Raw genomic sequence first — 288358 nt, forward strand, 5'->3', positions numbered from 1 at the left:
AACCCACTGATATCACTAGAATCACAAACAGATTTTACTACCATTGGAAATGAACATAAAATTTATAAGAAAAAATAGCCAAACCAAGGAAACTTTCTTTTCCATATGTAAGCAAAGCCTCCACGTGCTAATAAAATCTGGGTTTATTTCCAAGGGTACTTTTATTTAATATGTTGACAATGGGCTACTTTGTTGAAAAACATTTCAATGAAACATTTCCTTTTGAATGCTGAAATGACACTGAATAATTTGGGAGAAAATAAAATGGACCAGTGCATAAATGATCAAGACGTCTGTTATTAAGCCTGAAATGTTAGCAATGAATCCCAGATGAACTGAGAAGACTAGACACAAGAATAATTGTGGATACTTTTACATTTGGTAGACAGTCCCGAAGAGATGTGCTAACATCAAAGAGGCGTTAAACAGTAGCATGAAGTAAAGTGGGAAAAGCAAAGGGAAATCACATTATGTGAGAAAGATTTGAAGGATCGGGACTTTAATCAGAAATTAAAATATCAAAGAGGTTGACTTACAAAAAGCTAACACTTGAAAAATAAAACATCTAGCTGATAAATTCTTTGGGACACATTGTAGGCAACCTTTTGGTTTTGCTTTGAATTTAATGAGTGAATTGAGCCTGTAAACCGAGTATCTTGGCATCGTATAAACAGAGCCATTCTCTTTCCTTTTCTTTTATTTTCCTTTAGTCATCTAGGTAAACAAAAATTAATTAATCATAATCTTTGGTTCATAGTGCATTATCATTGTTGTGTGAATAGTCCACTTTTTTTGTCCATTTATTCATTTACATTTAATTTTTTTTTTTTTAATTTTGAGCAAGAGCTCAAAGGGAGAGAGGGAGAGAGAATGCCAAGCAGGCTTCATGCTGTCAGTGCAGAGCCTGATGCAGGGCTCAAACTCACAAACTGAGATCGTGTCCTGAGCCGAGATCAAGAGTCAGGCGCTTAACTGACTGAGCCCTCCAGGCACCCCTTAAAATTATTTATTTTAAAAACCTGTGATAAAGATGCAAAGTTTACATCTTATCATTTTAACAATTTTTTAATGTCTAGTTCACTGGCATTAAGCACATGGACATTTTTGTACAACCATCACCACAGTCCATCCACTAAAGGTTTGTCATCTTACAAAACCAAAACCTTACACCGCTGAGAATTAGTCCTCCCACCAGTCCTTGCCAACCACCATTCTACCTTCTGTTTCTGTGAATTTAACTCGTCGAAGTACCTCATGTGAGTGGGATCATACAGCGTTTGTCTTTTCATGATTAGCTTATTTCACTTAACATAATGTCGTCAAGTGTCATCCATGTTGTGACATTGTGTCAGAATTTCCTTCCTTTTTAAGGTTGAATAATAGGCATTATATGTGTGTGCCACGTGTTGTTTATCCAGTCATCCATTGCTGGACCCTTGGATGGCTTCCATCTTTTGATTATTATGATCAAGTCTGCTATGAACATGTGTGCACTTTTCCTGTCCCTGCTTCTGGATATATACCTAGCAGTGAGATTCATGTCTGTGGTAATCCTATTCTTAATTTTTTGAGGAATCTACATACTGTTTTCCATAGCAGCTTGACCATTTTACGTTCCCGCCAGCAGTGCACAAGGATCTCATTTCCACCTCATCCTCACAGACACCGAATTTTTGCTTTTTTGATAGTGGCCATGGTGATGGGTGTGAAGTGTCTCATCACCACTTATTTATTGACTTTTAATACTTATAAGAAACATCCCCAAATCTGTCACTTAATCAGGACTAACATATTATAGCTGTGCACATGCTCCTCTCTCATTTCCTCCTCTGTCTCTCCCTAATGGCAATCTGAGGTAATTGCTTAGTATTTCTTATTGTTTATAAATATGTATGTAGTTTATGACTAAATTTCTCTACTTTCACTTGAACCATGACTGCCAATCCCGAAGAAAAAGAGAATTTAACAGGTATGTCTCTCTCTAACTCTCTAAGTAGGAACAAAAATAACCATGGCCACATAGCCACTAAGAAGCCAGTCACACCTATTCACTTCTTGTGGTTACAATAAGTTGATGAACATTTTTATAGTAATTAGTTAATTGAATTGAAACAATTCAATTTAATGAATAGTGGCTAACTAGACCAGGCACTGCAGGATGTTCAAAGATGAGTATAAACGGTCCCTCCATCAATACTGCACTCAGTATCTAGTCATTTGTTTATCTACTTCGTAAGTATGTGTTCAAAGTTGTGAGATACACAAAGAAGTTTAATAGACATTACCCCCTTCACAACCTTGCAGGATTGTATGATCTGTATTCTTAGTCTGATGTCTTCAGGTTTTCATTAAACCTCTTTCCCTTTTCTTTAGAGCACATACCTAAAATATATTTCCCAGATCCTTTTGTAGTTACCCCTGGCCGTGTGCATGGGTTCTGATTAATGGATTTTTGGAAGGAAATGATGCACACCCCCTCTGAGGCTAGAAACCTCATGCAAACTTCCACTCACTCTTCACCCCTGTCTGCTAGTCAAGGACACTGAAGCCCTAGGGGATAGTGGAAACAGAAGTTGGAAAGAGCCTCTGTCCCTGAATCACTTTATACATGTCTGCCTGCTGAACGGTCATGCAGAAGAGCTCTTGAGCAATCGGTAAACTTTCACAGCATTAAACCACATGGAATTATCTAGGGCTAATCTGTTACCAGGGATAGCATTTACTATATGTAATATTCCTCCTACTCCTCAAAGGCTCTAGATCCAAGCAATTATGAAAACCAGGATTTGAACCTCAGGTTCTGTCATTTTATTAATTTACTCATGCAACAGATATTATTGTGCACAATTTTCTTTTAGTGTGAGTGTAATAGCAGGAAGGCAAAGGGACAGATCATTGTTTTCATGGACACTATTTTCTAGAGTGGAAAGAAAAGATCATAAATGGGTAAGCACATTAATATATAATATAGAGATGATAAGTGTTAGGAAAGTGCTTGGTGAGAGGCTAAGTGACTTGGGGGAGATATTTAGATTAAAAAATAAGCATTATACATAATGAATTGAATATTTCAGGGAAATAATGGGGGCACCAAGATGGCTCAATTAAGCACCCGACTCTTGATTTTGGCTCAGGGCATGATCTCGTGGTTTGTGAGTTAAGGGCCTGACGTCAGGCTCCACACTGAAAGCATGGAGCCTGCTTAGGATTCTCTTTCTGCCCCTCTCCAACTTGCTCATGCATGCACGTGTGCTCTCTCTCTCTCTCTTAAAATAAATAATAAATAAACTTTATTTATTCTCTGTCAAAATAAATAAATAAACTTTAAAATAAATAAATATTTCAGAGACATATCAAAAAGCTGAATATCATCAAGACTAGAAAATGTATCTAAATTGTTTTCATTAAATATGAATCTATTTAAAATGTATTAACAGTTACGAGTCTCTTTTTCAGCATAGACAAAAAGAATAACAATATCTAACTTATGGTGGTGGAATTTTGGAAGAGTGCAGTTGATGAAATAAATGCCTGTCATTTGGTGGATATCAAAGAATGATAACTGATTAAGTAGAGAATTTTCTCAAGTATGTTATTCATAAACCTTGAATTGTTAGTACTAGGTAAGAAGAAGGAAATGTCCGAGTCAGCAGAGGAATAATTCCTACATGGCTGATCCAGAAAAAAAACTTAGAATTTAGAGGAGGAAAGCTGCAGAAAAAGATGGCATTGGGCTTGGTTTTAAAGGATGAAAAAGATTGGTTAGGAAGAACTGAGGAGAGAGGAACAAATTGTGTTAATGAAATGCAATGAGGAGAAAAGAGAGGTGTAAACAGAGAGAGTGAGAAAACCAGCTGGACAAAGTAAAAACTAGCCAAGGTGCAGTGAAAGCTCAAGTTTTAAATACAGGCTTGATCCATAAAGCATAGGGCTTTGAATGCCGAGGTAAGGCATCTTGTAAACACAATTCAGCAGTAGGAAGATCACACCAAAATTGATGAATTGATTCTAGAAAACTTCTTTCCGCCATCTGACAGTTCTGTCAGCATAATGCTAATCACTGACATTCTTCCAGCCACTGGTACAGTTTATAAAATTAAACAACACATGTTTCATAGGGATCTTTAAGAAGTACCTGTCAAAGTGCCCTGCCCACAGTCTATATTTAATGCATATTGTTCATTACAGATTTATCTAATCACTTCATACACATGCCCGTTATCAAAAGATTAAATTACTTTTTTATAGATTAGTATAGACTAATGTTTCTCTCATTGTCCCAAATGAGAAGATACGAGAAGTGGGAAATTTCACAATACTGAAGAAATTAGCTCTGGTAAAGAAATATATTTAAGTTGACTCACTTTAAATTTTTTTTTCAACGTTTTTATTTATTTTTGGGACAGAGAGAGACAGAGCATGAACGGGGGAGGGACAGAGAGAGAGGGAGACACAGAATCGGAAACAGGCTCCAGGCTCTGCGCCATCAGCCCAGAGCCCGACGCGGGGCTCGAACTCACGGACCGCGAGATCGTGACCTGGCTGAAGTCGGGCGCTTAACCGACTGCGCCACCCAGGCGCCCCAAGTTGACTCACTTTAATTAAAGTTACATTCTCATCTCTACTGTAACTGAGTAGAATTTAAAGAGCCTTTATTTTCCACTAGCATTAAAAATGAAAATATGCTTAAGAACAGAAAGAAAAGAGCAAAGGAATAAACAAAAGATGTTCAACATTATCCACATCTTCAGACAAAATAACTTACAATTTCAAAGCTTTTATATAGACTCTAGCTACATGTGCTCAATAATAAGATAAAACTCCTGGGCGTCCATGTGGCTCCGTTGGTTGAGCGTCCGACTCTTGATTTCAGCTCCGGTCATGATCTTGCAGTTGCAAAACTGAGCTCTGAGTTGGGCTCTGCGCTAAGTGTGGTGACTGCTTAAGATTCTCTCTCCCTCTCCCTCTGCCCTTCCCCTTGCATACATGCACACCCTCTTTGTCTCTCAAAATAATAATAATATAATAATAATAATAATAATAATAATAATAATAATAAAATAAAAAACAAAACAAAACAAAACAAAACAAAAACCAAAAAAGGCTCTAGTCCTTGCAACAATATAAAGGCTGGCTAGTACCTCTCTGCTTTATTCTACCATACAAGTGGGCAACCATGACAGGGAGAAAGATTTTGACCACAGCTGTAATTCCTTTAAGGGACATTGGTTAGTTGTACTTCAGCCAGGCTCCACTGAGATTTTTGAGGATGGTCCTAAATGGGGGCCAGAATGATATACTCATTATCATATCTGTAATTATTGGTTTCCTTTTCTTCCTGTCCCTTGACAATAGAATACGACAAAAGACATATGGGAAGGGAAAAAAGGCCCTTAAAAAGCTGCACAACAGAGGATTCTGAAAAAATGGCAGAGTGGGTAACACCAAGATCCATCTTCCTACTCAACAATGACACTGGTAGAATGTGTCTGAGTTACCCTTTTAGAGCTCTGGACTCCACTGAAGGTTTGCTGCTTCCAGGGGAAGCCTTCGATAGTACATTGCAATTATTTTTGGTCCACTTTAGCTCTTCCTGCTACAGCAGTTACCTGTCCACCACCCACAGCCAGATGACAGGCAGCTGTGCATGTGTTCTGGGACCAGCTTATATACAGCTTGTAGGTGCCGGAGTGGCTGTTACAGATCCTGTCCAACAAATATTGGGGGTCTGTATTCTGATCTCTGATCTCTGATGGCTGCTTCAGATCATAGAAAGGGAGACACAGAGACTGACAGCCATTGTTGTTGCACCCCCTTCCCATTGTTACAATACCCTCGTCCTCTGGCTGAAGTGACTTTCAGAGGACTTCCAGAACCTTTCTTCTTGCTTCAGTTTTCTCTTTTTTGCACTGTGGGAGTCAAATATTCAAAAGCAACTGCATGTACAAGGGAAATTAGAAAGTCATCATGCATGTCTAAGAAAGGCACAGTCTTGGAAAGATCTGAAAAGAACTTAAGTATATACCTCCGGCTGATCCTCAGCACAGAGATATAGCACCAAAACTAAAACAAACGAACAGAAAAACAGAAAACTCTGGGGAAGGAGGAAAATCCGATTTTATATATATATATATATATATATATATATATATATATATATACACACACACACACAATATATATATAATATATATTTTTATATTTTTATATATAAATTTATATCTATAAATTTATATCTATAAATTTATATCTATAAATTTATTTATATATATTTATTTATATATTATTTATATATTTATATATATGAGTATATATTGTATAATATATAAGTATATATAATATAATATATATTATATTATATATAAGTATATATAATATAATATATATAATACATAATGTATGTATATAATGTATAAAATATGCATACCAAAATTTCTTTTTCCATTCATCCATTGATGGACATTTAGGATGCTTCCTTACTTACCCTGGCTATTGTAAGTAATGCTGCAATGAACATAGGGATATATACATCTTTTTGAATTCGTGTTTTCATTTTCTTTGGGTAGATATCCAGAAGTGGAATTGCCGGATCATATGGTAGCTCTATTGTTTTTAATATTTTGAGGAACCTCCATACTTTTGGTGGTTGCACCAATTGGTTGCAAATTGGTTGCACCCATTTACATCCCCACCAATAGTGCTCAAGGGTTTCCTTTTCTCTACAACCTCATCAACATTTGTTATTTCTTGTCTTTCTGAAAATAGCCATTCTAGAGGTGCCTGGGTAGTTCAGACAGTTAAGCATCCAACTCTTGGTTTTGACTCAGGTCATGATCTCGTGCTTTCTTGAGTTTGAGATCCACATCAGGCTCTGTGCTGCCAGCACAGATTCTTGGGATTCTCTCTCTCCTCTCTCTCTGCCTGTCCCCCACTCCCACTGTCTCTGTCTCTCTCAAAATAAATAAATAAACATAAAAAAATAAAGTCTATCAAAAAGAAAATAGCCACTTAACACGTGAGAAATGATGTCTCATTATGGTTTTGACTTGCATTGCCCTGATAAGTAATGACATTGACCATCTTTTTATGTACCTGTTGGCCATCTGTATATCATTTTTCAAATCTAGGCTTCCTCAAAATTTGTTCCTGAGAACACTATTTCCTTGAGATGCCAATCAGTGCTGTAAGGAAAAGAGACCTAAGTGTTAAATACATTTGAAAAATAATGAATTAAACAAAGGATAACAGGGTTCTTTTTGTACAAGTTCTCACTGTGCTTTTATTATGCTGATATAAATGGAGAATCCATAAGAGGATGTGTAGAATGCAGAAAATGTTCTAAACATGTTTGACTTTCTTGACCATAGAGTGTCATAATTAGTACTTCATTGGATACAATTTTGGAAATATTATTTCAAGCAGTTGTTATCAGAATATATAGAGAGTTTACACATTGCTTTGATATGTGTCCATAATAAATGTTCTAACAGTGAAATTCAAGTCCATAAAATATTAAATACTGTGCTAGATTCTGAAATAATTATAAAAACTTGAGTCTTTCCTAAAAGTTACTAACAATTTATTTGGGAGTGTATATTGAAGTAAACAGGGCATTTCAATAAAATGTGAAAAGTACTATAATAAGGGACAAGAAGATTTATGACAATTACAAGAAGAGTTTCTAACACAGCATAGGAGACTTTGGAAAGGAAATGATGTCTAAACTAAGATCTGAGGGCTGAAAAGGAGTGGTTTTGGGGAAAGGGGGTAAGAACAGTGGGTTCACTACATAGAAGGGGCAGGATAAGCAAAGACATGGGGCAAAATATGCTTGACCACTGTTCAATTTAATGTGCCTAATACACTTAACCACTGAACTAAAGTCAAAGATGTTTGATCAACTTTTTACTATTGCAATTTTTGTACATTATATAGAAAGATGAAATGAACATATTTACCTGTATGAATTTTGTTACATTTTGGATTATTTTAGGGTGTATTTCTGCAGATAGGACACTGGGTGAAAATGCACAAACATTTTCGTGGCCCCTGACATATACTGCCAAATTGATTTTCAAACGAGCCATATGAATTGGAAAAGTCACTAATGGTATTTGTGAACATGAGGACTACTCCACCAGGACTACTATATTTACCAAACCCTTTTGCCTCTAACACTAATTAATACCTTGTGGGAATATTTAGTGTTCTCAGGATCACATTTTTATGAAGACTAGATTTTTTTTAATCACATTAAAAAACAATAGAATAGTATGTGCAAAATTAAAATAAATGTAGCCCTAGGCTCATGCAATTATGGATTTAGTTTTTCCCCTTTATACCAAAGTGTCTATATACTCTATAACATATATATGTATATGTATATATGTATATGTATATATATATGTATATATGTATATGTATATATATGTATATGTATATTATATACCAAATTTTTGTAGTCTGAAATCAATTTTTTTTGTTTTTTATTTTATATTAAATAGAATTTATTGTCAAATTGGCTTCCATACAACACCCAGTGCTCATCCCAACAGGTGCCCTCCTCAATGCCCATCACCCACTTTCCCCTCTCTCCCCCACCATCAACCCTCATTTTGTTCTCACTATTTAAGAGCCTCTTATGGTTTGCCTCCCTCCCTCTCTGTAACTTTTTTTTTCCTTCCCCTCCCCCATGGTCTTCTGTTAAGTTTCTCAGGATCCACATATGAGTGAAAACATATGGTATCTGTCTTTCTCTTCCTGACTTATTTCACTAGCATAACACTCTCCAGTTCCATCCATGTTGACAAATGGCCAGATTTCATTCTTTCTCATTGACAAGTAGTATTCCATTGTATATGTAAACCACATTTTCTTTATCCATTCATCAGTCGATGGACATTTAGGCTCTTTCCATAATTTGGCTATTGTTGAGAGTGCTGCTATAAACATTGGGGTACAAGTGCCCCTATGCATCAGCACTCCTGTATCCCTTGGGTAAATTCCTAGCAGTGCTATTGCTGGGTCATAGGGTAGGTCTATTTTTAATTTTTTGAGGAACCTCCACACTGTTTTCCAGAGTGGCTGCACCAATTTTCATTCCCACCACCAGTGCAAGAGGGTTCCCATTTCTCCACATCCTCGCCAGCGTCTATAGTCTCCTGATTTGTTCATTTTAGCCACTCTGACCGGCATGAGGTGGTATCTCAGTGTGGTTTTGATTTGTATTTCCTTGATGAGGAGTGACGTTGAGCATCTTTTCATGTACCTGTTGGCCATCCGGATGTCTTCTTTAGAAAAGTGTCTATTCATGTCTTCTGCCCATTTCTTCACTGGATTATTTCTTTTCCAGGTGTGGAGTTTGGTGAGTTCTTTATAGATTTTGGATACTAGCCCTTTATCCGATATGTCATTTGCAAATATCTTTTCCCATTCCGTCGGTTGCCTTTTAGTTTTGTTGACTGTTTCCTTTGCAGTGCAGAAGCTTTTTATCTTGATGAGGTCCCAATAGTTCATTTCTGCTTTTAATTCCCTTGCCTTTGGAGATGTGTCAAGTAAGGAGTCTCTGTGACTGAGGTCAGAGAGGTTTGTTCCTGCTTTCTCCTCTAGGGTTTTGATGGTTTCCTGTTTCACATTAGGGTTCTTCATCCATTTTGAGTTTATTTTTGTGAATAGTATAAGAAAGTGGTCTAGTTTCATTCTTCTGCATGTTGCTGTCCAGTTCTCCTAGCACCATTTGTTAAAGAGACTGTCTTTTTTCCATTGGATATTCTTTCCTGCTTTGTCAAAGATTAGTTAGCTTTCATCCCCCTCTCAAAACAAATCTCTTGGGACAACTGGGTGGCTCAATTGGTTAAGTGTCCAACTTCAGCTCAGGTCATGATTTCTGTTTCATGGGTTCGAGCCCCATGTGGGGCTCCATGCTGACAGCTTGGAGCCTGGAGCCTGCTTTGGATTCTGTGTCTCCCTATCTCTCTGCCCCTCCCCCACTTGTGCTCTGTCTCTCTCTATTGAAAATAAATAAATGTAAAAAAATATTCAAAAGAAATCTCTCTCTCCATGTAGATATACATATAGACTATTTGTATCTATATATAGTGTTATAGTATGTATTATACAAAACATATATTATCATATCTAATGCAGTTTTACATATAATAATGTCACAATATTAAATGATTCACAATGTTTACTCTACATATTGTATCATTCGAGACTTTGAGGAAAAAGAAAGTTTATTTATTTTTAATGTAAATGTCTGCAAATGGGCAGCCTGGGACTGGTATGTTGCTCTTCTCCTTGAGATCCTTAGAGCGCCAGGCTCTCCTCTTCTCACCACTCTACCATCCCTAGGCGGGTGGGTGGAAAAGGGACAGAAGGGTGGAGGAAAGGGTACTTAGCAGCTATTTCTTATGAAAGGAAGATTGCTGGAAGCCGTTGCACACTTCTGTCCTCTCATTGGCCCGTGGCCATACTCCACTGCAGGGTACAGAAGCATTGAGAGAGTGGGCAGGCTAAACTGGGGAGTCCATGTATCCAATGAACATTTCTTTCCTATGCTATGAAAGGCACAGCACATGAGTATTGACAGAAAACTAGTATATCTGCTGTACTACTACTAATGCTTCCCTATAGTTACCAATCAGTTGCTGTCTTAGTTAATCCTCACAATGACATTGTGAGGTATTATTTGCACTTGGAAAACAAGGAAATTAAAATGCAGATACTAAATTCTTCCAAGATCATTCAGTTGGAATAGGGGGGAGAAATGCACTATTTGTCAGGAGAAAGTTTTGATCTGTGTTGTCATTTACTAGCTATGTGATTTGGGGCGAGTCATTAACTTCTGTGAACTATAGCTCACTCATCTGGAAAAGATAGTAAAAAATCCTACCTAGACGTTCTGTGCTGAACATTACAAGACTGTCTTGTGTCTAATGGTACTGAAAAACTGGAGGTGATGACAGTCACAGTCATGGTGGTAATGGTGGTAGATGCAGAAATAAGGGACAAACTCTAGATTCAGACCTGGGTCTTTCTATTTTCTTCCCTACATTATACTGCCTTTCAGAGCCACTCACTGACCTTACAGTAATTTAAAAAAATTCTTTTCTTATATAACAGAGGCCAAAAAACAGGGAGATTAAGAACACTGCTTCAGTGATGGCAAAACAGCCTATTAATTCTATCAATAGTCTGATCAATAGACATAATTGACCACTGTTTAATAAACCGCAGTTTAATAAAAAGTCAGTCGATTTTACATTAAGATCCCTGATCCAGTGATCTACGTGAAATAACTTACTGCTTTACTGACTTCTCATTTTGCCCCACTGCCATTGCAGCTTTTAGATACAGCTTACATATTTCAACTACAGTAGTACAATACTAGAGTTAAATGAGAACCTAAATCTCTAGTCTTCTTGTTATCTTTGTTGCCACTACACCCTTTTGCTGAACATTCAGCCTAAGTTGATTGTTTTGTTTTTTTTTTTTTAACCTGGATTGTTTTTGTTTTTGTTTTTTAACATGAAGATTTCTGGGCACCACTTAAGCCCTGTTAAATTAGAATCTATCTGATGGACCCTTACCATCTGTCTATTAAATAATTTCCCCATGTTAATCTAACACAATCTAATCTAATGAAGATGTATTTCATCTTCAACCCTCCCTGCCTTTGTGTCTACTTTCCTAGCTATTCATGATAAACATACAGGATTAGAACAATAATCAATGGTCATCTTATCTGAAGAGCTTTGCAAAGCTCTCTGCCTCAACTAAATTTTGAGAAATACCAAAACAAATAGAGAAATCAAAGCTGGACAGAATTCTTTCTTAAGGCTCTCTCTCCATTCACTGACAGACAAAAGCCTGATCACCACCAGGCTGTGTGAATCATAGGATCAGACTAGAAAAGACGGGAAATCTAGAGCCTCTAAAACAGCAAGAGGGCAATTTCAGACTTCGCCAGCATTCTACTCAAGCTATGAGTGGTACTTACTGGGCAAAGCTCAGCATTCCCTTCCTGCTGAACAGAGAATTGACTTTCAAACACATTCTGCTGAGTCATTTTGTAACAGCATATTTAACTGAATTGAGTTGCCTGATTTAGCAAGTACCTTCACTTCTGAGTCAAGGCTGTAGCTTCTAATCAGGACAGCACTGATCTGATAGCACTGACCACAATGACCACCTTATACCTTCACCAGCATCTTAAGTCTGGTCCATAAACTGTCTTAGCATATCATGGTAACTAGATTAAGAGCTGTCTGAAGGCAGAGACCATGACCTTAATTAATTAATTAATTTATGTATTTTTATTGTGGTAAAATATACATAACAACATTTTAATCATTTTTAAATGTACAGTGGCATTAAATGCAGTCACATGCCATACATACGTCTATGTCTACATCTATATTTCTATATTTCTCTCTCTTTCTCTCTCTATTTCCCTCTCTCTATCATCTGTTTATCTCTCTACAGACAGTGCTATATATAACTGCAGGAACAAAAATAAAAATGTATCTTTCAGTTTCCTGAATAGACACACTAAAATTTCTTTGCTTTTTGACGAGCCAGTATATTTTTTCTTATAACTCATACATAATTGAAAACAACAAACAGCTTACTGTCATAAAGAACTTTTATGTGATAGTAAAAGATCCTCTTGCACATGTTAGTGTTAGTCATAAACAGCACACTGAAGTCAGAAGTAAATGGCATGAGCAAGAAATTTCATTAGATTTTAAATTAGGACAAATAAAATTCATTCATGTTATGGCTGCTAATAAATTCAATTCAATTAAACACATATTCATCACATGTCTATTATGTGCCTGGCATTGTGCTAGGGAAAGGACACAAAGATCAGCAAACACTATCACAAACTCTAAAGTTCACAGTCTGGTAGAGGAGAACATGAACCCAATAATTGCACTTCTGATTGTACAATTATATATTGAGATAAAAGATGTGAAGGATAGCGACATGCATCTATAAAAGTATACATTAAAATTTTTTTTTAAATAGCTGACTTAGTCTGAGAAGTCAGAGATGACCACCCTTGAAGTTGGTATGGAGAAGTTTACAAAGCAAATGGGGTCTGGGAGATCAGTACTGTGTGTTTCGTAAACACACAGAAAATCCAGTGTATATAGAGAATTGAGAAGTCATGAGATATAAAAGGCTGTCAGCACTGTTGATCTTGCTTGTGTGATCTTTGTGAAATACTTAAAAATATTTGTATGATTTACTTTTCTCACTTGGAAAACATTGTATTGTTGTTGTTGTTGTTGTTTTTATTATCTCAAAGATCCCTTTCATTGAAAAACTATAGAATTCTAACATTCCACTGCATAATTTTTGAAGCCAGGGGTGCTGTCCATGGTGCTAAAAAGTAGCTGTGAGGGTGATATGATCTTAGCTGAAGTTCCTAAACCTGACCATGCTTTGGAATCACCAAAAACACCACACTCAAGATATACTGAATTATGATCTTCACGGTTATGGTCTTCGAGTTTGTATTTTTATAGATATCAGAATATGAGTTTGAGCAGTCGATGTTAGACTCCAATTTAATATAATTTCAGTAAGTACTGAGCACTCGCTAAGAGTCAACTATTGCTATATATTGATGATATAAAAGCCCCAAGTAAGGACACTTTACAAATTGTAGATGTAGTAATAGCGGTAGTAGTGGTCCTGCTCTTGGCATGAGTAGTAGCAGGAATAGTAATTTTAGTGAGTTTAATAATATTATAAAAATAATTTGGATATCTTATTGGACTTTAAGAACAAGGCTTTAGATGGGCAGCTATTATATATCCTCATGTTTTAAATAGGCAAATTAAGATTGAATGATAAGCATATGGTAACAATATTCTAGTTCTATGAAGAATTAAAACTGGGAATTTAAAAAAAAATTAATGAAAGTATACCCAAATCCAAAATAAAGTCCAAGGCACCAGGGGGCAAAATGCCATAGCAGAAAATCTCAGCATTAGGGCAAAAATCATAAACCAAACAAAAGTGAATAGATGCTGAATCAAGTTCTCCAGACTCATGCCTTAATTATACAGCAAATTAAACCATTAGCCTCAGGCATGGGCAAGTCCAGTTTGAGGGAGCACTGGGTCAGTGGGTTGCTACTCTACTGCCCTCAGCCATGGGATCTCATTTATCATCTCAGTTGTGTCTGCTGGTCCCTGAAGTACACTGGAGAAAGAAGAGAGAAATCTAGGGGACTGTATTTTCCTCAGAGCAAGGAGATATGTAAATGGCGTGAGTGCAAACTTCATGTTTTATTCATAATGGTTCAAGTGATAAAATTTTAAGGGGAGTGTCAAGTAAGGCAAATAAATGATTTTAAAGGTCTTGGGTACTTCTACTGTTGGTATAACTCCAGCTTTCCTGAGGAACAGCATTTAACCCTCCAAATTCCCCTTCAGTACAATGGAAAAGAAGAAAATATTTTTTTTTCCTTACTAGGATGTTTAAGAGAATAATACAAATAATTGAAAACAACTTTTCAAGAATGATGTATTAATAAATACTTATGTCATGTATCCAACCAGTGGATACAGAGCTTCAGACCTCACGTGAATATGAAGCCTAGAATTCAAGACAAAAGATGAGAAAGAGCAAGGTCAGGAAGCAAACTAGATGACCAAGACAGAGGAGGGCTACCTATCCTCTGTGATTGTGGCCAGCAAGACATCACATGCCCTGAATGAGATTAGAACATTTTTGTTGAGCATGGAAGTCTTCCCAGAACTTACTCATTCTACTGCATGATTCTGAATCATTTCACAAATGAGGGGGAAAAGGTCTCTTCCTGTATATCTTCCGGAAGCAGCAGGCCTTAAATATAGTAAATGGCAAATCTGTACGAATGCAGTTAAAACACTTGAAATTATACCAAAATGAAGAGATGTTATAAAAACAATTGCAATCAGAAAAATGTTGTTATTCATGAAAATAGGAGAAAGGGAATACTTCTCAGTACTTTGAAGGGAAAGAAGGTTGAACATCAGAAGGCATTTTTCCATTCTTATTTGGCAGTAGGCATGCAGGTGAGAACTGCTCACTGGCTATCCCAACATAAAGGTAATTTCTCTTAAGAACATCTCACCATTGGAGCATAGGCTAAGAGTCCAGAGGAACTAGATTCAAACCTCCTTCCTCCCTGATTGTGCCTCCTCTTCAGCCTGATTCTGGTGGTTCACTCTGCAGTCATGCTTGAGAATCACCTCATGAGACTCCCCTTTTCCCCAGCCAGATGTCCAGTTCCTTCTGGGTCTAGTTTACATGACCCAAAAGACCCAAGGAATGAATTAGGAAGGCTAACCTCAGAGTCCCCTGCTATGTGACTCAGGATTGGTGTGACTGGCTTTCCACGTTGGTCAAAGGAAAGCCCCAAATCTGATCTCTTTCCAAAGCTTTTCACGATGAAGAGGCCCAAGATTCTTTCTGCCCTTGCTATGATCTTCACTAATCTAGTGCAAGTATATATAGCCTTTTGTTCTCCTCCTTCTATCACCATTATACTCTTCCTCTTTTTTCAGTTAAAGCCTTAGGTCAAGCCTGCCAATTTTGGCTATTGAGTTGCTAAACTGTAAGGTAAAGAAATCTAAAGATTCTTTTTTCAATACTTTCACAGCTTTTAAGACTATTATTATCTTCCTGCAGATCATATTTTTGTATGTTAGACCCTCTCTTTCTTGTAGCATTCCTTCTGGATAACAAATTATAATCTCTACTCTGAATCCACAGACACACTCAAATAAGGGTCAGGTGCTCAGAAATATCAAAGTAATATTTACATTAATAATTTTCAAAACATTGCATTTGTAAGAATAGTCTCTGGAATATGTTCAACATTCAGTAAGTCACCCTCCTGTTGTTTTGAAAATTACAATCATCTATATTAAAAATAACACTTAATAGTAATGCCAACCTAGTAATAACCAACCAGTGAGTATAAATACCTTGAAACTGTGATATGTTTAGGTAAATTTTCTTACAAATTAATAAATAAGCTATCATAATTTTTCATTTTATTTAGACTGAAGCATCTAAAGCTTGCACTGCCTCATATGTACTAACAAAATCAGCCTTTGTGAACTCTGACGCTGGAGGCAGAAAGAAGAGAGGCCACAACAGCCTCCTGTGATCATGTCAGACTCTCTTAGGCATCACTCACTCTTATGACAATTGGCCTAAGGACCAGTCAAGAGCTACCATCTTCCATGGTCTGATGTGTCCTGCTGAATGACAGACAAAGTTTTGTACAACACAGGGATATTCTGGAGGCCATAATGAATCCAAAATTACCTTAGAGATAATTCCCCAACTAAAGCAAACTCTTGTAGACAGACCATGATTACTGAAAAAGAGGCTTGTGTTCTTACAATATTTATTCCGTGGGGCCTCCTGCTTTCAGACAGCGTATGTTTTTGATGCTTAATGAAAATAGAAGTCCTGTTGATGAAAAGAAATGATCTCATGAGGAAACTTTTCCTGTGCTGGTGTAAATCTGAGCTCTAAGCTCAAGATGACAGTGCACTTCTGTGACAGGCAGTCACCGCCTGAATACCCAGTGGTGTTACAATAACAAGCTGGGCAGCAAATGCAGCTCCCCTGCCCTTCATGTGTCAGAATAGGTCAATGCAACTAAAACTGGTTTTCCCAGTAGCCTGGATCAGCATTCAAAACCTAGTCGTCCAGCATGAAAAATGTCTCATTACAATGAGTACTTCCCATGGCAATCTAGTAGTCTCTATTTAGATTAATTGTGATTGTAGGAAAGGCTTCACCCAACTAGTGACCTGTATTTAAAAGAAAAAAAAGACCCCATAAGGCTGTCTACATTATTATTGCTTGTCTCACTTGTTCACTCACTCTTCAGCTTGTTTTGAGACATACCCAGTGGGTGATTATGAAGCAGACAATTCCAGAAAGCCCACCATAGCTTTTGACGTACGTGAATGAAATGCTTTGGTCAGGACAATCTCTGTATCCCATTCTGACACTGTTTCATGATTCTTTCACTATACTTTTCTTACTTCAGGTCATCCGCCTGAGTAGAAATCAATTATGGATGGAAGAGAAATCAGAGATGATATGGAAATGCATTTTAAATCTTTGTCTTTAGGAAAACAATGATAAATTATCCTCCCCAGCAGAGGGCAAGGAGAAGAGTGCCTGGTCTGACCACACCACTTTCCCAAATTAATTTTTATCCTTCACTTAAAAAATAAATCCTGATGTAAAGTGGAATTTACCTTGCCAATTAAATAGTAAGTTATCAAGAATAAGCAAGTCACCCTTATAAGACAAACTTGAAAATCTCCCTTCAGCGGCAGTGTGAAGTCTAAAGATGGGTCCTTACCAGTGGAAGTACAGACTATAGACAGTGAATGAGCTTTCTATCAGATGCCTACTTGAGAAGGAGGTACTCCATTTCCCCAATGGATATCTTCCGAGCAGAAATTTTCAAACTTTAGCTTGCATTAAAATCACCCAGAAGGCTCCTCAAATAGCAGATTGCTGGATCCCACCTCTAGAGTTTCTGATTTAAGTCTGAGGGGACCTATGAGTTGACCATTTAATAACTATCAGCTGCTGCCGCTGCTGCTCTGGGCAGCACACTGGGAGAACTACAAAGCTAGAGCGACATTCTTGACCATGCTCACACCCTAAGTCTCTCTTCCTTAATAGAAGAGGGCTAACTAATCTTGGGGGCGAATTATGGAACAGGTTTAGATCCACTGTTTCTTCTTTTTCTTTGAGTTTATCAGGGCAGCTTCTGCTCTTCAGAGAAAGGCTTAGGATGCCCAAGGCAGAAAACAGAGAACTATGAAAGCATAGTTTTCAAAAGTTAAAGATATGAGTCTATTGCAAATACACAGCTAACATGTATCAGAGGTTTATTTAAGGCAATAATGAAGGAAATGGAAGATTAGTGAAGCTGGCTCAAAAGAGTATAGAGTGATGGAAGTATTTATAGTTAAGGAAACACAGAACCTTGAAATAAGATTGCAGTGTAGAAAACAAGTAGTTAATGTCCTATGGTGAAATAAAATTGTAACATTTGGGGTTATCTTCTCTACTGGTTAGAAAACTGTTACATCTCCTTTGAAGAAACATCATTTATAACATATAAATCCATAAAACAGTATTTCATTTTACAGAATCTAGGTTATTATCCACGGTAAACAATAAATCAAGCAAAACCACATTCATCTAGAGTAGGAGTTAGCAAACTATAGCCAATGGGCTAAATCCAACCTATTACCCGTTTTTGTAAATAAAGTTTACTAGAACACAGCCACCCTCATTCCTTTACATGGGTTTGTGGCAGTTTGTCAGCTACAACAGCGACAATTAAATCATCCCTAGATAGTCTTATTACAATGCTTCAATAGGACACTTAAAGGCCATGCATTCTTTTGTCTTACTTCCCACTCTTGCATAGTGTTCTTAACAGAACAAATAAGTACTAAATGAGACATTGGAACAGTAGGAGTTCAGAAAAGAGAACTGCTGGATTTGTATGGTATCAACTTAGCCAAGCTAAAACTACATTTCCTAGCATTCCCTTCCTGGAGACCAAGATAGCCTTAATATTCTGCCCCCCCCCAGCTTTATTACACCATAACCAGACATTTTCCTGATGCTAGGCTCCTGACCTCTCTTGTCTTAGAATATTTATTTTAGAAAACTTGTAATTGTAAATTCTTTCTCTGCCTTTTTGAGATGAAAATGTTTTGAAAAGCTTCTTGCCACTTTTGCAACCTAAAACTATCTTTCTCAAGGACCAGGGAGCTCTCCTTTTAAAGAGTAATCATCAGGGAAGGAGATCGCATGCAGCCCCAGACTTTGTGGGAGGGGAGGAGCCTAACTTCAGTGGGCGTCTTGCTCCAAGTTGTAAGAAGAAAAACCTCCTATTATGAAGATAAGAGAAAGTTTAGTTTTCCTTTTGGTACAGCCAATTAGTAAACACGGATGCCCTGAGATCCTCCCAAACCAGGTCTTAAGAATTCCTGCCATTTGCTTCACTAGAGATGAGCTCAGACTTCTGATATGTCTCTCCCATTGTAATAGCCTTCCACAAAGTCTTCCTTGCCTGTTCAACATTGTCTGGTACAGTTTTTCTCTGACACTTGCATATTTCTTTATTAGCATGGATGATAAGGAACATTTTGCATGACATTTGGAAGGCAGAGTGAGTCAGAAGCCATATTTTTTTCACATTCAGTGCAGGGCAATAAATGCTGTTGTAGCTCACATACATTGGTCCCTGATCTGCTGGCTCATTCTATTGTGCGACAGCAGCTAGTCCTACAGCTGCTTTAGCTCTGTTGAATCTCCTTCGGTGTCAGTAAATCCGTGGTTAGTGTTTACAGCAACTGGGGCAGCAGCTATGAAAGCAGACCCTCAAACTTCTGCCAGATGTCCTTACGCTCTCTGAATCCTGGGCACCAGCTTCTCTGGCTGGTTACTGGCATCATTGAAGTTAGAAACTTGGTTGGAGGTGGTGAGAAATGGATGTATGTGACAGCCTATCCTTATGGCTTTCAGTTTGTCCTTGCCACCCCACTTTATGTCTGTGGTTTATTATTTTACTGCCTTTCCTACTATCTTCAGGCCCCAAATCAGAAACAGAAGTAAAAGCTGTATGTAAACTGTTTCACCAAATCACAAAATTGCACAGTTTAAAGGCAACTGAGTCAAAATCAAGAGTCAAAATGGTCTAATTGGCCAGTTGACAAGATGTCTCTAGAGCTGAAATAGATCTGTAGCATACCACAGTCTTGCTTGATTTGTATACACCAAAAAACTAGGCCTAGTGAACAGACGCCTGACTTAAATTATTATAATTGAGGAATCATGCCCCTCAACAAGTTCTCAGACGTGAACTGGTTCACAGACCCAAAGCCCCTGAAATGTTACCCTTAGGAAAAACCTTATTCCATGATGAAAGTATATAATGTAAATCTTCTAGCCTTCTTTTAAAGAGGTGTTCAGCCTTTTACCAGGGTGATTGTGCATTGCAGAAGAGGAAATAATCAGAGGGATTACTAGACATTGGCTCTAAACTTAAACCAACTCCTGAAGACCAAAAATTTCACTGTGGTGCACCAGTTATAGTAGAGGTTAATGGAGGTCTGAAATAAATTGAGTTTCAGTCTATCTCACAGTGAACCAGCGAGTCTCCAAACTCACCCTGTGGGTAATCTCCCAGATTCCAGAATGCATGACTGTAATTGACATGCTCAGAACTAGTAAGAATTCCCACTTTGGTTTCCTAACCTACAGAGCGCAAGCTATTATGTTAGGGAAAGCCAAGTGGAAGCCACTAGAACTGCCTAGATAGTAAACCAGAAACAATATTGCATTCCTAGAGGAATTTTAGACATTAGTACAGCCATTAAAGACTTGAAAGATGCAGGGATAGTGATTCCTGTCACATCCCATTTAACTTGCCTCTTTGGCCTCTGTGGAAGACAGATGGATCTTGGAGAATGACAGTGGGTTTCTACAAACTTAACCAGATGGTGACTCCAATTGCAGTTGCTCCTTCAAATGTGGTTTTGTTACTAGAGCAGATCGACATATCCCCTGGCATATGGTATAGGGCCATTGATCTGGCAAATTCTTTTTGCTCCATACCTGTTAGTAGACACAAAAAGAAGCAGTTTATTTTTGGCTCTCTGAAGCAACAGTACATCCCCATTATCTTACGTGAGGGTTATATTAATTCTCCACCTTTATGTCATAATCTAACCTGCAGGGACCTTGATTATTTCTTCATTCAGTGGGATATCATGATAGTTCATTTTATTTATAATATTTAGGTGACTGGTAAGGATGTGAAGATAGTAGTAACTACTCTAGGCATTATTTAGAAACATCTGTTCCAGTGTGTAGGAAACAAACTCCACAAAAATTCAGAGGATGGCCACCTAATGAAATTTCTAAGAATCCAAACAATGGCCCATGGCATGTCAAAATATCCCTTCCAAAATGAAGAACAAATTGCTGCATCTGACCCCTCCTACCACTAAAGAAAAAGTACTAATTGTATATCTTTGATATTGAATGCAAAAGATGCCTCATTTGGATAGGTTACTCTCACCCATTTACCTAGTAACTCAAAAAACTTTTAGTTTTGATGGAGGTCCAGAATAAGAGACTTTGTTGCAAGGACCTTGTTGCAAGGTCCTTGCATCCCATGCAGAATGCCAAGCAAGTTGTCCTATCATTTGGCCTATGTGATCTATAAGATACAACAGGGCTTGGAGTCTCTTTATCAGACAGGAAGGCTGTGTGGAACTTCTGGCAGTTCTTAGAAGTGATTCACAGAGCAGATATTTAGGATTTTGAGGCAAAATTACACCTTGTTTTTCAAATAATTATTCTTTCGAAAAACTCTTCTGGCTTGCTACAGAGCTTTGGTGGGAAACAAACACCTAACCATACGCCACCATATTACTATACGGCTTAAACTGTGCATCTGAGTGTTGTCTGAATGAATGAATTCATTGATTCATACCCTTGAGAGAGACAGTAGCATTCATCATCAAACAGAAATAGTACATGTGAGATTGAGCTCGATTAGTTTCTGAAGACACGGTAAATTGCATAAGCAAATGGCCCAAATTTCCATGGCCCATTTTCCTATTACATTACTTCCTCCTTCTCAGCCTGCACCTCATGGACGGTTTCTTGAGGAAGAAAAAATGGTCCTGATTTACAGATGACTTTGCACTACTTGAAGGTATATGGCTACAACACTGCAGCCCCTCTCTGGGACATCCCAGATGAATAGTGGTAAAGGAAAATCCACCCAGTGGTCAGAACTTCAAGCAATGTACTTAGCTGTTCCTTATGCCTAACAGGAGAGATGACCAGAAGTATAGATCTACACTAATTCATAGGCAGTAGCTAATGACTTGGTTGGATGATCAAGGACTTGGAAGAAACACAATTGGTGAAAAAGATGTCTGGGGGAGAAATATGAGATAGATCTCTCTGAATGACACAGAGAGTGAAGATATGCTCAGAAGGTCAATGCTGACACTAGGCTCTGTTGCCACTCATGCTCATTGCCACTGATCTGGTTCATCATGTTGGTGAAGAGTAGCAGCCAGGCCCATAGCTTCTCTAGCTCCCACTGGATCTCTTTATGCTTCTCTAAACCCTGCCCAGGTGCATATTACATCTGTGATGAAGGGGGGCAGCTCTTCTTCAGGTCACTCCATCAACCAAGTTACAGGCTTGGTGATAGTAAGAGACCTATGTGGGCTCATGCTTGCCCTTTTGGGCCCTATTGTCCTTTCTTCCACCACTTCATGTCTGTTTTTCCTTCTTCACTCTCTACTCTGTTGACTTTATTCTCAAGACAAGATGACGAACCAAAAGCTATGTATAAAATGTTTAACCAGCTCCATAATAGTGTAAGATCAATAGAAAATAATGAATCCATATTCTGTATCATTCCAGATTTTTTTTTTAAATCAAATCTCATTGAACACAAAATCAATAAAAATGAGCAGGAAATGTTGAAGAAAACCTAATAATAAGAGGCTGATTTTAAGTCAGAATTTGAAAGAAATATTTGCAAAGGTCAAGATGGAAGATCCCTAGATGATAGAAAACAAATACTATGTATTTTAAGGTAAATAGCCATGTGTTTTTCCATACTAGGGAAAAGGAATATGTCAGAAAGAGAAAAAAAAATGTTTTGAGGTAGATGAGGGTATTAGAATACAAAAATCTATGAAACTCAAGCTGAGAATATTTTACCTCTTTTGGTGGGCATCAATGAGATGGGCTAGTGGCATAGCATTTTTATCATGAGGGCTGAAGTGGCCAAGAAATGAGAAGCTTGCTCCAGAAAGTCCTATTAGAAAGCCCAAGACAGAGGGAGGTTGGAATCTCTTCTTAGGAGCAAAGCTAGGGATGATTCACTAAAACATGGCATGCAGAAATGTGAGTCCAGAAGAAGGATAAGTCTCCATGATTAGAACCATTTTAATAGCCACCATTTACTTAGCCAGGTATAGTATACATTTTCTCATGAAACTTTATACAGTGGTTATTTTTGTTTCTTGTTGTGTGGATAAAAAACTGACATCTACAGGTTAAATAACTTGCCCAAGTTTGCATACTTAAAATTCGAATAGCTTACATTTAAACACAGTTCTCCCTGACTCCCAACTGTTTTGTTAAGAACTAGTAGGTATGCAGTCATGAGGCGCTTGATTCAATGCTAGGACAGTAAGCTACAAGCTGTGGACCACTATATTTCTTTTTTTTTTTTTAACTTTTTTTTAATGTTTATTTATTTTTGAGATCGAGAGAGACAGATTGCAAGGGAGGGGCAGAGAGAGGGAGACATAGAATCTGCAGCAGCCTTCAAGCTCCGAACTGGCAGCAAAGAGCCTGACACAGGGCTCGAACTCATGAACCGGTGAGATCATGACCTGACACAAAGTGACCCCTTAACCGACTGAGCCACCCAGGTGCCCCAGGACCACTACATTTCCTGTGCCTAAAGCCTGACACTGTTCTGATGTGTATGAAGTTATGGATGAAAATATAAATGGATAAGCTAAAAAAAATTACAAAGGTAGATAAGTGTTAGCCAAGTAGGAATAAAAAAAAATGCAAATTTTGAGCACACACGAGTCCTGGGTGCTTGTAGATACACACAACTTGACAGAAGTCTGTCAAAACCTGAATAAAACCTACTCTCTTATTTATATAAATAATTTTCCAAATGGCATGAATTCCAATTTTCTATCTTTAATGAAATGGAGTTGAAAATTCTTTATATACATCAAGACGAAAAGAAAAAAGAAGAGAAATGTGGTTTTGAATGTCAAGCAGCTACAGAAGGTGGCCTCGAAACCCCAGCACCCGTAAGAAGGCAGTGCAGGGTAGTACTTGGGAACATGGATCCTTGGAGCCAGACTGCAGGTGTTTGAGCTCTGGCTCTGCCTCATTTTAGCTGCAGCAAAGTGCTCAGTCTTCTGCGGATCCTTGCTCTCATCTGGAAAATGGGACTAATAATCGCTATGAGGATTATTTATGTTTACATTAGCAAAATGCTTAGAAGAGTACTTGGCACATGGTAAAATCCATAGTAAAGTGTTTCATAATTAAGTTAAGTACTTGACACTTTTGAGAATTTACTACAGGCATGGGTCAAGTCTGTGAGGCTGTTTTCAGTAATTCAGTCAAGTACTTTTCACACGAGACTGCTTCCGGTGATTCAATCAACAAGTATGTTTTGAATGCTTGACAGGTTCAAAGTAGTGTTCTCAGTCTAAGATTAAAGTGGCGAACAGAACTAACATTAAACATAACCTCACGGATATTTATTGTTCTAATCCTCTAACACCTTACTATTCTAATCTATTAGAGGATTCACCATGTTTTGATAACATTTGTTACATGTGATTCACGTAATTATTTTTCTTACTTGTCTGTAAATTTCTCAAGAGCCTTGAAATGTATGCTTCTTTGAATTTAAGTTTAAAGAAAAGATAGATATTCAAGAAATGCCAGTTGAATTAAGAAGGAAAAGGTGGCTTAGGAGGGAGGGAGGAGCCAGTGAGGTGGGATGGGCAGCAGTACTAATCCTGGGTTTCAACTGCTTCAGCCCAAACCTCAGCTACTACTTAGTAGTTCTATGACATTGGGTAGGTTACTTAAGCTCCCCAAATCCCGTGCTATCAGCTGTTAATGAGGATGATGATAACAGTACTGACTTTGACGTGATTTTCTATGAGATTGAAAGAACTGATGATTTGAAACCATGTAGTATAATATATGGCATGTAATAATAATACCATTTAATTTATTACTGTTATAAACTAATGAGCAAAACAATCTTTAGAGAAAACATTCTCTAAAGATGATGCTATGATTCAACATGTGTAGAAAGTGTTAAAATCACTTGTGCATGTGCATGCATGCATGTACACAAAACAGTATTTCTAAGATTTCAAAATCCTATAATTTTTACTTGAGCAAATAAAAAATGATACCAAAAGACTCAGTCCATCTAACTTACTACATACCATTTTAATGCCATGTGAATAAAAGGATTGCACTGCTGGGTCCCTGCCATACTGTTATACAGACCAATTGCAGCAAAGTCAATGAATCAAATGCAATTTAGTCTGGCTCAACCAGATCCAGCTGGAGGCTGTTTCTGCACATGAAGCAGAAAAAAAACATTATAGACCATAATTTCTGCTCAGATCAGTCAGTCTCAGTCATCCTACTTGGCAGGCAATTGGTCTGACTAAAATGATTCTGCGTGAACGACTCTGTAATGGTGGATAAGGCACAACCTTTAGCCTGTAATAAAGTAGACTTGGTACATTCTTCTTCACTCGACAGAGGGTGATCATCAAGCATTTAGGCTGTAACATCACCTTCTATATGCCTACCTAAGAAACTGCGTTTGGATATGCAGAAAGTTACAAAACCGGATTATGGACTTTTGAACCTAGTGCCTTGACTGGATGAGTCTTGTAAGGGTCTTAGATAGAAATGAGTATATTTTGCAAATGGGGATAATATTAACATTGAGGACCCGTGTGACCAGAGGACTGGCTGTGGAAGAATGTGAAAAGAGGAATAAACTCTATCCCTACATCTACATTCTTACATTATGACATTGCAGATTCTTCCGTCAGGAGGTAGAGCGTGTGTATCCACATCTTGAATCTGAGCCGGCTGTGTGGCTCACTCTATTGGGATTGTGACATGAAGAGAGCCTTTAAAATTTTTGTGTGCATTGGATCGTGCTATCTTGCTGTATTTGGAGCCCTAAAATCACCTAGAAGCTGGCCTGCTGGAGAATGAAAGGAAGAGAATTGAGGTATCCATTCAATGTTATGCCAGCTCACAGCCAGGAAGCAGCAAGACTGTAAATGTAAATGAGGCCAATACTGCCAGGTGAAGGCAGATAGATGGGTGACGCCAGATGAGCGCAGAAGATCACCATTCAGTTAATCCAACCCCAGTTGTTGATCTACAGAATTAGAAGCTAAAAAACAGTTGAGTTAAGCCACTACATTTAGGGATGACTTACTAATACAAATACAATGAAGCTAACTAATACAGCTAACTGCATTACTAGTACAACAGCTAATAAAATGAAGAGGGGAGATGTGGAGGCGACATTGGTACCAAGGCCTATCCTTGAATCCCACATGTTTTTGACAACAAAGAGATTTTGGAGTATGGGCAAGTTGACTTAATTCTAAGCCCATCTACGTGGCAGATCCGGAATATTCCATACATTCCTCACCTCAAGACTAATGGCCGCAGGATGGAGGTTTCTTAACACTCAGATCTGAGAAACTGAGGAAGGCCAGGGTAAAGAATGAAGTTGGTAGATAATACTCCAGAAATTTAAAGAAGCCTATTTCATCACAGCAAAGGAGAGAGTACAATCAGGGAAGACTTCATTTTACATTTCAATGTTCAGTGTGACCAGGAATTAATGAATTAGAAAATAACATGTGGCTTGGGCACTTTTCTAAAATTAAGGATGTTGTTAGTATTTTAAATGGAGCTTAGATAATTCAGTGCTTCTGTTGAGGTTTCTCCAGAGTGGCAGTGGACAATGACTTTGAACTGAGATCCAGATAAAAGATAGTAACAGGGTGTTTTCCTGGGTTACTTGATGGGACAGCGTGGTGGCCAGAATTGAGGAAACTGAGATCAGCCTTATTAAGAAACATGCCCAAGTTCACTCATGTATTTAATGGTTACATTCAAATCAATGTCTCACGTCTAAAATCCATGTTTCTAGGCTGCTTCTTTAAGATTTGAGGAATTTATTACAAATTTTAAAAGTGGATTGTGGAGATAAACACAGTTCTTCAACAGCAAGCATTTCGGGACAAGGATAACAGTAAGAAGACAGGAATAGACAGGGAAGAAATACAAGGAGCTCTGATCCTCCTGTTAACATCCCATTATAGTAACGTTTATTAGTGAATGATCATAATTAATTTTCCTTTCCATCTGCTTGAAAATGAGGATAGAAATTTAGAAAAATAGGAAAGTAAAATACGTTTTTACATAAATAGGATTGAAACTATTGGATTGCAGTATAGAGAATATAAATTTAGGTTTCTCACAACACTCAGCACGATAATTCCAGATAAGCCAGAGAACAAAATGTAACTTTAAAAAAATGGCTTACAATATTGAGCTTTTCTGGTTCTTTTTCTCTAAAGGAAGCGATGGTCTGATGGATGGTGTCCTGGCCTTGAACTCAGAGGGTCAGAATCAATGCCCTAGATTTAGCTCATTTTACTTATGCAAAATTTGGTAAATTGCTTAAAGTCTTAAAGTTGCTGTCACAGTAGCCACTTTAGAATAATATCAGGATGTTCAAAAAATGCTGTATGAAAGACTGTGAACACACATGCGTGCACATGAATGCGCGTGAGCACACACACACAACCCACACCTCAGGGCAGAGTCACTGCCAGTCTCTCTCGTACCTTTGGAGTCCCTAACTCCACGTTTGGAGCATGAGCTTCTTAGATAATTAATTGTAACTGTCTAAGACTGTCTACATGAAATCAAAACAACTTACTGTATCAGTCAAGGTAATGAACCGTTAATTAACATGCAAATCAGTTAAATAGGTTGCTCAGTATCAGGTAGTACAAACGACTTCAGTTGATTGACTGAATTATAAGCGTATTATATCATCTCACAGAGTAATATATGTAGACTCCCTCCTAAGTGCATGGCCAGCCCTGAGACTCTTAAGAAAGCAAGATTTTAATGGTAATGACAATGATGCTTGTGTTTCTCTGTATTTTATAATGCTTTTCGGCTTAGAAATTGCTCTCACATGTGTGACCTAATTTAAAGGCTTATATCTGACTACATGTAAGTTATTTGCCTTGCACACCATCTTTATTGAATAATAAAAACTAAAATTCACACTCATAACCTCTTAAGTTTTTTTGAAGTTAATTTTTATTCCTTTTGAGAGAGAGCTAGAGAGCAAGTGGGGGAGGGTCTGAGAGAGGGAGACAGAATCCCAAATAGGCTCCACGCTGTCAATGCAGAGCCTGATGGTGGCTCTAACTCACAAACCATAAGATCATGACCTTAGCTGAAGTCAAGAGTCAGATGTTTAATTGACTGAGCCACCCAGGTGCCCCTCTCTTAATTTTTTTTTTAATCATATAACTTTATGATCTAATTAATCAGTTAAAAAATCATGTAAATTAAGCGGTGTTTGTTTATACTTAAAAAACTATTTAATTAAAGGAACATTTACTTTGGGGTACCTTTAAATAGTGAGTATCTCTGTCCTAATAAAGTACATTTTCACTTAATAAAGTTAATATTTTTAATTTTTTCAGTGTTTATTTTTGAGAGAGAAAGAGACCAAGGGCAATTGGGGGAGGGGCAGGGAGAGAGGGCAGTCACAGAATCTGAAGCAGGCTCCAGGCTCCGAGCTGTCCACACGGAGCCCAATGCAAGGCTCCAACCCACAAACCGCGAGGTCATGACCTGAGCCACAGTTGGATGCTTAACCGACTGAGCCACCCAGGCACACGTTAATAAAGTTAAGTTTATACACAGATTTTGTATATCAAGACATGCCTGTTTTAGTAACCAGTTATAGTGAAAGAGTCTTAAACAATAAAATATACTTCTCACATGCACAAAGTCTGATGTCAGTCAGATGTCTTTGCTTTTCTCCATATAGTCACCATGCTCCATGCTCCGTGTTGTCTCCATAAGTGCATGCTTATTTGCTGAGTACTACCATTTCAGTAAACTGCCTCCATGGTCGCTCTCAAAGAGGAAGAGAGATTATGGACGTGACATACTTGCTCTTAAAAAGTCTCAGCCCGAAATCAGATGCGTGGATTTGACTTGCATCTCACTGGCTAGAACTAGCCACATGACTCTGCCTAGTTGCAAAGGGACCTGGGAAGCAGATTCTTCCTGTATGGTCTGTAAGGAGAGAATAATCAGAGATGAAAAGCACTCGTACGTTACCACGGTTTCCTTGCAAATATTGAGCTAAAACCTCCTTTTTTTTTAAATCATTTTTTTTCCACTGATTTCTCTACTTAGGGTAATTCAACATTGAAGTGAGGAATTTTCTTACTCTTTTGAGATATGAAATAAAAGAATATTTGACAAGCTTCATGCTTTTACTTTTATCTACAAATTATATGTTTTAAACATAATGACAATGCTTCAAAACACAGTTTGGTACACGTCGGTAATAGGTTTTCATGACTCAGAAAGAATATAATAATCTACCATGATCAAAACTAATCTGCCATAAAGAGTACAGAAATATCCAATAGCTTATTCTGTGGAAACAAATCCAAATTAATTGCCTCATTTGTTACATCATATGTAATATGCACTTTAACATTGCCATGACTTTGTACAGACATCTAGCTTCTCAGAGAAATGTAGAAAAACATTATGAAATACGGTTTCATTGGAAAAGAAGTAACATGTGTAATGAGGCAACTCCTAATTCTCTGTGGGTTTTATTTTAAAGAGGCAACAATTATTTATTGAATTATGCTCTTCTAAGTGTAACAAAAATGAAATAAAATGAAGTTTTCCACTACACTTCTTTGGGTAACCAGTGTGCATGCACGCACGCACACACGTGCACACATACATGCACACACTCTCTTTTAATAGAGGTAAAAAAAAAATCCGTGTAATGTAATTACCCTCCATAAAGCAATGAAATAGATGGCTCCTCATCAAAAGACTCTGTCCATCTTTCCAGAATTTGTGGAAATTTCATCCACCTTGTCTTTTTTTTTCTTTTCTCTTCTCTCTCTCTCCCCTCCCCCCACTCTCTCTCTGTTATGCTTTGTCTCTGTGTGTTTGCAGTGTTGGCTGGGTTTGGGTTAGGTTAAGTCTTCTTATTCTGGAGCATCTGTGTTGGTGATGCTTTTCTCGTGCCAGACTACAGGAACACAAAAGCACAACCAGCATAAAATGGAGCAGGACACTGGAAGTGGGTTGTTCCCACCCCCCCCCCACCACCACCACCAAAAAAAGTAAAAAATAGACGTTACCGGATGTGTTTGATTTGTAGATTGTGGGTAAAATCAGGGTGCATAAGCAAGCTAAAGAAGAATGAGAAGGGGTAGTGGAGGATACAAAAAGGAGAAGAAGGAGGAGAAGGAGAAGAAATAGAAACTATTAACTACAGATTACACTAGTTTTCAAGAGATGAATTTGAAGATATATGCTTGTTTATTTTGAGAGAAAGAGAGAGAGCATGGGGAAGGGGCAGACAGAGAGGGACAGAGGATCCAAAGAAGGCTCTGTGCTGACAGCAGCAAGCCTAATGTGGGACTTGAACCCACAAACCATGAGATCCTGACCTGAGCCAAAGTCAGATGCTCAACCGACTGAGCCACCCAAGTGCCCCTTATTGGATTATTTTAATTCACTGAGGGACCCATGGACCTTCTTTCCGTAGGGCCTTGCACATCCTATTCTCTGATGGGAATGTTCTTCCTTCCTGTCCTCAAAGAATCTGCTTCTGTATGACCTTTGCTTCTATATCTCCAGAGAATCCTTCCCTGGATCCCTGATTTTAGTCAAATCCTCTGATTAATTCCACATAGGACCTGGTATCATTCCTTCATAATACTTGCAATCATTTTGATTTTCACTTATCTTGTAATTTTTTTTTCCTATTTCCTCTACTAGAGTGTCAATTCCATGAATTCAGGAAATATGTCTGCATTTGTTCACTTTATGTGCCAGTTACCCTAGTACAGCATCTACCATATAGTGGGACCATGACCTGAGCCGAAATCAAAAGTCAGATGCTTAACCGACTGAGCCACCAGGAGCCTACCTAATGAATATTTGAATTGAAATTAACTGAACAAAATAACAAACATTGACACTGTCTTTAGTTTTCTGTGTAATAAAAGTACACTCAGCAAAAATACCTTTGCATTAATACCAGCAAGTTGGTATGGCATGAAGCAGTTTAAACCCAGGAGGGTAATATGGCATTTTTCAGGTCATCTCACTAAATGCTCAACATTCATTGTATTTCTATAAGAAAAAGAAATAAATAAAACCGCATGGTATGATATGAAGAGCAGTGATCTGTTAGCCAAAGAACCTGAAATTTAATTTCAGTTCTACCTCTTAACTAATAGTTTGCTACTGAGCAAGTTTCGTCTTGTTTTTTGAAATCAGTTTATAAGATAAAGAAATTCCTGATTTCTACATTCTGCCACTTCCAGCAGTGCATGAATAAATGATTATTCTCTTGATGCAGCCAGGATCTCTTGTTGAGGGGCCTGACCCTATGGCGTTCTACCAGATCAACTACTTAGAAATTGCCTAATCATACAGATGTGCTACATTATTGCAAGGGAGAGGACATTTCAGAGCATGTTTGGTTTTGTTCTTGTTTTTTTTTTTTTTTTTTTTTTTTTTAAATTTCAGTTCAATCATATGATGTCACTTCAAGGGAAATGGTCCCACTGCCCAAAGTATTCCTCCTGGATTGGAGTCTGGAAAAAATAATTTAGAACTTTATTTTGGAACTTCCAACCAAGATATTATTGTTAAGTTCACCCTCTGATGCTCCCTCCACTCCAGAGGGATAAATGATAAATGATGAAACATTAAAAAAAAATAGCCATGTTAAAAGTGCAAGATAAACATGTCTGTTGGCCAGAAACAAATTGAAATGGGGCTGAAGCCATAAACCTGTTGGACTCCAGATCTGAAAGCATGTTGAAGCAAACTGGAGTTTTAATTATTTAGGAAAATGGCAAGAGTCAGGAGCCAGAGTTGCTTAATGTAACTGAGCACTAGATACAGTTTGGGGAAGTTACATAGTGAAGGAGGTAAGAAGATACAGTCTCAAAGCAGAACATGGGCCTGGGTATCCTCTCCCTCAGTGATTATAGCTGTATCGTATCTCATATCACCTTACTTTAGGAACCTGAGCTTCCAATTCAAGAATGGGCCATTTTCTCAGAGCCCTGAGCACCTGAAAACCCTCTAAAATACCAGTAACAAAACTAAAATTCAGGAGAAACACTGATATCAAATCAAATTTGGAAATGACTTTAAATATGTAAATGTTCTTCAAAGAGACAAATTGAGAGTAGCATCCATGAATATGCAATTAAAAAGAGCATAAGTAAAAAACAAGCAGAATAAAAACATAATATGCTAGAAATTCTAAATAAGAAGATACCTCATTGAGAAAACTTAAACTGGTATTACGAATTCTGTATTAGACACAGCTGAATAGAGAATTAGCAAGTAAATCTACATTTTTTGACAGGGTTTGAATAGTTGAAAGTATGCTAATATCTCCCTTACTTTTGGTGTTAGCTGTTTGAGACCAAAAACTAGCCATTCATTCTTACAACAGATATTTCCTGAACAGATTTTTTGCTTTGTTACCTCAAAATGCAGTTTTCCAAACAGCTTCTTTTTACCTTATGGATTATCAAAAGCTGAAAGCTGGAAGCATGATTTCCTTCACTAAGTAACCACATTAAAATACAGGTGTCTGAAATATTTTTTTTTTTACTGTTCTATTACATCAAGTTCATCTTACAACTCCAAAATATGTAGTATTTCTCTTATTATGTTGACAGATGTTTTCATTTCTTGATGCAAACGTTCTCTATATTTTAGGGAACACTGAATTGGTTACTCCTAAATGAACCCATTTATTTTCCAAATATTTTACTTTTCAACTTTATCCAGAGACTGGAAAACTATATGCTTCCACCAAAATGTAAGTTCCTTAAGAGCAAATGATTTTTGTCTTTTTTGTTCAAGTACATAAAATAGTACTTGGGTCATAGTAAACTCAATGCATATTTGTTGAAAATTAAGTGGTCTTTAACACTTCTGTTTTGAAATACAGCAGGAATTGAATTGGCTGATGTTTTGATTATAGATCTCATTACATTTGTTTAAATGCCATAAAAAGATTCTTACATGTTTTTCTTTCTTAAGAATTTAATTCATATGCTAATTTGGATTATTTAGTGGAAGAAACTGTCTTAGGCTGACTTGAAAGAAGGATTTATCGTTAAGAGAACAGAGGTGCACAGTCCTGAGATTGAGAGGCAAGGGCACGCTGAGATGCCGAGTCACCTCTGTGTCTATTCCACTACAATATCTGCTTCTTTCTTTCTCCCTGAACTCCACTTTTGTCAGCTTGTCAGATGCCATGGTGGAAAATGAGCCTTCACAATATGTGGCATTACATTCAAAGTTCTAGCCGCTGAAACTGGAAGAGTGTGGTAAAATATCCAAATTTCTGTAGACAGGCTCATTGTCCCAGCTTGAGTAGATGTTCATCCTTAAACCAATCAGGGGTGTCCAGAGAGACCAGGAACATGAGACTTCATTATCATTAAAGTTTATGGGTATTTGGTCAAATGTCTTAGCCATAAAGAGCTTCTGGGGAAAGTTAAGGGGGCTTTGGTAAAGACAAATGAAGATGAAAGGCCTTCCAGGTATAAGGTCAAAGGTTTTCTAACACAGAAAGATAGAGGACCTGACAATGACATTGCTACTATTTTTAGCCCTGTGCAGTGGAAACCTGTGTATCTGGCCAAAAAGATCTTGGAGCACACATTTCTCGTGGAGGGCGGGTGACTGGGCTAGTGCCACAGACATTTTTCAGGGTTAAGGTTTTGTGGTTGTTACTGCCAACAGCTGTCTCTCTCTGTCTCTCTGTCTTTGTATGTATGTCTGTGTATGCATGTGTTTATGTATATATGTGTCTGTGTGTGTATACACATACACATGTGCATACACAAATATATGTTTATACACACATGTGCACAAATGTGGAGTAACAGGTATATAAATACATAGATCCATAAAAAATATAGAAATTACTCTAAAACAATGGGATCATCTAATATACATACTTTAAACATTAAAAATAATTAAATTTTATTTGAATTTAACAAAATAAAAACAACAGAAGAAATTATCAGTCTTTTCAGATGAATATATTTTATTACAAAATACATGTGATTCTACAATATCTAAATTTCAGAAAAAAATATTTTTCAAAATAACTGATATTAGACCAATTATGGCATTGAAAAGTACTTTTCCAGTTCTGACATCTTTGATTGTCTTTCTCTGATGAGAGAGGAACTTCTTAGCATCGTTACATTTCAGCCCATCTCAACTCCCACTCACATTTTCGTCCTTGATACTTGTATGATCTTCACTTTGGATGAATGAACGCCCTTTACATTTTGATCTGCTATCAGAATTTCTTTCAGTAGTTAGTCTTTTTTTTTATATATGTTTTAGTGGATTAAATACTTACTAAAGGATTTGAATACTTAAAGTCATTCTACCATAGCTGCTATATGTTAAATTCTGTCTTTTGATATGTTCATGTTTGGCTGGATTTCAAGTTTGTTTGTTCTCCTTCTTCTCCAGAGGGATTTATGGGTACCATATGATGATTTTTCTTTGAGAAAGCCTCTCTATGGCATTTATTCTTAAAAAATGACTGGGATGAATACAATAAACATGTATTACCTTTTTCATCCCTCAGTACTTTGTAGACATTGCTCCACTGAGGGTTGCTCTGGAAAACAAATAAAGTTGCCTTGATATTCTTCTATCATGGGTGATATGTTGACCACATGACCAAAGACTTCTTTCTTCATCCTTTCAGTTCAATAACTTAGCTAGAATATGTCTCAGTTTCTGTAATTCTGAATCGATTTGTCTTTGTATACCAAGGCCCCTTTCAGTTGATTGATCTAGTCTTTTCATTTCAGAAAAGTTTTAATCAACTGGCTCTTTGAAAACCCCTTTCCCTATTTGAGAGAATTTGTTGAATTCTCTACTTCATGGACTTGCATTATCTCTATCCTGGCTTGTCCTTTTCTCCATCAGTAGAACATTATATATTATAGCCAATCACTCATTTAATCTCATTGGCTTTTTTCTGTACTCATTGTGATTGGTATGTGTACTTTAAACCTTGATAGATATTATCAGACTATATACCAGAGCAATTTATACCACTGATTCCTAAATTGGGCTTGAAATACCATTGACTGAATGGTAGAGTCTCAGCTCTCCTCTCTTCTGCCCAAGATTATTTGGGGGAAGGGAAATCTACATTTAATTAAATAAAAGAAACAAAAATTTATACGGTACTTGGATTCTCGGTCCGACTATGAGTCACTGGCTTTTACCACTCTCTTTCTTTTTGCCCAAAGCCAGGGAACTTCTCTATGCCTCTCTAAATTAGCTGCCTAGCTGTATGTTAACACCACCCAAGAAACAGTCACCACACAGTCAGGTTAGCTAAATAATATCAAATGAAAATCAAACAATGTCACAACCAGAGCACTTTCCTCTGTGAGTATCTGAGAGGAATAGTAAGGGATACTATCAATATCAATATGTGGAAATGGTCCAGAATCATATGGCTGGAAGGCACCAGGAAAAACACCATCCTCTTCAGAATTGTGCCTGGGCCATATTTTCTGATCATCATAGTTCTCTATTAATACCTTGAAGTAATAGACATGTCAGGGTCATTATCCTTTCCTGCTTTATTAAAATATTTATCTAAAATTCTAAATAAAGTGAAAGGCTGGGGTGACAAATCATACCAGATTTTGATTCAAAAGTTAAAAGCATTGCAAGGACGACTTTTTTCAGTGCTTTGAACTATTATGTTTAAATCTCACATCTCAAAGAGATAACAAGTCAAGCGGGGAGAACATCGTGCTCTGCTTGGCCAGCATTCATTATTGCCTGAGGTCACAGAGTCCTGTGGTCAGGGTCATTTCATGTTTGTGTGTGACCTTTCAGGACATTTGTTTCCTTTTTCTTTGATTGGATGTGCTCAGCTGTGTGATTCATGCGATCAAGTTTGTAAACACAACCTGCTCACATCATTCCTTGAAAGGGTATCATTTTAATGTTTCAGAGACATCGCTGTCCTGGAAAATGGATGACCGTCCTCTGTCTCAGCTCTGATAAGATTTAGAAGATGACCAGTGCCCAGATTCCCTCACTGAGTCAATATGCTTGGGATTTTCTGAAGTTTAATTTCCCTTCAAGAGAAGGTTTCTACATGTTATATTATCTAAAGTCAACATTGCCTTAGAGATAGGTAGACACAGGGAAAAGAAATGAAATCAGAATCCCAGAAAGCCTATTACCCAAGTTCTCCTTATTCACCTGTCTGATAGTTTTCAACATTTTTGAAATTTTTGTTTTTGCTCAGCATCTTGACTCTTACCATTTGGTATCATTGGAACAAGTATCCATGCTGAGCACTACACTGGTTGCCATAGGAGATGTGCAGCGTGGGGTCATGCCTGAAATTTATATGGACTTGAACTCAAATCACAATTCTTCCACTTGCCACATCTGTGAAATGCTGTGCGTGTCATTTAACTTCACTGGCATCGGTTGTCTTATACGGGAAAAGCAGCTAACTGAAAAAGAAATGATAAAGATGAAGGTGATGATGAAGACAATGGTAGAGATGCAAACCCGTACAGTGAATTTGTGCACATTAGAAAATGGCATCCACTCTTTCTCCCTTCGCTCTACATTCATCTCAGAAATGTGTCATATTTTGGTTTTGTTCAAATAAGCCACTGCATAGTCATCTGATGAAAAATTGTCATAAATGTGATGTGATGTTTATGATGAAAATAGTGCCTTTAGGCGTGATGCCCTTGTAGAGTGGATGGCATGCACAACCAAATGCAAGCGTCCTGAAGATCATGTGGCATACTGTGTCTAAGAGCCCAATGTGGGGGTGCCTGGGTGGCTCAGTCAGTTGAGCATCCGACTTCTGCTCAGGTCATGATCTCGTGATCGTGGTGTTGAGCCCCACATTGGGCTCAGAGCCTGGAGCCTGCTTTGGATTCTCTGTCTTCCTTTCTCTCTGCCCCTCCCTTGCTCATGCTCTGTCTCTCTTTGTTTCCTCCCCAAAATAAAATAAAATGTTAAAAAACGTTTGAAAAAAGATAAAGTGCCCAATATGAAACATATATTGAGCACTCTAAAAATGTTGGGCATTATAATCAAAGTATTTGTAATTTGCTGTTCAGTACCAATAATATCATCAAGACTCTCGGAGAATATTTTTTCTTTTAATATTTTTAAGATCGTCCCTATAAGTCCACTGCTTTCTGTAAAAATAAGAATGAATTGGCAGATGTTGGAGTGACACCAAGATTGGCATTAGACACAGTAGACACAGATCATGTCATCCAAATTCGTGCTGTTTGGGGTGGTAGTACTATGTTTTGGAAGAAACTTCAAGTACCAGATGGCAAAACAGAGTATGAAGTGTCAGGAAGACCTAGGTTTAAGTTATATAATGAGAATGAAATAGATATCATCATTATCACCATCATTATTAATATTATTATCCCAAGGCTTCTGGGTGGCTCAGTCCGTTAAGCGTCTGACTCTTGGTTTCAGCTCAGGTCATGATCCTACGGTTTGTGAGTTTTAGCCCTGCATCAGGCTCTGCACTTATAGCACAAAGCCTGCTTGAGATCTCTCTCTTTATCTCTCTCTCTTTTTCTCTTCCCCTTCCCTGCCCATTCTCTCTCTCTCTCTCTCTCTCTCTCTCTCAAAATAAATAGATAAACTTTAAATTATATATATTATTATCCCTACTTTACAAATAAATAAAATGAGACTTATTAACTTGGTCACAATCACACAGCCAAAAAGTAATGGGCCCAGAATTCAAAGCTCAGATCTTTTAAACACTAAGTTTGTTGTTTGTAATTACTGATCTTTCCTACCTGGGCAAGAGATGCTGAAAGTCAGAGCTAGGGTAGAGATAATAGTTATGGATAGGAAAAGACAAATCAGAGAAATATGTTAAGTAAAAGCACTTGGACTTGAGAGAGGGGATGGAGAAAGAAGTGTCAGACATGATTTCTAGGTTTTAGACCACATAAATCATGTTTCTCTAACTAGAAAAAAAAATCTAGAAGAACAGATGTGGAAGGAAGAGTTTTACTTAGGTTTTGCATGAATTTTAGGTACCTAAGAAACTTTCCAGTAGAATTGTCCATTGACAACTTTGTATTAAGTTCTAGAATACTTAAGGACAGATTAAGATTAGAATATATATTTGGAAGTTATTGTGCATGGATGATAGGGACTGAGATCATTCAGAAAGATTTTGTAGAATTAGGTAAGAAGTGCACTAGGACTAAACCGTGAGGAACTCATTTTCCTAAGGAATGAATAAGGATGATCACGGATATAAAATTAACAGTGGGAACTCGTGGTGTTAACAATGGTAAAAAGAGAGACAGAGAGAGAGACAGAGAGAGTTTCAAGGAGGCAATAGTGGCAAAAAGAGATTAACAATGAGAAAAGAAGCTGCCTAGAGACAATAAAAAGATTAACTGGGTGTGAAGGACCCAACTTAAATAAGTCACAAACTTTAGAGAAGTGTCTATTCATGTTTTCTGCCCATTTCTTCACTGGGTTATTTGTTTTTCGGGTGTGGAGTTTGGTGAGCTCTTTATAGATTTTGGATACTAGCCCTTTGTCCGATATGTCATTTGCGAATATCTTTTCCCATTCCGTTGGTTGCCTTTTAGTTTTGTTGGTTGTTTCCTTTGCTGTGCATAAGCTTTTTAGCTTCATAAGGTCCCAGTAAGTCACTTTTGCTTTTAATTCCCTTGCCTTTGGGGATGTGTCGAGTAAGAGATTGCTACGGCTGAGGTCAGAGAGGTCTTTTCCTGCTTTCTCCTCTAAGGTTTTGATGGTTCCCTGTCTCACATTTAGGTCCTTTATCCATTTTGAGTTTATTTTTGTGAATGGTGTGAGAAAGTGGTCTAGTTTCAACCTTCTGCATGTTGCTGTCCAGTTCATAGCAGCACTCTCAACAATAGCCAAATTATGGAAAGAGCCTAAATGTCCATCAACTGATGAATGGATAAAGAAATTGTGGTTTATATACACAATGGAATATTACGTGGCAATGAGAAAAAATGAAATATGGCCTTTTGTAGCAATGTGGATGGAACTGGAAAGTGTGATGCTAAGTGAAATAAGCCATACAGAGAAAGACAGATACCATATGGTTTCACTCTTATGTGGATCCTGAGAAACTTAACAGGAACCCATGGGGGAGTGGAAGGAAAAAAAAAAAAAAGAGGTTAGAGTGGGAGAGAGCCAAAGCATAAGAGACTGTTAAAAACTGAGAACAAACTGAGGGTTGATGGGGGGTGGGAGGGAGGAGAGGGTGGGTGATGGGTATTGAGGAGGGCACCTTTTGGGATGAGCACTGGGTGTTGTATGGAAACCAATTTGTCAATAAATTTCATATAAAAAAAATAAAAATCAAAAAAAAATAAGTCACAAACTGAAATGGCATAAACTCATATGATTCTGTAATCTTCTCAAACAGTAGTAAGTAATTGAACAAAAGATTTCAGAAGATTTACAGAGTAGAAAAGGATCAAAGTGTTGAGATTCAGGATAATGTGTTTAAGTGCTGGACCATGCCTGTCTAAGTAGTGCATTAAATGAGTTTAAAAATGGAGATTATATACCGGGTGGGTGAAGTGGGGGAGGGGACATAAAGGTTGGAAAAATCTCCATGAGTTTGGAAAGCATAAGAAGTTGAGATCAGTGTGTGGAATGTAAGAATTTTAAATTGCACACATAGAGAAATGCTTAGATGATAATAAAAGTTCAGGTATAACTTTACCAGTCAGGAAATAACGTGAAGTAAAAGTTAAGTTTTATAGAGTTAAGGAAGTTCAATGTTAGGTTGTCATTATGCATAGAGAAATCTCTCAGGAGGGAAGCTGTCCTTGTGCTGGTCAGGGGTAACCATGAGTTAGAGGCCAATGTCTATAGGTAGACAACGGAGAAAGGAGGACGGTAACAAATCTGGAAGGAGTGAGCATCATAGCAGGAAGGTGTTTTGTAAGAGGTCATAGAGATAAGGGTTTGAGACAACGATGTGGGTCTTGGAAGTTGCACACACTAAGTATGGTCTTTACTTAGGCATAGGAAATGAAATCTGTTATTCAGGAAAATAAGTATGTTTTGCTTTGACTGAGAAGTGACAAAAGATACTAGAAGAGGTGAAGAATTTAGGGGAATTTTTTTTAAAGGCAAAACATAATATCCAGAGAGAGCAAGAGAGACCAATGGAGGGAAGGGCTGGAAAAGGAAGGGTAGAGGAGTAATGGGCTGGAAGGAGGATGGACACAGGACTGGGGTGGCCTGCCTCTTAGGCACTGGCCGAGCACCATGAAGGTGAGAAGCCTGGAGACGTTTTCTGGTCTCAAATTTCCCAATCATGGTAAAAGTGTTTTGGGGCCCCAAAACAACTTTTGGTGGAGAGCACCAGGTGATGTGTGCCTAGGTTTCTGTAAGCGTCTCCTTGCTGCCTGTTGAGATACTACATGTGGAATCCTGGGAATGCCTAAGGAGACAAAGTATTTGAAATCAGTGTTCCCAGTCATACTACAGAATGCCCAGTTGCTTCTGCTTGATATTGTGGGAACACCTTGAAATTAGAGTCAGATAAACCTGGATATAAATACTAGCTCTGGGGTGCCTGGGTGGCTCAGTCGGTTAAGTGCCCACTCTTCTTGGTTTCTGCTCAGGTCATGATCTCACAGTTCCCGAGATCAAGCCCTGTGTGGGGCTCTGCGCTGACAATGCAGAACCTGCTTGGGATTCTCCCTCTCTCTCTGCCCCTCCTCCACTCACACATGCTCACACACACACACACACACACACACACACTCTCTCTCTCTCTCTCTCAAAATAAATAAATAAACAAACAAAAAATACTAGCTCCACAAATTTTGGAGCAATGTCCAGTGATTTACCAAATTTTGGAAACTTCCATTTTCTCCCTCACAGGGTTGATACGGGGAGCAAACAAGAGCACATCCATGAAAAGCTGGCAGTCTGTAAATATTAAAGCCAGTTTGGGGAACTCACTTAATGCCTCTCCTAAGTATCAGACAAAATGGACAAATGGCTAGGACTGCTGTTTTCATGGTATTTCGTGGAAGAATATTTGGCCTTGGACAAAAACAACACAATATGTTTCTTAGCTTTACTGCTAGAAAACTTTGTTTTCGGGAAACTGTCAACAAATGCACGTTAAGTGACTCCGCAGCTTACTCCAGACCATCCGTTATCCTCCTTTCTCTGTGCACACTCAGTGGTTGATTCTGGTGTTCGGTGACCTTCAAGGGATCAGAAGTCACTACCACCGCCACCACCGCCGTCACCGCACTCATTGCTGGGGGCACCTTCACCATTTGAGACTCATTCAGAACAAATCAGCTCAGAGAAACCAATGAGAGTGAGAGAAAGCTGATTGTGTTTGGGGAACATCATGAACCTACTTAGTTCTGTGTTTCAGAGGCCGTTGTGGCCTTCCTGGAGCTTGTAGACGGGTAGCACACCCACAGTGTCCTCACTTTTATGAACAAATTCCTGTGTCCTAACTGCTAGACAAAGGCCTGGCTGCAATTTTTTGTACCATAGTAAGGGAAATCAAAATTTATTTATGTTGAGAAACTCCCTGTTATGGATTGAATTGTGTTCCTGCCACCGCCCCCCCCCCAACAAATGTATATGTTGAAGTCTCAACTCCCAACACCTTAGAATGTGAATGTATTTGGAAACAGAATCTCTATAAAGATGGACTCCTAATCCACTCTTGTGAGTGGTCCTTACAAAAGGGGGCAAGTTGAACTTCAACACACATATGAGGAGATGCCATGTTAAGATGAAGGTAGAGATTGGACGATGCTTCTACATGCAAAGGAATACTGAAGAGTGCTAGAAAACCACCAGAAGCTAGCATACAGAAACATGGAACAGATTCTCCACCACAGCCCTCAGAAGGGACCAACTTTTCTGACACCTTGATCTCAGATTTACAGCCTCCAGAACTGTGAGATGATAAATCTCTGCTGGTTTGTGGTACTTTTTTTATGGCAGCCATAGCAAACAAATACATTCCCCATCCCACCCCCATTCCCACCCAACCCCCATTGAAATCACTGGTAATAAAATGGGATAATACCAAACCAGGAAGCTCCATGACATCCCATGCCGTGTTGTGTTTGTTTGCCAGTATGTCCCTTAGCACCTAGGACCATGCGTGGTACGCAGAGGTAGTCAACAACTATTTTTTCAGTGATTGGTTAAATTTATTCAACCTCTGTACCAGGTACCACACACATGATTTTTAACTTTCTCAGTTGTGCAAGTTAGGCATTGTTAACCTCACTTATATAACAGTAGAAACTGACTCAGGGAAAATAATGTACGAGACTGAATGAGGATAGCCTATCGGGAAGAAACGCTCCCGCACTGAGATCTGTCTCTGTCAGTCATGGTGTGAATTTAAGCAATTGGTTTAACCTGTGTGAGCTCATTTCCTTCATCTATAGTATGGGGATGATACCAAAATATGCTTCAAAGGGTAGTCATGAGGATGAAATAAGATACCCCATGAGAAGCTGCATGGAGCAGACAATACATAAAATTTAGTCTTTTTAAATTTTTCATTTTGAGAAGAACCATTAACGTGAAACCTACCATCTTCCATTTTTAAGTGTACGACGCAGTATTGTTAACTATAGAGACAATGCCGTAGAGCAGATCTCTAGAACTTTTTTACCTTGGGTACCTAAAACGTATATGCATTGAATAGCAACTTCTCCTCTCCTCCTCCCCTACCCCCTGGCAACCACCATTTCTCTTTTTTGCTTATGAGTTTGACTATTTTAGATACTTCATATAAGTGGAATCATGCAACATTTGTCCTCCTATGACTGGCTTATTTCACTTAGCCCAATGTCCTCCAGGCCCATCCATGTTGTTGAAATACGGCAGTATTTCCTTCTTTTTAAAGGCTGTATGTGTATACCACATTTTCTTTTATTGTCCAAAGTTACACAGATTAGTAAACAGCTGAGCCAAAACTAAAACTCTGATTTATTGACTCCAAACCTTAATTATCCTCTTTAGAGCAAGCCACAAGGTTTAACATACCTAGTCTATTCTTTTCAAATGGCCAACCTCTAGGAATTAAAATCCCATAGGTACTGATATGAACTTAAACTTTCCACCTTCCTTCTGGAAAGACGTGACATGATTGAAAGTGATTTGTCTTCTTTAGCAAGGAGCTCCAACATGGGGAAAATACAAAACAGAAGATGAAATAAAAATAAGCATTGGTACAGCATGTGACTCTTGATCTTAGGGTTGTGAGTTCTAGCCTCATGTTGGGCACCATCAGCACTAACAAATTTTTAAAAAAATGAACAGCTGGATCAGGACCCAATGACTAATACCCCATGTTTTGCGAAGTTTGATGAATGGGTCCCTAAGGTCCACAGAGGCCCATCTCTTTGAAGAGGCAGCTCAGCCAAAGGCAAAGAAATTTCAACCTTTTCTTTGTTCCAGGTCTACTAAAATGGAAGGATAAAGTCTCCTGGGATCTGGGTGAACTCCCACCATAAAATAAGCATAAGTTTTTCAACTTTGCCTATTTATTTTCATGCCAAAGAGCAACCTGTTGAAATACATTCGTGAGCTTTCATTAGTCAGTATCCTTCTCTTTTGTTGCCAAGAATTCTTTTACAAAAGATGAGTGAGACCAAAATTCTAGCTGTTGGATGCAAATGGGTAGTCATGAGTCACACTCAAGCTCAGCCAGAAAAGAGAATACAGGCTGCTTTATCATTTAAGTCAAGCATAACATTTGAAATGCAAAACATATATTGAATTATTTTCTCTTAAAAAATGGATCTAATGCACATTTAGGGAAGGTTCATTGAACAGATGAAGTATTTAATCGTGACTTTTCCTTTTCTCTCTAACATATGTCTATGCCTAAAAAGGTTATATCAATTCAGTACAAGCAACATCCCTGCCAAAATTAAAAGAAAAGAAGATCATTCCATACTTTTAGGTTGTTTTGTTTCTTTTCATGTCAGTAAGACTTCTTTGAAGTTGCTGTATTTCTCCTGGTGCCCAAAATAGTGCTCCCCAAGACACTTTAGAAAATGAGCTCTCTTAGAGAGTTGAGAACCTACTTTTCTTTAAGTTTTTATTTGTTGTTTTGACAGAGAGAGAGACAGAGACAAAGACAGACAGAGAGTGCGGATGAGAGGCACAGAGAGAGGGAATCCCAAGCAGGTTCTGCACCATCAGCATAGAGCCCAACCCTGAGCTTGAACTCAGGAACCATGAGATCATGACCTGAGCCAAAACCAAGAGTCAGATGCTTAACTTACTGAGCCACCCACGCACTCTGAGAACCTACTGTTAATCAATGCTTTCTCCCTGTGTGTGGAAAACACACACATCATTCTCTTTTCCTCATACCCTTTGCCCTCCTCCCTCTTGCACTTTGATTTGGCCCAGTGTTACTACTTCCTCCGTCCTGATTTTCAGACTTCACAGGTGCAAGATATATGGCTGTACAATACCGGTACTCCTTGTTTCGTGATAGATAAGGAGTTTTAATAAATTCATAAGGAAACCGCTCATTGAATTTTAAAAAATATTTTATGCAAAGTTACTGCCACCTTGCTAATGCTAAGAAGAAATGCTCTGACAGCACCAGAGTTAATGCTCCTCCTGGCTCTGGCCTCCCCAAATGAAAATATAGATAATTGATAACAGGTCTGGGTGTGGGAAAAAATTCAGCAGTGAGGGAACATCTGCAGAGTGTGATATGTCAGGGGATGCTATTAATAGACTATTGCAGGCTCCTGCCTGGGGAATGAGCAAGGAAGTTAAATCTTGCATATCTATAGAGGTTTCATTTTAAAAATGGCTTTCTCTATACCTCTGTGTTTGTGTGTTTCCATGTCACTCCAGTATTTATTATTATAAGTAGCAAATCAGGCTTTTGAGTGAGCACAAACAGCAGTGGCCGTGAGAAACAATATATGTATTCATTCAACTCTAACTGGTATGCCCCAGCTTTCACCAGCTTTTAAGGAAAGAAAATTAGTTCATATTTAATCTCCCCAATTATTTTGTTTCTGACTCTCCAAAGGCTCATGCCAGAAAGTGCAGTTTCTGTCCCAGATTCTTTTCAACTAGCTCCCAGTTCTTCAGAGTGCTCACACGTCCCTGACAATCAGTTCTAGTCATCTTTTCAAGCCACCAGGGACGTATGAGCTCCCCTTCACATTTGCCTTAATGGCATTGCTAGCAACCACTGGCCACCACGTCAGCCATACAGAAAATTTGCTACTGCTGTGGCCACTGGAAAGGGTAGAACTTAGCACCCCCCCAAATCCAGGCCAGAATGGGAGATGGAGTGGAGGAACAGGAGGAAAGGAATCTAAGATAAAGTTTCTTCATTTCTAATGGGTTTGTGGTAGGCAGAAGAGTTCCCCAAAATGTCTAAATCCTAATCTCTGGAACCCATGAAGAGATTACCTTACAAAGAAAAGAGGACCCTAATAAATGTAATTAAGGTTAAGGACCCTTAACCTTAATGGGCACATTATTAACGTGGACCCAACCTAATCATATGAGTCCTTCAAAGCAGAGAGTCTTTCCCAGCTGAGATCAGAGTCAAATGGAGATGTGAAAAAGGAAGATGGATCCAAAAGATGCAATGTTTCTGGCTTTAACATTTTTTTTTAATGTTTATTTGAGAGAGAGAAAGAGAGAGAGAGAGAGAGAGAGAGGACAGAACATGGACAGGGGAGGAACCGAGAGAGAGGGAGACACAGAATCTGAAGCAGAGTTGGGGCTCTGAGCTGTCAGCACAGAGCCCAATGCGGGGCTTGAACTCACGAACTGTGAGATCATGACCTGAGCCGAAGGTATCGCTTAACGGCGGCTTAACCGACTGAGCCACCCAGGTGCCCCTCTGGCTTTAAATACAGAGGAAGGAGGCCATGAGCCGAAATGTGCAGGCTCTTCCAGAAGCTAGAAAAAACAAGGAAATAGATTTTTCTCCAGAAGGAAATTCAACCCGACCCACACTTTGATTTTCACCGAGTGAGAACTTTGTTTAATTTCTGACCTACAAAACTGTACGATAATAAATTTGTGCAGTCCATACCACTAACTTGATAATAATTTATTACAGAAGCAATAGAAAAGGAAAACAAGGTTGTCATGATTTAGCGATTTGGCTCTTTTCTTCTGTCGTTATCACAGACGTGCTTCCAATGAGGCTTCCAATCCTGCTGGCTCCAGGGCTCACTCATCAGAGGTCAGCCCACCATGACTAGGCACAGTGGGAGGAAGGTATTTTTTTTCCCTTCACAGTATACTCAGCAGAGGTGGCCACCAGCCAACGCGTGACAGCTCTTTCTAGTCACTTGCCCTGGAGCACAAGCTCGTCAATAGGGTGACTGACTGCCGGAAGCAGCAAATTACGGATTTCAAAATGAACACTGCCTTTTAACCTTCACCTTTGATGCCGAAATCCGTCTTCAATTCAAATTCTCTTGTGCTCAGCTTCATCAGCGCAGCTATTCTCCTCTTTGCAAACTCTTTCTAGCTTCACTTTTAACCAGTAGAGAGTACTGTGGGAATCGTACGGTGCCAGTTCCGAGCATCGCCCTTAACTATCTATCCCTCCTTGTTAAGTAGCAGTCCATAACCAGGACAGCACCATCTACCCAGGCATCTCCTTCAGTCACTTCTCATCTAGTGTGTTAGCACCATGTTTAATGTGCAGGTGTACCAGTTGTAGAGTTTCTCCGAGAGGCAAGAGGTATGACCAGGCTCCATCCAGGGCGTGGGCGTGATCCACTAGCAGCTAGGCACCCAGAGTCATCCAAACACATACGGGTACTTCCCCCACCCCTGTTTCTCTTATCTAAGAGTATTAGGATAATTTCATCATCTCTCTCTATCTGCCTATCTACACACACGCATGAGTTAGCACATCTGCTTCTGCTAATTGAGCCCACTGGATAATGACTCTGCTTTCCAACGTGCATAGCCTTAAGCATGGCATTGACGTGGATGTGTATATAAATGGTTATTTATTTGTGTTAGCATACATCTAAGTTTGATTTGATTTAACAGATACAATAACACCAAAGGCATGGTAGTGAAGTATGAGTGACAAGGACGAATTCTAATTTAAAAAATATGCTCTGAAGAAGACTACTGTACTAGTATACATGTTTCGATCCCTACCATATCCCATCTCTCTTCATGAGAACCATATGAAATAATTACCACTACCTCCAATTTTCAGGAAGGAAACATGTGCACAGAAGTATATGAACTTGTCCAAAGTCTCCTATTACTGATATTCATCCAGGTTTTCAGTCCTGGTCCTCCTCACACTTTATTTTAATATAATTGATTGTCAAATTGGCTAACATACAGTGTGTAAAGTGTGCTCTTGGTTTGGGGGATAGATGCCTGTGGTTCATGACTTACATACCACACCCAGTGCTCGGTCCTCCTCGCACTTTCTATAGCCCTTTCTGTTCCTTCACTGCTCTTGACCTAGTTCCACCAAAAGGTGGGATAGCCATCTATTTAAACAAACATCTTAAGTAAACATGGTTAGGATCATGTTTTTTTTTTCATTAAAAAAATAAATCTTGGGGCGCCTGGGTGGCGCAGTTGGTTAAGCATCCAACTTCAGCCAGGTCACGATCCCGCGGTCCGTGAGTTCGAGCCCCGCGTCAGGCTCTGGGCTGATGGCTCAGAGCCTGGAGCCTGTTTCCGATTCTGTGTCTCCCTCTCTCTCTGCCCCTCCCCCGTTCATGCTCTGTCTCTCTCTGTCCCAAAAATAAATAAACGTTAAAAAAAAATAAAAATAAATAAATCTTTATCTTATATCAAAGCAAACGAAATTTCTCTCAATTGGTTTGTAAAATGCCGGCGTTACAGATTCTTGCCAAAGACTGCAACCTTAAACTCTTGCGATCCAAACCTTATCCGAAGCCAGTCCAGGAGAAATGTTATTTCTGGAATAATTTTTATATGATGCATTCCATTGATTACCAGAGAAATCCACATTTAAACGGCCCTGGTTTGGCTCAGTGATACAGGGCAATGGAAGAAACAACTCCGTGAAATTCATAATCTAGTGTCAGGTGCTACAAAGAACGGTTTGTCTTTATTAGATCCCAGGAGAGAAATTTCTCTCGTAATTCAGAATCTGAAAACACTGTGGTCTTCTTGAATACTACTTAGTTTTTCATCTTTTGTAGACTTTAAATCTTATAAGCAACTATATTACCTTCCTTTCGCTGGCCTTAAAGGAAGTTTTCAGTCAACTTCACAGACATATCACAGGATTACGTGTATGTTTGGCTGCAGCATAATTGTATTCTTAGTTTTACTATCATCTTTTTCCTTCATCTTATCTACCTCATTTATTCTTCTTGTTCGATTAAAATAATTTCATGCATGTTTATAATCCTCAAAAGTTTAAAGGAACTTGGTAGCTAACATTAAAAGAGATAAGATGAATTTTTGGTTCTGTAAAGCCAACTTAATAGCCAAATCATGTAGCTTTCTATATTTCTCACTGCATGCTGAAATGAAGCTTGAATAATCCTAAAATTACATGACTACTATTCTTAGGTGATCCTTTATAAATACCCACTGATCCAGCTGAACTTCGGGAGGAGCTCTAGGGAAAACTCCTCAAAATAAAGATTGCTGGCAGGAACCTAAATATCGACATTATCTAGGTCATGGTAAAACAGGATTGGTATACCCTTAAATTTTCCAAGTGTAGTTAAAAGTGTTGAGGTTTTATTTCGAACTGGAATTATAGATACAGACTTTGGAATTGGTTAAATTTGAGCCAAATCCAGAACATCACCCCCTTACTGTCTTCATAACACTCCTTCCTTGCATTTCACTTTCCACTATTAAAAGTTTTAAGTTGTTTAGATGATCAAGTGAGATAATGTATGTAAGCACTCAGCACAGTGCCTAGCATGGAGTAAGTCAGCTATTACTATCATTGCTGTTATTACCATTAGTATTATTGCTATCTCAAAATAATAAATATTGGCCACTGCTGTTGCTACCAATATTATCTCAGAATAAAAAGTGGCCCCACAGGGACATCTAAAACCTAGGATAGTACTTTGCTCAGAGGTAGCAATGAATCTACTTTAATGGTCACAAAGTATTTGTTAGAAACTCCAAGGTTTTCATGTCAGTATATTAAAGAAGCAGAAGCTTTTGAGTACAAGAGTTATCAAACACCTACCTGTATTATAGTTCCTATAAGGTGTGCATATGAATGTATCCTTAGAAACCATGAGAATCACTAGCTTTGAAGTGAACCTCTGTATAACTAAGTGATTTAACTTGCTGGGTAGAGTTATTTACTTTATCTATGTGGTTGCCAAAGCAATTGTGTCAAAAGTGATGTTAGTTTTGGCACGTATCATACTTAAATATCCTTCCTGATTATTAATGATGGACTAATTGAACTGCTCCTGGAAAATATTAGAGGAACCTGGATATAGAACATTGTGTTTGTTTTTTCTCTGTTGTTTATCAATTTACCTACCTGTTCATCTACGTGTAGTTTTTTTTTTCACTCAAGTGAAATATAAGTGAGATATTTTGAGTCAGATTTTCAGTTTAGGAATTTATTTTCCCTAAGAAGTGAGAGTTCCAAAATATTGCAGGTCAGCTATGCTACACCTAAAAATATACCGATATGTTATCCCTCTCAGAGCAGATGTCATTTCCTGAAGACTTTTGGCCATTAACACAGCTGATGTTTATTTAAAAAATTGATTTTAGCCAGTGTGGCACATCTATTTTTATATTTATGATTTTGTACTTAATTGATAATTTTATTCACAGTAGGGACTGTTTCTTCCTTTTTTGTTCACTTCTAAATGGCCAGTGCCTTGAATGGGTGTGATACTTGGTGGGCATTCTACTCATTGAATTACTGAATGAATGAATAGATACATTCAATTTCAACCTGCGAAAGCAATAAATAATACTTACAATCACAGTTTTGACTAAAAATATTTTCAATGGTATGTAACGAGGGTCCCTTATGCAGACAGTTCAGTAAAGCAATAAAATTTGATGTAATGCTGTTTTGCTCATTTCTATTTCTTGCAATGCTTTGTCTGAGAAGTCTAAGTGATGATACGAGCCATCAGTGTTTCTGGAATTGCAGGCATTGTGAACTTGGTGTATCTAGAACAAATCTTGACTTAACAAATCTAAAGTATTCCCTTTTTAGGCCTCCAAAGTATAAATTAAGCTTCTAATAAATCATCTTTCTTATTTAGCCAGGTTTAAAAATCACACTCAACCAGATTCTGATTTTTGAATCCCATTTTCTTATCCTTATAATTGTTTAGTAAACTTCTAAATGATTTAAAAATCCGAGATGGATTTAAGTAATTCTAATTATTTGAATTCACTTTGCAAACATTTCCCAGCCTATGACTTTAAAAATGTTTAATATGTCTTTTTTTAAAGATAGCTATCAACTAAGCTGAAATATTCTCAACACACTTCATTATGTACAAAAGCTTCAAAAGTGTTCTGAATAAAAATGACTTGCTAAGATTCAGTAATATATTATCTCATATTTACATAATTCATTAATAGATTTACATATAACTATCAAATAATTGTTCTGGTTATGCTTAGAATTGAAAATTTTTCTCGTCTTTCAGATAATACAAAATAATTTCCAATGTAATTCTCTCAGTATTTGTCTTATCTGATTATATGCATGTATAGTTGACATTTTTTGAATATTAATCATACTTGGAAAGAGCAAAAAATAGATTCTTTTTCATTCTAGGTATTACTGGCTTCTGGGTAATTATTGAACAGAATGATTTTTTTTTCTCAAATTTACCACATAAAGGAAGATCTTCCATGTTTTCCTTCCAATCAAGATTCTAAGTATATTGCTATCAGCAACTCTAGTATAAGCACCATTGCTTTCATGTTTCACATAAATTCTGTTTTTAAAAAAATGATGGTTCTGATGTTTGTGAAGATCAGCTCATCCTGGTTCTTCAGTAAGGCAATGTGATGAGTGGTCCTGGCTTTCTGAAATGCCAACAAACACCTGTGAAATGAATTATGTTGGAATTCCAGGCATTTCAGGTGGTATCCTGAGAATATGCACCAACAGGGCATGTTGAGAATATGTGCCAACAGGGCAAGAAAAATAGAATCTGTAGAACTGTCTTCATGCTTATCTGAGGACCATAAATCCCCACTTGCTATGCCCTGTCCTCCCATAAAGATAAGCATGAGAGAGGCATGTGAGTCCCCATTTATGTCTAAATCTATGGGTTTCCAAATCACCAAATGCCATGAGATAATTGTTCTTTATTTATCACTGCAGACTTTTATGATTAGACACCTCTTCTGCCTCTGACAGATACACCGCAGCAGCTACTTGCAAGTTAATTTCTAAATGGTAAATGTCTGTGCAGAGCTAGATTTACTGGGAAACAAAATTAAAACTTTTATTAAAAACTGTCTATGTAGCAGAATTTAATTTAATGGGTAAATGTAGCATTAAGCTTTTTTTTCAAAGCATCTGAGGAAACATATTTGTCTCCCCTAAATAAGGTGTTCTCATTAACGTTCCTGTGATATTAGCTAATAACAGGTGACTATAGGACTTCTTTTGGAATAGAAAAAAAGCAAATCCCAATAGCTAACATGGCCTACAACCTTTTGAAAATAAATACTTCTCAATATATCATTAAATATTCAAAATTATTTAACAAATAATTTTCCTTTAAAAAATGACACAATTTTCAAGGTTTTCTCATGGCCTGGCCATCTGATGATCCTACTAAATTAAGACTCACCTTTGTCGTCAGAGAATTATTATTTTGGCATCATGATACATAGTAATATAATGATATATATCGCTTTCCCTGTATATTTTCTTTCTTATTTCTGAAATTAGACTTTAGAAACCAGCTTATATGATTCTGTTTATATTTTTAGGCTATTAATTAGACAAAATATTGATAAAGAAGGGAATTTCTGGTAAAGGAAAGAGATATTTCTTCCACACACATGCTTTTTATCTTAAGACCCTTAACTGTAAATTTTTCTTCTGCTCAACAAATGTGTTGTCATCTGCCTTGATGACCTTGCCCAACATGTATACTAAGGCACGCCCTAGTGAAGTGGTCTGAGTCATTAGTGGCATGCGGGTTTCCATTACTCGAATTAGTGACTCAAATGGAACTTCTTGCATAGAAAAATAAAGTCCCCCACCCCAAATTCTTCTGCTAATGGCTGTAGGAATTTAATGATTTCACTATGTTCATTATCACTGCCATTGTAAAGCACCAGTATCCCAGCAGCAAACCAAGAGAGGACTGTAACATGAGATCATAATTTCTAGCATAAATCAATCAGATCAAAAGAGGTTGGAGAGGAATGCAAAAAGTATTCCTGGAATATGTTCAAAATCCAATCATGACCAGTAATGCTCTGATTTACAGCATCTCCTGTCTGCTTGCTCTCTCATTTAAATGACCTATGCTTCCTTTTTAGAGTAAATGCTGGAAAGATTTCAAATAGGACAACATTCAACAGGAAGGAAGACATAAACAAAACCCAAATGGGTACTTGACAACCTTAATGCCTAAGCAACGTGGGTCAGAGTTCACTAGGTTATTTAATCCAGCCATGCAAACTGGTTTATGTCTAGGGTCTGAAATAAATCAAATTGATCCAAAAGAAAATGGGACATTGGCTCTAAAAACAAATCTCCCCTTATTCCCTGGAATATGGAAGTTCATTCTGACTCTAGGGCTTTGCATTCTCTATTCTTTTTGCCTGGAATGCCTTTCCTTATAATTTCTCACTCATAATTCAAGCATCAGTGCAAAGGTTGGCATCCCTAAGAAATGTTCTCTGACTGAAGCCCCTCATTCATTTGTCTCTGTTTTACTTTTTCCATAACAGTTCCTACTGCAAGAAATTATCTTAAGTATTGATTTACTTGATTTTTTGTTTATTATCAGTCTCTCTTTCCTCACCAGAATATACGTTCTGTGAAGACAGGTACCTTTATCTGTTTTGCTCACCATTGTTTCCCAATGCTTTGAAGAGTGCCTGACACGGAGGCACTAAATAAGAGTGTGTATAATAAATGAATGAGAAAGAATGAATATCTAGAGACAAAAATCCGTTACTTCCATCCTAGGGTATTTGGCACTGAGTGAATGAAAGGCTGAAGTCATCCATTTGGTTTCTATGAAAAAAAAGCATTACTTTAAAATGAAATATGATAATTATCAAAAGAATAAATTGTAGTAAAATGGGTAATATGGATAAAACTTGTTAACTATTACCTTCCTGGAAGTTATTGTGATCATTTGTGATGCTGGGCTCAGTACAACATCAGTAAAATGGGTCTCCTGAATTCCAGGACTAGGTTGGCTTGCGTGTATTAACAACATCAAGAAATTCTGTGAATTTCTGTCAATATTTCACAGAAAGGCTGGTTTTCTTTCCATGCTTGGCTCTCTGGTAGGGAGGAGGCAATATCACATGGTGATTAGGTGTTGGACACTAGATTTAGTGGTCATGGTTTATTCCAGCTCTCTAGAAAAAGGACTTTGTGAGTTACTTTACTTCCCCAAGTTTCTTTTTCATCTGTAATCATACAATACATACTTATGTCTGAGTCTGCTTGGTGCACTATAACAAAATAACCACAGACCGAGTGCCTTAAATAAGAAAGATTAATTTCAAACAGTCTCAAGGCTGGGAAATCCAAGATCAGACTGTCAGCATGGTCATATTCAAGGTGAGGGTTCTCTCTCTGGCTTACAGTCATCTTCTGGCTGTGGCTTTAAGTGGCAAAGAGAAAGAAGATTGGAAACAATCTTTCTGACCTCTTTATCTAAGAGCACTAACCCTACCATGAGGACTGCCCCCTCATCATCTCATCTAAACCTAATACCACCTAAAGTTCCATCAAATTGGGATACCATCAAATTGGGGGTTAGGGCTTCGACATATGAATTTTGGAGGAACACACTCAGCCCATAACATCTCATGAATGTGTTATGAGCTTACATAAAATAACACATGTGCAGTGTTTAGGGCATTTTGAGTATATTATAAGCACTCTAAAAGTGTTAGCATCTATTAGTAAAACACATAGAATATTAATACGTTTTATACAGGAGTCATAGAGAGTTTCTGAAGTAAAATGTAGATAGAAAGCTTATATGTTACATGTGAATTTTATTTCAGTTCAGGAAAAAATATGGTGATCCTATCACTTCACTTTCTGATTAAGATTCAGTTCATTTCAGGTGGTGAAACACATCATTTGGTTTACATTTACTAGCCAAGGATGATAAGGATGTGGTCCACTTTAGGGCCAAAGCAAGGGTTGTGGAAGGACAAATGGTAATCACCAGCTCTGGCTGGAGTTGCTTTGATTAACTCCCTGTGAGCTCAATAGACCGAAAAAAGCTTTTAAAAATGGTGCTTTTGAAACCAATTCACACATTTTGGTTAATGATCACCAGCAGAGATGATGCAGAACAAAATACCCTCAGGGAACCCTGGTAATTTTTCAGTGGATGCTCAAGAATTGACACGAAGAAAGCACTAGACAAAATTATGTGCAAGTACTAAATGGCAGTTAGAATCCACGACTTGAGAGGAAAAAATACCCACATAAATATATGTCCCAAACTGGGAGAAAATCCGTATAAGAAGCCATGTGTTTTCCCTTGATATTGACACATATAACTAGAGGGAAGTCCCCTCACTTCCCAAAGTCCACGGTTCCTAGAACTAACTTTATAAGTATTCAAATAATATAGGGACACCTGCGTGGCTCAGTAGGTTGAGCTTCAACTCTTGATTTCTGCTCAGGTCATGATCCCAGAGTCATGGGATCAAGCCCTGCACTGGGCTCTGCACTGAGGGTGAAGTCTGCTTAAGATTCCCCTTTTATCTCTCTCTGCCCCTCTACCACACTCACACTCTCTCTTTCAAAAATAAAAGTAAATAGGGGTACTTGGGTAGCTCAGTTGGCTAAGTGTCTGACTCTTGATTTCAGCTCAAGTGCTGATCTCATGGTTCGTGGGATCAAGCCCCGCGTGGGGCTCTGTGCTGACAGTGTGGAGCTTGGGATTCTCTCTCTCCCTCTCGCTCTGCTCCTTCTCAGCTCTCATTCTGTCTCCCTCTCTCTGTCTCTCTCAAAATATTTTTTAATTAAAAAAAACAAAAAAAATAAAAGTAAATAAATAAGTAAATATTCAAATAGCATAGAAAGCATACTGTTGAGATATAAGGACTCAAAATGGAAAAATTAGTAATGACCCCAATTTTGTTTATATATTTGTATTTTTAAAACCTGGAAAATACAGCAGCATGCTAAACAAGAGGTCCTGGTATGATAATAGAAGCGAGTTTATTCCTTACTTTGTTAGGAAACATATGATTTGCTAATGAACATGTACTATTTTTATGATGAAAAAATTGCAAACATTATTATAAAATTTTATAGCAACCTCATAAGTCAGGTAAAACAATGCTTATTTAAAGAATTTTTCAGTATTGGTATACTGTATCACAAGGAACTGTTTTCTCTTCATTGTCATCGGTGATGGTCACATCTAGATCATAAACTCCAAATTAGTAAAGGCAAAGGTTAGTCAAGCTGGCTCTATGATATTTGAGCTGTACGACATTTGTCCAATTTTATGACCTCTCTGTTTCCAGTTTTTTTCACTTATAAAATAGTAACAATTATACTGCCTACCTCAAAGAGTTGTGTCAAAAGACGGTAATAAGATCGCCTATTCCATTGGGTCACCAATTTGGTGAAGGATTTAGACTGAGACTAACACATAGTGAAAACTATTTAAATGTTATATGATGATACTGATGATGATGGTGGTGGTGGTGGTGGTGGTGATTGCCTAGGGACTAATGTCATGGTCCTCAAAAGTTAGGCAAAGTCCTGCTGTTTTGAATTACTTTTGTGATCTTAAATTATGTAACCACTTAAGATTGAGTACATACCCTTATCTACTAGAAGGGAATGATGATAGCAACCACTTGGCATCTTGTGAGAGTTAAGTGTGAATGTGCATGCATGGTGTGATTAATATGCAATCTGCCAAGCCCCTTCACATTCAGAGCAAAAGGATACCATCAGAGTTGGTACAATTCCTACAGGGTAGCATCATGCTTACCCAGTGTAGTTTCTCCTGTGTTACAAACTTAGATTGCGTTTAGTATAATTATGATGGGATTTATTTTTCTAAAAGGATCAAAGACAAGGTCATACTGATAGAATCTTCCCTCCCTAATACAGAGTGTACCATTTTTGAGCAAACATGATACAGTCTTGGTGAAATATACCAACATCCTGGAGATTTGGTAAGAAAGTTAGCCATGGCTAATTTGAAAGGAATTCCAGTTTGAGCTAGAACCAAACCTTCAGATCTTCTAGAAAGCCCACAGCATTGTACAGAGCTTGTGATCAAGCCTAAGAGACCTTTTTGTGTTTTTTTTTAATTTATATATTTATTTTGAAAGAGAGAAAGAGAATGTGAGTGAGTGAGCAGGGGTGGGCAGAGAGAGAAGGAGAGAGAAAACCCCCAGCAGGCTCCAAGCCATCAGTGCAGAACCCAAGGTAGGGCTCAATCCTACAAACTGCAAGATAACGACCTGAGCTGAAATCAAGAGTTCGACCTTGACTGTCTGAGACACCCAAGCGCCCACTGAGGAGACCTTCTTGAGGTGCTCCTCTTACAGTGCCCCTGTAGTGTCCACAGTACTGAAATGGACCAAGAGGATGAATCTTTAATTCATGTGGAGAGGAATGGAGTTTCCAAGGAAGCAGGAAGAGATACCAAACTGAGGGATTTTGAGAGAAGGATGTATGTTGGTAAAAGAGAAACTTGGAAGAGAAAGACAATGAGGATAAAGGAAGCAGCCATTTCTTTTTGGAATGACTTCTTGATCATGAACCAGGCAGTACCTACCCAAGAAAAGTGCACTCTTTACCCCGATAATCATATGTTGAAATACCTATCGTGGACAGATAGACATATATAGAAGAATATAGAAGACATATATAAAAACATGTAAGAGTTTTCACTGCCACATTGTTGTAATAGTAGAACAAGGAAATGGTCTTCATTTCTACGAAGAGGACGATAGTTAGGGAAGCTAAGAATATTGACAGTATGGAATTCGGCAATCAGACAACAAAAAGACACATCCAAATTGACAAGGAAGAAGTCAAACTTTCACTACTTGCAGATGACATGATACTTTATATAGAAAACCCAAAAGACTCCACCAAAAAATTGCTAGAATTGATACACAAATTCAGTAAAGTTGCAGAATACAAAATCAATACGGAAATCTGTCGCATTTCTGTACACCAATAGTGAAGCAGCATAAAAATACATCAAAGAATTGATCCCACTTACAATTGCACCAAAACCCATAAGATACCAAGGAATAAACTTAACCAAAGAGGTAAAAGATTTGTACTCTGAAAATTATAAAACACTTATGAAAGAAGCTGAAGATGACACAAAGAAATAGAATATTTAGAAATTTAAAAAATGCATTAACCTGAAAAAAATCTTAGCAAGCAAAATGCAACCATTAAAATCATTTTTGTGAAAAATGATTAATGATATGAAAAATATATACATGTATAAATGTATATGTATGCATATATATGCAGAAAAGTAATAAACAGAATTACACGATACAGTATAATCTCAGCGACATAATTTTTAAATTGCATAGAAAAGAAGAACCAAGCTTTGTGCAGTGGCAGAATCATAGCCAATGAGGTTTATCTGAGGCGCGATTATTGCTAATAGAAAAAAAGAACCAAAACATAATACCCATTAACAATGTTGCTTATGTTGCTTCCCAGTGAGGAGTTGTTGATTGATTTTTCTGCTCATTTACCCTGCTGAACCTCTGCTCTAAAAGATGCAGACCTCATAGGTGATTAAAGGCACAGAAGCGATCTTCATGGAAAGTGCCAAGAATGTTCAACATCCATATCAACTATATAAGGCGTTCTGATCCTGACCGTGGTTCTTCTTCATATTGTTGCTGAAGTCAAGACAATGCTGTATTTTAGAGTTTAGAGGAGAAGCGATATGTTACCAGTATCCAGAGGTATTTTCCTGAGCATCCCTTCATGGTGGAGCTGATTAGACTGTTGTGGCTCCATCTCCAATTACTGGCTGCATTTTGTGAAGATTAATTGATATGTCATTAGCAGGGAGAGAAATAGACTGGAGCATGCACAGTTCCACTGTAGTTGGAAATTACTTCTGGAGTGAAGATGCCACTGAATATTTTATCCTTCTTTCCTTGTTTTATCTCTCAATAAAGTCTAGAAAACTTTGGAGTTTCTTCTGAATATTCCAACTTAATTATTTTTATTTATATTCATTAACTTTTATGCCTTTGCCATTTCCAATAATTCTTGTTATTAAATCCCTCCAACCCCCTCTGCCTTCACTCAAAACTCTTGGACCTACCCCCAGCAAGGAGTGAGACAGGAAGTCAGCATACACATTTTCATTTTTTCTCATTTCATGCCAAGAGCATGCTTCACTTTAATAATCAAGAAAACAGGTGATACGTAATCAACAAAACAATCACAAAGTAAAATTCTAAAAACATAAGGTGACTGAAGGTTTTCCTCAGAATTAGAAAGAAATATATTTTTATGTATACATAAAATAAAAACAGACTTTTATACACAGATAAGTTAACTTGGAATATGCCTGGAGTCAAACAGAAATTTTAAAAAATTTATTCTAAGTTCTTTCACTTGCATGTCCAACTGAATGCATTTTGAAGTAATCTTTCATTGACAACTGACTTTCTATGTAATTCTTGAGTCTATTAACTAGGGCCAAGCAGAGATTTTTTTTAAAATGCTGTTGAATCCACTTACCTTATTCAAAGATGCCAAAAGCAGAGTCTACAGGTTTACAGGAATTACTGATCTGTATGCAATAATCATGAAAAATTCTCCCTGAACCCAATAAAATATTTATTAATAGAATCATAAAGTCATTGTTGTATTTCTAAATTCAATTGAGGACTCAGTGGAAAATTTTTAGCATTCTTGTTATTTTCTTACTATTTCAGAAAACAACTTTATCTTTGTATCTCCCTCCTGCCCTTGATCTTTCTTGTAATCATAACATGTTGCAGAAAGCTTTCTTAGCATCTCATAGCTCATAAGGCAACTTTTAGGAGGAGGAAAAAGAATGTTCCTTGTTGTAACAATTTCAGGGACATTCCTGTCATTTCCAGATAGAATTTTTGATAAACCATAAAACATTTTCTAACTGAATTTCGGTTGTTCATCTTTCTCCAGTCATGTTGCCCAACACATACTTAAATGTCTGTTATTTTGCTTCTAAAACAATCGACATTTTATATTTTGGTACTTTAGTTTGTGCCTTCAAATGAAACTGAATTCTGTAAGGACTGTCCAGGGACATAGCTGCTTCCTCTCAATTTCCTAAATGTTCTGTGTATTCTAGTCCCTGTGACAGATTTTATATTTATATCACTACACTGAATAGTTCTTCTCAAACTTTTGTATAGATTATGTGTCTACTGGGGAATAAATTCACTGCATTGAAGCAAATACCAGGTAATACTGTCTATTTAACATTCTAAAAATGCTTAGGGACATGTTAAATGAAGTTCTATAGAACAGCGATCGTATATTGCCTATTAGGGTAGAGTTTAAGAGCTAATTACATATTCATCCATGCTTAGTTACTGAACCATAGAAACACCTAAATAAGCAGTTTGGAGTTATCCAGTGTGAAATAGATGTCCTATTAAGACTAATTCAAAGCATAGCAAAAAAAAAAGGCTTTGTTAAAAGTAAGGGTAAAATAGAAGCAAATATTTTCTTTTAATGGCTAATGGAGCCAAATGCAGTTAAGCTACCAAGTGCAGCATGTTCTCTGCTAACTGTTGTGTTTTCCTGTTCACCAGAAAATTAAACATCAAATTAGAGATTATTGTTAGGAATTTACATACCACCTGTTTTTATTTCCATTAACATTTCCTTTTAAACATTTTCTTTATACCTTCAGTCCTTATTACAGAAGCATTGATGTTTTTACCTTTTAGAAACTTGAAAGTAATGTAATTAGGAATCCTATTATTCCACCCCCAGTGCTTCTTGGGGAGTGTTACCCACACTCATGAGCGTTCCTAATGCAGCATTGTCATTTATAAATCAAGGATACTCAGTGTTTTATTTGGCTGTCTTTGTTTGAGAAGTTTTGTGTAGCGTATCATGGTCTAAATGCAAAGTTTACTCCCCGGTCATTAGCTCTGATTATTAGCTCTGAGTGGACAGAACTGTATTATTTAAATTAGTGATTGTACAGTTTCTAGGGCAAAGCCCTGACTTCAGTTGTTTAACCGATATCCCTCAACCACTCACCGTTTAGAAGAGACATTCATAGCAAAGTGTCTTTGATGCAGTAGCTATGAATATAGAGAAAAGGAAAAGTGCATGCCCAATGATAGTAGGAGATGATCGTCTTAATTAATGTTCCAGCTTTGCCATTCACCAGTGCCACCACCGATACTCATGATCTTCAGGAGCACGCTGAAATTCTCCAGACCTCAGCGACTCATTTTTTTTGTATTTTATAGAAGCACCATGTCTATAACAGGTTAGAGTAAAAAGAAACTCTCCCTAGGTTATTATTTGAGAAACAATATTACCTACATTATCATCAAGTTTCTTTGAGTAACCTCATTGTCCTCACGCTGCCCAGTAACCAACAGGGCTGAAATATTAGTGCTCATAATTATGTTAAACCTGAGAAGAAAGATTTCTGCAGAGACCCACAGCCCCTCTTAATTGCAAAACCACCCATAGATTCTCAGTTCCCTTAAGAAGTGAAGAGAGCTGGTCAGTGGGAGGGCACAGAATGTTCCTGTTCAGATCCCCTCCACATTGGTCATCAGTGTGGATTTCTTAATTCATCTTATCCTGTACATCAGTCAGAAAACCAAGCAAAAGTTAATAAAATTAATCTGAATAGCAACTATACTCACACTGTAACATGGATGTGCAAAGAGAATCTGCCTTCATTCCTTGAGACTAATCTTATCTTCCTCAAAGGCCCCTGAACCTTGGGTAGTAAAGGAAGAAGATCGCCTTTAATTAGTGCAGTACAGCCTGATGCAATAATGTAATGCTTTTAAACAAAATATGCAGCCACTCAGATTTTACATCTCTTTCTCCTGGTGGAGGTTGTGGCTCACATGACCTCATAAGTAAAGGAAATCTTGCATCCTCCTGTTGTCCTCTGATTCTTTTGGTTTCCATGGTGATGTTTTGTTCCGCTGGTTGCTGCTCATCTGGGAGACAGCCGGCGGCTTCTGTCAGCTCCTGGTTCTCTTGTGGTGGTGAGGAACTGAAGGCCTGACCCCAGCAAGCATGGCCTGTCCACATTCCTGGCCCCAGGCCTTACTTTAAACCCCCAGCAGTTCTGAGGAAATCAATATTTTTTTATGTCTGTTACTCATTCTTAACACATCAGTGTGAGAAGGTACGGAGCTCTGCGCTAAGAGGAGAGAGAAGACCTTTTCCCTATATGAAAAAGCCGTCCAGTCTATTGTCAAATATTGCAAAACCTGTGTTGAATGCTTTTCAACCTCATTGTGGCAATTTATTCCCACTCTTGTGCCCACCTCATCGCCTCAGACCAAAGGGATGCCTCAGGCTAGTCAAAGAAAATGGCAAATAGCAGAAAAGCAAAAGACCTATTCATATTTTACTTACAAATATGAAAATAACTGAAAAGCTTAAAAGAAACGCAACATATTTCATCTCTCTTTTTCAGTTCATTTAGTAGCCCACTCAAGAAAGCGAAAGGATGAGGGGAGGAGACTGAAGAGTCCCCAGGAGCTGGAAAGTTATTGAATCAGTGTGACCAGGAGAGTAAGTCATCCACAGCTCTGTAATTTGGGATTGTAAAAGTAAACTTCCAATCCACCCAAACTTCCCCATATCCCTAAGATTGTTTTTTCAAACTATTTGTGAGAATCCCTGATCTGTACAGTGGTAAACAAACAAACAAATAAACACAACTTCAAATTAAATGTGATTCTGATTTTCTAGAAAATTGTAGAGATCATAACATGAGAAAATGTGTGTGTGTGTGTGTGTGTGTGTGTGTGTGTATACCATTCTCTTTCTCTACTGAACATTCTATGCAGCTATACTTTTCCCGAATGAACTGCGGCATTTGAGAGCACTTGCTCATTCTTTGTATCTTTTATTTCCTCTATATTTCCTCTGTGCTTTCTCTCCCGGAAAGTCATATAAATCTGTTTTTTTTCAATACCTTTTTAAAAAGATTTTGTCAAAATATGTTTTAAGAGGAAAACCTGTATTATATCTTTTTATTTTCTAGATGTACATTTAAGTTGATGTTTCTTTTATAGTAAGCTTCCACCCCTGGGAGTAAGGTAATAAATGTCCTAAATGTGTCCCAACTTGCCCTAAGCCTCTTGCACATAACAATTCTCAGAGAAATGTCAGTGCAATGTTTTCTGCCCCATTGATGGATATTTTTTTTTTCTGGGGCTGCAATAAAAAGCACCACAGAATGGGTGGCCTAAACAACAAGAATTTATTGTCTCACAGTTCTGGAGGCTAGAAGTACAAGCTCAAGTTTTGCTAGAGTTTGTTCCTTCTGCAAATTGTGGGGGGAAATCTGTCCCTTGCTTTTCTCTTACCTTCTTGTGGTTTGCCGGAAATCTTGGGTGGTTGGGTTTTGTTTATTTGCTTTGTTTCGTTTTGTTTTTTTGGCTTGTAGATCTCTTCCTGCATCTTCATATGGTATTGTCCCTGTGTATATTTCTCTGTGTCCACACTTCTCCCTTATAAGGAGGATACCCGTCATGTTAGATTAGGGCCCACTGTTATGACCTCATCACAACTGTTTATATCTGCAATGATTCTGTTTTCCACTAAAGTCACAGTGTGAGGTTTGGGGGTTAGAACGTCAACACATGAATTTGGAGGGGCGCAGTTCAATTCATAGCACCGGGCATTCCACGGAGACACACAGTTGGATGGTTCAGTCATTCACCTCAAAGACTGTTTTCAGAAAGAGTTCTTTGTACCATATCCTCTTGCATATAAGCATTTGTGGTGTTCCTGTACTTAACCCAGTTCATGAAAAGGAAGGGGAGTTCTCATCTCCAAAAGCATCTCAGACTCCTTCTTCAAGGTGCTCTGAGCATAAAGACTGGGTAATTACACTATCAATCTCTTTTTATCAAAACTATTTGTAAGCCAAATGCCCTGCGGAAACAGGCATTCACTTCCCTGTTTATACACTGAACTGCCTTTGGAGGGCTTCTTCTAACCAGAGAAACATGTTAATCTGACCAGAAGGAAAGATGATTCTCAGGAGAATGAGTGAGTGCCAGCTAATGTGAGATCCGGGAGCACAGTCCCTAGCCGTAGGTCTGGGACAGAGTGGACTCTCAGTGTTCATTGAGTGACCTAGTTGACTGAATGATGGGTGTAACCAGGCTAAGAACACGTGAAATGCAGATCCATGAAGGAGAAATGAGAGCTTCCCCTGTAAAGAGTACAATATATACATAGAGAGAGATCTGCTATGGCCTTTTGATATCACCCTGCCACGACAGACTACTTGGGAGCTGTTCTATTGTCATCTTAGGTTTCTTTCAATACCGCTGAGTCCTATCCTTGCATTTTACAAATAAAGAAACTAAGTGCCAGAGAGGTTTAAACAAGTGGATTTGCTTACTATTAACATAAAGGTCAGTACTAAAATCTAAGCCTCTGAAAACCCCATCAATTCTTCTATACCGGCAAGTGTCCTGATTTTTTCTCATTCTTCCACCTAGGTTAAGTTGCACAGTTATGGGCACCATTTGGAGCTGTGTCATGACAAAGACTGTCTCTTCTTGACCAAATTTCATATTCTGAGCCATCTTCTAGATCCCTACTGTTGGACTTCCCTGTTCGTCTTTGCATTGCCTGGTCTTAGAAAGAATCCTCCCAAGTTGGCTTAGCCAGAATTCTCACCCTTGATATCTGATCGCCATTGATATCTGATCAAATTCTTCATCTCCATCATCCCCCAGATGGCATCTAATCACCTTGGCAGCCTTCAGCAAGAATCCTGTTAAGTCAGTTTACCCAGAATCCCACCTTTACCCCTAATGCCTACTTTTAGTAATTTTCCATCCACTCTACTCCCTGATTAGAAATCTCCACTAGTCCATTCAGGGCCCTGGATTGAGCCCAGTTGTATACTGAGGTCTCTCTTCCTCTACTGCAATAGTTTCTGATTAAAATCTGCTTCCATCCCTTTAACTACTATCCAGCTCTGGTTTTCTCTGATAGCTTTCTGGAGTTCCTAATGTTATCAGTAAGAGTTATTATTTTTCCACAGGTGAATGTGTGTGTGTTTTTGCGTGTGTGTATATTTTTTTATTCTCAGAAATACCCGTATCACCTACAATAAACTTAATTATAAAGCATGTAACTTAACTGGTCAAGTTTATACTACTAGCATACTAGACTCTACAGTCTCTCTTCTTACAATTGTAGTTAGTGCCTTCACTCATTGATAAATTAGATTTGGGTATCTTTTAAGGGGAAAAACTACGTATTATTTACCATTGTTATCAAAGGCTGACCCATGCTGATCCCTGAATAAAAATTAGTTGAAAATATAATTAATAAAGTATGGATGAATGGATGTGGAAATGAATGTATACGTGAATGATGTTTCTGTTCTTTAATACCAACACACGAATTGAACTATAGTTATTATAACTTTTTATTCAATATCCAAACTACTTCAGAGGGAATAAATGCCACCACATTTAGTTAAAGAGGGTGGATTTTAGAAGAAAATTAATACAGACACGACAGTAAGTAGCCAGCTACATGTCCTGAAAAATCACCTTTTGCTCAGCTATGCCTTCACGTAGTACACTTTTCACTACATTCGTATGGACTTGGTGTTGAGGGTACAAGCAAGGTTTTATATTCTTACTCATTTCTGTTGTAGCAGAAGTCTTCAAGGACAGTGACATGGTCTTCTCTTTCTGTTGTCTCCATAGCGACAAGAACTCTGCCTCTTGTGTCTGAGATACGCTGTTGACTGGATCTTACATCCAAGGTTTACTCTGGTGAGTAATGCCCTAGCCAAATAGCATGGATAGAGAATGGCACATTTTGTCTAGCAGATTTCAGCAAGTATTTTGTGTGATTCCTTGATTTCTGGGCTTTTGTCAATAATTCTGTAATCATGAAGTTTAGGGGCTTTGGCTTCACTCTATAAAGGACAAATCCTATGTCATGACAAATCCTACTGGAGGCTGCAGTATGTGGTAAGCAATTGTCTGCATGTTCTAACTTAAGGAATATTATCCTGTTTCCCTAACACTTTGATTGCTGGAAAATTCCTTCATTTGAATTTAAATGTCTCAGCTAAAAACCCTCTGAGGATAACACAGGCACATAATCAAAAAAATGGGTCACTGTGTAGGTACGATTCTGACTGAATGGAAAGAACAAGGTCAGTGTTCTAATGAGAAGTATTGGGTGGATCACTGCAGTGGGATTAGGCATCCAGGGGCAGCCACAAGATATGGGGTTCTTGGAAAGGGCAGTGGCATCCAAAGACAGAAAAGGTGTGAAAAAAAGACTGATCGGAGGAAGACTATTTTACACTTTTCCTCAGACATAACCTGAGAACTACTAGCTTTCCCATATTCTGGTGAATGATAAGAAAAACACTCATTTTAATCTCTAAAACAACTTGGCAAATGGTTTTCAGGAAGTTCCTTGCATGACCAATGCAGAGAGAAATTGCTTCACAAACTAGGATAGCAGGAACCAAGTTTATGTAATTTTCGTATTCTCCTATACCCACTACCCCATCCCCTGCCAGAGAGAGAGAGAGAGAAAGAGAGAGAGAGAGAGAGAGAGAGAGAGAGAGAGAGAGGAGGGAGAGAGAGAGAGAGAGAGAGAGAGAGAGAGAGAGAGAGAGAGAGAAAATACAGGTATCCATCTCAGGTGTATAAAACCATAGTAAGAGAAAGGAGAAATGAGTATATTATTGTTCCCATTAGGCCTGCTTTCCTATTTCTATTTGGCCTACTCTGATTTTTTATTCCAGTGTTCATGGATAAGAAGGGAGGCAAAATGAGTTCTGCTCTCAAATGTAACTGTGGCCACAATCTATAATGGATCCTGACCATTTCCAACTCTCAGACTTCAGTGAAGGCAGAGGAGGTGCAGCCTGTGAATAAGAATAAGACTAAGTTAAAAAAAAAATTAAAAAGAAAAAAAAAAGAATAAGGCTAAATTAAAATCGAGTTTTTTCTACTATCTCCACTGGCTAAATAACTTTGGACTTCTCACAACCGAAGCTGGGTTACTTGAGTTTTCGTACTTCTTAGTCTTACTCTGATACCTGGCCCTGCACCAAGGATGTGCTTCCTTTGCAGTCTCCTCACGTGGTGGTGCTCTCTCTTCCAGTCCTCGAAATCAGGAAGGGTGATCTAGGTCCTTCTCAATCTCGACCACTGTTTCTTGATCATCACTCCCAACTCTCGAAAGCAATCATTTTTGAGGAATATCTCATCTGGACATACCATCATTTCCCCCTCTTTCTTGGTCTCATCTACAGACCTCAGTGAACACTCCTCATCCATAGCTGACTCCTACTTCTGCACCTGATGTAGACTTTGTGTTGACTCCATGCTCTACCGTAATCCTGGCAGAATTCAGCCCCCAGGTGACAACCATCCAACTCCCTGGCTTCTAGTTCCTCAAAGGCTTCACAACCAATGGCAGACCTCTACTCCCCTACAGATGTTCCCTTCCACGGCCTCGCCCTGGTCATTTTCCATACTTGTAACCACTCTAATTCCAAAATATCTTGCTTTATGATCACAAAATTTTCAGTACCAGCATTTAAAAAAATTACTTCTTTTATGATCCTCTAGCAATCTTTCTCCCAGTCCAGAAGTTATATACAGAATATTTCTTGAGCAAATGGATGAGTGAACAAACCCATGAAATGAATGCAAAAATGCTAGTAACCCAGTTATAATTGAATAGAAAAACTTAAATCTTGCAGTGACTCTGACCCCGAGCAGCTGGGCCAAATAGAAGCCTCACTTTTTGCCTCCCAATGTCATTACTAAATACCTGACAACCGAGAATAAGCGAGGGTAGGGACAGATGGCACAGAGAGAATCAGGAAGAGGTCCCATAACCACATTAACACCATAGTAGAATTTTTTATTTGAAACATGAAAATACACCTTCCAACATGGCACTTAATAGTTGAGGAGACAAAAAAAAAATGTATGGATGGATGGACAGAATAAGCTTCTGCTTCTTAATTTTCCCTAATTTATTTTCTCCCCATAGAAGTAAGATGCATAAATCTTTTCCCTTAACCAGGGGTGCTTCCAGCAAATGTAGGTTTAACTGAACTGAAGCTGTAGGAGGAATGGAATCTTGTAAGTGTCCAAAAGACTTCCTTTACTGAAATAAACACACATTGTAGCAAATAACTTCAGGATTTCTCTTGGTTCTAGACTGTGAGATCCATTAACTTGGTTGGCTGGGCTTCTGGTCATTTGCAGTGTTTTAGACTGAGTCTTTTTCCTTCACTTCAGAAAAAAAAATCCATGTATCTAAATCTCATGAAACTGGGGCATCTGGGTGGCTCAGTCATTTGAGTGCCCTGACTCTTGATTTGGGCTCGGGTCATGATCCCAGAGCAGTGGGATCAAGTTCTGCATTGGACTACGCCCTGAGTGTGGAATTCTTTGTCTCCCTCTGCCCCTCTCCCCTGCTCACACACACACTCTCTCTCTTTAAAATAAATCTCATGAAACTATTAAAGACTGGTATGAGCACTGGGTGTTGCATGTAAGTGATGAATCACTGACTTCCACTCCTGAAGCCAATACTAGGCTGTACATTAACTAACTTGAATTAAAATAAATATATTTTAGGGGCGCCTGGGTGGCGCAGTCGGTTAAGCATCCGACTTCAGCCAGGTCACGATCTCGCGGTCTGTGGGTTCGAGCCCCGCGTCGGGCTCTGGGCTGATGGCTCAGAGCCTGGAGCCTGTTTCCGACTCTGTGTCTCCCTCTCTCTCTGCCCCTCCCCCGTTCATGCTCTGTCTCTCTCTGTCCCAAAAATAAATAAACGTTGAAAAAAAAATAAAAAAAAATAAAAAAATAAATATATTTTAAAAATGATAATAATAAATAATTTAAAAAATCAGACGAAGTCACTTGCAGTGTGAAGCTTCTCCTGACTTCTCTTTCTCTCTCATTCTTCAAGAAGTTCTTCATAAGTCTGTTATAGGCTTTAAACAATATTACAGTGATGCTTTAATGGTGTAACTAGTTTCCTAAGAAATGGTGAGTTCGTTTCTCAAGGACAGAAGACACATATGTTATCTCTATAATGCAGTAACTAAATGCAACTCAATCATGTTTATGCTATACAATATGGTCTATAATTAATTAATTCAGTGAATATTTATGAAGCACCCACTATATGCCACTTATTATTTGAGGTGTTGGCAATATATCAATGAACAAAGAAGATAAAAAGCTCTGTCCCATCGACCTTGTAATTTTTGCATCTTAGAGGAAGAGGGTATGGCAGCCCTGTAGGAATGCCATTCAGATGTCCCTTCAAAGACAGCCTATCGCAAGTATCTGCCATAATAAGCTACTCTAGGCATGGGCTGTTTTTAGCCAATGACTGAACCCAGAGTGGGAACTACAGATGGGCCATTCCAGCCCATAAGAGATGCCATTAATGATTAATCTAGGCTCTGGGGCTCCCCATTGGGTGTCTTGGCCAAGACTTTGTCAGAGCTGTGTTGTAGTCTGAGGCTTTTCCTACCCAATTCTTCTTAACTTCTTTCCTTCCTAAGACAATAGACTTGCATGATGGTCTGAAGGCTCTCCATACCTACTCTACTCCTTTCCCTTTAGTTTGAGATGTACTCCCGCCCACCAATAAGTCTCATACACTTCTAATTCTATGTTGGAGTTGGTTACCAGAGGCACAGAACTGGTACAGAAGATAACAAAGATTTTCTAATTTTAATCCTTTAAGTATAAAATGGATTTTTACACTTGTTTTGACTGCCTATGATATGCTTGCTACTGCTTTGTCTTCACTCAAGGTTTTTGGAAGTGCACAAAGTGAGAAGAAAAGGGTTCCTAATATGATTCTCAATAGTTATGCAGACACATTTTAGAAAACAAAGTCAGTATCATTCCAAATAATGCTTTGCTGAACTGGCTAGAACCAGTTCTGTGCTTCTCTTCCAAATTTCACCTTCAGTGACATCACACTGGTAGCTGTAAATCAGCCATGGTGGAAGAATTTACACCACCTAAACTGGCGAATTCTATAACGTGGGGTTGTTTTCATTTTGTGCATCTGTTTTCTCCAGAGCTAGTTTAGCAGCCCATCACTGCTCCCAGACCTAATATCCAAGCATACCTGTCCAGCAGTCCAAAAATAAGAGTATATACTTTTTGAAAGTAAAACAAAGACAGACCCAAGCAAAACTTTGCAAAATGTTCTTGAAAATAAAGCCAAGTTGATTCTTGGTAAAAAAAAAAAAAAAAAAAAACAGAACAGTTTAATAGGTTTCTCTGTTTGTTCCTGCTTTAAATAGTCACGTGTCCTGTGTTTTTATGCCTCTTGTTCTCTGCACACTTGCCCCCTTGATAGGACCTTCAGTAGCCTTTTCTGGAAGCAGACCACCACTATTTTGTCCCATTTACCTCACATTAATATCGAGGCTCCATCGCATTATTCTGAGAATACGATGTTCCAAGAAAATGTTTTTGATTTATTCTTTGTAATTAAATGCATTCCTTTGCCTCCTAATTTGCACTTTGATATACAAAATTTTGATATCCGTGAATAGTATTGTTGCTAAATACTCAAAATATGTCATTCCTGACATCTGTGTAATTAATAAACTTTAAAACATTTGTGATTCTTCAAAATTCATTTCCTATAATTATTTATGCCTTTTCATGATCTTTCATGTTTTAAATTTTTTCATGTATTTTGATTTTTCATGTATTTTTTAAAATTGTATTATTTTTGAGACAGAGAGAGACTGCGTGGGGGTGGCAGAGGGAGAGAGAGGGAGACAGAATCTGAAGCAGGCTCCAGACTCTGAGCTGTCAGCACAAAGCCTGAAGTGGGGCTCGAACTCACCAACTGGGAGATCATGACCCGAGCCGAAGTCGGACGCTCAACCGACTGAACTACTCAGGCGCCCTTCATGTATTTTTTTTTTATATTATCCCAGAGCTGTACTTGATATCCTCCTTTTCATGACTTTAAACTATCATGAAATGTATTCTGGGGCCCACCCCCTCCCCCCCCCAGAATGTTTTGCCTGTTTTTCTTCCTTTTCAGTTTGTGCTTTTGGTTTTTATTGTTATATTTTAAAAATGAAACATGTTGTCCTTTGCCCTTACAAAATCATACCAGGAAAAAGCTGGTTTTATTATTTTCTGTAGCCCTAATAAAATAATTTTAGCAATGATAATAAGAAGAGGTAATATACCTCTCCCATGATCTTTACGAATGCATTTAATAGAATGCATTTTTGGCAAAATACTTGTCAACTTCCTTGGAAGAACAGAAGAACCCACTCTTTATTTTTTTAGTGGCACTAATAAAATAGAAATAATGTTCAGAATACATTTTCTACATGTTTTCAACAAAGCCTAATATTTTTTATTATGTTCATTCAGAAGGATCCAAACAAAGTATTAAATAAAGAGGGAGCAAATGTGTGATCCATATGACTCCAGTCCCTTGCTTCCCCACCCAAGGCAAACATCACTCATTGTCATCACTGTCCTTTCCAATGAGCAGAGAAGGCCTATAATCCTTCTCTTCATGATTGAAATGTGTTAGGAGATAAAATTATCTTTTTTTACAAAGGTCCTTATTTTTTAAACATGCATTATAACACTTCTTTAATATTCTCGCATGCTTGAAATCCTTCTTGAATTATACAATATTCTAGAGACTGAACTATTTTTCAATTTCTCCAAGTTCCTAGAGACCCTGGAGTTCCCTGTGTTTTATAGATGTCCTGTAACTTTCTCCTTTCTCTCTGGCTTTCTTCTTGTTCCACCTCCAATATTAAAATATATATGCAGACTTCAAAACAAATTTGAAATTTGAGTTAGAGGTGTTTCAGACCACCAGCTGTTCAAGAACACCTTCATAAATATGCCTGAAATATTAATATCAAGAGGTGAAAAGGAAGGGAGCCAAGTATTTAGTATCATCAAGCCACGTTCTGTAAAAACAGCTGGTTAATAAGGCATTTTTACAAATGATAGCTCTGGATTCATGGGTGAGGAAAAGCCACCCATTATTTGACTCTGAAGTTTACAGTCCTAAGAGAATAAGCTCATAAAAGAATTTCACCAAAGCTAATATTCTGACGTGTCTTGCAACAGTGTATCCAATCATCAGAGTATTTAATCAGTTTTCTTCTCTGCATCTGATGGCCAACCTAATATCATAAGAAGACAGAAATTGCTAATATTTGCTCCTATCCTACTATGATAGGCACACCAACAATGTCAATGTAATCATTGGAGATTTTACGAAGTAAAGGAAGAAAGCAACTAAAGCAAAGAGAGATTTGAAAGTGTTGTGATTCCGACTTGGAAGATAGTCGAAGGGGATACCGGCCAAGAAACGTAGTTGGCCTATAGCATCTGAAAAAGGCAAAAGAATTGATTAACCCCTAGAACCTCCAGAAGGAACACAGCTCTGCCAACACCTTGGTGTTAGCCCGTGGACGTCCATTTTAGACTTGTGACCTCCAGAACTGTGAGATAAGAAATGTGTCTTAAGTTGTCAGTGACTTCATTGTCACTTTTAAAAAAGTGTTTGCTCTAGTTTGATGTTTATAACTTGGGAGTGCTTTGCAGTTCAACAGTGAGGGTGTTCCACATGAATTTCTACACACAACAAAGCTATCATTAGCGTGCATTTTCAAATAGACTGTTGTAACCCACTCAAATCAGGAGATCAAATGTGCTTTTGTGATAATAATAAATATATGAAGCACTTTAAAACTCACTGTACGTTAAAGCCTAGAATGCTATGGAATTTTTTATATGAGCCTGATGTGCTAGTCCATACAAATGCCATGCAGCTTAGCATTAAGAGGCAGTGTGTTTTGGGACAAACATTGCTCCTAAATTCCTTCAAGTGTGATTTGAAGGGTGTCATGCAAAATTCTCCTTCCTAAATATATCCCCAGGCCAACATAGCATGATACTGAAGATGCACAACAGAGAGACTTAAAACTGTATATTGCCAAGGGATCTATTTAAAACAAAAATAATCTTTATAGTAGCATATTTACTCAACTACTCATTCACAAAAGATTTATCGTGCAGCAAATAACATAGTAAAAAAAAAGTACAGATATTAGAATCCACAACTGGCTTAAAATTCAGGTTTAGGGGCACTGGGGTGGCTCAGTCGGTTAAGTGTCTGACTCTTGGTTTCGGCTCAGGTCATGATCTCATGGCTTGGGTGGTGAGTTCAAGACCCGCAGCAGGCTCCATGCTCACAGTGCAGAGCCTTCTTGGGATTCTCTCTCTCCCTTTCTCTTTCTGCCCTCCCCCTCTCATTCCCTCTGTCTCTCAAAAATCAATAAACTTTAAAAATAAATAAATAGGGGCGCCTGGGTGGCTCAGTCAGTTAAGCGGCCAACTTCGGCTTGGGTCATGATCTTGCGGTCCGTGAGTTCGAGCCGGGTGTCAGGCTCTGTGCTGACAGCTCGGAGCCTGGACCCTGTTTCAGATTCTGTGTCTCCCTCTCTCTGACCCTCCCCCGTTCATGCTCTGTCTCTCTCTGTCTCAAAAATAAATAAACGTTAAAAAAATTTTTTTAAATAAATAAATAAAATTCAGGTTAACTTCTTATGAACTGCTTTTGAACTATTTATGAATATCCTATCACTCTCTCTCACCTCCAATTTCTTTGTTTGTAAAACGAAGACAGAGGAGAAAAACTATTCAACTGGACTAAGGCACAAATTATTCATTTATGCTCAGTTAATTATTTGACCATTCATTGAAAACTATGAGCTAGTTAGTGGGGGGAAAAAAAAGATGAACAAAATTTATTTTCTCCCACAGAGACTCACAATGGGTGAGGAGACAGATTTATTAACTAACAATTATAGCAGCAATAAGAAAACCCTCAATACATCTATGTGTAAAGTGTTATGAAAGCAGGTAAATGCAATGATTTACTAACTCTTGTTGGGAGAAGGGAGAAGTGACAATAAGGATGGGTTTTGAAGGATGACCATGTATCCTAGAGGTAGGGAATTTGAGCAGAGGGAATTACCATATGACTCAGCAATTTCACTCCTACTTATATATTCAAGAGAAATGAAAACGTATGTCCACACCACAATTTATGTACACCAATGTCATAGCAGCCTTCGTGAGAATAGCCAAAAACTAGAAAGTACTCAAACACCCATTAACTGAGGAATGGATCAATAAAATGTGGCATCTACAAGTGATGGGATATTCAGCCATAAAAAGTACTGATACATGCGACAATATGAAGAGAACTTTGAAAACATTATGTTAAGTGCAAGAAACCGTATTCAATTTAAAGAACACTTCTATGATATGATTACTATTTATATGAAGTGTCCAAAATAGGGAGAGCTAGAGACCAAAGGTAGGTTAGTGGTGGTCTCGGGCTGGGGGTAGGATATCGGCGAGAAATGAAGAGTGACATTTAATGGGAACAGGGTTTCTAGGGCGTGTGATGACAATTTTCTAAAACTATTGTGGAGATGGATGCATAGGTCTATAAATATACTAAAAGCCATTCACTCGTGTACTTCAAAGGAATGGTATATAAATTGTATCACAATAAAATGGTTACACACACAGAAAGGAACAAAAAGCAATAGGCAACCCCAAATTTCCTCTAAGCTTCCATATGAAATGGTTACCACTAGGATATTTGTCCATTATATTGCAAAATAAATATTCTCAAAATAAACAGACAAACAAAGTTCTGCATGAGAGAGAGGGAGGGGAGAAAGCAGACAGAGGAGAAAATCTATAGACTGAGATCTTGGAAAAATTGTGAGCAGACGGACTGTTGATTCAGCCGCCAGAGTGACAAAGCAAATATTCACCCGGCATTTCATTCTCTCAGTTGTGCCATTAACAGTAATACTAAAATAAATACAAGAAATGAGTATTTCAAGAAATGACAATCTTAGCATGAAGGCGTAATGTGAACAGAACTCCAGGAAACCGAATATCAGCTTTCATAGTAATCTTAACCTTGTCCTGTGAATTAAAAAAGTTAATCAAGAATGTCTCAAAACACTTTCCATGAATATGATTCCATTTGCATGATTCCATGTTCCATGCAAACTTTGCTTTTGTTTAAAAGAAAAGTGTAAGTTCCCTTTTTTAAGAAACCAAGCTAAGAAGATAATCGTTTAGAATAAAGTAAATGAGATGGAAAATAATAAATAATAAGTTCTAAAATAAGAACAAATGTATGAAAGCACAAATAATATTATTGAAATAGTAATAACTAACACTTTAAAAAATTTTTAATGTTGATTTACTTTTAAGAGGTAGAGAGAGAGAGAGAGACAGAGTGTGAACAGGGGAGGGGAAGAGAGAGAGGGAGACACAGAATGTAAAGCAGGCTGTCAGCACAGAGCCCGACGCAGGGCCTGAACTCATGAACCGTGAGATCATGACCTGAGCCAAAGTCCAATGCTCAACCTACTGAGCCACCCAGACACCCCTTAATAACTAACACTTTTAAGGGACTATATGTCACACTCTGTGCTAAACCCCTCCCCATCCAGACACACATTCATTTAATACTCAAAATCCTATGGGCTAGGTTCTGTATTCCCAATTCACATGAGTTAAAATGAGGGTAGAGCAATGATGTAGGTTAGCAAAACTCACACAGGTAGTGAATGTGAAAGGGGAAATTACCCCCAGGCAGTCATGCTCTGTATGCAACACAGGATAAATTGCAAAGATATGCCCAGGAAGTATCAGTTCTTTGTGGCTGAAATGAATACAGGTTTTGTAGTGAGCGATGTCAGAGATGAAACTAGAATGGCAGGCTGGGATGAGTTAGTTGGTGTCCTCAGCTATGGGGGCCACATTAGGGCTGCACTAACTGGGTAGTTGCTCAATGTGTTCATTTACATGGAGCTGTGAAAATTCACTGGGTGCTAGTAATTTATTAGAAATTATACTTGTGTAATCTTTGCCAATCTACATCATTGCCCTACCCTCATTTTAACTCATGTGAATTGGGAATATAGAGCCTAACTCATAGGATTTTGAGTATTAAATGAATGTATGTCTGGGTGAGGAAGAGTTTAGCCCAGAGTCTGACATATAGTCCCTTAAAAGTGTTACAGAAAAGCATATTTACTGAGATTCGTCTCAGAAAAAAAAATTCTGAATGTGTTAGCAGAGAAAACTGATTAGCTCCTTGGGACAACGGATGATACCCCAAAGGAATACCTTCAAGCAACAATAAATGGCTCATAACTGCCTTTTTTCTGAGATACAATTAACATAAAATGAAGCACCTGCACCTTATGTGTTCACTTGGATAGATTTGACAAGTGTTTATGCCTGTGAAATCTGCTCCCACCACAAGATTAAGAATATCTCCATCTTCAAGGAAGTTCCATTATGCCCCTTCTAGTTAGTTCTTGCTCACACACACTAGCTGTCCTTTCACTATAAAGTAGTTCTGACTGTATTTGGTTTGATATAAAAGAATGTATGCACCTAGTTTCTTTCATTTAATGTCCCCTTTTTGAGATTTATCCATGTTGCTTTGTTCTTTTTATTACTGAGTAGTATTCCATTGTGTGAATGCATGGCAATGTGTCTATTCATTTTCCTGCTGGGAAACATTAGGACTTTATTTTCCAGTTTGGTGCAATTATAAATAAGATGGCTATTAATATTTTTATAGAAGCCCTTTTGTGAACATATGTTTTCATTTTCCTGGGCAAGCACATAGGAGTGAAATTATTACATGTGAGTTTAGCAAAATTTATGCAGGTAGTATATGTGAAAGGGGAGATTCTCACCCAGGCAGCCATGCTGCCTTCTAATTCCCTCTTACAAAATGTCGGGCTGGTTGATAACTGGACTTTCTTTTGACAGAATAAGGTATACAAGTTTGGAACCAGAGCTGAACTGAGGGTGATAATTGCAAGGAGGCTAAGTGCTTTCTTCTCCCCCTTTTCACATGGATGCTCAGCCTCCTTATACATAAATAATCCATAAACACATATTAAGACTATTGGTTGGAAAGAATAATAAATTATTAACTTAGTAGAAGCAGCAAAATGTCCTTGCCTGGCTTAAATATACCACAGTTATGAATGTAGATTTTGGTTTGAAGATTTTAAGTAACGGGATTAAATCTCTTCTAGTGATAGTAATTTTTGCATGCCGTGAAAGGTGGGCTAGGAGCTGGGAAGTAATTGAAGAGGCTATTGCAAAAGTTCAGGTGAAAAGTAATGAGGTCAGGATCTCTGGAAATTCTTAGGAGGGAAATGAAATCAAAAGGTACCTAAACACTGCTTGTGAATGCCTATGTGTGTCTTTCTGTCTGTCTGTGTGCAATAATTTTGTAACAGTACTCACTTTGTTTCACATTCATTGCATTTACGGCCTCCATACACAACAGATTCTATATTACAGTTGCAAGTTTAACCAGAATATTCAGACCAGCCAGTAAACTGAGATATCTGTCACCTACTGGCAAGCCCCCCTGTGTCACACACATTGGATGCATATCTAATGTGACCAATAACACCCTCAATATATTGTAGCTTTCCAGTTTGTTTCTCTTAGAATGTTTCTAAAACTCTCAACCGTTGCAACATAGTAGCTTGCCTTCACTGCTCTATAATCAGTTCTGAAAACTGCAGGAAAACAAAACATCCAACTGAAATAACATGTGAGAAGGACGTGAATACCAAACTCTGACCTTTGTGGTACCTCTTTTATTGCGTTTCTCAACGATTTTCATATAAAACAGTAGTAAACAGAGATGAAATTTATAATATCAGATTCAGAGAAAGATCAAGCATCTATTATTTTTTTCAGTTCAGAAAGTCCTGGAAGAGATGATCTTTATCCTCTCTCTACTGTGACAGGCTTTGTCATTCTGCTGGCTGGCACATCCTTCTGACTGAAACAAAATTGGTTGGTCATGGTTTAGGTTACTTCCATAAAATGTACTGTCTCTCTGTTTAGTCAGCGGTATTGACTGAAAACTCAGAAAGCTACGAAAAATCTAAAAGAAAACAAGAATTGAACTGGAGAGCCATTTCCCACATGTTATCACCATCTTGTGACTAGTATATTCATAGAAACTGCCTGATCCAGCCTTCCCCCACAATTAACTTCGTAAATTTACTCTGGGTGGTTGGCCTCTTATTTATATTGTCTCCCCATTTTTTCTTGGGGAATCTCTTACTTGAGTGTTTTTCAAAATTGAAAATAGATCCTGAATCAATCTTTCATTACTAAAAATGTTAAACATTCCGTACTTGTTGAGCAAGACAACTAACCCCTGTTAATTGACGATTAAAAGTATTTATCAAAGGCTACAAAGGATGGGGGACTCTACAGTTTGTTTGTGCATCACCAGGTGGTCAGGACCATTGGGTTCTGGGATGTCTGGAGCCAAGAGATGTGTCTTCTGGGAAGGTGACTTTATTTCGAAGGTAATATACCTCAAGAACCACCAGGAGAAGTGCATGCTAACTCTGGCACTGACGTGCTTTCATTGATTTTGCAAACCATTGATGTAGCAGCTGTGAACACGAACTGCACTATATCAGAGTCAACAGGAAAGACAGGCTTTCTATATGTCAGAGGGAATTGCTTACCTTAGATGGCTAGCTCAGCACACTCTGATGTACATCCGCACAGTGAAAAGCAATACATGAGGGTTCTAGTTTAAAACACACACACACACACACACACACACACACACACACACACACACACAAAGGCTCTCTCTGCAATATAAAACTTGATGCAGGATTCTTCATCTTGGCACATCTTTCATCAAATTAAAACTCCAGGCTTGAAATAAAAATTGCTGATGGGAGTATTAGTGCGCTCCAGGCACTGCTCTCTGTAGGGAGAAGGCTGCAAACTGATCATAAAATCAGTTATTCATCTAATTAGGTGGGAAAGGAGTCAAGCTTTTACTGCTAAAAGAAATAAAAGCCTATATTGGCCCTCTTCCTTGCAAGTAGGTCAATTTACTTGAATCTGAGTATCCAGGAACTTAAGTGGCATCTCCAGAACTCTAATGCCTCCTCTGTGCTAAGTAGGATGTGTTCAATATAACCCAGCCCCCACACATTATGTCCATAAGGGCTGAAAAAGGCCAAATTCTGTGAAACAAACTACACTAAAATGTTGCAAGTCTGTTCAGAATGATGGTAATCTGTCAGCCAGTTTCTAATAGAACTCATTTTATATTTCTCATCAAATTGTCTTCACAAAAATATAATGAATAATGGCTTGTTTTGAAGACACTTTATGGTTAGGACATCTAAACATAAGAAACAATATTTGTCTCTTTAACAAAATTGGTTATAAAGGTACTTATAAACAAGATTCGTTTTTATAAAGCTATTTCTTAAAGAATAACAGAAGGATAATTTTGGGGATATATCTTAAAATATTCTTGAAGGATAATCAGAGGCCAGAAAAATTTGAGGTGGGTGTCTTCCTGTTAAAAAAAATCTTTTTGAGGGGCGCCTGGGTGGCTCAGTCGGTTAAGCATCCGACTTTGGCTTAGGTCATGATCTCACAGTGCTTGAGTTCAAGCCCCACATCAGGCTCTGTGCTGCCTGGAGCCTGCTTCAGATTCTGTGTCTCCCTGTCTCTCTGCCCCACCCCATTCATGCTCTCTCTCTCTCTCTCTCTCTCTCTCAAATACATAGTAAACATTAAAATAAATTAAAAATGAAGAAATAAAGAAATAAAAATTTAAAAAAATCTTTTTGATAGTGTTTCTCTAGCAGTCAGTGCATTATTCAACTCTTCTGCAATACTTGACCCCGTATGCCAAAAATCTTCCTATTTTAAGTTTCTTGAGACCTACCTACTGAAATGCTATCATAAACACAAGGTGGAGTGAATTTGAGAGTTAATTTCTTAAGAAAAAAACTACCCATTCTACATAAAATACAAAAAATGTTTTTAAAAATCACAATGTTTTCATTTTGTTCGCATAGTTAAGATTAAATTTTATGTCAATTTCTTATTCTATGTTTATAAAAATATTATTGTAAAGAATTAATAGGGGTACCTGGGTGGCTCAGTCAGTTAAGCATCCTACTATTGATTTGGGCTGAGGTCATGATCTCACAGGTTCATGAGCTCAAGCCCCATGTCAGGCTCTGCTTGGGATTCTCTCTCTCCCTCTCTCTCTGTGCCTCTCTGGCTCACACACCCTCTTTCTCTCAAAATAAATAAACTTTAAAAAAGAAGAATTAAGCTGGAGGAGTTAAGATGGTGAAGCAGCATGGAGAACCTGAGCTTGTCTCATCCCTAAAAGGCAGCCAGATCAGCACCAAACCATTTTGAACACCCAGGAAATTGATCTGAGGATCAGATCTTCATAACTTGAGCCATGGTTATGCCATGCAGAGAGGTGAACTGGGGGAGAGAAAAGCTATAGAGGGTAGGGAGTTGCTTTTGTGGTGAGAGGACAGAAATGGGAGAGTGCAGCACGTCGGAATCATGCAAGAAAACTACTCCCCTGGAAATAACTGGAGAGAAAGAATAAGTGAAAACACTCACAAGGCTCTGAACAAGACATCTGTTCCCCCAAACCGCTGACAGAAAGAAAGAAAAGGGTTTCAATACCACCAGGATTCTCCAAACAGTGGAGCGCAGAGTCCGAGGTTCTGGAACACAGTGCTGGCGTTGCTTGATAACGAAGCAGGGCAAACCCTGAGAAGCAGGCAGCAGGGTCTGAGGGATCCATGTACCACACTGGGAGAAACAGTTCTCCCACTTGAAGTGCATTTGGTAGAGGCCATAAGACCTCTCCACAGGCAAAGGTCCCAGCAGACCCTGGAGAGCAGCCACCTTTGCTGACATCGGGACAAAGACACCAGATTGCGATGACACCTGGTGCCAACTGTGTGTTGTGGTTTGCCATAATCTCTGAACCTCTGCCACTGCATGATCACGTGAACATTTTCTGGGGCAAGCCTGCGCACACAGCTATTGCTCAGTGAGACCCCTCTGCCAGAGAGTTAGCACGGGTCCAAGCCACAGGGGTCTCTGAAGTGTGGGGTTTTGAAACACAACTCCATCTGAGATAAAACTCTGGAGAGACGTGCTGCCTGACATGCAGACAGCTTAGACATGGGCAGGGTAGAGGCAGGGAATGGACAGAGGCCTGAGACAAAGGAGGGGTGCTTGATTGCAGGTTGGTGAAAGTGCAAAGTTCCTATGGCAGAGACTAGGGAGCTGGATGAAGCCACTTCCACCTCCACCCTCCCGTGCACGTGCATGTGCAGGGGTGCCACACTGATCCACCCCAGAATAATAAGCTAAGAAGCTCCACCTAGTGGAGAACGAAGCTGTTACACCAAGCCCTGCCCAACTGTGCCCTCTAAGCACATCTGCTAGAAGACCACCTACAGAGTGTATGGACTATAGAGGGCTTCATATTTTCAGTTCTGGGGGAAATTGGATGTAACTTTATTTGGGTCTCATTCTGTTGGCTGGTTCATTTATTTGTTCCTTTTCTTTGCTCCTGTTTTTGCTTAAATTGTTTTCTTTTTTTCCTCTTTCTTAGATACAGAAAGAGAAACATTTATTTTTTTCTTCTTTTTAAACTTCTTTTATTCTGTTTCATTTTATTTATTTCATTTTCTTTTATTTCATTTTATTCTATTTTATTATAAAATTTTTTTAATTTAAAATTTTTTCATACCTTTTTTCCCCTTTTCTTTCTCTTTTTTCTCTATTCTATCAAGCTTCTCTCAACAAGCAAACCAAAACTCACCTAAGATCTAGCTTCCTTTATTTAATTTTTTGTTTGGTTTTTAATTTCTTTTATTTTTAATAATTATTTTATTAATCTTTTCTTCCTACAAAATGACAAAATGAAGGGATTCACTTCAAAAGAAATAACAGGAAGAAATGACAGCAGGGGCTTAACACAGATATAAACAAGATGTCTCAACTCGAATTCAGAACCACAATAATGAGAATACTAGCTAGGGTTGAAAAAAGCATAGAATTCCTTTCTGAGGAGATAGAAGAAATAAAATCTAGTTAGGACTAAATTAAAAATGCTGTAACCAAGGTGCGATCTCGAATAGATGCCATGATGGCAGGGATAGAGAAAGCAGAGCACTGAATGAGCAATTTAGAAAATAAAATTATGGAGAATAATGGAGCTGGAAAAAAAGAGGGAAACAAAGACAGAAGAGCATGACACAAGACTCAGTGCACAATAAGAACTCAGTGACTTATTAAAGGACAAACATCTGAATCATAGGAGTCCCAGAAGATGAAGAGAGAGAAAAAGGGGTAAGGTTTATGTGAGCAAATTATAGTGGAAACCTTTCCTAATCTGGGGAAGGACACAAACATCAAAATCCAAGAAGCACAGAGACCTCCTATTAGATTCAACAAAAACTGACCATCACCAAGGCATATCATAGTCAAATTCACAAAATATACAGACAAGGAAAGAATTATGAAAGCAGCAAGGGAAAAAAGTCCTTAACCTATAAGGAAATACATACAGGTGAGGTCCACAGCAGACCTATCCACAGAAACTTGGCATGACAGAAAGGAGTGGCAGGATATATTCAATGTGCTGAATTGTAAAAATATGCAGCCAAAATTTCTTTATCTAGCAAGGCTGTCATTCAAAATAGAAGGAGACATAAAGAGTTTCCCAGGCAGACAGAAACTAAAGGAGTTTGTGACCACTAATCCAGTCCTGCAAGAAATTTTAAGGGGAACTCTTTGAGTGGAGAAAAGACAAAACAAAACAAAAAAGATCAAAAGCAACAAAGACTAGAAAGCAACAGAGGACATCACCAGAAACACCAGCTCTACGGGCAACGCAATGGCACTAAATTCATATCTTTCTGTACTCACTCTAAAGGTCAATGAACTAAACATTGAAATCAAAAGACATAGGCTATCAGAATGGATAAGAAAACAAGACCCTTCTATATGCTACTTACAAGAGACTCACTTTGGACCCAAAGACACCTTCAAAATGAAACTGAGGGGATGGAGAACCATCTATCATGCTAATGGTCATCAAAAGAAAGCCAGAGTAGCCATACTTATATCAGACAAACTAGATTTTAAAATAAAGGCTGAGGGGTGCCTGGGTGGCTCAGTCAGTTAAGCGTCTGACTGGCTCAGGTCATGATCTTGCGGTCTTTGAGTTTGAACCCCACGTCAGGCTCTGTGCTGACAGCTCAGGGCCTGGAGCTGTTCGGATTCTGTGTCTCCCTTTCTCTCTGTCCCTCTCCCACTCATGCTCAGTCTTGCTCTCAAAAATAAACATTAAAAAAAAAGAAATTTGTTTAGAAAAAATTCAGAATCAACCACAAGAAAAAATTTGGAAAGACCATGAATACTTACAGATTAAAGATATCCTACTAAAGAATGAATGGGTTAACCAAGAAATTAAAGAGGAAATTAAAAGGTACATGGAAGCCAATGAAAATGAAAACATGACAGCCCAAAACCTCTGGGAGGCAGCAAAGGGAGTCAGAAGAGGCAAGTATATAGCAACCCAGACCTTCTTAAAGAAGGAAGAAAGGTCTCAAATACACAACTTAACCTTAAACCTAAAAGAGCTGGAAAAAGAACGGTGAATAAAACCCAAAGCCAGCAAAAGAAGGAAAATAATAAAGATTAGAGCAAAAATCAATGACACTGAAATAAAAAAAAACAGTAGAACAGATCAACAAAACTAGGAGGTGGTTCTTTGAAAGAATTAACAAAATTGACAAACTCCCAGCCAGACTGATCAAAAAGAAAAAGGAAAGGACCCAAATAGAATTACGAATGAAAGAGGAGAGATCACAACCAACACCACAGAAATACAAACAATAATAAGAGAATATTATGAGCAAACAAATTGGGCAATCTGGAAGAAATGGACAAATTCCTCGAAACATATAAACTACCAAAACTGAAACAGGAAGAAATAGAAAACTTGAACAGACACATAACCAGTAAAGAAATTGAATCAGTAATCAAAAATCTCACAACAAACAAGAGCCCAGGGCCAGATGGCTTTCCAGGGGAATTCTACCAAATGTTTAAAGAAGAGTTAACAACTATTCTTTTGAAGCTGTTCCAAAAAGTAGAATTGGAAGGAAAACTTTCAAACTCATTCTACAAGGCCAGCATTACCTTGATTCTAAAACCAGACAAAGACCTCACTAAAAAGGAGAACTATAGACCAATTTCCCTGATGAACATGGGTACAAAAATTCTCAACACGATACTAGCAAACTGGATCTAACAATACATTAAAAGAATTATTCACCGCAATCAGGTGGGATTTATTCCTGGAATGCAGGGCTGGTTCAATATCCGCAAATCAATCAATGTGATACATCACATTAATAAGAGAAAGGATAAGAACCACATGATCCACTCAATAGATGCAGATAAAGCATTTGACAAAATACAGCATCCTTTCTTCATAAAAAAAACCTCAAGAAATTAGGGATAGAAGGATCATACCTAAAGATTATAAAGGCCGTATATGAAAGACCCACTGCTTATATCATCCTCAATAGGGAGAAACTGAGTTCCCCCCTAAGGTCAGGAACATGACAAGGATGTCCACTCTCACCACTGTTATTTAACATAGTGTTGGAAGTTCTAGCCTCAGCAATGAACACAACAAAGAAATAAAACACATCTAAATCAGCCAAGAGGAAATCAAACTTTCACTCTTTGCAGGTGACATGATATTCTATGTGGAAAATCCAAAAGACTCCATCAAAAAACTGCTAGAACTGATACATGAATTCAGCAAAGTTGCAGGATATAAAATCAACATACAGAAATCGGTTGCATTTCTAAACACCAATAATAAAACAGCAGAAAGAGATATCAAGGAATTGATCCCATTTACCATTGCACTAAAAACCATAAATACCTAGGAATAAATCTAACCAAAGAAATAAAAAAATCTTTACACTGAAAATTATAGAAAGCCTATGGAAGAAATTGGAGATGACACCAAAAAATGGAGAAACATGCCATACTCATGGGCTGAGAGAAAAAATATTGTTAAAATGTCACTATTACCCTTGGGGCGCCTGGGTGGCGCAGTCGGTTAAGCGTCCGACTTCAGCCAGGTCACAATCTCACGGTCCGCGAGTTCGAGCCCCGCGTCGGGCTCTGGGCTGATGGCTCAGAGCCTGGAGCCTGTTTCCGATTCTGTGTCTCCCTCTCTCTCTGCCCCTCCCCTGTTCACGCTCTGTCTCTCTCTGTCCCAAAAATAAATAAATGTTGAAAAAAAAATTTAAAAAAAAATGCCACTATTACCCAAAGCAATCTACATATTTAATGAAAACCCTATAAAAATAACACTAGAATTCTTCACAGATCTAAAACAAACAATCCTAAAATTTGTATGGCACCAGAAAAGACCCTAAGTAGCCAAAGCAATCCTGAAAAAGAAAACCAAAGCTGGAGGCATCATAATTCTGGACTTTAAGCTGTATTACAAAGCTGTAATCATCAAGACAGTATGGTACTGGCACAAAAACAGACACATAGATCAATGGAATAGAATACAGAACCCAAGCCAACTAATCTTCCACACAGTGGGAAAGAATATCCAATCAAGAAAAGACAATCTCTTTAACAAATGGTGTTGGGAAAACTGGACAGCAACATGCAGAAGGATGAACTTGGACCACCTTCTCACCATACACAAAAATAAACTCAAAATGGATGAAAAACCTAAGCATGAGACAAGAAGCCATCAAAATCCTGGAGGAGGAAACAGGCACCAACCTCTTTGACCTTGGCTGCAGTGACTTCTTAGTTGACATGTCTCTGGACGCAAGGGAAACAAAAGCAAAAATGAATTATTGGGACCTCATCAAGATAAAAGCCTTCTGCAGAATGAAAGAAACAATCAGCAAAACTAAAAGGCAACCAACAGAATGAGAGAAGATATTTGCAAACGACATATCAGATAAAGGGTTAGTATCCAAAATCTATAAAGAACTTACCACACTCTATACCCAAAAACCAAATAATCCAGTGAAGAAATGGGCAGAAGACAAGAATAGACACTTTTCCAAGAAAAGTGGTTATCTACATGGTTAACAGACACATGAAAATATGCTCAACATCACTCATCATCAGAGAAATACAAATCAAAACCACAATGAGATACCATCTCACACCTGTCATAATGGCTAAAATGAACAACTCAGGCAACAACAGATTTTGGCAAGGATGTGGAGAAAGAGGAAGCCTTTGTCCTGCTGGTGGGAATACAAACTGGTACAGCCACTCTGGAAAACAGTATGGAGATTTCTCAAAAACTTAAAAATAGAACTACCCTACAACCCAGCAATTGCACTACTAGGTATTTATCCAAAGAATACAGGATTACTAATTCAAAGGGTCACATGCACCCCAATGTTTATAGCAGCACTATTGATAATAGCCAAAGTATGGAAAGATTCTAAATGTCCACCAGCTGATGAATGGATAAAGAAGATGTGGTATATATATACAATGTACTATTACTCAGTGATCAAAAAGAATGAAATCTTGCCATTTGCAACAACATGGATGGAACTAGAGTATATTATACTAAGTGAAATAAGTCAATCAGAGAAAGACAAGTAACACATGATTTCACTCATAGATGGAATTTAAGGGAAGGAAGCAAAAATAATATAAAAACAGAGAGGGAGACAAATGATCAGAGACTCTTAAGTAGAACAAACTGAGGGTTGCTGGCAGCGTGTTGGGTGGGGGATGGGCTGAATGGGTGATGGGCATTAAGGAGGCACTTGTTGGGATGAACACTGAGTGTCAAATGTAAGTGATGAATCACTAAATTCTATTCCTGAAATCATTATTACACTATATGTTAACTAACTTGGATTTAAATTTAAAAACTGATTAATTTAAAAACTAATGAATATAATTTTTAATATTGTATAATATTTCAGTGAGGAACCATGATTTATGTTCATTTCATTCCTACTATGGTGATGAAAGTCTGACCATAACATACATCATGGCATGATAGAAAAAGACTGAGGTCTGGAATCGGACAAATACAATTTCAAATTTTGGCCACTTCTTTGAAAGAGTATGTGACCTCGGACAAGTTAGTTTAGCCTTTCACAATGTCAGATAGCTCACACTTCAAATGGATGTTATATCTATCTGGTCAGGCTATTGTAATAGTTAATTATGGCAATATTTTTAGAATACCCAGAAAAAAAGCCTGATCTCTATTATTGTGGTTAAATTATTTCATTTATTGCTATTAGCATTTTCATTGTCATTTATTGCTATTAGCATTTTCATTGTCATAAAGACCTAGGATAGATTCCAGACAGTCAGCATCACTGAAGGATATCATTAGTAATTTATCATTCATAAGTGCTATGTCCTTAGAATCCTTTTTATAAACTTGATCTGAAATGTTGATTTCTCCTTGTATTTCTGCCTGCTGTTGCTTTATATATTTTAATATAGTTAATATATTTTAATATGAAGTTTGACACACTGGAGTTAAATTTTGTTAAGACTTCAAAATGGATTATAAATTTATGGTGAACATTCTACTTAATATTTTGGTCTTGGAAATGTATCTGGTGCACTTTTATGGTATTTGCCAAATATATCTTTACCTATCTCTTTATCTGCAACCATCTTGCACCATGTGTCTTAATTATTCACAGCATATGGCTAAGTTTTATTCTTTAATTCATATGAGTGCTGTTGTCTTTTAGTGGGTTTTATTTTACATTTAGTTTAATAACTTTTTATAATATTTTGACTGCCAGGGAGTAAGTAGGAACACAGTTATTGGGACTGATGCTTTAGAGGGCTCTAGAAGTCAGTCCATGCAATGCTGAGGCATGATTGCCCTCATCATAGTTGATGTCTCCAGGAGCCAAGACTGGTGCAAAAAGATAACACTATGAAATAGAGATGGATGGAGAAAATGGAGAGTGGGACCAAAGGATGTGTGAGAAAAGGCAAGCTTCTATTCTATTTTAGGACAAAGTCTGAAAATATGTAATAAATAGGATTCCCCTTTTATGCTGTTCCTCATATATAATTTGAAATGCAGTAACATTTAAAAGGCTCATTTTCATTTAGACATTATTATCTTCATGTGACATATTTCTTAAAGACTACACTTTTTTCCTTTTCTGAGTCTATTTGACAGGAAGGGGTCTATACAAACTGTCTATTTTGTCTATAACGTCTGCAATAATTTAGAAGGTATGGATTCAATTTTTAATTTCTTAGTGGATATCTTGTATTTTTAAATTCTTGAAATTATATTTATTTAATTTTGAAGCCAAACAATAAGCAGATTTTTAAAGTTTATGATTATTTAAGGAGAATCTCAGGGCTTTGTTTTCTTTCTATGTCCATCTTGTCATTATTTCTCACTCCCTTGCGATTTCCCTTGTTTTCTGTAATGTAATTTGGGGGTATAAATCTGTATTTCTATAAAACTCTTTCCAAACACTGGTTTTTTTCCCACATAATTTTTATGGACTTAATTTTGAAACCAAATTCTATAAATATTTAAGTAATTCTATTGGCTTTTCTGGCTTAAATATTTGTTAGTCTCTTTTATCTACAATCCCCTATTCTTAGACTAAACTTTGATTCATTAATTGAAAGGCATCTATGTAGGAAGGATAACGATAGAAATTCTGCTTTTATTTCTTCTATAAACATCTAAAACATCTTGCTGTACATTTTACCTTTGAAAATTAATTTGCCTACCCAATGATATTGCGGGTGGAAATTTTTATTTTATTGTTTTCTGGAAGCTAACCCTGTGAAAAGAGATCTAAAGTCAGTATAAGTTGTTCTCATTTTTTAATTTACTTGGATGCTTATAAGATATTTTAAAATATATTCTGAATATCACTAGATAATCAAGCTTTTCTTAAATGTCTTGAACCATGTTATTTTCAGCTCAAGAGCTATTTCTGCTATTATTTTCTTGGTTATAGAGTCTGTTCATGAATTCTACTATCTCCTTATACATTACTTTTGCCTCATATTCTCCATATTTATTATCATCATTTTATCTGTTTATACTTTTTGTCTGTGATCCAGAGATGAATCTCCAGTTAGTCTTTTACATCATGAATTGGAATTTAGTGTTTCTGATTTACTGACCCTGAATATGCGATCCATTTACAAGCAAACTTTGCCCATAGTACCTTGTTCTGATGATCTTCTACTATTCATAGAGTTGGTATCTATTTATTTATATTGTGTTGCTCTGAATCTAAAATGCTCTTATGTTGCTTGTGGTAAATTTATTTGAGAGAGATGATTATAACTAAGACAATGGATCTTGTCTCTTGTGTTGCAATCCCTATCATTTCATTTGCCATCTACCATTCTCCTCCATTCCACACTTCATTTCTGTATAAAAGGAAGGTTCTATTGAATCAAGGTTTTGGTGTATGGGTAAGATTAAAAGCTGTAAAGGTTGTCCTGGGCTCTACAAGAGTTTTATGTGGGGCTTTATACAAATTCTCTAATCAACAACTCAGTCTGGCATGTTATAGGATCAGAGATAAAGTATTAAGGGAGTGTTCTGAGATTGGATACTCAAGTCATGTCTCATCACAATTCCCACTGGATGATCTAGATAAGGGTCAGCAAAGTACAGCCTTCAAGCCAAATCTGGCTCACTATCTGTTTTTAAAATAAAATTTAATTGAAATGTAGCCATACTTACTCATTAATACATTGTCTGTGGCAGCTTTCAAACCGAAATAACAGAGAGGACTGGTTGCAGCAGAGACTGTAAGGTCCTCAGAGCCCAAAATGTTTACTATCTGGCCCTTTATAGAAAGAATTTGCCAACATGTCATCTAAATTCCCTACCCCCAGTGTAAACAGGAGTGCTAAGGAAATCTGACTCCCTTTCATCTTCACTGTCATCCATAAGTAATATGGTCTTCTTTTCTAATAAACAGCCAGAATAGCCTTGGGCACCAAAAATATCAATTTATACCTTATCACCGAGTTATCCTTGTTAGGATTGCCAGATGAAAGATGGAGGCTAAATTCAATTTAAATTTCAGTATATATCCCATGAAATATTTGTCCACCTGAAATTCAAGTTTAACTGAGTATTCTGTATTTTTATTTGCTAAGCCTGGCAACTCTATTTCTGACGTATACCCAGTGGATATATGCAGATCAAATAAAACACTAGGTCCCATTGTGCTAAGGGAACCAAAATAGTCCTGGATAAACTATTCATGAGCTGGTATTTTTTTACTCCAAATAAGAAAAGACCCAGCTCCAGTTGGATTAAACAATAATAAAATGTATTATTTTACAACATGGAGTCCACAGTCAGGGACTCCAAATTTGCATTCCTATGGTTTCTGTTCATCTCTTTTTTGTGCTGGATTGATCCTCAAAGTGTTGTAAGATAGCTGCAGAAATGTCATGTGTGAAATACAGCCAGAGCTACAACTTCCAGAGTCAGCAACGAAACCATGTAATTTTTACATATCTCAGGAAGAAGCAGGCAACCATTTTAAAGTGCCGTAGCAATATTCCACTGAAGTTTCACTGCCTAGGACTGACAAGGAAATGAGATTATCATGATTGACTTGTGCTAATCATTTGGAGTGGGATATTGAGAAGTCAGCCTTGATGACCATTACAGTTCACCTCTTTGGCTGCCCAATGTCTAAATATATTTTTAGAAATGCTAATACCTATACAAACGTGTTTATATCCTTCCTGAAGAAAGTCTAGAACCTCTTCCTCATCTAGATCCAAGTACAAAATCCCTGGCTTATGTGCAGTCCTCTTCATCAAGTGCAGATATGGCTTCTTCCAGCATAGGGCTAAAAGATGAGGGAGCCAACCCTAAAATAAGGAATACAAAAAGGACAGAAAGAACAGGTTAACAATAATAAAATTTAACAGTAATAAAATAACAAAAGAAAAGGGAGAATAGGAAATTAAACATAATAAGTATTAGTCCACACTGTGTACCTTCTGCTGACGAGAAAAGGAAAGATTCCCTGTCATGGGAAAAGAATACTGTCTTGATCAGCCAATCTGACAGCCTTGTTCTGTTCTGTGTATATATAGCCTTGTACATTTTTCTGTATGATCATACCTGAGGTAAGTGGTATAAAAACAGACCTTACAGAATATCCCATTGCTTAAGCAGACCATTTTAAGCTGCTGAAGTTTTAGTGGCCAGGGTATTTCCAAAGGAGGATACAGTTCTCCTAACTAGTTATTAAACGTCAGGTATTTTTGCTTCCAGGCCATAATTAAAGATCTTCATTTAAATATGACCTTTGATTATAAAAGTATTTGGTTTCTAGCTACAGATTTCTGTCTCCTTCCCTTCTCTCTTGGTCTCAGATCAATCTCTGCCTTGAAGGAGTCTGAAACAATTGCCTTCAGTGGGGAGGCATCATGAAGAATCTGATCTTTTACCCAGGATTAGCCTTTTTCCAGGCAGAATGAGCAATAGCTCACACTTTAATAAAACCCAAATATTGTGACCTGCTAAATTTCTGCCCTTCTGTTGCTATTTGGACTAACGTTAGCTAAGCTATAGTAGGTGGCTATACTAACCATCATTGGACTTGGTGATAAATCAAAGGTACAAGTGACCTCTTCCTGAAAACCCATATTTCGTTCCTATAGTCATTTGGTTAGACCACTTTCATCCAAATCTCGTCTTCTCTTTTAGGAATTTACCAATAGCACTAGGAAGAATTAAATCATCTCAAATCCTGAACTTTCCTTGTGGTTTTCCTAACACTAGAACCTGTATAGGAATTAATGTAAGTCTAGTGTATGGCAAGCAACAGTTTAAATGAATGCTAGCAAATGCTTCGCTTCGACTGTCTGCTCCCTAGCTTAGAATGGTGGTGTATTCCGGGCTGGGTACTCTCACTTCCCACCTCTACTTTCTCCACCCAACAAATACCCCCCTTAGGGTGTGCCCTTTGTACCTTTCCAATTCATTTTGCCACTTTCTGTGTCACCTTGGAAGATTTCCACATCAGGAAACAGAAAATGCTATATGCTCGCGTTGCTCTTCTATCCATGGCAGCTCAATTTAAAAAGAAAATATGTGATATTAAATCCAAATAGAGAAGCACATTTTTGGTGGCAAAATAACTCAAACATTTAGAACACATTTGCAAAATCTTTCTTTTGGGATTTAGGGGGAAGAAAGCAATATTCAACTTCAGAAGTTATAGTTTCTGTTATAAAGAATGAATGAAGAGGGAGACTTAGGGAGCTTCTAATTCATAAAGGTAATTCTTTTCTCTGGTAAGCAATGTTCACTACTGTGAGGTACATGACATGTTTCCTTTGGATTTTATTCTGACATTTTTCTATTATGTTGATTGATTTCCGCAAGCCCCCACATACTGCGCATCAATTCAAGACGCTGAAAGCTTACATACTTGATATGGCAGAGACATGGCCACCAAACTGCAAGATGCTAGGACAAATATCTAAGTCATGGAGGCCTCCAGAATGTGGAGGGTTATATGTGCCCCCAGGGAGACACTTCCTAAGCTGGTAATGAGCATCCTTTGACATTCCACACATCTAAAGTCACTTTTTATAAGAAGGCAAAACCTTAATGGGCCCATCACACTATGTGTAGTGGGAGCTCACAGACTTGCTTTATGAATGGATTGTGGAAGAGGTACCTGATACAGCCCTCAGACTCTGGCTTTTTCTGTGGACAGAATCCTCCTTCCTTGCACAAATCACACCTTAAATAGGTTAATTACACCACTAACCATAACACATTCAACAAGCATCCCTTGAATGCAACTATATGACAAGTGCTATATTAGGCACCGGGAATACAAAGGAGAGAGAAATGAGGCTATATGGCCCTCAGGGAACTCATATTCTAGTAAGGGCGTGGGGGGAAGTGTTGGTAAATAATCACCATAGAAGAGGGCAGGTGCTGTAATGGTGCCATGTTGGGGCCACAGGGGACTAGGAGAGCCTGATCAGAGAGGGCTCCACCGAGGTTCTCATTCCACTTGAACTGAGTCTTGAAGGATGAGGAAGATTCTCCCCAACCTTTTTTGCTTTACAGCACGTTGTTCATACCTCGATCACAGATCTCGTACCCAGTATGAATGTATGAATGTATGAATGTACCCATTACATGTCCACCTGAATTAGAATCCAAACATCCAGAGAAAGAGGATTTACTACTTACTAACTGGATTGCTGGCCAGTTTTATGCCCAGAGCTTATGCAGTGCAAGACCCTTGAATGTGCCCATTGCCATGTCTGCTGAATCTGTGAATAGTGAATTTCAGTCTGGAACCCCAACTCTGTTTTTGGTCAATTCAAATTCAACATGTTTAATGTAAAAATAACCCTCTTTCTAAATTAAGGTCTCTCTGAATTTCCAATTTCTGTGATTTCTGCCAATGCAGTCACTGTCTGCATGACCCTGTCTCAAAAATCTCTGTGTTACCTTTGGTTCCTTCATCTCCTTTACTGCCTACATCCAGTTACCATAAGCATCTTATTGATTACCTCTTCAGAGTGTCTCTCCCGCCTCCCAGGCAGGAACCCTGCTTGAGGTCACTCGGGATGTCATGGTTATTTCAATCATTTCCTACTTTCTCTCCACCTGGCAGTTCTTTTCCTTCCATTCCATTCTGAGATCCTCCACCATGTTGAAGGACCTCCACCTCTGGCTTTAATCTATTTGCCATCTACTCAAACAAAAATACAATCCCATGAGAGATCTTTTTTTTTTTTTTTTAAATCAGACATCTTTTCCTCACATGAAAAGATATAGGCAGAGGTCTAGGAAACAACTGTCATGCTGTGGTGTATTAGTCATGTTATTTGTATTAATTATTGAGGCATATGATACCATACACTTGGCAGCTTACAACAATATACATAAAGTATCTCATGGTTTTCGTGGATCAGGAGTCTGGACGCTGAGTTTTCTGCTTCAGGGTCTCATAGGCTACAATCGAGGTGTTAGCTGAGCTGGAATCTCATCTGAGGTTTGGAGTTATCGTCCAAGTTTATATGGTTGTGGCTGTTGGCAGAATTTAGTTCCTTGGACAGGAGTCCTGAAGCTCTTGGCCCTAGAGGTTGCCCACAGTCCCCTGCATGTGGCCCTCTCCATAGACAGTTCGCAGCATAGCAGCTTGCTTCTTCAAGCTCAGCAAGACAGGAGAATGAGTCTGGGTGGAGTCAGCATATATGTATACGGGTAACGTGCTATTAATCACAGGAGTAACATCCTCACCTTTACCAGGTAACAATCACAAGAATGATATTCCATCACATTTTATATATTCTATTGGTTCAAAAAAAGTCCCGTGTCCCACCCACACCAGAAGCGGTTCGTGTAAAGGCATGTTAAGAAATAGCCTGGCTGCATTTTTGATGTTTGATTAAAAACAACTTTTAGGCCTCACTCCTTCCTCTCCCCTTCTGCCCATATCTGAGTGATAGCAAAACCTGGGTGCTCAGTCCTGTGCAGCCATGAGGGATTCACACCGCAGAATCCCTGGCTACATGTGAGAACCATGACCCCAGTCACAGCCTTTAACTACCACAACAAGCTGAAGCCAATTTTCCTTGCCTGCTTTGCTGGCCCATTTCTAAACCAGCCTGAGAAACCTGCCTTGCTTTCCCACAATGAATTATTACATGAGTCATATACCTTTCATACCCTCTTGGTGTACGTATGACATCATTATTCTTGAATTCTGAACCAAAGTTTGGGTGTGGGTCCATCCTGCTTCTGCAGGATGTTCACAACAGGTAGAAATATCAGGAGATGGGGCTGCATGGCAGTCACCCTGGGGTTTATTCATCACCCCAGATTAATGTTGCCACAATTAGAGAAAGTGCATAGTCTCTCTACATGAAGTCTTTTTCAACCCTTCTGTTGTGGGAGGCATAGAAACCATGCTACCAGGAAATTCTGCCTTGCTGCTGTGAAAATATGTTGGATTACTATAGATATGAGAAAAACATTTCTAAGACTACATATTTTCAGACCCCAGAAGGAATAATCGCAAACTTGATTGTATGTGCCATGACAAAGAATATTTTGAAAATTAAATAATGAATTAGCATGAAATATACGTATAAGTGTAACACAGGTAAAAATGGATTACAGAAGACTCAAAAGCAATAAAAATATGGTTACATATGATGTATTGCTATAAAAATTAAATGTAGGAGCACCTGGGTGGCTCAATCAGTTAAGCATCTGACTTCAGCTCAGATCATGATCTCACAGTTCGTGGGTTCAAGCCCCACATCAGGCTCCGTGCTGACAGCCCAGAGCCTAGAGCCTGCTTCGGATTCTGTGTTTCCATATCTCTCTCTGCTCCTCCCCCGCTCATGCTGTGTGTGTGTCTCTCTCAAAATTAATAAATAAACATTAAAAAAATTAAATGTAGTATTACTATGTCCCAAGCTGTACCTGGTCATAGGAAAAGTCCAAATGGATTCTATCAGTCCCACCTTGGTCAGCAAGTGATGTGCATTTAATACTCTCATCTCCGTGTAACGTTTCCAAGGCCTCCAGTTTCCATTTAGTGAAATTTACAGTATCCAGAATCGTGGAACTGTGGTTTGTCCACAGGCCATGGGTGGCCAGGGAGGAGGGGAAATACATATTGGAGAATAGCCAGTAATGAGTCTCTTTAGCTCTGTTCCCCAGTGCTAGAAAATGGAAAAATCGACCTTACCCACCATTTCCCCTTTGAAGAAGGAGACCCCTTTCCTCCTCCTTTCTGTGTAGTCTCACTTTCCCACTGCCCCTGCTACTTATCTTTGGTTATTAAAAACATACCTCCTCATGTACATATGTGTCTCTTTCTGACTTTCTGAACATGTAATTTTTAATCTTTCTTCCATTTCGGTGTTGGCTTAGGAGGTAAAATTAGCACCAAGCATACCAATAGAGAGTGGAAGAGAGGGACAAAAACTCAGAAAAAAACAGAGATTCAAATATTCCAAGCTATAACTCTGCCTCAAAATATAGATTTGTCTGTTTTAAGTTAGATGTTCTTCCTAAATCAATTATAAGAAATAAACTAGTTAAATTACATGAACACAGTGTTTTGAATATACCAGGTGTAAGGGGAGCTTTTTGTACACAGGGGCTACTTTCTTCCTTATACTCACAGTGCTCATGATGATGTCTGGCACTGATAGTGCTTATTTTGTATTGCATGCTTGATAGTAAATAATTTAATTAGAATAGAGGTTCTTGGGGCGCCTGGGTGGCTCAGTCGGTTAAGTGTCCAACTTCTTCTCAGGTGATGATCTCACGGTCTGTGAGTTTGAGCCCCTCATCGGGCTCTGTGCTGACAGCTCGGAGCCTGGAGCCTGCTTCCGAGTCTGTCTCCCTCTCTTTCTGCCCCTCCCCGACTCACACTCTGTCTCTCAAAAATTAATAAATGTTAAAGAATTTTTTTAAAAAGAACAGAGGTTCTTCTTTATGCTAACATAAAATAGGTTAATTATCCAAATCTTAAAACTGAATTCATTTTCACAGAAAAAATTTAAAAATATGTTCTCTTGGCAAGGTTTAGGAACTGTAATAGTCTAATTTTTTTAATCTTTTCATTGGTAATTGATTCACATGATATACTGACTTGTGACCCTGACACCCAATATTCACCTTTTCTTTATTGCAAGGTTGTATTAGATAGCTAATGCTGCGTAACAAACCACCTCAAGACTTAGTTATTTAAAATAAACATCATTTATTGTTAAATCTCATATGTCACAAGGCTGAGTGTTAGTTCATCTTGATGGACTTGCTCACATTTCTGCAAGTTAATTTTAGTCCATGTGTCTTTCTCCTCCTCCTAACACCTGCAGGCCAGTCTAGGCATGTCCTTTGTACAGTATGACAGAGTCTATAAAGAAGACAGTTTCTCCACTCCAACACTATTGATATTTTTTTAAGTTTGTTTACTTATTTTGAGAGAGAGAGAGAGAGCACAGGAGGAGCAGAGAGAGGGGGAAAGAGAATCCCAAGCAGGCTCCACATTATCATTGTGGAGCCCGATGTGGGGCTCATACTCATGAGCCACGAGACCATGACCTGCACTGAAACCTAGAATCAGACACTTAGGTTCCCCGACACTATTGATATTTTAGACCGAATAATTTTTTCTTGTGGGGAGCTGTCACATCCATTACAAGATTTTCGGTAGCGTCCTTGGCTTTTCCTTACTAGATCCAGTAGAATCCCCCAAGTTGTAATAACTAACAATGTTTCCAGATATTACCAAAATTACCCCCAGTTGAGAACCACTTCTCTGGAACACACACAGAAATGTATAAGGCTTCATGAGTCCTGTGCTTCAAGCTGGCACACTATCACTTCTACTTCCTTCCATTGGCCAAATGAGTCACATGGAGAATGAGTCAAGAGGAGGGGCAGGCCATCCTGCTCATGGGAAAGTTACACAGGAAGAAATTTGAATACAAGGAGGTAAGAAGACCCAGACTATTAAAACAATAAATTTACTTCAACAGTTATGAGTTCAGGAACTTCACTGATAATAGACTTTCTTCCAAGGCTATTGTAACATTTCCATTATTTGCAATCTTCTTAGAACAAGTTTCTAGGACTTAGGTCTTGTACTATGACTACTTCTCTTTTGGTCTGATTATTTGCAGCACCTTCTATCCATAATAGGTATCACATACATAAAATCACATTAACACCATCATACTTTAGATATTAGGGTTTTCCAATATAACATGCACAAAAAGTCCAATCTAAAAATTCTTTGTCCTGTATGTAATGTTAAGTTCTAGAAATGATAACAACTATCTCTCACCCTTAAAAGGTATATTCATATAAAACTGTGTACATTTTTTAAAAATTTTTTAAATGTTTATTTATTTTTGAGAGAGACAGAGTGAGAGTGAGTGAGGGAGGGACAGAGAGAGAGGGAGACAATCTGAATCAGGCTCCAGGCTCTGAGGTGTCAGCACAGAGCTTGATGCAGGACTTGAACTCACAAACCGTGAGATCATGACTTGAGCCGAAGTCGGATGCTCAACCAACTGAGCTACTTAGGCACCCCCTGACACTGTGAACATTTAAAGAGCAATGTAGAATGGCCTGCTTAATATAAAACAATACAAATATAGTGTGTATGCCCTATGAATCAGAATGTATGCACGTGCAATATACATTCAGTAACACAATTTAAGATCTCATTGTTTTCAATTTAGGGGAAAAAAGAAAACAGGTTGCAAATGTTGGTAAATACTTTTTTCTAAAGAGAAACAACTATGGTTTAAGGGAAAGAGCACATTGAAACTGATTCTGTCTGTTACATTTAGGTAACCTTGAGCAAAGTCACTTAATCTGTCTGAGGTTTGGTTTATTCAGCCACTAAGTATATTGGGCTAGATCATATGAAATTGCCAATATTCAACTCTGGTTTTTTTTCACCTTTAAGCACACCAATACCGTGTGATTGAATACGACAGAAAGCCACTTCAGCCTCACAATGTGTTATAGGGTTAAAAGAGTCAATATTAGCTGATTTTGAATCAAACGGGGACATATACAATGGTAAATAATCAGAGATACAGAAATCCACAATGCTAATACAGAACAGTCTCTAAAGCAAAGACACAAAAGCATTTTCCAGGAAGCATCTGCTCCTCTTTTTCATAGCTTTTATCAAATTCTAAATTATAAAAATGAAATCACATAAAAATTAGAGTGACTGAAAACGTTGGAGGTGGTGAGGAGAGGGAAAGGGAATAAGAGGTAGAAGGAAATTTTCTTTACAAATAGAGCAAAGAATAGCACAAAAGAGAATAAAAATGAAATCAGGATCTGTTTTTCAGAGATATTCCTGTGGGGGGTGGGGGGAGATGAAGCTATTGTTTTTTGTTTTTTGGTTTTTTTTTGATTCTCTAAAGCAATCAAACCTTACCCTGGAAATGAAACACAAAGACTTAACTTCTTTCTTCTGAAGCTGAATAAAAGATGAGTCATGCTTCAAGGCAAGTTTCCTAAAAAGAGAATTTAAAAAGAAGGAGGTGATAAAGAGACAGTATGAGCATAAGATTTTATTAAATTCTTTCTTAATTATAGGTGAAGATGTCTCAGATATGAGTCAGTTGACCACCGTGTGTTATGTTTTTATGCCCATCTTAAGAAGAATAGAAAAGGAAAAATACCTTTCTTTAAAAAGCAATAAAAAGTAAACTTTGTAATACTTAGATTAGTAGTTCCAAAACCCAACTCATCATCAAAATTATTTGGTGTGCTTGCTTAAAATAAAGCACAAAGACCCTACTCCGGTTGACAAAATTAGAATCTCTGGGCTTAAGGTTCAAGAGTTTGATTTTTTTCAGAACCTCTGCAACGTCTTTCCATCACTTAAGTCTCAAAACCTTCAGATAAAACTTATGCCCTATGTTAGTTTCATTTATTTAAACTGATCTTATTTCCACACATCAGAGGCCACATCTTCTTGTAGATTCTTATACCTATCCTTGCTTTGTCTCTTCTGTGCTCTGACGTTCCGTCTGACATTAGGTTAGTTAATAACTGTTAATCTACTCAGGTTGCTGTAGCAAAATACAACAGAGTGGGTGGCTTCACCAACAGAAATGTATTTTCTCACAGCTCTGGAAGCTGGACGTCTGAGAGCAGGGTGGCAGCAGGTTGGTTCCTGATGAAACCTCTCTTCCTGGCTTATAAACAGATAGCTCCTCTCTATGTCCTCACATGGCCTTTTCTTTGTGCCAGTGGAGAAAGAGAGAGACAGCAAGAGAGCTCTCAGGTGGCTCTTCTTATAAGAACATTAATCCTATTGGATTGGAGCCTCACCTTCATGATCTCCTTTAACCTTCACTACTTCCTTAGAAGCCCCATCTCCAAAAAAACCACATTGGGGGGTTAAGACTTCAATGTATGAATTTTTGGGGTGGAGGGGCACATAAACATTCAGGCTCTAACAACCAATGACTTCATTCAAAAGAATCAAATTTGTTGTTTTCAATATAGGCTTAAAACTACCACTTGTGATGGAGAAAAGAACCTTAAACCAAAATGAACTGTATTTATATCTTTTGTCTAAAATGCACAGGTATCCAGAAAATTGTGCAGGGCCGAAAACATTAAACAAGTGGTTGTGTATTAAATAATTTTATTCCCCTTAGCTGACCAAGGATAATATTTATGATGTCTTTCCCTGAAACACTAGCCCTGTTCTCTGGCCTCATATGCTTTAGAACCCTAAACATCCCTCATAGGCAGGAAGTGGGAGTTGTTGTGTTCCTTATGGAGGATTCTGAAGAAGGAGCATGTGGAAATGCATAGACATTTGGAGAAGTCTCCAATTTACAAAGACAAGTTTTTTTTACAAGCAATTTACAAAGACAAGCTATTGAATTTTGGGGGAGGGACAAAGAAAAGCTATAGTAAAAACGTCTGCTGGATTTAAGCCATCCATGCTATCTTCCTGATTAGTCCCAAATCAGACTGGAAAAGAAAGACTGAATCTTGGTTGAAGAAAAGAAAAAAAATCCCAACTTTAGTCACAGCAATTTCTAGGACTTTTTTTGAAGAAAATAATCAAACACGAGATCAAAGATATAGGTAAAGGACATTCATCGAAGAGCAATCTCCCCCATCATTTATTGTTCCCAGCCTCTCCCTGAGCGCTGGCAGTTCTCAGAGTTTGGTTCTTTGCCCTGTCCTCTCATCTTATAGGATTTAAAAGCAGAAAAATAAAATTAGAAATATCTAAAGTACCAACAGAGAGATAATAATGAGATAAATTATAGTATGTCCAGACAATGGTACATTGCAGTCTCTGAAAGTGGTAATTACAGGAAATTTTAATAACATAAAAATATTCCCTATATAATATTAAGTAAAAACAGCAAAAACAGTACTTTACTTAGTGTTGTGATTATTTTACGTGACTATAAATAGATAAGTAAATAAATGACATTCAAACAAGTACATTAAATATATATATGTGCATAGAAAAGAAGATCAGAATGAAATATAATTTAATAATTGACTTGTTAGTATTTCTGGATGGTGAACTTAGGAATAATTGGTATTTTTCTCTTTTTAAATTTTTTCCCCAATTCTTTGGTAATAAAATTTTATGATATCTATAATTAGGACAAAATGTTTATAAAACAGAACATAAATGAAAGAGTCTAGTATTACTCCTTCTGACACTTGGACAGATAGGGTGAATTTTAAACCTTCATGCATCTATTTACCTTTCCTATGGTAAATTAACATTTAACTTTCATAAATCTTAATTTCCTACATTCTAAATTCTTCGTCTTTCTTGGTGATTTCTTCATCCTGAGGCAACAGAGTTGGCCTAAAGTGTTAAGAATGTAAAAATAACAGCCTTCCATCTCCCATTTCTGTAAGTCAGCTTTGAACATCCTTCGTCTGAAGTACCTTGCAGAAGAGATAAATGGCTCCATTAAAGAAACAATATTCTTCAAGACAGATGTTAGGAGTGGAGACACAGGGGTGGGAACCATTGACTAGACACAATCGTTGAGAACAACAAGTAGTACAATCAACCAAAGACAACCCATGAGACAAGAGGACAGACCAAGAACTGAACCCTGATAACTGCCCGACACTCAGAGAGGCTGAAAAAGGAAAATAAAGTGAAGGAGGAGATTGCAAGATTGACAGAGTACAAGGCAAAAAACAAAAAAAAAAATAGGCAAGAAAGGTGCAATGGTAGCAAAGAGAAGCCAGGAAAAGCTTTGCTGAGGAAGGAAATATGAGCAGATGAGGCAGGTGGAGAGAAGGGCATTTAAGTGTAGAAAAATGGCGTTAATAGGAATAAAGAGATGGAAATCTGTTTGGATACAGCAACTTGGAAAATGGAAAGATAGGTTGGAAATCAAATTGTGAAAGATGTTGAATTCCAGGTTAAAATGATGAGTCTTCATTCTCCAGGCAGTAAAAGCTGGACTGTTTAATTATAGTGAGTCTTGAAAGCCTGAAATTGATGAGAGGGAGAACAAAAAGTATCCTAAATTCCACATTTTCCTTTTATGCATTAAGAATTAAGCTTAGGTGTCTAAGAATATAATTACTGTAAGTAATATGCTACATAGGAGACGTTGAGAAATGCCCTTCGGGTATGACAGGAGCTTGAGAAAGATTTTGAGAAGATGCGTTCATGTAAAGATATTGCCTGGGTCTTTGCAAAGGGGCATAGGAAGCATGTGGGAAACACTGACAGAGACTCCAAATAAGTTTAGAGAGAATCCAAGAACACCTTGACAGCTCCTTCGCTTCCTGTCTCTTCCAATGTGGCATAAGAGGATGGTGTCTAGGATGGTGTCTGCCCCGTGTGCAGCTGTGACAGGAAGCTCACACAACACCAAACGGACTGCAGAGGTTTGAAGAGACTGGTGAGGGCCATGAAGCCGGGGAGTAGAGACATCGACTGGAAGCCTGAGGCAGGGGCCACAAATTCCAGCAATGGGTGTCAGCATACTATCTAGAAGAGGATGGGACCACATGTCAGCAGAACACAGCAAAAGATGCCCGGGAACCAAGAGGAGTGGAGGCAATTCTGTGCCCATGAGTTTGGACAAGAAGCCTCCTTCCCCACCACCATAAAGATAGGTGAGCTTCCACCTAAACCCATTTGCAATCTTGGAAAGAAGGGAAAGAGAAATCCCTGAAAGAAAAAATAGACTCAAGAGGGGGTTTCAATTCACTAAATATTTATTGTGAATAGAAACTTCTAAATGAGACTGCTTTTTTTTTTTAATGGCAAAGATGAATTTCCTGCTTTGGGAAAGAAAGAAGGTTTGTGAATTAGGCGAGATCAGCTATTAAAAATATAGAAAATGGCAATTTCAATAGTCTGACGTGAAATAATCATGACATGGACCAGACAAAAGTCAAAGGGAAGTAAGTATATGTATAGAAAAAGAAAATGAACAGTTTTGAAGACCAAGGAAGTGATACTTGAATTAGAGAGTCTGTTTAGAAGAATCATATTTTTCTACCAAATATTATTCATAGTCTCAAACAGTTCAGTGTCTTTTAGCCATGTGGCCTTTTGAAAGTTCCTTATAGATTTTTTGGAAGGATGAAATTACTTTATGTAAAGCATTTGGAATAATAATAACTATAATGTAGTAAGTATTCAATACAAATAAGCTTCCATTAATATTAGAATTATATCTTGATCATGTGTAGATGTGAATGCAATTTAGTCAAAACGTTGGAGTCAGAGGAACTAGAACTGAAGCTATCTACAAAACTTCTCCGTTTCTCATTTCCACAATGCACAGAAAAGAGTACGGTAAATTCCATCACCAAGGAGCTGAAATACCCATGAATATCCCCAGGGCAGTAGCCTGAGTGATGAGGCCATTAAATAAAGCCGAGGAATCTTCATACTTAAACATTATGTATATGAAACATTCTAACTGCATCCATTTGCACATAACTAGGAACAAAATAGAAAGCTTTTGAGGAGGATACTTTGCCAACAAAATCGCAGGCCTGGCTGCAATAGCTTGTGATTTTTGAACCCTAAATCCATCTCTAGGTCCCCCAAATGGCACCCATGGAAGAGGCCTTAGAAAGCTGATCAAACCAGGAAAAGACAGCCTCCCTTAAGCCCTCCTCAGAAGTAGTAAAAGAAACGAGCAAGCAGGAACAACCCGCTCCAACCCGACCCCCCACCCCAACACACACATAGGCTACAAGAAGCTAAAGGAAACAAAAGATGAGACTTTTTTAAAGAGAAGAACTGGGAGTTGCCAGGATAGTTGGGTGATGATGCCGTTTGCTACCTGCCCAGATCTCCTTCGAGACACAGCTGCTGTGTGGTTGATTGCTAGTGGCTGACAGCTGAGCCCTCCTCCCTCAACTTGCTCTCTGCCAGAGTCGATGGATCCAGAGATGTCTGGGTGATTGCACAAAACCCTGCAACCGAGTGGTGGCCTGCCACTAAGGACTCACTGATACTTGCCCAAAGTGGGACAGCTCTGTGTGCCATTCATACTCCAAAACCCCCTGGGAAGGAACGTGAGGCAAGGGTTCCATGTAGAGGTCATACTTCATACAGTAAGAGTCCTACCATTCTTTCATAAGTACAGTTATAGTTGCAATTCAGAAAAGGGGACAATAGGAAACACACAGTGGTTACTTTTTCATAACAAATATCAAACCCTTCGAGGCAGCCATAACAAGGACTTGATGGATGTGTTGGAGAGTGATAACTCATTTTTTTAGGTTTGTAGGTCACCCCAGACCATGAGGAACCTTACAAGGAACGCTTCCTTGGAATGATGCTAAATAGACTCTATGTATGGGAAGATGCACAGCGTTGTTAAGGAGCAAAACTGGTGTAGACCGGAAGATTTTGCTGCTGCCAACGTAATTCACTCTTCCGTATTTCCTCATGAATAGAACTCCGCTCATGTTTGAAGTGGCAATAATATAGCTACAGTCTCTGCTCCAGAGTAGCTAGGGGTCACTACCTGACCTAGTTCTGAACAATGAGATAGAGGCAGAGGTTATAGGACAAAGCTTCCAGAAATACTTTTAAACTGGGGCAAGTATAGCTGGTATAAACCTTTACCCCATCTTCTTCTCGCTGCTGGAGATAGAACAGCCATCTTATATCAGAAAGTGACAATTATGAGACAAAAGCCACGTGTTAAGAATGTCATGAAATAATCTGGAGTCACAGTATCAACCCTTACACTATTTACATCTCTCTATACCAAATTTCTTATACATCAAATGCAATCTTTTAAAAAAAAATTTTTTTTAATGTTGTTGTTTATTTTTGAGACAGAGAGAGACAGAGCGTGAGAAGGGGAGGGGCAGAGAGAGAGGGAGACACAGAATCCAAAGCAGGCCCGAGGCTCTGAGCTGTCAGCACAGAACCTGACACAGGACTTGAACTCACGGACTGTGAGATCATGACCTGGCCCGAAGTCGGATGCTTAACCGATTGAGCCACCCAGGTGCCCCTCAAATGTAATCTTAATTCATAAATTATGTGAAAAGAAAAATGATCAAAGGTTATAATAAATCAATTTACCAAAAATTCCCAATATAAATGTATAATAAATTTACAATGCAAATTTCCAGCAATCGATACAATTTTTTTAAAGTTTTATTTTTGAGTAAGAGATTGGCAGAGGTTAATAAGGAAATGTGTACAGTGTCCAAAAAGCTATGACAAAGCAGCTATTAGGAAGATACACTGATATAACATTTCTGAGGGAAGATTTAGTAAAGTATCAATATGTAAAATGTGCTCACCAGATTTCTGGTACAAGAAGTAAGTCTAAGAAAATGCATTTATGTTTTCTCCCACTGAAAACCTTCATAAAATAATTGTAGAAAAATCACTATTCACAAACAAACTCTGTAGGTAGAAAATTCAAAAGAATGTACAGATAAACTACTAGAATTAATAAATGAATTACAGGGATGCCTGGGTGGCTCAGTCAGTTAGGCGTCCAACTTCTGCTCAGGTCATGATCTCCCGGTTTGTGAGTTCGAGCCCCATGTCAGACTCTGAGCTGACAGCTCAGAGCCTGGAACCTACTTCAGATTCTGTATCTCCCTCTCTCTCTGCCCCTTCCTTGCTCGCACTCTGTCTCTCTCTCAAAAATAAGTAAGCATTTAAAAAAGTTAATAAAAATTAAATGGGTTACAGAGTCACTATTGATAAAAGCCAAAAACTGAAAAAATGTACATTAACAACAAAACAGATGAATTAAATTGTGGCATCTTATGCCATGTAATAACATAACAAAGAGATTAATCACAAATGTTGTGGCATGACTGGTTCTCACAAACATAACCTCCATCAAAAAGAGCCAGAAGCAAAGTACATACGCCATGGTTACATTAAAAATAATTCAAAAGCAAACAACATTAATCTATGGTGTTTGAAGTTAGGATAGTGGAAGGGCTTCTCCGAAGATAACTGAAATTGGGGGCTTTTTCAGTGCTACTAATGTTCTGCATCTTGATCTAGGTACTGCTTGTATAGGTGTTTTCACTTGTGAAAATGCATCGATTTGAAAGATCTACATTCATTTCTGCAACGATGTTCTTTAAAATGTTTACTTAAAAATGATAGCAAAGACATATTAAAAAAATCATAATATAAAACCACACAGTGGAAGCTTAGAAAATTCAACAAATTTGTGAAGAAAGAAATCAGCTGGAGTCCAAACCACATGAAGAAGCCGTGTGTAGACGAGCCGGCTGACAGCTCCAACTGAGCTCCGAGCCAACAACAAGCATCAGTTACTACCTTCTGGTTAAGTTATTTCCAACGTCCAGTCTCGCCGATCAGATGACAACAAACCCAGCTAAAATCTGACTGCAACTGCATCAGAACCCCCTAGTGAGAACTGCCTAAGTAAGGTCTTTCCAAAAATTCTGATTTACAAAATCACGAGCCAAATTGGGTTGTTTTAAGGAGCTAAATTTTGGTGAAATCCCTTACATGACTAGAGTAACTGGAAAAAAAATAGCATCCAGGTTCTGATTCATAGGACTCCCATAAAGAGAAAGGAAAGAAAATGGTGAAATTATTTTTTTTTTATTTTGAGAGAGAGAGAGCAAGTGGGGGAGGGGCAGAGAGAGCAGGAGAGAGAAAATCCCAAGGAGGCTCCAGGCTCTGAGCTGTCAGTGCAGAGCCTGATGCGGAGCTTGATCCCACAACCATGGGATAATTACCTGAGCTAAAATCAAGCTCCAGATAAACAGTTGAGCCACCCAGGTGCCCCAACACTGAAATCATTAATTCTTTTATAGTTTACTTATTTACTTTGAGAGAAAGAGAGAGAGAGAATCCTAAGCAGGCTCTGCACTGGCAATGCAGAGCCCATTGTGGGGCTCGAACTCATGAACCATGAGATCATGATCTGAGCTAAAACCAAGAGTTGGACACTTAACCAACTGAGCCACCCAGGCTCCCCAAAATTATTTCTAAATAAGGATGATAAGGAAATCTTGCTGTTTATGACAATATGGATGGACCTTGAGAACCTTATGCTAAGTGGAATAAGTCAGACAGAGAAAGACAAATACTGTATAATCTCACTTACATGTGGAATCTGAAAACAAAAACAGAAACAAAACAAAACAGAAATAAGCTCATAGATACAAAGAACAGATTGATGGTTGCCAGAGGTGGGCGGAAAGGGGTTAAGAGGTAAAAAGTTACAAACTTCCAGTTATAAAATACATAATTCATGGGGATGTAAGGTACAGCATGGCAACTATGGTTAACAATACCATATTGTATATTTGAATGTTGCTAAGACAGTAAAATCCCAAAAGTTCTCATCACATACGCACACACACACACACACACACACACACACACACACACACCCTAAAATGTAACTATGTATGGTGATAAATGTTAACTGGAATTATTGTGATGATCATTTCACAATATATACAAATATCAAATCGCAATATCAAATGACTGAAACTAATGTCATTTGTCAATTATTATATCTCAACATTTTTAGTGAAAAAATGATAATACCATGATAAAATTCTCCAGTGCTCAAGGAAAAAGAGAGTTTGCAAAATAAAAAAAAAAAATCAACATTTTCTAGAGAAAGTGCTAAAATAAGGAGCAAATAGGCTTAGTGGTAAAAGAAAACAGTAGTGATCAGGTATTCAACAATCTTCTAGGCTAGAATTGACCAGAGAGCATAGTGATCAGACTTGGATCAAGGGGCCGGAGACCTTGTATCTACTAGGATCTAATATGTGGTTTTCCATCAGTTATCTGTGTGTGAGCAAGTTGGGAAAACCTCTCAGACACTGGAGTCCCTCGTTTGTAAGATGATAGAGCTGCAACTAATGAGTCCACAGGAAAGAAATTCTATGTTCCTGTGATTGAAAGAAGTCACAGGGTTTCCCCAACATTGGCAGTATTGAGGAGTTTCTGGGAGGAGTAGACTCCTTCCTTAATCACCCAAGAAATTTGCACCTACCAGTGTCCTGAAACACTATTATCCCACCACTGTAGCTACCAGATGAGGTAGGGTTGAAAACTGATGTCGTTACTTGGGTAAATCAAGCCGATCCCCTATGACTGCTTAGTAGAAACAAATAACAAATTGGCTTCGTTCTCTATTCAGCCATATATTTAGAGTTCTAGATATATTTTTTGTAACACACAAATGCAAATTACTTTCATAACTTTACACTGTCTTGTGTCAGAGATGAAATGATTGATAAGGCAAAAAGTTTCATATTCTCTCTTTCATGCTATTGAGGCTTTCTCTTTATAAGAAGGTCCGGGTACACACCATAATTTAAGTGAAATGAAGGAAAGTAGAAGAGAAATTAAAGGTTAAAAAAGCAATTACAGATCAGGTATTGCAATTTAAAATACTGTACACCATTTAAAGTTTGTGAACTGTATCAAAGTATGAGTATTGACCTCCAAGTCTTACTTGCTTTGTCAATTACCACAGAAGCTCTCCTAGCCAACCACAATTTAATTAATTTGTCTCGTTAACTAACACTATTTCATATGTAAAACTTAAATTCTGATGCTCACAGCACACGAAATGCTCTCCAATCCTAAAATGCCCATTTGTATGCCTGAATACTTCCTCTTATAGTTGAATTGTACGCCTATTAAGAGTTTATCATATACAGCCCCAACCCATTTTATGTCTGTTACATTTGTATTAGGATTACATTAATCGATGAAATATTACATATACACATGAAATACGAGTACAAAAATAAGGGGAGAAATCTAGAAGTATCTTGAGCTGAGATTTATTATGCTCCATTTCTAAGAAATCATAACTATATAGTGGATAATGAATTGTAGGGTTGGTTTATTTAAGAAAGATGGCAGACCTATAACCACTGAATCCATACCCAGGGAAAATGCCTATTGAAATAGGGTAAACGAATTTACCTTTCTATGCTTTAAGTCAAAGCCAAAGGTTTTATTTTTGTGTGTTTATCGTTCAGATATCTAGGTTATACTGGAGTAACACTCTTCAAATCCCAGTCATTCAAGCGATAACAGTTTATCACACGCACTATATATCCATTACAATATGCCTAGAAGGAGGAGACTTTAAGTATTTATGGATATGGCTAATGAACCTCTGGGTTGAATTTAGCCCACTGCAAAGTTAGAAGGAACACAGTGTACAAAAGATTACCCCCAGTTCTAAGACCAACTTCAAATGTGATAAGGGGGGAGCACAGTCCCAAACCACTCTCAGGTTAAATAATTCACTAGAAGGATTCACAGAACTCACTAAAAGCTGCTATATTCACAGTTATGATTTACAACAGGGAAACAGTGCAGGCCAAAATAAGCCAAGGGAAGAGAGCATAGGAAGGGGTCCAAGAAAAGCACCACTTGCAGAGTTTCTGTTCTCCTCTCCCCATGGAATCACAAACGTGTTACTTCCTCAGCATTGATGTATGGCAGTACACGCAGAGTATTGCCACCCAGGGAGGCTCACCCATACCTTTTGGTGTTCAGAGTTTTTATTGGAGCTCTATCACATACCGCCCACACAGCTGTCTGTTAGTCTCTGGCACCTACCAAAGGTTCAAGCTAATACCTTTAGTCTTCAGTCTTTTCCCCAAGGCAAACAAAGACACTCCTACTGGGAAGGACTCCCCAGACGACAAGAAATCATCTCCTGGTAGCCAAAGGCTGAGGCAAGAACTCTCTTTGAGTTAACTTAATTCTTCACTGCACAAGACTGTATTATTTCACATTTGACTGACTTTTGGGTTAATTGGTCAAACACATGGCCCAATTTCCTTGGATAAAAGGACTCCTGCTAACATCAATTTATCCTAATTAACCTTTTAGTGTCAGTTGCATGCTAATTATCTCAAACACACATTGTCCACACAAAATGAATACCAAACATGCTTCTCTACCCCAGATCGGGGGCAGGAGGTTGTTTAGTAGAGTAACTTGTGCATTGTAAAGAAAACTTTCCTAGACAGCGTCCAATCTGGTAGCTGTCTCTTAACAGTAAAAGCCACTATCATCTTTGTTACAGCTCATACTTCTTGACTTCAATTCAGAAAACACATTACAGGGAAAGTAAAGTCACTCCTAAGTAAAAGGCATTTCAAAAATAATGCATTGAAAGAAAAGAAACCTTTGAAATTGAACATTGCATGAATCTGTGAAGAAGTAAATTAGGGACCATAAAGAATTATGGTTAATGAAAACTCAGCCTTCAAAACATGAGCAATTGCAGATAGAAAAACTGAGACCTCTTTGCAATTCAAATAAAAGCCTTGATAAAAGCATAGCCCGATTGTCCACATGCCAATGAATATATAGCTGTCATTTCCAGGAGTTATGATCAGGGTATTTGGAGAAAGCTTTATAAACCATGTGTGACATGAGTATAGATTTTGAAAGAGATTTAGAATCAGACAGACAGAAAGGAAAGGAAAAGATATTCCAAACTAGAAGAGCATTATGGTCCAGACAAAGAGGTAAGTTCTGTCCGAGTGTCTGTAAGAAATCTAACAGATTTATTTGGGTAAAAGGGAGAATCTTTCTGGGGGATGGAAATGGAAATTGCAGTTAGGGTCGGAGAGAACTACACAGATGCCCAATGTGAAAGGTTAGCATAAAGTCTGGATCTTAGCTATAAACTAAGGGAAACCCTGAAGTTTGGGCAGATTCGGTGATGTGTGCAAAGAAGTATTTTCTAAATATTCTTTAGGCTGTAGTTTAAGGGATAGGTGCAGCAGAGAAAGACTGCAAGCCAGAATATCACACGCACTTCTTGTGAAAATGCTATTAGTTCCCACTGCTCCTCTGTCTCTTGCATAGATACATGTAGCATAACTGAATGTCAAAGACATAAAACTCTGGAGTTCAAAAATGCAAATTTATTTTCCTTAACCAAATTGCTTCCCTCAAAGTCTCCATTATGCTGTTGGAGCAGGATTTAATCTCAATTAGTGTGTATTTAGGCATTGTTAAAGTCTCAAAATCAGGATTCTCCTGCTCCTTTCATCTCCACACGACTGATTTCATGTTCCCAGACAGTCTGATGAATTAGCATGCCACGGCTGGGAGAAGAGGAGGTCTGTGTTTCACGACGGCACGGTGTCCGCTCTGATCCTTATAAGATGTAGTCTTCGTTGGCGTCGATCCACGTCGCCATCTACTCCTGCTAGCCCAGCCTCTTATGGTGTGGGCTCCATACACCACGGTCATAGATGGCATCACCCCACCATTACCATGGAGTGTCTTCGAGTCTGCAGAACTTTCTCAGACACGTTTAGGGTCTTCTCAGAGCAACGGGAAAATTCCGTATACTCTCCCATGCCACTTTGCGACTAAGGTGGCCCACTTTAGGAAGTGGAGTGATAGGGATGTCTCAGCAACAGCCTCCGCCAAATATCCCCTGAAGTACGTGTAGTCAGTCTCCGCCTGGATTGTCCATCCTAACATACCAAAGTGGTGTGCAAATTTCTGTGTGAAGCTACTCCCTGGCAGGTGAAGTGTCGGTTCACTCTGTTGTCAGATATCCCCAAATCCATCTAGGATTTCTATCCCCATTCTTCTCACCTGGACTTGTCTCTTTCCACCTGTGTGTTTTATTGTTTTCCCCTGGGCCATCAAAAATCATCTCCTTTATGACTGGAAAATAGGCTTTTACAGAATCATTCAGTCCTCCCAACTATTTTCTTGATGGTATAAACTTCATTTTCTGAGGACCCCAGGCCTTTTGCAAATTCTCTCCAAACAGTTTTCTCTATCTGTGAGACTCCTGCCGTTGAAGTCCTGAAAACGGGTCAGAGTGGTTGTGTAAATAAATTCTGGAATTAGATATCCAAGGGTTGAAATCTAGCTTCATCACTTGCTATCCATCTGAATTGGTGCAAGCTGTTTTACCTTGTCATTATAGAATGAATATTATAATTACCTATATTCATTGGATTGTTCTGAACATTAACTCATATAAGTATAGACAAATCTTCAACTAGCATATTGCACATATGTACTCAATAAAATTGAGCCTTCTTTTTTTATCAAAGAGTTTTGTGCCAAATCTTTTTTTTTCAAAAATCTCTAGATCAGAGTTTTTTAATCTCAGCGCTATTATAATTTGGGGTCAGATAATTCATTGTGTGGGAAGCTGCCCGGTGTTTGTGGAGCATTTAGCCTTCTACCATTAGGTTCCAATAGCATTCCCCTCCCTGATATGACAACCAAATAGATCTCTATACCTTAGGGCACCTGGGTGGCTCAGTGGGTTAAGCATTCGACTCTTGATTTTGGCTCAGGTCATGATCTCACAGTTCAGAAGATCAAGCCCCGCATCAGGCTTCATGCAGTCAGTACAGATTCTGTCTCTCCCTCTCTCTCTGCCCCTCCCTGGCTCAGGCTTTTGCGCTCCCTCTCTTTCTCTTTCTCTCTCAAAATACATAAATAAACTTAAAACAAACAAAAAATATATATCTCTACACTGAAGTGGGTATCTTCAAAATGTCTTGTGAAGTGGGTAAAATCACCCCTAGTTGGGAACTACTACATTTAAATGTAAGTCAAAAACCAAGGATTTTAATCTTTTTTTCTCCTTTTAGCCTTTCTTTTACATGACAAGCCTTGCACTTGCAATCTAATTTCAGTGGATAACTAAAAGGCATTATGGAATCACAGAGAAAAATCAGTTAATATTTCAACTTTATAAACCTTTACTTGGTAAAATTTTAAATTATAATCCTACTGGAAAGCAGTAAATAGACAAGACAGACCTAGTTCTCCCAGTTTTGCTTTCTTTGGCTGATTCACCATGAAGTTAATTGTAATATTTCCACGTGATGGTGGACATTTAAAAAATGGATAACATCAATGCTGCCCGAGATATAGTACTATAAGGCATTAATTCATTTTTAAAGTTCATCTCATTGTAATGACCACCAGAATTAATTAGAAATTTCATCTACATGCATATTAAACAGCCCATCCATATTTCATGGCCAAACAAGACCCTGCTTAATAATATTTATACTGCAATAACGTAAAATCAGTTTCTAAACGTTTCTGATGGTTTATAACTTACTTCACTAGTAATGTTTTTCTTGATGTATTATTCATTGAAAAATTCTGGACACAAATTTATTTTCAATAGTTGTGTTCGGTGTACGAATCACTGGGGTTTGAAATAGTTTATTTCTTGTTCCCAAAAAAGGATTGTCGTAATGATTTGTGTCCAAATGACTCTTTATTCTAGTTTTTTTTTATAATTTTCTATGCATTTTTCCTTTTGAAGTCTTCTATTTCTTTCATCTCAATATTGTGCTATCATCTGCAGTATGTAATATCCCTAAAATAAGAAATCAAGGGCTCAAAAGTTGGGATGACGAGTGAGGGGAGAATGACTTGATCTGTGTGACATTAGTCATGTCCTTATCTCTCACTGTTCCAGTCTTCTCATTTATAAAATAGGGGAAATAACAACGCCTACCTCAGTGTTGTTATGAAAGTTGAATACGTGAATTAGTGTATGTAAAGTGATTTAGACTAACACCTGGCCCATAATGTGCATGATATGGGTTAATTATTAAAAGTAAAAAGAGTTGAATGATAAAATTCTAACAATTAAACATATCGAGTTTTAAGCCTGTATATCTAAACTAAGACTAATCCAAAACAGTACCACATACCTCTGGCTGCCCACTCAAAAAAACTCAGGAGGGTTTAAAATATACCAATGCCCAAGCACTCCTCCCGGATAATTGAATTAGAATTTTACTGGGTTCCCCAGCACTGAACTTGCAAAACCTCTTCAGATTATTCTAATGTGAAAATAATTATTGAAAACCAGGATGGAGGCAATAATTACCAAACTCCTCTCTTATGCTATTATTTCATGTATTTCCATGGGGTGATTCCTATTTGAAGACAGGTTAAGTGCTACAAACATCAGTATGTTTACAAGAGGACATTCTCCACTCGAACTTCAGTGATACTACTTCTCCAGGATAATTATTCCTGCACTTCAGAAACAATGTAAAGAAAAGACATTTTTCATCAGCTCCATTTGCCACGATCAAAGCCAGTGGCTGGAAATCCCAAGGCAATTTCCATAAGACATTTATTCCATATGTGACCCCAAATAATACAATGAATTTTGTACATTTTGTAATTCCCTTTCACACAAAATAGTTTATTTAATCTTCAAAAATCCCCGTAAGATAGAAATAATTCTTATTGTTATCTGTCAAATATGAGGCTCAAAGGGGACTAAAGAACAATTTTTAAATTTGCATTACTTCTCACCAAAAAACCAGAACATACCCCCAAATGTTATGACACCTACTCCTATAGATTTTCCCAACCCACACACAGCCCTGTATGTTCTAATGATGATGCCAATGGAGAAATAAAATGAAAGTCACCTCATAGATAGTAAGTGTAACCAGTGCCCAAATAATTAAAATGTAAAAATGTTAATCCCACTATTTAACATAACAGACATAAACTATTGTGGTTGAATGGATCCAACACTTTTTTAATTTTTAAATTTTTATTTATTTTTGAGAAAGAAACAAAAAGAATGAGTGGAGGAGGGGGCAGAGAGAGGAGAGAGAGAATCCCAAGCAGGCTCTGCACTGCCAGTACGGAGCCAATGCAGGGCTGAAATCCATGAACCGAGATCACGACCTGAGCTGAAACCAAGAGTCGGACACTTAACCGACTAAGCCACCCAGGCACCCCGAGTCCAACATTTAAAAAACAAAATTTAGTCAAGCTTATTTTTATGGTTTGTCTAGGTAAAAACTTCTGGTGTAATGTAGATGAACTCTGTTGGAACTGCCCTGGGGTTTTCCCTAAAATGCACATGTGATCTAACACATCACATTTTCTTTTCCTTTCCACTTGTCTCACTTTCACATCTGCAAAAAATATTAATGAAGAGTACACCAAAGGGGACAAATGTCAGATTGAAGACAAGTCTAGGCTAAGATTCTATACATATTTCTGTGCCCGAAACAAACAAACAAACAAACAAAACCCTGATTTTTATCTGTAGGGATTTAAAATTTTAAAAATATTTGTTTGAGAGAGAGAGAGCAGGGGGAGAGGGGCAAAGAGAGAGAGAGAGAGAGAGAGAGAGAGAGAGAGAGAGAATCTTAAGCGACTCCATACCTAGCACGGAGCCTGAAGCAGGACTCCATCTCACAATTGTCAGATCATAACCTGAACCAAAATCAAGAGTCGGACACAACCAACTGAGCCATCCAGGTGCCCTGAAAAAGTTTTTTAATTCAACACAATTAGTGAAATATTTGTCGAGCACCTACTTGATGAGAGGCGTTATGAGATATGCCTCGGGGGGTGCAAATATGAGTGAGACATTACAGACTTAATATCCAGCAAGACAAACTGAGGAGATAAGTACACTGGTAACTATGGTACAAGGTGGCATGTGAGCCATTTTTCAAGAGTTTGTAAATAGAAAGATTGTCTCAAGCCTTTTAGAAATTAGAAAAGGATTTATGAAGGAACTAACATTTGTTTGGTCCATTTAGAGGTAGGATTTTGAGAGGAATGGAGGAAGGGTATGTCATACATAGGGAGCTTGCTGGAAAGACTGGCCATGAAAGCAACAGGGACTGAGAAGGACAATGGGCCAGGAGGAGCACTGGATTTCCTAAATGGGACTTAGATGTAGATTTGGGAAGTAGCTCTTATTGAGATTAAAGAGTAAGATTTTATAAGACACAACAGCAAAGACAGGAACTTATCACAGGGGTAGCAGTAGCAAATGTACTGTACCATTATTGAAGTAAGAGAAAGATATGGCCAAGAGGGAGGCTTGTTAAAAAGTGATGCCATTTAGCAGCGTGGTTCAGGGTTTTCCTTGGTGGTTAACCACTTGGAGGTCTAACCTGGTCTTAAAAATGTAGAATGTTCTGGTTCCTCTGAGATAGTGACTTATTGGTCCATTTTCCAAATTTCCCTTAGTTCTTTGAGGTTACAGAATTGTTTTCAAATGGCTAATAGGTTTTGGGGGAATTCAAAAATCTACCGATGTGCTGAGTCTAGTCTCTCCTCTGAAGCCCCAGCTGAGGTTCCTATAGGGTGTTTATCTAGGGCCATGGACAGGAACAGCCTGAGAGAAAGACAGCAGGAAATCTTTGGGCAAACTCAAAGAACAGCATGTGGTTTTGTGTGTCTGCAAGGTAGGGAAATGTCGGTTGAGGTTGAACTAGGGAAAAACATATAAGGCAAAGGGGTTTCAAAGTTGATTTGGGGGATAGTGGGTAGCAGTTGGAGTTTTGTGTATTTTATGTTTGTTTTGGGAGGTGAGTGGTATCAGAATCATCTATTTTCAAGAACTGAAATATTAACCAAAAATTTCAGCTTTTATTTGGATCTTTGACACATCAGATCATAACCTAGGAAACCATGAAGAATCTTATAAAGGTAATATTATTAAGTAATAGAAGTATTTATAGAAAAAGGGATAATAACCATAATAATGAACATTTCTAGGGTAGTGGTGATAATAAGAAACCTTTGAGCACTCAATATATGCCAAACACTTTATTAAGTCCTTTATATTCATTATCTCAATCACTATTTCACAAGGAGTCTGTGAGTAGGTGTTGCAAGCCCCATCTTCTGAATTGGAAAAATGAAATTCAAAGGTAAAATAATTTGTCTAGGATGAGACAAAGCAGTGGGACTGGATGAGCTCTCAGTAGCCTTCTTCCTATCAAAATTTATTAATTTTAACAAAAAAGCAAACACTTTGCCCTTACAAAGCTTTTATATTTCCGTTTGACCCATCCTCAGATAGACTTTCTAATACCTCAAACTTAAAGATGCTTTTAGAGTTGATAACATTTTGCTTTATTAATTTTGGTATGGTTTATAGGTTATTTATCTTCTAAAGATTAGAGGTGAACAAATGATCTCATGTATAATGATTCAAACAAAGTCAATGGCTAAACAGTAGCAAATACAAGGTCCAACTGATTGATTTCCTATAAAAACAGAATCCAGATTACAAGTAAGACATATATATTTTGCATCCTGTGTGTGTGTGTGTGTGTTTGTGTGTGTGTGTGTGTGTTACTTACAATTTCAAGTCATATTTTGCTAGTAAGTTCTGACTATGGCATGTTTGAAATTTAAGCCCATCCCCTCCCTCTTATTATGTGTTTCAAGAATTTTTAAAGAATTATTTCAGGAAAATAGCAAATAAGGTCTCTTCTTTCTAAGATCTTGAAAGTTTCTGAAATCCCCTATTCCAGGAATAAATTTTTATTTCTTGCCTTTGAAAATACCAAAATGGCCAGAAATAAAGTATGTCATAAAAAGATTAAGTTAAACTATTTACATATAGTATATGAATAAACTTCTTTTGATATTATAGTTCTTCTTGTTGAAAGTAGAATACAAATCAGAAAATACATTATAACCATGTAAATTATCTAACTGTATTCAAGATTAAAAGAAATGTGTGATCTACCCAATTAATATTCACAAAATATATCTTTTTATATAATTACTTTGGAAGTAATTGCAAGCTTAAACATGTCAGTCAAACCTAAATTTACTCTATGGTTTAAAATATTTTCAATATCTTACTATATTAAAAAGTCTATTTTTAACAATGAATTTGTAGGAGAAAACTCTCCAATTTGATCTTAGTTTTCATTGCTTTTTTGGTGTATTTTCAAAACTCATTAAAGCAAAAAATTTCACAAAGTGCTCCTTCAAATTCTATCCTATTATCATAAATTTTAAAGTCTTTAAAATTCTAAACTTTTTTAACTTGCTTAAGAATTATATCCTCTTTTTCAAGGGTCTTCTTAACCTGATAAAGAAATTAATGTAAAAAAAAACTTATTTACACATAAATTTTAAAATGTTTTACATTTCCAATTCTATTGTTATCTGTAGAATCCAAAATATCTGTGCTTTTATTATCCAATGAACCATGACCTTATACTGATAACATTTGCACAATGGAGATTTGCAAAGGAGATTATCAGAAACTTGATCACATATAATTTATCACTGAATCAAATTGAATTTTTAAATTGAATCTTCAAAGATAATTTATTTACAATAGCACCAAAAGAGAAATTGCTTTATCTGATTATACAAATAAATAACAAATACTAGAACTTCCTTTGGGGGCATAGATGGCTTAGTCTGTTGAGCATCTGACTCTTGATTTTGGCTCAGGTCATGATTCCAGGGTTGTGAGATTGAGCCCCACATCAGGCTATGCTCTGAGTGTGGAGCCTGCTTAAGATTCCCTCTCTCTTTCCCTCTGTCCCTCTTCCCCACTCACTCTCTCTCTCTCTCTCTCTCTCAAATTAAAAAAAAAAAACTAAGAAAAACTTTTTTGTATTCTATAAAGATTATTCACGAGTGTAAAACACTTAAAAGATAAGCATTATGTGTTTTGGAATTACTCTTATTTTTTTATTTGTGGAAAAAGGAAAATTCATTGTTTGGCTTGTTTTCTTAAATTAGAAAAAAATCAAGCTACTTTTTTTCGAATATTTATTAAAGACTAAACAGGAAATAATATTTTAGCAAGGGAAATCCATCATATAAAGTCAAAATATTTTTGTAGGTATTTACTGATTCATATCATAATAAGCATGTCACTAGGCATGGGCTAGCATAAAATATCATAAATTTTCCAAAGGATAGTCTTGATAGGTTATCTCCTAGGGACTGCTCTTCCCAAGAGATTGGCCATGCTGCTTGCATTGGTTTCCTATTGCTGCTGACAACAAATTATCACAAATTTAATGGCTTAAAACAACAGAAATTTGTCTTACAGATCTGGAGGTCAAAAGTCCTAAATGGGTTTCACTGAGCTAAAATCAAAGTGTCAACAGGACTTTATAGGAGAGAGTCTACATTCTTGTTTTCTCCAGCTTCAGGGGCCACCTGCACTCCTTGGCTCGGGGCCCTTCTTCCACTTCAAAGTCTGTGCCTTCAAATCTTTCTGATTTGGCTTCCATCAACACATCTCCTCTCTAACTCTTTTAAGGACCGTGTGATTACATTGGTCCCACTTGGATAATCTAGGATAATACCCCAGTGTCAAGGTCCTTAGCCACATCTTCAAACTCCCTTTTGTATATAAAGCAACTGATTCTCAGAGGTCTCAGAGATTAGGGTGTGAACATCTTTGGGAGGGCCATTATCTTGTCTATCACCTTGCCACGATTCTACCTTGCCATGATTCTGAAAACGTTACCTAAAGCTTTCAGGTCCAGGCATTTTTCCTGGGCACTATTTGAAGTTGCTCCCATTTTTGTTTTATTTTGTTCTATTTTATATTGTGGTCTTATAAGGTCAAAAACAAAAAAAGTAAACTCCTAATGGAATGTAGTTTGTAGAACATTTACATGAAATAAGTTTTATGGCTATGTGTATGTTTGTTTATGTGTGTGTGTTTATGTCCATAACTCATTCTATGCATCCAGCAACAACTTGCAGTTGATATGCAAACATAAATAAGGTGTAGTTTCTGGGAAACATAAAAGGAAGTGGCTAAAGAACATGTCTCTGTGTTAATTCTGGTCTCAATCTCCCTCCATCTCCCTAGTTCTCTTCCATCTGACTTCTTCAGGGCCATCTGTTAATTGATGCCATTTCTTTTTTTTTTTTAATATTTATTTATCTTGTGGAGTGTGAAAGTGGGAGAGGGGCAGAGAGTGGGGGACAGAGGACCTGCACTGACAGGTTGACAGCAGCAAGCCCAATATGGGGCTTGAACTCACAAACCCTGAGATCATGACCTGAGCTGAAGTCAGATGATCAACCTAGTGAGCCTTTCAAGTGCCCCGATGCCATTTCTAAACTAAAAACTTCTTTGTATCAGAGCTGATATACCAGCTGCAAAAATTTCCCTCATGTGCCTGCCATGACTCAAATTTAAGTCCTGTAGTTCATCACCTATCCACTTTTAAGAAGGAGACAATATGAAGTAGAGGTTAAGAGCACGGACTTTGGAGTCAGTTCCCTGGGCCTGAATCCATGTGACTGTGTGTTGTGGAGCACATTAATATAGCTCTGCCTCAGTTCTATTTAATCTGTAAAATAAAATGATAACAGTCACTTTAGAGCTTATTGTGAGGATTGAATGAAATGGCTACTATCTTTAGCCAATCGCTAGCACTCATTAGTTCTAAGCTAACGTTTCTTTCCCTATGTGCTACCACCCAGATTCATGTAAATGTGAATGCTTGAGTAGGGGCTGCAAGAGACACAACACACATTTATAAACATACATTTTGGAGTTCAGGGAGGAAGTCTAAAGACTAAAAGATGAAGGTTATGTATTTTCTATGAAGTGGCCCCTTCATATTACAGTTTGTATTTGAAAACTGGCATTTGAAATTTGCAACCTTGACATTGCTTATTACAATTTTAGAAGATTCATTTAAGCCAAGAATATTATAATCATGTAGGCAGACAAAATAATTAGGCTATACCACTTCTTTAATTCTAAGATGGAGTGAAAAAACTGGTCCAACCAGAATTGGAGAAGTGGAATGGTCACAGTGAAGCATCATCCATCGCAAACACATTATATATACAAGCAAAATTAGAAAGTAATCAAAACCCAGCCCTGGACACCACTGCACCATATAAAGTTTCTCATCTTTTTTAGTCCCAATCATCACGAAACCAGGTCATATATGTGCTTTTGAGTACAGGTTCTGTGAGGAAGCCATTTCCAGGAGGGTAAGAGATGTTGGTTTATTTCAACAAGTAGGGATCCTTTAAAAAATTAGGTGTCAAGCTACGTTGTGCCCCCATTTTACCAAAACAGTGACAAAAGGCAAATGAAGAAGAATAAAAGCATGTCCATATTTGCCAAGGAGGTGGAAAAAGAAATCAGAAAGGAATTTTTCTCTCCAGTCCCCTTAAAAAATAAATTAGGAAAAATAGAGAAAGAGAATTTTTGTTTCTTTGTTTACTTCACTGAAAGCCAGAAGCGTGTTCCCAGTCATTTGACAATGAATCTAGAAAGAAATCTAGAGATGGGTTGAATCCATAGGTAACCCTTATATTGGACAAAGTGCAAACTCAAATCCTGTTAGTCATCAGTCACGTGAGGTACGTGAGTGAAAGTGCTAGATCTGAGTCTACAGGAGTGATGGGGACCATATGCTGGAAAACGCATGCTCCATCTGAAGGTGGCAATCACCCTTTAGCTCCAACTCTTCATTGCTTTGTTATGATACTTTATAAGTATCTCCTGACATTCAAAGTGTTTTAAGAGAAGCTAGATATCTAGATTTCCATTTAAATTCTCTGACATTTTTTAATGATGGCACCACTGATATCTTTTTTGGAATATTGTAAGGGCCGAGATACTGAAAGACAAATAAAAGGCCTGTGGGTCATGAGTTCACGACCTGTAGTGCCTATGCTAAATAACCTCAAAATTAATTGACATTTATGCATAAAAAGTCAGTTATAAAGGGTTACTTTCTTTTCTTCTTTGCAAATATAACAGAAATGGTTATCCTAGATATGTTTAAATATAACAATTTTCAGCAATAAACCAGGGTGCATCTCTACCTTGCAATTATAGTGAAGAAAAGGTATGTAAGAAAGTTATTTAAATAAGTACCTAAATAGGAGCTCCTGCATGGCTCAGTAAGTTAAGCATCCAACTCTTAATTTCGGCTCAGATCATGATCTCACGGTTCGTGGGATGGAGCCCCGTGTTGGGCTCCGTGCTGACAGCACAAAACCTGCTTGGGATTCTCTCTCTCGTCCTTTCTGCCCCTCTTCCCCTTTTCCTCAAAATAAATAAATAAACTTTAAAAATAAGTAAATAGATTTTCTTTCCAAACAAATAATTTTCAAAATGTGCATGCATTTCTTCATGCCACCATATATATAAGATTTTTTTTAATTATGAATAAAAATAACAACTAAACTATCAAAATTAGCTTATATGAGAATTTCTCCTTCTAGTCATGATGGAGTAACAGGGATAGAATTTTCCATCTTGCCTGAAAAAACTTAAAATACTGACAAATTATATGAAACAGTGGTTTTTCAAGTCAGTGAACAGCAGGCAATGAAAAACAGTGATTTCTGAGAGATAGAAGAAAAAAATGAGTTAGAGCTCTACTACCTAGAGAGAGTTACCAGGTCACAAAACAGAGAGAAGAAACCCAGGAAGAGCCCAGGGAATTCTGAAAGGTGAAGAGATGGAACCAGAAGTCATGAGAATCCAAGATATATCAACAGTGACATACAATATAAATAACCTAACACCCCAGTTAAAAGGCAAAGACTGTCAGATTGCATACAAAAGTAAGATCGAACTATATGCTGCCTAAAACAAACCCACTTTAAATATAAACATACAAATAGATTTAAAGTAAATCATGCCCTATCTATATACAATAGAATGTAGCCAGCAATAAAAAAGAATGAAATCTTGCCATTTGCAACAACATGGATGGAGCTAAGGAGCATGATACTAAGTGAAATAAATCAGTCAGAAAAAGACAAATTCATGGAGCACCTGGGTGGCTCAGTCGGTTAAGCATCGGGCTCCTGATTTCAGCTCAGGTCATGATTGCATGGTTCATGAGATCAAGCCCTGCGTTGGGCTCTGTGCTGACAGCAGAGAACCTGCTTGAGATTCTCTCTCTCTCTTCCCCCTCTCTCTGCCCCTCATCTGCCCATGTACACATGCTCTCTGTCCCTCTCAAAATAAATAAGTAAACATTAAAAAAGAAAGAAAAAAACAAATACCATATGATTTCACTCATATGTGGAATTTAAGAAACAAAACAAATGAGCAAAGGAAAACAAAAAAGAGAGACATGAAAACCAAGAAACAGACTCTTAACTATAGAGAGCAAAGTGATGGTTACCAGAGGGCAGGTGGGTAGGGATATGAGTGAAATAAGTGATAGTGATTAAAGAGTGCACCTACCATGATGAGTACTAAGTAATGTATAGAACTGTTGAATCACCATATCGTACACCGGAAACTAATATAACACTCTATGTTAACTATATTGGAATCAAAATTTTAAAATAAATAAACTATGCTCACACTAATCAAAACAAAGCAGAAGTAGCTATATTAATATCATAGTATATATTAGTATATCATTACCCAGTCAGGATAAATAATATCCTAAATACTAACATCTTACATCTTACTAATGTAATATGGATATGTTAAGAAGAAAAATATAGACTTTAGAACACAGAATATTATCAGTGTTTAAAAGGGCCATTTCACAATATAAAGGTGTCAATTCATCTGAGCAACATAACAATTGTGAACATTTATCTACCTAATAACAAGATTTCAAAATACATTATAGAGGGGCACCTGGGTGGGTCAGTCAGTTATGCATCCAACTCTTGATTTTGATCTCATCTTGAAATCACGGTTTGTAAGTTCTAGCCCGACATCAGGCTCTGTGCTGATGGCATGGAACCTACTTTGGATTCTGTCTCTCCTTCTCTCTGCCCCTCCTGTTTGTGCTCTCTCTCTCTCTCTCTCAAAAAATAAATAAACTTAAAAAATGCATTATAGAAATGCAAGTAGATAAATGCAAAATAATAGTATGAGATTTCAACATTCCTGTCTCAATAATTGATGTAAGTAGACAGAACATTAATAAGGAGATAGAAGTCCTGACCAATACTGTCAACTAACTTGACCTAAATAACATTTATAGAACACTCACTGAACAACAGGATATATTCTTTCCAAGTACACACAAAGCATTAACTTATATATACCATAAACTGTGACACAAAACATGTTTGAATACACTTATAAGCAATTAAATCATATAAAGTATATAATTGATCACAGTAAAATTTCATTTCATTTTATTTTTTTAATGTTTTATTTATTTTTGAGAGAGAGAGCATGAGCAGGGGGAGGGCGGAGGAGAGGGAGACACAGAATCCGAAGCAGGCTCCAGGCTCTGAGCTGTCAGCACAGATTCTGACACGGGGCTTGAACCCATGAACCGTGAGATCATGATGTGAGCCTAAGTCAGACACTTAACCGACAGAGCCACCCAGAAACTGTAAAATTTCATTTTAAATCAATAATAGAAATATACTGAAAGATCCCCAAATATTTGTAACTAAATTGCACATTTCCAAATTTACATTTAGAAAGTATCTTGAACTGAATGAAAATAAAAATACAACATATCAAAATTTGTGGGATACAGCTAAAGCAAAAGGGAAAGGGAAATAGAGATTTAAAAAAAACCCATATTAGAAAAAAAAAGATCTCAAATCAACTACTTCAGTTTTAATCACAAGCAACTAGAAGAAAAAAAAAGGACAAATGAAAATTGAAGCAGAAGAAAGGAAATAATAAAGATCATAGCAGAAACAAGTAAAATAGAAAACAAAAACAATATGATTTTCTTCCAGAAGACTGAAGAGGAGGGAATACTTACCAACTTGGTGTATGATACCATTACTTTTATACCAAAACCTGATAAAGACATTCCAAGAAAATAAAACTATAGACCAATATCCCTTGACAACCTTAAAATAAAATAAGCAGTTGGTTTACTAGCAAATGAGTTTATTCAGAAATAGCAGAGAGATTGCAATTCAGAACATGCAAATTATGGCAAGCTAGAAGCAAGTCCAGAGAACAAAGAGGAGTGTTCTTTCAAGAGGAAAAGAGGGAGATGAAGGAGCTGTGTAGAATGACATGTTATTAGAAGAGAACTAGATTTCAGGGTTATGGCAACTTCTCATTGGCTGCGTGACGATGGTTCTTATTGGCTGGGTTGTTGCTGGTCAAGAAGAAAATCTCTTTTCCTCCTGCTGGGGTAGTAAAGGAAGCTTTTTCCTGCTGGGGTATGTAAAAGAAGCTGCAAATGTGGTACATGCATGAAAATACCCCATTCAGACTTCCTGACTCCATTTTGAAGGAGGTTTCCCTTTACTAATTTTCACACCCTCTTAAACCTAGATGGTAATTCCTTAACAAAATTTTGTCAAATGGCTGAGGTAGATTTATTTCAGGAATGAAAGTTGGTGTAACATTAAAAAATCAATCAATATAATATAATGCATTAACAGATTAAAAAAGAAAAACCATACGACTATCTCAATAAATGTGGAAAAATATTTGACGAAATTGGACATCAATTCCTAACAAAAACTCTCTGCAAACTAAGAATAGGACTTCCTCAAATAAAAATACCTACAAAGAGATTATAGCTCACATCGTACACAGTGGTAAAACACTACATGCAAATATGAAGGAAAGAGCAAAGATGTCAGCTCTCACCATTCCCACTCAACCATGTGCTAGATATTGTCATCAGTGTAATCAATCAAAATAAAGAATATGTTTTGATAAAAAAAATTAAAACTGTATTTGTTCATACACAGGTACATAAGAAAACTTTTGGGAGAGTAGATATGTTCATTATATTGATTGTGTGATTTCACATTAGGTGCAAATGCCAAAACTTCCCAAACTGTACACCTTAAAGTACAGTTTATTGTATGTTAATAAGACTTTAATAATGTTTTAAATTTTTTGTATATAATAAGGTAAATTTATTAACTCACATAATAGGAAGTCCCAAAGTAGAGCATCCATTAAATCAGCTTTTTTGATATCAAGATTGCTCTATTTCAACAACTGTAGGCTTCACCTGTCATTGTATTAGGATGTCTACAGTATCTATAGCCATTGTGTTCCTACATAACAAAATCCAAATGTAAAACAAAACAAAACAAAACAAAACAAAAAAAATCAGGGAGGGACATGTGTTGTCCTAAGTATCTTTTTAAGAGTAGAGATCATTTTTCTAAGAAACTGCTCTTCACCTGTGAATCAGCCAGAATTTCATAAATGCCCAATCTAGCAAGGACAACGGAAATATATATTGGCTTAAAGTATTTATTTCATCTCCTAAAATATATGGATCCTCCAATTTCTGAATAAAATCAGAGTTCTGATAATAAGAAGATGAATACAAATGTCTTTTAAGAGAGCTATATCATCAATGACTGACAATCGTTAAGTGGCTACTTAGGATATTGCATCATCTCGTTGGTTGGGCTAAAAGAATTCTTGCTAACAAAAGATATATGCATTTTTGAAACTCTGGGGGAAAATGTTAGAATGGCACAGCTTTTGAGAATTCCTAATTTATTCAAAATTATTTTTAGTGGGGATCTAATGAATTTTGAGCAGCTTTTTTCCACACTCCAAAGATGAATCACTGCTTACATACTATTTGTATATCCTCCTGATGTCTAATATTAATTGGAATTATGGGATGTCTCAAAACTATAAATATGCACTAACCCAAAATAGTTGAAAATAGAAACAATGGAAACTCACTTTTAGAATATTCTTTTGTGCATCGAATGCATCTATTAGATCAAATGTCATAACCAGGAAAAATACAAAGAGTCAAGAGAATTTGATGAGTATGCTTTGGAGGGTATTCATAAATTACAAAAGGTTCCCACTGAGCAAATTTGAAGAGAATACAGAGATATTTATCAGACAAACTTTAGAAAGCAAATAAATTCCCAAAGTGGAAGGTCTGAGAATTAGTAATAACATTAATGGATATACTGTCAAATATGGGACAATTTCCAGTTTTCAGCACAAATCCTAGATTAGAAACTGGCAAATGTTTAATCCAGCTTCCATCTCTGACCTCAACAAAGCAGAAAAAAATCAGGCGACAAAATCTCTGTGTTAAATCCAGTGGGCAGGGCCAGGCAGTTGGGATCTCACCAACCTGTGGAGATAAGAGCCATTCCCATCTCATCCTCCTTCATTTCCCCCATGAGACAAATATCTTGGAAGATCCAGAAACCATCAGGTGACAAGAGGATCTAACGAGACCAATGTCAACACCTTTTCCTCAATTAGCAAGTATGGAAACCTCAACAGACCCTCCTGACTCTTTCTCTTCAAAATAACGACTACCAAGTCTCAGAGCTGGAGAACAAGAGAACATACTGCATGTCTTGTTTGGACCATAGTAACCCAAACAAGTGAGTTTCTCTCCTTTCATACTCTTTTACTTCTTCAAATATAAACTGCTCTTTTAATTTCAAAAAGAAGCTGTTGATTTGGAATGAATATATCTGAATAACTGCTCTGATTCTGCACTTCTCTTTGCTCTGCATTCTTCATGCTATTTGATTGAGTACCTGTCTCTGCAGAGTGCTATGATTGGTGAGACAGATTAGGCAGCAGGTAGAGGAGAGCAGGTAATACACAGTGTCTATCTTTAGGAAGCTTCACATAATGAGAAATGATGCTTTAAGTTTCTGCTAATAGAAAGCATTCCACAGAGAGGAAAATATCTGAATATCTCTAGTTTAACCTCAGATGACCTTGAATGAGGGGTTCCATGGCCTCCTTTGTTCAAATAAACATGTTATTCCTGGGTTTGACATGGTAGAGACTCTCTTTCCAGATTTGCTACTTTATCCCCTTCTTTTGAAAAGGAGTTGAAAAGGACTATAATATATCCAAATTTTAAGAAGTTTGCACTGAGACCCACTGAATTCATATGTCCTTCAGAGGTATAAGTACTTTAATTTGCTTTTAAATTACCACACAGCACTCTGAAATCACTGCGTGGACAGGAACCAACAGCTCTTGGCTGGTTAAAGCCTGAAACCATCTGCTTCCCTAGTTCTCCCATGTTGCTATCCTCGACACTTTCTAGTTTCCTGGTCAGAGGGGACAAATTCTTCTTTATATTCCAATATTCCTCCCACATACTCCACACGTCTTCAAAATGCCTTCTGTCAAATGCAGGCATTATTGAAATGACTTATCAAGTGAGGTGGGCAGGGGAAGCTAGTATCCCAACTCTCGTGCCTGGCTAATGGGAATGTGCTCACCAATTCCACTCACTGGTTTAATAATAGACGTTACAATACTCCCTCCCCTCATGCTTAATCCCCATCTTCTCCATCTTGAGTTCACAGTTATTGAAGAGACGTCTATTTCCCTTTCACTCACCCCTCCTCTTCAAAAATTTCACCTCCCTAACATATATGTGTTTGTGACAAAAAGTCTTCAAATCAGTCCTTGATTCTCATTCATTTTTCTAAAGGATGCACCATATAGTATAATGGATGGATACTTATTATTAAACAATAAACACTTAAGCAATTCTAAGCATTCTATGGTTCTAAATATAACTTTGTGTAATAAAAATTTAGCTTGTAATTTGTTTGGGAATTCACCATTTAACTGTCTGGGAATGACATCCATTCTCCAGATGTCTTCATCCCCATTGGTCACAGCTTATTATAAATGACCATCAGTGGAATACTCATCAAGGCAGTTCTCCTCCAGCTTTGTAAAAATCTTAAATAAAAAATAAATAAATAAATAAATAAATAAATAAATAAATAAATAAATAAATAAATAAGAATTATTCTCCCTCTTCTGGGAGATTGTAAAGAATGGAACATTTCAGTTGCACATGTCTTCAGCATTAAATTCTTCCCAAAGAAAAGTGTCATGATATAAATCAACCCACAATAGTAATAAACTTCTGACTACTCCTAGAAACTACAAGATTATAACTTTTTTTAATTTTATTTTTTTAAATTTACATCCAAATTAGTTAGCATATAGTGCAACAATGATTTCAGGAGTAGATTTATTAGTGCCCCTTACCCATTTATCCCATCCCCCCTCCCACACCCCCTCCAGTAACCCTCTGTTTGTTCTCCATTTTTATGAGTCTCATGTTTTGTCCCCTCCCTGTTTTTATATTATTTTTGTTTCCCTTCCCTTATGTTCATCTGTTTTGTCTCTTAAAGTCCTTATTTGAGTGAAGTCATATGATATTTGTCTTTCTCTGACTGACTAATTTCACTTAGCATAATACCATCCAGTTCCATCCATGTAATTGCAAATGGCAAGATTTCATTCTTTTTGATTGCCGAGTAATACTCCATTGTGTGTGTGTGTGTGTGTGTGTGTGTGTGTGTGTATATATATATATATATATATATATATATACACACACACACCACATCTTCTTTATCCATTCAAGATAATAACTTTTATACATGTATTCATTCAAGAGAGCTAGAGTAGGTGAGAACCCACCATTTGCTGTCCATTAGACAATTTCCATAAAGCTGTTTTTTGTTACTGTTTTTATGAAAGCATAGGAAAATGCAAAAGACAACATGCATTAGGAGACAACATACATTTGACATCATACCATGTATTGTGAAGAATATTTTTCTTGTGTTATATATATTATACACATATATTATATTACTTACATTTTACTTATGGTTATCTTATTTAGTCTTTATAAGAAGCCTGAGAGGTTGGTAATAATGCACATTTTACAGAAAGGAAACAAGCTCAGCAAGCTCAGGTAACCTACCAACATCACACAACCAGTGGTGACTCCAGTCTATCTATTCCACAGTGCACATGCTTTCCACTGTATCGTGGAAGAGGACATGATCCCTGGAGAAATTTATCTAGTGAAGATCAGTTAAACATGTTCTACTAGAGTCATTTCATTGGCCACATCTGAGTTGACTCAGACTCTGGGGGTGTTCGAAAGACTTTAGCTCTCTGCCAACTATGGTTGAATCAGAAACAAACAAGCAAACAAAGGAGGAAAAGTCTCAAGTATGGGGAGTGAATTAACATCCAGCACCTCTAAGAATGGGTTAACAGGACTACACATCAGTCTGTCTGATACAAGATATTTACAAAAATAATTAGCCTAACCTCCAAATTAAAGGAGGAACATCACCATGACTTAAGTGTGCCTATAAAAGATCCAGTATGGTGTTTTCCTTGCAAAAGAAAATCTTAGTAACCCCTGCAGTATCCTGGGTGTTTACCCACAATATGTTGGGGAAAGTAGGAGTTTAACTAAATGTAAATATCTATAAATCATCTCCTCCAAATGACAAACAACAAAGATAATTTACTCTATTTTTCTGCTGAAGTGGAATGTCCACCAACAATAAAATATCAAGTAGTACAGAAAAACTCTGAAAGAAAGATATCTTAGAACATAGTTACTGCTAAAGCCGTAAGAAAAGCAACCACAATCAATGCAAAGCGATAATTATAGCATTCTTTCAAATCACCCTTAATGACAGAAAACACAGCCTAGCCTCATTAGTAAACCACGAGCTACAGTCCAACTAATGGAACCCACTGGCAATCTCAATAAATATTCCATTTCTGAGAGCCTTTGTAGAGAAAATGGTTTAAGGGAGAGGAAGGGGAGAAATAATCAATGTTCTTTAAAGACTCTTGCTGCTTATAAAATTATAAATCAATCACCTATGTGTTGCTTAAGAGGCTAAGACAGTGGAAACAAATGGGAGAAAATACTGTTTCGAAGACACACGTCTATTGTTGACTTAAGACAACAGATCATTTAAGTAATCTGAACCACTGCAATTTTTCCCAAATGCATAAAAACATCAGAGCTAATCAACTGTCATATTGTCAAGCTCAATCATACACAATCCTATCTTCACTACTTAAGCCATTTTCTTTCTCTCCTGTTATTTCAAACATTTCCTTTGAAGTTAAAAAAGGAATAAAATCATTTTTGAAGGGTGCCGAATGTATGGGCCTTTTAACAGAAGGACATTTGCAAAAGGGAAAAAAGCATGTGGCACATCGAAGGAGAAATAACTGACTCACAATCTCTTACCAAGTTAGAATTTTTAGGAAAAAAAAAAGTTTTAAATTAAAGTCACAGTAACACGGTTCAGATAGAAAGGGCCTCCATTACATTTCCAGGATATTTCTTTTCTGAATCATCTGAAATCTAGTATACTTTCATCTTACCCTATGGCCTTCTTCTGGAAAAGACATAAAATAAAACCCTGCAATTAGCTTAAAAAATATGACAAACTCAATATCATGAAATATAAATAAGAACTAACTGGCAGACCATGACAAAACAAAAAGCTTCAAAGACAAAAACTCAGCAGAAAGATAGAAATTTATCTTCTTATGTGGTCAGACATTAATTAGTTTTACTTATTTCAATGCCTCTCTGAAAATATCTATGATCTAGGTTGAAATAGACTATGCAATTTACTCATCAAAAAGAAATGTACCTCTTATTCTTTTTAGGCTTCCACTGATTCTGATTTACATATGCTTAGTACATAAAAAGTGTTGCAAAAGTATTTTTTCCTAATACATATAACATATTCTGAAATGCTCAATACCTAGCAGGCTAGATAGCTCAGAATTCTGTTCCAGTGTTTTGCAAACATAAGACATATGGTCCATGAAGTTTCTTCCGCACATTTTGGACCAAAGCTGTTAAAGAAAGCAACTTAAATAAATTCTCTAAAATAACTTTTCAAGTGATTCCGAAATTTGTGAAAAATAACCCAATGCAACTGGTTTCAGATTTCAGAATTAATTTTAAATTGAAGAGTTTGATCAGGTATGGAATTATCTCTCATTAAACTTTTTAATCCTGATTAAAGCCAAACCTGTAGACATAAAACCAATAATTTACATTTGGTTTCAAACTGGCTTCAAATTCCATTAGATTTAAAATTCATAGTAAAACTTGTTTAGTAGATGCATTAATTTTCTGTTGCTATATAGCAAACTACTACATATTCAGTAGCTTATAACAACATCCACTTCCTATCTCAGTTTCAGAAGACTTAGAATCTCTGGGTTCTCTGTTCAGGGTCTCCCTAGACTGAAATCCAGGTGGTGAATGGGGGTGTAGACTCATCTGTATCTCAAGATCCTCCTCCAAATTCATTCAAGTTTTGGCCAGCATTGGGATCCTTGCGATTGTAGGAATGAGGTTCCTGTGTTCTTGCTGCTATCAACTGGAGGCTATTCTCAATTCCCGGAGTCTACCAGCTGTTCCCAACCACACAGCTACCTTCACAACACAGAGGTTTGCTCCTTCAAGGCCAGCATAAGAATCTCCTTTACTTATGGGACACCTGGGTGTCTCAGTCAGTTAAGCATCTGACTTCAACTCAGGTTGTGATCTCACGGTTCATGGATTTGAGCTCCAAATTGGGCTCTGTGCTGACAGCTCGGAGCCCGGATCCTGCTTCAGATTCTGTCTCCCTCTCTCTCTCTGTCCCTCCCCACTTGCGTTCTCTCTCACTCTCTCTCTCTCTCTCTCTCTCTCTCTCTCTCAAAAATAAATAAACATTAAAAAATTATTTTTAAAAAGAAAAGAATTTCCCTTACTTTTCATCTCTTTACCTCTTTGAAGGACCCACCTTATTAGATCAGGTCCACCCCAATAATCTTTTCAGTAATTCAAAGCCATTAGAGACCTTAATTATACCTGCAAAATCCCTTCTGCTATATAACATAATATAATCATGGGAATCATGGGAATGACATTCTATCATATTCACAAGTCCCAATCACAGTCAGTGGGGGAGAATTTTATACATTGTATACACAGGGGGTGGGGATATTCGAATTCTGTTTACCATAGATGCTTGTAAAAATAACACTACCATAAAATGCTACTATTTTTATGAGAAGTTAGATTATTTTTGTTTCTTGAAACAACAAGGTTATTTCAATAGAATTTACTCATACATACAGTGCAAATCGTTGCAGTTCATTTCCACAAGCCTTTGGATGTCACAGAATTTGGTGAAGCTTCTGTAGCCTTCCTGCTATGAAAATGTTTTTGATGTATAGAATGTTAATCCACCAGGACAAAAAGAAATCAGCTGTGGTTAGGTTAGCCTTTCCCTCCCAGGCTAGCTCAACCACAGGTTCTAAAGCTGCACACTCAAAATATCTAGGTCCTTTGTTAGTCTGGAATAGATGGGGAAATCACTGGGAGACTTAGTCCATCATAGGGTGGAAACGGGGATTCAGTTCGGATCCTATATATAGATCCAGTACCTGGTGTGGATTGGATCCACAATGCCTACTCTCTTCCCAACGCTTCTACATGTGCTTGGTCCATTTAACTGGATTTCTGACACATTTCTTTGGTAAGATCTATGTTTTGCCTTCGAACAAGCTTATTGGCGTGAGTGTCTGACCACCTGTCTCAGATTCTGCCAGGCCCTCACTGGGCCTTGTCCTCCGTGTCCTTGGCTGCTGGACACATGCTCTTTCCCTGGTGGTAGAAAAACTAGAACCCCTCTTTAACTATCACCTCTTATCTGAGGATTTCTGTTATCTCACTCTTCTCCTGGAATTGAACCTTAGTTAAAAATACCAATCAGAATAGCAAAGTAGCCACGATTCATTTAGTGTCTGCCATATGCTAGGTATTCAGATGGCTACTTTACATTTATATAAGCTTTTCAACAACTTTCAAATGAATTATTATTTCCACTTACTGATAAAGACCGCAGCTCAAAGGGATTATGTAATTTGCACTAGGTCATCGATCTGGTAAACATCAAAGTTGGGATTAAAACCAAGATCTCTCTAGTCCCAAACCCCATATTCTTGCTCTTCACATTTTTTTAACGTTTATTCATTCCTGAGAGAGACAGAGAGAGAGAGAGAGAGAGGGAGAACGAGCAGGGGAGGAGCAGAGAGAGAGGGAGACACAGAATCCTAAGCAGGCTCCAGGTTCCAAGCCGGCAGCCCAGAGCCTGATGCGAGGCCCGAACTCACTGACCGCGAGATCATGACCTGAGCTGAAGTCGGATGCCCAACCGACTGAGCCACCCAGGCGCCCCATATTCTTTCCTCTTTAAATAGAGGAGAATATTATTTATTTTACAAACTAGGTCACTTCTGAGACTAAAAGAGAGTCCTATTAATAATTACAATTAATAAAAATTATTGAAATTAATAATTATTATTACAATAGTAATAATCAACAACATAGACACAAGCCAAGCCTGTACCAGACACATCAAAAGGTAAAATTTCTTTAACTTTAGCTTTCATATCCTTTACATCTTAAGGCCTGATTTTATGGTAAGTTGCCTCTTAGTAGCCAGTCCAACAATGGGAGTGACTTCTCCAAGTGGATATCAGCTTTCTCCCCTTCCCTGTTGATCAGTGATGCACACAGGTCAGAGCATGCTTCAAGGCTATGCCTACCAAGCTATTTCCTGTTAGTCTAACAAAAAGAGGAGTCTGAACTTCCAGGTTGTAAAGCCTGACAAGTCGATTTCACATTCTTCAATTCGTTTACATGTAACTCCTCTTCCTGATCATTAATAAGATTTCTCAGTTGTATCTTTAGAGACCAAAGAAGCCTCAAAGTAACTGAGATTTTCTCAATTAAATCTATATACTCAGTTCCCAGAACAGTAATAAACACAAAAGAGGTTTTCAAAATGTTTACTGATTATGATAAGTATGGATATCTCCACAACTACAGTATTTTGGAATATGCAGATGAGGGCATGTACATGTAGGTGGTTTTTACACAGACTCTCTCCTATCTCATTCATCTGTAGCGTGTATCTTTCTATATTTCCTTTTTAAAATCCTCCAGTATTGAATAAAAGCCTCATGAATGGAGGCTCTGGTACAATCTACACAAAGCTCAGTATGCAGTGAGAACACAATGAAGCATACTAAAAAACTGATTTCAATTAACATGGTGTCCCAAAGTCTACAGTTTTCCACAAAGCCCATAATTATATCCACAATTAATTTTTAACTTTCATATTCATTAAATAACTTTAGAAAGGAATTCTGTGGATCCCTAATCCTTTCAGATTCTCTTCAGAAGAAGTGTTATGTAGCCTTTTAACTTAGATAATTCTCATTCAAGTCTTTTCACTTTCAGACTCCTGTGCGGACACATACAAATGACTCTGAGACACTTCTTATTGATTTGGCCCTGCCTTCCTGAGAGGGCAAGAACGAGGTGATCGAATTGTCTTCATAAACTCTGGCGTGAAAATATAAATTTGCCATACAATTTCCCAACATATTATTGTAAGTAAGTGTTGCTTAAAATTCTCCCATGAGAAGATAACCTATATTTAAATAAATTTGAGAAACACTATACTTTCCATTTCATCTCTCAATACTTATTAGCATCTCAAAGACTGTAGCCTGTGGCTATGTCTCCTACCATGAACAAGGAGACCTAAAGACAAAGACATGCCCAGGTACATTTATAACTAAAGATCTCCTCCTAGCTAACCCCTAAGGGGGAAAGTTGGGCCATAGACTATAGACTGAGGAGCAAGTTACTAACTACCCTGAAGACTCCTTACATTGAAAACTCCTTTCTGGTGAGGTATGGGTAATCCCATAAAGATATTTTCCAGCTCTTCTGGGGACTGGCATCCTCAAGTAGACACTTTAATATCAATTCCCCATTCTTTGAAAGTAGAGCTAGAACCAGAAGCCCTGTGTGGACTTTCCCACTTCTCTAAATGGCAATCAGAAACAATTCAGCAAAATGGCTATGGTAATATTAATTTATGTAAACATTATAGGGGAATATGGAGAAGTTTGTTTTCAGTATAATACTGAAAGAGAAACTTTGTACCAACCAGTAGTGATAGTGATGAAGCAAACATAGGTTGGTAAAAGACATATTAAGTGGGTCAGAACTTCTAGCTCTGTCCATTCATTGACATGTACCTTGCAGGAACCCATGAAAAACCTTAGCCAGGAAACCCAGCAGCCAAGAAGTGAGCATTCATAAGTCAAAATAGAAATAAGTCATCAGAAAGATAGATAAGAAGTGCACAAAGGACGTTTCTAGGCTTAACCACAATGTGTCGTTTGGTACTGAATCTATTTAGAACCAAGAGAAATCAACATCCTCTCTTTCCCAGAATCCACCTTGAGGAGGGACTTGCCAAATTGTAAACAATAGGCTACGTTTTCCATGCTTGGCACTTGGCGGCCACTTGCATTTGAATTGGCCTTCCAAACGTGGTGCTTCTGTTCATTTAAAAGAGAAAGGTCTAGTGCGGAACTTCTGAACCTCAGCACTTCTGTGGGCTCTATCATGGGTTCTATACAAGAGCAGTGGCAGTTCTATCTTAACCTCTGTCCCTTGGGAATCCCAGTTAATGTCCAGGTGACATTCCACACATTTGTAGAATCCTGTCTGGCTTCTCTCCTTGGAAGGTATTTGGAGAAGCTATAGTGAGCTGAACTATAGTGAGAATGCACACGTCTGCAGGATGTGAATTCCAATCATCACACTCCCTCCTCATGTTCTTAAGGAGAATTTGCAAGTTTCCTAGTGCTCTTTCTTGGCCTGTAAAATGTAATGAACTCTCAGACATTTCAATATTGCAAAAAAAGAATTCAAAAGAAATGGAAAACCTCATGTGTTTCCCCGATTGATGGACTAACTCTGCTAAATGATACTTTATCAGGTTAATTTTGAGAGACAACCCCTTTATTGATACAAAAAATCTTCTGTCTCCACTGATTCACTTAATTATTGACTAAATTCAAGATGCTTGGGAATGAGAAGTAGATTTACAAATACTGGAGTCTTTTTCATACAATTAAAAGCACATTTAATGGTACCACGAAAAGTCTTCTCTATGAGCCAAGTGACCGCATAATGTGCATTAAGTGAAATTCCAGAGGTTTAACGATTGATTTTCCCTACAAATTGTGCAAAGTGAGTGCAACACTAAAAGCAAGGAGTGCTGTCAAGTAAGGACTATAATTAACGAAACAAGCTTATGAAAAAATAAAAAAGATGAAAATGAATCCAGTTCACCTTGAGAGAAGCCCCTGAGTAACAGGTTAAGTAATATATTCAGTAACTTAGTACAGTTGCTAAGGAAACAATTGTTTGCAAAAGAGGATTAATGGTAAGAAGGAACCAGACTCAAATACCAGACTTAATCTCATGTTTTCATTATGCAGGAAAGATCACAAATCGATAAGGGCCTGTCAGTTGAATCTGCAACATCCAAGCAATGCTACACCTAATTGTATAATACATATAACAGATGTGGATTCCCACTGGAAAACAAAAATATACCAGATACATGTAGAGAAATGTACGGGCTTAAATGGACATTAAATGATATGCTAACATGACCTGGAAAATAATGCCATATACCCAATATATATAAAATGTAGATAAGACTAAAGTAAACATAAGTTTGTCTAATGAAATTCTAACACCTTGCAGAAATAGTTTTTATTTTTCTAATTTTATCTTCTTATATTTTGGAATACTTAAAATTCTCATTTAGGAATGTCATTAAAGGGTGAAACTTAGAAGAAAAGCTAATGCTTTAACTTCCAATTCTTTCAAACAACAAGCAACAAAAATTCTGACTTGTAGAATCACCCTGGTCCATAGGACACCTTCATCTTTGGCAAAGACGGTGGAGGATAGGTTTCTATGAAATGCAATGCGCAAGGAACGCCTTTTTACCTTAAAGGATAGATCAATGTGTATCATCAGCCCATTTCTGGAGGGGGAGTTTATGAAATGGGCTTTACCATCTCTCTGGGGTTGTTTGCTGGTCAATATCCTCAGCCTGGTAACCCAGCAGGAGGTTAGAAGGACAAGGAGCCCTGACCTTGACCTCTGACAGAGGTTTGAATAGTCTTTTACAGAAAGATCAAGTAAGCATCTTAAAAGACTCTAAAATAAGACCAGGAGTGGTAACCTTATTTAATTAACTGATTCCCCTGAACCAAGAAAAAGCATCAGAAAATGCAGCTCTTCCATCCAGGCCTTTGGAGGACCTCTTACCCCATGGGAATTATCTTGTTCCTTAACCCTACATTCCCAGAGGCCCCATTCCTTTCCCACTGTGACACTTTGATCCTTTCTTCCCTTGGAAAACTCACCTTTCCTCGGACTCCCTCCCCTTCGCCCCTAGGAAAATTCTACTTCTCTCCCATGAAAAGTCTATGGATATCTTCATCTCTTTCTGCATTACCGCCAAGTCTGCTACCTCAGACTTCAGCAAACTTGGAATAGACGTTTTTCTTTGCTCAGGCTTTTGCTGGTTCTGAGGGGAACCATCGGCTGTGCACCCATGAGTAGAAGGAGCCAGTAGAAGCTGTGTAGCAATAATGGCTGAGCCATGTCCCTCTAGAACCATCTAAGAAAGGGGAGTATAGTCATATAGAAGAAAGCACATTCTTCGCATTCATGGGGTCTTCCTCCTACTCTTTGAGAAATAAGACCTTGGTGTTCAGAGACTCTTGCTTCTCTCCTGCCTTGCAAAGCACTCACCTTTCACATAAAAGAATAATGGCTCTGCCTGAGACGTCATCATAGATTGTGCAGTTATTGAATGCATTCTCTCTCAGATCCCATTTGCTTCCCTGGTGGTGAGGAGGGTGTAGTGGTTAATTTTTCTATATACAGAGATTCCTCTTTCTGGGGTCTAAGATCATGTTTTTGGAAATACAAAAATACCTCCACAGAGCTGCTTGGACTACAGTCATTTTTATTGACTAGGTTTTGTCTGACCATCATAGCTAACTGTTACACAATTTTATGACAATTGGACATTAAAAAAAAAAACCTATCAGGACTATAGATGACAAAAAAAATAGACAAAATGCTTATCATACCATTATTGCCAATAACTTAATTACTAAAGTAACTGTAGTCGAAACCATTACACCCCCAAATATTTATTCATTCCTTCAACACATATTTAATGGACACCAGCCACATGTTAAGGGTGGGGTATCGGGAAAGAAAAGCCACCAGACAGAGACACAGCAGCCCGCCCTTGGTCGATGGAGCCTTTCCTCTGGTCTCCCACCACTGCCCCACCTCTTTCTCCTTCCTCATCTGTTTTATTGCTCCTCAATGTGGGAAACGCAGTACAGGAGCTCTATCTGTCTGGAGCAGATAAGTACTGAGTTGGCTTCTTCACACAGACAAAGCTGCAGCCTGGGATCCTGAGTAACACATGCCTCTCCTCCCTCCCTGTGTCCTCCCCGGCACTCGCCACCCACCACCCCACACTGTTCTAAGTGGTGCTGGGCTTCAGCTTTCTAGACAAGCATCGACCTTAGAGGTAACCAGCCTGGGGTGATTTCCTCTTCGAATGCAGGTGGTGCGGAACACTATCCACAGGTCTTCTCCATGACAGTGTGACCACAACGCACCAAGCGCCCATTACCTTCACCGGTAGAATGGCAGCCAGTTCCCATGGTGAACACACGGCCAGCTTGACTGGATGGGAAACAAGGCACTTTCCACTGAGGGCTTTCGTTTTTGTTTGTGCATTTGTTTGTGTGTTTGTTTTTCACTTGAGTATAGTTGACACAGGTTGCATTAGTTTCAGGGGTACGACCGTTGTAACTCAACTTCTCTGTGTGATCCCATGTTCACCACAATTGTAGCTACCATCTGTCCCCATGCAATGCTATTACACTAATGATTATACTCCCTAGGCTGTACCTTTTATTCCCATGACTTACATATTCCATAACTGGAAGCCTGTATCGCCCACTCCCCTTCACCCATTTTGCCCATCCTCTTCCCCTCCTTCCTCTAGCACCCATCAGTTTTTTCTCTGCATTTATAGGTCTGATTCTGCTTTTTGGTTATTCATTTGTTTTGTTTCTTAAATTCTCAATTTAAATTATTAAATGCTTAATTTCTTAAATCCTCAAATTTCCTATAGGTGAAATTGTACGATATTTGCCTTTCTCTGTCCGACTTATTTCACTTAGCATAACACACTCTAGGTACATCCATGTTGTTCAACAATAAAATGGACCAGGAACCTATTCCACCTTGGAACAGGGAGGGTGGGGCACCCAAAGATAACAGAATGATTCTCTCTCTCATGACAGCCATGACTTCTGTTGCTCCTGAGTATAGAAACAGTGCCCTTGTGCTGCCCTCTGGCTAAGCTGCCAGTAACACAGGAGCAGAGCAGCAAGGGTGAGGTTTCCATGTAAACGAATCTACCTCAACAAAGGAAAAAAAGCTTTTAAAAATCTTACAGAATTCTCAGCTCTCCAGGGAGTTAGACATTGCTCCCGAGTGCTCACAGGTCCACATAAAGCACCTGTATAAGGCATATATTTGACTCAGTACAATCTTACACGAAACATATTCCCCCTGGCAGGGGAAGTGACAGATAAGCAAACTAGTATACATTTTCCACAAGAAAATTGTGGCCACACTTCCACTTTTTCCCTTCTCTCCAACTAGATCCTTAAGCCTTTTCCACCTTTCCTATATTTTCTCCATCCCTTTCCTCTCTCTACGTGTTTGATATCTGTTCACTAAGCTATAAAGACTCTGTGTCCTTCCCCCCCCCCCCCCCCAGAATAACTTGGGCCTCAGAAGACAAGGCAAGTGGTTTTGGGAGCTGACAGAACTTCTGATGCCTTCATAATCCTGTGAGAAATGGGTGTTATCTGACATCTGTCTGAGGGTGTCCTCAGACATATTTCTAGGTTTGGTATTGTCTGCTTTGTCTCTGGGGCAAGCAATAGAGAAGAGCGATATTGATGAACAAATTAGGGAAAGATAGAAGTAAACCAGAGGAACAGAAATGCTTCCATCACAGATAACCCAATGTGTTAAGGTAAGAAGGAGAGAGAAGGAGAAAGACAATCCCCTTCTTCCCTAAAGGTACCTCATCTCCAAACCTCCATCCCACACAAATATTGAGAAAGCTACTGTGATGAGCACAAACTTTAGGCAAAAAAATTAATGTGAAGAACTGGGGCGTTATTTTTTCAACTCAGTTTATACTTTGAATCCTCATTCTCCTGAGTTGAAAACCAAATTTTTTATCAGTTCTGCACCCTTCCTATTCTGAGGTAACACGACAGTTCTGGAGCATTGGCGGAGTGCCAGGCTTGGAGCTATGGCCTGGGAGAACAGACATCTGAGTCAGATGAGTCTGTTCCTATCGGCCCACCAGCCAGGTGTCATCCCTGCCTCTCGACTGCAGGTGCCCTTAGTCCAGCTCAGCCTCAGCTGTCTCCAACTGCTCATCCTGCAGTTTGGGCCATGGAGACTATGCTACCTACAGCATGATCTAACCTCTGTGCCGCCGCAGGCAACGGGAATTGCTCTTTGGCGCTATATCACCCTGGGGGAGTGAAGGTCTCCCTGGCCAACTAAACCTCCTCTGCCTAAATCCACTTGAAGACATTAATTCCTTCTACAGAGTTCTGCTATCCTCCCAAGTCTGTCTGAGAATCACGGCCCAGCCTATCTCTGCTCTGGGTCCCCTAAACGTATCTGGTCTTTTATTGCCCTTCTGAGCCTTGGCCTCTCAGAAGCACAGGAAATAGCCCCTCACCCACCTTATCAAGGGCCCAGTGCTCTTCTCACTTGCCTTCTGACGCTCTGTCCTATGGATCAGAGGACATTTATCCAATCAGATCATCAGGGGAGACAGGTTTGTTTTCTTTATTAGGATCTCCCAAACTTAACGTTCATGCCTTTTCTCCTCTGAAGGCTATGTTTGGTTTTTGAAATTCAAAACTCAAAGGAAAATTCTGGGTTTGTTTCTCTCTCTTTCTGCTGTCTTAGCCCTTCTCTAAGGAGGTAATAAACTGGAAATAGCATCAGGAGTGCTGAGGAGAAGGAAATACTAGGAGAACACACACCCATACCCACATATATATATAGATACATATATATGTGGGTGTGTGTGTATGTTATATATGTATTTTTATGCATCATATAATATATATTTAGTTACGGTTATAATGTTTGCCTGACACACTAGTTTTCTGATATGACACCAGCATATTCTCAATAAACCTAAATTGCCAGATAGGGCCCCTGAGTGGTTCCCTTGTCTATTGTCTCTCTGTCATGGTGGCAGGCTAGGAAAATAGCAGTAGTAGGTAGCAGAGAATACATTTTATTTGTATTTCTTAAAGTTAATTTATTTATTTTGAGAGAGAATGAGTGAGAGAGAGAGAGGGGAGTCAGGGGAGGAGCAGAGAGAGAAAGCGAGAGAGAGAATCCCAAGCAGGTTCTGCACTGGCAGCACAGAGCCTGATGTGGGGCTTGATCTCACAACTATGAGATCATGACCTGAGCCAAAATCAAGAGTCAGATGCTTAACTGACGGACCCACCCGAGTGCCTCAAAGAAGACATTTTCAAAAACCAAACTACTTCACATGTGTTCATTTCTTCAAATAAAAAATGTTTGGGAGTTCCCTGGGAGACCCTTGAGAGAGAGCTGGTTACAGCTCCCTGCACCAGGGGAGAAGCATGGGCTCAGTGTATAATTAAACAGTAGGTGGGTCTAAAAGCTTCAGAAAGGAGTCTTGAGAAGTCTGGACAATATTTGAATCAAGGTTTCCAAACGCCTCTTCACACATAACCTACTGCTCTTCTGGATTTGTATGTTTATCTAATCATGGTAAATAATTTTTACAAATCCCACCTGACTGGCCATTGTATTTAAAGCCAGTGCCCCAAGGTTTTGCCGTCCTGCTTTTCTTTGCATCTGCATATTCTAATAATTACACATATTCTGTTAACATCAGACATTTCTCTCTAACATTTCAAAAGCTTCTAATGTGTGGCCATCTGGCACATGGACTCCAATAGATGGCTCTGCTGTATGTTCTCATTCTATCAATGTATCTTTCTACGTATCAACTATCTATCATCTACCAATCTCTCAACTGTCTATCTACCTACCTAACTGCCTAACTATCTTTGTAAGATTCATGCCTCTCTTCCTATAAGATTCATTGGACCGTCATACTTGTTAATGTATGACAGTCATGCTGCCTCCCCTGAGAGCCCGTAGGTTCTGTTGGGACATGGACTGTGTCTGTGGTGGGCACCACTGCTCCCTGGGGTCTAGCCGAGGAGGTAGCATATGCAAGGGATGAGTAAATATTTGTTCAATGAGTACATGGTCCTCTCTGAGAGCAGATACCTGTTACCGTTGGTTATCAATTACCTGGGATTCTGACTCTGCGAGTCAGTCACCTCTCACAGTCACAAAGCACGTGCCTCCCCCCACGGGATCCCATCACAATCGCTCCGATATTTGCAATGTGGCATTGCACATCCCTATCTCTACAGACCACCTCGATGCTTCTTCTTTCACTCAGGAAATGCACATGAATTTGAGTGCCGGTACCGTGTGAAATAGTTCACATTTGCTCTTTTTCTTTAAATTGTTCAGCAAAGTGTGTACTTGATCATTACTAATGGTGTATTTGCATTCACCTCGCAGCTCATCTTGACCCATCAGCCTGCTGAGACCTAAAAATTGAGGGCAGCTGCTCTAGACCTGTGCTTTCAAACAACTATGCATACAAATCACCCGGGGTTTTTGTTAAAATGCGGATTCTAACTCAGTAAACCTAGAGTGGGGCCTGAAAGTCAGCATTTCTAACACACATACCCCAAGAACCTGCCCCTCCCCTGGTCCATGGACCACACTTTGAGCTGGAAGGATATGATTACTGCTCATCCAACCGATTGAAATAAAGCTTAAAAAGTGTACAGCCTAACAAAATATTTACATCTGTCTTAAAGATTTTTTCTTTTTCACACTTTTGTATTGTTTACTTTTTTTTCTCTCCTCGTTTCATACACATCTAGCCATGGAAAGTAAGTTTGACACAAATGTTTTTAACAATAAAAATAATTTCTAACTAATTTGTATTGCTTCCAACAATGCTGCAATGAAATGGACATGTCTCCCTGTGCAAACCAGCAAGATTTGCTCTGGGCTTACACCCTGCAGTAGAATCCCTCCTTCACGGCAGAGCTACATCGCCAACTTCATGCAGCATGGCCAACCTGCTCTACTGAGCCGTTTACCAAGCTGCAAACCTGACGGCGACATATGTAGGATTCTCTTTGCTCATGAAGTTCCCACATGGGAAACTTAAACATAAAATTCATGAGAACCGTTTTTATCTTTGGGGAGAGAGGGGATGGGATCACAGTAAGGTAGCCAAGAGTCTTAACCTTCTCTGTAATTTATGATTTGAAGAAAAAAGAAGAGAAGGTAAAATGTTAATATTTTAAAATACTGGGTGATGGCTAAGTATCAGTGTCTTATATTATTCTCTGTACTTTTCTGTCAGTTTCAAATAGTCCAGAATTTTTGACAGCTTTATTGAAGTGTAATTTATATACCAAAAACAAAAACAAAACCCCTGCACATATTTCATGCACTATTTCATGAGTTTGGGCATATGCAAACATTCAGGATACCATCGCCACAATAAAGACAACGGACATACCTATCGCCTCCAAAAGTTTCCTTGTGTCCCTTTGTTTTTGTTTTGTTTTTTAATAGAACTCTAGAATGTATTCATCTTGCATAATTAAAACTTTATTGGACAACAGCTGTCCATTTCTCCCACCCTCCAGCTCCGGCAACCACTATTACATTCTCTGCCTGTATGAGTTTGACTATGTTAGATCCCTCATATAAGTAGAATCATGAGGTATTTGTCCTTCTATGACTGGCTTATTTTACTCAGCATAATGTCCTCCGGGTTCATCTATGTTGCCACAAATGGCAGGATTTCTTTCTTTTTTGAGCCTGAATAGCAGTCTATTGAATACATATACTACATTTTCTTTATCCATTCGTCTGTCAGTGGACACTTGAGTTGTTTCCATGTCTTGACTATTGTGAATAATGCTGCGATGAATGTAGGACTGCAGATATTTCTTCTAGAGTCTGATTTCCCTTGGATTTATGCCCAGAAGGGGGATCGCTGGATCATACGGTAGTTCTAATTTTAACTTCTCAAGGAATCTGCACACTGTTTTCCACAGCTGCTGTACCATTTTTCTGGGATATGACACCAAAACCATAGGTAACAAAAGCAAAAATAGACAAGTGGGACGATATTAAACTAAAAGGCTTCTGCACAGAAAAAAATCAACAAAATGAAAAGTCAACCTACTGAATGGGAATAAATATTTGCAAAACCATATGTGTAAATAAAGAATCGATTTCCAGGGGTGCCTGGGTGGCTCAGTCGGTTAAGCGTCCGACTTCAGTTCAGGTCATGATCTTGCAGTCCGTGAGTTTGAGCCCCGCCTCGGGCTCTGTGCTGACAGCTCGGAGCCCAGAGCCTGTTTCAGATTCTGTGTCTCCCTCTCTCTCTGACCCTCCCCCGTTCAAGGTCTGTCTCTCTCTGTCTCAAAAATAAATAAACGTTAAAAAAAATGTTTAAAAAAAAAAGAATTGATTTCCAAAATATATGAAGAACACGAACAACTCAATAATAAAAAAATAATAACTGGATCAAATATTCTATATTATCTTTAAAAGCCTATAACCATTACCATACTGTAAGTGACATCTTCTTGTTCTTTTGTTTTTGATCAAATTCCCGTGGTGAAATGAGAAACAAAGGGAAGGAAGAGGCCACAGAAAAACATGAAATATGAAAATTTTACAAGCAAAATAAATTCTATTATCCTTCGGATTTTTACATTTACATTCAATATTTGTGGGGGGATTATCTCACATATTTTAGATTTTCTGTTCCCTAAAAACTTACAAGTTCTCTACTCTGGAATGAAAGGAAAAAAAAATCAAGAGAGTGGATCCTTTCACAAAGTGCCTTAATCTGGGAATTTTTCTAGAAGGAAATAAAATCGAACCCAAAGGAGGAAGGTGTCTCCTGGCAAACACCATATTTCGAACACATCCTTGGTGCGAAGCTCTAATTATGTTATCACTGACTTGCCCTTGGTACTAAGGGGAAAACTGATTTAATTCCGAGACTCTGAAGTTTACTAGCAAGTGACTCACCTTTCTTAATTCCTTCTGCATACTTCTCCCTTTTTACTTCCTATCCCTAAACTTAGAAAACTGTTTTCTTTTGCCTATTTTAAATTCACTAGAGAACAAACTGTGTTTTAGAATAAATTGTTCTAGAGAATGGAACATCTAGAAGTCACATTATATATTCTCGCACTGAACTAAAAAACCCACAAATGAAAGGAAACTGAAATAGCTCCTATTGAGAAGCAATGAGTCACTTTTCCAGCTTTCACTGCTTCAGCCGGTATAGGAACACCCTTTCTTCTATGATATCTGCCTTCCAGTAATCTACGAGCACAGTGTAGTTAGCAGAGTTGTAGCTGGGGAACACACGAAGAATTTTCCTGCTAAATCCACAATATGTCACTTCATCTTCTCCACATTTCTCTTTAACTTAAAGTTGTTCATCCTGATTTCTAAGCATTAGAAATCCAATTACGTCTACGTTTAAACTTTGGGAAATCGTTCCCTTGATGTTTTAGAATTTGAAATGGTCTAAAGAGTCAAAAAGGTCGTCAGTGAGCACAATCAGAATCCATTAAACCGTAAAGACATATTCTAATGCAAAAGTAATTTTAAAAATCACATCTGAGGATCAAATTAAATGTTTATTTTCCATTTAATTCCAAACTTTCAATGATATAACCCTCTTGGGCCAATTTCGCACTCTTGGTTATACAGTAAGTTAAGCCTTCTGGATGCACTAGTTTTCTTTGCTTTTCATGTAGCTTATTATTCATCGCCATCCTGCTCTTCCTTTCTACTCGTTTATCCATATGGAAAATGTGTTGACATAAAAAAAATTGTATTATGGAAGAAAAATCTTTGCACGATTCCTTCTTCTCCTGCAGCTATGAGAGGTACATGTTCTATTGTTACACTCCCTTTCTCATATGTTCACTCATTGCCTAGGAAACCCCCAGATTATATTTCTTCATTCTGAAGTATCAGAGCCTCTGTTTCCATTAAAAATTCACAAATGCGGGTGCTCCTGGGTGGCTCAGTTGGTTAAGCGACCGGCTCTTCACTTGGGCTCAGGTCCTGATCTCACAGTTTGTGGGTTCAAGTCCCACAGAGGGCTCTGCAACAGCAATATGGAGCCTGCTTGGGATTCTCTCTCCGCCCCCACCTCTGTCTCTGCCCCTCCCCCACTTGTGTGTGCACACTTTCTTTCTCTCTCTCTTTCAAAACAGATAAGCTTTTTAAACAATTTCACAAATACAGACTGAGTTATAACACTAGTAGAGTAGATTCGAGAAAATTAATAAATTAGATCATGGAGTCATAAGCTGTCCTAAAAAAAGCCTGAAACTTGTTACTCCCTTTTCTTTTTGATTTGTTTTGGCAGCTTTTCATTCCCTCTCCTCTGTACAGAAGTCTCCCCATCGCCACCAGCATTCCAGTTGGACCTCAGGAGCCTAAAGGTATGAGAAAATACTTCTTCCTTTCCCAGTATGAGACATACCTCTCGGCACTCAATGTCAGCCATTGTCTTCCACCGTACTTCGTACCCTGCTTGTCGCTAAATAAAATCTGTGATGTTGCCCTCATATTCTTGACATCTGAATACTATATAGAAAACATGCCCTGCGTCAGGCATTCAGAAAAGAAAACATCACGAAAGCTGCAGCCCTCCAAGTATGTTTGGGTGACTCTTTAATTCACAGCTTTCGAGCTTTCAGATGGAGAGAATGCAGTGCAACAATGAGAGCATGGGTGGGGGACCAAGAAGAATCTGGATTCAAACCCAGTCTGCACCTAATTCCTTGACCTTGAGAAAGTCATTTACCTTCTTGGGTCCTCTCTGTTAACTGAAGATGATTAAATGAGAGGGGATAGGAAAAATACCCAGCATGTACTAGACACATAAGCCACATTCTATTGCCTTCATGCCTCCATAATGTACTTTATAAGAACGTGTAAATAGTGTTTCCTTTTTTCTCATTACCCACAACTCTCGTTTCTTCAGTTGCCCTATTCCCCGAAGGCTTTCTATTCACTGTGAAGGCACAGTTTTAAATCCTCTGACATACCTTTTAGCTTGGGTTCTAAATTTACGTTCTGGTAAAAATATGTGTCCAAAGTAAATGAAATACAAAATAACCGAGACAGAGAAGTAGACATGTATGTGTCTCATTTGTGCTCTTGGGATTTAAATTTATGGAAGTGACTGAGTAATAACACCGAGGCCAATGGTACTGAAAGAAGAATTCATTATTTCTATTTCCCTAGAGAAGGAGGCACATCATGTTATGCAGGGCCACGTGGAAAGCACCAGGGTTTGGGCAGGAGGCAGAAGAGGGGAAAGCCTGGGCTGTAGCCTTTTTTCGTGTTTCCACACGAAAGACCAGGCAAAGCTGGGAAACACTTTAAGATTGTCTATTTTGAAAAATTCTGGAGGTTTTAAGCTATAGGAGCAGTCTCTAGCTGCCTGGTATCCAACCCTGGGATGATTTAGGGCAGGAGAAATATTGGCTTGATGTGTAAGTTAATAGAATTTGTTGGGTGAATACATTTCCCAGATTGGTTGATTTGCATTTGAAAGGTACACTGCCTGCCAAGCTGTCTCTAAGAATTGGCTAGCCCTGGGAGGGGCAGTCTCTCAGCAGCCAGAAAGATTTTTTAAGATGGCAAAACATCATAAGATAATAAAAATTTAAAAATATGATTAATACAATAGGGAAAAGAAAAAGGATATCAGTTATATGACATTAAAGGGAAACATTTCAAAAACGCAAAAAAATTAACTCCACTTTTAATAGAGAAATATATTTCAGCCGTGAGGCTTTTTTTTAAGCATAGTGAAAATACTAAATACATATATTTTTAAATTCTAGTGGTTTTTTTTAAGGTTATTTATTTTCAAGAGAGTGAGTGTGCATGTGTGAGTGGGGAGGGGCAGAGAGAGGGAGAGAGAGAATCCCAAACAGGTTCCATACTGTCAGCACAGAGCCTGACATGGGGCTCGATCCCCTGAATCATGAGGTCATGACCTGAGCCAAAATCAAGAGTCCAATGCTTAACCAACTGAGCCACCCAGACCCCCCAAAAATGCTAAATATTTTTAAAGAACTTTTTCATCAGTGGCTCCAAGCAACTTTATTTATACCAATTCCTTGTCTGTGAATATTTGATATAAATGTGAGGATGAAAGGAATACTGTTCACTTTTTTTAGTCACATTTGCTTCAATGGGGATAGTGGGAGCTATTCAGTCTCCTAAGTCAGAACTGAGTCAGGCTAAGAAGTATACACCTTTCCTTTCCTTCCCACACCTACCTCCACATCTCAAACGTAAGGACAGGCCCCAAATCAGCATTCTCTGCTTCACCTGTGTAACAATCATTTTTTTTGAAGACTGAACTTCTGTTAGAAACTCTGCCATGCCCTAGAGCTTTGAACATCAGTAAAACCAGGGCATCTTCCTAGGAGTCAAAGTCACTGAAAAGGCGAATATGTTACAATGGAATAAGAAGATTAGGAAAGTTTCTTTAAGTAAGTAGATTAACAAAAGTCGATTAGCAGTAAGTAGATAAGTAAAAGTATACCCAAGTCTGTGCTGTCCAACAGAATAGCCACTGGCTAGCCCATGTCACTAATGTGCACTTGAAATATGGCTGGTCCCAACTGAAGTATTCTGTTAAGTATAAAGTACACACTGGCTTCATAGACTTGGATAAGAAAAAAATGAATGAAAGTATCTCATCAATATTATACTGATTACATGTTGACATTATAACATTTTTGATATTTGACTTAAAAATTATTAAAATTAAACTTACATTTTTCTTTTTTGTCAATGTGGCTATTAAATTTTTATTGCATATACAGGTTGCATTTATGAGTTTAATTACATATTACATTTCTATTGAATAGTGATGATCTAACTCCTACAAGGGCCCCTTTAGACACCAAGCATCAAAAAACAAAACAAAATTAAAAAAAAAAAACACCTGAGGGCTCCAGGTTATGCCCAAAGTCTTCAATGCCAACCTGCTCCTTATCTCACCCTTCCATATTCACAATGACTGACCTAAAGAAAGCTTCTGTTACCTCCAATATGAATGAAACAGCAGATCCCAAATGAACTCTCTTTTTCTGTTTAAGCAATTCATGCTCTCCGTCGTTTCTCGAGTTGCTTATCTTAAACAACAAACTTAAAACCACATCCCCTGTATAAGAACACTTGAGGGGCGCCTGGGTGGCTCAGTCGGTTGAGCGTCCGACTTCGGCCCAGGTCATGATCTCGCTGTCCATGGGTTCGAGCCCCGCATCGGGCTCTGTGCTGACTCGGAGCCCGGAGCCTGTTTCGGATTCTGTGTCTCCCTCTCTCTCTCTGACCCTCCCCTGTTCATGCTCTGTCTCTCTCTGTCTCAAAAATAAATAAACATTAAAAAAAAATAAATAAATAACACTTGATTCATAGGGCACCTGGGTGGTTCCGTCAGTTAAGCATCCGACTCTTGATTTCAACTCAGGTCATGAGCTCACAATTCCTGAGTTCAAGCCCTACATCTGGCTCTGTGCTGACCGTGTAGAGCCTGCTTGGGGTTCTCTCACTCCCTCTCTCTCTCTGCCCCGCCCCTGTTCGTGTTCTCTCTCTCTCTCTCTCTCAAAATAAATAAATAAACTTTAAAAGAAAAAAGAAAGAAACTCAGTGAAATACATCATTTGAAAACAAGAACATTTGATTTGTCACACAATAATGCCCAAATTTTTGTCTAAACACTAACTCTAACATAAATGCCCAGTGTCCTATAACCATTCAAATCCAACCAGTTCAGATTACTTATCATCCTCCAGAAACTTCTCTCTGCTGCTATGCTTTTACTCTCTATTTTCTTTGCTTGGAAAGCCCTCTCCACAAAATGTACCTATGACTGTCCTACTCAGACTACAACATATCGCTCCAATTCTCTTCTCTCTTCCGTAATTTCCAGCTCAGAATTAATCTTTCTCACTTTAAGTTCCTTGAGGCCTTTGTTGGCCTCGCTTTTCTGGCACGCACAACATGATGTTTTGTGGTACAGCTGATGGTGTACATTTTCTGTCCCTTCTCCAAACTGTAAGTATCTTGAAGGCAGGATACATTTATACAGCCCTCAGGACAAAATCTTACACCCAGTAAATGTTTGAAAGTAGAAGTAATTTGAAGTTTGCAAGGCTATCAGAAGAGAGAGGGTCATTCTGTGACACCCACAGTTTGACCCAGAGCTCAGAACAACCTGAAATGATTTCCAGGCAACCAGGAGTCTTAGCCAATCCACCTGCAGATGATGTATGGTAACACAGCATTAAGGAACTCACACAGCCGTCATTTTTCATCTTGGCTTTTCAGTGAAAAGCATTCACAGGCTGATCATGAGTGACACAGAAGGTAATGCAGAGATCATGACTGGCAGGGCAATCCCAACATCTCTCAACACCTGCTTGTTTATTCGGCTGGACTGTATCACACTTGAAGAAGTGACCCATTTGATACGTACAACAAAGCAAATTGGAGCAATCAATCAATTAAGCAACAACATGTTAGAAAACTAACTCAGAAGAAATATTCTAGAAAAGCTGACTATAAAGAAGGCATTTTGAGGTCATGAATCACCACTAGTTTTAATCATAGAGCAAGGATGCATTGAGTGTTTTTGCATGTCGTGTCTTCAAGCAGACTATCCACTCCAAGAGGCATGAAACCGTGCCTAACATGTCTCTTTGCTTAAGTACCCATCACACGGATGGGTACACAGTAGGGTGTACAAGACTTTTTGAACAGGGAAAATATATTTCCATCCAGCTGGTGGCCATCTGAAATTACTTGAGATGTCACACTTAGGTGTACAGAATAAATGAATTTAAATCAATTTTAGTTGATTTAAATAAACATTTGCCTTAATAGAGTGTGGATTATGAACCATCATAACCTCAGAAATCTTTTTAAGGCAAAGATATTCTTTTATTTGTTGAGATAGGATGAGATGTCAAAGGCCAGCTATGGAAAAGTAGAAAAAAATGTAAAAAGACAGATTGATTTTTAAAAAGAGGGTCAATCAGAGCGCCTGGGTGGCGCAGTCGGTTAAGCGTCCGACTTCAGCCAGGTCACAATCTCGCGGTCCGTGAGTTCAAGCCCCGCATCGGGCTCTGGGCTGATGGCTCGGAGCCTGGAGCCTGTTTCCAATTCTGTGTCTCCCTCTCTCTCTGCCCCTCCCCCGTTCATGCTCTGTCTCTCTCTGTCCCAAAAATAAATAAACGTTGAAAAAAAAATTAAAAAGAGGGTCAACGGTTCAAGTTGCAGTCTCCATAGAGCTGATACAGGTTGGTTTATATTTATGAGAGTCCAGTCTTATGATGGAGGCGTTGCCTCCTGAGTCTGATGCGGATGATAGACAGTTGAAAAAAATAGTCTTGATTCTAGGGCTCTCATGTGTATCTGTCTTTCATGATAGAAGCCAGTGGCTTAATACAGAGGTCAGTGAGGGGAAAGTAACAAAAAGGGTTCACCCAGGTATATGGCCTTCACCAAGTATTATTGGATTTGAGGCAGGCTTCTGTCTCAACAGAAATTTCAAAACAAACCGGGAATGACACAGAACCCTTTCTTATAACCTCAATGAAAAGAGTAAGGGTTAGAGGAGTATCTGCCTCCGTAGGCTGAAAGATAGACAGAGGAAGGATGTGATGAAAGGCTCTCAAAAGAGTATATATTTTAGTGGGAACTCACAAAAGATGGAATAATTCTACATATAAGGATCAGAGAAAGCTTCATAGAAGAAGCACAGCAGGTATCTAGTACAGCAAAGCTGTCTTATTCTTAGCTCTAGTCACTTGTCTGAATAGAGCTTGGCACTCATTAGTCAAGGACAAATCCAGGATTTGGGTAAAGTCTTCAGAGCCAGGGTAGGCCAGTACTCATGATGGGATTCCTTCTTGACAGAGTAAGAAATCTGCCCTCACAAATACGTGAGAAAAAGCACATGTCCTTCAATTCAAGCTTTGCATGGAAATTGCATTTTCTCTTAAAGAAGTAGAAAAAGAGGTTGAAGTTCTTCCTAGTCAAGCAGGCAACACTTGTAATGTCTGTCTACCAGGACTGGCTATTGTGAGAAGGGCCTTGAAGGGATTGTTATGCCCTGTAGAACAAAAATACTCTTTACCAAACAAAAGGCATAGAGATTGGAAAAGAAGAAATACAACTGTCTCTATTTGCAGATGACATGATTGGCTATGTAGAAAATACCAATGAATCTACCAAGAAAAAAAAAAACTCCTAAAATAAAATTTGTCAAGGTTACAGAATGCAAGATCAATCATAATTCTATATACAGGCAACAAATAGGTAGAGAGCAAAACTTAAAACACAATGTCATTTACAATCACTCCCCAAAAATGAATTAGGTAAGTGAAGCCTAAAAAGAGGAAATGTAAAAAAGTATATAGAAGATCCACATGCTAAAAATTACAATATACTGATTCAATAAATCAAAGCTCTAAATAAATGGACATGTTGTGTACATGGATTGGAAGATTCAACATAGTAAAGATGAAAACTTTCCCTAAATTGCTATGTAGGTTTAATGCAAGTTCTATGAAATCCCAAGATCTTTACACATATAGAAAATCTCAAAGTTTATATGGAAAGGCAAACAAGAAAATAACAAACAATTCTGAAAAAGCTACAGTAGCCAAGACAGTATGGAGGAATGTAGATCGATGGAAATAGACCCACAGAAATATGCCCAACCGAATTTGGACCAAGTGCAAGAAAATTCAGTGAAGGAAGGATACGCTTTTCAGCAAATGGATGTTAGAGGATAAAAGGATAAGTTACAGGCTGAGAGAAAATACTTGCAATCCACATATCTGGCAAAAATGTATCTGGAAGATATAAAGAACTCTCAAAACTCAACAATTAAAAAAAAAAAACTTTTCATCTAGCAAATGGCCAAAGACATGAACAGAGATGAATGGCAAATGAACATATAAAAAGATGGTCATCATCATTAGCCATTAGGGAAATGCAAAAATTAAAACCACAATGAGAAATAACTATACTCCTATTAGAAAGGCTCCAGTGAAAAATGGTGTGGGAGGTTGTGACAGGAGCAAATCAAGACACAAGATGGCAGAAGAGGAATTTCCAGCACTGACCTCTTCCCAGAAACATCAGTCTGAACAACTATTTACTTCTGAAAATATGATTAAGAAGCTAAGGATTCCAGGTGAGAGACTACAGGACCTGGGTAGAGCACAGAAGTTAGAAAAGATGCAATCAAATGGGCAGGAGAGAAAGTTTCACATTACCCCTGTCATTCTTCCCCCAACACCCCACACCCCAGCATGGACAGGGAAACCCTCCTTCTGGGGGAGAGGGGGGGAAGGAAAATGAAGCAAGTACTGGTTTCCCCAGGTGGCTCCTATGGCCCCAAGCTCAAGGCAGGCTGCTGCAGACTCTCTCTCTGGGCCCACTCCAGTGCCACCAGGCTCCAGGCAGCTTTCCAGGGCTTTCCCAGCCCACCCAACACCAGGCTGGCCCAGGCAGCCCCAACCTCCTGGCCAGCAGCCATAAACCACATGGCAGGCCCACCCCAGTTGTCTTAGGTCCTCAGCACCTGGGCCTCCCACAGACCCAGAACTCAACCTTGCCTTGTGGACCATTTGGATGTCAGGTAAAATTCCACATAACAATTGACTGTTATGCTGACTTTCTTTGCTAAATATTTCTCTCAGAGACCCTAGAGGGAGGCATTGCTATGTTTGGGTTTACATTCATATATTCTGGGCTTCCCTGGTCATAAGACAGACATAACAGCATTGTGATTTCATCCCAATTCTAATGCAATCACTCGTCCTGTTTAAACAAACCCATGTTGAACTGTTCAGAAGAACAATTGTTAGGTGGATTTTTACCTGAAACCCAAGAGAAAGGAACTCTGGTAAACCAGGCTGGGCCATAGAGAGCAGACAGTTTTCCTAAGTCATTTGCATTTTACTTCAGGGATTCTATCTCCCAAGTATAATTATAACAATTTCTTGGAGTATGTCTGTCAAATTAGTGTTTCTCCATCTTGGAAAGAAGCAAGAAAGAATAGAATGAAGAATTTGATAGTATTTGCTCAAGAACCTACAGAATTTTCTATTTGAGATTTTATTTTAAAATGAAAGGAAAATAATACTCTGCATTATGAACTGTCTTCCTTTACTCTCTGCTCATCAATTGCAGCTAACGATCATTTCTCTCTAAAACTAAGCCCAGTTGTGGTCTGCTTCCTTCTCATCACTCTTGCTCTGAGTCATTGTTTTTGATCTGCTTTTGGGTCCTATGCTGATCTGTGTCCCAAGCTGACCCACGGTGGTTCATTTAAGTGAATCGGTGTTGTTGTGCTTTTTGGAAACAATTCTTGTTTCTTCTTTTCTTCTTGCTCAACATGCAATCCTTAAATTCTCGTGTCTTGTTCTGCATTATTCCTGCTGTGTTTCCTATGATCTCTGCAATGCTGCAGTGATGAGGCACATCTACATCACTGCATGTTCCCCTCTGGTAATGTCCACTATGAAATGCTGCATGTCCTGATGGGGGGCAAAGGGGGGGTAATTATGAGTCCCTAGATGTAGGGAAAGAAAAATTACTTTGGATGCTACTTAGAAAACTATCCAAGGTCTTTAGATACAATGCCCTCCTCCTACCTGACCCTGACTCATTCACTGGGTAGAGACAAGGGAAGAAAATTAAGGAAGTTTTTTTCTTTTATTTGAGACCTATTTTTTATTTGGGACACTCTTACCTCTGTGCAATTCTTTTTTTTTTTTTTATTTTTTTTAACGTTTATTTATTTTTGGGACAGAGAGAGACAGAGCATGAACGGGGGAGGGGCAGAGAGAGAGAGAGGGAGACACAGAATCGGAAACAGGCTCCAGGCTCTGAGCCATCAGCCCAGAGCCTGACGCGGGGCTCGAACTCACGGACCGCGAGATCGTGACCTGAGCTGAAGTCGGACGCTTAACCGACTGTGCCACCCAGGCGCCCCTCTGTGCAATTCTTAAGTTGTTGAAGACTGACTCTACCTTGTCTCGTCTCCACTCCAGAAGCTCTGGAGAAATATGTGCTACTCTTAAGACATCAGGTAATTCTATGCACATCATCTGCTCTGGCCCCTATGGTTGGTTGATGTTTGATATTTACCACTAAACTAAGGATAATATTAGTGATATTGGCAAAAAAGTGAAATCCTGAATCTAACAGGGATTGAGGTCAAATGAAAGGCAAACACACACGACTTGTAAGTCGGAGATGAATGACAACTATAGTCTTAATCAGAGTTTCAGAAAAGATTTTGTGTGACTTCTGACTCAGTCAATGGAAGGCAATTTACATTTCATGTCTGAGACAGAACAATCTGTCACTTAGAAATATTTGGGTCAGTAATATTGGCTGAGAATGAAATCATGATGAGAATATGAGAATGATCCTGAATAAACTGGATAACCAGAAAAATTCCAAGACCAGAAATACATATATATTTTGTTGTATTTATATATTTATATGTATTTACATAATACATATATATGTATTCATATATTGTATTTATATAATTTTATTGTATTATATAATATTATTGTCATTTATTATATTATATCATACACTGCCACTACGAGACTGATAGATGATATGTAGCTTACAAATTTTATTTCTGGATTAGAAAATAATTAGATTCTCTGCATCTTTACCATATGATGGAGTTTTACTTACAAACATGTAGAATTGTTAGCAGGAAAAAAATATGGTTTCTTAAGGAAATATATTATGACATGGAGAAAGGATAATTTAGACATATACAGGCATGAAGAAAAAGAGAATAAATTGAAATACTGCATGTTTCAACAAAACGACTACAGATGTGCCTTTCAAAGGATTTTCTGTTTAAACCTATAATTTAAAAAAATAATATACTTTATAGATCTTTGGGCTCAAAAATAATGGTTGTTGCTATATTCAACCATTTTGTGATAAAAATTAAAATCACATGTGTGTAAACATCGAAGCCTGGTTATTGGTGGCACAGCTGTCTCTGCTCACCATAAAGCTCAGACTCAGCTTCTTACAAATCCATTTGTGCTAAAAAAGGATGTCACACTTCAGTTCATTACATCCTTACAGTGTGGCTAACAGAGATTTTTGCCCATGACCTCTGCTGCATTGTCTAAGCAATGCTTTATTGTATCCTAAAGCATCCCTCCTACAGAAAAAGAAAAAAAAAAAAAAACTGAGCTGCCTCATTTTTCCTCTGGAAACTGCTCAGCGGTCCCGCAGTTTTCTATTTGCACTCTAGGCTGGGGATGTTGCTAAGCAGCAAGTGCTTCTCTGCTCTGAGACCCGCTGTTTCAGGAGCTCTTTGCTCTAGATTTTTTGTTTCATGATAAAGAGAATTCATAAAGCAATACTGGTCAAGCTGTTGTTTCAAATCTGTCCAATGTCCTTGATATAGTGACCGTTTTAGTAACAGCACTTCATTTGTGTTAGGATCATAACATGTTAGATTTCCAGTGTTATTCAATAATTATCATCTCCACATTCCCAGCTCACAGATGAAGACACTAGACCTCAGAGAACCAAACTGAAATACTCAATTTGTGGGAAAATAAATTTCTCATTCTCTTTAGAACCCAGACTCCAAGTATTAACTCCTCTGTCAGGAAAATTATCAGGGAAAGTGAGTTGCTGAGAGCAGATTAGCAGTGGAGAAAGGGCTCCCTTGGATGTAACCCCAAAAAGCCCTTCTAAACAGCCCTTCTTTTTTTTTCTTGGTCTCAGATCAAGAAAGGGATGAACATCAGAAATACAGGAAAATGCACATAACACATATGCATTTAAATTCATTTAAACTCAGAGTGCATAGGTTCTCTGAAGCTCATCTAAAAATACTGTTTGTGGGGCACCTGGGTGGCTCAGTCAGTTGAGCATCCGACTTCGGCTCAGGTCATGATCTCGCCCTCCATGAGTTCGAGCCCCACATCAGGCTCTGTGCTGACAGCTCAGAGCCTGGAGCCTGCTTCCGATTCTGTGTCTTCCTCTCTCTCTGTCCCTCCCCTGCTCACGCTCTGTCTCCCTGTCTCTCAAACATTTAAAAAAAAATAAATAATAATAATAATAATAATAATAATACTGTTCGTTAGGAATCCCTATTCTAAGTGGTCTAGATTTCAAGACTATTCTAATATATTCTGACTGAACTAATCATTGCTTTGTCCTTGTTAATGTTCATGAAGTACTTGCTATGTTCTAGAAGCTTTACATATGTTGAGATATTCAATCCTCTTCAAAATCCTATAGATCATTACTATTAAAATCCTCATCTTACAAATAAGGAAATTGAAACACAGAGACAGCAAGTAATTTGACTAAGGTCAAAGAGCCAATAACTGGTAATATCAAGATCCCAAGATTCTAATTTGCATGGTCTGGCTCCAGAGCTGGAACATGCTTTTAACCACAGAGTAATGTGATTGATCAAGCATCTATAACATCCCAATCGCTTTTGCTGACTATTTTAAGTTTTCCAAACTTTCTGAAGGAGGTTAACATTATTTCCATTTTCTAGATGAGGAAACTGCAGTTTATAGATATAAAATCCAATGTTGTTAAAGCTAGTAAGTTATAGAACTGAGAAATGGACCCAGCTCTTCTAACATAAGTGCAGTATTACTTTCTTTACAGCAGCACTGTCCAATAGAACTTTCTACATTAATAGAAATGTCCAGTATGGCAGACATACGAACAAAAGACCTGATTTTGTATGAGCAATTGAAGCATGAACTCCAATCATTAAAATAATATCAACTGAGCTGTTACCATAAACATCATTATTCTAAATAAATCAAAAACAAAATAAATCAAAGACCAAAAAAAACACAAAACTTAAAAAAAATTAAAAAAAATTAAAAGGGTCAGATCTACTGCTACATTTTCCAAACATAAGAGAAATAAAGTGATGTTCTTTCCCGATTGTATGTGCTCTATACATTTTTTTTCTTGGAATCTTTTATTTTCCCCCAAGTTAGACCTCAGGACACCCTAGTTGATACTTTCTTTTAGATCTATTGCTCAGGTCTGCTCTCTCAGCATTCACAAGTCAGCTATCAGGGCAGCTCAGCTTTGTGATTATCACCGCACAGACTTCTGAATCGGCCATGTTGTATACAAAATGTGTGTGTTCTCCATCTTCAACTGAATGCCGAGACCCTAACCCTCAATGTGCCTGTACTTGGAGATGGAGCCTCTAAGGAGGTAATTAAGGTTAAACGAGGTCATAAGAGTAGGGGCCTGATCTCATAGGATTACTGTCCTTATAAGAAGAGACAACTGAGAGAGCTCGCTCTGTTTCTTTTCTCTCTCTCTCTCTCTCTCTCTCTCTCTCTCTCTCTCTCTCTCTGCCACACACACACACACACACACACACACACACACACACACACAAGCTCAGAGGAAAGATTATGTGAGGACAAAGCAGCCATCTCCTAGCCAGGAAAATGAGCCTCACCGGGAATGGAACACTGTTGGCACCTTGATCTTACACTTCCCAGCCTCCAGAACAGTGAGAAAATATATGTCTGTTGTTTTAGCCATGCAGTCTATAGTATTTTGTTATGGTAGCCAGGTAGCATAAGATAGGCTCCTTTCTGGCTTGGGCAGAAAGTGGTTGACATGAACTCTCAAGGAACAGAGATCAGGGACCAGTCCTCTTCACTTTTCTGGAAGATTGGAAGAAATGGACTGATTGTCAACCAAGCCAACAAACAGAAAGAGGTCACCCACAACTCTGAACCCTTGGAGCAGACGATCAGGAGCGGGCACTCACTGTGCTGCTCACAAAGTTAATAAGCTTCTAGAAAAAGCTCGATGAGGACCAGCACCTGGTGGAGGAGTAAGAGGCTGCAATAAGGGTCCAGGTCATTGGGGTGGACATGGCACATCTAGAGTGGGAAAGGCTCACTACCATATGTCGATATTTGAACCCAGTTTTAACCAGACATGGGTTACCAATATCCCCAAGAGAAATTAAGGAGAATAAGCAATGCTAATTCAATTCCACACATATTTATTGATATTAACCCTGTACCAGAACAGCTCATAGCTACTACAATAATATATATATATGCACAGAGTATTTATTATTGGCTCACAGAAGAGAAACAACTATGGTAGTTGTGGAGGAAGGAGTTAAGAGATGCTCTTGAAGGAGGTGACATCAGAATTCAAAATGCAAAGGTATAGAGAGATAGCTACCATACCAGACTGCTATGTTCGTTTCCCTTTTTAAGCTTATCTTCACATTGTCATCTCTGCCTGCCCTTTTTACCTTGACCTCAGGCAAATTGATATCACTGAAGGCTACATCGTAACATGGAGATTAGTGATCTCCATAACATGCAGATCTAGGTAAAAGATCATGAAGAGACGCATGGGTCCTGCTAAGAAAGTTGGATGTTATCTTATTGGTAATGGACATCTTTAAAGAACATTAAGCAGATGAGTTACATATTACATACAGTTGGTTCCAGTGGGAGTATGAAGAAGGTACTGGTTCAGAGACCTACCCAAAAGTTTTTTTTACCAAACCGGACAAGAGATAATGAGTGGTAACTAATAAGAATATTAAAAGTATTGAGAAACATTGTAGTAGTGGTTAGAATAGAGCATAGGGAACAAGTTCAAGAACTATTTATAAAAGAATGGACAGCATTACATGATTGAATGTGGAAGACAAGAAAGAGAGAAGATCAAAAATAAGGTGACTAGCTTGAGTGACTACATAGGTTATTGCCTCCAGGGGACATGGAATATAGGAGGTGGTCACACATGTAAGTTCAGCTTAGAAATACTGAATTTTAATTGCCTTTTGCATTAGTTGGAGGACATACAAGCAGCAACTGGATATTTAAGTTTAAATTTTATTAGACATATTTTGGGCTAGAAGATGTAACTTTTGGGATCAACAAGGTTTAGGAGAATACTGCGATAGATAATAGCAGTCAGGAAGAACATGCAAAGTGGAAAGAATTTTCCCGACATTTTAAAGAGGTTGTGGAGGAAGAAGCGAAGCCTGGCAATGAGCAGCTACAGTACAAGGAGCATGTGGGATCTTACAAGCCAAGAGGGTGGTTTGGAGTGATTGGCAGCATCAGCTGAAACAAAGACGCCAAAAAGGCCATTTTAGCTTTGCAATTACTTGGTCACAGAACAGTTTCAATGGAGTGGCTGGGATGGAAACCAGAGGCTGAAGAATAAAAAAGTAAATGAGAAGTAAGGAAATTGGGGCAATGAGTAGAGACTCTTCTTTGCCAAGGTTTATATAATTCTACACCAAGTATTACAGATCGAGGAGATTAAGAGAAACAGGCAAACAGCCCAATCAGCCAAGCTCTGTCATCTCCAAGGGAAAAGCAACATTCTACTTATTTGTGAATAGCCCTTGTACTGGCACTGCATGGAAAGGGAGATCAAAACTAAATCAGACCAAAAGCAGCAGGTTTGAACACTGCAGAACAAAGCTGTATCCTGAGTGGTGGATGAGATATAAAGAGATGCCAGATGCAATCTGTGGTCCCCCAGGCTTACCAAAGCATGTAGGGACAAGGCCCAAAATAATCAAGAACTAAATGATCAGAAAGCAGCTGAGAGTCAGATCTTAAACATGAATTAGGCACCAGTGAATGGTTACTTCTTTTTTCCTATGGAATTTAACGATTCCCACTTGTATCTCTGTTGGAGGGAGTCACTGAGAGGATGTGACCACCGGTTGACCTGTGAGCTGGACCCCCAGCAATCAGAGGCTTCTTGTCCATGGAATGTATGATCTGCCCACTGTTCTGACACTAGAAGCTATGGCAAGGATGCAGCCTTAAAAGAGTAATGGGTTATTGAGACTACCCCACCTGGACTAGATATATAACTGAATCCCACCTTAATGGGTGGGATTCAGTTATATATCCTTAAGATCCTGGTGGACAGGTACTGAGATCTATTCATCTTGTGGCCACCAGAGACAAGCTTTGTATGTAATTTCCTTTGCTTATTCAAACTGCTGTCTACTAGTCTGGGATAGCCTGACTCTTCTTCAGTCTCTTTCTGCCCTCCATGTACAGGGGCCAATTCCAGATTGTATCTGAAGAACTCTCCAGGTTTTGAACCAACACTCATCATTTGAAAACCTGCCTCTTGACAGCTAAACACCCAGTCACACTCCTTTGCAGCCCCTAAACTACTAGGTAGAATCAATACCATTACCTCTGGCTCCAGGGTTTAGAAGCCCTTTGATCTCCCCAGCAGAGACCACTTAGTACTCCCGCAGGACCTGCTCATTACCATAACTGGGCACCTAAAGAACCCTAGGGCAACAAGAGAGCATAAAGGTCATGTGACCTCTGACCTGCTCCAGTCTTATGCTCACATTTCACTATGATTTGCTTCTGTGATCAAACCCAACCCAGCATACCAAATCAAAAATTAGGGCCCCAGACTATTTCCTTTGCAATACTACTTGAGTCTTCACATTAGCACCCTTCCGGGGGCCTGTTTAATCTGAGTCTAGGCTCCTGCCTTGTGTTCACCACAGGATTAAGTTTCAGCCCCAAGAAGTTGGAACCAGGAGTTGGTTTAGCTATGAATGTGCCCTTGGATCCCTTCCTGTAGAGAAGCCAGCCACAGCAAGGGGTATCCACAAACATGGGTGTGCCTGGGTGATCTTGAATCGGACACAAAGACTTAGCATATGTCAGAGGTTCAAATTGTTGTTTGCTTCATGAAGAATGTACATGTATATCTCTTTCTGTAAATCAAGAAGTCAGTAGTGTGCATTCTTACATTGCTAATGTTCAGGGATCTTTGTGCTTTCTGCAGAGACACTGCCTAAAAAGGTCTTTGGAAGAAGAATCTATGCAACGTGCAAATACTAGAAAGTTTTAGATTTTATCCATTATTGATCATAATATCATGGAAGGAGGATTTATCCTTCAAGTCTGTAGGCAAGTCACTTAAAGACTCTTAGGTTTGGTTTCTTTAACTTTAATTGTAGTAACAATACCTGCCTAAGGTCACTATTGCCATAGGGTTGTTGTAAAGTTAAAAGAATATATTACTTATATTACTTAACTTCTCTGTGCCTCAGTTTCTTTACCTAAAAAACAGGAATCATAAAAGCACCTACGTCATAAAGTTGTGTTAAAAAAATTACTTGAGGGGCACCTGGGTGGCTCAGTCGGTTAAGCATCTGACTTCGGCGCGGGTCATGATCTCACGGTTTGTGGATTTGAGCCCTGTGTCAGGCTCTGTGCTGACAACTCAGAGCCTGGAGCCCGTTTCTGATTCTGTGTCTCCTCCTCTGTCTCTCTGCCCACCCCCCCCATGCTCATGCTCTATCTCTCTGTGTCTGTCAATAATAAATAAACGTTAAAAAAAATTAAAATAAATAAATAAATAAACTGCTTGAGTATATAAAATACCAAAATACTTCTAATATCCAAGGATATTTTTCCAAGAAGATATACAAATGGCCATCAAACATATGAAACTATGTTCAACATACTAACGACCAAAGAAAATACAAATAAAAACACAATGAGACACCTCTTACCTTCCAAAATGGTTACTGTAAAAAGGAAAAAAAAAAAAAGACAACAAGTGTCGGCAGTGGACAAGGACATAGAGAAATTGGAATCCTTGTGCACTGTTGGCAGGAATGTAAAATGGTTCAGCAACTGGAGAAGATAGTTTGGAGGTCTCTCAAAAAGTCAAAAATAGAATTTCTATATGATCCATCAGTCTCACTTAGGGTATATATCCAAAAGAATTGAAAACAAGATGTCCAAGAGATGGTTGCACAACTCTGTTCACTGCAACATTATTCACAGTAGGCAAGAGGTAGAAGAACTTAAATATCCATCGATGGGTGAGAAGATAAGGAAAATGTGGTATATATGTACAATGTGATATTATTCAGCCTTAAGAAAAAAGGAAATCCTGTCACATGCTACAACATGGATGAACCTGGAAGACACTGTGCTAAGTGAAATAAGCCAGTTCCACAAAGACAAATATTTCATTATTCCACTTATATGAAGCATCTAAAATGATCAGACAGAAAGATGAATGTGTACCAGAGACCAGGGGCAGGGGCAGGTGGGACATTTTTGTGTTGGGTGAGTGTAGAGTTTCAGTCATGCAGGATGGGAAACGGGGGCAGGTTTCTGGGCATCTCTTGCACAATGTGCATGTGGTCAACAATAATGTACTCTACTCTTGGAAATTGTTGGAAGGGTGAATTTTGTGTTATGTGGAGTTTTTGCCACTTTTTAAAAAGTTGAGAGAAGTAAACTCTGTGGCAGAAATTAACACTTGACTATACCTAAATCTCCAGAGCCTAGTCTGAGATTTGGCAAAGAGCAAAGGTTTAAAACAAATGCTTCTTGGAGGAAGAAAGCCAAATGAATGCAAGAATGACCTGAGACTAAAATTTGAAATATATTCAGCAAGTGGATATTTGCTGAGGATACTTGCCTCTCAACCTTGAGCTTGGTATCCATAGTGGTGACTGGAGGATTAATGGTCACCAGAGAATATCCTTGTGATGGAAAAAAAAAAAAAAAAAAAAGATCAGAAGTGTCATTTTCAGATAAAGAGCTTGTGGGAAAGGTAGAAAATTCCAGACTCACTGAATGCCCTTTTCCTCCAAGAAACTTTGTCTAAACTGTCCTACTTTCTCAGCTGTTATTGTCAGCAGTTCTTCCTTCCTCAATTCTTCATTTTTATTATCTTGGCTTTCTGAAAACTGATGTTTCCCTATACTGAGATAATTTCTCTTCCTATTACACATTTGAGTTTAATTCTTGAATTATAAAGTGATTCTGAATGTAGGTCACTTCTCTCACATACTGCAGAAGCTAGAAGGATCTTAAGCAAGAGCCGTCAGAAGCTGAGTCATGCAAAGCTGGCCTCCTCGGTGCAGGAAGGTCTCCCCAGCAAGTTCACCCAGTGTCCTTGGACCAGAAGTCAGGGGAGCTGTCCTCTTCTTGGTCCAATCAAAAGGGGTAGCAAGAGACAAAACATATTTGTTCATTCAAAAAATGCGAAGCAAGCCTCAGCATCAGACACTCAAGTACTAGGATAGGCCAGAGAGACAGAAAAATCAATGATTAATCCCCGAGGGATAAGCATAGAATCCCATACAGGCTGCAAGATAACAGAAGAGTTGCCACTATCTCCACTAAGAATGGTTGAAATTGCTCAGTAAACGCTTTCCACAGAAGAACTGGTCTAGATAAGGTGACCAAGAGTTAGTCAGGCTGAAGGGGCAAGGAGTTGGGTGGGGGCCAGGGAAGGAAGCAAGAACAGTAGAGGGGGAGGCAGCAGCTAGCTCATATCATTTTGCTACAGGAGAATTGCTACGTCCGGAGAAAAGAGTCCAGGTGGAAAGACTGCAGGAGATGACAGGGGAAGGCAAGGGCTTAACGCAAAAATAAGACCAAGAAGGTGCTCGTGTGCTTTCTGATAAATTTGAAACTGCTCTTGAAGCTTATGGGAAATGAAGTGCCACAAAGAGACTGGCTCTTCAGAAAGACAACTTAGCAACTGTGCGCAGGGTGGATTAGAGAGAAGGAGGTACAAATGTGGAGGAAGCTAGTTACACGGCTATTGTTACTCTTCAAGAGAGACGTTATTAAAGTCTGAACTGGGAGAAAGGTAGTGGGAATGAAGAAGGTAGAAAAGATTCAGAAGCCTTTTGTTAGGGAGGTGGTAAAAGGATGCATTTAAGACTATATACTCTCAAGTTAGACTTCCTGAATTTACCACTTACGTGTTTTGTGGAAATGTAACTTCATCTCTATTTCTTATAATTTCATTTAATTTTGTAATGATTATTATTCAAAGCATGAAGGGAAAAATACCTACCTATAAAATACTACCATCCCAAAATAACACACCATTAACATATCACTGAGTATTTTTTTGTACCTTATATGTTTTGTTTTACAAAGTTAACAATGCTCTATGCATTTGTTCTACAACCCCCTGAAAAGCTAATCATATTTTTTAAAGAAATTTCAAAACTATAACTAATTTAATTAAAACTTAAACAAGCACCATTTATGACTGACAATTGTTTTGTTATATGGGTTCAAGTTTCTTTTTTTATAGAACAAAACAGCAAATACGTTCAAAGCCCCACTTGCTTGGTGATCCTAAGCACCACACCTCTTTGTAGGCATCCACTATCATAAATTTAGTATATATAGTTCCATGTTTCGTACACCTAGAAACATGTATTTTAGCTGTGAATAATATATAACAATTCTCAGTATGTGTGTCTTTAATTTTATAAAAGTGTGAACTATGAGAACACAGCATAGCTTCATAGCTAATGCTTGGACTCCAAAGTCAGACTGCCATTCAACTGAGGAAATATTAAAAGTGATGTACAGGAAAAAAAGTCACAAAATACTTAAACGTCAAACTCAGTAGGGCCTGGCTGTGAGTTAAAGAACTGGAGAAGTGAAAAATGTGGGGAACAAGGGATACCTGGTCTACATGCTCGGAACATGGATGACTTATGTGGTTGTAACATTGTCAAATGAGGTAAAACATTTATAGGAAAACAGTTAGCTTTAGAGAGCAGAATAGTGAATTTGGCAGTAATTATTACATTACAGTCATCCAAGAGGCGTGCTGGTTACATTGGCCGATAGGAAACTAAATACTCAAGTCTGAGAGTCTTTAAAACCTTTAGGCCCACGAAATCAATTTGCAAGTTGTCAGTAGGTAAAGCAGTTAAGTCTCTAGGACTAGAGGTGATCACCCAAGAGAGTGCACTGATGGACAGAAGAAACTTCCCCAGATCTAAGGAGAAAAGTGGAAGAAGGAAAACTAGAAGGTGAAGGAAGATACAAGGAAGGTAAATGGCAGCATCAGCTGGGACAGAATGTCCAGAAAAACATCCCTTGGATTTCACAATTTGGAAACTGAAGGTAATTTACAGAGTAAAGTTTGAGCCTAGCTGCTAGAACAGAAGCCAGATTGTGACGAGTTACTAAGTGAATGAGACGGAATTGGGACACTGGGTGTAGGCAATCCAATTGAGAAAATAATATCTAAGAGCCACTCAAAGATTATGAAGAGAAAAAGTCAACAGTCCAACATTAAGGTTCAAACTCCTAGTCCATGAGCTTAGCTTGGTTCACTAGCCTCAGTGCCTCACGGAGTCTTGCACGGACTTTGTGAACTTATTCCCATAGATGACCTTAAGTTCTAACAAATTTGTCATCTTCTGACCACTAAGCACAGAGTGGTTGCCAGGGAGCTTGGAAACTAAGCTCCCCCAACCTTACAACCAAGGAGGCTGAGCACCCCCAACAGGCTTAGTGCTGCTTCCAGTCCTGTGACCATCCTGTTTGTTCTAAATGGATGACTGTTTCCACTAGAGGGTCTGCTAGGACGGTTCTAGCTTCACGCTCACTCTAGCAACTGGGCCCCTTCCACGCTCCTACTGTGGAGCCTTTCCCAAGAGCCAGACGCAATCTTGTTTCCCTATGGTTCCTGCCTGACAGTCTTATGTTAGTAAGTTTCCCAGTCAGGACTTAATGCTCACCAGGCTTCCCAGGGCTTGCCTCTAATCCCTTGAATGATTCTTATAGGAAGTGAGACCATAAAATGTACCTTCTGACCTCTGTAATCTGAAAAGCTGCTTGGATCTGTTTTCTGCCTACATCCCATCTTCCTATCGCTATATTTCTTTATTTCTACGTTCTGGTCTTTCTGCGACCCTCTGCTTGCTCTGACAAACTTGTGAAAATGGAGATCTTCTGTGCTCTGGGTCACGCCCATGGCACAGCCACTGAGTTCTGATTGTTCAGGTATTCTCTTAATCAGTGAAGGTGTTTTTTTTCTTTTCTTTTCTTTTTTTTTATACTGACCACCAAGTCCCAAAGACTATGTATGATTCTATTGGTATGGCCACTATCAATTATTTCAAAAGGTAATTAACAAATTAAGATGTATATTGACACACACTATATGTTTGTGTCGTGCTGCCTAATATGAGAGTTACAGAGCCAAGAGAAAAAAGACTTGAAAACATAATGACAAAAAATTGAATAAAACACGTAAGATTTTGTAACAATAGCCAAAGGCTCACCTGAGTCACATATTTCCCAACGAGGGATACAAACTTTAATAAAAATTCTTGGCTGTAAACAACTTTAAAGTATGCAAGAGAATTTTAGATCATTTTATTTGAGCTTCACAATGAGAATGCCAGATGGAAATCAGGAATTACCATCAAGGGAATTTTTACAAATGAGGAAATTTCAGTGTACATAGTTCAACTCAACTGCAAAACTGCACTTGAACCTTTGTGTTGTTTCTAAACCCCGAATGTGATTCCAGTCTGGATGAAGTCCAGGCTGCTAACCTGATGTAAAGGCCCTGTACATTTGTTGGCTGCCCCCAAATTCTGCAGCCATGCCTGCTGACTTTTTCAAACCTTTGTAAACATTATTCTTTATTTCTGCAATGCCCTTCCCTCCTTCCTCCCCAATTAAATGCAGTAAATATTAACCTTTCTGTCTTTTTCATCAAAATCTGTTACACCCTTCTCTGCGCTTAGGCAGCATTTTTGTGATATCTTCATTAAACTATAATGTTTTTGTTGTTTTATTTTTTCTTTGGTCCTTTTGCTTTTTTTTGTTTTTTGGTTTGTTTGTTTTGCTTTGCTTTGCTTTGTTTTTGCTTTTTCAAATGTACAATTGTCACATGTGACCTTTTTCTCCTCAAAGGAACTTAGTATAAGACCTGACGAAGAAATGAGCTCAGGGCAATATTTGTTGAATGAACTAACGTTTAAAGACAAGTCATGAGTGGAAGTTTGTTCAACTACTGGATGTTTTCTGGAAAAGTCTTGCACTTCAAAATCAGTCTTCATCCTGTAGAGCTTGGGCCCAGTATCTACAGTGAATGAAGAGTTAGTGGCAATGGCGAAATCCTTTATGAGCCCTTGTGCCTGAGACTGAGGAAAGAGGGTGGATCATAGACAATATACCTACGCTTGGTGATATTTCATGCTCCTTTTCCTTTCCAGATGTTTCGAACGCAACAGCCCTCCACATGACATTGGGAGCCTGGGTTAGATGGTGGAGCTACAAGTAGGAAGGAGCCTGCATTCCTGAATCATTACTTGCAGAAACACCCAACCAGAAACATCTCCATTACACCATTGTGTGATCAAGAAATTTTATTGAGTTTGGCCACTAAAACTCTGGGGGTTATCTGTCATGGCTACTAAATTACTGTAACTTAGCACAATAACCTAATACTACTTAGATACATTAAAAACACATGCACAAAACAAGGCACATTTTATAAAACACATACAAACAAAAAAAAAGTCGATGTGTACTAAATAGAATGGTTGCCCAGGAGAAAAGATGGGGAAATGAAATTAGACCTGGAGCGGCAGAGACCAGCAGCGATGAGGCACCCTCTGAAGCACCAGTTGGGGAGTGTAGCTCTGGTCCTGAGGTCCAAAGAAAGGGTAAATACTGTAATTGTGCAAAAAAACTGAAGAATTTGAAACTTGTTTGATCAAGCAGTGGAGGTAAAGGAGCCAGCCCTGTAGTTTACATTAGGTGGGGTGAGATGGCTCCATTGCTGAAATGCCTTCTCTCAGATCGCATAATGGTGAGGAACTGTGGTACTCTCTGGAACTGGGCTGAGCTGGGTGGTAAAGAGCCAGAGGCCCAGATCGCAGCTAGGAACACTAGTGAAGCAGGTGATGACTCTGAGATGTCGGGAAGCTAGGTCTTAATCTTAACTGTCATAAATTTCCGGTGCGTTTTGGGGAAATTCACTGTATGATCAATAACATAAGTGGAATCTCTACTTTATCTATTCTAGTAGAGTGCATGACACAGCATAAATGAATCTAAAGTATTTCTGTTCAGGTATGGGCACCTCATACTGATGGCGAGGCGTGTATATCTGTATTTGAGGACAGAAAGCAGCCTACAAGTCCACATGGATAAGAGTACTTAGCAGCTGCAAGAATCTGGCCACCTACTGATTTAATTATCTCACCCATGCAACATCGGTTTCTGGAAAGCAAATCTAATGTCCCTTTGCAGAGCTAAACCTAGTGAGGAAGCCTCAAGTAAGTGCGGTGTAAATAGTTCGTGATGTTTCTGCCGTAAATTACCTAGAAGACATGGTGTCCAGGCGATCACAAGATATAAGAGATTCAAGAACACTCAGGAAATGAAAGCAAGCCCAAAACCGACATTTTCAGAACAAGAAGAACTGGCCTGGAGAATGTTCCATTAATAGACTCCCTTTCTGTGGCCAGTTACCTAAGTGGGTAATATCTCTAATTCATGGCTTCTAAATATGGGGTCCTTGGATCCCTAAAATCCATGAAATGGTAAGCAAAATTGTGTGTATATGTATTTATGTGCATTTTCTTGGGGAGAAAATGACTCTCCTCAGATTTTCGAAAATAATTACTAAATTCAAAAAGGCCTCGAATAATGGGGTTTAGTTTCTAGCTAGCAATTTACACGTGTACTTAGTATTCCAAACACCGAATGGGAAAAACAAGTCGTCTTGAATCAAGGGCAATACCGGGCAGGAAAAGATGTCAAGGTCAGGCTAGAAGAGTAATTAAGTTAACCTCTGAGTGGCATTTATCATCCTGGATTTGTCTACAAGACTACTTTTCTGTTTAAGGAATATATTGCTGCTCTGACCCTCCTTTGGCCTTTTTGGAGAAAAACATTCTTTTAAAACTGGAATCATTGCATTGAATACTAAGTCCATCCTTCTGTCCTTCAAAAACTTGTTACCAAAATCTGTATCTATGAACCTAGTTAAGCAGCCCCTTTGGGAATGATGGTCACATTCCATGCCGAATTTTTGGACTGGTGATCCATTTACTCATTTCTGCCTTAAATCATTTAGTCACTCAGGAACAAGTTGAGATTGGGATTTAGGCGAGGGTCAGGAGTAAGGACAGGGTTACTAGATGATATTAAAATTTAAGAAAAGTGATAAACCTCAGAAAGATGGATTATGTTAAAGGATGGGGTAAGTCTTGGGCGCCTGGGTGGCTCAGCCAATTGAGTGTCTGATTCTTGATTTTGGTTCAGGTCATGATCCCAGGGTCATGAGATAAAGCCCCATGTCAGGCCCCACAATGAGTGTGGAGCATGCTTAAGGTTTTCTCTCTCTCCTCTCTCTCTCTCTCTCTCTCTCTCTCTCTCTCTCTCTCTCTCGCTCTCTCTCTCTCTCTGTCTCCCCTCCCCTTTTTCCCCCTCCCTTACTCACTCTGTCTCTCTCGCTCTCTCTCTAAAAATTAAAAAATGGGGGGGCAGGGGTGCCTGGGTGGTTCAGTCGGTTAAGCATCTGACTTCAGCTCAGGTCATGATCTCGTGGTTCTTGAGTTCAAGACCCGCGTCGGGCTCTGTGCTTTCAGCTCAGAGCCTGGAGACTGTTTCAGATTTTGTGTCTCCCTCTCTCTCTGCCCCTCCCCCACTTGTGCTCTGTCTCTCTGTGTCTCTCAAAAATAAATAAAAACTTCAAAAATTTTTTTTAAAAATGGGGTAAATTTCAGAGTTAGGTGAAACTCAGATGTGTGTCATTGGGTATGTGTGTGCCTGTTGCAATAAACTACTTTCTAATATACAAAAATGGAAATTTATTGGGTAATAAGTCAAGAAAGAAGATAGGATTGCCCAAATGTCTTGGATATTAAATCGTCATCCCCATTAAATTGATAGATGCCCCATTTGAGGCAGAAGAGGTAGGCAACACTAATACAAAAAAGCTAAAAGACATTAAAAAACTGGCCTTATTTTGAGAAGTATATTACAACTGAAGGATAGGATAAATGTGGAGAAGACCAGGCTTTTAGAAAGAGGATTTATCACAAAGTCTTTAATATTCTGAAGATCTTTATCTTGATGGTGATGGCAGTGAAAATTACCACAAAGGGTTCCCCATCTTCCACCTCTAGAGTCTGCAGCCCTTTGGAAACCAAAGTGGGTGATATGGAGGTGATATGGACCAAAGTGGGTGATATGGATATCTAGTCCTCCTAGATACCCAAAGAGACTTGGCAGCATCAGAGATCTTGTGGCATTGACCTTTCTCTCAGCCCCACAGCTGCCTTCAGGAGCATCTCAACTGACAGGAGACAAGTGCCCTGCATAATCTGTCATTATTTAATAAATAATATGTATTTATTAAAATATAAATTTAATAAATTCTAAAAGCACCTGAATCTACCTGAATTAGGCAGTTGTGCTCACTGGAGCTAAAAGAACCAGACCCACAATAGGAATATGAGTGTAGAGTGGAATTGTGTCATGACCAAAGCACTATCTCCTTGGAGGGGAGAGCAGCAAAGTCTCATGGAGCAACAGCAGCTGTTTTGGGCCAAGGCAGGCAGGAGGAGAAACAAACACCTGATAGGGAGTGTGAAGCAATATGGAGGGTGACCATTAGGTATTTGTATGCTATATTTCTGTTCCATTTATTCAACAAATAAATAATATATGGATTTATAGACAAATACCATATTCTAAGTCTGGGGATACATTGGTAAACAAAATGGGCAAAATCCCTGCTCTCACGGAATTCTCAGTTGTCTTAACATCAGTGGCAGGTACTTTCAAGAGCTACCTAGAGAAAGAAATGGTTCCTTAAGTGTTATGATGCTCAAAGATGACACACACTTCTGCAAGGCAAGAAATTGCCTGAATATTTTTCATGGATGATGCTCCCCTATGAGCCAATTAGTGAATGCTGAGTATCTTCCATTTGCCCCTCTAGATCCACACTCCACACTTCTCTGTCTTGTTGTCTCCTGTGAGAGTTTAACTTCTGTAGGCTCAGTCAATGGGTGCATGTGCCTAATGGTTTCCAGTTGGCTTTAGCTGATGCAAAACCAGATTGGAGAGAAGAAGGGTGGCATCAGGATGTAATTCCCCTGACTCCTCCCTTTAAAATTTGCCTCAACCAGTGGTGCTCCTTAAAGGGTGGTAGGGAGGGGGGGGATAGAGGGAGCACTCTGTTTCTCTCAAGGAGTCTGGTCTCCATGACTCTGTCCTCCCAGGTCCCAGTGACCACACCTCTTCTTGCCCCTTCAGGCCTAAAGGTTGAAGCAGAGGCTCTAATCCTGACCAGTGGTTTCTAGACTACCCCGTGTGGTTCTCCTACCAGACCTTGCCTGCTTTGTAAATACAGTAAAACCTTGAATTGTAACTTGTCCTTCGAGTGTTCCTCAAGACAAGCAAACGTTTCTAATAAATCTTGAACAAGCGATGTCTCGCAATATAAGTAGTATGTTAACGCCGAATGTCGCATGATCACAACTAAGCCAATACTTCTCTTCTCTCTCTCTCTCTCTCTCTCTCTCTCTCTCTCTCTCTCTCTCTCTGCAGGATTTTGGATGATCGTCTCCCATGCTCAGATGCTCGGCCTCAGGCCTCAGTGTTTGACAGAAATCAGTTATTTTTCAGAGCACTGGAAGGTGCCCACAACTGACACTAGTGTATTTTTTGTCACTTCATAACACCCATGGACAGTCCTCTGCTTCTCCATACAAGAGTAAGCTCAGGAATGCTTTGCTTCATTCTAGGTCAGGCTGCCTGCAGATAGAGACCCTTTCCTCTGCTGCTTTATTGCCAGTTACATTAAATACAGTAGATGACAAGAGTTTATTAATACTGTACTGTAGTCAACATCTGTGCGAGTGCACACAATGACCTTCATGCAGAAAAAGATTCCATTGAACCTACAGATAGCAGTGATTCCCTTAGTGATAGTGAAAGTCATCCTACACAATAAGCCTCCTGTCTCTTGTCTCCCTCACACCAGCCACGAAGGTTTTCAAAGGTAAGTGCAGGTTAACTTGTTTATTTTTTTATTTTGGATTGTCTTTATTATTTTGTGTTGTATTACACTATTTTTTAATGTTTATTTATTTTTGAGACACAGAGCACAAATTGAGAAGGGGCAGAGAGAGAGAGAGAGACACAGAATCCAAAGCAGGCTCCAGGCTCTGTGCTGACAGCAGAGAGCTAGACGTGGGGCTCGGACTCGTGAACTGTGAGGTCATGACCTGAGCCGAAGTCAGACACTTTACCGATGGAGCCAACCAGGTGCCCCTTATAATACAGTACTGTAATCATTTCTATATAAATACCTTTGGGTTATAGAACAAATCATCTGAGTTTCCATTATTTCTTGTGCGGAAATTTGTTTTGATACACAAGGGAGTGTGAAGCATGTTTCTGAAACGAATTATCCTCACAAACCAAGGTTTTACTGTAGTTCCTTTGTGTAGTAGCCTGAATAATGGCTACGCAAAGACATCCCTGAAACCAGTAAATGTTATCTTGTAAGGAAAAAGTGCCTGCAAATGTGATTGAGTGAAGGATCTTGACATGGAAGGATGGTCCTGGATTATCCAGGTGGGCCTGAATATCGTCACACGTGTCCTTATGACACACAGAAGAAGAGGAAGCAATGTGACCACTGAGGCAGAGACTGCAGCGATACACCCATAAGCCAAGGAATGGCAGCGGCCATCTCAGAGAAGACAACCGATTCTTCCTCAGAGCCTACGGAGAGAAAGTAGGCCTGCCAAAAACCCTGATTTCAGTCCGGAGATACTGATTTGGACTTCTGACCTTGAAAACTATGAGAATACATTCTTCTTATGAGGCACCAAGGTTGGGTAGTTTGTTTCCTTGGCCATTCCAATATAATACACTTTGCTAATAAATTCTCCTAAATGTTCCTGATTATCCTAATGAGGTATTATCCTGTTAATATTCGGTACAGAGCTCTTACCATGATGGTTTGTAGAAAAACAAAGTCCCTGATATTGCATACAAAATTGTGGGCATACCTAGAAAAATCTTTTGCTAAAAAGAGGCTCTCTAATTTTCATCAGACTCTCAGAACAATAAGTGTCTCAATAGGTTAAAAATCAAATTACTGGGGCGCCTGGGTGGCGCAGTCGTTAAGCGTCCGACTTCAGCCAGATCACGATCTCGCGGTCCGTGAGTTCGAGCCCCGCGTCAGGCTCTGGGCTGATGGCTCGGAGCCTGGAGCCTGTTTCCGATTCTGTGTCTCCCTCTCTCTCTGCCCCTCCCCCGTTCATGCTCTGTCTCTCTCTGTCCCAAAAATAAATAAACGTTGAAAAAAAATTAAAAAAAAAATCAAATTACTGAGCCAAACGATAGCAGTTAGCCACTGTACCACTGAAAAAGAACCAGATACCTTGATTCCATAGGGTATGTTGATAAGACACAGCCCACAGGGCCAGCCTTGAAGAACAAGTTGGCTTTTTAATGACATTTATCATCTTGGATTTTATGCAAAGCCACTCTTGTGTTTCAGAATTCTTTATTACTCTGACCTTCATAAGATGTTGTCCTGTTTCAAGGAAACAATCTCTTATACTCTAGAAAATACTTTGTTTAAAGTTCAAGCTGTGTCTTTCCTACAAAATTTGAGCCAAACCTACTGTATCTAAGCAGGCCAGAAGGGGCAGCTCAGTTACACACAGTCACACACTCACCTTTAAAACATTTGGGATATCTTTTCTAGAAGTGTTCACTCATTTATCTGTTTATTCTTGTAGTTCGAGAAATGGAAGCAAAGACAAATAGGATACAGTTTTTGTCAGTTACTCAATTTAATAAGTGGGCTCTAAAGCAGTGGTCCAAAGCAAGCAATAATAAGGGTGCCTGAGTGGCTCAGTCGGTTAAGCATCCGACTTCGGCCCAGATCATGATCTTATGGTCCATGAGTTTGAGCCCCGTGTTGGGCTGTGTTGACAGCCCTGAGCCTGGAGCCTGCTTCAGATTCTGTGTCTCCCTCTCTCTCTGCCCACTTGTGCTTGTCTCTCTTTATCTCTCAAGAATAAGTCAATGTTAAAAAAATTTTTAAAGCAATAATATTTATTATGAGATCAAGAAGTGAGGACATTGCCAAAGAGAGACGCCAAAAGCAGGATCTCAGAGAATAAGAGTTTGCAGGTTGCAGGAACACATCAGGTCAGCTGCAAGAGAAATATCCCATACTTAAGCTGTCACCTTTGGGTTGTTTTTGACCAAGTCATTTAAATCTGTATTGTTGGGGTATTTTTTTTTAAGTTTTAGGTCATGAAATCACTAGTGGGAAATGTATGAATATACGATATATAATGTGTCTACCCATTTACATATCGATGGACATTGGGGTTGTTTCCACTTTCTGTCTATTACAAATAAAGCTGTTCTAAAGAGTCACGTACAAGTCTTTGAATGAGTATATGAATTTCTCTTGGGTAAATACATAGGAATGGAATAGATATTAGTCTTATTATTATTGAGCAGCTAAGTGTTCTTTGCATGTTCTATGTATGTGTGTGTTCTATATATGCTTTGCAAAGATTTGCTTCTTTATTTTCTTAACAGTGTATTTTGAAAAGAAAAGTTTTTAAATGTTGATTAAATCGTGTGTGTGTGTGTGTGTGTGTGTGTGTGTGTGTGTGTTCGGTAGAAGTTAGTAAGAAGACAGGATAGACAATATCTTCATCAATTCAGGAGAGAAATGGTCAAAATAACGGTAGCTATAGGGGCACCTGAGTAAGCAACCGACTTCAGCTCAGGTCCTGATCTCATGTCCGTGAGTGCAAGCCCCACATGAGACTCGCTGCAGTCAGCCTGTCAGTGCAGAGCCAGCTTCAGATCCTCTGCCCCCCTCTCTCTCTGTGCCTCTCCCACTTACATGCTCTCTCTCTCTCTCTCTCAAAAAGTAAATAAAAAAACATAAAAATAAATGTTTATAAAAAAGTAAACGTAGTCGTGTATGGTGGCATGAAGGTATAGGAGAAATTAAAATACCACGAGTGCAGCCTAAATTGTTTCTGTGTAATAGGATATGAAATTATGCCGCTGTAAGGAATGGAGACGGAAGCGAGGCAAAATTACAGATATCATAAGAATAATAATAACTGGAATTTTGATATATTTACATATATGTGTGTGTGTGTATATATATATATATATATATATATATATATATATATATATACCTACTTAATACTCCCTTGATTACAGAATGATGAACTGAGCAATTTAAATGGTTGCTATAAAAAGGGAGTTCTTACAATTTTTTAAATTAAAAAAAAAAATTTGAAAGGGGTGCCTGGGTGGCTCCATCGGTTAAGCGTCTGACCCTGACTCTCAGGTCATGATCTCAGGGTTCACAAGTTAGAGCCCTGCATCTGGCTCTGTGATGACAGCTCAAGCTTGGAGCCTGCTTCGGATTCTGTGTCTCCCTCTCTCTCTGCCCCCTCCCTCCACTCACGTGCAGTCTCTCTTTCTCTCAAAAATAAATAAACATTTAAAAATATTTTTTAATTTTTTTTGAGAGAGAGTGCACATGTGAGTGGGGGAGGGGCAGAGAGAGAGAGAGAGAGAGAGAGAGAGGATCTTAAGCTGGCTCTACATTCAACCTGTGGATTGACATGGGGCTCAATCCCATGATGGTGAGATCATGACCTGAGCGGAAATCAAGAGTCAGATGCTTAGCACTCCTAATTTTTTTTTTTAAATCAGTATCTAAGGGGCACCTGAGTGGCTCGGTTGGTTGAGTGTCCGACTGTTGATTTAGGCTCAGGTCATGATCTCATGGTTTGTGGAATCCAGCCCCACATCGGGCTCTGTGATGACAGCCTTGGTTTGAATTCTCTGTCTCCCTCTCTGCCCTTCCCCTGCTTGTGTACACACTGTCTTTTTCTCTCTCAAAAGTAAATAAATAAACATTTAAACATAAATAAATAAATCCATTTCTATGGATGAAAACTTCCCAATCAAAATTCCAAAAAGACCTTTTTTTTTTAATAGAAACTGAGGAAATGATTCTTAAATTTATACAAAATTGCAAAGGACTGGAAAATCAAAAACAACCTTAAAAAATAATTCAGTGGAATTATACTGTTCAATTCTAAGACAGAGATGTAAACTTACAGTAATCAAGTCAATGTTGTATTTGACTATAAAGACAGACAAATATATCAATGGAACAGACTAGGGTGTCAAGAAATAGACTAATACATAGACAGCTAATTGGTTTTGATAGCACAATTCAATGTTACTGGAACAATTGGATAAACAAATAAAAAGAGAAGTGAATTTCTACCACTATTTCATATAATAAAATTAATAATGCAATAACTTGAGATGGAGTATAGCTACAAATGGAAAATTTTAATCTATGAAGCTTTTAGAACTATGTTATCCAATACGATAGCTACTAACCATGTATGGCCATGCAAAATTTAATTTAGATTGATTAAAATTTACGTTAACATTTGATTTCCCATTCACACTAGTTATATTGCAAATGCCGCACCACCAATATAGATAGCTAAAGGCTACAATATTGGATAGGACAAATAGAAATTCTATTGGAAAGTGCTATTCTAGAAGACAACATGAGAGAATATCTTCACCAGTTGAAAGACAGCAAATATTTCTTAAGTCGGACACAGAAATCAGCAACAAAACTTAAAAATCAATAAATTGGATTTCCTCAAAACTAAAATATCTGCTCATCAAAAAACCCTGTCAAGAAAAATGAATAGATGAAGCACAGACTGGAAGAAAATATTTACAGCACAGGTATCTGAAGAAGGGCTCTGTCGAATACATAAAGAACTCCTATGATGTTATAAAAAATGGCAAACAAGCCAATAAAAATTGAGGAAAGACTTGAACAGCTAGAAAATAAAGGAAAATATACAAATGACCGATAAGGACACACACAAAAAAGTGCTCAACATTATCAGTCATCAGGAAAATGCAAATGAAAACCACAAAGACATCACTGGACATCACTCCTGTGGCTGAATTGAAAAAGAATGACACATCTCTTACTGATGAGGATCTGAAGCGTTCAGAACTCTTAAAGGTTACTGTTGAAAGTCTGAAATGGTACAGTCATTTTGGAAAACTTCCAAAAATTATTTTGGCAGTGTCTTATGAAGTCAAACATATACATTTATGGTATAAGATTGCGATAGCCTGGCAACGTCACTTGGACGAAAGAAAAACAAAGTCACACTGCCACACAGGCGTTGGCACATAAATGCTCCTCAGCAACTTGATTAATGTTAGTCCCAAATTGGAAATAACCCAAAGAACAAATAATCAAATTTTGGTATATCCGGAAAATGAAGTACTATTCAGCAGTCAAGTAGGACAACCTACTTACACACAGAAGAACATGGATTAATCTCAAATTTTTTTTGCTGAGATAAAGAAGCTGTATCTAAAGAATAAACTTGGTACGATTTCATTTGCATGAAGTTCTAGAAGAGGCAAAACTAATCTATGCCTCTAGAAGAAGGAAACTTACTGGAAAGGGTCACGAGGGAATTTTATGGAACAATGGAAATGTTCTATATTTTGTTTGAGATGATGTGTTCATAAACAGATGCGTTTGTCAAAAATCACTGAACTACATTTAACATATTTGCATGTCACTGTAAAGTTATCTCGATTTTTTTTTAAGTAAGGATACTACTGGAAGGATAAAAAGAGTCCATGTGTGTAAAGGGGTATTCTAGATGTCACTTTCCTCTCAATGTCTGCAATGACTGCAACTGTAGATGTGCCCCCTGCCCACCCACACCGATTTGGTGTCTCATAAGACGTTCATTATGTAATGTTCCATTATCAAGTTTCAGAGCGGAAATAGAGACCTTGCCTCCTATGGTCTCCAAAGCCTCCACTAGCAGAGTCCAGCCTGTTCTTCATGCTTCTGCCTTTGGTTTATTGAACATAACTCATCACAGAGTCTAATAAACTCAATATGTCATAGACAACTAGAGTTTTTCTCATTCTGGCAGTACAAGTCACCTATTACTTATCTCAGAGATCAAAAGTCTACTGTTCCGTTCCAAGCTCGTAAACCTGAGCCCAGATCTCTGCAGACATCTTAAAGCCTGCTGTCCACAGATTTTTTTCCTCTTATGTTCTATACACTAACAATAAATAAATAATAACACTCCAATATCCACTTTGCATTTGCTTTTATTATTGCAGTTAGACACATCTTTTGGTTTTCAAGTGACCTGAATATGCTGAAACATATACTGACATCAAGCATGTTGCCATGGGAACTGAATGCAGTTACACATTGAGATTTACAGGCAGGTAATTTAAGAAGTCCTGGAGCAAGGTATGAGTGCTTCATAGTGTCCTAAAACCCTCATACCAGGGCATATGAAAATTAAATAAAGCACCAAGTCTTGAAGTAAGGGGTGACCATTATATAGTGAACAGTAACTGAAAGAGTAAAGCATTTCCCCCTAAACATCAGGTTATTAAAATATGCATTATTATATTCATTTGATGAGAAAAATCAGCTCTAGATTCTCTTTGTGCTTACTCACTATGTCAAAAAACATGATGGTTTGAAAATCATTGAGTATGTGCTTTATTAACAATATTATTTGTCCTCAAAAATGGATTAATCATAAATATATAAAGAGAGAACCATAAACTTAGAATTTAAGGAATCCTTAAAAGTAATTCACAGATTAGGTTTCAGTGACCCGATGCCCTGACTCCAGAGAAGGGTCCAGCCCCAGTTTGGAAACTACTGATGCTGTTACTCTTCCTAAACAACAAAAATACATCCATGCCAAATTATAAATAAGTTGTTTTCTGACCTCTTTATAAACACATCCAGTCGCATGATGCTCATAGCCTCACAAACTTAATAGTTGTAAAATATAATTCTTGCAAGAGACCTAAATATTGGGAGGTTTGATCTTCAATCACTATCTCTTCTGCAGATCAGCAAAACTGAGGGAAAGTGAATTTTATCTTCTTTACCTTCCTACCTACTTACTAGCATGGCCATTTTCCTAATGTTAGTTTAAAACACTCAGGTTGTCACAATCAAAATTCTTAGGGTGCCTGCGTGGCTCAGTTGGTTAAACTTCCACCTCAGTTTTGGCTCAGGTCATGATCTCACAGTTTGTGGGATCGAGCATAGCATTGGGCTCAACTCTGACAGCATAGAGCCTGCTTGGGATTCTCTTTCTCCCTCTCTCTCTCTGTTCTCTCTCTCTCTCTCTCTCTCTCTCTCTCTCTCTCTCTCTCTTCTCTTTCTCTCTCTCTCTTTCAAACTAAATAAATAATTTTTTAAAAAAAAATCAAAATTCTTAATAATGACAAATTCCTCATACTCTGTAAAATGTTTCCTATAAATTGTCTGATTTGGGGGAAAAAAAGTGTTTGATTGCAAAATGTCCCTGATTCTACAAAAAATTTAATACTTTCTACAAGTAAATTGATAATTAAATGATACACTAGAAAGAACACAAGATTTTAAGATTTCAAGTCAGAAGAACTCATCTTGAGTCTTGAGATTGCTACATACCAACTGTGTGATATTGGCCAAGACTTTTAATTTCTCTATATCAAAATTTCTCTCTTTGGAAAGTGGTGACGATAATCATGCTCAGCTCCCAAGGTTAATGATTAGATTCCAAATGATAATGCACATAAAAGTTTTTAAGATCATAAAATAATAGACAATTATAATATTTGATATTTTGAAGTTGAAAATTATTACTTGTTCCCACCATTTCTTCCCTGACAATGGGGAGTAAGCTTAGATAACATAATTGTAATATGGGATTATAAAGATAAAGATCACAATTCAGTGATGAAGGAAGCTTGCACAGTTAACACAGCTCAAGTAATAATAACGGTTATCATTTGTTGAATGCCAATCAAATGCCAAGAAGTCTACATTCTATCATTCAATCCTACTAACAACACTATGAGATAGATCTTAGCTCCGTTCTGGAGATATTACAATTGGGTATTGTGAGCATATTGTTTTTATCCACCAGCATCACATCCTTGAGGGAACCACTCATCCCCATTCCATGATGTCCTGGAGAAGTCTTCCATTGCAGCTTCCTGGCTTCCCATGGCTTTAGGAGTGGAAATATGCAAAATGAGACCAATAAGTCATCTCTGTGGATAGCTATACGAACTTTGGGAGGAAATCGCCCTGAGTTGCTAAAGGATTAGAGTCCGAAGGTTTGATCTGGTGGTCACCTTGCCTACTGTGCGCCACAAACATCCATGCAGAATAAAGTTGAGCAGAGACAAACAGGTGAAGCCCTCATAGCATCTTTATAACCTGATTTAACCAAATGGAATCTGGATGGAGCTTTCTCTCAGACCCAAGTTATACTAGTAATGAATTCCATTTCGGTTGAGTTTATATGAATTACTGTGAAAGGGTCCTGGAAGGAAATAGAATTTCCTGTGGCATAGTAAAGCTCTCATGCCTGAAGCTCTGCCCAGCTCATGAAGTAGACATTGATCTTTGCTAATACTTTACTAGCCTTGGTGACATTCTATCATTCTGGCTTCATCTTCGGGATGACACTGTGAGTCTGCTGACTCACCAAGGCATCAGATAACACAAACCAGCCACACCTCTCTCTTCACCACATCAAGGAAGCAACATTGTATCATTCAATTCCACATTTCTTTCTGAGTGAACTAAGTTCCCAAATGGTTTGGTATTGTTTGGGGACAAAAAGAGGAATCTAAATGCAACATGAGCAGAAGAAACCTTTAAAAAGCACATTGAACATCAGAATAAAATGGGAAATGTAATTATAGAAGGCTTAAACTAAAAACTGTGCTATGAAAATGCATTTGAGTTTAAGATTACTAATGGCAGAGGTTTGAAATAAAGGATGCCATTTTGGAGATGATGTATTACAATGTATACTTAGAGGCAAGACTGGGCTTTATGTCTTCAGAGGAATGAAGTATGGCCACAGTCGTTCTTTTAATTCATACGACAAATGGTTATCGAGCCCCTATTATGTGCTAGGCACTGACTTTCCTGCCTGTGTACAAATCAACCTCATCCTACAGAGGATTACTCTTACAATGTTAAACCTACAAAAAAATTGGAGTCACTTTTGAAAGAATGTTGGGGATAAAGTGTCAAGAATCAAGGATAGAAAGATTTTAAAGGACTCTAAAATATTTCTCAAATTTGGGACAGGATGCATTTCATGAACTTCACAAGAAATTCTGACAATAGGCCATGATTTTTCCTCATGCTACGACACGCACTTAGACGGAAAGAAGAGAAATAGAAACCCCATTGGAAAACCAGATTATGCAACTGTGGGCAACTTCAAGAGTTCCAGATAAGACTTTCTGAAAAAAGGTAGTAGATGTTTAAAGAGCATTAGAACAAAGGCTAATCTGAGTGACTGAAGGCAGAATCCGTGATTAAACTTCAGAGAATGAGCTGGAACTTGGTGGGAGGAGGAGAAAAGGCAACAATTACGAATATGTGTGAGGTTGTCCAGTTCAAAAAACATTTTGATCCCAAGTCTGTGTAAAGTCAGTATACATTTAGCCTTAATTTATAGGAAAGGAAATTTGTGTTGAAATATATTGAAATTTTCTTTTAAGCTCTTCAATAAAATGTTTTTCCTTCAGTGTTTACCAGCACTAACATGGGTAAGAGTCCCCGAACTACAAAAGGCAGGGTTTCAAACATCAAACATTTTGTATCCTATTTTTATTCACACGTTTTTTGCCCTAATTTCTAAGTATAGTTGAGAAATTTACTTTAATTATCTCTGTTCTCCTCTCTGTTATTGTCAGCCCCACGCTATTCTGCAGTGTGAAATTGATAATGAGAAGAAAGCTGATAAAATATGTAGGAACAGAGGCTGAAATCAAACTCAAGATGTTGAACTATTTTTGCAAGTAAAATAACATAGATTTTTAGGGAATTTTGGATTTGTTTTATTTTTAGGAGTTTTTAAAAAATTAATTTCTATTCATGCGAGAACCGGAACAGAGTCCTAAATCAAGGTAACAAAGTCGAAGCTGAACTAACAAGTCTTGTAATTCTATAAGAGTCAATAAATAAGACATCTCTCTGTTGCTACCTGGTATACCACGGCAGATTGTGTCTGGAATGGCCCAGAAAGATGGGCTCTTTTATACAAATTCGAAACAAAATCCTCTAGACTACTTAACCCAAGAAGAGGCATCATCTTTACACCAAGTTTATGATTTCTCACTGGGCACAGTTTTTTTTCCATTTTTGTTTAAATCCAGACCTTAGACACTGACGAAGTCAAGGGCTGGGTTCTGCCTCTGATGCACATAATAAAAATCTCTTTTGGATGAGAAGAGACAGTTAACGTAAATTTATTCTGACATCCTCCAGTCTGCCACAGTAAACAATCCAAATATGTGCATAACAGGATCATTTTTTTAAATATTAACATATCTTCCCAAGTGTATTCCCTTATTTGACCTTCAAACTTCCCCGCATCCCACATGCTTGCAGGCAGAGTGAGGCTGCTTCTGCTGCATGATTTGTCTTAGTCTGTCCAGGCTGTTATAATAGAAGACCATAGATTGAGAGGCTTAGAAACAACAGAAATCTGTTTCTCACAGCTCTGAAGGCTAGGAAGCCCAAGATAAAGCTACCAGAAGATTCACTGTCTGGGGAGATCCTGCTTCCTGGCTTACAGATGCCCATCCTCAGCCGTCTCCTCACCCATACCTCATGTGGTAGAAAGGGGCAAGGGAGCTCTGTAGGGTCTCTCTTATAAGGACACTAATCTCAGGGTGCCTGGGTGGCTTGGTTAAGCGTCTGACTTTGGCTCAGGTCATGATCTCACAGCTCGTGAGTTCGAGACCCGCATCAGGCTCTGTGCTAACAGCTCAGAGCCTGGAGCCTGCTTCAGATTCTGTGTTTCCCTCTCTCTCTGCCCCTCCCCCGCTCACTCTTTCTCTCTCTCTCTCTCTCTCTCTCTCTCTCTCTCTCTCTCTCCTTCAAAAATAAATAAACACTAAAAAAAAATGTACAAGGATACTAATCTCATTATGAGAGTGGCAACCTCATGACCTAACCATCTCCTTAAGGCCTCACTTCCTAATGCCATCACACTGGGGATTAGAATTTCAATGTGTGCATTTGGGGGGACATATATATGCAGTCCATCGCAATGGTTGCCTTAGAAAAGAAGCGTCAAGGCAAAAGGTCTGAAAGAACCTGCAGACTTTTTGGCTTTGGCCTCCAAAACGGAAACAGAAAGAACTGGGGACTGAGGCCTCACTTTTGAAAAAAGTGAAGATTAGAGAGAGGGACACTTACCTTTGAGTCTCCACAATGTTCTCCCAGAGTGCGAAGGGAATTTGGGGAAAGGAACAGGAAGAGAGGGAAGAGAGGTAATGAAAATGGATACACTGGGGATATTGGAGGTTGGAGGAAGTGCTAAAATAAAAGGCTCCTCAGAAAGGCGTAGTTGAGCAACCAGAAGCTGTGCAGGACAAGTTAATCATCATTTCCATGCTTCCTGTCACTACTCAAGTGAGTGTGAACATAACAAATAACTGCCTTTCTTACTGGCTTTCTGATGGGACTTCCCTCTGACAACTGCCAGTACTTTAGAAGATGAACCATCAGGAAGAAGACCACCTCCAGTGTCCTGAGAATTTGCTCAGTCCCCATCTAACTTACTCCATATGGACCAAACGCTAAATGCATGCTTTGCTACATATCAGAAGAGTAAGTCAGAAAGAAAGAAGGAGAGTAGTGTCCCAAATGCAGAGTGACCTGGTGAGAGGAAGGTTATGGGAAGTACCATGAGATACTCATCTGGTAGGAGCAAGGTCTAGAAAGAATAAGTTCCTTTCTCCCCACTGGGATCCCTACCAATACCACTCCTCCTATCCAGCCACTCCCAACCCTGCTCCCCTCCCTGGCCTTGCTTACCTGTGCCAAGAAGAAACGGTTATGACAACACTCACCACATTTCATAGTGTACCAAAGGCTCTTTCATACACAGCTTCATCTATCTGCACAACTCTACAAGATAGGTCCATTCGCATTGTTGTCTCTAATTTACAGATGAGTGAAGGTAAGACCTTGGAAGGTTATGTAACTTACCCAAGAGCACACAGGCGCTAGAACACGACAGAACTAGGACTCACCTGGTCTCAGTGTGTCCATTCTCTGTGGTTACGTTGCTCCTTTGCTACTGCTTTGGCTCTGCTCCAGGATAGGGCAGGCGTCCCTACGGTTTAAGAAGCACTGGAAAGCCTTTCTTCCCAAATGTTCCTTCCCAGACCTTCTTCAGTCCCAGAATACCCGGCCTTACAGACATTCCTCTAAGTTTAGGCAAAGTCTCCAGGAGCCCCTTGGTAAAATAAGACAATACATTAAGCCATTCATTCAACCCAGGCTCCCTTGCCTAAGACTTCTATGGGACAGAGGGCTGCTTAAGAAAGTTAAATGGAAGTCACCAGGCAACGTGACTAGTATGGACTAGGTGCTCAATAAATTCGGGGGAATTTTTTTCTAGTTAAAAAAATTTCAGGAACGTTTTGACCCCATGAGATAATCCCCATGCTTTTCCCAAAAATAAACAAACAGCATAGCCGTGGGTAATATAACTTCTTATAACTCTAATAAGAAAATGAAATCTCAGGGAAAAAAAAATTAATCTCAACAAATCCGAATCTCTCTGAACATAACAAGCACGTGAAATTAGAATCCTAAGGGAAAACAGTTAATTTACCTTAACTCTGTTATCAGTAGTAAAATACTAAAAATTGTTTTCATGGAAATTGCTGCATTTATCAGGACCCCCAGCTCTTTGGCATATAAGCATAAAGAATAATGCACCCTGGGAACATGCAAAAACCTAGATTAATATTGAATGAACAGCAAAGGATAAACAGGACTTTCTGCTCTGCTCTCACTAAAGATAAACACAAACAGTAAGCCAAGAAGCAGGCGTGAATCAAACCAGTGAACGCATGCATCGGCTACTGCAATACCAACAGGGCTTTTAAAATGTCAAAAGAAAAGTATACTTTAATAAAAATACATAAAAACTGTGCTGAAAAATTAATGTAACACACTGTGTGCAAATAAACCCTGCATGAATAGAAAGTCAAAATTAACTTCAGGCATCAGTGAACTTAAGGTAATAAATCACTGATGGCAATTTCACTCCCCCTTTCAGATATGATTAGAGGTGTTTGGGGGGTAGTTGATACAAAACGCTGCTCAAAAATTGTAATGCACACCACTTGGATAGGCAGAGAAAATGTTTTGTTGTTGTTTATAGTTTTACACATGAGACCCCATCCTCTGGCTGGGGGAAATTTTTAAATACGTCTCTAACCCAGTTTAAGCCTAGTCTGATTTGATTATTTCAATAATCTCTTAAGGCAATAGTCTTCCTAAGAGTAGAAAGAAAGTTCAGTGTCTCAGTTTTCCTCTGCCTTCTCCTACTCAGCTCTGAAAGAAGGCAGTTGGGTGTATGAAATGGGAGGCAAGGAAGGGAGAGACACAGAGACCTTGAGCATGGTGTTCTTCTCTCCTGGGTGATGTTGTCTTGTCCATCTGGCTGCTGTCTTGCCATTCGTGGCTAGAGTCTCTGACTGGTCTTATTCTCCCAATTTGGTTACAGCCAGTTCACTCTCTGGCCAATTCGGTCTCACTTTGGCACCTGCCGGCCCTGAATGCTGAGGTTCCTGGCCGGTCTCTGCTGCAAAAAGACTTCCCTGTGCCTCAGCAGACTCCAGGCCAACTCCAACGCCAGGACCCCAATCACCTTGGGAAGCTCAGGGAAGCAAGTCCTCGGGCTCTGGCTCACGACAACACTGCACAACTAGGGGAATGAAGGTGTGTTCAGCGTAGGAAGAGTTGGAGTTCTGCCTTTGTGAGCCTCAGAAGGGAGTCAGGACCGACAGCCTCCTCCCTTTACCTCCCTCACAACCAGGGTCCTGCATCTACCTGCAGTCCAGAGAGTTGGAGTGGAGGCACACATCTGACCAACACGCTCCTTCCTTCTCTTCCTCTCTCTCCCCTTCCCACTATCCTCCTCCAGGCCTGGGAAAGATGTAGGCTTTGCTTCTCTTTCTCCTACATTTCATCTCTGTCAAGAGCAGGGTTTTGCTGTCATGGATGGAAGGGTACTTTCTCTGCTATGGGATCCTCTGGGTTGAGTACCTGATATGTTAGAGGGCAAAAAACAAAAATATTTGGGAAACCGTCTCTCGGGATCATCGTCTGGCTTGTAATGCTTTTATGTTGCCTTATCCCTGCTTTTCAAGCCAGGGATTATATATTGTTCTGTTTTTCTCTTCATCATTTTTACAATAAATTCTTTTCCCCTGTCAGGCAGATTTGCTGTCTCAGATTGACTGGGCCAAAGGTCATGGACTCTGAAAGGTAGATGCATTAGTAATTTCCAAAAATGATACCACACACGCCCATTTCCATAGATAGATAGATAGATGATAGATAGATATAGTTGGCTGTTCTTATATGTCAACATTACATGTTTAAGACAACATAGATGGGTGTGCAAAGCTATCATTTCATATGAAAATTTAGTTATGTAATATTTATTAAAAAGTGTTTCTTCTATTGTTTGTTTTTAACATATGGCATCTATAGGAGATGATTTTAATGACTATCATTTCTGTGGCATTACCATGAAGAAAGACAAGTTCTTAATTTTATGGCAGATATGATAAACTTATGTGTTAACAAACATTTGTTTTACAGGTGACTGGAGTGAATGGAAAATTTATCCTGATAAGGAAACGTTGGGGGTGGGAAAAGTGTATGGGAGAATAATACAGCTGCCTTCAAATGTATAAGAGGTTTAGAAGTAGAGAAACTAACTTTGTTACACATGACTCCAAGAGACAAATTTAAGATTAAGGAAGAAGTAAATGGGTAATACAATGTGGTTTGGCTTTCTAAGAATCAAAGCTGTCTAAATATGGAGCGGGTTGGTGCCTGGAGATTCAATTATTATACAATTGGGATTGTTCAAGATGGGCCAGGTGACCATTTAGCGAGAATGTCACGTCAATTATTTAAGGATGTTCAGCTTGTTTCCAACACCCTGAATTTCTATACTTAGAATCTTCAAGTCTGAGAACTACAGAAGTTAAATAAAAGAATAAAAGAAAGATTCATAGGAGCATACATGGCACTGGCAGAAAAATTGACCATGGCCATTTGGTGATGATAATCACTCAGTAAATAGGAAAAAGTCCAAATTGCCTATTTAAAACAGAATCCAAGTTTAAATTACAGATTATGGCAAAATTGGTGAAAGTAAGCGCATAGAAGAAAAACCAGAATGTTTTGGCAATGGATATTTCAAAGAATTGAAAGAAACTGAATACAACTGATTTCCTGGTTTGGTAAAACAAGAGAGAAAAGTCGTCACTAATAAGGGTTCTGTTAATAAGGAAACAAAGAGTACAAGGTGCAAAGCTAAAATGGTGTTGCTGTTAAATTTAAGATGATGCCATTTTTGAAGATTTTACTTATTTTAGCAAGTCTCAAGACATCTCAGCTTATATCTTTATGGATTCTTTCCTGTCCTCCTTTAGTGTTCTGCCAAGAGAAATAACGGTAGAAAGGATAGATGTGTAACTGATAACTGTCAACAGGTAGTTAACCAAAAACAGGTAGACAGGTGTTAGGAAGAAGTGTGGAAGGAGAGGACAATTTGAAGGCTATGGATAGGTAGCCGCATCATCGGTCATCCTTGTCATAATGTCATGACCCACAAGCCCACCGTCATCAGAAAGAAGGCTGGGAAAGGGAAAGAGTCAAACTGGCCAGACAGGTCTCTAGCGCCTGGAAAGTCAGTGAGCTTGGCCAGCGCAGGAGGAAGCATGGCCAGTGCAGGAGGAAGTATACATGTCTCTGGGAGTGGAGGTCAGGAGAAAGGAAGTATATAGGCATCGAGCTTGTGGTGGGTACCAGCCACTGTGATAAAAACTGTATACTGTTAAGTTATGAATTCTTCACTTGTATCCTAATAGGAAAGTATTAATATTCTTTTTTTATATTTAATGAAAATGAAACTGAAGCTCAAAGAGCTTACGTATCCCAGGTCACACAGCTAGTAACTAGTCACTGGTATTTCAAATCCCAAAGCTCACAGTCTTTCCACTAGATCACACTAGCAAAATGTGCTTAGGCATGGGCAGATAAAGGTAAGTGACAAGTGATACCAGGGGCAGGAGCCAGGTGGCAAAAATAAATCAAGCTGGAATGAATAAAAACAATGAGGCACGGGGTGGGAAGGGTAGAGGCATAGGGAGGGCTGGAATGTCTAAGATTCACAGCCACTATTTGAGTCAATTTGAACTAAGCAAGAATTCTACCCAAGAGTCAGATACCAAACATGGAAGATGGTGGGGGGTTGAAAAAGCAAGGATGTTTTTAAAAAGGAACCCCACACAAAATACTCCTAAACATTTGGGTACTGTTTCTACAGTCTTGTCTTTTATTAATTCTTCATTCTCCTTTATTAGGGGTTTCCATATGCTGAACTGAGGGGAAGAAGGAACTTTTGGCTTCCTCATATCATCCTTCATTCTTACTTGATCAGCACTATAATCTGTGATTATGAGCTATTCAAGGTCAAACTGCAACAAGAGGTAAGAATTGAAATGGAAAGACTTTGGAGAGATTTCAGAAAGGATGTCAGAAACACCACAGTGTTTCTTGTTCTCAAATTTTGGGGATTCATTTTTCCATAGAATCCATGAATGTCCTCACCATGAGTAGTTCACAAGTCACCAGTATCATCTGAACAACAAGAAAGAGGAACAGAGGCAAAATGAGCAAGAGGAAAAATCCTGCCATTTTATAGGCTACAGCTTGCGTGTCAGATTTAGCAATTTTTATCAACCGGAAGAAGCCCTTTTTGCATTTGGACAACAAAAGTCCTTGTTTAGTCATTTTCCAAGTGGAAGCATGAAAAAGAATGTCTTAAAACTAAACAAGTCAAAGGATATACTATGTGAGACACTCTCAAAGAATGCAGTAATTACCACAAATATAATAAACTACAATTATGTTCTCAGAAAGAGGTCTATTCAAAGAAGTCATTCGAATATGTGATAATGCATGACAGCAAAGTGAAGGTGGCGTTAGCAAGGGCTGTCAATATGCAAATGCTTTGTTGCTACCAGGCCATTCTGATATTGTTTATCATATGGAATGAAACATTGGAAAAGAAATAGACTTCTCTTATTTCCCTAACACACAGCAAACGTCTCTATTTCCAGACACGTGAAATAGTCTCTTCCTTTATCGCAATACCTTGCTAATAACTAGACTCATCTTCTTTGGATTTTATTTTTTAAGGGTAAAATTTTTCATAGTTACTAGATTTTATTACAATTTAAAAACAACTCATTCAGAAGTTTTGTATTACTGGGAAAGTAGAATTACCAGTTAGAAATTGCTTTGCTGGCCCAAGGAGTATATTTTCAGACATACCAATCCCAAATTAGCTCCTATGAAAACATCTAGGTGCACACATATGTACAAATACACACGTATACATCTCCCCGCACACTTTCTCTCTCTCCCCATCTTTCAGAGGAAATCCATAACATCTTTTACTAGCTACCCATTATAATTTAGCTCCATATGATTGAAATATAAGCTTAACCATTGTGTAAGATCTCCTACAGACATCATTTGAAAGCTTCAGGCTAAGGGCCCCGTGGCATATTTGTACAGATGTTATCTTTGCTGGCTTTTCACAAATGGCTCCATCAAAGCATAACATGTGACTCCCATAACTGAATGCTAGTACTATCACAAGGAAAAGGGGTTGTGTAACCATAACATTGCTGAGGCCCATGATTTTTGTGTTAGTGACTAAAGAAAACTCTTCTGTTTCCAGGAAAGTCATCTCCTGGTTAGTCCTGGATTTGATTAGCGATCCCACTCATGGGTGGGTAAAGCCAGAGAGCATTCCGTGTGCCCAAGCATAGGCATCACTTAAAAGCAAGAGGAAGAAAGAAGTCTGGAGCTTGGACCTTAGCAACATCCGCATCCCACACCTACGGAGGGGCAGATCCCGTGCTGTAAGTGCCAGCCACGTGAGACTCTTGAGGCATGCAAATGGGGGTGAGTGCACAGGTCCAGGCATAGGAAAGTAGAATCATATAGTAACAGCTTGTAAATGAGCACAGGAGAAAATTTTATATCCGGGCCATGGACTCCCCCTCCCAGATTTCCAGAGTCAATGTGAGGAGCACACAGGGCCATACAAGAGGAAAGCCAAAAACAAAACAAAATCTTAAAGGAACAACTCTCACATGCTCACAAGGGGCCCAGCACCTTCTAGAGGGAATCCATTCTGCCCAAAATTTGGGGTATTCCTCAAAGCCAGGAACTATAGTTTCTTCGTATCCGTTTGTCTGCCATAGCAAATCGAAATGTGCTAGCTTCAGAACCTTGTGGGAGCAACTTCCTTTGCATTACCCATTATGTCTGTCTCTGTCTGCCTCTCAGTTTCTTTCAGTAAGTATTTGTGGAACACCTGTTATATTCCATACCTCTGTACTAGGTATTATGAGGACACCCCAAATGAATAAGACCTAGTCTCTGGCTTCATACAGCAGGCTGCTTGGTAAGAGAGACAATCCTGTAGAGAACCAGTCTAATCCAGTCTAGTAAGAGAGATATATATTTTTATAACTGTTTATAGTACAATAAGGAGCAGCTTGATTGCTTAGTAGAGGCGACAGATTTCAAGTAAAGAACATCAAATCCCTGGTTCCATCAAAGCTCAATCCCTGATGTGTAATATAGGGAAAATCACTAATATCTGTTGCTTTTTCTCAAAAATGGAAATGATCACACCCACCTTCCTTCTTCCCTCATTGTCTTTGGGATCAAATGAAATGTATTGACAGAGTCTTTAGAGATTGGACAGTGATTCACAGGCCTAGAAAAGCTAATATTAATTAATTTGTCTGTGCCCCACACTGTGTTCAATAATTTAAATATTTTCTGTTTTAATCTTCTTAACAACCCAGAAGCTTAAGGAACATGCTTGAGTGCACAAACTGACTCCAAACCACACTGTTATACAATTTATTCTCTGCTACTGATAAGCTCAATGACTTTGGACGACTCCTTTAACACTTCTGATTCTCAAATGTTTTCATCAGTAAAATAAAATTGGTCTCAATGAAATTGTCTTTTTTAAAATGTGGTGCATATAAAATGAGATCTACTCTTTTAACAATTGTTTAAGTACACAATACAGTATGGTTCACTATAGGTACAGTGTTGTATAGCAAAGAGTAAGTATAGAACTTACTCTTCTTCCCTAACTGAAATTTTATGCCTGTTGAACTGCAACTTCCCATTTCCCTCTTCCCCAGGCCCTGGCAATCACCATTCTACCTTCTGTTTCTATGGTTTTCATCATTTCAGAGACCTCGTGTACATGGAATCATGCCATCTTTGTCCTTCTGTGACTGGCTTCCTCTACTTAGCATAAGGTCCTCCAGGTTCATCCACGTTATCGCATACGGCATATGGTTGTCACGTATTTCCTTTTTTAAGGCTGAACAATATTCCATTGTGTGTATGTACCACATTTTCAAGGAAGTTTCTTAGACTGAACAGTACTAAATGCTACAGTAAAGGTTTATCTTTTAATGTCTATTTATTTGGAGGGGGGGAGAGCAGAGAGAGAGAAAGAGAGAGAATCCCAAGCAGGCTCCGCTGTGTCAGCACAAAGCCTGACATGAGGCTAGATCTCACAAACCGTGAGATCATGACCTGAGCCAAAATCAAAAGTTGGACACTTAACCGACTAAGCCACCCAGTCGCCCCTACCTCTATGAGGTTTAAACGGTTTGGGGAGCACACAAAGTCCCTATTAGTCAAGGGTTTATTGGTGTGACGTAAACCCCAACTCATTACCCCACTTTTGATGTGCCTGCTTGATCAGAGCATCCTTTTATGGTTTTACTGACACTCTGAGTCCTACTGGCAGCTAAGCCTTATTCATTGTTATCACCTTCCTGAGACCCATGCAGATGTTTGTTGAAATGACTAGATGAATAAGTGGGTAGCTGGATCATACCTGATAACCTGGCCAATGTTGGTCTTCATTATCTTTCTTTTTCTGATCCCTTCTTTACCTTCCTAAACTTCTGGACCAGGTAAAGTTCCCTTGCTATGTATCCCTATAACTTTTTGTACATTAATGTGATTGCCTATGGATGTTTGTCTCCTCTACCAGATTTTAAGTTTACTGAGATGAACACCATCTGTCATGTTTACCACTGTGGCTCCAATGCCTAGCTCATAGCAGGTAATCATTAAATATTTAAAAAGCAGTGAATGACTGAATGAATTTTCCAAAGCCCATCTTTTTCAGCGACCTAGTTTTTGGCCATCCAAAAATAAATTTTGCTCTTAAAAAACCTTACTGACCTGGTATTGCTGCTCTATTTAAGATAAAATACTTAGCATACTTTATTCAATACTTGTAAATATCAGAAGACTAGATATAAGTTATCCTTTTAAAATCTATTTTCATGATAAAATACATATACACATGCAAACACACCACATACACCAGACTGATAAAAGGATGGTTTTTAAGAACTGCCTCAAAGTTGCAAACTGAAGAGGAATTATATTTTAGCCCAACTATCTGCAGATTCTATTTTAATATCTCGATACTAGATACCCCGAGTAACACTACAAGAATCTAAAGCATCAGAAGAAGTAAACAAAATTCAGTCTTGTTTACTAATGCAGGAGAAAAGAAAGAGACATTTCAGAAAGATTTTTAAAGATTTTAGTGTTTTCTAGATACCCTTGAGTTAAGCGGAATGTATCTGAAGCAGAGTATTGCTCAAGCCCCATGTTTTTACTAGAAAAAGCTAAATAACGTTAAATATTTGAATCGTGCAACCAAACTGCCCTTTATCTTATTCCCTGCCTATTCCATCATTCAAAGTCCAACCAGGAAAACAGAAGACGATACAAGGCATTCAAAACACAAGGGTATTTGATGCAGAGTCCTGGTTGCACAGATGTTAGAATTGCCGAGAAGCTGGGGAGGAGTTGGAAAGGCAGATGGAGGGATTGACAATAGCAGGAAGCTGCAAACACTGCTGGGCTAAAGAGACAAAGGGAAGAGAGCCTGGTGCTGGAGCCTGAGGGCCAGGACACTTCGTGGAAACTGGAACCAGGCAGGAGACAGCCACCCCCAGTGAAGCCACCTATGGCAGAGATAGACGAGGACACAGAACTTAACTTTTTCCCCCTCCTGACCTCTGATGTGAGGAGTCAGCTCCTCTGTGACACGGAGAAGAGAAAGGGAAGGCCAAGGAAGCTGCGAGGGAACACGGCCCGGCCCGAAACCAGAGCTCCAGTCTCCTGGTGATGTGCTTTATCTAGTTGCAGAGTCACGGAAACAAATATCAGGTTGACAATTGAATTCCCATTAATATTAACAAACTGACATTCTTATTTAAAATATTGTATTATTGCTCAAAAAAACCTCTTCTGGAACTGTTGTTCTTAAGTTCTTTTCTTTTATATTCATTTCACATTTAATGTTTCTGTTTCAAAAGACAACACTAACCTGCACATTATTATGTAAAAGACACATTACCAAAAAAAAAAAAAAAAAAAAAGCACAACTATTCAATGTTAAGGATCATTCATAATAAGAGCAGAGGAAATCTGCCATGAGGAGAGGCATAATAACATTGAAAGAGCTAGAATACTAAAAAAAATTTCTGACAAATTTCTGATGTCAATAAGAATCATTTTGGAAAACAAAATCTTTTGTCTTTAATTTATTTTAGAAAAGGAGCATGTGCAAGTTGGGGAGAGGGGCAGAAGGAGAGAAAGAATCTTAAGCAGGCTCCACGCTCACCATGGAGCCAGACACAGGCTGGATCCCTGGACCCTGGGATCATGACCTGAGCTGAAATCAAGAGCTGGACATTCAACCAACTGAACCGCCCAGGCACCCCAACAAAATCTTTTTTAAAGTATGCCTAAAGTCGTCATTGTCAAAGAGGTCTTATAGAAATTTGGAGTACCTGGATGGCTCAGTCAGTTAGGCATCCTACTTCAGCTCAGGTTATGATCTCACAGTTCCTGGGTTCCTGAGTTCAAGCCCTGCATCAGGCTCTCTGTTGTCAGCACAGAGCCTGCTTCGGATCCTGTCTCCCTCTTTCTCTCTGCCCCTCCCCCTCTCTCACATGTGCTCTATTTCTCCCTCAAGAGCAAACACCAAAAAAGAGAAAAGGTCTTACAAAAATTTAAATCACTTGACTATTCAGGAAACATATCTTGGAATATACAACTTGCACAAGACTTGCCCAGCTCATATTAAATACCCGTTTTGATTGGCTAGCTCAGTCACTCCACTCGCTCCAGACTTGCTCGTGACCGAATTCCTTTGGTCCGTGACCTCATCAGATCTTACAAGCCAAATGATGGCCAGGTATTGCCATCACCGTTTGGGTGGGGTCTTTCCTATCCATGTAAACCACGGTACAGGTTGATCCTAAAGAATCTGTAAGACGACCAGATTTGGTGTCAGTGCTTTCTCATTCCCCACTACAGCTGACTCTTCCAATCTCAAGACCAATTTTCTTTTCAAAACAAAACAGAGCATGTGTTGTCATTAAAATCACCAGGAAGCCTGCTTAGACATGCCCAGTCCCCACTCTGCTGAGACGAGCTCAGTCTTGTGAGGCGTGTGAAATTCAGAGCTCTAAACCACTAGTGACCATTAAGGATTTTCTGGCAATTTTCATATGATTAGGAATGGCCAGACTGCAGCTGGGGAAATTACATTCTCACTCCTCCCAACCCCCCTGCGGTTTTAAATACATTAGATCTTTTCTGCTTTTCCTGCTTTAGAAAGGTAAATTAAGTAGTGCGGTTGTGCACTACTAACCAGCTACTGTACTCTTTCCCAGGAGGGCAGAGTAGAAGGGGAAGGAGTCTCATTAATTCAGCACAATTCTTAGCCATTACTTGTCCCTATCACAACAAACCAAGGAGCACGGTTTACCTCCTTAGAACCACTTCCCTCAGAAATTTTGACTACTTAGATGAGGTCAAGAACAAATCAATTTTTGTCCTAAAATGTGCCAAAATGTCTCAATAATATAGTTTCATTATTTAATGTGCCTTTAAACAAAGGGGTGACTGGATGGCTCAGTCGGTTAAGCACCCAACTTCAGCTCAGGCCATGATCTCACAGTTCATGGGTTTGAGCCCTGCGTTCAGCTCTGTGCTGACAGCCCGGAGCCCAGAGTCTGGAGCAGGCTTCAGATTCTGTGTCTCCCTCTCTCTCTGCCCCTCTGCCCCTCCCCCATTCATGCATGTGTATGTGTGTGCGCTTTCTCTCCTCTCTCTCTCTCTCTCTCACTCTCTCAAAAATAAACATTGAAAAAATTTAATATGCCTTTAAGCAGAAACAAAGGTGAGAAATGCACACCATGGGTGAGAAAATACTCAGATATGTCAACATAGAGATCAGTTTTAAATCAGGCCAAATGATGAAAAGAAAATAGAACTGAGAGGAAAAATGAAAATTTTTACCCTAGAAGTAAACACAGATGTGTGTATCAGAAAATGTTCTTTCTACTAGTTTTAGAATGATCCCTACAAATTTTTCAACTTTGATAAAAATTGAAAACCCAAGGCAAAAAAACATAGGGGCTGTTATTATTGGTATCCTGTGGTCTCCCCCCTCTGCTTAAGGGTAGACAAAATTCTTTTGCACACTTTTCACAAAGTTAATAAAACCAGACCCTGATCCCACATCAAGAAAATATTGTTACTGAAGTCACTACTATTTCTTAGTGGGCACCAGGCTTTGCATATACCTGACACACATACACTAATCTAAACTCTTCAGCATGAATGATGATAACGATCAAGTAAATTGGACTTCCTACTGGCCAGTCTAGGTATGTGCAATAGCCAATACCTCTGGCTACACCTGGATTAATGGCATATTTAACTGGGTTTGCTCTAGCTATGAAGCCTGGCTATATTTATTTTCCAAGGAGTCCCTGGTTACTGTACTGCAATCATAGTCATAATCAGACTCATCAGATGTCACCTAAGACAAACAGATTTGGCCTATGCACCGATTGTATTGTATTGGCATAAGGATAAGCAATCGATGGAACCGAATGGATAATCTAGAAATAGATCCACCCATATCAGTTGTTTTTTGACAAATGTGGCTGGGTATTTCAATGGAAAAATGATTGCCTTTTCAATAAATATGTGACATCTATGTGAAAAAAAGAGAACTTCATCCTTCACTTCATACCATATATAAAAGTCAACTCAAATGTAAACCTTAATACTTATACTATAAAACTTCCAGAATTAACCATAGTAATATATTTTTTCAAATGTGGGCTAAATAAACATTTATTAAGAAACCAAAAGCACAAACCATGAAAGAAAAAAAGTTGATGAATCTTGATCCTCACCAAAACTAAAAGCATCTACTCTTTAAAAAATAGCCAAGAAATAAAAAAAAAAAAAAGTCAGAGTGTGGAACAAAATATTTGCAAAACACATATCTCATGAAGGACTGTGTCCAGAATATATAAAGAAAGCTTGCAAAACAAAAATAAAACAAAAATCCAATTTAAAAATCTGCAAAAGAAAAAAAATAAATTAAAAATAAAAATATGCAAAAGAGTTTGACACTTTATCAAAAAAAAAGAGATAAGGATAAAAGCAACACATAAAAAGATGCTTGCCATCATTAGTCATTAGAGAAGTTCCTAAGAGCCACAATGAAAATCAAAATTCAAATGTGCAAGAATTTTCAAACAGTGGTGGTTGGACTGTTTGGTTGGTTATTCTCAAAAGAGAATAGCTGTTTAGAAAACACACGTCCACACAAAGACTTGTACTCAAATGTTCTTAGCAGCTTTTTTCAAGATAGCTGGGAAGTGGAAACAACCCAAACATCTACCAACAGGTAAACAGAATTTAGTAAATTCATGCAATGGACCACTACTGAGCAATAAAAAGGCAGAAAAACACTGATATATGTGAGATGGGAAAATCTGAAAACCATTATGCTGAATGAAAGAAACTAGACATCGAAAAACACATACTATATTTTTTTCATTTATATAATGTTCTAGGAAGTTGCAAACAAATCTAGAGTGACAAAAACAGATCAGTGCATGTCTGGGGTAAGGGTAAAAGGAAAGATGGACTGCAAAGGGGTCCAGATTTCTATCTTCTGGCATGATGGAAATGTTCTGCATCATAATTAGAGCCGTGATTTAATAAGTATATGCATATATATGATTTCTTGTATATTGTAAAAATTCATCAAATTGTAAACCTTAAACGGATTTTACATAAATTATGCTTCAATAAAAATGATTTTTAAAAAGCCCAATTGTAAAAGGAGGCTTAAGTTAACGTGATTAACTCAAGGTCTCCAAAGAAGTTTCTGAGTTTCAACCCAATAGGTTTCTCTTTTCTGAGTTGGGAAGATGTTACAGGATCAACACCCAAAAAGCTAATAGTCCAACTGCTACTTACAAAGGATTCGCTGAAAAGGGCAATACTCTTGATGAAAGCAACATCACTTCTGCATGAGGAGAAGGACAAAAGCAAAGTCTAGCAGCACATCGTCTTTCCCATACCGGTGGTGCAGCACCCACAATGGTTCCTGAGGCCCTGAGGTCAGCATGACAGAAAGCGCCTCCTGTAAAAGGCTTCTGAAGCCCAAACAGTTCCACTATTCCGCAAGGTCGTCCCTCAAACATCCAAATATGCCAACCTAGAACTGCAGTATACTGCCATCATTTCGCTTTTGAGCGGTTGAAATCGAAGAACTTGCACAAGTCCAAAATTTGTCTCCTAAGATGGCCTCCATTTCAAGTCAATACTTCAGTAAGTTCAGTATTCTAGATGAAAGTGCACAAAAGAAATTCAGTACAGAGGTGCCCTAAAAGTTCTCTCCTTCCCTAAAATCAAGAGCAACTTTTCAAAACCTTCTTTTAAAAAATGAACTGCCTAACTTTGGTGCAGATATATAGAGATTTGGCTTTTCCATCTTTATGGTCTTTATGACCAAAACCAAAACATCCTGATAGAAAACAAGCTAATTCAATTATTCAATTATTCATAAACTGGAACCGAGTTTCTAGATTTTCCTCCCAAATATCCAGAATTCTGTTATCCTAGGAGAGGAAAAGTGTTCTAAATGATTTATTTTCCCTTTAAGAGCAGCTTCTGTATATTGTAGATACAGTCATGTAGCAATGTATCTTCTTAGTAAAATGCCCCACATTTAAGAGCATCTTCCTGCAGGATGTGGTTTGTTTTCCTAATCATCCATCATAGTGATAACCCTCTCCTCCACTGCTTCCCAATGTGGTCCCCCGCATGGCTAAAATAACAATGCAGTTGAAGCAGTCTGTCGGCTGCAGGAGCCCGTTTTGAAAACTTAGCAATTGGTCTAAGTTTTAGTTTAAGTAAAAATGACTTAAACATTGAAATGGTTTTCTTCTTACTATTTGAGGATCTAACTAGACTAGACTACAAAAAGATCAGGGAACAAAGTGCTAAAGGAAGCACGCATTTTCTGTGAGGGAGAAAGAGATGGAAGTTCTCGCACTGCCTAGATGAGGAAGGATGACAAGTGGTAGGAGATTGATGAGCTGGCCGGCGTTGCCTGTTCTAGATTTGCAAACAAATCCTTAAAAAAGAAAGATTTTTGATTCAAAATTCAAGTAATAGCCACCTAGGGAGACATAAGGTGTGGTATGTATGCCCCCCAAAATGGAAAAAATAGTATGAAAGAATATCAAGTGAAAATGATTTGACAAGAGACAGAGATCAAGAAATGGTACTTTCACAGGTCCAGAATCTTCGAATTATTCATCTTCTTCTTTTAAATGTGTCGGTTGTAGTGAACTTCACCAGAGCTTTTCACACCAAAGCTTTTTACACCAAAGTCATTAATTGGGCATTATACTGAGAATAAAAAGTAAAATTAATACCCTTTAAACAAACGTGTGTTTTCCTTTAAATTATTGTTTTTAAAAGAAAATAAATTAGATATTTAAATTAATGAATCCAACATCTTAAACAATTTAGCCACCCATGTGTCTATCAGTCCTTTTAATAAAACATGGAAATAAACATATTGTCCAGTAACAAAATAATAAGAAGCTGAGGGGAAAAGGAGCCCCTGGGTGGCTCAGTCAGTTAAGCATCCGACTTCAGCTCAGGTCATGATCTTACTGTTGGTGGGTTCAAGCCCCACGTCATCAGGCTCTGTGCCGACAGCTCAGAGCCTGGTGCCTGCTTCAGATTCTGTGTCTTCCTCTCTCTGCACCTCTCCCCTCGTACTGTGTCTCTCTCTGTCTCTTGAAAATAAATAAATGTTAAAGAAAAAAAATTTTTTTTTAATTTTTTTTTCAACGTTTATTTATTTTTGGGACAGAGAGAGACAGAGCATGAACGGGGGAGGGGCAGAGAGAGAGGGAGACACAGAATCAGAAACAGGCTCCAGGCTCTGAGCCATCAGCCCAGAGCCCGACGCGGGGCTCGAACTCATGGACCGCAAGATCGTGACCTGGCTGAAGTCGGACGCCTAACCGACTACGCCACCCAGGCGCCCCAAGAAAAAAATTTTTTAAAAAGAAGCAAAGTGGAAAAGCATAGACTGGACTGCAAACAAACAGCGTAAGTCTAAAAATGTCCCCTTGTAAAATTCAGAAGCTGGGCCAAACATCTGTTTGGCTGGCTAGTGGCCATCCTAAGCAATGATCCATGCCTTTTACTTCCTGGGAAAATAATTAAGCAGTAAATCCAACAGTTCCTTCCAGCTCCCCCAAGAGCTGAAAGTGCCAATGACTCAGGAGTTTGTTATAAAAAAATTTTTTAACTATGGACCTTGAGTAACAAGGCTGCTCAGAATCAGAAACAAGGCAGAGATGTAGGCATGGCACAGAGCCCAGCCCAGTGACTTGTGGGTTCTGTTTTTGGTGTTTTGGGTTGTCACGAAGCCTCCCCAAGGCCTGCATGAATGACTTACCATCGTAGGCTTCTCTCCTTTCTTTCAATCCTTCCTCTCCTCCAAAGGGATCTAGATGAAGCAGAGACCTGCGAGGACCAGTCCTGACTCCGTGAAGCCCAATTTCCTCTATGAAAACAAAACATGTGTCCACAGGAGCTGAGGACGTAAGAAGAACAAATTCATCTGCTTTTGCTTAGATTATCCTAATCAATAAGACAAAACACACCGATACAGTTCCAGCTCGTAAGAAAAGAAGGGAAGGAAGGCCACAGTTCTATGGTACCTAATTAAGCTTTCAGTGAATAAAGTAGGGAAAGTCTCCTATCTATGCTATGCACTAATATATTAGGGATGTTACTCCATTAATGCGTAATGTAAAAGAGAATTAAACCTGTTAAGAGAAAGATTTATTCTACATTATCATTTAATTACCAACAGGTCTCTATATTCAATTATAGGACTATCGTTTCATTAGGCACATGCGCTAAGATTTTCTAATTAAAACCTTCCCAGATAACCTGATGCTTCAGCAGATTTGATTAGCATTTTTATCTTTCTTTTCCTCATTGAAAGCAAAATAACCTATCTTTGTGTTTAAGTCAAAAATAGCAACCTTCTTCCTAGGTCTCTTTTGCACAGACACTATTCACCACAATTTCATGCAGGTTGTCTCTAGGGACAATCTCACCTTGCACAATTCTTTTAGAGGAGGCTATGACTCTATCGAACAGAATACTGAGTCTCCCTGCACTAGTACGGGTTAAAAATTTAAAGGCTTTAGGGGCATCTGGGTGGCTCAGTCAGTTGAGCATCTGACTTGATTTTGGCTCAGATCATGATCTCATGGTTCCTGAGATTGATCCCTGCATCTGTCAGTGCAAAGCCTGCCTGGGGTTCTCTCTCTCTCTCTCTCTCTCTCTCTCTCTCTCTCTTTCTCTTTTGCTCCCTCTTCTCTGCTTTTACTCTTTCTGTCTCTCAGAATAAAAACAAATAAACATTAAAAAAATTAAAGTACAAAATTAAAATGCTTTGGAATCACCTCCACCACTAACTTGTTACACTTCTTGCAAATTACTTGATTTCTGCAACAGTTCCACATTTGTAAATTGGGGAGTGTTATGAGGAAAAAACAACAAAATACGTGACATATTTAGCTCAGCATCTGGCACATAGTAAGTGGTAATTTTTCCTGTTGCTATGGTCATTTTTGTTGTTGCTGCTGTTACAAAGTATGGATAAGGAAAATATTCAGAGATATCAATTATGGTGTATGTTCTCAGGCAACTTAGTTTCTGAAAGTCTATATTATAAGAATCTTGCTCCATAGACTGATTGACACCCATCCATTTAGTATTAAGGTTTGAGCAAGTTATTTGTTCTGGTTATTCTCTGTACCACCTATTCGTTTCTCTGCCCCTCCTGGCTCTGTTTTGTATCCCTGGGGACTGACCCACACAGTTTTCATCACCGGAGCTCTCCTGCCTCTGGCTTCTGGTTGGATCCCGCCATTATGAGGCATCAACTGGAAGTCTGAGAGGGAGAAGACAGGTCAGGAAGAACTTCCTTCACTGCCACCCTGGGGCCATTGTTCTAGCAAGGGTCACATTCCTCTGCACCCATCACCCAAGGCCCTTCCACATCTCCAGCTCTCGCTAAACTCTGCTAACAACCCTGTTTCTTCCCGTTGTTCCTTCAGACCCACAGTGGTGTTCGCTTCATCTCTTACTAGTGGTTGGGTTCGGAACACTCCTCACTGGTTTATCTATACTTTGCAAATAGTGTCTTCATTAAATTCTCATTAGAACTTCATCCAAGTATGCTTCTGTTTCCCGTTGGAATCATAAATAAAAGTGGCCCTTGCTTAACATATTTTCCTGTAGCCAACAAGATTAAGGTTAATGTTAAAGCATTCAATTAAGCCCTTACTATGTGCTAAACACTTGGCTAAGTACAAAGTGCAAGGGAACAGTAATATATCTATACATTTAAATGTGCACATGCGTGTGTGTGTGTGTGTGTGCCATAGTGTTTCTTTTCAAAGACTTCAGTCTTCACAAGAAGCTAGATCTATAAGCTATAAGTCATAATCCAGTATAACAAATGTGGTATGTGTATATACAGAGTACTATGAGTATATAAAGATTTATATTCTAACTTATTGTAAGGATGGAGGGTCAGTCAGGAAGAATAATACAAAAAATCTTTCAGTTTGACCCACAGGAAAACAATTTAAGGGGCAGAATCATGAGAAAGTGGTATTTGAGGCATAGAGAATGTTTAAAAGTCATGAGGACATGAATATACACAGCGCGTTTAGTGAAAAGCAAAGTCATGCAGGGTAAGCAGAACATAGTGCTAAGATTGGAAATGTAGCAAGGTGGGTGGAAGTCATCATGAAGTATAGTGAAGTGGCTGGAGATCGCCAGGTTTTGAAGGACATTACCACAACAGGAACAAAAGAGTTAAGACTGTGGAATGATTTGACCCTAACTAAAATTTGAATTGATAATTTTGAAGATAATGAAAATAGGGTGAACAGTTCAACGGATGGTAATAATACAGATGGAAGATAAAAGTCTAAAACAGTAGCCACTGGAGGACATACTGAACAAATATTTCAGAGAAAATTAGCAAGATTTCAAGACCTTTGAATATAGGAGGCAGAGGGGGATTAGCTGAGATGTCTTGTTTAAACCATGTCATAAACAGTGACTTTGTTAACTGAAATAGGAAAGAGAGGAAAGGGAGAAGATTAGGCAGAGGTAGATGAGTTCCTTTTGAAAGAAAAAGTATCACCTGTGGGGGTTACAATAATTGGTTTAAAAAAAAGATATGAGTGTCACTTTAAGAGAAAAGGAAATAATCTCACGATTTAAAAAAAAATTATTCATCGGGCACCCAGATGGCTCATTCGGTTGCGCATCCAACGCTTGGTTTCAGCTCAGGTCATAATCTCACGGTTCATGGGTTGGAGCCTCACCTTGGGCTCCACTCTGAAGCTGCTCGGAATTCTCTTTCTCCCTGCCCCTTCCCTGCTTGCTCTCTCTGTCTCTCTTTTAAAATAAATAAATAAACTTAAAAAAATAATAAAATCAAAATCACCCTAGAACTGCACCAAATGCCTCTCAAGTGCAAGGGATTTCAAAAGTAAATGCTTTAGAAGTTTTGAGTCAGACATTCACTCCACTTTGAGATCCTCCTTGTATACCAAGCACAGTTAGCCTCCGTCTATGCTGCCCTTCCACAGCATCACCACATTGTACTCGTTTGTTACCCGTATCTTTCTGTCTCCCTAGCTTACTTTGACATATATCCATAGTGACCTATGCAGGGCTTGGCAAGTGGTAAGGGCACTTAATAATCAGTTTTTAGAGGCACCTGGCTGGCTCACTTGGTAGGGCATGCAACCTTTGACCTCAGGGTTATGATTTCAAACCCCAGTTTGGGCATGGAGCTTACTTTTAAAAAATAAAATAAGGGAGGTGGCGGGGGCGCGGCTGGGTGGCTCAGTCAGTGAAGCACCTGACTCTTGGTTTCAGTTCAGGGCATGATCTCGCAATTTCTTGAGTCCGAGCCCCACACTGGGCTCTGCCCTGGCAGTGCAGAGTCTGCTTGGGATTCTCTCTTTCCCTCTCTCTCTCTCTGCTCCTCCCCAACTCATGCTGTCTCTGTCTCTCTCAAAATAAATACATATACTTTAAAAAATAATCAGTTTTTAGGATCATACTTTGGTAAATGCCAAAATTATGACACCTTCCTGTGTTTTAACATTAAACTCCAAAATAATAGGAGACATGTTATTTTTTTCTCATCAAGTATTCTAGTCATCAGTAATTTTTTAAACTACACGGATGCTTCCTCCCACTTATTACAAAAATAGTTATATAAGACAGATATTTTACTGAAGTACAATTAAGCTTTTGAAAACAAGATCACCTATGACAGTAAATCTCAATCTGAAAACCCAATAATTTGCTCAAATAGTTCCCTTAGCAAAATTTTTTACAGTTAAAACTGTCAGGCTTTAGAATCTACACACATTATAATTATTGTTTTCTCCCCTCACATTACCATGTTAAGAAATATCACTGGATTTTTGAGACTGGCAATATGAATATTAAACCCCACTTTATTCAAGTGAAGAGTGTGGACACACACACACACACACACACACACCGTAATACATTCCAGTATAGCAATCATGTCACCACATCTTGGATCTTACGCAGAAACATCCAGGACTTTACCTCCAGGTATTAGAAGCGTGTTCAAGTAATTTCAAACACAAAGTATCTCTCTGTGCTCTATCAGAGATAATTAAGTGATCCATATGATGGAAATGTTGATTGCTAAATTAGGATAATACATCACTTCTCTAGGGGGACCTATAGAAGGGGAATAAAAGGCTAAATGGATTCATTATTCTTGGTTGTTCTTATTCTTTTAATTAAAACCAAAACTAAAAATGAAATTATATTTGACTCTGCTTTGCCATTAAACGCATTCACAATTTTACTTTCCTATTTGCCTTTTTAGAAGAGTCTGAACATTCTATTTTTGTGACGTCTTGCTAAAGGAAGTAGAATCTAGAGAAAAAACCTTGAATTCAGTGTTTAAAGACCTGGATTTACTTGAAGACTAGTAGCGGGGAAAGGGAGTTACTAGCCCAACCAGATATAAACTTATCCTAAGGCCTCTATAATTAAAACAATGTGGTGTTGACATATGACTAGCCAGGTAGAACAACAACAAAAAGAACCCAGAAATACACATGATTAATTGTAGTATTCAATGAAAGTGAAATCACGAATCAAGTGGGAAACATGGGCATTTTAATAAGTGGTACAAAAATAACTGGACAGTAATAGGAAAAAATAAACATGGGATTTTTTTTCTTACACCCCAAACTAGTGAAAATTCCAAAGAAAACCCCAAGAAATTTAAGTGTAAAATATGAAACTACACAAGTACAAACATTCATGAATTTCTCTATAACCCAGAAGTGAAGAAAACTCTCTGACTCAAAAATCTTAAAGCAATAAAAAATAATAATAATTAATAAATCTGACTACATAAAGGTTAAAAATACATGGCAAGTACAATTTCATTAGCAAAATTAAAAGATCAACAATGCTATTAAAAAAAACAGTCTAGAGATATGAACAGTTTCTAGAAAAGAAAATACAGGGACACTTGGTTGGTTCGATCTGTTAAGCAACCGACTCAGTCTCACTCAGGCCATGATCTCGCGAAGTGTGAGATCGAGCCCTACATCAGGTTGCATGCTGACAGCTTTGAGCCTGCTCGGGATTCTCTCTTTCTATCCCTCCCTCTTTTGTGCACATGCATGTGCACACACACCCTCCCTCCCAAAATAAATAAAATAAACTTTAAAAAAAAGAAAATGCAAATGGTCCTCACATGTTTGGGACTCTCAAGTACATGAGGCTCATAATTAAGAGACTAGCTCACAGAGAAATACAAATTAGTATCACACAGATATATTTATCTTATTTATCAAATTGACAGAAAAACAAAAGCTTGACCACATACTTAGTTGGAAAGCATAAGGGGAAATAAATACATCTGCATTATTAAAAAGAATGCAAAATGTTACAAATGTTAGAGAGACCAATTTGACACTATTTAGCAAAATTGCCTATTATGTATGTTTACCTCTTCTCTAGGAATCTATCTCAAAGATAAAACAATAAAATGTGAAAAGATATACATACATAGACATTTATTGTAAATTTTAAAATGGTAAAAATCCAGAAACAACTTAAATTTTCATCAAAACAGATAAATTAGATTAATTCTGATATACTTACAATGGAACGCTATACAACTATAAAAAAAAATTATTACTTTCTCATGTGTGATCCTCAGTATACACCATTAAATGAAAACAGCAAGTTGTAGAAGCAATATGTACATATACACCGTATTACCATTTATCTAGGAAAGGGAGGATATGTCTGTGTAGGTGTCTGGACATACACACAATGGGATATTACACTATAATTACATGAAATTATCACATGTGATAACAGAAAACATGAATCAGATATAAAATTCCGGAGCAGGAAATTTATAAAATGAATCTGAATACTTTGCTATTCCATAAAGCAAAGAAGTTATCAGTATCTGAATATTGTCAGAAGGATTCATGAGCCATCTTGAAGCAGCTCCCACTGTTCAAAGATGAGTCATTTACAGCATCAACAAGAGTAATAACATCAGAGGATATAATGATAAAATATGTTAAAATCCAGGAATTTGCAATGATCATTTTGAAAAAAAAAATTGATCACCTTTGGAGGATGCTGGGAAAAACAGCTCATTATTCTAAATACTAGTAAATATTATTGGCCTATTAAATATTTTTACATGTATGATTTTTTACCTTACCCATTTTCAGTCAGAATTAGACACCATTAATCATTCTGGATATTCCCAACCTATCAGCATCGAGGTCAAATGGCCATTAAAATAAATAAATAAATAAATAAATAAATAAATAAATAATAAATAAATAAATAGGTAGATAAAGTAAAACTTTACAGTAAATAAATAAATAACCTTATTATAGTAAAAACTGTACCTCAGGTATTCAAAACGTTGATGAGAAAAAAAAATTCCTTCTACAGAAGTATTCCAGCTAGCATATAAGGATGTAATAAAATAATTGGAATATCACCATTCCAATTGGGGATTGGAGATTATGAGGGAAAAGAGGAGGTGGGAATCAGGAATTACCTCACTCAATAGGTATAAATTTCATCTATGTAAGATGAATTAGTTCTAGAGATCTGTACAACACTGTGCCTATACTTAACAATACTGTATTGTGCCCTTCAAATGTTTGTTAAGAGGGTATATCTCACGTTAAATGTTCATAGTACAATTTTTAAAAAAGAAAAAAGTAGCCATAATAATAAAAAAAATATTAAAAAAGGACCTAAGTACAAATCCGGGATCCACCACTTGTTGTCTATTTAATACAAACCAGGCCACTTATACATTCTGAGCCACCATTTTCTCGTATGTAAAACAGGATATAATACTAACAATCTTATAGATTGGTTTGGCACCTCTACTCTTGGAGCTTGATAATGGTTAATTGAAAAAAAAGAAGAGGTTTGAGAGTCAAAGATGACCCCCACTATGATATTATCCTTCTATGATGTTAGGCAAGTACCTGGCTTCCCGGAGCCTTATTTTCTTTCTCGTTAAAATGGGGATCATACCAGTATCATACCATTTTTATGAGAACTATGTAAATTTGGCACCATATAAATAGCACTTTCTCTCCTCCATGAATCCAGTTTGACTCCCAGTTGGAAATACTCTCTTGATAAATATACTTTGGTTATTATTATACCATTAATCTCCTTTGACTCATTACTTAGTAATTTTTTATTACAAGGCTCTGGGCCCCTTAAAAACAGAAACTATTCATATCTTCCCCCTCATGCAAAGTATATCGTACATAGTTGGAGATCAATAAATTCCGATGAATTAAATCCCTTAAATAGATTAGATGCTACCTTCACAAACTGATTAATCCCCTGAAACTCCTGACCTTAAATGCCGTTGCCAAGTATTACTTAACAATTGTAAGATGTACATAAGAACCTGGGAAAATGTCAGATAATTTCTTGGACAAACCATGAATGCGATAGGTGAAAAACAGGGTAGGATTTGTAGTCCACGTTGATCAACACGGTGACCTGGGCAATTTATTGACAGGTGACAAGCTATAAGATGACTGTCCGCCCCAGGTTTGTCAGCTCCTACATGCCATACAAACGTGTCGTGGATCCAGTAGAATATTGTTTGCAGCATAAAGTGTCAGCTTTGTTCCAAAACTCGTGTGGCTGTGAAGAATCACCTCGCACAGCTCCCTGCCGTCACAATGGGCAGCGGGAATGGAGCAGTGGAGTTTCATACAGGTGCCATTCCCCTCAGATCAGGTCACTAATGAACGGGAAAATGAATGGGGTCTCCAAAACACAACAGACTCCAAAAGAACCTAAGGTTGGTGATAAAACAACCAACCTTAAGTGTAGTTTAAACGTATTTCCACTGGGGGCTAAAACTCAATTCCAGCATTTTGACAACGTCTTGACAACATAGTTTTTACTTCTGAGAATTGTTAAGGCCGTTTCCTCACAAAACCTGAAGAAAGCCAAAAGCAGTTCAGTTAAAATGTCTAAATGTGGTCATCTGTTATCCACAGCTCAGTGGGACAGCTCAGCTCAGCTGAGGCCGATGGAGTGGAGCTGTGCACTCTTCCCAGAGTATTCCCGAAAGATTCTCTGAAGCTATTAATTGTGCAGGTCACTGTAGCAAAACTCACTCTTCAGTGCTCTCCCTTGATGTTCACAAGCAAATACTTGAGTATCGCGGAGATAAATGGAGGCTTTCTCTCTAATTAAAGGAAAGATCGTGATCTATAATTTCAAAGCCCGTCAAACATAATCCTATAAAAATATATGAGCTATGCATTAAGCAATGGGGTCTATATCCCCCCCAAAAAAAGATAATAAAATTAAAACAAGCTTAGTTTACACCTTACAACATAAGACATTTGACAGGAGATCATTGCAACATCATTAGTTCACCATAAAGCAATGTTTTGTAAGACCAGGACTCTACTAAAATCTTTAAAGTCTCCATGCAGTTGTGTCAAAGCATGTTTGATGCCGTAACTCACAATTTTATTAACGTTCTTAATTTACATCAAATATTTTACATAGTGTGATATGGGGATTTTATTTCACTTCCTGGAAAATATTATGCTTAAGAAGGGATGTGGAGCACTTGCAATATATTCCGTAGAGTTTTCCTCAATTTACATTATTACATTCTGGAGTGAGTTGAAATATGCCAAGACTTTATGTAACTGAAATTTTCTATTATTTTCATGACTTGAAATGGGAAAGGGAGTGAAAAATCAGTCTGTAAAAGAACAAAACATAAATCCATTGTGGTCACGTGTTGCCATAATCAGGAAAACCCTGTAGAATTGCTTAAGAAAGAATCTGAACAAATGACTGCATATATTTCGCAGAGGCTGTACTTGTGACAACAAACTAGAGTTTAATTTCTCCTTTAAAAAAAATCTGTTAAAAGTCAAGATAAGATTCATTATCCATGAACCAGAAATCATAACTCCTGCCATACATGTCACAGAAAATGTTTGTGACATTAAAAAATGAGCTAATATACATGGGAATGGAGAAGCTTTGTAAAAAGCAAAGGAGCAGATGCATATAAGTGATAACCAAGAGGATGATCGTTACCTGCTTATTTGACAAAAATAGATGATATTACACCCAGCGTGTAGCAAAGTACTTAGCACAGAGTGTCTACTATGTTTTTTTTAACTGAAATATTAATAGATGTTGGACAGGCACATTGTCAAACATACTTCTTTAAGTAAAATTAAACACAAAACGAATCTGGAGCATCTTGCAGCGCCAGAATGTAAGGACATACTAAAAAAATAAAAACAAAAAACAAAAACCACCCCACGATGACATGACATAGCATGCCAAGGGAACTCCGGAACCAGAGAAACAACTTCCAGTGGCCAAAGCTGCAACAATCTGAGCATCAAAATAAATAAAAGAGAATTGGACTATAACCCAATATAACCCCAAATGTAAGATAAAATCAGTCAGCCCATAGTGTAATTAATAAACAAATTTTAAAATGCATGGGGGAGAATTAACAAACTCTTAGGCAAAAGAATTCCGAATAACTTATGTAGATATTTCAACCTCAAAGAGAGGTAGCATAACTCCCTACTCATTAAGTGTGGGCTGTGGACAGTGTGGGAAACAAAGGCCAGAAGGAGGAACTTTCCAGTGGAGAAATCTGACACCACCTCAGCCTGAGATCAAGGTTAACATTAACAGTGATGAGTCATGTTGGTGGTGTATACCCCTGATATGATGTGATGAGAATGGCATTTTGCCTCAGTGGTCTTCCACCCCAAAACCCATAACCCCAGTCTGATCACGAAGAAAACATCAAACAAATCCCAATTAAAGAACATTAGATATGGAGGGTGGAGTGTCAAGGAGTATATGGGAATTTTCTGTACTATCTGCTCATGTCTTCTATAAATCTAAAATTTTAACTTAGGAAGAGGCCTATCAAATATGCCTTTTTCTTTTCTTTATAGATGGTGCAAGAGACAGCAACAACTTGCCTTCCAACTTGAAGAAGATATCGCAATGTGTTCCTGAGCATTGGATTTCCAGAAACTTTACTAAGACGACAGTCTTCTGAAAGATGGTAGGATTTTATCTCCCTGCTCCTGGTTGACACATGTCTTTCTAAGGCATAAAAAGTACTTTATTAACAAACACGCTAAGGAGGAAAGAGTCTGGGTGGTGCGGACACCGACCCTCTGGGAGGTCATGGGGGGAAGAGGGGTGGGTGGCCTTAGTCTGCAGCCTAGGAATCCCCGATGATCTTTGTCCTGTGCTGGTGCTGGTGCTGGAGGGCTGAGGGGCGGCAGAGCTGGTGCAGGGGGTGTAGTCCTCACAGCAGAGCACGCGGATGTGGTAGTTGAGGGAAAGAGAGAGTGTTATATTACACAGCCCTAAAAAAAGACTGGGATCATGTCATTTGTGACAACATGGATAGACCTAGCAGGGATTATGCTAAGTGAAATAATTCAGCCTGAGAAAAACAGGGGCACCTGAGTGGCTCAGTTGAGCAGATCATGATCTCACATTTCGGGAGTTCAAGCCCCAGGTAGGGCTCTGTGCTAACAGCCTGGAGTCTGCAGCCTGCTTCAGATTCTGTGTCTCCCTCTCTATCTGCCTCTCTCTCTCTCTGTCTCTCAAAAATAAATAAACATAAAAAAAATTTGTAATTCCATATGATTTCACTCATAAGTGAAATCAAAAAAAAAAAGAACAGGGGCGCCTGGGTGGCGCAGTCGGTTAAGCGTCCGACTTCAGCCAGATCACGATCTCGCGGTCGGTGAGTTCGAGCCCCGCGTCAGGCTCTGGGCTGATGGCTCAGAGCCTGGAGCCTGTTTCCGATTCTGTGTCTCCCTCTCTCTCTGCCCCTCCCCCGTTCATGCTCTGTCTCTCTCTGTCCCAAAAATAAATAAAAAACGTTGAAAAAAAAACTTAAAAAAAAAAAAAAAGAACAAAAGAACAAATGAATTGAATAAACAAACAAAAAGCAGAATCAGACCTCTATATACAGAGAAGAAACCGATGGTTGCCAGAGGGGAAGAGGTAGAAGATTAGGCAAAACGGGTGAAGGGGAGTGGGAGATACATGCTCCCAGTTATGGAATGAGTAAGTCATGGGGATAAAAGGCACAGCATAAGGAACAGAGCCAATGATATCACAATCGTGATGTGGGTGACAGATGGTAGTTACACTCGTGGCGAACACAGCATAATGCATATACTTGTCCCACCACCATGCTCTACACCTGAAACTAATGTAACATCGTGTGTCGACTATACTCAAATTTTTATAAAAAGGCAGTCTCGGGGGTACCTGGGTGGTTCAGTCAGTTAAGCATCTGACTCTTGATCTTGGCTCAGGCCACGATCTCACGATTCGTGAGGTGGAGCCCCGCCTGGGGCTCTGCGCGAACACTGTGCTGACAGCAGGGAACCTGCTTGGGGTCCTCTCTCTCCCTCTCTCTCTGCCCCTCCCCTGCTTGCACGCGGTCTCGCTCTCTCTCAAAATAAATAACAACTTAAAAAAAATTTTAAGGCAGAATCAGACCTATAAATACAGAGAACAAACTGATAGCTGCCAGAGGAGAAGAGGCAAAACGGGTGAAGGGCAGCGGGAGGAAAAGAAGGTACTTGACCACATGTTGCATTATATCCGAACAGCATGATGTCCTCAATGTAGTGACCCCAGTGACATTTGGTCCAATTTCAAAGCAATAATGATCTCTGAAGGCTATGTTGCAGCAGAGAGCAGGTAGGCTGACAGGCAAAGCAGTGAAGGTGTAATACTAGCTCAGGTTAAAGCAAATACCTTTGGTGATCCTTACAATATGAAGAAAAGAACACTGACCAGGTCAATAACTGCATATCCAGTGCCAGAAGCTATGCTAATTTTCTTCAGTAAAGATGCTCTATCTTGAACAACAACTGCTGTCTCCATCTGATAAAGTTTACAATAATCCACAGTCATTCTCCAAAATCTATCCAACTCCCACATAGGCCAAATAAGCAAGTTAAAAAAGAATGCGATAGGTATTACCCACCCCCCTCACTTTTTGCCTTTGATGGTATCACTAATATGTGAAAATCCTCCCAGAGATGCGGTATTGCTTCTGGTTTACTACTGTGGTGAGAAGCAGAAATGTTCAGAAGTTTCTGTTAGCCCTTCCTACCATAATGGCCCTTAACCCATGGGTCACAGGCCAATGTGGGGATTCTTCCAAGTGCCAAGTATTTCCAATCCAATTCAGAAATTAGTGAAATGATAACAAAGTGGGCCTATGAACTAGCTGGTTATGCTGTGGGTCACACCTGGGTTGACTCCTTGTGTCACCTGGTCACAACTACACTGGGGTCACCAGGAATTAGCAACAATTTAGAGACAGTGTTTAGCAATTCCCAAAGGTCTGAGAATTTTTTCCTAATGCAGAGTCACTCTAGTAAATGTATGCAAGCTTGAAGATAGATGCATAGTTTATACTTATGGCAATGTTTCAGGATTCTTCCTGAAAAGAACTTGACTTTCCCTTCAATTAAGAAGCTCTGGATCTATGAACAGGCTTAGGTCTGGACACCTAGGGAAAGGCCATGACCCTTCTCAAGCATTTAATCACTAGTCCTAAAGGGTTTTCTGTTATAATTAAGCCATTTTCTCATAGACTTCCCATCTACTCCATCCCTAGGAAAACTGATCAATTTTCTGTAAGTTCTGATTATCGTTATGTCCCTGCTGACCTTTCTAATAAATGTGACAACTTGTCTTTCCTCAACTGGTCACTTGACTTCTGATACTCTAATATCCTATCATCTCTATTAAAATCAAGGAATCTATGCCAATGATAACATTATCTGCATTCATGCTTGGCTACAAAGGACAGTGAGCCCAGATCTTTTTTAAGGATGCAGGTGACCCCCTCCTTAATGTATTTGTCATCACCTGGGTAAAGAGATTGAATTCTGGGCATTTTAATTCCTAATATCATGCCATATAAGCATTGGTATCTCAGCATCAGTAAACATAAGCCACCACTGAGTTTAGAGTTTGGTCAACCAACCAAAGAAATTGTTAGAGTCACTTCCAGCTCCATGAGCTAGCACAGTCAATGCAAAATTTCAGCAATTGCACCTATATCAATGTACTTAGTCCCACCCTTCCAGTGTCATTTCTGTCCTTCTTGGTCTAACACCCCCAGAATCCACTTCCACATACATTCCCCATGTTATGGATTATAATCAGCAAACTTTGCAATTCTATTTCTTCTTGACTTCTATACCTGATTCCTGAAGCATATTGAGATTTGGCCCCAGTTATAGGTCAAGTGGCAACAAGGGGTGGATATGAAAAAGCATGAACATCCCCCTTGCAAGACCTGTGCCCAAGGTAAGTTTGTCATGGATTTTCCAGCAAAGAAATTCCCATACCCTTAGACACAGGAGGGAGAGCTATTTCCACTGGCAAGAAAGACTCAGAGTAACATGGGGAGTTCAAGACTGTTTCCATCCGATTCCAACCAGATGTCCTGACTTTAGTTTTTAGGGTCTCATTTTTTACAGTTAATTATGTAAATTTCACATGAGAAAAGGTTGAGGCTTTTGGTTCAGCTGATGTTGTAATTCTGCAATGCTTAAAATTAATTTTGTGTTTGATTTTCAGCCATGAAATTTCTCTGATTCTGAGATCATGACATAAGCAGAGAATTTAAAGAAGGACCTTAGCTTATCACTTATTTTTTTTCTGCAAGTGATCCAATTTCCTTATGAAAAACACCATAGTTCTTGCAGTCACCACTGCTGCCCTAACAGTCAAGTACAGCAGCCACTTGGGCTCTCAAGGCATTTGGTTCAAATTGGCACTTCATCACAATGACAGATGATGGATGGTTTCATTAATCGTGATGCTACCGTATGTCATGGACTATCATCCCATTTTCTCCTGATAAAAAGTGCAGCACTGCACTAGATCCCAAGGACATGACCAGACCAATCTCTAAAATTCCATCTTTAAAGCTTTTTCTACAAGGACCATTCTCATCATCAGTTCTATAGCTGCTCATGTCCAATCAAAAACCAGAAGCCACACAGTAATTAGAACACAGAAATTTTCATTCAAAAATAATCAACTAGTAAAAGGTCGTTAATTGTTAAAAGGAGGAAATAGGACTATAAAGGGTTCAGAAGTAGCAAATACAGAAAGCAAGACGAATATGCAGACTGACAATGGCCGGAAGACAGGTGCTTGAGCTGGTCTACAGAAACAGCAGACCCAGGTTTGGAGAAACTTGCCTGAGGGTCCAAGTAAGGCAGAGGACTAGTGGCTATTTTTAAAGGGTGAGCTGTATAGGCAAGAAAGCAGAGACCTGGAACTAAACAGGTCCACTGTTTCACACAAACTTGGGCAGGAATTATACGTGGTAGTTGCATCCTCTGGGATGTAGACACCAAGATGGACTTAGAAATATATATATCCTGGGAGCAAAACCTGTGAAAGATGAAGGAAAACTGGGGCAAGGTAGGCAGAGAAAGGCTTAAGACCATGATTCAGGTCCAACACAGGTGACAGGGAAGAGGAAAGGAAAAATGGCAGGAAAAGACTCAGACTGTGGTGAAAGTCTCATTTAGCCCAATGGTTGTCCACAGAGGAGTTCCTCACAGGCCAGATATAGTGGGCATTTTTGTCACCACCATGTTCAGTCATTAGTTGAGGGTTGCCTTGAAAGCACAAGACTTCAACTCAAAGCAGAAGATCCTAAAAGCCCCTGCAGTCAGGGGTTTTCGGCTAACTGCACTCCCCACAGTAAGATCTGAACACAGTCCTCCATGACTATCACCTAAGTTAGGTCCGGTTGCTACCAAGAGGATAAGTGTGACCATAGTGGATGGAGTAGGCTGGGACTAGAGAGAGGGAAGAGAGGCACACAGGGTGCAAAATTCAAAGAGGCACTTGCTCGCAGGGGCCCGCCATGTACTTGCACGAGTCTAAAGTGAGTGTCTCCAATTTTGCAAGCTGTGTGCCTCCCTTGCCTCTCCTGAGTCCCAGCCCTGCACAAATTCACTATTCAGATACTACAGTTCACTTTATTATATTTGCTTTTTCATATTTTTATCCAGCCAACAATTCATCTTTTTAAAAAAAAAATTTTAACATTTATTTATTTTTGAGAGACAGAGAAAGACAGAGCATAGGCGGGTAGGGCAGAGAGAGGGGGAGACACAGAATCCGAAGCAGGCTTCAGGTTCCGAGCTGTCAGCACAGAGCCTGATGCGGGGCTCAAACTTACAAACCGCGAGATCATGACCCGAGTGGAAGCTGGACGCTTAACCAACTGAGCCACCCATGCACCCCTCACCCAACAATTCATTTTAATTTTTTAATGTTTTTTGAATTATGCTCATCTCTGAATATTTCTCCTTTTGTTTTATTCACTAGAGTTTACCATTTTATGGTTTCATTTTTGAGATAAAATTATATACAGCAAAATGTAAAAATCTTCATTGGATGTTTACTGAGTTGTAAAAAATGTAAACATCAATGTAGCACAAACCTCTGTCAAGATACATAACAAGATAGCTCCCAGACAGTCCCCACATGCCCCTTGCCAGTGAGTGTCCACCTCCCCCCACAAGAGGCAGCCACTGTTTTAAGTCTTTTTTTATTATTATTAGGGATTCGTTTTACCTCTTCTAGAAATTCGTATAATAGAGTCCCATAGCCTAACTATGCTATGTAGAGATGGCATGTTTGTGATTCTGTACAGAGTTTTTTGAACAAATTTTGCTGAAACTTGGTACCTGGGTTAAGAGTTTGTCATTACAAAGGAATTTATACCAGTTTACCTAGAAGGATTGGCCCTACTCCAGAGGTATTTGTCTACATTTCACAGGGGATGAGGCCCAGACCTTTAAAGTCACTGGATTCTGTTATTTTCCTCAAAAGAATAATGGTTAGTTGGTTCGTTGATTGGCTGTTTGATTGGTCTGTGTTAGCAAACAGTTTAGCTGGACTAAAATCCCTTTGATGAGTGGAAGACGAAATCTGTGTTAAAGTGTTTTTTGGTTCATTGGTTGGTTTTAAATCCTTAGCTGGTTTGCTTATCATCCACCCCTACATACGGAGCTCAGAGGTCAGCCAGAGAATTGAAAAGAGTTTATATGTAGAATGTAAGTCTTCAGCTCTCTGGCTCTCCTCTTCCTGAGACTGAATTCCCTTCTACTTTCAGTCTGCTGTGGTCATCCAAACCCTATCCTCTGGTTTACCAAGCCAGTAAGACTGCACATTTCTACCAGAGTGTCAGTTATCTTGTATGATACTGACAGGGCTCTGCACTCAGGCAAAGGGCCAACCAGTGTCATTCCCTTCTTCAAACAGTTGTTTTTTACCCTTTTAAGAGAGTTTATAACTGTTATCTGTAGAATACAAAACCTCCTCCACACTGAGTTTTTTAAAGGCTCAGAAAAAAATAGCATATGTCAAATCTATTTTTCATATCATTTGCACAGCATATTGTGTTTTCCTAAATGACTGCAACATTACCCCCCTGCCGCGCCCCAGCCCTCGTTTCTTTTTCAAAGTGACTTTAGCAGTCCTCACACCAAGAGCTTTCATCTATGGGGATGGGGCTTGTGCCCACTCTGACCACTACAGTACAGTGAAAGTAAGGCCGTCTAACTTCAAGTCTAGGTCTTTACAAGGATATGCATCCACATGTCTTTCTCTTGGGCTGTTAGGTCTGGGGGACTGAACCAGCCAAAACCCCTGATCTACCACCAAATAAGTGAGTGAATGAGCCTTTGGATGATACCAAATTCCAGCCTTCGAGGCTTCCAGCTGACCCTAGACATCAGGGAGCTGGAACAAGCTGTCTCATTGTGTTCTCTCCAAACTACTGACCCATAAAATTCTTGGCTGGTTTTTACTAGTAAGTTCTGGGGTAATTTATTACAGAACATAAATGACCACAATGACTTAGATGTTAGGATTATCCAGGTATGACATCTGTAACACCAATGATTTCCAGATTTATTTGGGTTGATATGGATGCTAAAAAAGATGCTCCCTTTTTCTCTCCCAATTTCCTCTTAAAGTGGCAAGTTAAGAAAACGAAGTTAAATTTTCCAGATAAAAGAGGACTGTTGTTGACTGAAGTGTATTCCTTCATTGGGATTTCCTGCCCCTGGAAAATTTTAAATGATTTGAACCTGAATTCTCTGTTTCTAAGAATCAATAATTCAATTTTTATTTGGAGTATTTGTGATTAATTGTAACACTTCCTGTAATATCATATATGCAAGGTCAATCTTTTACTATACAAGCCAGCGTTATTGAATCTTAAACAGGACATGAATGCTTTTAGAACAAATTCAACAAAGGAAGAGTTTAGTAAATTCTATCTTTTGTCAAATAATAAACTGCATATTAGTAAACAATTGCAAATAATAATAAAGTATACATACATAGCTCCATACCCAGGGGGGAAAAGGCGAAGTTATAGATAAACCCCTTTTTAGAGGAAAAAAATTGAGAATGGATTCAACATCAAGGGGAATTATGTAAAATCTGTTGTATAAAAGTGGATTAATGTTTTGAAAGAAAACAACTTCCACGCTACATTTCTTTTGATTTATTCACATTTTCTTCAAAAGTTATTGATATACATGATCTAAAATCTATCTAAAATCTATCACGTACAATTACAGGAGAAAACAAGAGAGGTAGATAATGGGATATTAATGCTAGATTGTTAAAGACAAACTCATTTATCACTAATGGCAACATAAACTGGTACAATGCTTTTGGAGAGCCGTTTGGCAACGTCTATCAGGAGGAATAAAACTGTTCACACCCGATGACTCAGTGGTCCCACTGCTGAGATATAAAAGCTATAAGTATGAAGGTTTCTATTACATAAAACTTCTAAACTAAAAAATGGCAACAATCTAAATGTTGAACAATTAGGGAATGATTTTAAAAAGCCGGTGGACTTTTATGTAGTTATTAAAACTAATAATTTTACAGGCTATGTAATGCCTGGAAAATATGCTAGTTTATGATAAAACATTAAATGATAATATAATAATACAAAGACAGAACATTATTAAATTAAAAAATAAATATAAAGGTAGACAAGCACTAGAAGGGAAAACATAAAAATAAAAACGTATTGGTTTTTAGGAGTTGTGAGCATCTTCAGTTAATTTTACCTTTTAAAATTCTGATACTGTTTAACTTAGAAGCAATGCTGATTGTACAATCAATTATAATAGACTCATACTCTTTATTTTGTTTTTTTAAAAAAACGTTTATTTTTTTTAATTTTTTTTTCAACATTTATTTATTTTTGGGACAGAGAGAGACAGAGCACGAATGGGGGAGGGGCAGAGAGAGAGAGGGAGACACAGAATCGGAAACAGGCTCCAGGCTCCGAGCCATCAGCCCAGAGCCTGACGCGGGGCTCGAACTCACGGACCGCGAGATCATGACCTGGCTGAAGTCGGACGCTTAATCGACTGCGCCACCCAGGCGCCCCACGTTTATTTATTTTTGAGACAGGGAGAGACAGAGCATGAATGGGGGAGGGTCAGAGAGAGAGGGAGACACAAAATCCGAAACAGGCTCCAGGCTCTGAGCTGTCAGCACAGAGCCCAACACCAGGCTCGAACTCACGGACCGCGAGATCGTGACTTGAGCTGAAGTCGGATGCTTAACCGACTGAGCCACCCAGGCACCCCTAGACTCATACGCTTTAAAACACTGTTGGCTATTTACTTAGACCTCTGTCATTTCTGACAGCATTAATAAAAAATTATGCTAACCATTCAACATGATATCTCATTGTGGTTTTGATTTTCATTTCCCTGATAACTTGTGATATTAAACATCTTTTCATGTACCTGTTGGCCATTTGTATGTCTTCTTTGGAAAAATGTCTATACAGTTCCTCTGCTCATTTTTTAATTTGATTGGCCTTTTATGTTAATGAGTCATGAGTTCTTTATATATTTTGAATATTACCCGCTTATCAGACGTATGACTTGCAAATATTTTCTTGCACTCTTTAAGTTGCTTTTTCATTTTGTTGTTTTTTTTGCTATGCAGAAGCTTTTTCATTTAACATACTCCCTGTTAGAATGACTATCATCAAAAAGACAAGAGATTACAAGTGTTGATAATGACGTAAAGAAAAGGGAACATACTGTGCACCGTTGGTGAGAATATAAACCGGTACAGCCATGATGCAAACCAGGAGGGAGGTTTCTCAAAAAATTAACAACAGGACGATCATATGATCCAGAAATCCCACTTCTAGGCATATATATAAATGAAATGAAAACAGGATATCAAAAAGATATCTGTACTCTCATGTTTTTTATTGTCGCAGTATCCACAATAACAAAGACATCGAAATTGTCTGTTGATGGGTGAAGATGCACCTATACACACACTGTATATACCCAATGTGGTGTGTGTGTGTATATAATATATACACACATATATATACCACATATACATATACACATATATATACCACATACATATATACACACACACACTGTATATACCCAATATGGTGTATATATATATACACACACATATGTACACATATATACACACACATATGTATATATATATATATATATATATATATATATACACACCCAATATGGTGTATATATATACACACACATATATATACACACATATACACACATATATATATACACACATATACACACACACACACACATATATATGTGTGTGTGTGTGTATATATGTATATATGTGTGTGTGTATATATAATGTATACAATATACATATACATATACATAATATACAATATATACAATATATATGTGTGTGTGTATATGTATATATACGTGTGTGTGTGTGTGTGTGTGTGTGTGTATACAATGTAATATTATTCAACCATGGAAAAGGAACTCCTGCCATTTGGGACAACATGTATGGACCTTGAGGAAATTATGCTAAGTGAAATTATGCTTAGTCAGACAGATAAAGACAAATACCATATGATATCATTTTTATGTGGAATCTAAAAAGACTGAATTCATAGAAATAGAGAATAGAATGATGGTTAACAGGGGTTGGGGCTGGGGGAAGTGGGGAGATGTTGGTCAAAGGAACAAACTTTTAGTTAGAAAATGAGTAAGTTCTGGGAATCTACGGCATAGTGTTGTCATTTTAGTTAACAATACTGTATTGTATACTTGAAAAGTGCTAAGAGAGTAAGTCTTAAATGTTCTCACCACTAAAAAAAGGTAATCATGTGATGCGATGGAAGTGTAGTTAATGCTACCGTAGTAATCTTATTGCAATATAAAAGAGTATCAAATCAACACATTGTGTATCTTAAATTTGCACAATGTTATAGGTTAATTGTATCTCAATAAAACTCGAAAAAAATGTATGCAGCAACTCAGACATAGCTGTGAAGGGAGTGAACTGTTTAAGGGAGTGAAGGGAGTGAAATTTCCTAAAGCTGAAAGTTTTCAGCTTAAATAGATAATACATATACACATGGCAGCCCTTGCCTCTTTGAAGCCCTATGATTTGAGTAGATTATCCTAGTAAATGAAAAATACTTTGTTCCATAGTCCTCACTCTGCTCCAGATTTTACAAGCTTTTTCCAATTTTTTTCAGAATCTGCATTTTGTTTTAACATAGCGTTAACTAATGCTATCCTGGTTTGACAAGAGATTTTTCAGGGAGAAGTAAAAACGCAAGTGGCTTGGAGTTACAGGTAAAAGACACAGTTAAGCAAACATTTAAGAAAAAGGAGACTAAGTTTCACCTACTTGATAATTTTGTTTGAGATGGACCTATTGATGGTCCCATAGTACAGGGGTTCTTAAACTTCACTATATTTAGGAACAGCTTCAGGTATGGAGTTTTTAAAATATAACTTGTACACCAGTCCACATGCCTAAAGAAGGTGCTTGAATTTATGAAAACTGGCCCAGGATCTACGTTGTAACCAAGTTCCAAAGTGATTCTGATACAAGTGGTCCCAAGACCATGCCTGGGAAACTTTGATATAAAATTTAAATGGATGTGCCTGGCTTTTCTTTTCAGATAGTCCTGGTCTGGTCGAAAAATGGGGGAAAATGTACATTATACATATATATATATAGAGAGAGAGAGAGAGAGAGAGAGAGAGAAAGAGAGAGAGAGAGAGAGCCTCCATGATATTCTTCTTTAATTTCATTGCTTTGCCCCAAGTGGAAGAGAGCACAGAAAAACAAAATCCATTTTAAGACAGAAAGATGTTACTATTTGCAAAATGTTCTCCATGACTGACTAAATCATAATAAGGTTATCTATAGAAAACAGTGGGAATTTACCTGGTAAGCCCCAGGATGGAGGCATGCTGGGAGACAGGCTACTGCCCAGATCTCTCTGTCCTCAGTTCTCCAGACTCCCAGGTGGACCAGAGTGAAGGCAGCAACACTGCGACCGGTTCTTCGCTCTCTCACCTCCTCGGATTGTGGTTTCCATTTAAGAGTTATCGCTTTGACATATATCAAACCTGATATGTATCAGAAATAGGCCTTCAAAAAGAAAAAAAAAAAAAGAAACCCTGAGAATTCTGGCAAAAAAAAAAACAAAAAAAAAATGGAGTCAACCTATTTAAAAATTCCATAGTCATCAAGGAAAACCAACCAAACTGGTGGACGTCATGGACATTTATGTCTTTCCTGCTCCCCAGTTTCCATGGGTCATTAATACTGAGAATTGTGAACATTCTCACCTGCTAAAGAAAATTTCAAAAAGCTTAAAACACATGATAGGTTTAGCACTTCCATGTTTTGGCCTTCACATTAGCTGTGTCTGGAGCCATTGAAGCTCAGTACATGCAAAGCCTGTAAAAAGAAAGAAAGAAAGGAAGAAAAGAAAAATAAGAAATATTTAAGAATAACCTATGGCAAAAGGAACACTGAAGATGTGATGTGTTGCAGATTGCCAAGAGAGAACTATAAATGTCAAATTGTGTCACACCAAAGCCCTGAACTGCAAAGGGTAAAAAGACTGAGAAGAGTTAAGAAGAGAAATTAACAGAGCGAAGGAAAGGGAAGAGAGTGAAGAGGAACAGAAATGGAAAAGGGAAAAGTCAGGGGCACTGCTAGGAACAATGGGGAAGGCTGCTGCGGGTACATAAAAACAACTGGGCAAAATAAAAGACATGTTTTAGAAGAGAGAAAACTACCAAATAGAACATGACAGTCTAGAACATTCAAGGAAGAGCAAGTGGCGTGAACTCTCCTCCACAGTCCTCGAGGACTGATTGCATCTTCCGTGAGAAACTACAGAAGAAACATGGCTCCGGTTCAGCAACGGAAAAAGTTGTGTTAAAGGCTATTCTAACCTCTCTGCAGACAAAGCCTGGAAGAAATATAAAAAGATTAGTGTCACCTTCTCAGAAAATGGAGATCTACCTGCATTTTGTAACCTAAAATAGGAAAACTTTGAAAGGTCAATAAAATATCGATTCAACATTTTATATGACATTGAGAGCCATAAAGGAGATATTACATTCTTTGTAGATTCTGAGGCAAATAAGGTTCATCAGCATGGCCCTTTCATGAAGTCAAACTAATTCAAAACATTCTTTGTTTGGTCTCATTAAAAAAATCACTCTGTCCAGCTTTGTCCCAAATGTGCTAAACATGTTGCAGATGATGTTTATGATGGCAATGAAGTGCATATTGGAGTAAAAAAAAAATACCCTGACTTTTAAATTATACCTTCCACATTCCTAAGGTCAAGATGGGGAAATATAAAGAATTCAAGGAGTGCTGGGTGGCTCAGTCAGTTAAGCATCTGGCTTCAAGTCAGGTCATGATCTCATGGTTGCTGAGTTCGAGCCCCACATGGGGCTCTCTACTTTCAGCCCAGAGCCCACCTCAGATCCCCTATCCTCCTCTCTCCCTGCCCATCCCCCCATCACATGCACATGCATTCTTTCCCTCTGTCTCTCTGTCAAAAATAAATAAATTTTTTTTAAAAAAGAATTCAAGAGAAGCTCCTTTAAAGAATAATTGCTTTTGCTGACTCTCAGAAACAAATTTCAAGGGATTCATCTCTGTGTTTTGGGTTTTGTTTTAAAAATATTTCAAACGGTAAGATAAAATGTGAAAATGGAGTCACTGGCAAAGCATTTCCCATTCAAAATTCTTCACAAATATTTGTAGCAGTCATGTGGCTCTCTGACCTGCTGCGGGGCATATTATAGATCGCAGTTGAGAAAAAGACTTAAAAAGGTAAATGAATTTTTAACACCAGGGTTTTATCAAATTGCCTCAATTTTTGTGTAATTGCCGGACCCTGAGTGCCTTGCAGATGTCTGTAATTAGCAAAGTTATAAAATATTCTAAAAGCCAACAGGAGGTTGACTGCATAATGAAAGTTTTGTGTCCTTCCTGACTTACAACATGGCTGCCCTGAACATGCCAACTTTGGCTGTGATGTTTTCAGAGATGTCTGAAGCTAAATACTAAAAACACAGGCAAACAGGTTCAGCTCTGGACTAGGCTGACCATATGCTAAATATGCTATCAGCCTTGCCGGGCATGTTTTCACCTTTATATAAGAATTTTTCTTTAACTTAATGGAATTAACTTCTCAACTGCAACTATTCAAATATATCCCCAAGTCTCAGGATATATCCTCTATAACTGGATAATTCCTCTAGTCTTCTTCATATCCACTGTTTGGCAATCAGTGTGTTGGGACATGCGGTTAAAAAGCAGACCTCAGTGGGGGCTCCTGGGTGGCTCAGTTGGTTAAGCGTCTGACTTTGGCTCAGGTCGTGATCTTGCAGTTCGTGAGTTCCAGCCAAATATCAGGCTTGCTGATGTCAGCACAGAGCCTGCTTCAGATCCTCTGTTCCCCTCTCTCTCTGCCCCTCCCCTGCCCATGTGCACTCACTCTCTTTCTCTCTCAAAAATAAATAAAAACTTTTTAAAAAAAATAATAAAATCTAAAAAGCAGACCTCAATGTCATGTATGTATACAAAAGGGTTACATTTAAAGAGCAGGACAAATGACCCAGTCTTATCAACTGGTTAGTGTATACCACAAAACCAGATCTTCCAGCCTCCTGGAAGATCATAGGTGTTGAAGTTCACAGACTTAGATCTAACCCATCCCGACATGTACTAGCTGAGCGACCTTGATTAAGTTACTTAATTTCCTTGTGCCTCAAGTTTCTCATGAATAAAATGGGGCTATATTGTGTAAAGTTGTGGTGAAGATTTAATGAGCCAATGTGTGCGCAAAACAGCCCAGGGACTAGCACCGGACAAGATCTCAATAAGTATTAGATACTAATTTCAACATTTTAACCAGATCATTGTAAGTTATTTGGGTCCCTTGGGACTACTGTGGTTTAACTGAGCACTTAACCACCAGGCAGAACTTCAAACTACAATAAAATATTAGCCTAATATTAAAAATGCTCTAACAGAAATATAAACCTCCCAGCAAACTAACCCTAAAACTCTGAGAAGTAAAGATATGACTCAAAAAATATATAAATATATAAATAAAATATACAAATATATAAATATATATAAAAATATATATATAAATATATAAAAAATATAAATATATAAATAATGGAACAAACAGATTGGGGATGCATTAGTAAACTATTTAATACCAAAAAAAAAAGTGTCCAATAAGAATTGGACAAGAGATTTGTTTTTTATTACCTTCTCATGATTCCAGGTTACCAAGCAAAGCTCAACACAAGCAAAATTTTTCTTCTAGGAATCTCCTCAGTCCCTCTATTTAGGTAAGAGCAGAACTTCCTCTTCCATAAAAAATGCACTTGAATCCAGCTGTGATCTAACTGTCTCCTGTGGCTACACGTGCATAAATGTTTGTGCACATATTCCTATCAACAAAGTTATGAATCAGAAATGTGTTTATGCATTTTTTGAGAATAGTAATAAATGTTTACAGTGGTAAGACTGTATGTCCTAACGATTATAATAATCCTTTCAATTTGTGTTGAGCTTTACAGTTTATAAAGTGGTATTACTTAGTTTCATTTTATTCTCACAGTTACCCTGTAGGTAGGTGTAACGCAGTCACTGGCAGATCCACTGGGTAGATGAAGGTGCTGAGACTGGTGGGGCTGGAACCATCTGCACAGTTATATGGGGACATACACATATGTCCTCAGCACAGTCAGTGAAAACGATGTATAGACGCACAAGGGAAAGTCAACTCTTCTAAGTACGGACCTGCTGCCACATGAGCACTTTTAGCTGCCATTATTTTTAAATATATTCTGAATCTACATATCTGATACGACACACAAAATAAAAATTTCAAATACAGTATCTTCCAATGATATTAGAACTATAGTAACAAGCCACTGACTAGAATCAGTAAAGCAAATAAAATAATGAATCTCATTTATCTTCCCTGTTGCAGTCTTAACTTTATATACCTATGACATCTTTCTAAAATCTATACGTTTGCTTTCTTTCATTCATCCAGTCACTCGGCAGATGTTTACTTGGTCTTCTATTTTTCCAGCTAGGTGCTTGAGATACAGAGCTGAACAAAAAGCCACCCCATCGTCAGGGAGCTGACAGTCTGCTTACAGATGCAGACATTAGTCCAACAGGCAAATGCAGAAGTTGTGAGATTGGTACAAAGGAAAAGAACAGAATGGTCTGAGATAAGATAGTGAGGGTCTTAGACTGGAAAACAAGCAGCCTTCTCTGGGTATGTAACATTTAAGCTGCTGCCTGAATGGTTTTTCTGTTTCTTTAACACTATTCCCTGCATACATTCACTGTGCCAGCCAGAGTTCCCAACGGTGCAGTCCTACAAATGCTGTGATGTACAAGGCTAAGCAGGACAGCTCTCAGGGAGCTCATTGTGCAAGGGTAACGGTGCAGCCAAACTTGATTTGGAGCTTGGAAAACATATATTTAGCTATTGAGCTCGAAATAATCAACACAGCACATTCTTGCTGGATAGATTATTTTAAAACCTAAATCCAGACCTAACTCATTCATCCCATAAGATTGAGCAGATCTTCACCCTTCAGTATCATCACTGAAAGAAATGTCCCATGGGAGAATATTGGGATAAAGCTTTGCAATAAGCAAAGATCACAAGAGACACCATTATCTTACTACCCTTACCCATTCTTTTCTAATTGTAAATGTAATGTCTTAATTTTTTATACTTCTCTGACATAATTTCATATTTTCCAATGAATCATATTTACCTAAATTGGATTAATTAAAATTAGCTGTCATATAAATACCCATGTATCAGTCCACCCAACTGAAGAATATTATCATAAATATGTTGATAATTATAAGTATTGAATCATGAAAACAGTCAATCTTAAAATATATTGAAAACCATGATAATCTATTTTATTTCCATAATTTTTTTCTCCTTTTAGCCTGTCTTTATTATTTAGCTATTTTTATTTAGCTATTTTATTTTTATTTAGCCTGTCTTTATTATTTAGCTATTTTAGCTACTCAAGAATAATGTCTTTGGGGCACCTGGGTGGGTCAGTTGGTTGAGCAACTGACTCTTGATCTTGGCTCAGGTCATGATCTCACAGTTTATGAGATGGAGCCCCCTGTGGGTCTCTGCTCTGACAGTGCAAAACCTGCTTGGGAGTCTCTCTCTCCCTCTCTCTGTCCTTCCCCTGTTTGCATGTGCACACACAAGCTCTCTCTGAAACAAACAAACAAACAAACAAAAGAATGTGTCTTAGTCATGAATCAAAATAACAAGAAAAGAGATATATATCCCTAAAGTTATTATGAAAACAGAAGCATAAAAAAAAATCACTATGGCAATGCTAGGCTTTCTTGCTCTAACTGTAGAAGTTTACCTGGGCTTCTATTTCCACTCAAGCTTATTCTTCTAATGAAATAAGATCTGCATACAAAAATAAAGAATAAAAAATCAGTTATCAGATCCATTATTTATGATTGCTGGAGATTTTGTGACTCTTTGTATTCCAAAAGTTTGTTTAATTCTCTTTATATGGCTTGTCTAGAAGAATTAATACACAGTTTTCTGGTAATCAACACTCAGTCTTCAAAAAAAAAAAAACAGAGCACAAATCATAAATTAGGTGTTAAAGGTATTTTGTGTACTTGGGGTGCCCGGGTGGCTCAGTCAGTTGGGCATCCGACTTCAGCTCAGGTCATGATCTCATAGTATGTGAGTTCAAGTCCAGTGTCGGGCTCTGTGCTGACAGCTCAGAGCCTGGAGCCTGCTTCAGATTCTGTGTCTCCCTCTATCTCTGCCCCTCCCCTGCTCATGCTCTGTCTCTCTCTGTCTCAAAAATAAATAAAAACATTTTTTAAAAAAAGATATTTTGTGTACTAAAAAAAAAAAAAATCAAATATGTTGAAACAAAAGAACTTTAACAAATCCCATCAGGGGCACCTGGGTGGCTCAGTTGGTTGAGCATCCAACTTTGGCTCCGGTCATGATCTCATGGTTTGTGAGTTCAAGCCCATAATTAGACTTGCTGCTGTCAGCACAGAGCCCACTTTGAATCCTCTGTCCTCCTCTCTCTCTGTCCCTCCCCAGTTCTCACTCTCTCTCCCAAAAATAAATAAAACGTTTTTTTTAATCCCATCAAAGTTTCATTTTCCAACTTTCAGCACGTGCAATGAAGATTGATGTCTATTTCAGTTTGATTACAACCTAATCTTGCCTTTTCGTTCTCAAATACCATGTTCCAAATTTATATTTCAGTCTCAAACACTCATGACAAAGCACTTAATTCAAAACATCAATCCTCTTTTTCTTAGTTTTTATAATTATTGATTAGTTTTACAAACCATTGAAAATGTGACCCAAAAGTATGTTGCTTCTCACAATAGGTGGCATCTTTGATTCTGTGAAATGTATTATGTGTTATATACCTTGACATTTACAAATAATCAACATAAATTGAGAGCAGAGGGGAAATGAATTGAGTTAGAATAGGTATATTAATTTCTCCATCTTAACAACTAGAATTCAAAAGATGTTGTTAAAGCCTTCAACTAAAATAACAAAGCATAAACGTTTATCATTATAAAGCACTAAGAATGAAAAAATTAACTAAAATATAGTGGAGAAAAGAAGAGAAATACACTAGTTTTATGATTGTTCATAGCAGAGAAGTAAAAGATAATGTCTAAAGTATTAGAGAATTAACAAAAATATATAACATAATAGCTATAAGTTAACTACTGGAACAAAAATGCAAACCTTCTTAAATATAGGAATTATTTCCTATTCATAAAGAATTACACAATGAAAGTGAAGAATAGGGACTATATATGCTTTTTGAAAGAGTGAAAGCATAAAGTATAAATAATTTCAAAGAACTAGCTTCAAATATACCTATCGTATCAATAAATATAAATGGATTAAACTCATATTTTTAAGAAAAGAAAGAAAACTGTGGACAAAGTTATCTAAAGCAAATGTAGAAAAAGAAAGAAAGAAGTGGGAAGAGGAAGAGAAGGGAAAGAGGTAGGAGAGGGAAGATGGGGAAAGGAGGAGAGAAAAGAGAGAGAAAGGAAAGGAGGGAAGAAAGAAAGAATCCATTGTAACCTTAATATCAACTTGTTTTAATTCATGTCATAAAACATAAACAAGACAAAATGTCACTGTATAATGTTAAAAGCAGATATTCATAGTAAATATTTTAAAAGGTCAAGACTATCAATGCATCAGAAGATATATCACAAAACAAGAACTATAGGCATTACAAAGAAAAACACAAAAGTAGAATTTTAGTCACCTCTCTTAGTCTTTGACAGACCAGAAAGAAAAAAAATTAAGGAATAATATAGAAGATCTAAGTGACATAATAAAGTAGGACTAACTATAGATCAAACTCTGTTCCCTGAAATAAAAACTACGATCTATGTTTACATAAAACCATCATAAAATGACCAACAGCCCCAATAAAAATCACAATTAATTCCAAAATGTTAAAATAATACAAGTAACATTCTCTGATCATAATGTAAAAACCCCTAGAAATTAATAAATAAAATCAAAAATAAAAATATACTTATTAATTATGTGACTTTGTTCAAGTTACTTATCTTTCAAAGCCTTCATTACATCAACTGCAAAATTAAAATAATACTGAAATCATAGGGTAATTTTGACATTTTTTTTAATTTTAAGACATTATTCGAGTAAAATATTATCCATGAAAAATCATATTCCTCTTCACACTTGAGAAGTGACTTATTTGGCAGCTCTGAACATTTGAGCAACTTGGTCTATACTGTCTACATATGGCTATTTAAATAAATCAAATTAAATTATAAAATTTTCGATTCCAACATTAGCCGCACTTAAAAAGCTCATTAAAAACATTATGCCAAATGAAATAAGCCAGTCACAAAAGACCACATATTGTATAATTCCATTGATATGAAATATCCTGAATAGGCAACTCTATAGAGACAGAAAGTATATTAGAAGTTGCCCAGCACTTGGAAGGGGTGTGAGAGAGCAGTGAGGGACTGCTAATGAGTACAAGTTTTCTTTGTAGAGTGATGGAGCTGTTCTAAAATTAGATTATGGGAATGGAAGCACAAATCTGTATACTGAAAACCATCAAGTTATGCACTTTAAATGGGTGAATCTTCTGGTATATAAATTACATCTCAACAAAGCTGGGGTTTTTTAATTGTGAAAAAAAAGTTCATTAGCTACATGTGGCTAGTGGCTACCATCTTGGACATCATAATATTTCCGTCATTGCAAACAGTTCTATTAAATACTACTCACTTAGCTGATACTGAACAAATCAAACAAATATCCAGAAGTTCACAAAAATTATTTAAGCTTTACTTCAGCAAATTAACAAGGTCCTCCTAACGAGAGCCTCAGATGAATTTTTTTTTCTCACTTCACTTACTAATTATACTAAAAGATCATCCTCTCACTTAATATAATCCAAATACATTAAGGTGCTAATTGAATATGCTGAATAAGCTGTGCATACTAATTGTCACTAATAAGTTTAATGCTGATTGCTTAAGTTTATAACAGCTACTCACCTACATAGTGGTTCAAGTCAACTTGATATCCCTCACTCTTCATTAAGAAAATGTGTTTCATTAACTTGATGTCATTATATGTGAGCTCAGAGGATTTACACCATGGGTAGTCCTTTTAACGTTCAAAAGTATACTAAATGTGAATCCTGAACAAACTGCTCATGCAGTTGAAGGTGACTCTTACATCATCCTCAGTCTTCCAATGATGCTTAGAGTATTCCAATATGGTAAGCTTTGAATCAATAAGTACTTCTATGTCTATTACAATTCTTTACTCATTCAGTATATTTTTAAATACCTAGCATTAATTATAGTCTTATGATCCTAGACAATTCTTCTCTGGGCTTCAGATTCCCCTTCTCAAAATTAAGGTGAGGGGGAAGGGTAGAGAAGTTGGTAGCCTAATTACAAGTTTATGTCACCTTTTCCCTCCCAGTTGAGGAAACTCTACCTAAAAAATACTGGAGATTGGAACTTAATGGTTCTCACCATGAGTAGAGAAATGATAATTATATGACATGATAAAGGTGTTAGCTAACACTGCAGCAGTAATCATATTATAATATATAAATGCATGAAATCAACACATATACCTGTTATTTACACAATGTTATCTTTTAATTATATATCACCAAAAAAAGTAAGGCTCACCTGGGGAGCTTGGAAAGGTCACAAATATACCTAAGAAATGATTTTTTTTTTTAATGACTATGTACCATTGTGAGCAATGTCAGGGAGAAGAAAGGAAGACCAGCTGCTCCTTCCCTTCTTCAGTACAAGGTAAAGACCACAGGCCCTGAGACAGCCCAGAAAGCAGAGCATGGATCTTTCTGCAAATGAAGAAGAACTCCCTCAATGCCAATGTAAGAGAGGTTGGTTGACCCTGCGTGGGCGGCGGTGCTAAAGGAAAATGACCATCTTGAGCTAATTCAATAAGCACTGAACAAGACTGTAACAATCTGATTGTTCCTTCCCCCTCACAGCTTAGAAACCTAAGAACAGAGATTTTCCATCCCTGACTTGATACAGAGATTCCATCTTGTCTGTCCTTCTGAGGTTGGCGGGACTACTGGAAAATAAATATCTGTCTTACTTTTCACCATCCCTAATCCACATCCATTTCACCTTCCCAGGAGCAAAAAACTACAAGATCTGCCAAAAGCAATAGGAGAAAAGGCCAGGTGAGAGGATTCAGGGACCCAATTAGGAAAGCCAACCTGTATATGTGTCCCCACTGGGCCAAAGCTAATGGAAGAAACAGAAAAAACCCACTAATGAAGATGGCAGTAAGAGGATATGTGATCAAAACAATGAGACTCTAAAACGGGCAAACAAAAAGCTAATAATTGAAAATTAAAATACAATGGAAGAATTAGAATTAGCAAATTACAATTAGAAAATACATTGGCCAAAAAAATAAATAAATAAAAGAAGAAGAAGAAGAAGAAGAAGAAGAAGAAGAAGAAAGAGAAGGAAGAGAAAGAGAAAGAGGAGTGACAAAACAATTTTATGTCCTGGAAAATCAAGTGAAGTTGTTTCATCACACATAAGGAAAAAAATTTAAATAAAATTATGAATAAAGAATTTAGAGAAACCACCATACACCTATTATAATGGCCAAAATCCAGAACACTGACAATATCAAATGCTGTGAGGATGTGTAGCAACAGGAACTCTCATTCATTGCTGACAGGAATGCAGAATGGTACAGCCACTTTGGAAGACAGTTTGACAGTTCATCAGAAGATTAAACATATTCTTACCACACAATCCAGCAATCACGTGCCTTGGTATTTAAACAAATGAACTGAAAACTTACATCTACACAAGAAACTGCACATGGATGTTTATAGGAAAAACTATATTCATAGTTTCCAAAAATTGGAAGCAGCCAAGATGTCTTTTAGTAGGTCAATACATAAATAAGCTCTGGTACAACCAGAGAATGGAATATTATTCAGCACTAAAAAGAAATGAGTTATCAAGCCATGAAAAGACATGAAGGAAACTTAAACGCATATTATGAAGTGAGAGAAGCCAATATGAAAAGGTTACATACTATATGATTCCAAATATGTGACATTCTGGAAGAGTCAAACTATGGAGACAACCACAGCAACAAAAAAATCAGTGGTTTCCAGAGGTTAGAAAGGAGAAAAGGAAAAATAGGTAGAGCACAGAAGATTTCTAGGGCAGTGAAAATACTGTGTGATACTGTAATGATGGGTACATGTCATTACAAATTTCTCCAAACTTATAGACTGTACAACACGGAGAGTTAACTCTAATGTAGACCATGGACTTTGGCTAATAATGATATGTCAATGTAGGCTCATCAGTTATGACAAATGTAGAGCTCTGAAGGGAGATGTTGATAATGAGGGAAGCTACACACGTGAGGGAGGCAGTGGGTATGTGGGAAATCTCTGTCCCTCCTGCTCAATTTTGCTATGAACCCAAAACTGCTCTAAAAATAAAATCGATTAAAAAATAAGTTTAGAGACACATGAAGAAAACAACTTCTGAAAACATACTATGAAAGAGGTAACAACCAATTAAAGAAATAATAGTACATTTTACTGAATTGAAGAAAAACTTGAACTCAGAGTACAAGAGAATCTCCAGGTAATAGGTGAGTCTAAAGAGAAAAAAAAGATCTATATCTAAATATACCTTTGTGAAATGTCTTAGATTTAACAGTAAAGAGAAAATGATATGACCAGTCCAAAATAAAAACTGGCTTTCAAAGTAAAAAGAATTAGACTTCTCACTGAAACCTTGGATGTCAGGAGACAGAGAAATATAATCTGTAATATAAAAAAACATCTAGGAGTCTTAGTCCTGGGCAAGAAAATGTATGCAAATAAAATAAAACAACACTATTTTCAGTAATGGTAAGAAATATACCAAAAACAAAAGAAGATAAATGGTTGAACATAAAAGGAACAGGCAAAGTGTATCAAGTAAATGCAAAAATGATATAGAGATAGAGCAAAATAATATAAAGTGAAATTCAAAATAGTATTTTATGCTTTAAAAATTATAATGTCTGAACAATATGTAAAAACTGCATATTTATGGAATAAAAATGAAAGCAAAATACATAAAACAAATATTAAAAACAGGACACTGATAAACTATGACAAGAATTTTATATATCTAAGTATTTGAGATCATATAAATGAAAACTATGTAAAAATATGCAGGATTTGAATAATGTAATCCTAAAGTTGGACTAAAAAATACACATTTTTTAAAGAGAGTACTTTACCCTTTAAGAGACAATAAACATCCTTCCTTCATTACTAGAAATATTTGCAAAAATGTGATCATTTACTAGACCAGAGAGAACAACCCTATTTCACTCAAGAAAAAAAAAAATGTGTGAAAAAATTTTCACTCAAGAAAAAAAAAATGTCATTTCTTGGACATTATGCAATAAAACTTAAAATCAGCAATAAAAAACATTACCTATGAGAAAGTTCTAGAATCATAAGTATAGGAAAATACATAACTTCACATGCTTTCATATTTAAGAATGAGAGACTGACTATAAATATCATTAATATTAAATTTAGGAAAGTAGAAAAATAATAAAACAAAAGGAAATAAAAGAAGGAAATTAATATAAATAACAGTTAAACTTGATAATATAAGATTGGAGACGTACACCTACAGACTCTGAAGCCAAACCGCTGAGTTCTGCAGGGGAGGCAGAATTCTGTCTCTACCGTTCAAGGTCTTCCAGCTAGACTAGGAATTCAATTACATGAGACAGATTAACAGGAGAAAAAAAAAAACACAAAGTTTTATCACACGTGCACGGAGGCCCAATAGTAAAATTGTGACCCCAAAGAAATGACCAAGGCAAGCAGTTTTTACACACTTTAGACAAAAAGGTGATATTTTTTTTTGAGGAATTTACAGGATAAGGAAAACAGGTGTTTGGGAGGTTTAATTAGTAAGGAATTCTAAGTAGAATTTGGGCCTAGGCAGTAGTTTAATAAAAAAAAAAAAAAAAGTGAGAAGGTTAATTTCTACAGCTTTCTCCAAAATCCTTATCTCTGGTGATAAGGATGCCTTTTTACTTAGTACAAGGAGGGTATTTTTCATATGGGAGATTTGTTTCCTGCTTTCGGGGAGACGGATGAGAGTTTGAGTGTCCTTACAATGGCTATTACCCAAGCAGCTTTAATTCAGAATGATAAAAATATGCCATTGGAGTACATTTGGGGGCAGTCTGCCCTGGGCTCCTGCATATCTAATTGCAGCTGTACCAGTTTTTGCTGAGTAACTTGGGCAATAGTTTTAATCTCCCTGTGCCTCATTTCTCTCATATATAAAGTGGGAAAAAATAATAACTACAATATAGGGCTATTAAGAGAATTAAATGAATTCAAAGTTGCAGAGATTTTGGACAATGTCTGACAAATGTGTTTATATGCACATCGTTAAATAAAATCATAAAATAAAATAAAAGTAGAGAAAATGATAAGTCAAGCACATTGATGTTTTTAAATATTTAAAAATAAATATCTTTGATATAAATTGACATATTAAAATAAAGTAATAAAATAGACAAGTTCCTAATAATGTGGTCAGATCTCCTTGTTTTATAGGGCAAAAGTAGGAACTGTGTTTTAAGACTCAGGACAAACAAGAGTACTTGATTCCAAACAGAGTAAGCCTAAGAACAAATAGGCAGTTCAGGCTGGGGAAACCAGATGTCCAGAACCCAAAGACCCTGAAAACCATAGAACCACAGCTCTGGTGAGGGTGAATTTGAACACAGCCCCTCCTAATGCAGTCCCAGATGCTTGGCCAGAGAGAACTCTGGAGTCATGTACAGGACAATCTACTTTATCACCCTCCCGACATCTACCCCACCTTCAATGAGTGAGTAATTACTGTGTGTTTCAACCTATTCCTGCACCTAGAGAAGGACAGAAAGCTTCCCAATTCATTTACAATAGCTTGATAAAAGTACAGAAAAGGAAAAGAAAGGAGAGAAAAGAAGAGAAGAAAAAAAACCATAGGTCAATTTCACTTCTGAATATAAAATGTTAAGTAAAATATAACAAATTGAATCAAACAGTGTATTTTAAGAAATAATACACAATGACTGTGCAGGGTTTGCCTTATGACTGAACGGGTGAGTAAACATTAGTTGATCAATCAAAATAATTCATTATATTAAAAAGCGAAGGAAGAAAATGTTATGTAAAAAGATGTGAAAACAATCTAATTCCTCAGCTATTCCTCAAAAATTATTAAGTAGCAACACTATGCAAGATGCAAGTTTTTATCAGATACTATCATTAAAATTATTTACATTGTGAAATATTAAGAATATTTCTCCTAGAATCAAGAATTAGATAGAGATGTCTTATGTGACTGGTAGTCAACATTTTTAAAGATCTAATGAAAAAGAAAATATAATTATTTTTATAAATGAAATGCTTATATACATAGAAATCCAGGAGACTCAGTACCAAACCAGTTAGCACTGAAAAGGATAGAAAAATGAAGGAGGGAAATCTTAATTCACAGCAACAAAAATTATAATATACCCGAGATAATCCAAATCAAAATAACCTATATTTCTAAAACCACAATAGTTTATCGAAGAACAGAATGTAAAACCTGAATAAATGAGGTAAAATAAAAGCAATAAATCTTCCTAAATTAACAGAGAAAATTTAGTGCAATTATAAACAAAATTCCACACTTTTTTTTTTACTTGTATGTCTAGGTATGTCTAACATGTATATGGAAAAATGAAGGCATGGGGTCTGTCAAAAAATTTTTGATAATGAAGATTAGTGACCAGGGATTACTTACATATTATTTAAACTTACTATGAAACTACAACTACATATTATTAAACTCACTACAAAACTGCAGTATGGAATGAGCACAGGAATAGGCAAAAACATCAGTGAAGCAAATTCAAAAATCAGGAAGCAGGGGCGCCTGGGTGGCGCAGTCGGTTGAGCGTCCGACTTCAGCCAGGTCACGATCTCGCGGTCCGGGAGTTCGAGCCCCGCGTGGGGCTCTGGGCTGATGGCTCAGAGCCTGGAGCCTGTGTCTCCCTCTCTCTCTGCCCCTCCCCCGTTCATGCTCTGTCTCTCTCTGTCCCAAAAATAAATAAACATTGAAAAAAAATTAAAAAAAAAAATCAGGAAGCAATCCAAGTATATGAAAGACCTTCATTTATGATAAAGGTGGCATGTCAATTCATTGGGGAAAAAAATAAATTATTCAATAAACAGTGCTGGAAAAATTAGCTATCGGTGTGGAAGAAAACAATCAAATCTAACACCACAAATAATCTTCAACATCAGGATGTTTAAATATACAAATATAAAAGTAAAATAAAATACTAGAAGAAAATATTAAGAAAAGCTTTATAATATTGTGATGTAGATGACCATCCAAACAATATAAGAAATGCTTAGCTATAAAAGAAAAAAATTGACAGATTTGATTAGATAAATATTAAAAAGCTTCAGTATTGAAGGGAAAAAAACCTGAACAAAGTCAAAAGATAATATTAATTATAATGGGATAAGAACCTATATGCTATTAAGAAAAATACAAACCACCTAATTTTTAAATGGATAAATTATATGAATAAGCAAAGAGAAAATATGAAAAACTATATATGAAAAAGACATTAAATGTCACTAAAAGTCAGATAACAATAACATAACATTTTCTGCCATCACTTAACAAGATTTAAAATGACTGATAACATCCAGAATATTAAAAACATAGTTTAAAGAATACTTGCTTATATTGCTTATAAAATTAATATTTTAATATATACACCCTTTAACCCAGCAATCCTACCTATGTAAATGTATACTACAGAAAAAAAGCGTTAATACTTAATGCAACATTGATTCATAACAACAATTTAAATGTTAGTCATCCAAGTGATGTGATATATATACATATATATATAGCATAAGACAAAGATTTGTTGAGTGTAAGAACAAAGAAGAGGAGAGAGGAATGGAGGAAGACAGGGAAGAAAGGAAGGAGATGCTAACACAGAAACCAACACAAAACAGAATCCATCATTAATATTATTGCATATCTTTCTTCATGCTTCAAGGAATTAGATAATGCACCAAATGTAAAAGACATAATTTTCCTGGATTCAGAAGAAAAATCATCCTGTGTTTGCATGTTTGCAATAAATTGAAGCAGAGAATTAGATTTCTTTTTTTTTTAATTTTTTATGTTTATTCATTTTTGAGCTACAGAGAGAGACAGAGTGTGAGCAGGGAGGGGCAGAGAGAGAGGGAGACACAGAATCTGAAGCAGGCTCCAGGCTCTGAGCTGTCAGCTGTCAGCACAGAGCTGGATGCGGGGCCGAACTCAGGAACAGTCAGTTCATGGTCTGAGCCGAATTCTCGGATGCTCAACCGACTGAGCCACCCAGACACCCCTAGAGAATTAGATTTCTAAGCAGAGAATGAGATTCCTATTCCAGCTGCGGACTCCTGCGGACCTGGGTTTCTGCCTGGGACTATATGTGGAGAAGAGGGGCTCTGCTCCTCCGCGACAAACAAGTCCTCATGTTCTCCACTGCCAGTGCTAGCTCTCCTCCACATCACTTGAACGTGAGGTTTCAGCCCTGGGCCCTGGTCCCCAGTCCCCAGCAAAGATCACATCCCAAGCCAGAGCCCCTTCCATCTACACAGGAGGGAGTGTGCTCAAGTTTCCTCGGCCACTAGACACACGAGGAGAAGCATGGCTAACTGATAGAGTCCTTTCCCCTGCAGCTGTAGTTTACTCCAAAGAGTAGAGAATCGGGAATAAGCCCAGATGTTGAAGTTTAAAACAAATAATTTGGGAAGTTTAAAACAATCAATATATTGGAAACAATATAAAATCCCAAATACCAAATTAAGTATAAAAGCCAATACTGATTTAAGGTCTCTTTTTCCTTTTTGTTATCTATTTTTGGGGTTGTGATTTTTTTTCCTTAATCTTCATGATTTTAACCATCAGACATTTTGTTTTCTTTGTAGTGTTATAAAAGAGTTTTTGGCATCTTGAAGCTTCTGCCAGATTTATTTTGGTTTGTATTTCCACTGAATTTTTCCATCATGTTTGAATTTTCGTAGGGTTAATAATTCCAGAAAACATACAAATTAATTTGGATTCAGGCATACACGAGAGCAGCTCAAATTGAATTTACAATCACCATTAAGTTACACTGAACTATAAAATGTGATTAAATCGTTCTATAAAAAATACATTACTTTCCTGAGGAATACACCCAGGAGTTTTGTCACTGGGACATTTGCTTCTTTAGGCCTTTCTGCTGAGTGTGGTTTTATCTGGAACTGCCAGATTTCATTAGGAAAAGATGCACTGATAAACTTAAGACAGTGCAATGCACCAAGAGACATAAAACATGCAACTTTACACACAGAGGTACACACTATTTGTAGTAGTCCAAATTGGTACCCTAGAAAGAAGAATTCTGGTAAATTCTGTTTCACACGTCTCTCACCAAATGAAGTTAAAAAACAAAAGGTATTTTCTACAGTAAATTCCTGACAAGAGTGAACTTGCCTTTTACCTAGGCATATCTGAACACCAAATCCTCCACTTTTAATTGTATACATTTGATGATCAGAATATTTTTCTAGACTAGCTTCCAGCCCTGTACAACTTCAAACCTTATTTCTCCTCTAGGTATCCTATGGCCAGAGACAGTAGAACATCACAGATCACGATGCAGCTTCTGGTCTTGCAATTTCTGATGACCCAGGTAAGTTGGCCCAAAATGTCCTAAGAGAATTCCTGGAAGTCACAGCACAACCTGAACACGGATAGATACATGGAACTGACTGCAAATCACATAAATAATCCCACTGAACCCACTGAAATCTATGCCCCGCTGAAGTTCTTATTAGTCAGATCCCAAAAATGCTTTGGCCAGTCCACAGCCACCCAACATAAGGGTAGGTGTGACTGCAAGAAAGTTATGGTGGAACTAGACAGCAGCTCTGATTGTAAATAAAATATTTTACTTTTGCAAATTAAAAAAAAAAACTGTATAATCACACAACACATTACTAGCAAATCTTCTCAGGATCTTGGAAGAGCCCTAGCCAAGTGAGGGTCTTGAAGACTGAGCTTTGTAAGTGTCACAGTGAATCTGCCTCTGGAGAGAAGATAACATATTTTCATATTGACAAACTTGCGCATTCATCACATCTGCTTACTATTAACTCTTCTATCCTTAGATTCATGTCCCATTATTACCATCCATTACCAATCAGCAGTTGGTTGATATACCAACCAGCAGTTCCGTTCTTTCTGAGAGGAAAGCAAAATCTTTAGTTTGATTTCATTATATATGTTTTTGGGTTTGTTTGTTTTTTTTTTTCACACAGTTGCAAGAGGCAAAGGATCATTTAAAAATGAAGTAACTGGCCCCGTTCAACTAAGGCAGTGTCACCCAGTCTGAGGCTCAATGGTAGAAGGCACATAGGGGCCAACTTTGTGGGGACAAGAACAAAGGGATGTGTGATGGTAATAGGTCACCGTGAGCCAGAGAGGATGAAAGAGGCCTCACTGAGTTTAGGCAGAATTGGAGGCTCTGAAGGGAGATAAGCAGCTGCCTCTGCGGGGGGGGGGGGGGGGGGGGGGGGGGGGGGGGGGGGCTCTCTCTTCTGTGAGATCAAATTGCTGAGGCAGCAGAGAGTGGGTGTGTCTGGCTCCAAGGTGAGGCCACTCCCCAGGCCACTCCATGCTTCATGCCCCAGGCAGGGCTCCATCTGGGTCCAGGTGACCAGAGAGTCCCTGGAAAACATGGTTGAGTGTTCTGTAATTGGTGCCCCTGGTCCCCCACCCATTTTTAGTCATTGTGGGTGTCCTCTCCCTCCTGGGACCCTGAGGCAAAAAGAGGATGGTGGGGAGGCTGGGGAGCTCAGTCGGTTAAGTGTCTGATGTCAGTTCAGCTCATGATCTCATGGTCTGTGAATTCAAGCCCTGCATAGGGCCCTGTGCTGACAGCTCAGAGCCTGGAGACTGTTTCGGATTCTGTATTTCCCTCTGTCTGCCCCTACCGGACTCATGCCTCTGTCTCTCTCTCTTTCTCTCAAAAGTAAATAAACACTAAAAAATTTTAAAAACGGGGGGGGGGAGGGTGGCACCTGGGGATGACAAGGTTTACCCACCTGCAGTGAGCCCAGGGCCATGAGATGCCATGCATCCTTCTAAATGGTAAGAAGGAGCCTCTAGGAGCTGTCTTGATAAAAATCCTGAATAGCATGTGGACATGCTTAATATCTCCATGAGGAAACTGCAGCCACAATTGTGCCAGAGCGTACGCTATGTTCAAGTAGGCACCAACATTTCAGAGTAACTTTATCCAGATCAACAAAAAAGAAGTGATCAATGTGTACACCCACGTGGGAATGCTAACTCTGAATGTCACACTCCCCAGGGTCAAGCTTCGTCCTCACCAGCTCCACACTGGGAAAAGAACATGCTAAAGTGGTGGGGCCAACCAGGGCAAAAGCAGCAAGCCTAAGAAGACCTTAGAGCTAACCAAGCTGCTTCTCTGGAAGTGGGTAAAGTTATCCACTCATGACCATGAAAAAAAGCTCCACCTGAAGCTTGGCCTGGTTACTCTTCTAACTTAAGCTGTGTGTCCCTTCAGATACAAGAGGTCTTTTCATTTATTGGAAAAAAAGTTATTCACCTCCTAAAACCAACAGCAAAGGGGTATGCCAATACTCAGGCCATTTCATCTGGGGACAAAATGGACAGTACTGTCATTAAAAAAGAACAAGCCCAGGATGCCTGGGTGGCTCAGTCGGGTAAGCTTCTGACTTCAGCTCAGGTCATGATCCCGGGGTTGTGGGGTCAAGCCTCACATTGGGCTCTACACTGAGAGTGGAGCCTGCTTAAAATTCTTTCTTTCTTCCTCTGCCTCTCTCCCCACTCTAGTGTACTCTCTCTGTCTCTGAAAGAAAGAGAAACAGAGAGAGCTCAAAACAGAGTTATTTGCCCCCATGACAGCAAACCAAGATTTAATTACAGTTTCAATTTATCATAGGAAAATGTGACCTTTTAACCAGCAATCTAAAATTTCCTGGCGAGCACTAGTGATGTAATCTGCGTGATAAAAACTCCCTTTGTTCCCTTCCCCCCAAAATGAAGATGTTCTGGCCTGAAACAATCCTTTCTTTTCTTTTGCTAATAACGTTTTCAGCCCGTTTTCCTACCTATAAAAACCTTCCATTTTGTACAACTCATTGGAGCATCTCTCTATTTGCTAGATGAAATGCTGCTAGATTCATGAATCACTTGACAAAGCCAACTAGATCTTCAAATATACTCTATTAAAGTTTGTTTTATAACACTGTGTTTGAGGCAGAGAGGCATCTAGCAGTTATCTCAAAAGTTGGGCAGGATCCAATCTATGACTAGCTCAGGGTCCTCCATGAGTCCAAGAAAAACTGCCCTTTGTTGAAGAACATTAGAGTCCATTTGACCACAGTGACCACAATTTCTAAAAATAAGACACCCAGCAGGACTGATTCTTTATTAAAGAACCTCAAAGCCCACCATGCTTCACATGCTTCAGAGGTGAACATTATGTCTAAGACTGTGGAGGAGAGCAGCATGGCAGAAATCCCTTGTACCATGACACCTGAGACCAAGGAGACAGGAAACTTTGAAGCCCATCAGAAGGACTGAAAGCATAGGAACCAAGCTGTTTCCAGCTTAGTCTCCTTAGTTATAAATAAATAAAATCATACAGTCTGAGAATGAAATGTTATTTTTTTTGAAGTGCTCTCTTTTTAAGTTTACATATTCCATAGCATAGTAGAGACCTCGCAGTGGATTCCATGACATCAACTGTGCTGCAGTCTGACACCCCAGTTTTCTAGTAGAACAGAGCCCTACCTCACACCCATGTCAATAGAGACAGAGGAGTGCCCAATCTGCCTCAACCATTATCTGCCTTTGGTTCCCCCCAGTTATGGCTGAAAGTCATTCTGTGGGCTGAGAAGCACCACCACCTCCCTCTTGTATTCCTTGCTTTACCTCTGCAAGTCCCTGAATATAAAATTAAATCCTGTCCACTAATAAAAAAAAAAAGAACAGGATTCATGTCCCCTCCAGAATATTCAGGGAAGGGAGGAAGCACACAGCATTTGTTGACAATCAGATTAAGATTACCATCTAGACTCAGCAATTCCATTCTTGGATATAAGCCCTCACACATTTACCTTAGAAGACAACTGTGAAATGTTTTTAGCAAAATCATTTATAAGAACAAAACATTGGAAATAGCCCTAATTGTCCATCACCTGGAAAATGGGATACTATAACAACAATGGCAGCTACATTGGAATGAATGAATCTCACTGTTGAGTATCAAAAGCAAGTCACATAAGAACACCTGTGTTATAGTTCTATCTATAAAATAGTTCAAAATAGACTATTTAAAGCATATAGTTGGCAAAATTAGAGGAACACAGTTATCTGTAGGTGGAAAGGAGGGAGATATCATCAGAGTTTGTATGCAAAAGCTGCAATAGTGTTAGGAACTGTTCTCCCTGATAAGCAACAAGGAGGGTAGTCAAATATTGCTTAATATTTTCACATTTTGACACTTCTGAAATCAGGAGGATCTTAAAAGATACCTACCATTGCCATAGAAATCTTAACCAATTTCTGTGTTGACAGTATGTGATATTAAATAGAAGTCTGAGAAATATTTGTAATAAGTACAAAATAGAAACTCAAAGGGACAAGATAAGATGTGTCCATAGGTCATGGTCTTAGACTTATAGTTCAACTGAAACATCGGCATTTATTCTGATTCTCACATCAAAGCGGCCACCAAAAGTATTTCCCAAGTTGTTTATAGCTTTGGATGGAAACTTAAGAGTAATCTTCAAAGACATTTTTGAATATTCTTTTGGCATAAGTAGATAAATAAGCAGTTGAAATATTGCCCATAGTTCTGTGAGATTTACTAAAAATCTAAGTTTAACAAAAGAATTTTGAGTACAGTGGTCACGTAGTTACTAGAAAAATGTAAACCCAGTGACATCCAGCTGAAGGTCACATTTTTTTCAGAGCTTCACATACTGCCCAGCAGGGGTAAGTAAATCTCTTTGTGTTTCTGAGAACCTTCAGTTCCTTGGCCACTATCCCAGTATTACAGTAGAGTTCTACTATAAAATATAAATAAAACAATTTCATTCAAGGGTTGCTCTGCACACCAGAGTTAGGGAAAAAGAAAAAGAAGCCCTTTTTTTTCTTTAGCTTTAAGCCACTATGTTGTTTAATGTCTAAAATATAAGCTAAAAATCTCTTTCCATTTAATACCAATTCAAGTATAAAGACACTCTCTGGCACTTTTAGGTCCACGTTTCATTTGTGGGGAAGATTCCTGGAGCAGTAGAAAGCAATTCTTTGTAGATTATAAGAAAAGATGAAGAGAGGTGTAGAATTGGTGAAGAGGGATACAACTGAGAAAATAAAAGTGAAAGAAAAAGTAACTAACCATTTTCTTTGTCCACAGAGGCATAAAAAAAAAACAACAACAAATGTACCAGAAGCAAGACAGAGTGATAGCTCACTAAGAAACACCCAAATAGAGGGCACCTGGCTGGCTCAGTTCATAGAGAATGTGTCTCTTGATCTCAGGGTTGTGACCTTAAGCCCCATGTAGCACTTACCTTTAAAAAAAAACGCTCAATTGAACTGCTGAAATAAACAAAAGAGTTACTTTTGATTTTTTGCAAAATAATTATTTCTATTCCATTCAGAAATAACCTGGGCATAAATCTGGTACCTTCATTCATATGACCCACATCCCTACCTTCCCTAAATAGACTTATAACACATAAACATAAAGGTAAGTTGTTAAACTTCAAAACCAATCTGTTCTCATAGGCATGAGGAGGATAATTGTTATGAAAGAGAAAGAAAGAAAGAAAGAAAGAAAAGAAAGAAAGAAAGAAAGAAAGAGAAAAAGAAAGGAAAGTGCTAGACCTTGTTTATAAAAACCAGTGTGGTCACCTGCAGGAAGAGGTGACATCACATGAACATAAGGCAAACAGAAATGCCAGCCAAGTGACCAGCCTTATGTTAGCCAAGAAAAGTCTGGCCACCAGATTTTACAGGAAGAACTAAAACAGAATATGGGAAGTGGACCATCTCTCAGAATCCAACACAGCTCAGCAAAAGGGTTATCCCATCCCTAAGCAGAAAGTGTTTACTGATCTTTTTTCTTGGATTCTACCCTTAACAAGACTCAAGGGTTCCACCTGCCACCACTACTGTGCACTTCTGTCCATTCTCTCTTAGATGGCTTCCACTCCATCACAGTTTCTACCTTGAACTCTCATCTGATTTTTGTGCTGTCTTCTCCTCAGACATCAAGCCACACTATAAAACTGCTACCAAATCACCAATGGTCTCTCTGCATAAATATCAAGCTTCCATTGGCCGAAGTTTCATACCGGAACAATTTAAAGGGTTCTGGTCAGGCTATAGACTGGCTATCCTTGCATCAAATGCCCTCTCTTAGTCAGACCAGCTCTGGACAGAGGCAATGGTGCAGGATGGGGTCTATCAGCTCTATGCCTAAGCAACCTTTCAGAAGAGAGTTTTGTATGAGGATTGGCCTCTTCAATGCAGAAGACACAGTATACATAGCATCCTCCATCACACAATTTCACATTCTGATATTGTCTGGGGCTCATCACACAAAACTTCAATTTGCTTTTAAGCCTCAATTCTAGCTTGGGTTTTTCTTCTTTTAATATTTTAAAGATCTATTGAATTTCTATGCTAAAGAAAGTAAGGTACTAGGTATTGGGCATGAGGGGTGGGAAGCAAAACATTCTAGCAAAAGAGATATTACAAAAAAAAAGAAATGAAAGAAAAAGGGAGGGGGAAATGCCAGGTATGGGAGGTGCAGTGTAGCCTTCAAGAAGAGGTCACAAGTTAGTCTCAGGCTGACCGGGGTTCAAATTCCAGTTTTGACATTTCCTAGCTGTGGAGTTTGGATTTTGGACAAGTTGCTTACTGTCTCTGAACTTCAGTATCTTTACTATAAAACAAACATAATAATAGAACCTATTACAGGAATCCCCAGGATTGGTATTTAAATACTTAAGTGAATACACACACACACACACACACACACACACACACACACGTATATGCATACATACATAGATCCTGGGATATCACATTCACCCAGAAATTTTTTTTAATTTTTTTTAATGTTTATTTAATTTTGAGACAGAGAGAGAGACAGAGCATGAACGGGGGAGGGTCAGAGAGAGGGAGACACAGAATCTGAAACAGGCTCCAGGCTCTGAGCTGTCAGCACAGAACCTGACGTGGGGCTCGAACTCACAGACCGCGAGATCATGACCTGAAACCTAAGGTCATGACCTAAGTATTTGCTCCAAGTCCAAAGGGATAATGGAGAAATGTCTCAGCAAAACACGAAGACTACTTCTTTCCTTTTGACAACATTTATTCTTTACCACCTACATACTGTACCCACTTATGAGCCAATCAGTGAGTGAGTGTCACAGCCCAAACCAACCCTTCCTATAGCCTGAACTCCATCCAGGGAGTGGTTTTACCAATCTCTCGTTACCAACAATTACAGGATCACTCGCAACAAATGCTTAGACCTGTAATCAGTAAGTATTCAGGAGCCATTTGGAGTGTGTGGAAGAGAAGGCAGTGTTAAATATTCCATTTTCTCCTCTACATTTCCTGGCCCTTTTATAGTTAGGTAAGAACATGTTCTAGTTCTGGAGAATTAAATGTGAACAAAAGTGACATGCATCACTTCTGGGTTGAGGTAATAAAAAGTTTATGTGCTTTTTTTCTCTGTCTTTTTTCTCTGTCTCTGTCTCTGACTGGCAAAAATCAAATGGGAATAAATCTTTGTTGGGCTAAGCCCCACCAATTTCAGGCTTAATTTGTTACTAAAGAATAATCTGGCTTCTACTGACTAATAAGAATGGCTTTCAGTACTACAGAAAATTATTACTTTTTTTTTTTAATGTTCATTTATTTTTGAGAGAGAGAGAGGGAAAGAGACAGAGCATGAGAAGGGGAAAGGCAGAGAGAGAAGGAGACACAGAATCTGAAGCAGGCTCCAGGCTCCGAGCTGTCAGCACAGAGCCCAGTGTGGGGCTCGAACCCACAAACTGTGCAAATTATTAAACTGATCTAAGTAAAGATGCTTTTTGAATTCCAGGAGGCAAATAATGTAAATTTTCTTGTCACCTCACCAAAATCACCAGACTAAGGGCACCTTAAGTCAGTTAAGCGTCCAGCTCTTGATTTTGGTCATGATCTCATGGTTCATGAATTCGAGCCCTGCGCTGGTCATCCCAGAGCCTGCTTGGGATTCTCTGTCTCCCTCTCTCTGTGCCCCTCCCCCACTTGCATACTCGCACGCTCTTTCTTTCTATCTCTCAAAATAAATAAAAATAAGCTTAAAAAAGTTATAAAAATAAAAGATAAAAACACCAGTCTCAATTCCCTTTTTTAGCTGCTTCAAGTCCAGGGGCTGCAGAGGCTGGACCACAGATGGCGATGTAGCAATGTCAAGAAGACAGAAGACAATGTGTCATGCATTCCACAAACCATCAAGGTTAGTAACGCACAAAGTATTCTTATTGTGCCAAGTTCTTCTCCGGCCAAAATGTCCATTGTTTAGGTTACTTTTGGGTTCAGCAGTTCCATTAACAGCTAATAACCGTAGAGCACTTGTGGTTCTACGCACTTTGCAGGTAATAACTCATTTAATCCTCATAACAACCTTGTAATGTTGATACATTATTATACCCATTTTCAAGATCCAGAAACTGAGGCAGTGTGGTCTCTCATCGTTTGGAGGAGACAAACTGGGTCAAGTCATGGTCAAGTCAGAAGCTAATTATGTAGTATTGGGTCTACAGACAGATTCACTTCACAATGTTGTTGAGATACTAAACAGCATAGCATTTGTAAAAAAAAAAAAACACCTCAACCACAGTAAACACCCAACAAGTATTTGCTATGATCATGATGATACCAATGACCAAGAATGGAGCCAGTCATCCTTGAGTCTTCCAGAGAGAAATGTGTTCCGTTGCCACTTGGGCACTGTGGTCTGTGCTCCACTGATATGAACAGATATAATTCCAAAGACAGGAACTAAACTCCAATCAAGCTGAAAGAAAAGGCATCCAAGTAAGACTAAAAGTGCCCATAAGTTCTGTGCTATGTACCATTTAGGCAGTTGCTGGTTAATGTATTTCTCATGTTCCTGTCACTAACATAAATAATTTATACTAATAATCACTATAAAGACATTGTTATTATCTACAATGACAGATAACCATATGGATGCAAGAAGTGTTTCCTGTAAAGGACTGCCTGGTGTCCTGGGCAATGCGTACTTGAATATCAATTCAAAAGTGATGACACATGAAGTTAAGTTTTAATTATTTTACTCAGTAACCGGAACATACAACTTGTCAATCCTAGGGAATATAAATCCCTTGTCAATAAACAAAAGGGAAGCCATGAAATTGAGGGAGGATGTCAGGCAATGAGTGTGATTTTTAGATCTTAGATGTATATCACATAGAGTATTATAAACAGCATCAAGTAAACCTGCACGTTGAATACTGAATGTGGGAATAATATAAGGGCTCCGGTTTGCTGTTCACAAATTATTCTGTGATATTTTAGAAATATTTCATAGACTAGGGGGCTTGGGTGTCCCAGTCAGTTGAGCATCTGACTCTCGGTTTCAACCCAGGTCATGATCTCACCGTCATGAGATTGAGCCAAAGTTGGACTCTGCATTGACAATGCCGAGCCTGCTTGTGATTCTCTCTCGCTCTTTCTCTGCCTCTCCCCCACTCTCTCTCTTTCAAAAATAAACGAACGAACATTTTAAAAGGAGAAATATTTCAGACAATGATTTCTGACACCTGCCACTTACACAGGTACTGTCCTTTACTTTGCCATAAGTGCCAACACAAGAAACTAGCCAAAAAGCCAAGAGAATAACCAACGTGGCTTGTGCGTCTCTGTCTGAGCATTTTGTCATAATTTCTAAAGAAGCTGACTTTTTAAAATATTTATTTATCTTGGGGAGAGAGCAAGTGGGGGAGGGGCAGAGAGAGGAGGACAGAAGATCCGAAGCAGGCTCTGTACCGACAGCAGTGAGCCCAATCTGGGGCTCAAACTCATGAAACCTCTTGACATGACCTCATGACCTGAGCTGAAATCAGAAGCTCAACTGACTGAGTCACCCAGGTGCCCCTAAAGATGCTGACTTTTAATATAAGACTGCATATTATATATCATGCCATCTTAAGGAAAATGGAGTTTTTTAACTTTTCAAATATAAAGATATAGCTTTTAGTTCACAAGTCGACTGGGAACGGGAGGGGAGGCAGAAGGCCATTGTGGCATCTATTTTAACGCATTTTTTTAGTATATCATAAGCCTTCTTTTATTTCAGTTTATATGTTTCTTTATTTCTTCACTGTTATTATCCAAAGACCCTTATAAGAATTAGTGAGTTAGACCAGAGTTGACCAGATGGCCTAATTATTCTATAAAAGTAATGTCTCATTAAAAAAAATCGCATTGATCACAATTTGAGGATTCTAGGCAACCACGGAATGAATCTGAAAACTGCTAAAGAGAATGAACACTTACCCTGTTTTTCCTGCATGACCTAAGCATCTGAATAACAAACACTTAATGAGGAAAGTGTGTCTTTAGAGAAGCATTATAGCTAACAAATGAAAAAAGAATGATAGATTTTAAATATGACTATTTTACAAACACTAATGAATTAATGCATCTACGCACTGATCATCAATGACAGCCAACATCACTAAAAGAAAGCAAGATATTTTGTGTGTCCTGTTGTAAGTACACATTACCTATGAAGTAACCTTGTCATGAAAGTCAAACCTGAATTTCATCAAGCCTCTAGATCCTACCACCAACTTACAGAAAAGCAGGGGGTCAGAGGGAAGTGTTAGTTTCACAGGTATGTGATCAGGAAAATCCAGACTGTAGGAAATTCTATAGAACGAAGGAACTCACCCCTTCCACAAATACATTGCAAGTGGAAAAAAGAGATAATGAAGATATAGTTAAAAGGCACTTGAGAGCTATATCAAACAATTGCAATGTATTACATTCATTTAGAACTTATTCAAACAAATTGTATATTAAAATAATTTAAGAGGCAGGGAAATCTGAACACAATTATAATTAATTGTAAAATCAAAGTTTACTCTTAAGTGTTACAATGGTATGTAATTATTTTTAAAGCATATCTTAGAGCTAGAGATTTTTAAATGATACAATGTATAGAATTTGCTTCAAAATAATCTGGGGAATTGGTGAGGATAGAGAGGAAATATGATTGGCTAAGAGCTGGTGATTATTGGAGCCGGGCACAGAGTATATGAAGGTTCCGATGCTATCCCATCCATGTTTGTGTGTTTCACATTTTTCATAGTACACGGTTGAAAAACATCTCTCTTTCAAATTTTAAAACTCAAAGGAAATCAGGCTGACCATAAAAGTTTGAAGGTGATCTGGAAGCTCAAATCCATTGCCTAAAAAATGATGAGTTCTTGTTATTTTCCACTGCAAATCATAAGCAAAAGCCCAATTTTGTTTCCATTTCCATTACACCATATGGTTTGGATGTTTGCAGAGGAGGAATTTTTCTCATCCAAACTCAATTTCAAGAAATGTCTTTGATCCATTTCTCTGTAAATTCAAGCAAGAATTTAAAAATTAAAGAAAATATATGCAGTACAACAGGTAGCTAGGGAAGTCTGCAATGATAATAGTGATATTCATCTTTTACCATCAAAGGAGATATATATATGGTGTTTGCCTTCTCCTGAGGAAATAATAATTTTACCTTGAAGCAGATAATGTGCTATTTCACGTACACGGAGGAGATCTAGATAAGACACAGCCCTGCAGCCTTAGTGGCAATAAGGAAATACAGGTGGATTTTCACTGACCAAAAAGAAAACATTTATTTAATCAAAAAATCAACAAGTTTCTTACACTTACAGTGTACTTTATCTTTTTAGGCAATGATTTTCTATATAAAGCTTCACTGGTTATGTTTATCCTTTGATTCATTGGAAATAAAATAATAATATTAATCACACTTTTCTCTCTGTTATGTCAATATTTATAATTTCACTTTTGAATTCTGAAAATTTGTATGGTAGGTAAGCTGCATTTTACCTACACCTAAAAACCTTTCTTCAAAAATCTTTAATTCACTGGTTTATTCATTAAAACAATGAACTAAACGTGGTGTTAGATATACATTGGTGAATAATAAATAGTCTGTGCTTCTTTGAGCTTATGGCATGGCTAGAGAGATAAATAACCAAGTAAGTAAACTATAAATGCACATTTTAAACTGTGATAAAAGCTTTGAAAGAAATAGTCAAGGTTAAGCGATATATACAATGAGTGAATTCTCTGACATTTATTCATTTACAAATGTTCACTGGGACTTCTGTTTCTTGTCAAGATTGAGTAACAGGGACCAGATTTTTCCTCCCACCTGGGAAAAAATTAAAAAAAAACATATATACATATAAAAACAGTGATGTTGAAACATTGAATATCAAGAATTCAGGACAGTTGTTTCTGAAAAAAAGGAAACAAATGATGTGAGCCCTCTGATTACCCCAGCTGATTGCTCAGAGATTTCCAGGCAGCAGCAGAGGAAGCTGGAACACAAGTGGATTCCAGGATTCTCCCTGAGTTGAGGAGTCAGAGCCAGGAGCCAAGGAGGCCAAAGCAACTAGAGTTCACAGGGAAGAGTTGCACAGAGATTGAGATCTGCAGACAGAGCTCCCGAGATCTGCAAATGGCACCTAGCCCTTGAGTCTTCAGGTAGTACCAAGCAGTATATCTGAATAAAGACTGTGGGTTGTACCCAAGGCAGGAGAAAAAAACCAAGAGGAGTGGAAGGAAGAAACCCTGTCACTCCCCCAAGGCTGAGGATGTCATATGTTCTCACTCACTAGGGTAGAAAACTTCATAGCACACGACGCATCAGGTATAGGAGTCAGAGGCAATTATTCCAATACTGGAAAAAAAAAATTAGGCAAACAATAAAAGCTGCATTGTCCCATCTAAAAAAAAGAAATGAAAGCAAGCTTTAAAAAGATCAAGATGTATCCAAGAAACTTACTTGTGTCCCAGAAAGTTCAAGAGAGTTTATAAACCACAAAAAACATGTAGAACATAACAAAGTAAAATTCATATTCTATAAAAGGCATATTATGGCATTCAATGTTAAAGTTACAAGGCATGCAAAGAAGCTAGACAATATGACTCTTCAATTGCAATAGACCTAGAAATAACACAGATAATAAAATTAACAAACAAGGACTTTAAAACAATTATCATAACTGTATTCCATAGCTTACAAAGGCTAGAGAAATTATTGATGGTGTTAAATAAGGAAATAAAAGATCTAATAATGACTCGTCAGACTTGTAAAAATGAAAGATACAAAGCTTGAAATGAAAATTACAGTGGATGGGATTAACAGCATATTGGGAAAAGATCAGTGAACTTGAAGACATGACAATAAAAACAAATCAGACAGAATGAAACACAGAGAGAAAAAAGATTGAAATTTAAAAAATAAACAAAACTCCAGAGATGTGGACAAATACAAGTGACATAACATACATAAAAGAGAGAAGGGAGAGGGGAGGGGAAAAAAAAGTTTGAAGAAATAATGACTGATGATGTTTTTGTAATTTGATGAAAATTATTAGACCACAGATCCAAGAAGCTAAAGCATGAATAAAACTACATCAAGGGATGTACAGTCATGATCAGATTGCTTTAAACCATAATAAAGAGAAAAATCTTAAAAGCAGCCAGAGGAAAGACCATTACATACAAGAGAGCAAAGAATAATGACAGACTTCTCAAAAACTATGTAAGCCAGCAGACAATGGAGAAAGATTTTTTTAAAGTACTAAATTCTTAAGATATCACTAACATAAAACAACACTCACAGAGATGAAGAAAAGATTAAGGGCTCCCAGGGCTAAAGACAGGATGGATTGAGGCATGTGTGTGGCTGTGAAAAGACTGCATGAGGGAGCTTTGTGGTTACATGTGATAAAACTGCATACAATTATACACTCATACAGGTGCGTGCAAAACTTGTGAAAACATTAATCAGGTGTATGGACTGTATCAATGTCAGGTTCCTGATTTTAACATTGTACTATAATATGCAAGATGTTACCTTTAGGAGAAACTGAGTGGAGGGTATAAAGAATCTCTCTACTATTTGCAAGTATCTGCAGTCTATATTTACTTCAAAATAAAAACGTTAAAAAATAAGACAATATCCAAAAATTAAAAGAATTCAAAATTAATAGAAAAGCACTTTAAGAAAAGGCAAAGGAAATCATTTTAGCAGAAAGAAAACAATACAAATGGAAATCTAGACCTACACAAAGGAGTGAATAGCCCCAGAAATAGAATATGTGAGTCCATTTTAAATCCATTTCCTATATTTGCATATCTTTAAATAATAATGGCCTGCTTTAAGGAAAAATGAGAACGCTCTATTGTGAGATATGTGACATGAGTTGCATATAAAACGCACATATAAGAACCCCAAAGATGAGGAGGGAGGAAATAGAAATGTATTGCTATAAATCTCTTATACCATACATGACATAATACAATATTACTCAACCATGGTCTGTGATAAATTAAAGAATTATATTGAAAAATTTTGAATATTGATTTTTAAAAAGAAAGGTTGTAGATGGGGCACCTGGGTGGCTCGTTCAGTTGAGCGTCCAACTTCAGCTCAGGTCATGATCTCGGGGCTCATGAGTTCGAGCCCCATCTTGGGCTCTGTGCTGACAGCTCAGAGCCTGGAGCCTGCCTCAGATTCTGTCTCTGTCCCTCTCTCTGCCCCTTCCCTGATCACACACTGTCTCTCGCTCTCTCTTTCTCTCTCTCTCTTTCATATAAATAAACTTTAAAAAAAAAATTTTTAAGTCGTAGAAAATATGCCAAAAGGATAATAAAAGTACTTAGTCCAAAAGAAGGCAAAAGGAAAGGGGGGGAAGAACATATAGGACAAATAGAAGGGAGTCAGATCTGAAACCGTAAAATAGTAACATTGGCATTAAATGTGCATGCACAAAGACACCTGTTAGGGATCGAATGTGTCTCTCTAAAGGATATATTGCAGTTCTAACCCCTAGTGGCTCAGTGTGAGCCTATCCAGAAGTATGATGGTTGCTGAAGTAGTTAAGATGAGGTCATACTGAAGTACAGTGAGTTCTTAATCTCATATGACTGCTATTCCCATAAAATGAGAAAAGATAATATGAAGACACAGACACACAAGAACTCCAGGTCAAGACAGAGGCAGAGATTGGAGTTATGTGGCCACAAGCTAAGGAACACTTGGGGCTACCAGGAGCTAGACGTGGCAGAGGAGGATCCTCTCCTAGAGGGAACAGAGGGAGCATAGCCCTTGTAATACCTGGGTTGGAACCTCTAGTCTCCAGACTGTGAGAAAAGACATCTCTGTGATTTTATGCTTCCAGAATTGTGGCACGCCATTGCGGCATCCCTAGAAACCAATACAGTATCCCGATTATAAAGCAGAGAATGCCAGATTGATAGACAGGCAAGTGCCGACTACATTCTGCCTGTAAGAGACCTATTTTAAATATAAAAACAGAAATCCAAACAGAATTATCCCAAAAAATTAAACATAGAATTACCATAGAATTGACCCAGCAATTTCCCTTCTGGGTATATACTTAAAGGTATTCAAATCAGGGACTCAAATAGATACAAGTGTTCCCTGCAGCATTATTCACAATAGCAAGAAGGTGGAAACAACCCAGATGTCTATGAAGAGATAAACGGACATACTAACAATTATGCCAATAAGCGCTTGAGTAGACACTTCAGCAAAGATACAAGATGACAAATAAGCACGTGAAAGTATGTTCAACATTATTCGTCATTAGGAAAACACAGATTTTAACTACCATGAGATAAAACTCCTAAGATATTAGAATGTCTAAAATAAACTTTAAAACAGCAGTATCAGGGGCACCTGGGTAGCTCAGTTGGTTAAGCATCCCACTTCAGTTCAGGTCATGATCTCCCAGTTCCTGAGTTCAAGCCCTGCATTGGGCTCTGTGCCGACAACCCAGAGCCTGGAACCTGTTTCAGATTCTCTGTCTCCCTCTCTCTCTCTGCTCCTCCCCCCCTCCCTCTCTCTCTCTCAAAAATAAATAAAAGTAAAAATGAATAAAAATAAAATGACAATGCCAAGTGCCGGTGAGAACAGAGAGCAATAGGAACTGTAATATAGTGCTGAAGGGAATGTAAAATGCAACTGTTGCCTTAGAAGGCAGTTTGGCATTTCTTAAAAAAAAAGTTAGTGACAGCTCAGAGCCTGGAGCCTGCTTCTGATTCTGTGTCTCCCTCTCTCTGCCCCTCCCCCACTCACGTTCTGTCTCTCTCTCTCTCTCTCTCTCTCAAAAAAAAAAAAAAAAGTAAATAAACATTAAAAAAAAATTACACACATACCAGGAAAGGATCTCTTCCAGCCATCTCTTGTTAATTTCTTGGCTTGTGGCCTTTTGGCCATGTAACTTCAATCTTCACGTGTGTTCTCTGCATGTATGTTCATCTGTGTCAAAATTTCCCCTATTTGTAAGGACACTAGTCATGTCACATTAGGGGCCCATCCTCCTCCAGTATGACCTCACCTTAACTAATTACATCTGTAACAACCCTATTTCCAGATAAGGCCACATTCTGAGGTCCTGGGGGTTAGGACTTTGTGGGGGAAATAATCCAATCCAGAATAGCCCTTATTAGAATGGCCAAAATCTGTTCTTCTGGAGATCTATTTGTTTAGTTTTCAATTAACAAAGAGTGAAAATGAAAAACCTTTTCTGACATTTTTGCTTGGAGTGCTGGATTTAAAAGTAAGTCATTTATGTTCGATACATTTCATTAAATGTTTGGCATGAATTTACAAGGAACTACTATTTATTTTAATCAGTTTCAGATTGCAATAGGTCATTTAAAATTCCACTAGAGATTATTGATGACATTATTATTTTTAAAAAGCACATCTGATAGGATAAAATCTCTCTATTGCCAATTTTTTTATTCTTCTTTGATATATATACATTTTTTAATCTGGTAAATGTGTTAACCTCATCATCTCTTAGTGATTTCCTGATTTTGTAGTTTATGATTCAGATAATACTATTCATTCAGTGTGTCAGACTAATCAACTCATGCTCATAAAAGTAAATAAATTAAATTAAAAAACAAGAATAGAGAAAATAAAAAAGACTGACCATACCAAATATGTGGGAATATAAATTGTACAACCACTTTGGAAAAACAGTTTAGAAGTTTCTTTACAGGTTATACATATTCCTACCATATGACCCAGCTATTCCACTACTAAGTATTTACCTAAAAGTCATGAGAGTATACATCCATGCAAAGATTGTACAAGAATGTTCATAGTAGCTTTAGTCATGCTTTCTAAAAACTGGAAACAATCCATATCCATCAGCAGGTGACTGGACAAACTGTGGTATATCCATACAATGGAATACTACTCAGCAATAGAAGGGAATGTACAACTGAAACACAGCTTGAATGGATTTTAAAATAATCATGCTGAGTAAAAGAAACCAGGCAAAAAATTAGTATGTAATATATGATCCCATTATGCACAGCTCTAGAAAATGCAAACTAGACTACAGGGGGATAAAACGAATCAGAGGCTGATAGAGGACAAGAGAAAGATGGGCAGAAGAGAGGATTAAAAAAAGTACAAGGAAACTTTTGAAGGTGATGAGTCTGTTCATTACATTGGCTATGGTCATAGTTTCACAGGCGTATATATATATTTACATATATAAAGTCATAAAATTGAACACTTGAGAGAAGTTCAGTCTCCTATACCTCAATAAAGCTGTAAAAAAAAAATTCTGACTTACTTAAAAGGGTATTATAGTTATCATAAATCTACACTAGCAGAAAGCCAGATACACAGAAAGTATTCCCTGTAAACACGATAGCTGAAGAGAATACTAATTAAAACTGTGAGTAAATTTTAAACTACCCTCAAAAAGTCTGCATTTATTAAGTATTTACTAGTCTGCGCAAGTACATAGCATAAACAAAAGTATAAGACAGACTAACATCAGCTTCTAAAAGCACCATTTACACAAAAATCACCTATTAAATGCAACTCATTTTTATCTGTTTTTAAAAATAGTTTCTCTAAAGATTCCTACCAGGTGACACTGCTAATATGATTTATTTAACATTTAAAAAATAAATCTCTGTAATCCATAACTTGAATTATATGCTTAGTTGCTTTATTACCACTATTACTATTATTATTATCCATTTAAACTACTTGGGCTTTCTCCCTGTTCCCTCTCTGAGGAAATTAAAATTAATATAGTTCTTTTTCTGCCAAATGAATACTTAACAAGTCAGTTTCTACAATTTTTACTTCTTGCACTTGTTCCACTCACCTGAAATGAGTACTTTGCCACGTTCCACTTATCCTCGGGCCGCATTCAAGTACTTCTTTAGCACATGCATTAGCAACCCAGTGTCAGTTTGGCTAGGTCATCTTAAAATACTTCTAAATGTGCACTGAAAGTTTAACCTTTATTTTATTCTAATCGCCTATAATTTAAAAATATTTGAAGCTATCTTCCCTTCCCAGAGCATCTATTAAGAAGCCAAATGATTTTATAAATCAGTTAGTGTCTTACTACAATTATTCTTGTTCCAGCGTAGTTTCTCTATTAAAAAATAATCTTAGTGAATTTTATCTTCGGTCTTCCCATTTGACTTCTGTGGTAGATTTTACAATAGCAACTTTACCAAATCTCAATTTACAAAATCTCTGACATGTGATATAGTATAATAAAACTTTGACTTGAGATATTAACTAGGTGATAAAATGCTACATAAGATTCATTTGTAAGGTGTAAACGGCTAGTTCTAACTTAATGCCCTGTAATTAGAGGGAAATCTAAAACTCACGCCTGTGCCGTGAAGGAAAAAAAGGCAGAAGAACCAAGAAAGTTGCCTTTTCATTATACCAGCAGCCGGTATGATGACGTAAGATGGTGATCTTCTAAGTAGAAATCAGCAGAAAACCATTGCTCCTCCTGGGACATAGGATTCCCTATTCCTCTGTCAGGGCCCCAAAATCCAGGGCAAGGACAAAAGATTGCAACAACTCAGTGGAAATCAAATCTCAATCTGACACAAAATACAAGTTTTCTGTCATTGTCTCTTCCCTTACCAACTCTCGCCCACTTTAGTTTGTTGTACAACTGACCTGACCTGACCTCTGCTCTTTTTTTTATTAATGTTTATTTATTATTGAGAGACAGACAGACACAGAGCGTGAGCAGGGGAGGGGTAGAGAGAGGGGAAGACACAGACTCTGAAGTAGGCTCCAGGCTCTGAGCTGTCAGCACAGAGCCCGACGCAGGGCTCGAACTCACAAACTGTGAGATCATGACCTGAGCCAAAGTCGGTCACTTAACCAACTGAGCCACCCAGGCGCCCCACCTGACCTCTGCTCCTCAATATTAGTGGCAGCAGCAACTTCCTTTAAGAGACAGACTCCAAAGAGAATGCTACTTAGCTCAAATAAAAGTGGAAGGATGGAGATTTTGTGTTCAATTATTCCATTCTCTTCTTAGACTAGAAGAAGCTGTCTTAGGGAGACTATTTATATCATCAGACCTTTGATGCACCCCTCACTAGGAAGAATTTACACCCCAATGGAATCCCTACTCTCTCTCCTTAAACAAGCTTAAGGAGAATTCCAGTCTTCCCTTTATTTTACTAGCCTGGAAAATCTGTCTTTCCTATTCATTCAATACCTGCGTCATACTTCAGTATCCTGTCATGTAATGAACATGAGTAATACTCAGAAATAAGAACTAGACTCCAAGTTATATTTTTCCCTGCATGGATTATCTTGATATGAGTCATTCATCAATGTAGTAAGGCAAAATATCTGATATCTTGGTTTCATTGAAAAAATCAAGATGCTCTGGACTGAATTTGTCGTTTGTTGCTCACTAAAGCGGGCAAATATAGTTCACGAAATGAATTTCTAATGTTGTCCTTCAGCAAAAACTCTACTCAGGAGAAATTTATAGTTCTAAAAAGCTGGAACTCTGTGATTTTACTTCATTATCTGTAAATGGGTACTAGAACACCTAGACTATTTTCCATAGGTATCTGAAAGAATGACCTATTATAACTTAGGGAGTAGGGAAGATAAGGAACAAGAAACACTAATATGCATCCAGGAGTCCCAACCCATCTATATATCTCAAAGCCAAATTCTCTAAGATCTCTTTTCTCAGGGTCAGTTCCATTCAAAGCGCAGCTAGGACGTTCCATGGGCTTATTGAATTGAATGACATACATGTTTTTTAAAGAAAGAAAGCATTTAAAAAATCATCATATACAAAATGTAAAGACAAAAGACAAACAAAAAACAAATTCACAATATACGAGACTGAGAAAGCCTTAATATCCATACTACATCACAGAGTACAAAGACATCATTAAGCAAAAGATAAATACTTCCATATTAAATTAAGCAATGTAGGGGCACCTGGATGGCTCAGTTGGTTAAGTGTCCAGCTCTTGATTTTGGCTCCAGTCATGATCTCAAGGTCATGAGATCCAGCCCTGTATCAAGCTCCACACTGGGAGAGGAACCTGCTTAAGATTCTCTCTTCATCTGCCTTTGCCCCTCCGCAGCTCTTGTGGGCTCTCTCTCTCTAGCTCTCTGTCTCTGTCTCTCAAAAAATAAAAAGATAAAATTTAAAAAAAGGTAAAATAGGCAATGTATATGAACTATCAACCTCACAAGACAAATCCTCAAGATATTTTTAAATGATCACAGTAACAGAGGTTTGAAAATTAAAATAATAATAATATACTTTTCTCACTTGTCAAAGTGGAAAATATTTTTCCAATGATAATTCTCAGTGTTGGCAATGGAGTAGGAAGGAAGGCATTTTCATATGTTGCTGATCACAAGGCAGCTTGCTCTTCGTAGAAACGATGTTTATTTGTATGATGTGTATACTAATTTATATGATTGCAAATGTATACATATTTTAAAGGCAGGTATTATATATTTTAAATACATGCATATATTTATATAATGTATATTAATGTATATTATATATTATTATGTATGTATTTTAAAGCATAAACATTAAAATTATATGTATTATTATATATGTATATGCATATATATATGTGGATTTTTATATTACATGGTTATTTTTAAAGGCATATTTCTATTCCACTATTATTTTCTAACCAGCTAATTGAAGATATGCTGATGTAAGATCCTAGCTCTCCTAAAGTGGATGGCTTGCATGGTACATAGACAAGACTCTGGGGATTCTTCTCAGAATCTCTGATGCCATGTATGCTAACAGAGAAGGAACAACGGACATCATTCTTCAACAAACCAACAAAACCAGATGTATTTTCAAGCATTACAGACACTCCCTCTACAGGCAGAGTAAATGGAATTTTCTTCCATTTGAATTTCTTCTTAGCAAAATAACGATTGAGAAGAAGTCAATTTTGCAATTTCCAGAAAAAAAAGGCCCACAAAATGATATCAGTACATGCATAATATGTGAAAATCCAAAAATGAGGTCACTAAGGCATCTGTAGTTTCCTCCAACTGTATGTTGAAGGAAAACGGAGTGGCTTCCAATTCCTTCATTACCCACTTCAAATTATTAGAATAAATGTCAGCAATTCTGGAGTGTGTGACATCATTGTAAAAGACTGATTTTGTTCTCATTCTGCTCCAAGTTGCAAATAGGTGCCACCATTTCCAGCACAAATGGATTCGCCAAAGTCACTCATTATGTAAGGCTTCTTTTATTTGACATTACAAAAAGCAATTTTGTAGAATGGATCAAAAAGAATATGGATTGGAGAAAACTTTAGTCTTGGTAAAATTCCAGACTTTAAATTGAAACTTCTTCAGATCACATTTTTTATCTGTGTTTTTGACTGACCGATGTAAGGGGCTCGTTGGTTCCGAGGGCTTTAAGTTTCCATTGTATGAGTTTTTCCATAAAGAAGTAGCTTTTGTGGCCCATCACATTTAATGATAAAAGCAAAACAAGTGAATGCATCAGCTAAATTATGCATTCTTTTGCCTTGACATTTTCAGCATCACCTCAAGCACAATACAAATACAGACTGGTCTCCATAATACGATCTCCAAGTTGCACTTTTAAAAACCGTCTCAATGAGAAGCAATCATAGACATCATAACTTAGCAAAGTGTTGACTGATGGTTCTTGATTGTGTACTGAAGAATTCAATAACATACTTATGTAAAGTTAAACTATAACTTAACTAAAAGAATACATTGTTAAAGATAATTTAACAAAGGAAATACTGAAAATTCCAGAAGGGAATAGGAAAATTTTTCACCTGGCGCAATATGTATCTGAGCTTATCCTGAGAAACAATAGAAACCGATAAAACCCATAGACTAAAGTCCAAAGTCCTCATCATTTTCTAACAACCCAAATGACCAAATGTTTATTGAACACCTACAGAGATAACACAGGCATCTATGTCAATTACAAAATTGAAGGACACGGTCCTTACCTTTGAAAAGTTGAAAGTCCAGTGGGAGATACGAGTATCTAAAGAGATAATTTTAATATAATATGGTAACCACTAGGATAAAGGTAAGTAAAATAACACAAAAGCCTCGAAAAGGAATATTTATCCCTCAAGAAAAATCTCCTTGAGGAGCTGATGCCTCAGCTAAGTCTTAAAAATGAAAAGATTTCTTTTATCTTTTCGTACTCAGACCAAAAAAAAAAATTACCTCATGTCTTCTTTGATAGGTAAGAAATTCAGATGATAAATTATTAGACGTGTACTTTAAAACCATGCAGTAATAGAGGCTAAGCAGCGCCTTTAATATCTGGGCCCAGCACAGGGTGTGCCATCAAGAGGCTTGGCTCTGGAGGAGAAGTGCAGTTTGAAAGAAATGTGCAACACAAACTGAATAAGAACCCGAACTAAGGCACATAAAAAAAAATTTAAGTGTATTTATTTGTTCTGAGAGGGTGAGTGAGAGCAGAGAGGGGCAGAGAGAGGGGGAGAGAGAGAATCTCAAGCAGGCTCTGCACTTGGGGCTCAGACTCACGAACCGTGAGACCATGACCTGAGCCAACTGAGCCACCCAGGCACCCCTGATGAGAAAAATATGAGAGAGAATAGGATTTGGTAAGTAACTGGATATACAAAGAATTAAAAAAACAAAGGACACAAATTTGTCTCTCTGGGTTACCCGGAAAGAGACAGCGATGATACATCACTAATTAAAGACAGAGGTCTCATGATGCAAAGGCAACCACCTTTGGAGAAAGCTGCTAAGTCTAGTGAAAACGTGCAGGCCTACTTCATGAGATCAGTCAGCCTGAAGGAAGAGGGACAGTGATACTGGGAGCTTGAGGAGAAAAACATGACAGCTCAGGGAAAGTGATCCATGAAACAAGAGAAGAAAGTAGTGGTAAAAGCCCAACTAAAATTGGAGATCATCAATCTACAGTGTAATAAATGATTTCACCATTGCATGACTTTCTTCAGCAACATTCCATGACCTAGAAGCAAAAGGACGTAGAACAAGTGCTGCTCAGAGAAATGGTGCCCCGGAAAGGCAAAGAGGTAAATAAATCTACGTGCCCAAATAGTTTCCAATTAGTAGCTCATTCAGTTCTCACCAAATCTGATCCTGATCAGACCTACACTTGTCAAGCCTCCTAGAACCTTCCACAGGCCCACAAACATGGCATCATTTTATAGTTGCAACATGACTAGACATACTTGATGACGACTCCTTACGGTACTTTGTTTAAAATGTTACTTTTGTTCTTATAACAGCAAATAATAGCTTCAATAAGATTTATATATGTGTTCAATAATCTTCACCAGGAGTTCAACTCCATCCTTTGAGAATTCACTTCATCCTGTGAAATAGATTTTTATTTTGTTTCCATTGCAGGAAAAAGTAAGTCGAGACCCAAAGCAGTTAGCTAAGATCATTCCACTACCATTTGGTGGAGGAAGATTGAGGCTCAGACTCTCCGAGTCTTACTCTTTCTGCGGCACCAAAATAGAAATGCAAAGTAGGCAAAGGAGAGAGAAAGTGCCCGTTCCTGAAGAAGGTAAGAATAAGATTTAGCAGATTTAAGAAATGTCAGGTGAGTGTCAGATAAAAACAAGTTAGCAATGTGTGAGACGGAGCGGGGTTGATCATGACAAAATCCAGGATATGAGAGTGATAATGAGCAGTATTAGGAAGTGGAAGGTAAGGTTGCTGGCAGTATATTGAGTAACAAACTGATTTGGACATTAAGGTTGCTAAGTACTGAGTAGGAGATTAGAAAAAATATGAGAGAGTAATGGGGGCAGTAGCATGGTTACAATGTCCAAGCAAACCAATGGCAGGAAATAATTGAAATGCAAAAGGTATTGAAATATAGAGAATAGGCAAGCCCTTTTGGGTTTACCAGAATAATAAAAGAAGGCAAGATAGATAGATAGATAGATAGATAGATAGATAGATATTGATATAGAGATATATAGTTATATAGCTATAGAGTTATTTATACACATATATATTTCATAATTGTTAGATATATGTACAGTTAGATACAGTCTTATTTGAAGAAGCCACATTTCCACTGAAGGAGTAAAGAAAGTCTGAAGATGACAGAAAGTTTCAAGCAGTGAAGTAAAACTTACATTAAAAAAACAAATAGGGGCGCCTGGGTGGCTAGTTGGTTAAGCATCCGACCTTGGAGGCTTGGGTCATGATCTTATGGTTCCTGGATTCAAGCTCTGCGTCTGGCTCTATGCTGACAGCTCAGAGCCTGGAGTCTGCTTTGCATTCTGTGTCTCCCTCTCTCTCTGCCCCTCCCCTGCTCATGCTCTGCATCTTTATCTCTCAAAAGTAAACATTAAAAAAAAATTTTTTAATAATAAAATAAAATAAAATAAAATAAACCATGGGAAAGGTTAAGTGAGAGAACAGGAATGGGTAGCCTATGAATGAAATTATTGGATGAGCTGAACTTGACTGAGTGTGTGTGGAGGAATCAGCAAAGAGGAAGACAAACCAGAGCGACAGCAATGAATGATGTCAGAGCTTGGAAAGCACAGAGGAAGAAAGGAATATTTTTGTAGTAGTTTAATTCCAAAGTAAGTACACTATCACAAGAGTAGTTAGGCAGAGACTCTCATAAAATTTCACATAAGGTGCTATCTGACTTTAATGAGCTCTCTTTGGTCATGTACTTTGTACTTTACAGCAAGATCAAGCATTTACCCCGCCTGTTTTGTTCTTAAATATATCGCACATTAGAAGCAAGGTGTGTGCTTACCAGGAACATGTGGTACATCAAACTCTAGTCTATGAATTTTTTATAGGCAGAGAAGAATTAAAAGATCAGATTAAATTCAGAGCAATAACTGAAACCCTGCTCAGAATTAATGGGCCTCATTATTTGAGTGAAGGTTTCAAGAGTAAATACTGCTCATTTCGCAGTCAGAGCACTGAACTGGTGACATTGCTCAAGCAATTCACTCATACTTTAATATGATATTTCATAATTATGATAAAATATTCTAGGATGAAAATTATGTTTGGCCATTTATGTGCAAGTTTCATTTTGTGCAAGTTAATACAATTCATGACCTGGTATGCCTCAGGGCTTAAATATTTAAATGATGTCTAACATAATCTTTCCCAATGGATAAAACCCTTTTGGGAAAAAAAGCAAGATCTAAGTGATATTAAAAAATGTTTACTTAAATTTATATTTGCTTGATGCTTAGAATAAATGCTTCAATTCATTTTAAAATCTACTCTGTTCCTCTATGCTATTTTTTATTTTTAGTATATTTGCCATTTGAATTTCTCTGTGTTTTAAGTAACCATATATCAATCTTTATTAACTATGGTAGGTCATTTGCAAAGATGACCTCTAATATTCACACATACTTGCAATGTTACTCTCTTCTCCCCCCATGGAGAAGTAAAGTTTTTTCTCCACCCTTTGAATCTGGCCTTGGCCATTTGACTTGCTTTGGCCAATGGGATATTAGCAAGTATGAGATGAACAAAGACTCAAAAAAATACTTGCACATTAGGGCATGTTCTCTTTTGACTCCATTTGGAACCCTAAGACCACGGTGTGAATTACCCTGAACTAGCCTACTGGATAGACCATTTGGAGTGGAGCAGAGAGCACCCCATCTGGATAGACTGCTAACCACCTCACTTGTGAGTGAGCCCATCTTAGGCAGTTGAGTCCTAGTTAAGCCACCAGAAGACTACAACCAAGTGATTGACCCAGAAAAGGCCATCAGCCCAATTGAGCTCAAAAGTTGCCCAAATTGATGACTCATAGAATCATAAGAATATAAAATTATTTTAAGCCTATAAATTGTTATACAATTTATTACACAGCAATACCTAACTGATACACTAATATACTTTTATCTTCTGAAAATAGGTAGCAATGATTCATTTAAAGATGAGTGGTAGGGGCGCCTGGGTGGCGCAGTCGGTTAAGCGTCCGATTTCAGCCAGGTCACGATCTCGCGGTCCGTGAGTTCGAGCCCCGCGTCGGGCTCTGGGTTGATGGCTCGGAGCCTGGAGCCTGTTTCCGATTCTGTGTCTCCCCCTCTCTCTGCCCCTCCCCCGTTCATGCTCTGTCTCTGTCCCAAAAATAAATAAATGTTAAAAAAAAAAAAAATTAAAAAAAAAAAAAGATGAGTGGTAAAGAAGAGAGGTGGTTAGCAAAGCAGTGCTTTAATTGGAAGAAAATGAAATAAAAGTATAGGTATTATGTTAATTTTCAGTCTCACCCAATTTCAACTTATACTACCACTGACACTTTCCAGCAAATGCTTAGTCTTCTAAATAAGCTCACAGTATTCAAAAACTCTAGAAACATGTAACTTCCAAACGGTTTCCATTTAAGCTATCCTATTATTCTAATAATCTATTTGTTAAACACTATTGCCTGATTTGTTAATAGTGGAATGCTGGGAAGCAGCCTCAGTGCTGGATTAGTTCATTGCTACATCCCTAAATTGATCACCAGATACCTGTCTCACTGTCATTCACTTTTATCATGCACAGGAAAGGCTGCTGGGGGAGAAGTCTCCACCAAGAGTGAGACTGAGGTTAGGCCACACTTTCACTAAACCCTGTACCACAAGATAAGGCAAAAATTCATTACTGGTCAGGATCTGTGACAAAGATATTTTTTTTAATTTATTTAATGTTTATTTATTTTTGAGAGAGAAACAGTGTGAACAAGGGAGGAGAAGAGAGAGAGGGAGACACACAGAATCCAAACCAGTCCCCAGGAGGGGAAGAGAGAGAGGGAGACACAGAATCTGAAACAGGCTCCAGGCTCTGATTTGTCAGCACAGAGCCTGACGCGGGGCTCAAACTCATAGACTGTGAGATCATGACCTGAGCCAAAGTTGGACGCTTAACCGACTGAGCCACCCAGGCACCCACGTGTGATAAGGGTTTTTAACCAGGGATGGGCATGATAATCACCAGTGGACTTTTTTAAACTACCGATTTTTTTCCCATCTACTGGAAATTTTAATTCATTAAGCCGGAGATGGGGGGGGGGGGTAACATCTGACTTGTTTTAGCGTCACACATAATTGCCATTCACTCGGCTAAGAATCACAAGTAAAAGCAAAGGAAAACATTAACAATGTGATATGATTTGAGGGGTAACGAGGATTTTTTAATAATATAACCCCCTTTGGGCGCCTGAGCAGCAGCTCAGCCGGTTCAGCTCAGGTCATGATCTCGCATTCGTGAATCTGAGCCCCACATCGGCTCCTGCACTGACAGTGTGGAGCCCACTCCAGATCCTCTGTCTCCCTCTCTCTCTGCCCCTCCCCTGCTCATGGGCACACGCAATCTCTCTTTCTCAAAACAAACAAACATTTAAAAATAATAATGTAATTTATAATAATAAAAATATATAATAATGTAACTAATATAGTGCCTGAAGTTACATCGGCTTTTTCCTTTGGTTAAAAATATATTATCCATAAACAGGGCAGTTTATTCAAGGGAAAAGCCTTGCATCAAAAGACCTGGATTCTCTTGTAATTACTTATCTAACCTTGGTGGAGTCATGTAACCTCTCAGTTTCTTCCCTGGAAAAATAGGGAAAGAAATATCTGCTTTCTAGGTTACTGTGAATGTCAAATGAGATGCATGGGAAAGTATTTTGCAAAGTCTAAAATGTCATCTAAAATAAGGAATTACCACCTTTCAGGAGCAAAAGCCATTAACTTCTCAGAACAACCTCACTTATTTGAATCACTAGCCTATTACCTAATAAAATGATGAGACTAGGCATGGGTAACTTTGGATTGGGAGGGAGAAAACCTCTGAAGTGGAATAATATCCAGGAAGGAGGAACCAAGCTTTTCACCTCAAGGGGGAATCTTCCTCAAGTGGCTGAGGACAATACAGATTAATGGAAGAGAGTAAGGAAGGTTCAAAAAAAAAAAAAAAAAGCGAGACGCAAGCATTCCCAACTTCCTGATTTAGCCTCAGATCAGCTCAACAAATGGCCCCAGATCAAAATGGTTCAGTGGCTTCATTTTATTCTTAAACGATGGGACAGACAGTGAGAGAAAGAATAAAATAAGATATACTTCCGAGTAATGCATTTGACTGGATATGTTTGATTTTATAGGCAGTTCTTCTCTTCATCTTTTTCCATTTGAAAATCAGGTTATATCCATTTTTCATATTTGGAAGCACAGACCTATAATAACAGAGTCAGAGGAGGAATTTTGCAAATACAGTAAAAATAAAACTGAATTGCTCTTCTAATTGCCTTGCAGACTTAGGTTATATGAATAATTATTCATAATCTTCTTTGATGCTGTAGTGAAATAAGTTTTTTTTTTTCTTTTGATGGCAATGAAATAGGTCCGTTCATTTATTGAGGTTATAATGATCCAAATGAAAACTTGAAAAATGATGGGCTCGGGCACTAGAGAGAAAAGAAGAGTTTGAGTATTTAAAAATACTAAACAGTAAAATTAAGTATTCTCACTTCAAGTTTTCAAAAATGTTGGATGAAGATGAATCCTGTGCACTTGGTTTATTTTTTTATGTTAATATATTTTTATCCAACCCATTATATCCAAAATATTATTTCAATACGCAATCAATCTAAAAATTATTGAGATATTTTATATTATTTTTCACACTAAGTCTTCAAAATTCAGTGTGTATAGGCTTGCCGTGTATTTCAAATTGGATTAACCATACTGTGGGTGCTCAGTAGACACAATGATGCTACCATATTGGAAGAATAGCACAGATTTAGAATATAAGAATATTCTTGGGTGAAGTGACAATTTAGCAAAGAAATTCAGGCAATCTACATAATTGAGAGATCAGAGGTATAGGGCAAGTAGAATAAGGACAAATGCCTCTACACTTGAGCTTGAAAGAGGGGTGGGTAGGGGAAAAGATAGTGGGCTTTGAGGGGATAAGGTGCTGTGCTGTCTGGCTAAGTTGAGCAGTCAATAGGAGATGAAAAGGAGGATTTTATGACTTTATGAAGTATCAAGGGTCCATGGGTCCTTTGCATAGGGTTAAAAAAAACCCTCAAGGTTTTGTTATTTTATGATATTTAGGTTTGCATGGACCTCATTCTTTGTCAAGAGAATTGCTGTAGATTACATCAAAGTACTGGAGTGGGGGGTGAGCATTAAATCCCTAATTCATCCTTGTTTTCGGTTCCATCAAATATGGCAGTGAACACTTCCTGTTGCCTTCTCTACGATTACCCATTGGAAGAGAAGCAACTAATCTGAAGGGTGAGAGTCTGACACTCACTGGGGCTCTTACATCTGGGGAAAGGGCCCAGATGTTCTCAGCCACTGGTCCAGCTCTCTTCCTCAATGCTGTCGGCTGCAGCATGGGGTTTCCCTTTGTGTTCCTCCCATGCTTGCTCTTGCTCAGCCTCTCTCAGGTGGTGGTAACAGACATGAAATTCCAGTACAGCACAGTAACTGCTTTACTGAAGTCTTATTCAAAGTAGCATAAGAGCATAAAGGAAGGAGGAAGTCAGGGGTTTGGAAGTCATTCTTCACATCAGAGGGCTGTCTTTACTACTCGTAACACCTTATGCCATTTTCTCATTCCACATTACTATGGAAATGTACTTTTCTCCCAGCTTTATTGAGATATAATTGACATATAATGTATGAGTTTAAAGTCTACAACTTAATGATTTGATATATGTATATGTTGCAAAATAATTACCACTAAAAACATTAGTTGACAGTTCCATCATCTCACACAGTTACAAATTTTGTATGTGTGGTGAAAACTCTTAAAATCTTCTCTTAGCAACTTTCAAATACACAAGACATTGTTGTTAACTATAGTCACCACGTCGTACATCATATCCCCAGAATTACTCATCTTACAACTGGAAGTCTGTACCTTTGACCACCTTCACCCATTTCCACCACCTCTCACACCCTGATTTTGGCAATGACCATTCTATCTCTGTTTCTGAGTTTGGCTTTCTTAGACTCCGCTTACATTATTTGTCTTTCTCTGACTTATATCATTTAACATAATGCTCTCAAGTTTTACCCATGTTGTTACAAATGGCAAGATTTCCTTTGGTTTTATGGTTGAATAATATTCCATTGTATATATAACCATTTTTCTTTGTCTATTCATCTGTCAATGGACACAAGTTGTTCCCATGTCTTGGTTATTATAAATAACCCTACAACGAACATGGGGGTGCAGATATCTCTTCAAGATAGTGACTTTATTTCTTTGGGATCTATATTCCAGTAGAATTGCTAACTTATATGGCAGTTCTATTTTTAATTTTTTTAACATTTTTTTACAGTTCATTTATTTACTTTGAGAGAGAGGGAGGGAGGGAGGGAGAGAGAGGGAGAGAGGGAGAGAGAGAATATTCCAAGCAGGCTCCACGCTGTCAGCATGGAGCCCAATATGGGGTTCAAACTCACAAACTATGAGTTCATGATCTGAGCCAAAATCTAGAGTCAGAAGCTTAACCAACTGAGCCCAGGCACCCCTCTATTTTTAATTTTTTGAGGAACCTCCATACTGTTTTCCATAGTGGCTACACCAATTTACATTTCCACCAACAATGTAAAAGGATTCCCTTTTTCCCTACATCTTCCCAACCTTGTTACTTCTTGTCTTTTTGAGAATAGCCATCCTAACAGGTACAGCTCTGGTTGCCATAGGCCAGCTCTGGTTGCTATAAGAAGGGGGGCAGCCCTTCTCTGTTTCTATTTGATTCTCAATGGTCAAGGCCCGTGAGTGATTCCTCTGAAGAAATGTCCAAGTGGGCTCCCTGGAAAGTGCCTGACAATGATGGGGAAGGTGGATGTTCACCTTGGGCTCTTTGTTCTCTGCTGTAGAAACCATAAGTCCAGGGGCCCCTTGATGCAGCACAATGCAGTCCTGGAAGAGGGGCAACAAAGTCAGACTGTAGCCTCTCCTATTATCCTTCTAATGCAGTCCTTCCAGATTTCTGTGATGGGGGAGGGGGTTTGCTTCAGACCATACCTGGGTTTCTGGGATTTCACAATGGTGTCCTATCACTGGATAGTGGCTAGTTGGTCTTCTTGTGAGGATAAGTTGGGAACAGCCCATGTCACCCTCTTGCTCTGTTTCCACTGAAAAAATGAGATGTTTATTTGGGGTAAGTATGAAATTTTCTATTTTCTAAAATAAAAAAGCAAAAATTATATTTCTTTCTTCTAAAAGAAGTTCATAGCAATGCTGAACATTTTTCAAATAAGCAAAAAAAAACTGTTCACTCACTTTATGAAGAAATATTTTTCCTCCATACATTTTTATCCTATAAACTATCAAAATATGCCTTTTTTACCCTTTCTCTCCATTCCTACAAATGGACACAATGGCATATATTCTTTTCTTCATGGGATACAGTTAAGGGCGATAGCAAAAGGCACCTGATAGTAATGTCCAGCTGGACAAGGACTGAGACTTGAGATGTTACCTGGCCAAGTGGTTTTCTTCACTGCTAGATGTTCTACAAATACGTGTTGCTTTATATGTCTTGATTCTCTGCCTAGGTGTCTATTATAACCTGGGGTCATCAAACCAAGCATAATAAACAGACAAGTTAACAATCAATCACAATATAGTCTGATAGATACTTTCATAAAAGTATTATAAAAGTGCAGCAATATGACAACACATCATAAGGGCAGTCAGGGGCATGTTGGTGCACTACGTCCATTGAAGGAGGTGCTAGAAGTTTTCTATTGCTGTGAAACAAATTACCACAAGCTTAGTGGCTTAAAACAACACGTAATGATTATCTCAGTTTCTGGGGGTCAAAGTCCTGGCTCAGCTTAGCTGGGCCCTCTACTCGGTGTCTTATCAGGCTGAAATCCTGACATTGGCTGACTTGCCTTCTCATCTGGAGTTCAGGGTGCCTTCCAAGCTCACGTGGTTATTGGCAGAATTCAGTTCCTTGTGGATGTAGGACCGAGGTCCCTGTGCTCTTGCTGGCTGTCAGCCCAGGGCTGCCCTCATCTCCTAGAGGCCGCCTGCAGGGCGGTGGCTACCCAGGCCTCTCACCAGCCTTCTCAGATGGGGCGGTGTGAAAATAAGTAAAGAAAACCTTACTTAAAATGGAGTCAGAGCCCTGATGGGGGAGATTTCATGCAACTGCAACTCATGGCAGCCTGCTTAACCAGCAGGACGAGGTAAGATAATAATTTTGACCAGGGAGAAGATTTTTCACATCGGAATTTTATCTCCTGCTTTTAAGGAAAAGAGGGAAGATCCCTCTCTGCCTGGCAGCACACAGGAACCACAGCTTGCTGCCAATGAGAAACCTCCACAACCACCAACGTTCATTCTTCTCCAGTGAACTAGTTCACATCAACCCTCCCCCACTTTCCTCTTAAAGTCTAAGAATAGCTGAACTTCCCTCTGTTTCTTCAGACTTGCCTGCAGCCCACCATAGCTGGCTTGTCCCAAAATTGCAATTCCTCTGCCATTCCAGAATAAACTTATTTTTTTTACTTCTATAAAATGTTTTTCACTCTATTCAAAGTCACAGTTTACTTCGTCAAAACCAACAAGACAATCTCTCTCCAGTCTGCTCAGGCAGGGTCTCCTATAACTTAAGGTAACCACAGGAGTAACTCTCCCATTCCTTCTCCGTATTTTATTGGCCAGAAGCAAGCCACAAGTTCTGCCTGCACTTCAGAGGAGAGAGTTACACAGAAGCGTGACTCATTTGGAGGTCTTTTTAGGATGTGTCTGCCACGAGACAACACACAAATTTCATAAAGATGATGTCTGAGATGAGTGTTGTAGGTTGCCTTCGATTGGACGACAGGGGAGTGAGTGGGGAAAGACATTCCGAGCAAGTTGAAAAGCCTTAGCAACAGAGCAGAGGAGGGAAGGCGCCAAACACATTCTGAAATAGGAATTAGTCCTTAGAATGGAATAAAAGGACCTCTGTTCTTTCTACTTGGGGTGAATTTTGAGGAATTCCCAAAAAGAAGGCAGAGTTTCTGCCAACCCATGTGATGTCTTTGTGTGGATTAGATAAAGACACCCCTTCACCCACCACACCCTAGACAGCCCGGTGCGTGGATGGCTGTGGCTGGACTTCATCCCCCATCCCCTCTTCCCAGTGGACGGGCTGCCCAATTGTCTGCAGCGGCCTTGGGGGAAGAACTGTAGAGGAATTTGGGAAGTGGGTAACCTGGTGCTAGTTCCATCATGTAGATTCTTCCCCAGCTGCCTGGCCACAGACCCCTGGGGAACTCTCTCGTGTGGCTCCTTCCAGGCTTTCCACAGGCACCCAGAAGCCGGGCTAACCCTGGGGCACATTTCAAAACTGGCAGAGCCGAGTGAGGAGAGGGATGGCAATGGGGATACAGAGAACGGACACAAGAAGGAAAGTGAATTTAAAATTAAAGAATGGAAAACTAAAGTTCTGGAGATTATTTCACTTTTTTTTTTTTATAAAGGGGCAATTTTCTCCAGGCCTTTGTAGCTCAAAACACAATTGTTTCAAAACAAGTTGGGTATCATATATTTGAATATTCATTAACAAAAATGATTTCAGGTCTAACTCTGCACATGGGATTAAGGACCAAAAACATTTTTATTTTTCCAAAAAAAAAATAATAATAACACTATCAAGTACCTATCATATGCTAGGCACTAAACTTTATAAACATTGCTTTGACTAATCCTTATATCCTTGAAAAATAATTATTAATATACATATCTTACGGATAAGGAAATTGAGATGCCAGGATACGAGGTCCAACTCAGGGGGTTCCATTCCCACGTATTTCATGTGAACCGTGAAGAGTTCACATGAAAGAGTTGTACAGCCTGCTCAGGTCAAATGTACCCATTTAAATGGAAAAGGAAACCCTGGTCCCTTGGCTCATTCTTTGTACTACACCAAAAAGTAAACGTTTCATTGCTTCAGAATTTGGGGGAATTTAACTTTTCTGACTTGAGCTGTAATTTACGGTTACATAATTATTAGGTACCTATGGAGCCCTTACCACATGCCAACACAGTATTTGGCATTCTACATGTTCTTTCACCTAATCTTCATAGCTTTCTGCTACAGACACTATCAAAGTCCCCATTTCACATACAAGGAGGCTGAGATGACAGGTTAATAAAGCTGCCCGTGATAATCAGGCAGTAATTGGTGGATTCAATATTGAACCCAAGTAATCCTTGACTGATTGTGCAAAGCTAATCTGAGAAACTATGGGGGACATCACACACTTCTCAGGTTGACGTCCCCACAGTAGTTAATCTGAAAGTATCTTCACATTTATCTCTTTCCTATTTAAACTGTCATGCTACTTTGCAATGATTTATCATCACACATCAGATTTTATAGTCACCTCCACACAAATCCGGGGCTGATTAATTAACTAAAATTGGAAGACATTTTGGTGATGAAAAGTGCTAAGCATTGCTATGAATAATAATTAGTATGCTACTCCAACTAAATTGTGTATGTCCGCATTGGGAATCAATCTGCAGGAGGAGGGTCCGACCTCAGATGGCCGAACTAGATAAGATGGATTAGTCAGAGCAACAGAAGTGACTCCAAGAGATATTAGCAGGAAAATCAAAAATAAACAACAACAACAACAACAACAACAAAAAGCCTCACTGAACACCTAGTATATGCCATGCACATTCAGGATCCTCAAGACACAATGTTGAACACGACAGAGCTGGCACCTGCCTCAGGGCGTCTTACAGTCCAGAACACAGCAGACATGAGCGGTGGTCCCAGCACAGTGGTCCACTGTGTTGAGAAAGTCTTGCAGGCTCCAATAGAAAGCAAGTACATGGCCAGGGTCGCTGAGATTCAGAGCCCACTCTCAAGTCCCTACAAGGGTTGGGATGGGGTGAAGTGTGGTTGCAGTCTTAGAAGGGAACCAGGACAGGCAAGGTTTTCCCTGGGATTCTGCAACAGAAATAAGGCAATGACCTGCCCACAGGAAGTAGGCAAGAACTTGGCTACTGGAAACAAATTAGGGCCTGATCATCAGGAAGAGTAAAATAAAGTTAGTCTTCAGGTCTGGAATTTTATAAAGCTCTCTGCGGCCTTCCAGAAACAGAAGTGAACCCAGAGGCTGAGGTACCCTGTCAGTCCATCTTCTCCAGGGCAGTGATTGTTGCTGTGGGAACCAGGGAGCCATGAAGGGAGAGAGTCCAATAAGCCACCCCACTTTCCCGTGCTGCTTTCCTTCGAAGACGGCTCACAACATTTATGTAGCTATAATGAGAGATCCCGCCACCAGAAGTCCCAAATTGGAAGTTACCCAAATGATAGTCACACATAGGGCTTTCCCCTTCCCTACCAAAGAAACCTTTTCTGAGCATGAATTAGATAGAATTCTCACAAGCTTTCTTGCCCAGTAATTCTGCCAGGAAGTAATTGCTTCCTTCATTTCTGGAAGCTGGACTCCCAGTACTTGTTCTAAGCAGTGAATTTACTCTAAAAAAGGAAGCAATCCTGAAGCAGGTGTGCATGCAGATACGTGGTCTTGGATTTCAGGAGGCCCCTGTGACCCACTCAGTTCTCTGATTTGAATTCTTATTGGGGAGTCAATTTCTTCCGAGGTGCCATTTCATCCATATCTAATTCTATGACTAATCCCCTTCTATACTGCATAAGGCAACTGCATTTCTTCACTTTTGCCTTATTCTCGATAGTTTATCAGGTGTGATAGGGGATCATTTTCCTTCTGTGATGCCAGTGGTGACAGGCACAAACTACATTTATTTGATCAAGCAAATTAGAACAACCTTTTGCAATGAGAAGCAATATTTTCTCAAAGAATGAGATTTTATTTTTATTATTTTTTAATGTTTATTTTTGAGAGAGAAAGACAGAGTGTGAACACAGCATCTGTGCTAAGCTGTCAGCACAGAGCCCAACATGGGGCTCGGACCCACAAACCATGTGACCGTGACCTGAGCCAAAGTCAGATGCTCAACCCACTGAGCCACCCAGGCACCCTCCAAAGAATGAGATTTTAAAACAGGATGTTTCAAGTGTCATTTCCCCCATTTTCTTTAAAGACATTTCTTCTCAAGAGGGTAATTACAAACAATAAACTCATTTGCATCTAAGCTTCGACCCAGACCTAGGTGTTGCCAAAGCTATCGTTCAAAACATGTATTAAAAAAGCTAAGTGACTCTTCTGTGAGCATATGGTAAATATTCAAGAGTCAAGTATTCTACGCAACTCCTGATGACCAATAACTTACAAGGTTCTTTCATATAGTTCAGATTTTTTAATCAACAAAACAGATCAGAGTTATGATGTCCAATTGGCATTGACATGCTCATGTTTATACACCTGGACCCTGACCACAGCCCAGATCTCCTGACCATGAGTTCATATTCCTTTCTGAAGTGTACATGTTCAAAAACTATTATCTAAAATACAAAGAGGTATCTGTATCTCCCAAAGGCCCCACCTCCTAATACCATCACCCTTAGGGGTTAGGATTCAACACATGAATTTGGGAGAGGGAGGGCACACTCCAACTATAGAACAGTCCTTTGCAATCTTCTTGCTAGGCTTGTTAACATTCTTCATATGTGAATCTCCTTATTACCATAAAAGAATTTCAAAGAAATCCAGACTTACAGACACAGATAGAAATGCAGAGTAGTACAAGAAGTTGCTTATATTAAAATAGAGAAAAAAAAAAGCATGGCAGTGAGATAAATTGCTGTTATCCTTAGACTGGCTGAGAAAGGTGAAGTTATCTCTTGATAAAAATTCACCCTGAAGTTGCTGGGTTCTTTCCAAGAATGCTTATTAAGTTGGAAATGTTTAATATCAAAATAGACCCTTAAGGACACCCAAAAGTAGGCTAAAACTCTTGATTTTCTTCCTCACCCATCTAGTGCTTCTCAGGTTTCAAACTGGAAAGGCTCATCAGCAAAGAAAGACTCCTTGCCACAGAAGGTGACCAAAGAGTACAAAGCTGTCTGGCTCTTAACCACTCCACCATCCCACTTCTCATTGTGCTGTGTAAGTAAGCACACACAAACACACCCACACACAATGTGACTTTCACATGCCAGTCACCGTGGTAAGGACTTTGGCATGGTATTTCACTGTGTCGCCATTGTAAGTGAGGCATAATTTCATTATTTTTATGTCTATTTTTTCTAGCAAAATTTTCCTAATTTCAGAAATACAAATTTGAGATCTATTAAACTCTCTCTCGTCTCTCATCTCTCATCTCATAAATGAGATGGGTTCTATAACTGGGTAGGTAATTAGGCTTTTTTAAAGAGTTAAAGAGGACACTGCCCACAAGAATAAAAATCGATGAGAGTAAAGACCTGACAAAGAAGAAACTTATACGTCCAAAGTCCATAGATGAGGGTAATTCAAGACCCTGGAATAATGAGGCCATGGAGGCAGTTTCCAACAAGATTTAGGAATAAATAGCTCTGCAAAAGGCTTTGCCATAAACTTCAAAGAAAATAAATCTATAAATAATTTTATTTTCATGCTTGAAAGTGTATTTGGAAGTACAAGGTTGCCGAATTTCTATTAAAAATCAGATATAGATAACCTCAGATGATGAGTGATCATAAAACACAGCTTTGCAGTTCTGAACCATGATTGAAAACAATCATTGTTCTCTCCCTTTCTCTCTCTCTCTTTCTCTCTCTCACACACACACACACACACACACACACACACTTGCACACTAACACACAAAATGTAGTTTGCATTTTTATCCTATTTTCCAATATTCATAGGGTAATCACTGGTCACATTCCTGCATCACCCTGTTTTGTGCTTTCGTTCTATTCTCTTTTTTTTTAAGTTGATTTATTTATGAGAGATAGAGACAGCATGAGTGGAGGAGGAGCAGGGGGAGGGGCAGAGAGAGAGGGAGAGGGAGGCTCCAGGCTCTGAGCTGTCAGCACAGAGCCCAACGTGGGGCTCGAACCCAAGAACTGTGAGATCATGACCTGAGCCGAAGTCGGACGCTTAACCGACTGAGCCACCCAGGCGCCCCTAATTTCTTTTCTTTAAATAAAAGTCACAAAAGTTACATTAGGGTACGGGGGCGCCTGGGTGGCGCAGTCGGTTAAGCGTCCGACTTCAGCCAGGTCACGATCTCGCGGTCCGTGAGTTCGAGCCCCGCGTCGGGCTCCGAGCTGATGGCTCGGAGCCTGGAGCCTGTTTCCGATTCTGTGTCTCCCTCTCTCTCTGCCCCTCCCCCGTTCATGCTCTGTCTCTCTCTGTCCCAAAAATAAAAATAAACGCTGAAAAAAAAATTAAAAAAAAAAAAAAAAAAAAAGTTACATTAGGGTATTATTTGGACACACAAAGAGCAATCTTTAAAATGTCTACACAGACTTTGAGAAATGCTAAACTATGTGAGCACCTTTTGAGAAACCAATCCCTTCCTACTATGTGAGTGGCCTTCCTCCTACATGCAAGGCATTTAGGAGAGTGCATGGCTCATGGTAAATGCTCTGCAAGCATTTGTTGCTATTGTTGTTGTTTTTTATCCTCCCCAGCACCTCCTCCTCCTACTCCTCCTCTTCCTCTAAAACTTGCCTCACTGCAATCTTCAATAACGGACTCTTGCAGCCATCACCCTGCCTCTTCCTTGGCCACAGATGGTTGAACCAGGACTGGAAACCTGACTCGAGCCACTCAGATTTCCTCTCCCAGGAATTTATTTGGTGATTCCACATTGTCTCTGTTAGCATCAAGCTGAGTGGATAGAGAGGGGTCTGGGAAGGCCATTTTACAATATGTGCACAAGTATTTCAACCTGCTACGTGAGAGGAAAATGAAGGAGCTGAGAGAGAAAGAGAACAGAAATATCTTGTGGACCCATAGGAGGGGAGACAAAGAGAGTTAGAATGCTGTGAATTGGAATGACTTTCCATTTCTGGTTCCAGCTCTTCGTGAGCTGTGACTTCACTTCTTTCACTAGGTTGGTGTTACTTTCAACATGTTTCCATTGTTGCTTAAATTAATATGAATGGATTTTGATAAATGACAAAAGTGATTGCTGAGTATAAAAGAATACACTCCAAAATAAAAGGTGGCTAAGAAAATTTGAGGAGAAGCCACAAGACCCACATTCTAACTCACTTATTTTAGGAGAAAACACAAAAGTAATTTTAGATTGAAGTTGTTCTTATAATGTTCTTGATAGGAATGATTCTACTTTGAGAGCCATTGAGTATACTCTAGTAGTTTGAGCTTTAGATCTGTATACTTTCTTAATGGCTTTCTGGAACATTTTGGGGGGGTAAGCAGTGCTACTGTAATGCACAAAATTGTATCTTGGTGTACTGAAAGGATTAAAGGGCTTCTTTTATTAACCGACTTTCTACTAAGAAATGACTGGGGTGCTGGTCAAAAGAGAGAATTCTAACAAAGACTGCAAATACCTGATACTGTTGATGCAACCGTGGGAAGTATTAATATAAATTTTAAAGCAATAAGTTCTTCAGGGAAGCATATATAAACTGGGGAAAAAATAAAATATCTTCTGCTTCTTCTAGAGTTACTCACAGTTTTTGGTGTCAGTTCTGGTAATTACAAACAAACCACGTGAGCCTGTCCCCAAGCATGCCCATCACAGGTATCCCGTTTCCTTGGATTTTATTTGTCTTACAAGTCATCATTTGCGCACACGGAGCTCTTCTCAACAAATATGCATGAATCCAAAATGGACTAAGTGCTATATTTTCCTCAGCTTTTGTTAAATGCCATTGTCTGACTCACAAATCCTTAGTCTGGTGTAGCTGAATTCCCTGTCTCTTATAAGAATTCTTCTTACGAATGGTTTGGGATTTGAAGTGTGAAAACATATACTTGTGCTATGGCTATAAACGGCGAGACTGATTTCTATTATGAATTTACAATAAAAATATTTTCCCATTGCACGTGCATGCACACGCGCACACACACACAGCATCTTGATTTACATGCAATTCTTCCAGGCTGAGGGCCAGGCTGTAGAAGTTCTTCTTTCCACCTCACCCTAAGTAAAGATCTCCTAGCCTCCCTTTCTTCTACACATGTGCACCTGCTCTGACAGTCCACCACCACCTCCTAGGCTTCTCCAACATTCCCTTCCTGTAGCCTCTACCCCCAACCTCTGGGATCCCCTGGTCAGCCCTTCATCCAGGCCTGCTGGAGACCTCTTCCCAAACTGTGGAAACTGGATCAGTGACCTGATGAAGGGTCTCCGCTCGTACTTCTGTGTATTCAGGAAAGGAGAGAGGAAAGAGAAGTTACAGATATCTCAAGTTAGAATTCTGAATGTATCTTCCAGTGGAAGCAATAATAGAAATAACATTACATGTGTAACATAATTGGTATTATTCTTCGGGTTTCTTTCATTCATTTACTTATGCACCAAAACGTTTTTTTGTTATCTACTATATTTCAGGTACCACTTATGAGTCCAGGGAAATGTCCATAACAAATAGATAAAATTATGGGTTTTTTATGGATTGGTCTTAATACATAAACATGATGAATAACATTGATCCTATAGGAAATTGTGCACTGAGTTCATAATAATCTCACAGAATGCAACCATCCCATCAGTTAGCTGAAGAATTCCTATATATATCTATAACTATACATGTATAAATACTAATTTCTTAGTCAAAATCTTAAAAGCCAATGTATTCATTCATAGACACATAGCTAAATAAATATGCACACTTAGTCTCCATTTACTATACCATAGAAACTGGTTTCCAGACCTCGAATCACTGAAAGTGATTTCTTCTCATTATTCCCCAAAATATCACATCAAATTTCTAACATATATGTTAAGTCTAAAATAAAGTTCCAAATCCAAAACATTGTTTAGGTTTCCACCTGGATAAAGCATAGTTGCTAAGGATGTCTGCTTTGGAATCAGATAGACCTACTTCCAAATCTTAGTACTTTTGTCACTCTGTGCAAGTTACAAAACTCTTAGCCCTTAAATGTCAAAACTGTAATGAGGATAATGGTACATGTCATATAAGATTAACATGAGTATTAAATGAAATTAAGCAGTGTATACATTAAGCCCACCATGCCTAGTACAAGGTAAGTACTCAAAAACTTATACTTATTAATATAAAATGGCTATACTTCATCTATCTCATGAGCGCAAGAATTAGTTGAAGAATTTGAAAAGAATTAGCTGACTTCAAAGCCCTTGAGAAACAATAGGCTACCGTGTCCTCTTCTGATGAGAGTATATTTAGAAGGTGAAAGTACAACAAATCACATTTTGTAGACAGGTGTTCAATTATATTTTTCTTTCTATCTTTGTTTCTTTTGCTTTTATCATGCCCCATGGTATGTGTTCAAATATTCCCATCTACCATGCTAAGGAAGCAACTATAGTAATTCCATTAATACAAATACATCAGCCTGGAAAGTCATATGAACACTCCAACCAAACTCCAAAGGAGCAACTGAAGGTGATTTTTTTAAATTACATCTCTGAATCCATCTGACCAAACCTAGGGGGCAGAAATGGATCAAATGATGTATGAACGGGCAGGTAACCATTACCCATAAATAATTTCCTTTCAAGACTTAGAAATGACATTGATTGAGAAATGACATGCTATTTCTCACATGAGCTATTAGCTAGACATGTCTTTAACATTCCTTTTTTCCGCCTATCTCCCCAGGGGAGCATTTTAATATACAGTGCTAGTCTGGAATGGGCATTTGTTCAGAAGGAGAAATACAGTTACAAGTAGCTCTTCCTGAACAGCTTCTCCGGTGAGGAAACAGCTCATATGCCTTTGTCCCAGGCATCCATCCTCCAATTAGGATGCATCCTCCAGTTAGCGGAGAATTAAAACCGTCCTTTTCCCAGTAATAAAAGTCCTTCTAATCCCAAGTGGGAGGCGCAGGGGGAAAGGGGGGTTAATTAAAAGTTAAAAGCCTCAGGCAGAAAGTAAGTCCACATGACCACATCGTTGAGAACTATACCATCTAATTTTTTTTTATGTTTATTTATTTTTGAGAAAGAAAGAGTGTGAGCAGGGGAGAGGCAGAGAGAGAGGGAGACGCAGAATCCAAAGCAGGCTCCACGGTCAGCACAGAGCCTGATGCAAGGCTTGAACTCACAGACTGTGAGATCATGACCTAAGCCAAAGTCGGAAGTTCAACTGAATGAGCCACCCAGGTGCCCCGACAAGTATGCCATCTAATCAAGCCATGCAGGTGCTGGAGGTGAGGATTCACCCAAAGAAGGAAACATTGGCTTACGTGGGAAAACTTTCAGATAATAAATAGATAATTCAAAGTTTTTCCGTTTTCTGGCCTTAAGTATGAAATGCAGAGCTGCTTCTTCACTAGAACCTAAAGAATTCATTATCCTTGGGCTGTGACTCTCACACGTGTAATTTTCTTTCCTTATTTGCATCTATTCAACCAGATGTGCAGGCCTTCCAGTGCTACTTTGGAAATAAGAATGAAAACAGGACCCCTGGGTGGCTCAGTCGGTTAAATGTCCAACTTTGGCCCAGGTCATGATCTCACGGTTTGGGAGTTCAAGGCCCACATGAGGCTTTCTGCTGTCAGCACAGAGCCCACTTTGGAGCCTATGACTCTCTCTCTGCCCCTCCCCTGTGTTTTCACATGCTCTCTCTCTCCCTCTCTCTTAAAAATAAACATTTAAGAATTAAAACAGGGGCGCCTGGGTGGCGCAGTCGGTTAAGCGTCCGACTTCAGCCAGGTCACGATCTCGCGGTCCGTGAGTTCGAGCCCCGCGTCGGGCTCTGGGCTGATGGCTCAGAGCCTGGAGCTTGTTTCCGATTCTGTGTCTCCCTCTCTCTCTGCCCCTCCCCCGTTCATGCTCTGTCTCTCTCTGTCCCAAAAATAAATAAACGTTGAAAAAAAAAATTAAAAAAAAAAAAAGAATTAAAACAAACAAGGCTAATAATAATCAAGGGGTAGACATAAAATAAATATAACCGTTTTATCTTGCCCTCATTGTTTCTTTACATCTTTTTTTTGAAGAATCCAAGTCCACGTAGGTATCTTTGCAAATGCTGTGCATAGATCAGTAAACTTTATATTGAAAATACATTGAAATGGTCTCTATATATCTATCTGTCTCTCTCATTAGACTATAAGTTCCTAGTTACAGAATCTATGACTTATACGTCTTTGTAGTATGGTATAGGATAGTGTCTTGGAAATTTTGCCTCAGTTTTTAACCTGTTTACATTTAGATAAGACCTAACATGAAACAAACGTAGCCAAATTCAAGGATGAGTTTGAGTAGGCATTATTTGAAATGAAGACAGTTTGTGTCTGTCAAATACTAAAGAGAACTTCTAGCTCTGAAACCGGAAACATTTGTACGAACTTTTGACCTTTAAAAATATATTCTTTTACAAAAACAAAGACGGCATTGCAAATTAGTGAGGAAAAGATAGACATTTCTAAATGACATTGGAATAAAGGATAGCCATGTGGAAAAAGAAATTTCATTTCGCCCTAACACCACAAACATCTGAGATCTGAAATACAAAAAATTAAAGTAAGGAAATTATACAATAGAAAAATAAAATCAGGATAAGTTTCTTTACAACTTGGGAGTTGGGAAAATATACCTTATTCACAACTTAGAAACAATAAAAGAAAAAATAAGTTTGACTACACTAAAATAAAAAAAATTATATAAGAAAAAATATCATAAATAAAAAGGACAAACTAAGAAAAGATATTTATAACTTATAGACATAGTGGTGATATTTTTATAACATGAAGATATCCTAAAATTTGAGGCAAAAAACTCTACAACAAATAGAAACGACCAATGTGAACGAACAATATACAGAAGAATGAAACATATGACAAGATGCTCAACACCATCTATACGTTAAAATTTTATTAAGATCTCACTTCCAATTGGCAAAAATGCAATATGTTGGCAATGTATTATTTTATTTTAATGGAACAACCCCATGACAGGTGAGAATACAAATAGAGGTAACAACAATAAAGGATGATTCAACAGTAACTAAAAGAAATACTTATATACTCACTTTTTGACTCAGCAACTCCACCTCTAAGTATCCATCAAAAAATGGCAGAATTATGAAATATTTTATGTACAAAGTTATTCATTGCAAAAAAAATTTTTTAAACCAGAAACAACTTAAATGCTCATCTGTACAGACTGGTTGAATAAATCATGGTAAATTAAATAGTGTGCAATCAGGCCACCTGGGTGGCCAAGTAGGTTAAATGTCCGACTTCAGCTCAGGTCATGATCTCGAGGTTCTCAGGTTCAAGCCCCATGTCAGGCTCTGTACTGACAGCTCAGAGCCTGGAACCTGCTTCAGATTCTGTGTCTCCCTCTCTCTCTGCCCCTGCCCGGCTCATGCTCGCTCGCTCTCCCTCTCTCTCTCTCTCTTCCTCAAAAATAATAAAAACATTAAAAATTTTTAAAAATATACTGTACAATCATAAAAAGGACTGAAGAAGATTGCTATACATATGAAATGATATGGAATAATATGAAATGATCTCCAAGATATATTAGGTGGAAAAAGAAAAATGCAGAATAGCATATATAGCATGCTATTTTTTGTATAAGAAAAGAATTTGGTTTATTTAGCAAATTACATTTGTAAAAAGAATTTTTTGTACTAAACCTGTACGAATTACAACTTTTTACAAAAAAATTAGTAGCTATAGAAAAAGAGAAGGAACAGAATAGATTGGAATGGAAGCAAGAGCCCTAAAATATGAAAACTAAAAGAAAAAATAAATTTAATTGTATATCAAGTTAAAGACATAAGCAAGCAAGCAAGCAAGCGCGCGCGCACACACACACACACACACACAATTCTTTTTTCACATAGCATTTTAACTTTCAATACTTAATGGAATAGAATATATTTCATGGACAAATACAGTTCAAAAAAATCTTAATGGTAGTTTGTTTGTTGGTAATATTATTGGTAATTTTATTTTGACATTATCTGTATATACACACAAATATATAATTAAATTTAATATTATTATATAGTAAAATACTCCATGTAAGAGAAACACAATATAAGCACATAATCAAAAACTTGACTCAAATATTTTAATGTTAATCCTGAATTTGAAATATCATAATAAATTCATGATTTCTTCTCCTTTGAAAAAATTCAAGTGCCCTAGCTCTGCCCACTGAAGAGGCTGGAATTAATGACCACCAAATGGCACTGAGCACAGCTAACACCCATTGAGCATATCTAGCATTATGGTTTCCAAACGCCATTTCCTTCTAAAAGTACTCAGACACCAAAAATCATAAAATACCTAGGAATAAACCAAACCAAAGAGGTAAAAGATCTGTATGCTGAAAACTATAGAAAGCTTATAAAAGACATTGAAGAAGACACAAAGAAATGGAAAAACATTCCATGCTCATGGACTGGAAGAACAAACATTGTTAAATAGTACCCAAAGCAATCTACACATTCAGTGCAATCCCTATCAAAATAATAGCAGTATTCTTCACAGAGGTAGAACAAACAATTTTAAAATTTGTATGGAACCAGAGAAAAGAATCTGCATAGCCAAAATAATGTTGAAAAAGAAAACCAAACCTGGAGGCATCACAATTCCAGATTTCAAGCTGTATTACTAAGCTGTAATCATCAAGACAGTATGGTACTGGCACAAAAACAGACACATAGATCAGTGGAACAGAATAGAGAACCCAGAAGTGACCCAACAGATGTATGGCCAACTAATCTTTGACAAAGCAGTAAAGAATATCCAATGGAAAAAAGACAGTCTCTTCAGTAAATGGTGTTGGGAAAACTGGACAACAACATGCAGAAGAATGAACCTGGACCACTTTCTTACACCATACACAATTAATAAACTCAAAATGGATGAAAGAGCTAAATGTAAGACAGGAAACCACCAAAATCCTAGAGGAGGAAACAGGCAACAACCTCTTTGACCTCAGGCACAGCAACTTCTTACAAGATATGTCTCCAGAGGCAAGAGAAACAAAAGCAAAAATGAACTATTGGGACTTCATCAAGATAAAAATCTTCTGCACAGTGAAGGAAATAATCAGCAAAACTAAAAGGCAACTGATGGAATGGGAGAAGATATCTGCAAATGACATCAGATAAAGGGTTAGTTTCCAAAATCTATAAAGAACTTATGAAACTCAACACCCAAAAAACAAATAATCCAGTGAAGAAATAAGCAGAAGACATGTTTTCCAAAGAAGGTATCCAGATGGCTAACAGACACATGAGAGGATGCTCATCACTCATCATCAGGGAAATACAAATCAAAACCACAATGAGATACCACCTCACACCTGTCAGAATGGCTAAAATTAACAACTCAAGGAAACAACAGATGTTGGCAAGGATGTGGAGGGATTTTTGCACTGCTAGTGGGAATGCAAACTGATGCAGCCACGCTGGAAAACAGTACGGAGATTCCTCAAAAAATTAAAAATAGAACTACCCTACAACACAGCAATTGCACTACTAGGTATTTATCCAAAGGATACAAAAATGCAAATTCCATGGGTCACATTCACCCCGATGTTTATAGCAGCAGTATCAACAATAGCCAAACTATGGAAAGAACCCAAATGTCCATCGACTGACAAATGGGTAAAGAAGATGTGGTGTATATATATAAAATAGAATATTACTGAGCAATCAAAAAGAATGAAATCTTGCCATTTGTAACAACATGGATGGAACTAGAACACATTATGTTAAAGGAAATAAGCCAGAGGAAGATAAATATCATATGATTTTGCTGATATGTGGAATTTAAGAAACAAAACAGAGGAACATAAGGGAAGTGAAGGAAAAGTAAGATAAAAACAGAGAAGGAGGCAAACCATAATAGATTCTTAAATACAGAGAATAAACCGAGGGTTGCTGAAGATGTATTGGGTGGGGGATGGGTTAAATGGTTAATGGGAATTAAGGAGAGTATTTGTTGGGATGAACACTAGGTGTTATATGTAACTAATGAATCACCAAATTCTACTCCTGAAACCGTATATATATTAAACACTATATATTAACTAACTTGGATTTAAATAAAATTTTAAAAATTAAATAATAAAAAGTAAAAGGACTCAAGGACTTCTGAAAAATATCTGATTCTCAATGTGGATCTGGAAATTTACAAGATGAACATTCTGCTTTGTCAAGGAGTAAGGAAATTGTCAAAGTCGAAGGGTCATTTCCAAAGGTCACAGAAGCCAGTATGAAGAAGTGCCTATTGGCCAAACTTGAAATGATTTGAGTGTCAAGTATAATGAATGTAATTGTTTAAGGCATTTAATATAGATGTATTTTAAATGGGTAAATAATAATAAAAAAGGAAAAAAGCAAAAAAAAATCTAATACACAGCATTTAAAAAATCTTTACTTCAAAAAATGTCAATTAAAAGGATGGAATTAAGTGTCCATCTTGCCTTTACTCTATTAAGTATATTTCAGAGATCCAAAATTATTCTTCTTTATGCAAGAAAGTTCTTTACCTAATGGTGGGGATGAAATAATAGGATTGTGATATAGAAATTACAGATTTCTCAAAAACACATTTTATAACCTGAAATGAAATAATTGATTCAAACCTCATCAATAGATAAAATCATTGGATGACAGGGATATTTACAATGGAGGGAGGGACCAGGCTGCCACCATCCAAAATCCCCTGATCATTCATTCTTTGCATCACAAAAATGTAGGTAATCCATTCACCTTAATGTGTTGTGACATAAGACACATTATGCCATCTATAAGAAAT

At 38.2% G+C, this 288358-nt stretch overlaps 2 long non-coding RNA genes and 1 pseudogene across 2 annotated transcripts; 2 read left to right on the forward strand and 1 right to left on the reverse strand.

The window, feature by feature from the left end:
- Positions 1-20436: 20436 nt before the first annotated feature.
- LOC123383051 lies at positions 20437-61418 on the reverse strand. Its single transcript, XR_006592310.1, has 3 exons — positions 61180-61418; positions 28723-28858; positions 20437-20676 (listed from the first exon to the last, which is right to left on the reverse strand). It is a non-coding gene; the product is annotated as an uncharacterized LOC123383051 (long non-coding RNA).
- Positions 57875-58056, forward strand: LOC111558624 (annotated as a pseudogene).
- On the forward strand, positions 61396-173269 carry LOC123383049. The gene is made up of 5 exons (XR_006592306.1): positions 61396-61676; positions 61971-62068; positions 65242-65310; positions 146700-146775; positions 172822-173269. It is a non-coding gene; the product is annotated as an uncharacterized LOC123383049 (long non-coding RNA).
- The last annotated feature ends 115089 nt before the right edge of the window (positions 173270-288358 follow it).

Source organism: Felis catus, chromosome F2, assembly GCF_018350175.1.
Source record: "Felis catus isolate Fca126 chromosome F2, F.catus_Fca126_mat1.0, whole genome shotgun sequence".
NCBI classification, from domain to species: Eukaryota; Metazoa; Chordata; class Mammalia; order Carnivora; family Felidae; genus Felis; species Felis catus.